The following is a 243,793-nucleotide window of genomic DNA, read 5'->3' on the forward strand; positions in this document are numbered from 1 at the left end:
TGTTTTTCGCTGAATTTGATTTTGTGATTACCTATCGACCTGGCTGCAAGAACGGCAAAGCAGACGCCTTATCCTGAATTGGAATGGGAGAATCTGATACAAACTCAGAACCAGTACCAATAATTCCCGAACAGAGAATTCTAGGCATGACTTCGTTACAGACGCTTGAAGACATTCAAGTCAGAGTGAAACAACTCCTGGGCCCTACAGCCCTACAGGATTGGATACAAAAGGGATCAGACTTTACCATAGATAATGGTTTACCTTATTACCAAGGACGCTTATTCCTGCCGCACAAGGATTTACACAAACTAGTTATTTCCGGTTATCATGATACATTAATAGAGGGACACCCCGGTATTGCCAAGACAATGGAAAAGGTGAAACGACAATTCTGGTGGCCCTCTTGGCGAAGAGATGTTAAATCTTTTGTGATGTCCTGTGGTGTTAGCGCCCAAAATAAAGGTCAAAAGAAAAGACCAGCCGGTCTCCTTCAACCTCTAGACATACCGCCAGCACCCTGGCACACCCTATCAATGGATTTTATTACGGACTTGCCTCCTTGTTCGGGATACAATACCATTCTGGTAATTGTGGATTTGTTTTCCAAAATGGCCCACTTCATTCCTTTGAAAGGTTTACCTTCAGCTTCTGTCGTAGCCAAAGAATTCCTCGAAAATATTGTTCGGCTACATGGATTCCCATCTATACTAATCTCTGACCGGGGAAGCCAATTCATTTCCCACTTCTGGCGCAAATGTTGTCAAATGGCACAAATCGACGTAAGATTATCGACCAGTCACCACCCTCAGACCGATGGTCAGACAGAGAGGACAAATCAGACCCTTGAGCAGTACTTACGGTGTATGTTACAGCAATCTGAGAGCAACTGGAAAGACATTCTTTGGATAGCCGAATACGCATATAATAATTCAGTACACTCTGGAACTGGCCATAGTCCTTTTTATACCTTGTTTGGACATCACCCTCGAACCTCAAACCTCGACTCACCTCAGAACCTCGGAGTGCCCGCAGTAGAACATCTGCATTCTACCATTACCCGAGCCTTTAAAGAGGCAACCACGCATTTACAACAAGCCAAGAGAAAATACAAGGAGAATGCTGACCTACATCGGAGTGAAGCACCTCCGTATCAGATTGGGGATCAAGTGTGGTTAGCTACCAGACATTTACCGCTCAAAGGGCCTCGAACTTTTAACCCAAAATATCTGGGACCTTATTCTATTACGGCAATAATTAACCCAGTAGCGGTTAAACTTGATTTACCAGCTAATATGCGAATTCACCCTGTTTTTCATGTGTCACTTCTGAAACCAGTGGTCCCCGGAACCCGACTACTCAAACCTCCAGAACCTATTCAAATAGATGGGGAACCCGAATTCGAAGTGAAGAACATTTTAGATTAAAAAATGTTTAGGTCAAAGCTTTTCTACCTAATTGATTGGAAGGGGTACGGACCTCAGGAGAGGTCGTGGGAACCCAGTGACCATGTGCATGCACCTCGATTAGTCAGGAAATTCCACCGACTCTTCCCAAACAAACCAAAACCCCCGGAGGGAACAACCTTGGGAGGGACCTTGGGGGGGAGTGCTGTCAAGATGCCCGCTCCCGGGGAGCCGGCTCAGGCCCTGCGTCCCCGAAAGCGGACATCTAGTCCCAGGGGAAGGTCCCAGCAACCCCTTATAGGGGCCCTTTGGACAGCGTCCGGGCGCCTATGGCGCCAGGCTCATAGAAAACGTCAGTCGGCGCCAGGCTCATTATGAAAGTGTTTGGGTGCACTTACCTGATGCAGACCATGCTGCAGAACCCCGGCCTCCTTGAGGCCTGAAAGGAACTACTTTACCTGTGGGACTCATTTACCACCCGGGCATGGTCGGGGAAGGATACATACCTGATTGGAGGAAGGACACATTCTAGGAACTTCTTCCAAGGCTATTTAAACCACACCCGATCAGCCACACGTGCTTCGCGTTGTTCTGCATCTAGCAGCTGGACGCTCACCGTGTCTGCTCCTGCATCTTGACTTCTGCCACACCTGCCAGCATCCTGAATCACCTGCAAAGGAAGGGAACAAGAGAACAGAAGAAGGAAAAGGCCTCACCTGCTAAATCTGCATCCCAGAGACATTTCGCCGACAATCCTGAAAAGGAAGACATTTATTTTTAAAAGCACATCGCATCGATCGCTGCAGCGCCGCATTCTACTCACCTTTACAGGGCGCCTCCATGTTCAGCAGCGACCATCCGGATTCGCAGTCGCGCCCCCGCGCCTAGGGAGAAAAAGACAAGAACAAAGGTGAGAGAAAGAAGGGAAAAGGGAAGCTAACCTCCATGTCAAGACTTACCTGTTGGGTCATTCCCTTTTAATTTCGGGTCCGCGCCGCATCGAGGCATTTTCGGACCACGGCCCCTAAGGGGAAAAAGACATCAGCGTTAATGAGTGAATGAAAAGACATTACCAAAACACTCATTAAAGACTTACCTGATTTCCACAAGGATTTCACCGCTCACCTCGGGTCGGTGCCTGTTCCCCGGCATTCCGTACCCCGGCCCCTATGGGGAAAAAGACACTAGCATTAGAACATTAATGCATGGACACAAGGGGAACCACTTATAGAAAAACTTACCTGGAAGCCAAGCAAGTTTGGTTCTCACCCATCCGAAAATCCAGTGACGTAACTGGATACCAACGCGCCCCTGCATCAGAAGCAGGATGGAGAGCTCGTCCTTCCAGACCCTAAGGTGAGACGCTACGGGGAAGCACAGAAGGGTTTTGAGGAGGGTGAGAGGGGTAAGTGGGAGGCCGATTGCTTTACCCCGCAGACAGTTAACCCCCTATTCTCACCTACAGAAGGATACTTCTGCGAGTCAGACAAGCCAGATCTGGGGCCCGGTCCAGTCCGTCTTCCGAACCCTGCGCATCACCTTAGACGAGGTCACAGCAGCGCGAACCAGGCCAGCGCCCCCGTGGGAGTCAGGTGAGCGTTACAATACCACAAGGCTTGAGGATTTTGACCATCCCATCCTTTGAAGAACAGGACCCGGAGATGCTCCATGAATGGAGCGAAGCGACAAACTGGTGTTCCAAAACTTTTCTTAAGATATTGGTTAAATATGCCAGTGCAGATAGGGCGAAACTGCTGGACAGAATCCAAGAAATGGAGGAAAAACTGAAACTGATACCTGAAAGTGAGGAGGCGACAAAACTAAAATGCAGCATGGTAAAAAACATGACCAAGTATGAAGAGGAAATAAAACAGAGGAAGCAAAGGAAATTTCTAAGAGATAAGGAAGACTACGAACAAGGCAGAGTATATACGTTTGCCAGAAGGTTTGAACAACTAAGACAGAGATCTATCCCAGGGGAAATGACAACATCAGCGGAAAAGAATGGAGAAAGTGGATCCATTTCATCAGCATCTGAATCAGATGCAACTGGTAGTGAAAGTGAAGAGTCGAGCATACGGCTTAATTTTTTAGACGAAATGAGACTGCTTTGCCAAGATGGCAAAAATCAAAAAAAAGCAAGAGGTGGAGCACAAGCAAACAGCAGAGGCAGAGGAGGCCGAAAAAAACGAGGAGGGGGCAGAGGGGAAACAAGTGCCCCGAGCAGCTCTCTGGGCAGATCGCTGCGCTCTGGAAAATAGAAAATACAAGTCAAAACACTGAGACAAGTTTTAAAATCATAAACCTGTCGAATCACACCTTCACTGACAATCAAACAAAACTATTAAGTATGGGCTTGAATTTCTGTCCAACATCGGGTTTTGACTATGTACAAACCCGCATAGACTTTGACCATTTCGTCAGAAAATTACGTTTGAAGAAATTTTTTTCCACCACTGACTTTAAAGCACGGAAAACCGTAGTTCCAGAAGGCAGAATGGAGATAACTATTGCAGAAATTGGGGTTCTTTCCGATCTGGTGGAGCTTCAGAAAGGTACAACAAACAATGTTGATCAAGAGATGGAATCAATTGATTTCCAAGAGTTGGAGATACGAACAGATTGGACGGTTAAAAGCAAACTTAAACAAAAATCCAAGTTCAATCCCATGATGAATACCGCTAACAACATTGAGGCGTTTCAAACACTGGTAATAGAAGATCTCAAAAAACTCAGGCGTAACAAAGGACATCAAGAAAAAAGTAATCTAACCATGAAGGATAGAGTGGCCCTCAAAGAACTATGCAACCTGACCAACTGCGTAATTAAGCCCTCTGATAAGGGACGTAACATTGTACTCATGACTCGTGATAATTACATTAAAGAGGCATACAAGCAGTTGAATGATAAGAACTGCTACGAAAGATGTGATGGAAATCCCACAAAAGAACTAGAAGAAAAAACAAAGAAGTTTGTAGCAGGTTGGGAGCAGAAAGGGATTCTTACCGAAGAGAATTGTAAATTTTTACAAACGACAAACTCTACCACACCAACTATATATTTTCTTCCGAAAATACATAAAAATTGTAAAAAACCACCAGAGAGACCGATTGGTTCCTTAGTAGGGTCAGCTCTGGAGAATATGTCTAAATTTATAGATGAAACTTTGTTTCCTTTTGTCTCTACGTTACCTTCTTATCTCAAAGACACCACCAAAGACTTTCTGTCACGCATTAATAACATTCCTTGGGAATCAAATTTCATGATGGCAACAATGGATGTCGTGTCCCTATATACATCAATTGAGCATGACTATGGTAAAAAAGCTTGTGAGAAATATCTGAACACGAGGTCTCTCAATTATCTTGAACACACGCAGATGATTTTAGAGGTGATTGACCTTTGCTTAACCCACAACATTTTCGTCTTCAATGAAGAATACTTCAGGCAAACACAGGGCACAGCAATGGGCACTACATTTGCCCTGTAGTATGCTAATCTAACGATGGGTTTCTGGGAGGCCTCTGAGGTGTGGACGGAACAAAATCAAGAATCAACTGAAAACGTGGTCATCTGGCTCAGGTACATAGATGATCTGTTCATAATCTGGAAGGGGACCGAACATGGATGGGTCGAATTTGTGAAGCAGTTGAATCAAAATGAGCACAACCTGAGGTGCACTGAAACCCACAGCTTCTCGTTTATCACCTTCTTAGATGTGAACTTACGAATAGTGGAACAATCACTTACATGTGAACTACACAGAAAACCAACAGGGTCAAACATGCCACTTCATGCCAAAAGTGGACATCCAAAGAGTTTAATTTGGAGTGTACCATACAGAGAATTCGTTAGGATAAGAAGAAACATCTCCATCTGGACACATATGATGCAGAGAGTAAAACCACAGCTGAGGATTCTTACAACAATGTTATCCGAAGAAAGTCATCGAAAAAGCGTACCTAAGAGCTAGAAGTCACGACAGACAAATTCTCCTGGCGGACAAAGAAAAGACAACCACAAAAGAGAATGAAGAGACACGTCTCTTCCTAACGTATGATAGTAGAACAACTGAAGTAAAACGAGTGTTGCAGAGACATTGGAAAGTGCTCACTATTGACAAGGACATTGGTAAGTCACTAAAAAAACATCCAGATATCAGCTTTAGAAGAAACATTTCGATTAAAGACAGTTTAGTCCACAGCTTTATGGATAAAGAAATACTCGATGATGCAAGCTCCTGGCTAAAGAATTGGAAGAAAGGTTTCTATAAATGCACAAGGTGTAATATGTGTAAGTTTGCAAAAAACTGTGCTACATTGGAGCACCCAGTAACAGGGGTAACTGTACACATCAACGAAAAAATCACGTGCGACACCGAATACGTGGTATACATTCTGTTATGTAAGTGCAACAAATGGTACGTGGGAAGCACCAAGTGCAAATTGAAAACAAGAGTGCAACAACATGTCAGGGCTATACACAACAAAGATGCGAACTATCCAATGGCCAAACACTTTACTGAATACCACGAGAACAACATGGAAAGTTTCGCATTCTTCGGAATCCATGCCATTGAGAATGGCCCTAGAGGAGGAGACCGAGAAAAAAAGCTACGACAACAAGAAACTCGTTGCATTCTAGATTTCGAAACTAAACAGCGAAGAGGCCACAACATTGACGAAGAACTTTACACCTTTTTAGGACATTGATTTGCATTACCAATGGTCCTTATGTCTGATATATAACTGATTAGAAGTGATTTCATTAACTGGGTTCCAAATAAGTGTGAATCCAGATTTGTTGCAGATTTTAACTAAATGTTTATCACATGTGTTGTTGTGGTGATGGGTATTTGTGTGCTTTTTGTGGAGAGTCACGATGGTGGATTGTTGTATATTTTTATATATTTGGACCAGTATGAACTGACACATAATGTAGGCTAGAGACATTCAGGTAACATTAATTGGGATATTTCCAAAAAATTAATCTGATCCGAGGCTGCTAAGTACTAAGCACCAAGCACTTTATGGACAATTAAGTCTTTATGCACGTAAGCACCTGGCACTTTGACAAACTGCACTAGGCACTTTATTTGACAAATGTCGAATGCACTATGCACTTTACATTAAGGCATAAGACACTTTCAATAAAGGGAACAAGGTACTAGATCAAAACCATATAGTACCACATTACTCGGATCAAGTGGAATATTATTCGAACAAATTGCAGGCACTATGCACTTTATTTGCATAAATGGCTAATGCACCACGCACTCTACATGAAGGCATAAAACATTTCATACTCAGAGAAATAGGCAGCTTATGGTAATTAGAGATTACCACACTACTTGGATCACATGTAAACCATTCAACACACCTGACAACGGCAATACTAGTACAAAGTGTGCCGTAGATGAGACCATACTATTAAGAGGTTATTAAAAGTTCACGAATGATAGTGCTGGGTATTATGAGAGTCTGCAATGATTATTCAATCACTGACTTCACATGAACCAACTCAAATGGGATAAAATACATCATAGGAACTAAGCCTATCTTAAAATGGCCGCCGACACACAATCAACTAGTTACTAACATGCAAGACCCTTGTTTGCTTCCACTAAATGTCGATCCACATGTCCTGTTTCTATGCCTACAGTCATGTCTCTTTGTATTTTAACACTATGGTGATAGGATACTGGTGTTGTGAGCAAGCGGCGAGTAACGCTGCGAAACGCATCAACTTTTTGTTGGGAAAGCCGATATGCAAGGCGTATTATATACGTGGATGCCAACTTTTAACCAATAAAGAGGTTATAAAAAATATGCTGAGAGTGATGTAAATCTCTGAAGTAACATCCGAAGGCGAGTGCTCCTCGAATGACTGATGGCAAGTCAGTTTCATGGATAACACATTTATATATATATATATATAACACAGCCACAGTAGTGGCTGTTTAATTATGGTTAAATTGCTAATCCCATAGGAAGACCACTTTTTGGGTGGCTTATAACTTCGCTCCTCCTGGACGAATCCTCACCAAACTTTGCAAAACAAGTATATGGCCCACTCTGAATTGTTTGTTTGGTATAGGGGGGGTCCCAAATTTTTTTTTACAGACATAATGGGAAAAAACTTTGCTCACGCCTACAGCCCAAATCGCTGGATGGATTGTCACCAAATTTGCAGCAGGAGCAGCGGCTTGGTCCCAAAGGTGTGCTTTTGTTAATTTGGTGTAAATCCGTCCAGTAGTTTTTTTTTTAAACAACAAAAATGTAAGTCAAAAACATTATTGATATCTATGTCCGCTCTGCGGACTCACGTTCCTGTTCGGCCCGCAGAATGGCCTCTGATTGGCTGTGCTGTCCACGGACTGTCCTATGATTGGGCAGAAAAATGTGCTGACTTTTGCGTGGTCCACAGACATCGGGGCGCGGCCACTGATTGGCTTGTGGGAAAATGTGAAATGTGTTGGTTTTCCGAAAACGCCCGCCATCCTGGGTTTGCAGACTTTTTGGGGGTCCGCAGACAGCGCGGTGAAAACATTTTTTTAAAAAGCAGCATTTCACTTGTCAAACTCAACAAACAATCTCTGGGGAGGTGGGGGGATGAGGATGGGATGGGATATGGCCTTAAGAAGCCAAGAAACTGGTTGTTTCACCCCTCGGAAGTCCGCAAACACTCCAGATGTCCTGGGGCAGTCCTGTGATGTTCGTGGACACTTCAGATGTCCTAGGACATCTGTACCTATCTCTGCATTGCAGGGTTGGGGAAAAACAGTTTTTGGATGGCTTATAACTTTTGCGCCACTCAGTGAAACTGCATGTAATTTTGCAATTTTATTCTAGGACTAATCCTGAATGGTTTTGCAAAGTTTTGTGGGATTCTGTCAAGGGGGGGCAAAATTAGAGGGGGGGTCCCAAAATATTGTAAAGGCATATAATGGTGTCATTTGACGAATCTGCACAACATTTGGCAAAACGATTTTGGATCTAGATATAAATGGTTTTCTAAAGTTTGGTGGGATTTTCTCAAGAGGGGGTGAAATTAGAGGGGGGGTCTGAACATTTTTAGATGGCTTATAACTTTGTTGCTATCTGACGAATGTGGACAAAAGTTTTGAGAAAAATTATAGACCCAACCTTCATTGTTTGTGTAAAGACTGAATGGATTTTGTCAAGTGGGGGCTAAGCTATATGACTATTGTATGTACATATATTTTGGCACTTTTTTAAAAAATAAAACATTGGCGGGTTTCGAGCAAACTCGTGAGGAGCATTGGCAAGGACATTAAAGCATGGTTTTGCAAATGTGCTGTGTTTTATTTTTTGACAAGTGTAATAATGTAGGTACAAAAAATAGTCATATACCTTTGGTGACTGAGGTATAGCCTGTGGCCGTGGGCAGTTCCCAGATTGTCTGGGTCATGGCATAAGGTCATGATGCGGACAATCTGGCTACTGGCCATGACATCTAGGGAAGAAAAATGGTGTTAAAGTGGCTATGTCTACCTGGGACTGGCTATGTGGTAAAGTTATATGAAGGTAGGATATGTTTGAAAGGGAAAATAAGTGCTTGTGGTAATATGTTCATAGGGTTTTGCAGGCTGCCGTGGCAAGGGAAGAGGGGCTGTGTACAGAGCCCCGCCTTCTCTTTCCATGTTGGCTGTCTTGGAAAAGGATTTTCCTTCCTACATCGGGACGCCACAGGCGTCCCGCTCTAGGAAGAAAAATCTCTGTTTTAGCACCCTGGGTTCCCGCTTTGGGAACCAGGGGTGCTAATGGCCTTTATCCCCCATTTCAGGGGCTGCAATGGACGATAATGGTCTGTAGCCCTCCTTATTCATTTATTTATTTATAACGCACCAATGCCCACAGACATCAGGCTGTGTGGTTACAGCATTTGTTGAAGAAGATGAGGTGGAGGAAGACAGCTTACTACTTGCTGAGAAAGGAGCCACCTTTCTGAGAGCATTGAGGTCATTGGATTTGGTGTGGCGGCGCATGGAGGTGGTCCCGTAGGAGTACTGTCCAGGTAGTCTGCGACTGAGCACTCAGTGAATTTCACTTTGGTAGCTTTAGTCTTTGGTACACTCCCAACAGTAGCAAAGAAATGGCACACCCATGATTCGATCTTGGTGCTAGAAGTAGGCACTTCCTCTACCTCATCTTCTTTGTCCTCTTCATTGTCTTTTTTTGTTGTGAAGGTCCTCCAGCTGGTGGTGGTGGTGGCTCTTGGGGAGGTGGGATGGCAATAACTGATGCCATTTTTAAGACAAATAGCAGTTTTGATAAAATTCTTCCAAGTATGTACTGTGTACTAGATTGGTAATGGATAATGAGTACGAAAATGTGTAGGAGGTGTGCAAGGGAAATTTTGAAGTTGAAAGTTCCTTGATCAGTAGAAAATGCAGTTCCAAACTGTCTGCGAAGGATGGATCTTATTGTGAAGTGCGGACGGGTTCTTGGACACGTCACCATGCCGCTCGCTAGCGTATGATCATGTGGCACTGTCTGGAAGGTCCGCAATGAAGTCAGATGTTCGTAGACATCTACGGATGCAAAACTAGTTGAAATAGTTTCAGAAAGTGTATAGAAGTGTTAAAAATGATTCTAGAAGGTGGGAAATGGCAGAGTTTTAAGGTGACACTTTGTAAATTGGGCACAAATATTGTTATATTTGGTAAGTATGATATTAGTAAGTTGTAGGAAAATAGCATGCACTGGTAAAAACCCATGAAATTCACTGAAAGAACTTTGTTAAATGGACGTTATGGTTAAGTTGCACTAATAAAAACCTATGAAATTCAATGAAAAAACTTTGTTAAAGGGACGTTATGGTTAAGTTGCACTATTAAAACCTATGAAATTCACTGAAGAAACTTTGTTAAAGGGACGTTATGTTTAAGTTGCACTAATAAAAACCTATGTAATTCCGTAAACAAATGTTGTTAAAAGGACGTTATGGTTACAAGTAAAATCGAAAACCCCCTGAAATTCGCCAGTTATGGTAAGATAAGTAACCATAACTCACGCCACCACCGTGCACTGCTAAGACTAACACCCAGGACATCAAAGATGACATCTCAAATATCATTGATGACATCACTGATAACATCACATGTCTAGCCCCTTCTTTTTTGTTCACTGCCATATCTAGGGCAGGTGGTTTTATTTACTGACAGTCAGAAACTTAACTTTCAAAAGGTATTACATTTATAGATATTGCTATACTCACATGTTCTTACACTACTTTCCTTAGAATTTAATTGCATCTAATGATGTACATATATAGGGGAAGAAGCAGGCCTGAAACACAGCAATCATTTTTGTGCGTGAATACAATCATGTAGATTATACACAGTTGCTAATGATACTGCCTCTTGTTTGCTTACTTTACTCTCCATATATAAGCCTCATAGTTGTATGCATTGTAGTCTATTTATATTATTAGGGCTTCACCGGTCGTCCAGGAGTTGCAGAAGTCCTCTTCCTTCAGCTCGTCTTCGGCTCTTTCGTTCCAGTGGTCGACTCTGCTTTCCAAGTCCCCGAGACCTGCTTTTAAACAGTTTTCCCCCATTCATTCCAGCCTGGCTGTCACTCACACAGCAGGGTGGCTGTCCTTGCCGGACAGCCAGCCGGCCAATCACACCAGAGTGCATTCAGGTCTCCTAGGAGACTAAGCAGGGAGTTTCGGGCACCTCCCTCACATCCTGTCCACCCAGACACTCAGGCACCAGAGGAGGGCTTCAGCACACCAAAGGCCAACGAACAAAAGGACCAAATCTGGTTTGGCATGCATAGACAAAGACAAGAAGGATTCTTCCTAAAAGAAATGGCGAAAAAAGATGACCGGAGTCTGTTTTTACAGACAGGTCTGGGGCGCCATTTTGAAAAACATGGCTGACCTGATTTTTAGCTACCATTGTTAGCGGTCGGGAAAAATCACAGTAGTTGATCTAAACCACTGCCACCAGCCATTTAAAGTAGGAAAAGGTAACAGTTGACTGTTACATGGGTGTTTTGACTCAGGGGAAGCTAAGCAACCCCTTCAGCACTCTATAGTAAGATAGTGTGTGCTGGGTCAGTAAATTTAAAGAGATTAGTAAACTCAATTTAACTTTACATGCTCTGGGAGACAGTAGTCAGTCCCAGAGAAGATATTTAAACCTTGGGAAGTCTGAAAGACATCCCTGTGCCACTGCACTGAAGGTGCTGTGTGACACACAGAAAAAGATGATGCCTATGGAGTTGTTTTAAAACTCCATAACCAAGGAACACAAAAGTAAAACACACATCAAAATGAAAGGTTCAAAGCCCCAAAACATAACAAAAGAGCTGGAGGGCTCTAAGGTAGTGGGAATTTAGCACTTGTGCGAGAAATCTCCCTAAACTCGTCCCCCCCAGACTAAGGGACAGGAGGATATAATCCCCACCAGGATGGATCTCCTATTGCAAGTCGGTTAAATGGACTGCTGAGTACACCAGCAACCTTTTGTAACCCTTGCTATGAAACTTTCTATCAGTGGCTTTCCTTTGTAAGCTATGGGACCTGCAAACCTGTTTTGGTACATCTCTCTTTTTTAAAGTATAGGGGATCTGATCTAACAGTCCCTCAGAAGTTGTGACAACCTCTGAACCTACAATAGGCTTTTTCAAGGGGTCCTTAGAAAGGAATACCTTAGAACTAAAGGGGACTCCATGGTTCCTCACCACTTTTATCACAAGAGCATGTTGGGTCTCAGGTATCTTGGTTGGAGGGGCTGTGGTCAAGCAAGGTACCTGCTGCCACCTCCTCTGAGATCTGACCTTACCTATTTTAGAAGTTTCCCTCCTAATAATAGGATTTACATTGGAGTCTTCAGTAGAAGTTCTAACAGTCTTAAGGTGTTTAGCCTTAGACCTATGTTTCCTGGTTTTTAACCAGCTTGGAGAATTACCAGTTCTCACAGGCCTAGAGAGGGCTCCAATTTGTCTATCCACCTCTTCCTCAGAAGCAGGGGGGCAAAGACTTTGCAATTGGATGGGCAGTGATAGAGCTTGGTTGGGGCTCCCATTTCCCTACTATACTAGCCTCAGATCTGCCTGGGGTAGAGGTCAACTTCCTAACACCAGGGCTTGCAGTGGGGTTCTCTGTAGAGGTTCCCACAGGCTCAGAGTGGTCTCTTAAGGTTGAATCTCTCGCCAACTTGGTTTGGGTTTTCTCTCACTGGGAGGCCTGGGAGTACTGGATACTACTCCTAGAGTTTTCAAATCATTCCCCAACAGAACTCTCCCAGGCACCTCATTCTGGACACTGACAGGAATCCTCACTGTCATATTAGTACACTGAATGAGAGCTGGTAAAATTGAAACCACCTGGCCCTGGCCTCCAGAGAATTTAGTGGGAACTTTGGGTGCCTTAGCAACATCCTCAGGCTTGAAAAAGCTTTTATCCACTACTGTTCTGCTGGCCCCGGTGTCTCCCCTGGCAGGAGTATCCTGGCCATTGACAAGAACCCTGTCCATATAATACCCTCTAGAGTTCTCTGGAATGGAATTGACACATCCATGTTCTGCTTCTTACCCAGACCCATGGACTCTAAGCATACCGTGGCCTGAAGACCCAAAGGTGATTCAGCAAATAGTTGAAAGTGGGTACTAGCCATTTGTACTTCTTCCTCTGGGGAGAAGGCTAAGGAGGCAGTGCTGATCCCTGCAGGTTTACCCTTGCACCTGGGATATCCTTTCACATGGTCAGTTGACCCACAGACATAGCATTTACCAAATGCTCTCTGGAATGGGGGTTTCTGCTGACCTCCCTGTGGTTGGGCACCAGAGGATTCACCAGCCCTATTTGGTTTCCCATGTGGCTTACCCTCGTTATGTTTGGGGGCCTTTTCTGGTTGGATGGATTTAGATTTATCTGTGTTCTCACCTTTGTGTTGCTTCCCCCCATCCTTTTTGGGAGTTGCCTCAGAATCCTTATGAGTGGCCCTGTTGGTGTAACGCTCACCTGGTATCCACGAGGACGTCACTCAGCCTGTTCTGACCTCTTACAACCTCGAACCCTTCCCTTGAGGCTATTCGACTGGAGACTGGGCCTGAAACACAGGATTGGTAGAGTTTAACTCCCTATTGTCTCTGTGTGCTTGAACCCCTTCTTCCCCGGGGTCCAACCCTTCCCTTTGATCCACAGCTCACCTTGTTTTCTTGGATAGTGTGCTCTCCATCCTGCTTTCAGCGCAGGGGCGCATTGATTGATACAGGCTTGTTGCTGCCTAGTTACTTCACTGGCAAGAGTCCGACAGGTTAGTATAATGAGTCTTTTGAACAGTTCACTAACTTCGTTCCTTTCCTTCCTTAGATGATGGGCGGCGTCTGGGGATGGCAGCGTGCTGCTGAGATGAGTAGCGCTGAAGGTGAGTCAGAGCGCGATGCGCGATGCACCCCTTTCGTATTTGCATTGAACTGAGTTCTTTTTCTGTTTCTTTTAGGTGCCACGACGTTTTCAGCGTGGATGCCGGTTATGAAGAACAAATGCGGTGGGTAAGTGTGGTATGCAGCGCCTCTAGATGTTTCCACGCTAACCTGGAGTGTCTTTTCCCTCTTGCAGATGGATGAGAAGTTCCAGAGACAGAGTTCCCCCAGAGCGGCTGGGATTCAAGTAGCGTTTGAAGCTCGTACAGTATTTAAAAATAAGCGAAGATTTGCAGAATGCTTACTAATGCCTTTTTTCTGTTCTTTTCCCTTTTCCTTAGGAAGCGGCGTGCCGGGATGGGAATGACACCGCCGAAGATGCCCACAGAACAGAAGGAGCGATGAATGATGGGCAAAAGCGCCGCAAGGTAAGGCTGTTCCTAACAGTGTTCTTGTTCTTGCAGGAGCTGAGCGTAGAAGAAAGATGCAGGCCTACTGGTAGCAATGGCTGAGCAGCCGGACTTATCTCAAGAGTTTAAGTGAGCAGTAGAACAAGTTACACAAAGGACCAACCAATACAGGGATTCAAATATACATTTACTCAAGGTTTCTTGGTAAAAGAATATACATTTATTTACTCAGTCAGTTAGAAAACATTACACTAGCATAAGCAGCTCAATATCATACACTAATAAACCACAAAAAGGTAAGTAAATGAACAAGTTTAGCTCCACTGAAGTGGGAGCAAAATGGCACTTCAGATACTTATTAAAGGAGCAAAAAGACAAGGTTATAAGAATCGACAGCCCAAATATATTCATAGGCAGGGCAAAGGGTTTCAGTCATCTACAACCAGCAATTCTTCTCATAGGCCTGGGCCAAAGTCAATGGCTTAGAGTCTTTGTATAGGATAGCACAGTTCTGGTAGTAACGGTTAAATCTTTGCCACAGAGTTAAGAAGAATTTGGCTAGGCGAAAAGTTTGACGAATGTTTAGGGAAGGAAAAGCCTTCGGATTTGAGGAAAGTTTCACCTACTTTCACGATGGCCGAAAAGATTTCCACGTTTGCACAGTACCTTGTTAATGAAGAAAGCTGTAGCTGAGGCAGTTGTTCCTGGCAGTTCGAGCAGATCTCGCTGTTCCTGAGCTTCAGTCGTAGGGACAAGAAGGAGGACGTCGGGAGGTTCCTGCACTGCCCAGGGAAGAGGCCAAAAGCTTTGGCAAGACGTTGCTTTAAGGTGTGAGTGCCTTAAAGTCCATGAGGTGGTTTCCTTCCCTCTGGCTATCCGGTTTTCAACAGCACTCTGATGAAAATTCGACCAGATGGGGACGATGTGCAGGTGGCTTGCGAGTTGGTTGTTCCCACCAAACTCAAGGGAAGAAGTTAACCTTGAAGGGCTTCTCTGTCGATGGAGTTTCAGTTAATTCAGACCTGCAGCAGGGCTTCACCGGTCATCCAGGAGTTGCAGCAGTCCTCTTCCTTCAGCTCATCTTCGGTTCTTTCATTTATTTTTGTCGGCAGAGATTTACAGTAAGCAGACAGGTCAGAGTATTCAGCAAAGTAAATACATCAAAGAGACATAGTACATCAGTAGATAGCATAGAATGTGTACAGTAAACAACGCAGTCAAATGCAAGACATCGTAGTATTTGAGTTCAACCTTTTAGAACTGGGGGTGAGTCACTTCCAGATATGCTCTCATCCTGATTGATAAGGTAGCTATTGAAGGCGGACCATATATTCCTGGGGCGGGAGTGAGCTGGGAGCATGCCAACATATTCTCCTTCGCAATTTCGGGCCCAAGTAAGTGCGTTGAGCCACTTTTGGAAGGTCAGGGGGGAGGGGATCGTCCAACATTGTAAGATACAATTCTTGGCTATCATGCAACCGATATTCAGAAATGTAGCCATACGTCTAGCACCCCCATCACAGCCCGAACAGCACCCCAAGCGTATCAGGATCAATCACCATGCCAGTGATGTCTGTAAGAGCCCCCAAAATCCCATTCCAGAAGTCTTCCAATATGTGGCATATCCAAGACATGTGTAGATGGTCAGCACCCTCTGACTTGCAGCGAGCGCAGGTGTGTGTGGTAGTGCGAGCAAACGTAGAGATCCTATGAGGGGTATAATACAGCCTGTTTAGTCATTTAAACTGCATGACTCGGTAATGGGAATTGAGGGATACTCAGTTAGTGTGGGAGCACATCTTTTCCCATAAGTGGCCGGTGACCTCTAGACCCAGTTTGTCAGCCCATTCGGAACGTGCTTTGGATAAACGGATTGAAGCGGCCCTTAGTAGCATTTTATACAGTGAGGAGACAATGCTACGGGTGCCGCATGAGTTGGCAATATAGGCAATTTCCGGGGTGTCAGGAGGCTCCATGCGGAAAGAGGGCCGTCGAGCACGGAAGGCGGCACAGAGCCTATAGTATTGTAACAGTTCAAGTGCGGATCCGGTGTGACCTTGCCTCCATGTTTGTGGATCAATGAATTTCCCATCAGGGAAAAGGTCAGTTAGCGCCTGGTATGCAAGCGCCCCCCACCAGAGGGCCAGTGCCATGTCGTGTTTGGGCTCCAATCCAGGGAATCTCCATATGGGGAGCCATTTATAATAGGGATAAGTTGCATCAGTTGCCGTCAATAGACGGCCCCACGCCAGCAGGGTGGTTACAACAGGATCAATGGGGGAGTCCGATACATAGCCACTGTGGAATACAAGTATCATAATATTGACTTCAGCTGCCGCCAGAGTTTCCAGATTGACATGCAGACGATTTGATCAGCCTGGATGCCAGTAAGAGGCAAATTGGGCCTGTGCAGCCGTCCAGTACCGTAGTAGGTCAGGGGCCATAAATCCCCCGTTCTCATATGAGAGCGTCATATCAGACCATTTCTTACATACCGCCTGGAATGCCATAGGAACTGGGCGCATGATTTATGTAGTTGTGTGAAGTATTGTTTCCCGGCCAGATGGGTACGTTGCTAAAGATGTAGAGCAATTTAGGAACTAGAACCATCTAAATGAGGGAGAGTTTACCAGCCAGCAATAGTGGGAGATGGCACCACCGTGTCATTTTTGATTCAGCCAATTGTGCCACAGCCAGGTAGTTGTCTGCTAGCAGGGTGGATTTAGGTAGAGAAATTCGGACACCCAAGTACTTCACACCACCGGGGGACCAGCGGAGCGGATACTCAGAATGAGGTTGCTAAGTGGAGGCGGTAAGTGGGAGGATCTCAGATTTGGAATAATTAATTGTAAAGCCCGAGTGGGTGCCCACACGTGTGATGTATAGTAGTATAGGTTCCAGGTGGGTGGAAGGATCTCTAATATATAATAATACGTCATCGGCATACAGGGATATTATCTCAGGGGAGTCTTTCAATCGTATTCCCCTGTGGGAATGGCATGCTCTGATGATGTCTGCCATAGGTTCTATCACCAGCACGAAGAGGATCGGGGAGGAGGGGCAGTCCTGTGGGGTACCCCTAAAGAGTGTGAATAGTGTAGACGTCAGAGAATTGACCCGGATTCTTGCCATCGGGTTAGTTACAGCAGTTTAATGTATCCTATCATGTTGGGGTCAATTCCCATGATCTCTAGGACCAGCCACATGTATTTCCATGAGACCATATCGAATGCCTTTTGAGCATTGAGCGTGGCCACGATGGCACTTGCGTCCTGGTCGATTCTGACCATGACATTGAAGAGACGTCGGATGTTATGTGAAGTGGACCTCCCGGGTACGAAGCTCTCTTGGTCTTCATGGACCAGGTGTGGCATGATTGGGAGAAAGCGATTTGCTATAACCTTAGCAAATATCTTGGTATCAATGTTCATGAGGGAGAGGGGCCTGTATGAACCGCACTCGTCACCGGGTTTGTCGGGTTTGAGCAATAATATTATAGCGGCTTTGCACAGGGAGGAGGGGAGAGCAGATGTCCACAGCGACTCCTCACGGATCTCAAGCAGCTTGGGAGCAAGAATAGCCACGTGCTCCTGATAAAACCCGAGAGTGAGTCCGTCAGGGCCAGGTGCCCTGCCCTTCAGGAGGTCCGAAAAGGCTTCGTCCAGCTGGATCGGGGAGTCCAGTTGAGCACAGGTATCGGGGGAAATATATGTCATAGGAATCTGTTCAAGAAGGTCTCTCATGTGTTGTTCACTATGTTCAGGGGCAAGGCATACAGATTAGTGTAGAACTCTGTGAAGATGTCCAATATCTCTGGTCCGACCACTGTGGAACCCCCTGCGCATCCTTGATGGACACTATTTGGGCTTGACCCCCTTCCCCTCTCATTAATTTCGCCAGTGTTCTGCCTGGTCTCTCACCCTCCCCACATTTACGAGCAGCCTGGGGGCGACTAAAATATCAAACCTCCCAAGAGGTGTGCGTTTCGTAGACTTGAAGCGCCATGTGCTGAAAGTAGGCGCTGGAGCACCCAGCTCTACAGACAGGGTGATCGGGGCATGGTCGGACAACATATGGGTGAGTATCTGCGCATCGTTAATCTTCCCCATCAAGATGTTGGATACCAGGAAAAGGTCAATTCTGGAGGAACTATCGTGAACGGTAGAATAGTAGGTGTATTCGCGTGATTGAGGATGGAGGGTCCTCCATACATCTCGGATGTCCAATGATGCAATGTGTATGTGTAGCCTGCGTGCGGCTTGTGATAGAGGTCTAGGAGCGGTTCCGGTCCTGTCCAAGCCGGTATCGAGAATTAGGTTCATATCACCTCCCAAGATGACTGGAATGCCCACATATCCCAGAAGTATTGAGGCGATGTAATCGACGAAATCTGGGGTGTCCACATTGGGACCATAGGTATAAACAAGAATATATTCCCTGTTTGCTATCGTGCAGTGAAAGATAATATACCTTCCCTCGGGGTCAATATATTGTTTATGAAGTGTGAACTTAATAGACTTATGAATCAGGTCAGCACTTCCCTAGCTTGTGTAGAGTAGGACGTGTGGAATCTATTAGGCCCCCAGGATGGTGCGATTTGCATTGCCAAATTGCCCGTGGCGTGTGTTTCCTGCAGCATAAGTATTTTAATGCTATGTCTCTGGGCGTAGGCCACGATTTTATGGGACCTGGTGAAGTTACTAAGTCCCCAGACATTCCAGGATATTATTTTCCTAGGCATTTCAGTGACCTAAGGTACATCCCAGCTGATGTGTCTCGGCTTGTCTCTACAAGTATGATCGTTTGTACCAGTGTTCCCCGACATGACCTGCAATACTGGTCTACCTCTGCCATTTCCAGTAAAACTCCCCTGAACAGCACCACCCCCCTCCCTCACCACCCTATCATAGCTGGCAATGAACCCGCCCACCCCCATCCCATAGTCAACAATTGTCCCTTCTAAACAGGTGATAGCGGGCCGATACCAACATGGACCGGCTGTGCTATAGGCCCAACGGGGGCCAAACCCTATCAATTCCACTACAGTGGCAGCGACCAAGGAACCCTCTAAATTAACTGTTGCAACTGCAGTGGGGTACGCGGTTGATGTGCAGTCGGCTAAGCAGAAGTAAAGAGGTATCAGAGGTGGTACGTGAGTCAGCAGTATACATCACCATCATCCAGCATCCACTCACCAATATATACAGTCAATGAGTGCAACATCAAAGTATTAGTAAACTTGGCACGCCAATGCCAATTAACACACATATCTAGAGGCATGGTCCCGCAGGAAAACATCAACATATGTTGCATAGCTCCAAATAGAACATTCTTCAGGGAGTGGCGGAGCATAGTTCCGATTGCAGGGTGTAACACACTTAACCAAAGTGAACATATACGCTGCAGAACGATAATATGACAGGACTTCCATGAACTCGATAATAAACAGATCTTAGTAATAAAACGTAGATAATGGAAAGGTAGTCAGGCCATGGCTCAGTCATTGTCCATAAGGTCCTCAGCTGGGTTGCGAAGTGGTATCTGCACCTCTATAAATTTCACTGCCTCATCAGGAACGGTGAAGAAGTATAGTTTTTCCCTGAAGGTAAACTTGAGCCATGCTGGAATCAGCATTGCATGGGAAATGTTCCGCTCCCTGAGTAGTAATTTCACCACAAGGAATTGACGCCTCTCCTGTTGCACACCTACAGAGAAGTCAGGGAAGATCCTTATTATTTGGGAGCCAAGGCAGAGCTCACCCTTTTCACGGGACAGCCGAAGGATGAGATCTCTGTCCCTGTAGTTGAGGATCCTCGCAATGACAGGCCTGGGGAAGTCTCCGGGTTTAGGTCGCGGAGATAGAGCGTGGTGGGTGCGTTCAACAGTGAAAAAAGGAGACAGGTCAGGGTTGTCCAGCAAGTCTTTAAACAGGTTTTCGACTGCAAGTTCCATGCGGCCCTTGAGAGCATTTTCCGGAACCCCTATGATCTGTATATTATTCCGGCGTGATCTGGATTCCAAATCTTCACATTTTGCTTTTACGGTCTTCATGTTGCGGGTGAGGGAGGCAACAGTGTCCTAAAGGGCATGCAGACCATCTTCTTTAGCGGCAATTCTGGACTCCGCCTCAGTGATCCTGGTCCCGTCCTGGTCAATCTGGGACTTAAGCGGTGCGACATTGGCGTTTTTGTCATCCAACTTTTTTTTTTTTAAACTTTGATTTTTATTAGCATTTTGTAAAACAGAACCAAAACCCCCATCACCTCCGTGTCCAATCCAAACATAACAGCAGAGAAGAGACCAAACATTGTACTTCTTTTCCTAGGTCTGTGAAGTGCCGCAACTTGTGACCAATTCAGTTACAGTCTTGAAGCCGACATCGCCCCGGGTCGTGGGTACCCCCCATTTGGGTGCCGTCCTTCGCAGCGGTGATCATGCCCCGACCATCCAGTGGCGCTGTCTCGGAATCAGTGAACATCCCATCCCCATGTCTGCTGGACCCCATAACATTCAGCGAGGAATGAGCCTGAGTCTCTGTTCACCAAGGCAGTCAATTTGTCCATCAAGAACATGTTCTTAAGTTTTTTTGTCCATTCCTCTTTGGAAGGTGTTTCCAGGCTCTTCCACCTCTGGGCGAGGGCCACTCTGCCTGCTCTCAACATAGTTTCCCACATCCTTGGGTACCGGTGTATTTCTGCTTCCTCCGGGGGGGAGGCCCAGCAGCATGGTCAGTGGGTTGAGGGGAAGAGGGTCCTCCGTTACCTCCGCTATCCAGTCTCTCACCGATTCCCAATAGGTTTGCACTTTCGGGCATAGGCACCACATATGGCCTCTAGTCCCTATCTGACCACAGCCCCTCGGGCATTCAGGTGATACCCCTGTAAACATTTTCGAGAGTCTTGCCGGGTCCCTGTTCCACCCCTGCAGGATTTTAAAACTGTGTTCCATATCCGAGGTGAAATGATTGCCATGAAACGATATCCTGAAAATGCGAGCCCAGGCGTCCTCTGATATCTTCTCCCCCACCAGATCATTCCGAAAACCCCCGGAAGCCTCGCCTAGCCTGGAGGTCATGGGTGTTTAGGACAGAATACATACTGGAGACCGCTCCCTTTCTAGAGGTTGCTGAATCAGGGGGTTTCTCGAAGGGAGTTTGTTGTCTCTGCAGGTTTGGGCCCCATGTCGGTTCGTTGAGAATGCCCTTGAGACGGAGGTATTCAAAAATGGAGAGAGTCCAATCACCCAGACCCTCCCGGAGATCCTCATAGCTCAAGAATTCTCCCTCCCTAAACAGCTGGCCCGCCCATTCCAGTCCCGCATCAGACCAACGCTGGGATTGTCTAAACCCTCTGCTGCCCAATTTCAGGGGGGGCCCCCACAAGGAGGTCATGGGGGACGGCCATGAAGAAAGATGCGCTGTCCGGGGGCACTCCCTCCAGATGTCCCAGAGAACACCCAGGGTGGGGTGGGACAGTATTTGTTTCGGGATAGACCTGCGAGGGGCCCACAGGAGGTCCCTAACTTTTAGGGGGTGAACATCCATGTCCTCTAGATAAGACCAATATGTCCGTAAGCCTTCCTTCATGTGTTCTAGAAGGACCCGTAGTTGTGCTGCGTGGTAATACAATTGGAAGTCTGGGAGACCAAAACCCCCCTCCTCCCTCGGGAGCGTCAGGGTGGCCCTACCAATCCGCGGGGTTTTCCCCTGCCAAATGAAATCTCAGACCCCCTTGTGTAGGTCTATGAAGGGTAGGGAGGGCTGTAAAGAGGTATAAAAGCCGAGGCAGTATGTTCATTTTGACGGCCGTCATCCGACCATACCATGAGAGGATCATTCCACCCCATCTCCGCAAGTCAGTGGCGATCTCAGTCAGCATGGGATCGTAGTTGGAAGACCCTAGTTTTGTTAAGTCCCTAGTGAGGAGAACCCCCAGGTATTTTATGGTGTTCTTGCCCACTGCTATCCCATGAAACCTAGTCAGGGGGTCTAGTACCGGGTCCACCAGGCATATCGGAAGGAGAACGGACTTGGCAGTGTTTATTTTCAGGCCTGAGAATTTCCCGAAAGAGCTGACCAGGGACAGGAGGGAAGGGACCGAAGAGCCCGGGTCCACCAGGTATGCCAGAATATCATCCGCAAACAGGGATAGCTTGAATTCCACCTCTCCCCTTGCAATACCCCTGATATCTGGGTGAGACCTGACGGCTATGCCCAAGGCCTCCATCGTGAGGACATACAGGAGGGGGGAAAGGGGGCAACCCTGCCTAGTCCCTCGGGTAAGAGGGAAGGATTCCGACAGCACTCCATTCACCTGGACCCTTGCGGTAGGGGCTCTGTAGAGGGCGGCAACCCAGTTTAGGATGTGTGTTCCAAAGCCCATTCGTTGGAGGAGGAGGGTCATATATCTCCACTCTACTCTATCAAAAGCTTTTTCGGAGTCCAGGGACAGGATGCATGCATCGAGGTTTGAGTTTTGGGCGAAATGAATCAAGTCTATCGTTTTGCGGATATTATCCGATCCCTGTCTGCCCCCAATGAAGCCCACCTGATCCCCGTGGACTAGCTTCTGCATTATCCCCTCCATCCGCCTACCCACCACCTTGGCCAAAATTTTGACATCGATGTTGAGCAATGATATGGGTCGGTAGGACGAACACTCCCTCAGGTCTTTGCCTTCCTTGGGGAGGACCGCTATAATGGCTCCCATCATGGTGTCAGGGAGAGTGCCCCCCTCCAGTACTGAATTGAAAACTTTCGCCAGGTATGGGGACAGGGTGGATCGAAATCTCTTATAAAAATACACCGAGAAGCCATCCTCCCCCGGGGAAGTCCCCACCTTCATCCTGCTGATCACTCTCTCCACCTCTTCCTCGGTCACCCGCCCCTCCAGCCCCTCTGCCTGTTCTCGTAAGAGGGACGGTATCTGTATGGAGTCGAGAAACTCCTTGATTTGGCCCTCTCCCCCATCATATTCGGAGGTGTATAGTGACTCGTAGTATTGCCGGAAGGCATTGCATATATGGGGGGTGTCATAACCTAACATTCCCCCGCTGTCCCTCACCTCCTTCACCATCCTGCATCTCTGGACCTCCCTTAATTTCCAGGCCAGGATCTTGTCAGCTCTGTCTCCCTTCTCATAGTATTTCTGTTTAACCATTTGGAGGCTCCTCTCCGTTTTGTGGAGGAGAAGGTCCTTCAATTGGAGCCTGTAGTCCTCCAGGGTGTCCATGCGGTCTCGTTCTAGGGTCTGTACCGGGGAACCCCCGGTTGGAGGCGTGCTATTTTTCCCCTCAGGATCCTCTCTTGGGTCTCCCTTTCCTTCTTCTGTTGGGAACCTATTTTTATAAGCACTCCTCTTAGTGTCGCCTTGAAGGCGTCCCAGAGAGTGTGCGTACCCACTTCCCCTTTGTCGTTTATCTCAAAGAACTCTGCAATGGCCTCCAGTACAGTCTGGGAATGAACCTCGTCTCTCAGAATGGCATTGTTACACCTCCAGCGTCCCCTCCGTTCTCTGCACCAGTCCCCCGCCAAAGTGACCCTAACCAAGTGGTGATCCGACCAGGGGACAGGGTCTATCCTGTAACCCGCTATGTGTGGTCGGAGTGCCTCATCCGCAAGGATGTAATCTATTCTGGAGAAGGCTTTATGGGCAGAGGAATAGTAGGAGAAAGAGGGAGTCCCCGTTCGGGGGGTGGGTAGCGTGTCCACCAAGTTCAAATCCTCATTCACCCTTTGGAAGCAGCGTGACGGGACTTCACCAGCGGGTTTGGGGTTTGGTACGCCCTCCCGTTGTCTGTCCCTGGATGGGTCCAGGACCATATTGAAATCGCCTCCCACCACCAATGGGCCCTGGACAAAGGTTTTCAGCCTCTCCCCCAATCCCATCCAGAATTGAGCCTGGCCTTCATTTGGGGCGTATACTACCGCCAGGGTTATGGGCGATCCCTGTAGGGAGCCTCGTATGAAGAGGTAGCGGCCTTCGGGGTCCCTTAGGATAGAGTCTTTCTCAAAACCCATCCCCCTAGCGATCAAAATTGCAACCCCTCTTTTCTTTCCTTTGTGAGATGCATAGAATATCTCCTCGATACCGCCACCCCGCAACTTGGGCTCCTTCCCCCTAGCCCAGTGTGTTTCCTGCACGAAGAGTAGATCCAGCTTAGCCCTCCTAAATTCTCTACTGATTAGGGATCTTTTCGTGGGAGTGTTCAAGCCCCGTACATTCAGGGTTCCCATCCCTAGGGCCGGTCGGTCGTCAGCCATCATTTCTGTCGCCTTTCCCCTTGGTCACCAGTGTCGCGTTGGAGCTCCCTCCCTGCGTACTGTGTTTTCTTGTTTGGATCTCTTTGAAACGGTTCCCCAACTCCCCCCCCATGCTTTCCCCACCCTAGAACCCCCAACTTGTAAACAAACCCCCACCCCCCTCCCCGGCATCCAGCCATGTAGTTCTTCCATTCCTGGATTGTTGGCTGGACTACCAGCCGGTTCCCCCCGGCCAGGCGTCAGTTCCAAAGCGCGATAATGTGAGCCCCCCCTTCCCCATCCCATCTCTCCCCCGAACCTCTCAATTTGATCACTCTCCCGGGGCCTGGTTGATGCTTCTCTCGGTTCCCACAGTTGTGTTCCCCCCTAAGCCCCCTTATACTTGCAGTTCTAGGGGGTGCAGTGAACGAAGCGTCCCCAGAGTCCTCCGATTTTCAATCTCAGTGATCTGCGCGGGGTCGCTGGTGTCACCCTTCTGAGTCGGCGCGGTCGTCCTCCACTGGTGTTGGTGGTGTGTTCAGTTTCTTGAACTTCCTCGCACCGGTTTCTCTCCTTCTGGAGTTGGGCTGCCCGGGGGTGCCCCTGCGGAGCGCCTCCGGACCCACTGGTCCACTCCGGGGAGCGGGTGCACCCACATAGTCTTGAATAGCACCCTTAATGTCTTCTTCCGTTACCAGCATAGTGCGTTGGCCTAGGTATTCAAAGGACAGAGAGAAGGGATATCCCCATCTGTAATGGACGCCTTTCTCTTTCAGTTGTTGTGTCAGGGGGCGGTACATCCTTCGTTTAGCTAGGGTGTAAGCTGAGAGGTCTTGAAAAATGGCGATTTGTGCGCCGTTATAAGTTATCGCCCCCGCCTTCCTCGCAGCCTCCTGAACTTTAGCTTTCTCCGTGTAATAATGGAAACGAGCCAGAACCGATCTGGTGCTCCCCGATCTTCCCCCGGCCCTGTGCATCCTGTCGAACGTGAGTTCCGTCCTCATTTCCTCGGCAAACAGGAGGATGATGATGTCTTTCACCACTCGGGTCAGCTCCCTCTCCGTCTCACCCTCCGTCTCTGGGATTCCAAAGAACCTTAGATTGTTATTTTCATAGTCGTCCCTAATCCTGGCTCTCTCCTCATCCCTCTTTTCCAGAGCTGCAACCTGTGTTTCGAATTGGATTTCCTGAGATGTAGAGGACGATTGATAATTCTCCACTTGTAGGACTCTGCCCTCATTTTGTCTACCCTTTGGTCTAGTTTCTCAAACTTCTGGGCAATGTCGGCTCTCATTTCTCTGATCTCCTGGAGGATGGAGGTGAAGCCCCTCTACATCGCCGTTGCGGATTGGCCTTCGAATTCAGCGTGGGCCATGGTTCCAGAGATGGTGGAGACCTCGGTGGTGTTCTCTGTTTCTTGGAACCAAAACGTTTGTAGGGCCTTCTTCCAGCTCATGGGGCTCTGTTGATCCCCTGCCGCGGGGGTCCGCTATGGTCAGAGGGGCCTTTGGGGAGAATACTGTGCTGTCCCGGGGCCAGTCCGTAGTACGTCGCACCAATGGGGTTTGCAGGCGATGGATTGTCTCCTGCGGGGTGCGGAGTAGACCTACAGGCGGGCACTCGCCCCACCAGCCAAGGACGGGGGCCTCTCACCTGGGTAGCGGGCAGCTTGCGTGTTCGGGGTGGGCCGGGGGTCCAATGATGTGAGGGACGCCAAAGGTGTGTTCCAATGCCCTTGAGCGGCGTGATCGTGGGGTCACTCTTCAGGTTTTAATTGTTCAACGCCCCCCGGCTGAGCGGAGAGCCGCGGCCCCGCAGGCCCCTAGGGTTGTGCTGCGCTGACCCGGGGCTGTGGAGTTGTGGATGTCTCTGGGGTGAGGGCTTTAGCCCTTGTAGATGATGGGGCAGCCCCCCAGGCGGGCACCGGCCCCGCTTACCAAATGCGGGGGCCTCACACCTGGACCGTCTGTTCACTGTCTTCCCCCGGGGCGGTGACCTCGGGAACCTCCGTTGTCCAGCGGGTTCTCGTTCCGGGGCGCGGCCCTGGGGGTCTGCCCCTGTTGTGCCCACGGCCGTGGGGGACTGCGCCGCCCACCCTCTGGCTGGGGGCCACTGTTGTGACCCAAAGTGCCGTGGTGGGGGGGCAGCGATGATATATTTCTACGTTTGTGGTCGAGTAGAATTCCAGGCTGGACCCCCAAGAGGTATGGGGGTGCGGGGTCCACTGCGGGCTGATCCGTCTCTGTTGGCCGTGTATTCTGCTGAATTTGCCGTGAGGCAGGCACACGCCCTGGGAAGGAGCCCAGGGGCCACCACCTGCACGAGGAGACCCTGCTCTGCAGCCCCCCCCTTAGGGGTCTTGTTGTTTGGGGGGTCTGGGGCTGTCACGCCCTACAATTGCCTCAAAAAGTCCCTCTGCAGGCCCCCGGTGTCCAGGGGGGCGTGTGGGCTCAAGCCCTGTCCCGTTCGGGCCCCCGCGAATTCTAGGTCGGGCCCGGGTCCCTCTCACCTGCCTCGCTTCCGCGAGCGTTGGCAGGCCCAGGAGCCTCGTCACGCCGTGTTCCACCCGCTGGAAGGGGCCTCGGCGCCCCCGTTGCTTGACCTGCGGCTCGAGGCTCCGCCGCCTGGGGCCTCCGCCTCCCACCGGCACCGTCCTCCTGTGCCGCGGGGCTGCGCCAGTGGAAGTCACGCCAGAACCGGCGTGTTATGCGAGACAGGGGGCAGGCGCCCCGCGGGCCTCCGTGGCCCTCCCACGCCGCGGCTCTCCACACTGCCTCGGGGCCGAACAGGGCCGCTCGCGGCTCCCCTCCTGGAACAGCAAAGTCCCGTTCCCGGGCACCCGAGGGACCCTGGACATCGCTCCTTCGCCCGGGGGGGCCCCGGGTTTCACCACACCTGTGGGCTGCAAATGTTCCGTGGGGGGGTAACGGGGGAGGCTCAGTCCCTCGATACGGCCCAGCTTCGCGGGAGCAGCGCCTTCAGGCAGCCAGCGCCTGTGCGCCCCCTGGTGGCCTCCTTGTCATCCAACTTTTCATGGAACGAGGCAAAGTTTTTTGGCCATGGATTCCATCATTGTGGCGAGGTCAGGAGTCGGCGTCCCTGGACGTGAATCAGGTTCATCCTGAGTGGAGGATGTGTGGCTCCGGTCTCACTGTTGCCTTGGTGAACTTGTCCCTGGCTCCCACTTTGTTGGCGCCACGCGATTTGTTTGGCATTATTGTGCACTTAGGGATGTGGGAATGCTAAGATAGGTGAAGACTGAATATGGCATGGAATACAGCTGTCTGGACCAAGGTGAGCTGCGTGTGGTTATTATGTCAGCGGGGCAGAGTAACACTGCTGCTGGGAAAGGCCCGCTAATACCAGGGCAGGAGCTGTGCTATAGGAGAGCGGCCAGGTCTATTATCAGTCCCTGGGTAAGTAATGCAGATATGCTGCAGGCCGTGTTATTATAGATAATGTAAATAGCAATGGCAAGTTAATATTTGCTTGCATGCGGGTCGCTGCCTCCAGCGTGTGATCCTTAGCGGCCTTAGAAGATGAATCTCAGGACAGTCTTACGTGAAGGCGCAGGGAGTAAAACGTGACAAGGACACGGAGGCCTGAGCAGACCAGCTCCAATGGTATGTTCGCAAAGTTATCTATGCAGGGTCACAGGGCTCCCAGGCTACCGGTGGAGCCCGCGCGCGGGGCAAATCCCCACAGAGGTGTCATCAATGGTGAGGGAGGCAGGAAGAAGGGCCACCCCGAGCAGGCCACCAGCCATGCAGCGGCCACCCGCAAATGACCCAGGTGCAAGGAATGGGCGCATTGACGTCCCTCAGTGCGGGAAACACCCACCGGTAGTCAGTGAGTCGCCATAGGAGCAACAGATGTCTGTGCGGGTCCGGCACCTCCAGGTGCACAGGACCCCTAGGGGCGCCCCCCAGCTCCTCACCTGCACCGGCAGGAGGCCGGTCTACTTCTGGAGCCCGAGGACGTACCCAAAGCTCTGCAGTGCAGTGGAGGAAGGACTCAGGCACAGCACCGGACTGCGATCTCGTGGCCTGCAGCTAGGTCTCCGTGGGCGAGGCAAGCACGGCGGGAATCCAGCGCAGCTCCAGGGCCAGCAGAGCGAGACGGGAGATCCCGGGTCCCAACCACTCCACCGCGCAGCTCACAGCTGCAACAATGCACCGGGCGCCACAAAATGCCGAGTTGGCAGCAACGGATGGCAGGATCAACTTGAGCTGCAATAATTGCAGGGAGCCACGCCACCATACGGCCACCCCGCGGCAGTCACGGCCACGGCAGGGCCCAGGCTCACCACGCCACGGGCCAGGAGAGACTGCCGACGCCAATCACAGTCAGGGTCACAGCAGGTGGCGAGAGGCAGAGTCGCACGCACGGCACTAGTGAGCGGCGGCACGCAGTGGGCAATGAGATCAACCCCGCGGTAGCTCCCAGACAGAGGCCCCATGCAGCACAGGGAAAGATGGCCGCTTGCAGGGTCACCCACCAGGCCAGATGGCGAGCAGTCGTATCAGGGCTCCAGAGTCCCGATTTTGCTCGGAGGTGGATGCAACACAGAGAGTCAGCAATAGACCGGGATGATTGTTATCAGAGAATAGCAGACCAAACCGCTCTTGTATTCGGATATATGCCGATGATGCATGGAGCTATGAAGCTAGGCAGCCATTTCCCAGGCTGCTCAACAGCGCTCCCCCAAGAGATCTGCTTTTAAACCGTTTTCCCCCATTCATTCCAACCTGGCTGTCACTCACACAGCAGGGTGGCTGTTCTTGCCGGACAGCCAGCTGGCCAATCATGCCAGAGTGCATTCAGGTCTCCCAGGAGACTAAGCACAGGGAGTTTCAGGCACCTACCTCACATCCTGTTCACCCCAGACACTCAGGCCCCAGAGGAGGGCTTCAGCACTGAAGCCCGCCAAAGGCCAACAAACAAAAGGACCAAACCTGGTTTGGCACGCATAGACAAACACAAGTAGGACTTTGCCTAAAAGAAATGGCAAAAAAAGATGACCAGAGTCTGTTTTTACAGACAGGTCTGGGGTGCCATAATGGAAAACATGGCTGACCCGATTTTTAGCTAGCATTGTCAGCGGTCGGGAAAAAATCATGGTAGTTGATCTAAACCACTGCCACCAGCCATTTAAAGTAGGAAAAGGTAACATTTTACTGTTACATAAGTGTTCAGACTCAGGAGAAGCTATGAAACCCCTCCAGCACTCTATTGTAAGATAGTGTTTTCCGGGTCAGTAAATTTAAAGAGACTAGTAAAGTCAATTTAACTTTACATGCACTGGGAGACAGTAGTCAGTCCCAGAGAAGGTATTTAAACCTTGGGAAGTCTGAAAGACAGCCCTGTGCCACTGCACTGAAGGTGCTTTGTGACACACAGAAAAAGATGATGCCTATGGAGTTGTTTTAAAACTCCATAACCAAAGAACACAAAAGTAAAACACACATCAAAATGAAAAGTTCAAAGCCACAAAACATAGCAAAAGAGCTGGAGGGCTCTGAGGTAGAGGGAATTTAGCACTTGTGTGAGAAATCTCCCTAACATTGTTAAATCAAAATGCTAAATTAAACTGAAAAACCCTGTCCAACCAACATATAGAATATTTCAAGTTGTAAACACATTGGGCCTCATTACGACCCAGGCGGTAAGTTACCGCCTGGGCCGTGACTTTACCACCATGGCGTAAACTATGTTTACGCCATGGTGGTTGGCGGACTTACCGCCCCATTCCGAGTTTGGCAGGGCGGTAAGTCCCCAATCCCCATTTACCCTTCCCCATTCCCATTTTTGCCCCATAGGGCATAATGGGAGTGGGGAAGGCGTTAATTACGCCACCGTAAATTACGGTGGTGTAATTAACTCCATGGTCCCTTAGCGCCATGGATTTTAACACCTGCTAAAAGCAGGTGTTAAGTCTGCCATGGCGCTAAGGGACCTCGTACTCAGGCGGTAAGGGTCGGCGCTGTTTACGCCGCCGTAAAACCCTTACCGCCTGAGTCGTAATGAGGCCCATTGTATAATGTCTGAACAAGTCCATACCATGGACTGTCAATAAATTAAGTTTCATTATGCAACAATACCATTCCTGGTCCGATGTGATCAGTGTAGCTGAACAAACAAATAAAATAAACCTAACAGCCATTAGCTGAAATATGGAGCAATTAAAACAAATCTTATCAACTATTTGCTGGAATGAAACAGAATAAACTTGTAAACAATGAAAGGAAAATAAAATTTAAAAAAAGATCAGAGAGATAGAAGAACACAATTGCAGAACATGGACTAATACATGTGAAACCTATGTAGATTCCTCAATACCCATGAACATTCAATGGCAATAGAAGACTCAGTATTCACGGCCACAGTACTCACATGCATCAAATACTGCAGACCCATCTATGTGAGAAATTTTTGGATGATATCTGAACTGTATCTGCCGGCACCAAGGTACGAGAAAGGAAAGGAAACAGATCAGGTGCTGTGATAGTCAAACAAAGTTTCAATGTGCTGTGAGAAACCTGAAGGTGTCTCCCTAACTAGTCCCTAGGGATCGGTCATCTAGGTGGCCAGGACACAGCCATCGCTATTGGATCCAGTTCCTGGGGGTGGACCGTTGAGGGAGGATCACCTGGATGGGGGGTCATCGGGGAGTGGAAGTGGGACACCAACAGGTGAGACGCGGTATCCCCCTTCTTCCAACACCTTTTCCCCATCCTATCACGTAGGACATTCAGAAACACTGCCCCCCTTTTTCCACACGAACACTTTTGCACACCATGAAAGACAACGGACGAACACCAGAGCTGTTTACCTGACATGTCCCAATACAAGGGTCAGGCAAAGTCAGGCAATTGACCAGCATCACACACACCTGATGGCCCTTTCCCTTCCCCAGAGGGATAAAAGGTGGAGCACAAGGGCACATTACGAGCGAGGCAGACCGCTCGACGAGAGAGCTATCCAAGCACGGCAGTTCAAGAGGAGGAGAAAAGCAGTGAGAACCGAAGGGGCGGCAAGGAGAGAAGCGACCTTGCCCTTTCCGAACCAGACCTGCGAAGCCTCCGCAGAAGGAAACATAAGACTGCAAACAATAGCCAGAGTGTGTTGCAGCATATGTTAATGGTACACGGACATGCCTACGCTGATAAGCAGGACAGAGGGAGATGCCTGCTACCTTGGTACAGTCCTTGACTCCAGATACAAGTAAAGCCAAGTGGTACATCACAGTCGATGAGTCGAGGGGAGAACCGATTAAAAAACTGAACTGTGTTGCATGAAAGTCGCAAACCGGCAAATTAAGAAAAGTACAGAGAACTGTGAACAATGAGGGAAAACCAGCTGCAGAGGAGTCCGGCACCTTGTGTGTGCTCACTCGAGAAACTCTGGGCTATTACCCGATTGTTCAAACTACTGTTACCTTAAGACCTTGAGAACGGGGCGAGAAAGGGGTCAAAGTGGTCATACCGGGGTCTAGCAAATTCCTCTGTACAGTCGAAAGTCTTGTGAATGTCACAGGTGAAATTGTTCTGAAAAGCCATAGTGAACCCGAGGGAGGGAAGATGAGATTTGTGAGAGGTCTGCACCTGGAAACGGGGGACCGAGGGGTGAAGTCATCACCCAACTTACATTGGAAAAGAACATCTTTTTGCTTGTTATTTTTTGGAACCCATCAGGTCCTCAGAGGCAAGAGACTTTTTTGTAGAAAAGAGACTTCACCACTGAAGGTCCTGATACATGAAGCGGCACCGTTGTCTCGTCCTGGAAAAGCTCGAGAGTGTGCTGTGCTAGCAGTCCCACCTTTCCTCGTGCTCAAAACGTGGGTAAGGGAGACCCCCAGCTACCACATCCTGACTTTATTTATGAACACTTCTTTCTTTATTATGAACTCTATCCCACACTCTTTTTGTATTTTGCGTAAGGATTGGCAATATGTTTTTCTTAGTACAGGCCCTTTTATTTGATACAAAGCCACTAGAACTGCCTTATTAATTGGTGATCGTAGCTTTCTCCCACCTTAGATTTAGGTTTAGATTAGGCGTTTTTCCAACCTACCTATACAGTTTAATAAGCACCCTGAACCGTGTCTGTCTGTTCTTGATACCATGCCTTCCCTACAGTGAACTGCAGAGTGGTAGCTCTGATGGAAGAGTATATTACTCACTGTGCAGGTTTGTAGCAGGTGGACAAAGGGCAAGTTGCAAATAGACAGTGCTTGTTCTGTCTAATCATGTGCGTATTGAGCAATGAAAACATTAGGCATCTGATGAAAATGGGGAAATAGGGAAACTCCTGTTTAGCTTGCTGTTAGAAAAAACAAGACAAAGGCCGAATTCAGTGAGTGCAAGGGGAAACAGAGATGAAAAATACTGATTAAATGTCCTAATCTAGAATAATAATCCCCACATGGCACACTTGAAACGTTCTTACTGTACTGGGAGAGTTGCCGGCATAGCAGATCAAGTCAGCGTCTGATGCAGGAGGAAAGTGAAACTAATAAAAATGTTGCCGCAGGGCTTACTGTTGGATAGAACAGAAGCCAAATTCGGCATGTGTGTGGCAAAGCAAGACATATCCTTATGTAGTATAGGGATACAATGTAATAGTCCCCAATACAAGATATTTTAAAGCTGCTTACTAGTGTGGGAGCGTTGCGAGCATAACAAATCCAACTGACACAGTAGCGTCTGAGTCAGCAGCCGGAAGCACCGGAACAGTGTTGCCAACTCCTCAGTAAGGAAAGCAGCTATTGGCTGTCCTAAAATTAGCTAGAAGTAGCTAAATGATGTAATTGCCTAATTTGCATAATTGGCCATGTGCATGATGGGTGATTACTGAGTGCACGGTTGTTAATGCTGATGTTCAACCTTGCTGGGGCAGCAAGCACCTTTGTTTGTGCAGTTGCTGAGCCCTTCTAGAGCCATTGAGCAATCATTTTCCGTGAGTACAGACTTAGCCACCATTTCACTTAGTGACCCCAGAGCCAGATACCCCACACATCAGAGCCCAGTGCCCATATCAGTGCAGGATTCAGAAAATGTGCATATATTAGTGCAACTCACCAAACGCATTGTTTGCGTGACCGTGTACCAAAAGCAATATGTGAATACGGGCAGTAGGACGAAATCAAGCAAAATTACCAAAATAGAACTGTGGTACAATTTTTATTTTTTTTATTTTTATTTTTTTTTATTGTTTTAATCAAACTTAGATTTTTACAATATTTTCCTGTTTCGTTATGTCTCTTAATTGTCTCTCGGACATCAGTTCAATTCAACTGTGGTTTGTTTGCTGTGTTGGACTCGGACTCTGTGGAGGAGTCCGTGTCTTGTAATAGAACAGTCACGATGTATTCAAGCATTTTGGCTGTTATTATTTGCCACCTGGTTTTCTCGCCCCCAATGAGTCGACACCACCATGTCGGTTCTTCCATCAATTGCTCCTTTATTACTATATGCATGAAAAACTTCTGTCTCAAAGCACGCGTCACGTGACACGTCGTTAACAAGTGCCGAATTGTTTCATGTGGCGGTGGCTGTGTGTCGTGGCAAAAACGGCAGTTTGCGGTTGGGGAAAGTCCTCTTATGTGTAGGATTACATTTGTGCGAAAAAGATTCAGACGTGCTCTTAAAATCAGGTTCCGAGCCCATTTATTTGGGAAGATCTTTATGTAGTTTTGTAGTTCGTTTAATTTTCTTGTATTGCCAGGAAGGTGTGCGCCAAGCCTTTGAGCTGAGGCTTGTTCCGTTGTCCTAGCCCAATCTGCTTCCTTAAGTTTTCGTAATATTCTACATGGATTGTGGATCAGTTCGTCTTCATCTGATGCAATAGAGTCTAGAAGACAGATGTTCTCTTTTTGCCAAGTTGATAGCATTTCGGATTTGCCTGAATCTATCTCACGCTTGATCAGGCTGTAGACCCCGTTGCCATCGTTCATTCTGCATTTTCTGTAGAGCATAAGTGTGTTGCAGGACACTGCGCATTGCATAGACTGCAGGCTCAGCTCGTGTCTTATCGCGACCCCAGAAGTCGAGGTCGGTAACTTGAGCACTGATTTACAAAATGTGGCTTCGAGCTTGAGCCAGATGTTTTGTGGAATGGTCGGCATGGCTTCTGCTCCATATGTTGTTGCAGGCACAACCTTCATTTTGTAAAAATTGATTGTAGGCTTTAATGGAAATTTCCCAAATTTGCGGTCTTTTACCTTAGCTTGAGCTGCTAGCTTTTTGATCTTGTTAAACATGACAGTTTGCATAGATATTTCCGTCTTGGTGCTGTCAAGCTGCACTCCTAGATACTTGAAGTCTTGGACAATTTCAATTTTAGTGTCTTCGAGAGACCACTTATAATTGCTGATTTTCTTCCTTGTGTTCTGTAGAATCATTGCCTTAGTTTTTCCTTTGTTAATTTCTAAAAAAAAATTCCTTGCATATTCTTGTAGGCCGTTAAGCTGGCGTTGTAGGCCTACCGGGGTCTGATCAAATAATGTGAGATCGTCTGCGTATAGGAGCCGTTCTATTGAAGAATTTCCCATTTTCGGCGGAAATGCCCGTGTGCTGCTTGTTTGGATCTGGAGATCGCCTATGTAGGCTAAGAATAATGCTGACGCTAAAGGGCAGCCTTGTTTCACTCCACGGGAAGTTGGAACTTCGTCAGATAGCTCTCCCTCGCGACTCAGACGCACTCTCAACGAGGTGTTGTGATGCAAGGCTTGTATTGGGGCCAGTATGTTGTCCGGGCATTGCCATTCTCTTAGTTTTGACCAGAGACAATGTCGTTCGATGCGATCGAACGCTTGTGTAAAGTCGATGAATACCACGAATAGTGACTGACCAGAATGTAGGGCTCTACTTTTCAGTATGCTGAAAATTAGAATGTTACCTGCTGTTCCTGCATTTATTTTGAAGCCGGATTGTAGGTGGTCATTACACTTTGCTGAGGCTGCCCAGGCTTGGATTTTTTTTAGTAATAGTGACCCGAAGACCTTACCGATGCAATCTAGTAAGGCTATCGGCCGAAAGTTTGCGGGATCCTTTATGTCTCCTTTTTTGTATATGGGAATTATTGTTGCTGAAGTCCATGATTTTGGTACCGAGCTTGATTCTGCACAGCGTCGAAAGACTTCGCTGATGAAGATGACCCATTCTTCAGCATGTGCTTTTAATTCAAAGTTGGTGATTCCATCGGGTCCAGGCGCTCGTGAATTTTTAAGTTTCCTGATGATCTCCCAAATGTCGTCTTTGTCTTCTAGGATTATCCACTGTACTTCTTGATTTTGGTGTTGCACATTGTTTTTGGATGTGACTGATTTAAACACTTCGGCAAAGTGTGTTTCCCATGTGAGTTGTGATATGTTGTTGGTTATATGGTTCTCCTCTGACTGTTCTGTTGATCTTAGTAGGGACCAAAAGTCTCTTGCGTTGTTTGTTGTTAGCGCTTTTGTTATGTCTTCGGCATCTTGCTGATACGGTTTGCCTCAATGCACTCGTATCCAGGTCTGTATTCTGATTTTAACGCTTTTTGGGCGTTCTTCACATACTCAATTGGCGTGAGTCTAATTGCATTTTTCATAGCTCTTCTATGCTCACGTCTTCTTGTCACTAAATCACTGTTGTAAGTATGTTTTTTGATACCAGCTACGATTTTTGAACTTGTTTTCTTTTGGTTGTATGCAACTAACAGCTGTTGGTAATCGACTACGTTAGGCTCGTCTGGGTGTGCTGCATCTTTATATCTTGGCGTAAGGTTTTTAATCGCGACTGAACTCAGTTTGAGTCTGGTTCCTCTTGTGTTAGTTTCGATGTCCATATTTGTGCCCTTGTTTTTTGCACTGCTTATTGTCCAACTGGTTTCCAAGAGGTTATGGTCACTGGCTGCTGTTTGATGCACATTAAAAGACTTGATAGCACTTAGCAGTGATTTGGAGACATATATGTAGTCTATTGTCTCGCTTGTTTCAGCGCGTTCCCATGTCGGTATGCGATTTTGTTGTGGAAAGGCGAGATCGAGATTATGCAGGCCTCTTGAACGAGTCAGATCAAGCCAAGTTTTGCCTCGCTGTTCTGCGGCTGTTAGATGTTTTTTTGTTCGTGAGCTCTTCTTGGTATTACATACGGCATTTAGATCACCGCATATCAGTAACGAGGACACTGGCAGCTTGGAGATAGCTTCATCTATTACTTGTTCACACATGGTGATGAAGTTTTCACCATTAATTGCTGCTGGATTCCAGTATGCATTGATGACAATTATGGTGCTTTCTGGTTCTTCTGTGTTATTTTCTTGTTTCCATGTAACACTTACTGCCAGGAGGGACAGGTTTGCGGTTACGGTTGGGCCAATAGAGAGTCCACTTCCGGTGCGACATGCGATCAAAAGCCCAGACATTGGTCTCCCTAAATGTCCCTTGTCTGCTGGGGCCCTTTTTATCTCGAACCCCTCTATGGTTGGTGCACTTGTTTGCCATGTCTCCTAGAGACATATGATGTCGTATTGCCCTAGGTTGACGTCTCCTGGGACAGTTAAGTGTGAATGCCCTCTGGTGTTCCACGAACAGAGTCTCACTTTGCGATGATGATTTTCAAGTTGAAGTGTTGCTGGTGGATTACGCTCTCTGTCGATGGATTGCTATTTATGTTGGTGCATGGTAAGCGCTTTAGGTAGCCAGGCCCAAATTCCTTGTTTGTTATCGGCCTGTGTGGGCGTGACTTGAGATGTGTCATTATTGTATGTGGTTTGTAAGAAGGTTCTTTTTGCTTTGTAGGATTTTACCTGTGCCTGGCGATCTCTATCTGAGATTTCGTCATTTGCGTGAGTTGATTTCCTTGAGGTTTCTGGATTGTCTCTTACTTGTGTGCTCTTTCTTTGATCTTCTTTGCTGCGAGGTTGATTTGAAGTATTTCGCTTACTTTGTGATAAGTAATGTCTGTTTTGACTTTGTTCACGATAGTTCTGGTTGACTCTATCGTACGTTTTTGTCTGTGCAATGTAGCTAACGTTTTTCTTGTGTTTTCCATCCACTTTGTTCCTTGGTTTTTCTTCTTCTGTGCTCGTATCTACGTAGAAGCCAAGATTGTGGATGTCAAATTTGCTTTTATGTATCTGCTTGTAAACGGTATAAGATCTTGTGTAGAAGCGAGTTGCTGCTTTACTCCTTTCATGCCATGGTTCAACTATGAGTAAATCATCTGAATTTATGTCTTTGGGATTTGGTACCTAGTGCAGTATTGCCATGACTGTTCTTCTGTTCAGCGTGAGCTCATCTTTATTACTAGATTGTTGCACCATTTGCACGGTCCATTTTGATTTGAGGTATTCTTCATGGCGACTTGTAGTGGTATCTGTTCTTGATCTGTAGCTGACTATTTTCTTGTTCAAATCAGTTTTGTCTCTCGGCATTGTTTGAACATTGTAATCGTCTTTTCGTGTGTTTTCGTGTCGCCTGTTTGTTTTCATCGGCGAACCTTCTGTTTCAGAAGCGAAACGTGTTGCTTGTGAAACTTTCGCTAGTCTTGCAGTCAAGGACTTGGTTCTTTTCTGATCAGTTGGTTTGTTTTTGTCATTCAGTGGAGATCTACGTGATACTTTCTCAACACTAGATTTATCACGGGAAGACGCTTCCACTCTCTTGGGTTTTCCACTCTCTTGGCTTTTATTTGGCCGAAGACCTGAACTAAACGGTTACGCCTTTCTTCCATAGTTTCGAAGTCTCGTTCCACGTGTGTCGTCATGTCTTTTCCTTTAGATGTTGATGGCATTTCACTGTCAGATGCTGATAAGGTCCTGTTATTCTTTATTCTCTGGTACAATTTACTTACTGTGCTAAAGTATAACAAGCTCCAAGATCAACACCGCCCAGCTCCCACTGTTATCCTCCTTCTCACTCAATTTGCATATTTACATCGTCCACACTCCACAGTCACTTTAAACCCCAGCTAACAACTTTTCTAAGAGCCTTTCATAATCACCAAAAGAAAAGAGGCCCACAGCACCACAGGCCAACGTAACATTACTTCTATTGTTTTGGAGACTTAAACTTTTTCCTATTGGTTTGGAAACTTGCGTAAATGACGCAAGTCTCCAAACCAATAGAAAAACGTGTACGTCTCCAAACCAATAGAAAAAACTAGCTAGATTTCCCGCGAGCTGTTGTTTCACCACAAAGTTGCTAGGGGGTCATGATTTCTCACTAAATATAGCGAGAAAGTCACCAAGTTGCCAACAGTGCACCCGGAGGGCAACAGGATGTATATGTAGTCTGAAAAGTGCTGAAAGGTAGCAGCCATATTGGAGTGGAACCATGTAAGTGGATGTGAGCATGGTTTATATGATGTGCAGCCTCTGCATGAAAGTGCAGGGGCAATTTTTTACCTAGATCAATGCATTTTCGCCCCAGCACTGGGTCCAGAGGCCAATGAGTACTTCAAATTTGCCAAATGTATCTGCTGGTGGTGGCCTAGCAAATAATATGATATAGCATAATGTAACACAGAGTTAACATAAGTCTTATTATAAGCAACCAATGCAGCACAGTGACAGAGACATGAATACCCAAGTAATAAAGTATACACAAAAACAAAAACAGTTGTTCAAAAACGAAATAAATACAACTTCATAAGAAAATCAGATCACTTCCGATAAGGTAAAAAAAAAAGGTTAAAAAAAAAAAAAGGTAAGAAATAAAGCTTATAACAATGCCCACTGGAAATTCTCCTTCAGTCCTGATAAATGGCTCTGGGTTCTCATGATCCATCGTTGTTCTAGTTTGATCAGCCGGTCTTATGTCCATCGGCATCTGTCATTCACTGCGCATGTTTGTAGAACCACCCATAATATATTTTGATCAGAATTACCAAGTTCCAGGAAGTGAATGACAAATGGTGCATTCGTTGTATTGGATTGGATGCAGGAGCGATGCTCCCCTATCCTTGTGGTGATTTTGCGACTTGTCATCCCAATCCAGATCTTGTGACAGGGGCACTTGATCATATAGAAGCAATTCATTGTTTGGCAGGTGGCGAAATTGTGTTTTTGTCAATTAAATTTGTCAAATTGAACTTCAGTGTGTTGTTTAGTGTATGCACACGAAGTACATGTGCCACAGGGGTATTTTCCAATAACTGGGGACATGCCCCATAATGCTATAATACTTGTGAGGGTCTCGGTTCCATACGGAGAGCGTGAACTAAGGAATCATTGATATTTGAGCAGTGTTTGAAAGCATGCAGTGGTCTTTCCCATTCAGAGAACATGGTCTGAATAATTTGCCAAAGTTTATTAATACTGGCCCGAATTCTGTTGCTGTGGCGACTGAATGTGGAAACCGCACACTATCCCTGAGTTAACGTCTTTGGTTTTATTAGAAGGTGCCAAAAGTGCAGACCTATCATAATATCTGGCTCGCTTTCTGGATCTTTTATCGATTTGGATGGATATCCCAGATTTTTGAGGCGTGTGGCAAGCTCCAGAGTCGCCTAATCATAGTAAACAATGCTCAAGCAATTCCTCTGCAGTCTCAAAAACTGCCCGAAAGGGAGATTATCCCTCAATGATCATGGATGTTGACTGTGATACATCAACAGTGTATTGCAATCGGTTGACTTGCGGTACAGAGACGTGTTTAGTATACCTGCCTCATTTAGGATGTATACATCTAAGAATGCAATCTTCTGGGCATATGTGGATGTAAAAATTAAGTTTGGATTACAATTATTGAACCACCTCACAAATTCTGCTAGCTCAATAGATGGCCCTCTCCAAATGAAAAACACATCATCTATATATCTTCGCCAATGGCGGATAGATGATGCAATATGATGGTAATTAAAGATGTGTATCGCTTCAAATTTTGACATATAAAGGTTTGCCAAATTTGGGGCAAATGGCGCCCCCATTGCTTCTCCCTTCACTTGTTGGTAGATGAGTCCTTTGAAGATGAAATAGTTCTGTGTCAGATAAATTACTAACAGTTCTGTAACAAAGTTGGTCAGGACTTCCAGGAAATAATCCTCCATTCTTAAAGCTTAATTCTCTATGAGTAATGCATCGTTCTGGGGAATGTTTTTGTAGAGTGCAATGTCCATTGTCACTAGTAGCTCAATGTCAGAGTCACATGTTGTGCCTTCTATCATACTGATCATGTCTGAAGTGTCTGCTATATAAGCAGGGGTTTTGAGTGCGAGTGATTGGAGAAACATATCAACATATTGGCCAAGTAGGGATCCATTCAATGCAACAATTGGTCTATGCGAGAGTTAACAGAATCTTTGTGAATTTTGGGTAATGCGTATTTAGCTGGAATTCGAGGACAGTTCGGGTTGAGGAATACGTGTTCATTAATGCTCAAAAACCCATTACGGAGGCTGATATCTTTCAATGATGTAGGCATTAGTTGGATGTTCTTAGTGGGATCATGGTCTAGCACTGTGTAATGTTCTATATTACATAGAAGTGCTTTGACCATGTGATCATGTTTATCAGTGCTCATGACCACGATGTTCCTTCTCCGACTTCTCGGCTGGCCCCTGCCTAAAAAAGAGGATCTATCCTCACTAGATCCTTAATCATTGACAGAACTGGAGTCTGCATAGTCTGAAAAAGCTACTCTTTTGTACTGTTTTTTGTGATAATTGTTATACGCAGTATCTCTGTATGGCCATGAACTATACCTGTATGAGCCTAAGTTGGGTCTAAATGAAGAGCTAAAATCTGCTCTTAGATATGGATATAGCTTTTCTTTAGAGAACAGATATATATCTTTCTTTAATTTGTCTGATTTATGTTTCAACAAAATGTTCTGAAAATAATCCACTTCTTTATTGATAGCAATCAATGTATCTTTAGCCTCACTGATGGCTTTGTTGGATGGAAAATCTTTTTGTGCGTTTTCTATTTCTTGTTTGATCCTGTAACTATGTTTAATAGCTGTTGTAATAATCAGTAGCATTAAATCCCTTCTGCGCTTTGTTGAAATGAAACTGAAGCTAAATTTATATTCAGGATCATCTAGAAACAAGCCTAGTTCCTTTCCGATTTGGTGCCCATCAGGAATGATTTCAGCCTTAAGCTATTCACTCAAAAAAAGACTGTGTAGCTCTGTTCTTAATTGGTTCTTTTTTAATTTTAAGAGAGAGTCTGTATTCATGAAGTTGGGCACATTTATATTATCACTATTAGCGAATTGAGTCAGTCTAGATAGTATTTCTTGGTATTGTGCATCTGTGAAAGTGAGAAGTTCAGATTCAGCCATTAATATGTGACTGAAAAAAAGAGGCAGAGACAGAACAGCGCAAATATTTTAAACAAGAACAACCTTTCGGGTAAACACCCGCTCTGAGTAGTCTAAAAAAGGAGAGTGAACCCCCCTTCAAAATAACAGACTGGTGACAGCAGTAGCTTGGTAACTTTTTACTGAGCCCTATCGCATTTACAGCGTTTGGCTCACAACTGTAGGTAGTGTCTACAATGGCTGTGCAACAAGGTCTTTTTTCTATTCCTTTAGCCATTTTGTCCCTTGGCCTTCCCTCTGCCCTTCTAGGGTAGTGGGTACCCAGGAAGTAGGCTGGGACTCTCTGGTGCCAGGGTGTTTGGTGTGTACAAGAGCATGAGAACCCCAGTGAACTCTGATTGGACCACTGCTGGTGTGCATGCATGGCGCAGATTTTGCTATTGGTGGGCTGAGTGCAAGCACTTACCTGACTGTGAAAAGAGGATGGGTCCTGCATTCATTCCAGGAGATCAGCAACACACCCAAATGGATCTGACAAAGGAACCAATCATCCTGAGGAGCTGAGCAGAAGAAAGGATAATTCTGAGAGGATAGAGAGGGTTGGGTTGGGTGGGTGGACATAAAAAGGGTGGGGGTAGTGAGAATGGGGTTTGCATGTGTCGGTGGGCAGAGAGAGTGCAGGTAGGTTGGGTGGGTTTAGAGAGGGTGGGGTAGGGTGGGTTGGGTTAGAGAGAGTAGGGGTAGGATGGGTGAGTTGGTGTATAGAGGCTGCAGACAGAGTGGGTGGGCAGTGTTAGACTGGGAGTGGGTAGGGTTGTTGGGGGTAGAGAGAGTCAGGGTAGGGTGAATGGATAGGGTAGAGAGAGTGGGAGGTAGGGTAGGTGGGTGGGGCTAGAGAGAGCGGGACAAGGATGGGTGGGTGGGGGTAGAGGGAGTGGAGGTATGGTGGGTGGGTGAGGGTAGAGTGAGTGAGGGTAGAGTGGGTGGTGATAGGGAGAATGGGGTTAGGGTGTGTCAGTGTGGGTAGAGAGAGCCAGAGTAGTGTGGGTGGGTTGGGGTTGAGAGATTGGGACAGGCATGGGTAGAGAAAGTGGGGGTAAGGCTGATGGGTAGAGATAGCGGGGATAGGGTGAGGGTATAAAGAGTGGGGGTAGGGTGTGTGAGTCGGGGTAGGGTACATTCTTGAGGCTATAGAAAGTGGGTATACGGTGGGTGGTTTTGGGGTAGAATTGGTGGTTTAGGGTAGAGAGAATGGGGGTAGGGTGTATGGTTGGGATAGAGAGAGTGGGGGTTGGGTTTGTGAGTGACGGTAGGGTACAGTGGGTAGGTAAGGGTAGAGAGAGTGAGGGTAAGTTTGGTGGGTACAGATAGTGGGGATATGCTGGGTGGGTGTAGAGAGAGTGGGTGTTTGGTGGATAGGTGGTGTTAGAGAGCATCATGGTAAGGTGGGTGGAGGTAGAGAGAGTGGGGTTAGGGTGTGTGAGTGGGGGTAGGGTACAGTGGGTGTGGTTAGTGAGAGTGGGTTCAGGGTGGGTGGTTTTGGGGAACAGTGGGTGTTTTAGGGTAGAGAGTATGGAGTTGGGTGTGTCATTGGGGTAGAGCCCTCTCCCCCTCCCAGAAGCGGCATCCATATCCACAGCCGCAGCATACAGGGGCCTGCCTGACCCTGTCTCACCACCCTGCCTGACCCTGATATGCCGGGCGCAACGCGGCATGAAAACGAGGCTCAGCCTCGATAAGCAGCATTAAGGCGAATTCTGCATCCGCCGGCAGGCGGACGCCGGCGGCCACACGAAGGCCATACTAAGGCCTGTTGGGTGCCTGTTTGGAGCCGTAGGAGCCAGGGGCCAGGACCTCTGCCCTTTCCACTCCAGGTTCTTCACAATTAGAAGGTAATGCCAATTCAAATTAGTTTTTATGGACTGCAGATATATACGAACTTTGGGATTAGATTATGAAGTTGTCCCCTGAAGCTGCCTCTTACATTGCTTGCTTACATTACACAAATAGACCACAACTGATTGTGTTCTGCCCTGATTTATGTTGCGCCTTTAGTCTCTGTGCCTTATGGTCGCAAATAGACCACAACTGATTGTGTTCTGCCCTGATTTATGTTGCGCCTTTAGTCTTTGGCCCTTGCCTCTCACTGCCAATCTGATCTTAGGTGGCCCCTGTCTATGTACATGGTTGTTGTGCCACCCAGCTCTTATCTTTCACCTTGGTAACCAGGACGTTCATCATGCACATCAGTGTACTCCTCCCATTACTGTACACACTATCCCTTCGACTTGCCCAAGCTCTCCAGCTACCTACAGTAACAACCTCCACACTCTGGATTAAAATGGACCAGCCTTCCACCAGCACGTCATCCCCACGACCTCTCGCATCACCTAGAATAAGCCCGGCAGCACCCACTGTAGGCCATACCAACCAATACCTCAACAACCCTGCTTTATGGCTGGATCACTTTGCTAGGAAACCTACACCTAACCAACCCTGCCCCCTTTCTCTTAGAAATAAGAGACTAGGCACCAGATTCCGCCTACGCCTACGCCACACCCGCCACACCACCAGGAAACAAACCCCCCTCTCTCCTGGATCTCTGTCAATTGCCTCCACATGCAAACCCACCACCACCGAGGTTAAACTGCCCATGTTCAAAGGTGCCCTCATTAATGCCAGATCCCTCACTGCACACGCACTTGACATAGCTGACCTCATCACCACGTCCGACCTTGACTTCTTAGCCATCTCCGAAACATGGCTTCATGCCGCATCTGGCCCCTTACTAGCGTTAGCCCTACCGCCAAACTACGGCATCACACGATGTGACCGCTCCACCGCCTCTTCCAAAGGTGGCGGTGTGGCCTTCATCCATAAAAATTCTCTTGACCTAAGAGTGTTACCTGATTCCAAACTCACATCAGCCGAATTGCTGTCTGTTAAACTAGCACTCACACCTAACCAAACAGCCACCATGCACCTCATCTATAGACCCCCAGGACCCGCACCAACCTTTGTCAGTGAAATCTCCACTCTCCTCCTCAACAATACAAAGATCAATTCGCAAACAATCATCCTAGGCGACCTTAACTTAGGTCTTGGTGACTCAAAAGATCCTGTGGCCTCTGACCTGGAGATCGCACTATCTGACCTCGGCCTTACCTTATACATCCAAGAGCCTACCCATATTAAAGGTAGAACACTTGACTGGGTAGCTGGCTCCAATTGCAATATCAAGGTCCTTAACAATACCCCCTGTCTATGGTCTGACCATCACATTATAACTTTCAACATTGAAGCCACACCACGAATCCCCTCACCATTAGCCCCAGCTCTCCCAACTCGAAGCAAAAAAGATATAACCAAGGAGAAACTCCTCCCATTGTTACTCCCGTCCCTTAACACAGCCACCAACTCTTACTCTGATCCAACCTCACTAGCACACACCTACAACCAAACAATGCGAACTGCCATTGACTGTATAGCACCTCTCAAACTTAGAAAGGCTAAACCTCAAGCTTATCTTAACTCATGGTTCACACCACAGTTAAGATTGCTCCGCAAAGCCAAACGCTGTGCCGAAAATCGATGGAAAAGCCACCCCTCAGACGAGCATAAAGACAGTTTCCTTCTAGCCTCACTCTCCTACAAAGATGCCATCATCACGGCTAAAAAGGAATCTTTCAACAACCGCATTATTCAAGCCGACTCGAACACCAAGGAACTCTTTAAAATCCTAAGAGAGCTTGAAACTCCAGTCGCCCCCCCTGTCACATGCGTGAAAGATAGTAAATGGTGTGCCAACATCCAAGCAGCCTTACTAAATAAAATCTCCACACTACAAGACAAAATCAAAGATAAACAGAACAGCCTGAAGCGCGACAACCACGTTCATTCCCTCACTAAGGCCCCCTTGCCAGACTCTACCAATATCACACCATTCGCATTCTCTCCACTTACCGTGGCAGAGGTAGAAAATATAATTCTTAGAATTAAGCCAACTAACTGCCAAGGTGACCCGTGCCCAGCCCCTACTATCAAGGACTCAGCGCATGAGTTGGCCCCATTCATCACGGCCTTCATCAACTCCTCCTTTCAAACAGGTATTGTCCCAGACAATCTGAAGGACGCTTGGGTTATCCCACTGCTTAAAAAACCTTCCCTAGACCCTAACATTCCCACTAACTTTCGACCTATCACCACTGTACCATTTCTGCTCAAGATCCTAGACCGTGCCGCATACTTTCAGATCCAAAATTACTTGGAAACTAATAACTTGCTAGGTCTACGACAATCTGGTTTCCGCCCCAGACACGGGACAGAGACCGCATTATTAGACCTTAAAACTCAAATCGAGGTTCTAAAGGATCAAGGCAAACTAGCATTGCTACTACTTCTCGACCTTTCAGCCGCATTCGATCTGGTCAACCATCAGATCCTGTGCGAGCACCTCCATTCAGCTGCCAACTTCTCTTCCTCAGCTGCGGCTTGGATCAAATCTTTCCTGAGCAACAGATCCATGAGAGTCTTTGCCCCATCCGCAGCCGCGGACCCTTCCCCGATTCACTGCGGCGTTCCTCAGGGATCTTGTGTGTCACCTACACTTTACAACATTTTCACGAAACCACTCTTTGATGTGCTTGACTATCTGGGTGTCTCCTATACCAACTATGCGGACGACACCCAGATACTCATCCCCATCACTGGTGATTATCTAGGTGACACCAAGGCCCTTAACGACGTCTACTTGGTCATCCAAGCCTGGATGGCCCAACATCAGTTGTGCTTGAATGATGACAAGACGGAGCTCCTGATCTTGGGCACTGCACAACGCCTGAGCAGACTAGAGCCGTCCTATCAGTCATTCAACATAGATGGTAATATCATTCGTGTCTCAAAAGATACCAAAACGCTAGGCTTCTACCTTGATGCCACACTCTCATTAACCCGACAAACTAATGCTGTCAGATCTGCGTCTGCATACACATGCAAACTTATCGCAGCTTGCAGACCATTCCTCACTACGTCTAACAGCGTTACGCTAGCGAGAACCCTCATTATGGCTAAAATTGATTATTGCAGTGCTCTTTATCTTGGCACCAGCCAGTGACACCAAGGCCCTTAACGACGTCTACTTGGTCATCCAAGCCTGGATGGCCCAACATCAGTTGTGCTTGAATGATGACAAGACGGAGCTCCTGATCTTGGGCACTGCACAACGCCTGAGCAGACTAGAGCCGTCCTATCAGTCATTCAACATAGATGGTAATATCATTCGTGTCTCAAAAGATACCAAAACGCTAGGCTTCTACCTTGATGCCACACTCTCATTAACCCGACAAACTAATGCTGTCAGATCTGCGTCTGCATACACATGCAAACTTATCGCAGCTTGCAGACCATTCCTCACTACGTCTAACAGCGTTACGCTAGCGAGAACCCTCATTATGGCTAAAATTGATTATTGCAGTGCTCTTTATCTTGGCACCAGCCAAGAGAACCTGAACAGACTTCAAACGACACAAAACAACGCCATTTGTGCTGCTTTAAACATTCCCCGACACCACCACATCACAGAAACCAGAAGTAAGTTAAATTGGCTACCTGTCAAACAGAGAATCTCACTCAAAACACTCGCCCTTACGCACAAATGCCTAGCCAATAAAGCCCCGATCTACCTTGGTAGTCGACTATCGCGCCACTCTACCTCACGACCTCTAAGAACAGCCCAATCCCACTGTCTAGCGATCCCCAGATTTAAATTGCAAAAAGCAGGGGGCTCAAGTTTCCCCGTCTTAGCTTCCAAGTTATGGAACTCCCTCCCTGTTTCAATTAGAGCGGAAGACTCTTTCAATACCTTCAAAGCCAATACTAGATCTTGGCTTTTCAACCAGCTTTAAGGCCGGCTTTGCGCCTCTTCCCGACCTACCCTGACTTGCCGACCGCTACTATCACCTATCGGCACTGAAACTACTGTACATATGTATATAATATCCTCTTGCAAATGTATATAATGATTCTTTGCTAGACTTGCATATCGGAACCCATGTGTAATGATTCTCTGTTATACCTGCATATCTGTAACCTTGTACAAATTGCGCCCTGATGCCTCCGGGCCTGTTGGTTCGCGCGTTATAAATAAATAAAATACAAATACAAATGGGGGTAGGGTGGGTGGGTGATGTAAGTTGGTTGGGGGCAAAAAACATGAAGAACAAAGCAGCCCCAGAGGACTTGTAAAAAGTAGCCCACAACAGCCCAAACAAAACCCAACCAGCACAGTAATGGTTGTAGGGTGGGGGTCGAGAGAGTGGAAGTGGGGTGGGTGAGGGTAGATGGGGTGGGGATCGGTGGGTGGGGTTAGATGGTCAGCATTAGGGTGAGAGGGTGGGGTAAGGTGGTTAGGGTGGGTGAGTGGGTAGGGTTGGAGAGGGTGGAGTGGGTGAGAGATGGTGGTTGGTTGGGGGCAAAAAACATGAAGAACAAAGCAGCCTTAGGAGGACTTGTCAATAGTAGCCCAAACAAGAGTGTGTATAGGATGGGTTGGTGTATAGCGAGTGTGAGGAGGGTGGCTCGGTATAGAGAGAGTGGGAGTTTGGGATGAAGAGAGTGGGTGCGGGGTGGGTGAGTGTAGAAAGGCAGCCTCAAGAGGACCATAAACAGGTCTGTCATCAAAAGCAGCCCATAAATAGCCCACATGTCCCCAAAAATAGCCAAACTCTCCCAATGTGATCTCACTGTGCTGCTGTGAACCTGAAAGGCCAGCACCTGACTTGCTCGTTAAAAAGCTGCTGATTGGAGCAAATATTTTTAGGGAACATCTCATTGGGTAGTATAGCAGAGGAGTTTGGAGAGATTTGCGGTATTTGGCAGTTTCATGCCATGGCATTGCCCGTTGCTATGCCAACCATATATTCTCAGTTCAGAACCTCCATTCCCTCACTCTCTCTCTCTTCTGTAACAATGGTTTCAGCTATTTGTGGTTTTCCAAAACCAAAAATCAGTTGGAGTGGTTGAGTATGAGAAAACATGACAGATTTAGCGCCTGAATCACACTTTAGTAAATACTACGCTTTTGCTCCAAATATGAGTGAAACACCTGGGTATGCTTTGGAATTTCCAAAACAGAAAATCAGAAGTGATTACATGAGGATGTCATTTACTGTTGTGCAAACTCAGGAGATAATATGTGCATTGATGAAAATGGACAGAGCGCTAAATGACTCGCCGCCTGTGTCAGACGAATCAAATGGAAAGTGCTTTGAACCCACTATTCCGAAAACATTTGCAAGCGTATGGCAATCACAAGAATTTCGTATTCCATAGTAACAGCTTGTGATGCTGTGGGAGAGGGAGCGGAGTGGGGGGCGAGCTAGACTTGATTTATCATTTGACGTGATTCTGGTATGGTATTGCGACAGTGCTGGATGGATTGTAATGTCGGCATATTATGTGTACCCCCTCCCACCCGCAGTTGCTTGTTTTATGAATTCTTTCTATTTCTTTTTTACGCTATGATTTTTGTTTACCTCTGTTTGCTGTTGCATGCATACGATGTATAAAGAGCCATATATTTATGGCTGCCCTACATTAATAACAAATAATAATACAGAACTCAATGACAGACATATCTGCATCAAAGAGCAGCTTTTTCCCCATGGATTGGGATAGGTGTCCAGTCAACTCATCGAAAAAAAACTGGTCGACTGCAATTTGGTCGACGCAATTTGGTCGAAAACCAAATGGTCGAATTTTTTTTTTTATTTATATATTTATTTTTTGGGTTTTCGTTTAGTTAAAAAAGGGGTTTTTAGAGAAAAAAAGGGGGTTGGGGGGGGGACCCCCCAAAAAAAAAAAAAAAAAATGGTTAAAATAAAAAAAAAAAAAAATTCGACCATTTGGTTTTCGATCAAATTGGTTCGACCATTTGTCTGGTCGACCAATTTTTTTCGACCAAATGAGTGGCAACCATTGGGATACTATTTCATCTCACTGTAATGCAGCATAAAGTGGAAAAATCACCTACGTATCAAGGAGCTTGGAAACAAAAGAATCTCTTAAAAGCAACGTTTTACAATTCTCTCCCCAACTTGCACAGTAACTTCTACTCGATTGGATTGAACTACAAGAGAATGCAGTGCCTTAAGTGGCACTACAAATCATCGAGGGGGCGTGGCCTAACAGCGGGGGGCCTTGGTGGCCCGTTAGGCCACGCCCCCTTGACGAGCCCCGGCTCAATGGGCTACTGGCACCCCTGCCAGGCAGCCTGTTGTAGAGATTAGCACCCTCTCCCCTATGGGGGAGAGGGTGCTGATCTCTGCATTTATATTCTATAGGCTTGCCTGGCAGGGTACAGCGCCTCCCTATTCAGCCTTAATGGTGGTGCTGCTCCTCGCCAGCTGGGGAGGGGCAGCGTCACCATCAAGGCTGAAAGGGTGAGGCCACTGGAAGCAGAGGCCTTTTTCCTAAAGACTGAAACTCCCGCGAATCCGCGGGAGCGTCAGTATTTAGAAAGCAAGGCCTCTGCTTCCAGCGGCCTCACGTTTTCTCCATAATGGTGGCGCCAGCACACGTGCATCACTTGATTAAAGGGATGCCTCGCAGGTGCGGCGCCACCATTATGGCTGAAAGGCATTTTTTTTTCTGAAGCCTGAAGCTCTCGCACATGAGCGAGAGCTTCAGGCTGTAGAAAAACATGCCTTTTCGTGTAGTGGCCGGGGCTGTTAGGGGAGATTAGTGGGCCCCGGCAGTGCCCCGCCTCAAAACGAAATTTCGGAGCCTGCCGGGGCCTAGCCCCGGCAGGCCCCGGCCCACTTAAAGCTCTGAGAGAATTATCACCATCAAGCATGCGTTTGCATCGTGGATCAGCTTTTTAAAACCAGGGCCTCTATGCTTACTGCTGCAAGAGCTCTGGCAGAGAAATGTTGCTCTCTCTAGCGAGACTTAAAAATGAAAGTCAAATGAACTGGGTCATGTAATCAGACAGCAATTGCTTGTTTTTCCACTGCTGCCAGTGAGACTCGAAACGAAAGACAATCATCTTCACCCTGGATTCTGCATGCATTGACTGAAAGAACATAACATGTAAAATATAACATAACCTGGTCCATACATTATTCCTCACTTCAATCGTTCCTAGCCACTTGTAACTGCTCTTCCTAATTATAGATAGCTAAAACAACAAGACATCAAGACATAGAGTCGCCCCAGTTGAAGGTAATCGCAGGCAAGCTGCTGCATCTATAATGCTGAAGGGTAGTGGTGCTGGAGTATGTATAGCTAGTACTGGCGGTTCCCGCTAGATTGCATTGCAGAGTATACTTTCCCTTTTAATTGGTTTTATTGAGATAACAGAAAGCAACAAATACAAGTATAAAGTAAACAGGAAAAGATAGAAAAGGGTAAATCCATCACGGTTCATATCATCAGTGGTGATTGGCACAAGTTTGACAACAGCTGGAGCCTGACAACTGCAGGACAGATCTAGCTCAGTTACTGTCTGTATCACTCCCAAATCTGCATAGGCTCTCCCAAGGCACATCAGATAAGCAGCATAGAATATTCCCAAAACACTGGAGACTGCAGGCTTGTGAATAGCTTTTGCACACAGAGTGCAGGTAGATATTCCATAAAGCGGTGCTCCTTTGGCTCTGAAGGTTTGAAGTTAGGGTAAGTCTCTTTGAGGGAAACGAGGTAGTCTTTTAAGCAGGACAGCTGCCAGGTAAGGGCGTTTTGTTGCAAGTCTATCTTGCTTGACAAAGGGTAGACTTTCTTTTCTATATTGGTACGGTTCAAGTATATTATTCCTGCTTATTGTTGCTGCAGGTTCATCAAGAAAGCCCTGCTGTATGGTCTGGGAGGATTTGGGATGTACTTTGGACTTCAAGGCTGGAAAGGATTCATGGCTAACGCTCTGGTGTTTGGGCTCAGGGGGGTAAAGGAAAATACTCTCATCCGTGGTCGTATAGGGCCCATATATTCCTTGGTGCTTGGGCGAATGGGTGAGAACTTTAATGAAAAAACCTGTTGTTCTGCCTCTGGATCTTTGGAAGGGAACACCTTGGGTCACAGGAGGGAAAGGCTGAAGTGGAGGGTTGTGCCGTGTTTTTTTAAAAGGGCTTGGTGTGTAGGATATATAATTGGTTACTTTGTTGGAGAAAGTGACCCCCGGCTGCATGAACTGTGGAGGATTTGCTATTTTAAACAAGTCTGGTGAACTGCGGTGTATGTTAGCGATTTGCTCACGGGGGTAGTTTAGAGAAATCACTTGCTCCAGAGATGGGGAAGGTGTCTCTCTGTTCAACAACCCTGTTACCCGATAAGGGGCATTCAGGGTTTGTTCCGATGTGGATTGCAGACCATTATCAAAAACCTCCAACGGTTGGGGAGTTAAAGGTTTGTTAGAAGGTTCCAAGAAATCACAGTCAGTGTAATACGTTTCTCCTTCTATGGGACCACATTTGGGGTTTTTGGGATATGGCAGGAAATCATAAGAGTTGGCGTTCATCTCCTCATTTTTGGGGTTGGTATTCACAAGATGAAGACGCCTTTGTATGGCATGGGAAGATTTTTTTTTCCTCTTAGGTTGTGTGCCATGGGGTATGTTGAAAGCTTGCTGGTCAAGGCTTCGGGCATTGTAAGGGGTCGTCCTCTGCTGAGTGTCAAGGAGAAGTGTTGGCTTTTGGGGAGGTTCTGAGAGGTCACTCATTATGTTGTTGATTTGGATGTATTTTGGCTGTGAGATTTTATGGGCATGAGTCTTATGTATCTTGCGATGAGGTAGAGGATTTATAATGGGCAGAAGAACACCATAGGTTGTAGAGAACGGGAAGGCTTGTTTATAAAGGGAATTCTGAGGAGCAACAATCTGTTGTGTGGCATAAGAAGGTGTGGGGTTTTTAAAAGGGTTCTGGAAAGCAAAGGTTGCGGAATAGGATTGCTCGGTTAGAGGCAGATGTGCTTTCGTGTTTATCTGGGGCTGCATGGACTGGGGAGCAGCGGGGTATACTGGACTGCGTATTGTCTGGTTTTGCGGTGTGCCACGGTCAGGGTCTATTGGAAAGATCTGTTGAGTAGGCTGGCCAGGATTCTGCCCTGTGGTAGTCGAGCTCCCATTGTATGGGTCGTGGTGAAAGGCTGCAGATAAAGGTTTTGCAGGCAGACCCACGATAGTGGATCCCTGGGTGTTTTTCTTAACAACTGTGTTCAGGATCCATCCAAGAAAGTACTGTGTGGCGCTGTAGACACCTGGTTTCTGTGGACGGCCACATCCATTCCCCCAGCTGGTAACGCCAACCACAAAGAAGATGTGAGATTCAGGATCTTGGCACATGAGTGGTCCACCACTGTCACCCTGCAAGGCATAAGAGAACATGCAGATACCATCATTCAGACAAAGCTAATTACTGAACCATAGATTGCAAAAGCATCTTTCAGAACGACCCATGCCCTTGTCTCCCCCCTGAGTCTACCCAGCAGAAAAGTGTCTAAAACTCAAAGATTTATTCAAACTTTCACTTTCAAAACAGGCAATAACATGGTCTCTGTGGTGCTCATATCATGACTTTAGTTACGTGAAACTCTGTCAATTGCGGTACAACTCCAGGGACAGACTGGGCAATTGGCAGACAGAGCAATTTCCCATGGGGCTAGTCCTTCTAACAGGAAGTAACTCTTTTGAAAACTACAGGTTGGTTCAAATTCACCATATATAGTACTACCCTAGCAATACTGGTCAGTCAGATGCAGCCAATATCAAGCATTCTCTCACTAACCAAGAGGCCACGGCGCCTCCTGTTAAGGTAATGAACTAGGGCCAGTAAACGGCTTCCTGGAGAATTACTAACTAGGGGCATACTAGATCATCGAGACAACTTCCTTAAAATACTGCTAAGCCAAATCTATAACTTATTCAGGTTTCAGTACATTCCATTCTCTGCATACCATAACATTTACTCTGGCAAGATGACAGCCTCCATTTCATCATATCCGTGTTTGAAATTTAATATTTACCACACTGGCATTAATGATGCCATCTCAACATAAATAATATCCATCAACTCTCTACCAAAAGAAAGTAGAACTGGCCTCACTGGCTCTCTTTCCGTCGGGCATGAAAGACTCATCTCTTCCAAATTGGATATCCTGCTGTCCCTCTTTGCTCTCCCTATGACATTGCTCTCACTTGTGTTGTTTTTCTATTTATTTATTTTTAAACTTTATTTAACTTATGACAGAGACAGGCAGCGGTTCAAAATACATTACATGGTATTGTAACAGTGCATTATTATGTTGAATCAGGTGTGTTCCTGATCATTTTTGACTTTACAGTTTGTAGTATGGGTTGCTGGGTAGCATGGTGACATGATCTTACATTCTGTTTGTCGACACTTTTTCCATGTGGGATCGGTATGGGGCCCATATGTCTTTGGGCCTAGCTGCTGCTGTGACAGTTTGTATGAAGTTTATTTCGTTGTCATTCCCCATCGCCATTGCGTGTGGTTGAGGGGAACCATCTCCAGTTCCGGAAGCACCTCAAAACCTACACCTCCTCAGAGGTATCCTTCCTTTCCTCTCCTTTCCCCAGAAGCTCACTGTCTCCAGAGCCCTGGTTCTCTCGAAGCTGGACTACTGTAACAGCCTCTATGTAAATCTTCCTGCCTCTACTCTTCGCCCTTTGCAACCCATCCAGAACAGGACTGCGAGACTTGTCCTTGGCCTCAAGCACAGGGACCGTATCTCTCCAAGACTGAAATCACTACACTGGCTCCCAGTGGCTGTGAGGATTAAGGTCAAACCCCTCTGCATTGTCCACAAGGCCTTCTGGGGCCTTGGGCCAAAATACCTTCAACTCTCTCTTTCGAAATATCTTCCTTCTCAAGCTCTTCGCTCATCCAACTACCTCAGGGTCAGCTGCTTCTCCAAGCAACGAGCAGGGGGTAGATCTCTCTTCGCAGCAGGGGCCTCCCTCTGGAACAGCCTTCCTGCCTCCCTGAAACTTGAGGAGAACCATCTCCGGTTCCGGAAGCACCTCAAAACCTTTGCCTCCGCTTTCTCTCCCTCTCTCCCCTGCTAAAATCACTGAACCTGCACTGAATCTGCTACTGGGCCACTCACCGATCTCGGTCCTTGGCCCAGCCACTCTTCCCTGCACTGCCTACCTGCACTACGGGACTGTCTCTGTATCCTACAGCCCCTTCTCCCGGCACTTACCTTGAACTTGCCAACAGCTGGCCCTATTATTTATCTTGTATTCTACTAACCATGTACTGCACTTTCCTTGCACTTGCTACCAGCTGGCCCTATTATTTATCTTGTATTCTACTAACCATGTTCAGCACCTTTCCCCCTCTCCCCGTCCCCTTGCACTTTTCCCAGTCACCCCTACCCTTGCACTTGCGCGATCTGAATGACACCTGGCCTAGTAGGATCGTTGTCTGTCTCCCCTTGTTCCCCCCCTGCCTCGTCGCGCCTTGAAACACTTGTGTATAGGCGCGTTACAAATGTCATGTCATCATCATCATCATCATACCAGTGTCTCAATGTTGGTGCTTCTGTGGCCTTCCACTTTTGCAGAATGCATTTCTTGCCTATGATGCAGGAGCAGTTCCAGAACATATGTATGGTGTCTGCGTCTATGGAATTACATTTCATGCGTGTTTGTATCTGTGTGGGGTTGAATCTGGATATGTGTTTGGGTATGTAATGCAACCGGTTAAGTAGTTTCCATTGTATGAGCCTCAGCCGGGCGTTCAGCGAAACTTCTTTGGTGAGGTTACAGATCTTTCCCCACTTGTGCTCATCTATTTATGTCCCTGTGTCTTCTTCCTATTTCTCTTTAAGGGTATAGGGCTGGGGCATTTCTTGTTGGATCATAGAGTATAGTTTCGATAGAAGGTTGCATTTATTGTTTGGTTGTACAATCAGTTGCAGGTAGTTATTGGATGTAGGTTCGGTTGGGAAAGATTGCCATTTCCTGCGTACTGCCGTTCGCATACGATAATATTGTAATATCTTGACATGGTTATTCCCCAGCTTCTTTTGGAATTCGACCAGTGTGACAAGTTTCCCTTTGGGGAAGAGGTCACCAGGTGTAATTTTGTGCTTCAGATCCCAGGAAGTTCAGATGTCGGAATCCATTGTGGGGGGAAGACCCGGGTTGCCCCAGAGTGGGATGTGTTTGGTGTAAGGGTCAGTGATGTTTAGTATGCTCTGTATGCGCCGCCATGCCTCTAGCGTAGCGCGTAGTGGATCAAAGGGGCATGTGTCTAGTTTGTGTTTGCTTATTAAGGTGGTCTTTATTTCAGTCGGTGCAGCGGACTGTTTCTATATGTTTACGTGTGAGTATGCATTGTCTGGGTCTTAACACATGCCTGCATACTGGGTTTGGGCTGCAGGGTAATGTAGTTCGTAATCGGGAGCTGCTAGCCCCCCCATATCATATGGTTTAGTGAGAGATCCCCGTTTTGCCCGTGCGTTACCGCCTCCCCATACAAACCCTGTTGAGAGCCTTTTAAGGGTATTGAAAAATTGTCTTCCTGGCCATAAAGGAATGGTAGTGAAATAGTAGAGGAGTTTAGGTGCTACTATCATCTTCAAAATGGCTATTTGCCCTATTAATGACAATGGGAACTTGCCCCACAGGTTAAGTTTATTCTCTAGTTTGCCAAGGTAATTATGATGGTCTTTATCATACAATACTCTGTGGGATCTTGCCACTACGCCACCCAAATATTTCACTGTCTCCTCGGTCCATTTCATTCCATATGTCTGGGTAGGCTTCGTGGTGTTGTTAGTCAGCGAGAACAGATACGATTCTAGAGTGTTAATCTTGTATCCAAGGTGTTAAGTAAAGGTGTCTTCTTCAGTAAGTAGGGGGCCTATGTTTCTTTCAAGGTGCTTCAAATATATGAGGGTGTCATCAGCATACAATGATATAATCTGCGGGGTCCCAAGTATCCTTATTCCCCTGTGTCCGTGATGTTCCCGTATCCTGCTGGCAAAAGGCTCTATTGTCAGGGCAAAAAGCAAGGGGGAGAATGGGAATCCCTGGCGGGTGCCTCTGGCTAATTTTATTGCAGCTGACAGGTTCCCGTTGGTCCTAACCATGGCTCTGGGGTCTTTATATAGTAATTTAACAAATTTGCAAAAGCTGTCGCCCAGTCCCATCCGCCGTAGGACCCCGAATAGGAAGTTCCAAGACACGGAGTCGAACACCTTTTCGGCATCCAGCACCATTGCTGCTGCTGAAATATCCATGTTTATCTGAGCCACTATGGTGAATAATCTCCTGAGGTTTATAGCTATGGATCTGCCCGGCATAAAACTCGACTTGTCCAGGGTTTTTCTGTTTTGTTATCTGGAAATATTTCCCCTCGCTCTGAGCTAGGACTTCTCTCGACAAAAACAATTTTTTAAGTAAATAAAATATTTAAGAAAAGATCATCAATTCTTTATCAAGTGGTTGCTAGTTGCGTGTGTCGGCCCCCGGTGACAGTGGTTGGTCTTGATTTGTGCCCCTTTATTGCCTAATTATCCAAAGTATACATTTTTCATTTTCTTTAGACGATTAAGTAGTTCTCATGTGCTTATGTCCCACTTCTGTTTCTCCTTCACAAATCTAACCTCCATACCCATGTAGAGGTTCCATGTAATAATGTTGCCACAAAAATCTCGCCATGCAAAAATGTCGCCGAAAAATGACCGTTTTTTGTGGCGACATTATTGCATGGAACATGCGGGGGACACCCCTGCAACCCCCAATTTTTTTTTTTTTGTGTTTTTTAAAACATTTTTTTTTTTTTGCCCTGTCCCCATATATATGGTCACCCAAATAATATCGCCATGACATTTTCCCAGCGATATTATTTACGGCGACCATATATATGGCGATATTATTACCTGATACCCATGTAGAGCAAGTCATTTTCAGAGATCGAAGGGAGTGGGAATAAACTGCAACTGAGTTCCACTACTTTTTTTGGTCATACTTCTCCTTTGACAATGCAGGCTTTCGTGGGCAAAAAGGAGCACAGATTATTGATGGACAAGACAAAGTGAAAGTATAACACCCCTTTCCCATAGTAATTAGGCATCACTGGTTGAGTGCAGGGGACATTTTAAACCCTTTTGCAGGTGGTATCCTGGATAGATGTTTGGCATTGCGTTGCCCCAGAACCTGAAGCCTTATGAGTGAGAACTACAGAAAAATCCTACCCAGAAAGACTTCAAGTTAATTATCCAGCATATCAGGAATAGGGTGAAGTAGCTGCAAGGAGCAAAGGCAGTGAGCAGCAAAAGTACATTTTGTTTCAGGGAGCTCATCTCTCATGGTTTCTAAGCATGGTGAGTGTTTGTAGAGTGTCTGGTGTGCTGCAAGGACTGTGCCCCTTCGGATTCTGTGCAATTGGACTATTGCTGTTGTTTCACCAAACTTGCATCTTCCATTGAAAAAACGCAGTTATTCTCATGCTGCTGACCACAGAAACTACAAATCCCATCCATGGCAACCAGGTTCACCAAGACACACCTCCAGCCACGCTCGCTCTGGCTACAAAACCTGCCTCCTGAGCGTAACGTAGCAGAAAGATTGCAGAGTGTCTGGTGTCCGGTGTGCGGTGGAAGGAACGGAGCGGAGTACACCCCCATCGATCCTACAATAAACGGTAAGCGCGTGCTTTGCTGGGGGAGGAGGGCTCCTTATTTACAGCTTGATTGTTTATGGAGGCACTGAGCCCAGAATTAGAGGGTGGGCTTGCCCTGCCCTCCCTGCCTTGCAACTTGTCTCTAAATGATGTAACCTAGTGGTGACTAAGGATGGGAGTGCCCCACCCCAGCCTAACTCAGAAATTCAGCTCGAACAACGTATCGACCACGAGGCCGCCTCGTTACCTGAATGAACACCTTGACCATTTACTATTGACGCGGAAGTAAGCGCAGCCACGAGGAGCCATTTGAACACCTTGGCACCCGTAGGTAGCGAGCAAAGTGTGGATATACCTGCCGATGATCCTACTCGTATATTGTCACCAACCGTCAAGTTGTCCAATGCAGTACAACATGATGACGCAACAAAACACCTTGATTCTGAACAAAACGGAAAAGAACATCAAGTTACACCAAACAACGATACCAGACCGACTGAGCACGAAAGGAATACTCAAGACCATAAGGGCGCACCTACAGTGAGTATTTCGCTACAAGCAACAAAGTTAAATGCACAGCCAAAAGAAAAGCACAAATGGATATTGAACTCCTCTTTAAAAATGGAGGAACGCACAAACATGGATCTTTGGGAAATTTAACAGGAGAGGACTCCACACTCCATACAGTTAATGAGAAAGGGAAGAAATCAAGGTGGGACCCCTGGGTCGTTAACCCCAATAATGAAAAAGAAACGAGGCAAAATAACTTGAAAGGAACCTCTCTGGTGCATGGCCATAATACCTTGAAACCCTTCAGCTTGACCCTAGACGATCGACCCAGAGGGCATCACTTTTCTTTCGCATTAGGGATTAACAACAGCATGGAGGGCACGGAGACACCACCGTCGGAATACGCCACCAATGATTTCGACATTCCTGATCAGGTTCTATTGGAAAAATCTTTGAATATGGAGCTGGAAAATGACAAAGCGCAAGAACCTCAAAAGGCACGGGGGCCTACTAACCACCCTAGGAATCATTTGGTTGGAGTGACTCTCTGCGATCACAGTGTGAAAACTATACTGATTGATTTGGAAATCATTAACGCAAGCAAGCTAACAAGTGACAAGATAAAAACAGCCCTTAAGTCTTCAGAAACCCAGACTGAGGCAGGAAATAAAGAGGAAACTACTGGGTAAAATAATGACTTTGTTATTGTTTCGATGCTAATGAACGTCTTAGCTCCGTTTATGAAATTACATGAATCAATGCAAGATACAATTAATGACCAGTCAACCATGCTGGCCATGGTGCACTCTAAAATGATCTTCATTGAAGGCTTTGTCACGGCGATTGAAAAAATTGTGAAGAACAGTAGTGCAGGTGTAGTTCAACTTCTTCATGATATTTTAGGATCCAATCATAAAAGAAAAAAACAGAAAGGCGCTGTCACGTCTGTCAGTGAGCACTATTAATCCATCTTTAGAGGGAGACCGAGCCGTTAATCCTTTTGACTGCCCCACTGACATGCCAGACGTGAGGGATCACTTACCCTGTGAACTGTTAGCAAACAAGTCCACTGCGAGACATACGCCAGAGAGGAGAATAGAGGTTGGGACTTCAATTGTCATTAATGAGACAAACAAAGTGTCTTCCCTAGAAGAAGACACCGAGGTTTCTTCAAGTGCCCATGAAAAGGCAATTGTTTGCTCTCTGCCAGTTGAACCTTATTTAACAGCCTCCATAGCTAAGGATCCTAAACTGTGCCAAATTTTTGTAAAAAAGTCAGGCCAAACCCAAAAGCTAGGCTGTACAGATGAACCTTCAACCAAAACTAAAAAAGGACTAGCTTTAGCTACTGGGAATAGTGATAAATGAAGACCGACAAAGAAACCTGAAAACCCAGCTAAGCCTTCTAAAACTAAATCTAATCAAAGTCGCCTATTTGTAAAAAATCTATCCATGCCCTCAGTTGAGCGGGCCACAACAGAGAAACTAAAAAATCCAGCAGTAGCTAATATCATTGACGCAATTTTTTCTTGTGATGAAAACGAAAACAGGGTTAAACAAGGCAACGAACATGAAGCTGGAGATCCTAATGAAGTAGATTTAATGAATGTGTCAATCTACAGTATATCAGATGAAGAAACCAATTTACAGGAGGATCATGAATCAGCAGACGAGTCTCCAGTGTCAGAAGAGTCGGAATCAGAATGCTCTAATTATGACGATGAGATACTAGTGGGCAAAGTAAATTTAAAGTAAGTTCCCAAATAACAAAGCAGCACAAAGAGGACGACATCCAACGGAGTCAGATCAGCTTCCAACAAAGTCATCTCAATCCCCAGCAGCAGAGGATGTAATTAACCTACAAACCCAAGAGTTTATAAAGACCTTACGAAAACAATACGCGCAACAGCCCCTTATTAAATCCCCTAGTGAAATTGGGGTGCATGAATACCAAACAAGGAAACCAGCTGGTCCAACGGGCCTGTTTGCACCTCTCCGCAAAGAAACGGCTCCCTGCACTAACAAGGCAGAGAAAACTGTAAGCTGGCAAGATGTAGGCTCCCAGTCTAAAGTAAAACTTAATCTGCCAATCAAATGTAAAACGCAACAACAAATCCCAGCCTCTGTTCGGGTGAAAGAGGATGGATTGATAACGGGAGCAGGAATGTTCGATGACAGCCTCAAGATTTCAATTGAGAGAATATGTTTTGTTGAAGATGGATTGGTACTCAACAGAGCCAACGTTGTGCGTCTCTTACGCCATGTTCCAAGTCTTGCACTTGTGACATCAAAAGATTTGTTACTAATTGCGTTTCTGGAAGAGAGATGCACTGACAAAGTGGTGGTTCATCTAACCTCAAAATCGATCAAACATCTTCTGCTTAAAGAAGCCCATCTTTTGAAACCACTTGGCATTGATATGAGGGAGTGCCAATCGACAAATTCATCAATGCCCAAATTACAGAAAGAAAGAGTGGATGAAACGGAAGCGAATAAGGGGCAGTCTTACAGCCAAAAAGAGGAACCTCAAAGCGATGGGGACGAAACCAATTGGAGATGGTTAGTCCAACTTCTGGCAGAGAAATTACCAAAACAATATTGCCATACCGTGTCTCATGAACAGGAATGGTCTATTGTAAGTTGGAACACAAGAGGCCTTTCACATCTGTTTTGTATGAACACAACACAACTTCCAAAAACTGATGTAATATGTCTCCAAGAGGTTTGGTTGGTGGATCCACCCCTGATGGAGGGATACTGGGTGCTGTTAAACCGGCCTATAAAAAGCCAACTGGCAGACCAAGTAGTGCCCTGCTGGTGGCTGTACAAATTATCTGGGCTGGACGCTAATGGATACCACTAATCCTACGCCGTTCATATAAGTGGTTGAAATACAACTCCCATCTTCTCCTACAACTGAAGCAAGAATGCTGATTCTTTTGAACTTATATTGGAACCCAGCTGATCCAAGAAACAAAACCTTTGGAGAGGTCATTGCAGACCAAATTGACAAGGTGAGATTAAAATGGAATGATCCCTTGATTTTTATAGTAGGCGATCTAAATTGCACATGTTTGGACCAGACCAACAAGCCTATACTTCTTGACCCACTCACCAGCGATAACAAAGAAAAGAGGGGATTAAGCTGGAGATGATATTGCAGTCTGAAGACTGCCTTATAGTGAATGGCATGATAAAGGGGGATTCTCGGGTCAAGCAACTTGGAGGGGAGCAGCAACTTCCAAAATATTGGATTATATATGTGTCTCCTCCGATATGAGTAGGATCCTAAAAACCCTTGAAGTTGTGGCCGCTGATAATAGTGATCACAACCAATTAAAACTGGTCTGTTACAACAATATTGCTGACCTAATACCACGGTATGATTGTAAAACAACTATAAATCCATCCCGGAATAGACTATCAATCCAAGCGAACTTGACAAGAGAGATTTTGCAAATAACCTGTGAAGGGGGTAATAAGCGTATAAACTATGGCCCCCTGTTACAACAATTTGCACAAAACCGAAGTGGGACAAAGGCAAGACCAAAAATGACCCATAGACATGCTTTTGATCATCAGATTGTCCTAAAAAAGAGAACACTCAGGAAAGCAATTACCAGATTGAAGAACCTGAAGCTTGTGGAAAGGTCTTCACAAATCCACAAGCTAAAACAGAAATATCGGAGCTGGCTGAAGCTTCATAAAAAATCGATCTTGAATCAAGACGCTCAAAGAATGTTAAATCACATCAAGACCAAGAACACTGCTGAAATATGGTCTATCATAAACGCACTAGATGCTCTGCAAGATGCTCTCTAGTCCAATTCTATCTCGGCAAAGACCTGGCAACTACACTATCAAAAAATGCAAATCGACGAAGAAGTGGAGCTAGTCCAAACCTCCAGATCTCAGAATAAACCCAGATATAATGGAAGCCCACATTGAATATTCATTGGACATAACTACCTCAACAATCGAATCCATCATTAAGAACTTAAAAAATTCAAGAGCCCCTGGCCCAGATGGACTAACAAATATTCTCATGAAACAAAATCCGGAGCTTTGGGCACATTTTTTGCATCATCTATTTAAAGGCATAATACAGGTCGCTAAAATCCCAGACTCGTGGAAATCGGCGGTAGTTGTCCCAATTTTAGAAAAAGGGCTGAGCCCGATTGTCTCCTGGATATACCGGGCAAAATCTTCTGATCTATTATTCTAAAAGAGTTAACCAGATAGAGTGGGGATCAAGAGCCATGAGATCCTTGGCAATCATGGTTTTCGTAAAGGGCATCGGAACTGGTTGCAATATCTTTATAATCAACCTATTAAACGCTAAAGCTATAATGAACAAGGGATGTAAGGTCTACTTGGCCTTTATTGACCACTCGAAAGCTTTTGATTTTATACGTAGGTAGAAACTTTGGGCTAAGCTGCCGAACTGGCGATGCCCAAGCTTTCTGCTGGACCATCTTAAAGACTTGCACCAGGGAACATCTATCCGTGTGAAATTGGATCAGGAGGGGCACCTTACAGATGCCATACCCACTAACGTGGGATTAAAGCAAGGATGCCCACTTGCTCCGGAGCTCTTCATTCTATTTCTAGCAGACATTGATGACGCATTCGAGGAGTAATGCTTTTTCCACCAAGGATAGCTAAAACTGAGGTGGGCAGACTCTTATATGCTGACGACATTGTGATCATCGACCAAACACCTATTGGATTACAATGTCAAATTTCTGCTCTGGAAAAATATCTCGAAGCAAATGCCTTAATTATAAACCCAGCAAAATCTAGGGTAATGGTATGTGGCGATAGGCAGGAGTGCCAAAAAGTTTGCATGGTTCTCTAAGGGCAAATCGATCAAAGTGGTAAAAGAGCTGATATACTTGGTAAACATCAACACCAGTCGAATTGAACTACCCTGTATAGCTGCACTGTGCAAAAAAGATACAAACCTTGCAGCGCAAGGGAAAATTCTACTAAAAATGTTCTGCAACTTCTAATTACTGCCATTAATTTCTTTCCATAGGGCCAAAGTGGTACCTATTTTGATGTACGGAGGTGAAACCTTGCTTATGTTACCTGAAGACATCTGGCCACTTCTGGAGGGCATCTTCTGGAAGACAGCATTGGGACTACCAAAAAGTATTCCAATTCAGATCGTCAGACGAGAACTGGAGTTGATTTCTTTAAAATCTATTGCTAACTGGAATTCAATCTGCTTCTACAAATAAATGCCTGGATAACAACCCTAAGGGAGGCTTTAAAATCCTAAAAAAGGCTATGATAGATCCCAAAGAAACAATCCTAAAAGAGTGGAGGTTAATCGGTCAGAAAATAATTGAAGATCTAAATGAATCAGAACAGTCATTGCTCCAAATCTCTGACAACTTTAAGAGGAAGCTTTATCGTAAAGATTGAACCGATACCATGGAGGACATACGTAGATATAAAAATCGAGATGAATTCTGGTCTACTCTGAGAAAACGTAAAGATCCACCACGATACCTCCAAATTTTTCCTAACTGGTTCCTGCATCAGCAATACTTGAGATTTCGACTAAACATATGTGGCCCAAGATATCTAAGATCTTCTATCCAGGGTGCTGAATCAAACTTTATTTGTACTCTATGCAAAGAACAATTTTCTATTACTCCAATTAAACATTTAGTTATGAATTGTTTGCTCCTGAAACAGAAAGATTTACTACTATAGGAGGCATCATTACTAAATATGGGGTAGCCTCAGAAAAGCTTTGGTGGACTATTTTGGTTGAAAGAGAGAAATCGACAATAATAATTGCCCTGATAAGATTTTTGCTATTGATCTTCATGAAATTAGAAAGTGTAGAATAGAACTGGAATTTGGAAGAGTGCTGTTGACAGGGACGATTTTGAAGGAATTTTGAAAGGAAGATACGTATTTTATTTTGTGATTTTATGTTGCCAGTATATTTTATAATTATCTATTTAAGTCTGCTTTTCTTCCTTTTTTTCCTTTTTTAATTCCTTCTAGTTTTTCTTTTCTTTTGTATATATGAGGTTTACTTAATTCTGTGGAAACAGTTGTATGGTTAGTCATATTTTGTAGGGGCTAAAGGTTTTCAAAGAGGAAATCAATTAAGCCAATAAATAATTCTTAAAAAATGAGCACGGCGATGTGTGCTGTTAAACACACCGACAAAGCAGCACAATGATAGATGTCTTTAACTTAAAATGGGTTCTGTGAGAGCACTGGCGACCCATTTAATACCCTAACTACCTATTAAACAAGGTAAACATATGTAAGGGATATCAATTCAATTTGCTAATTGATGTTGATGAAGATCATGTCAAAATACAAAAACACTTGTCTTGTATACATTCAAGAAAAATAATTACCATGCTTGCTTGGAAAACAATGACCGTGCATTGTCTCTTTTAGTGTCCATAATACTGCTTCTTGTTAAAGGCTGTCCTATCAAGATCAGACTTCTAATGGGGTACACAAAACCTTTCTCGTTTAGTGACTCTCAAACTAAATACATAAAAAAGGGCTGTATCCAGAAGGAAAAGTGATCCTATGGAATAATCATCATCAGCTAGTGGAGGAAATGCCCGCACCCAGGGTTCAAGCTCCCAACACTTTCATATATTCCCTGGTGGGTACTTTAGCTAAGGAAAACCATCCAATACAAAGGAATGTTTACATGGTTTACAGGGCACAGATTGGCCATGCATTCTCCTGAAGTTTAGGATAACCATCTGCTCAGTGCATCCCTGGCCCATCAGCCCCTGAGTCAATGTGTTCTTGGACTACATAAGATTATTGAAGGCACCTTACTTGGCAGCTATCAATTTGACCTTTTTCGTATGCGGCACACAGGTGATATCTCCCAATGGCCCCATTGTACCAGTTGAGACTGTTGCATGTTTCATAAGGGATGAGGTCTACACGGGCTTCCTGAAGGACGTCTGCTGTGTTGTACACTGAAAAAAAGATCAGCAATAAAACAAAGATTATTGTTCAGAAACTAGCAGTCCTTCTTTGCCCCCTCCCCCATCACACACTCTGCTTGTGTATTTAAGTCTGCCCCTGCCATTCTGTCATGGTTGTCTAAAACTTGATTCCTCCTTTTTGTCTTTTTCCATTTCACCTTTAGCTGCCATCATTTCCTTGCTTCCTCTTCCTATTCATTTTCCTCCCATGCGCCCTAACTCACTTTGCATTTACTCGCATTTATTCATCTCTTCTAACATCATCTTGCCATTTCTCTCCAAAACCCTCTGTTTTTTGCTGCCTTTTTCTCATTTACACACCCATGTTCTCCTCCCCACACCCTGTAACCAGTTGTCACTAATAATCCCTTTTATATGATTAAAGAACACATTTATTTGGTGAATAAATGTCTGTTCCACTTTATCACTATTGTTTCTCAATGACTAGGCTTGCTGCAGGACTAAACACAAACCCCACCCAGTGTTATGGCTATGTTATTTTCAAGAAGAAAAAACTTGCATCTAAATTTGCGCTGGTCTTGACAAAATAAAGAAATCAGATATTCTATACCGTCATTGTTTTATTTGTTTTAATGAACCTATATGTCTTATGACGTTCTAATATGCTATGCACAAAAGAGAATTTTAATCCCAAAATATGCAAGTACTTAATATCTGCCTTACGGAAATGAACAAAGGTGAATTTGCCAAGTCCCTGTACGTTTTATATACAAGGAATATATAACACTTTTAGTGCAATGTCCAAAATAGGTTCTATTTCAGACAAAGAAAAGTAAATGTTTTGCTACTGCAAGCTTTCTCAATGCTTGAATGGGTATGATGCATACTTTCTGAAGTATAGAAGCATAGTGTAGAAGCATAGAAGTACATGGAGCTGATGATTAATCACATTCAATGTATAGTAGATAAATCATGTGATTTTTATGTTGTTTCCTCAAAGTTTTTGCAAAGTAGAAAATATATCTGTTTGTGAACCATTGTCATATGGATACATATTTTTTAGTTTTGGCTATTAGGTGGCACTGAAAGCGCACTGAAAGCGCTACCTTTAAGCCAAAACTATTGTCCTTAAAATAAGAACTTTAACATAACAGCTTCAAATAGGGGCTTTGAATGCATCTGTCACACCCATTTAAAGGCCATTCATAAGTGAACTCTATAACGATTTTCTTCCCATTCCCACCCATCTCACAGCCTGGCTGTCACTCACCCAGCGGGGTGGCTGTCGTTGCCGAACAGTCAGCCAGCCAATCACACCAGAGTGCATTCAGGTCTCCTAGGAGACTAAGCACAGGGAGTTCCGGGCACCTCCCTCACATCCTGTTCACCCCAGACACTCTGGCACCAGACACCAGCACAGAAGCCCGCCAAAGGGCACGAAGAAAGGGACCAAACCTGGTCTGGCACGCAGAGAAGGACTTTTCCTAAAAGAAATGGCGAAAAAAGATGACCAGAGTCTGTTTTTACAGATAGGTCTGGGGCGCCATATTTAAAAACATGACTACCCCTGATTTTGAGCTACCGTTGTTAGCGGTCGCGAAAAATCACGGTAGTTGATCTAAACCACTGCCACCAGCCATTTAAAACAGGAAAAGGTAAAATGTTAATGTTACATGAGTGTTTTGACTCAAGGGAAGCTAACCAACCCCTCCAGCACTCTATAGTAAGATAGGGTGTGTTGGGTCAGTAAATATAAAGAGACTAGTAAAGTCAATTTAACTTTACTTGCCCTGGGAGACAGTAGTCAGTCCCAGGGAAGGTATTTAAACCTTGGGGAATCTGAAAGACACCCCTGTGTCACTGCAGTGAAGGTGCTGTGTGACACACAGAAACAGATGATGCCAATGGAGTTGTTTTAAAACTCCATAACCAAAGAACACAAAAGTAAAACACATTGAAAATGAAAAGTTCAAAGCCCATAAATATAGCAAAAGAGCTGGAGGGCTCTGAGGTAGAGGGAATTAAGCACTTGTGTGAGAAATCTCCCTAACAGGGGTGTTGGTCAAATGTTTTTGATGTAGGCAGCACCTGATTGGCTGTGCAGTTAGTGATGCCAGTATGATGTGATTGAATGTGCAGTGCGTCTTTGTTTCTACAAGTAAGCCATTTTGTTTCTAGGGTGGCCGAGCTCTGTGGCCCAGGAGATACTGTGGCACACACTGCCACTGCTGACATGCCCCACAAGCCAGGCTTAGGCAGGCTGCATATATATGCAGTTCCAATACCTGCCAATTTGTTTCCTTTAAAGGTACTCAAAATGAAGCAGGAGGTATACAGGGATCGGCGACGTTCTCAAGTTTTTTTTTCTATCTGGATACAGCTAGTGCTCACAGCTCAGGAAGCGATGAACACATGCCTCTTTCGGTCTGTTCCAATGTATAGAAAGAAACTGGTGTGGAGATGAGTGCAACAAAGGGTTCTTTTCTACCAGTCTGTTTCCGTTCTCACAGCTGCTTTTTTGTAAACTTCACACATGTTAGTGCTGTATGATTAAATAATATGTGTATTTGTCCAGGGAACTGGGTTTGGTATTCATTAAGTCTTGTCTTACCCAGGATATGGAACTGTTTATACTTTTTGGCTAGTGATACTCTTTAGCTATATTGCTGTTTGTTCTCCTACATACATACACACCTGACATTAGGGGCCGATTCATGGAACAAACGTGCGCGGAAAATCCCAGCGCAAGCAGGCGCAAGGTGGCGCAAGCGTGTGCGATTCAAGGAAGGCGCTGCGCTTGTTTCCCACTGATTGTGCACCAAATCGGTGCATGTCGCACGCGGGCACACACGTCATCAAACGGCGTGCGCTACGTGCACAGCAAAAGCACACATAGCGCAGCGCACACAACAAAAGTAGGCGGAACAGTGGGCGTAACACGCAGAATGGGGAATAACGTGTGAAAAAGAAGGCATAACTGGGGAAGTACTGCAGGGAACTACACGGAACGCCCACACGCACGCAAACAACCCGTATTCATGGATACGAATATGGGAAACCCGCACACGGCAAAAGACGCACACAGGCATGAATACGTCCCCCACACGAAGGCAGGCAGAAGCATCCCTGCGCACAGTATAAAAGTGCGCGCAAACAACAAACACGTATATACAGCTACGATGAATGCCCCATTTGTCGTAGCACTGATCGTGGGACACCGCAGGAGGAGGAGAATAGCCAGGGCACGCATTTTTTCACCACAGACAAGCCTTTTTGGGATGCCTGACGACCATGTCTACGGCAGGTATAGGTTTCCACCCCGTATCATCCTAGACCTGGTCAGGGAGTGGGAAGATGACCTTACATCCCCCACCCTTTGCTCCCAAGCATTGAGCCCCTTGGAGAAGGTGCTCAATGTCCTGCATTTTTTGGCCACAGGGTCATTTCAGCGGACTACTGCCATAGTAGGGGGTGGGAGGTCTCACAGGCCACGCAGTTACGCTGCCTACACCAGGTATTGGCAATCATGACAGCGCGCCCCTCATTCCGCAGGCACATATAAATGCCCAGAACACCCGCAGAAAGGCAGGCCGTTGTCCTGGACTTTTACAGGGTAGCACCCTTCCCTAAAGTGCTTGGTGCCATAGATTGCACCCATGTGGCCCTACGTCCACCTAGGGCCACTGAGCACATCTACCGAAACCGCAAGCACTGGCATTCCATCAATGTACAGGTGGTATGCGATGCAAAGGAAATCATCACCCCTGTCTATGCAAACTACCCTGGCTCCACCCATGACACTTTCATATACAGAATGTCTGCCCTGAGCCGGGTCCTGGAAGCTGGGCAGCATGGCGATACATGGCTCCTAGGTGAGTACAAATGCCCTTGAACATGCATGCATGTCACACACACACACAAATACACAAACCCCAATAATCACAACCATTATCACCTCTCCAGGGGACAGTGCCTACCTTCTGAGCAACCACATGATGACGCCAATCCGGAACCCCACCACACCACCCCAGGTAAGATACAACGCGGCCCATATTGCAACCAGAGCCATAGTGGAGCGCACATTCCGGAGTGCTCAAGTCACGCTTCTGCTCCCTTGACCGCTCTGGTGGGCAGCTACTCTATGCACCCCCAGTAGTGTGCAGGATCATTGTGGCAGCATGTGTTCTGCACAATGTTGCAACACGGCAGGGCATACCGGTGGACAAGGTGGTGCCCCCACATCCCCAACCACAGGCACAGGCGCTGCCCATGGGTGGGGATAGGGCACGTGGCGAGGATGCCCGGACCCAGCTTGTGGACACATTTTTCACCTAAACTCCCACTCCTGCGGAGTGCACACAGGCCTGGCACATACCAGGTGACAATCGATGATGACTAAGAGACAGTCAACTGTCACAACCTTACCACCCTGAGATTGTTGCCATGGAAGTGCCACATTGTGTGCATCCCTAGTTACTTAAACACAAGCAATCCTGTGTGACCAAAAGGCACACATGCAAGGTGTGAATCACACACACCTGCAAAACAGGCCATGACTATCACTGATATGTCACTCAAACCCTCCTAAAGCACAAAATGACATGGCAAGCAATAGCCATACACCAACACAGTACCAATAAGGTACACATTGCCATGTGAAAAATGTAAATTGGCATCAGACAATGATGCCTGACATGGAATCAGATGAAATGACTGACCAACAACCTCCCACCCAAAAGAAGTCATACCCAAATGCATTCCAAAAGTCAAAGTTGTAACATAACAATGAATGCCTGTCTACATGCACATTGTGCATTGAAAAATCAACACTGCAGCTTCTGTGTGCCGTGTCCACCTCCTGCAACACACTGCTCAGTGCACAGCACAGTTAACAGCCATTGCGTGTGATGCACACCCTGAGCATCACATCTAAGCGACAAACCACATCAAAAAGCTAATTAGGCATGTACAGGATCCCCAATTGGTCATAGTACATGTGCTGCAGGGTCACAGTGGGCACCAGAAGGAAAACAGAGTGTACACGTGGACATGTAAGGGTGGTTGTACATGTAGTGCATTATAGTGCGAGTGTGTGGGTCAGTAGGGACATGCACTCAACATATGCATGTGCAATCAAGTGACCATCAGTGTCCTCTACACATCACATGTGAACATTAACCATGTGTACACCCCAGCATGTCAAACCACAACTATCCCCTCACACCTGAAAGGTAAACACAACACATGAACAGGCATTGATCAGCAGAACACATCATGTACATAGGATACCACAATTACAATGTCAGGGTGCCCATCACACTGCAGGGCAAGGCAACTATCACCAACCAAGCACCACCCCTCCTTCACAAATCACCATGACCCACTGAACAACTGCACTGGGGTTATGGAGCCTACATCCTTGAATTTCACCTGGCCACAGGATCACCCTTCCCCTTTGTCACCATCTCCCACCTTGTGTGTAAAACGTTGCCTGCACCCTCAGAGTTCACCTTGATTTGCAAAAACACTACATCCAAGAGAACTCAAAGCAGGCCAACACAGAAGCCAAGCAAAAAGCCTGCAGGCAGAAAAACTAACCAGAACAGCCTCCAGTAGATGACTTGAAGTAGCAGTACCTCACAAAGGCCAAGTACTACCACAATGATATAACAACCAAGGTAGCACAGTAAAACAATGTCACAACAGGATGTGTACCATGTGTGGTACATAACATAGAATGAAGCACCACAAACGGATGTGTACTCCCACTGCTCCAATGTACAGGTGCGGGAGTGGCACAAACCAACCACCCCCACCGTGGTCTGGGTGGCTGCAAGGTCAAATTCACACAGGCCTCTGAGACCCTGGTGGGGAAGGAGGGTCAGGTATATGGAGTCGGGACAGGCGTTGCCATACTGGATAACCGAAATGAGGGGCAGGAGAGGGGAGTAGGATTGACACAGGAAAGTAGGGAATGGCCAAGAATGTAGTACTCACATTAACACATACACAATCATACCAAACTTGTTCATCATAAACATAGCAGCAATTCACTAAAATGGAAGTCAAAGAGAAACTTATCTCTGGGGTGAGTGCTGGCCTCCTGCCTGCGCACTCTCAGGTCCGGTAACAGGAGCACCTCAATGCTGCAAAGAGAGCCACAGTTAAAAATCTGTGCGTGCCCATAACACACAAACACACCACCAAATATGCCCCAAAGTAACAAACCACTCTACAAACAGACAATCTGGTGTGGATGCTTCGAAACCCATACTTAACATTACCCCTGTGATGGTTCATACACAGTCAATGCAGTAAGTCAGGCACCGGTGGGTGCGTGGCAAATGGAACACCAATGTGTCACGAATCACACAACATGCAATGTTCACTGGGTAAGCAGACAGACGCATATAGCAAGGTATGACTTCCAAACAAGTCGTGTTCCACCATGACCCAAATAAAGTAGGCAGTGCATGTTTCAAATTCTACATGGAAATGAAATGCACTGCACCCGAGTCTGTCCCTTGCCGTCTGTCCCTGTCAGCTGCTTCTTTACATGTCTCGGAACGCTACTTGGGTGATACAAGTGCCTCAATGGACCATGGTGGACCGGAGGAAATGTGCCACTGCCCCTGCAGGTGACCCAGACAACCTTACAATCAACTAGCTATGAGTCCACCCACCAACACATCTGAGCTGTATTGTGCTTTTCAACACCAATATTCGTCCAAGCTCACCCTCAGTGCTGCTACTAAGCATGCATGTGCAAATGGCCTGGTGGAAGGTTTGCTGTGTTGTGGCCCCCCTGTGCTGCTCACCTTGCCTGGAGTCCCTTGAAACACGTCAGCAGTTTTCGGATGTATGATTGCAATTCCTGTGCCTTTGCTTGCGCACACATGTGCATGTGGGCACCACCAAACGTGTCCAGATTCCAGACGTCCAATGGCCCATGTCTGCTGGCAAAGGTGGTCTGGAGGCTCATCCCCCTGCAGAAAGGGCATGAAACACATGATTAATGCATTAGATTGATCTGTGTGTGTCTCTTCAGGCATCACATCACTGGAGCATGTCAGAGATGTACATCAGAAATCACACCACAGTCCGTCTTTCACAGCCAAAGTGTGGAACACACTATCTACGGCATGAATTGCAACAAGCACATGTACAGTAAAGATAAGAAACATACTACACAATGCATAGCAATGAATGTACACATGAATCATGAAACACCCCATCTAGCAAAAGCAGAACAGTGGTCAATAACACCCCAATCATCCCCACTAGGAGTGTTAACACAAGTTCCACAGCAGCAGACATGCCACAGATATGACAGTCCAAAGCCCTTGTGTAATAGGTTGTTACACCGAACCATCCTTGCGAGCCCATGGATAAGGGAAGCAAGAGTGGCATATGTGAGTCAAGGACCCCAAGCAGCAAACACATACACAAGACAAGCCTGAAGGGCCCAGCTGGAACAGGCAGTGGATGCTTTCAAAAGCCACAAAGCACCACACTGTCACATGAAAGCACAATAGAAAATCAATTTAAACTATATTAACTAATTACACTAACTACGAAAAACCTATTTTACCTAATTAAACTAACTATCAAACAGAAACGTAACTAACTAAACTAAAAGAAAAATCAAAAATGGCCACATACAACCCGGGGGGGGGGGACCCAGGAGGGGGAAGGTACAGGGTGCTGCTCAACACCCACATGCAAAGATGCTGAGCCAAAAAAAAAACCTCCATGGTCTCAACGCCTGCACAGCCCGATCTATGTGGGAGATAGATGGTCGTCCGAGTCTGGCTCATCCTGGGAAGGAGGACGTGGCACAGTAGCCTGGCCACGCCTAGCCGCAGCTTGCTCCTCGTCGGCAGCAAGTCTGCCAGACGGGTGAGCCTGGTTCTGTGTGGCGATGACACGTAGGTCTGCATGCAGAACCTCTCGTGATACACGGCTTCCTCTTGCAAGGTAGCATGTGTAACACGGAGATCCTCCTGCAAGGCCTGCTTGACAACTGCTGCACCTCCCGGCAAGCCTGTAGCTCAGCCGAGATGGAACGCTCAAGCTGTGCAAACCTCTCCTCTGACCGCTCTCTCTGGGACATCAGAAGGACACCCAGAGTGGATCTGAGGGAAGCATACTCCTCCCTCAGGGCCTCCATGTGTGCCTCTGCGTGAGCAGCAATTGCTTGAACCAGAGACCACATTTCAGCCTGGCGTGCCCTGTCTGAGGCCGCCATGCCCAGCCTGAGCGAGCGGGCCATGGACCATGCCGCCTGCTGCTGGAGAAGCACCTGCCTAGCAGGGGGGAGCACGGATCGGGCCACACGCTCCATGCTCTCAGCGATGTTCTCCATTGCTGCCCCCTGCCGTTCTGAATTGGCAGTCATGTCTTGCTCCCACTCAGTATACAGCGGTTACGCGCGGCGACCGCTTTGCTGGGCTTGACCCCTGTGGGACCCAAGGACCGGTTGTCCTCGTCGTGTTGGTACCGCCCGCGGCTGCACGACTGCATGCCCCCATCGACGTGATGTCCCAGGCACATCAGTGACTGGTGTGGAAGGTTGACCCTGCATCCCGATCCACCACAGGCGGAGGATCCAAGACTGTCTGACCCCTCAGTGCAGGTGTCGCGGACAGAGGAGTGTCTACATCAGAATCACTCACCCCTGACACATGGACCTGATGCTCATCCAACTCGACATGGACGTCAGAGTCGTCATCAGGGCTGGACTCATAGGCAGCCAGAGACAAGGAGGCCTGTAGCACTTGGGGGTTTTTGTGGCCTGCCACCCCACGACCCCCACTTGTGCCGGGTTGATGTAGTGATACCAACCTTGTGCCTGGCATGACAACACCATCTTCCGGCTCCATTACGTGATCATCTGAAAAATAGAGAGAAAAAAGGTCACTACACATGTCAGAAGCACACAACACATACACACACACCGACAACATCAGGCAGACATGTGACACACAAAATAGAACCTGGCATGCATGCTGGGTCAACTTAGAATTGCTTCTGTGATCAGACCTGTTGAAAAGTGTCAGTCTGCATTGAAGTGGGTCTATGCAGTGCAGCAAATATGTATGTTCCTCACTACCTACATGTACAAGGACTCCATAGTGTGTGACATAAAATGTGAAGGCAGTGCAAGGTCAACTTCAGGCATCACGTGCAATGTGCATTCAATGGGTAGCATATCTACAAGCAAAGCTCCCCCCCACCCAAGTGCAAAAGCACGGATGCCTAGCATGGTATCAAAAAGCTGACCATAGACCTGTGTATTGACAGACAGTGTTGACTAGCATCAACAACTTCATGTGAGTCAAGTGACAACACTGCAAATGTTGTTGGGACAGTATGCAGGACACATGATGAAACGTCTGGAGGCCACACACGTGTGAAGAGGACACTACACCAGTTGGACAGAGTCATTGGCTATTAAACAGGCTGAGGCCTGTGACCCACCCAGATTGTCAGACCCTAAACATGTGTGCAACGCAGTACTGAGCCACAGTAGACATGGGAAGGCTGATGAAATGCCATGCAATGTATGTCACCCAGGACTTGTATTACAGTGATCATCCAGTCAAGGACACATAGGGGCATGCGTGCAATGCACATGGAGCATGAATGGGCACTCATGTCCCTGCGGGGCATGTGACCTCTGCACAGTACAAGTGAGATACCCTGCATCAAGAACTAAGGCTGTACCACACAGCATATGTCTGGCAGATTGGTTGCGGGAAGTTAGCATGTACACAGGACTCATTAACAGGGAAGTAACCAATTGAAGCAGACCAGTGCAAATGTTGAATTGGGGTGCAGAGCGGGGGGTGGAGGGGCAAGGGAGCATGCCTACATGGAGTACCCGCATGCAGGCAGAGGACACATGCACATCAGTTATGCTATGACATTGTGCCTGGGCTGAGAGGAAGGTCACCCCACGCTACATGCAGAAGGGCCAGTGAGCTGGGACATGGACCAGAGGGGCATCCTGGTAACCAGAATGTGAGTAGAGTGCAATAGTGTTGATGCCGACAGTCCCCGTCTGCTCCACATGTCCACCATCCAGCAGAGCAGACATGCATCACGGAAGCATTGCATTACTTGTACACCTCACATGTAGTGGCAATCATGCACAACACATCCCACAAGTAAAACACACACGTCCTCAACAAACACCCATCAACACTCACTGGACTGGGCATCAAAGTCTGGCATCTCTCCCACTCCTTCGACCGATTCAGATGGTATGAACTCTGCAACAAGTGACTCATGCGGAGTGAGGACTTCCTCCTCTGGTGCAGGCCCACCGCCAGTCACCAGAGTCAAGTTGTAATTTGAGGCACGCTTAGCCTTAGCGCTGCGTTTGATGTCATTCCAACGCTTTTTGCACTCTTGCGCCGTGCGCACCTCATGGCTGAATGCACTGACATTTTCCGCAACATGCTTCCAGTAGGTATCACATTGGGCAGCGTAGTCTGACTATTGGCACCCACTAGCATGTCACGGCTGTGGCCCCGCACGTAGCCCACGAGGAAGTCCAGTTCCTGGTTGCAGAAAGGCTTTTTCCTCGATGTGCAGGAGGTCGTGGCTGTGTGTGAGGTCCCAGCCTGTGCTGCAGGTGCAACCTTCCTCCTCTTGGAATGTGGCTCAGACCCTGGCAGGCTAATGCCGCCCTGACCAGTATAGCCAGTGGGTTCGGTGGATTGAGCCAAGGGAGTGGCAGGTGGAGGGACGACCAAAGGCCTGACTTCTGTCAGTGGCAGCTGGGTGCCCTCTAATGGACCCTGCGCAGCAACATCTGCTGTGGCAGGGTCATTGACCGCAACTGTCCTGGTTGGCAGACTCACAACCGGAGTGTTGTTGGGTGCATCTGCCCTTGCACTTGCCAACACCTGGCTGTTTGGGGCAGCAGATGACATAACTGCCCCAGGGACACGTGTCTTGGGCAGGGCAGCCCTGCGTGCCCCTACGGTTTCCCTCCTGGCCTGTTGGAAATCTTCCAAGGGCTCCTCCAGTGCCAACGCAGGCTGCGCTGGCAGACCCTGAGCCTGGGTGGCGGTGTCCACAGCTGCACCTGCAGCTACCACTACCCTTGGGCCCGTGGCAGTCGATGGAACGGACTGCCGGGTCACATGGGCGCCAGTGCCAGATGCAGAAGCTGCATCTCCCGGAACCACAAGGGGTGGTGGCATGACTGCACCGACACATGGCACAACATCGTGCTCAAGTGGCGCACCCCTGCCTCTTCCCCTCTGCGGCTGCCCTGGACACCCTGGAGTCCCCCTACTCCCTGGTCACCCCGGCCACGTCCCTGACCACGCCGGCCACGAGGAGTACGCCCAGCTGAGGCGCCCCTCACCTTTGGTGGCCTGCCAACCATGGCACAGATGTAGTAGTTCCGGCACAGATGGAGTAGTGCCAATGGGAGGTGTACACCACAACTGACCTGGGCATTTGGGGCGAAGGGGGTGGGAAGCAAGATGTTAACAGCCCCCCTGCACCTGCAAGGCTGTATGTGACCCCGGTGATGTAGTGACGGGTCACGCAACGCTCAGGCACCCCAAAACTGCTGGAAAACCGTGCACACAACCCTGCAGCCCACATACGTGGAATCAACCTCCCGCAGTACGCGGTGGCACCCAGTAACACGAAAATCGCATACGCGTAGGAAACGCAGGCTACTATGACATCAAAAATGGTGCGATACACAGGGGCACCTGCAGTGGGAAAAATAGCGTGCGTGACTCACCGTCTGACTAGTGCGATGCAGAAAATCACGCGTAGCCAATACCCCCGCCAAAAGAAGAGATACGTCATTGATAGCTGTGAAGTTGTGATGGCGCGCGAAACAACAGGAAACAGCAACACACGTCGGTCTCCACGAAAGGCACATACAGCGAACTGCTGGCCCCGCTCACCTTTAACCCATGCTGAGGGAAACGCCCGTGCGTGTCACGTCACTTATGCGCGTAGGCCCTTTCCTCGGATTACACGCATTCACACGGGGACGTGCATTTTTTTCGCGCGCGCGCTAATCCACTATGCCCACATCACGGGGGAAACGCCCGCGCACACCCCCGCGCCTCACGTCACAGAAGCACTTACACGCGAAGAGCCTTTGGTCCAGTGAAATCGCTGACGTGCTCATGCGCTAAGGGTCTTTCCTCGATTTACACGCTGACGTGCAAGATTTTCACGTGCCAAATCACTCTGTATCAAGCTGGCCACATGAAAACACACGGAAGACCACGCTCCTGCCCTGAAGGCCATTTTCCTGCCCCCCAGAGCCCTGAGCACGCTCCCACCTGCCATCTGCTGCTGCCTGCCTGCCTGCTGCCCACGTGCCCTGCTATTTGGTGCCTGCACGTCAGCCATCTGCAGGGGTCCAGTTGCTGTGTCCACCCCTGCTGGAACAGAAGACTCCCGACTGGGATTCCATCGCTCCACAGCCTAGCCCCAGGACCCAGTTGCCCACCCACTCCTGCCTCTGGGGTTGCCATGTCGGGCACATCTCCATCTGGCACCACTGGCAACCCCCAGCCAGAGAGGCACAGGGCCACCAGCTTCACTGCCACCGAAGTTGGTGTCCTGGTGGAGCATGTCCTGGGGCATTATGATGCCCTCTTCGGAACAAGACGCGCCAACAAAGAAGGACGGGAGAGGATCTGGGATGACGCAGTGGTTGCCATCAACGCGGAGGGGGTGGCAACCCGCAACTACCAACATGTCAAGAAACGCTGGGAGGACTTCAGGTCCAGGACCCTCAGCAAGGCCTGGCGCCTCGCAGAGGGGGGCCGGGTCAGCCTGAGCAACATCCAGATGAGGGTCCTGGAACACGTAGGCCCAGCGCTCCACGCCCAGATCCTTCGGAGGCAGACCCGTCTGGATTTGAGCGGTAAGTGGCCAAGCATTGCTGTGTGAGACAGGGCATGTTGCAGTGTGCAATGTTGCCTGTATGTGTGACATAGGCCATGTATGGATGTGTGTGTGCAGGGACATCATGGTCATGCATGTGGGAGCAGTTATGTGTGAACCACATGGTAGGTGCATGTGTTTTAATGCAACATGGGGACCTCTTTGCAGAATGCACACCTGAAAGCATGGCAGTCTCTGTTCCTGGACATGGAGGGGGGTGAGGAATGGGTGCTGATGTCATATACATGTATGGTGCACGTGTGTGTGTGTGTGTGCGTGTGTGTGTGTGTGTGTGTGTGTGCGCCAGAGAAGTCTGTGTTTGACTTTGAAACGCCATGGATGCATGTGACTTTGAAGGCAACATCTTGGTTTACAGGGGCCCTTGTACATGGGTGTTGATGTTGATTGCAGGCGCCGGGAGTGTTTCTGCATGTGTGTTGCATGCATTGACCCATGTGTTGTGGAAGGACAGGATGGAAGTGACATTTGACAGTGCCACACATGTGTTATTGCTTCCTGTCTAGGGTATTTTGTGATGTACCCTGATGCTTGTGTTCTATGTCTCCCTCTACGCAGCGTCAAGTGAAGAAGAGGGCGGAGACGGCGCTGTGGAGCCAAGTGGCAGGGATGCCTCCACCGGGCGGCGACGCAAGGCCCAACCACCCTCCCAGGAATTACCATCATCCGGGAGCGAGGGGGCTGGTGCCGCGTCTGCCAAAACGGCTGTGGCGGAAGGACCGGGTGAGCCCCCACAGGGGATTCCAATGGCGGAAGACGGTGTGGAGACATCCAGGTTGGTGGTCTCCACAGAGGAGGAGGAACCCACTACTGAGCCGCACATGGGGCCTGGTGGGGGTAGTACCACTGGTGCAAGTGGTGCAGTCCAGGGTCAGGAGGCAGCACAGGTCACCGCAGAGGTCTCCTCCTCTGTGGAGGCTATGCGCCGGTCGTTCTCCACATCGTCTTCCGGCCCAGATTCCACCAGGGCCCCCTGTGGACCTGGCCTGACCAACACAGCCAGCTTGGTGGAGATCCCATCCCTGCCACAGTTGGGAGTTGGCGGTCCAGCAGGGGTGGACACCACAACTGGAGACCAGGAGATGGAGGATGTGCAGGCACCATCGGACAGGGCACATGGACAGCAGCAGCAGGAGCAGGCTGTAGGTGGGAGCAATGATGGCTCGTGGCCATCAACATCGAAGGGGCAGGCATCGGCCATAGGGCAGGAGGACCCAGGAATGGGAGTGTCTTCCGTTTGGCCAGTAGATAGGTGGGGAACGGCGGCGGGTGGAAGAGGCGCGGCTCACGATGGTCAGGATGGAGAACTCCATGCGTCGGGTGTTGAGGCGAGCAGAGTGCCTCGAGGCAACTCGCAGGGAGTTGGAACAGGCCATGAGTGCCTCCCTGGGAGACCTCGGGGCCAGGACAGAGGCCCGCCTCCGGGACATCGACATGGAGTTCGATGATGCCGTGGCCCGGGACACCACAGAGTGAGTCGCTGGAAATGCCCGCAGCCATTGTATATAGTTAGATAGTGTTAGGTTTCCTTTTGTTTTTTCTTTATTTTGGTTGCGCTTGGACAAAGCACCAAGTTTCTGTATATAGTTTTTTATTAGGTAGTAAGTTTCATTTCTTCAGTTGGGCTCATGGACCCTTGATTGTTCATCTGTATATAGTTCACCATTGGATTCTTCTCTTTTATTTTTATTTCACCATGGAGCAATGGTTTTCACTTTTCTTTTTTCCCTTGGAATTGCTTTGTTGGACTGTGACTTTGGACACCATTTCCTTTGGATTTCTTTGGATTATGATTTCTTGTTTTTCAGTTTTTAAGGGACATGCAGCTTTTCTTTTTTTATTACCATCGCTGTTTGTTTGATTTTCATTACATTCATGTTGTGTTTAATACATTTTTTTCTTCATACTTCGATGTGTGGTATTATCTCATTGGTTTCATGCATGTCATGATATGGGTTTTCACATTCACTTGCAACCATTATGTGTGTGTGACGGACATGTGTTCATTTACATACTTGCCATTGGAGTTGTATCATGTAATTGGCTTTTCTTTGTGGGTGGATGCAATACTTGGTTGGGTCTTTGGGTAGGGGAGGCTGGCCATAAGGGCCATGATTGAGGATCGTCATGACCTGGGGGCAGGGGGACATGAGTGGGATATGAGTGGGGGCCTGCTGGCAGGTGCCCCGCACTGCTGGGGGGTGGGGGTGCAAGGGGACATGAGTGGTACATGAGGGGGGGCCTGCTGGCAGGTGCCCTGCACTGCTGGGGGGTGGGGGTGCAAGGGGAATATGAGTGGGGGCCTGCTGGCAGGTGCCCCGCACTGCTGGGGGGTGGGGGTGCAAGGGGACATGAGTGGGGGCCTTCTGACAGGTGCCCTGCACTGCCGGGGGGTGGGGGTGCAAGGGGACATGAGTGGGGCCTGCTGGCAGGTGCCCTGCACTGCTGGGGGGTGGGGGTGCAGGGAGACATGAGTGGAACATAAGTGGGGGCCTGCTGGCAGGTGCCCCGTACTGCTGGGGGGTGGGGGTACAGGGGGACATGAGTGGGACATGAGTGGGGGCCTGCTGGCCGGTGCCACGCACTGCTGTGGGGTGGGGGTGCAAGGGGACATGAGTGGGACATGAGTGGGGGCCTGCTGGCAGGTGCCCCACACTGCTGGGGGTGGGGGTGCAGGGGGACATGAGTGGGGGCCTGCTGGCAGGTGCCCTGCACTGCTGGGGGGTGGGGGTGCAAGGGGACATGAGTGGGGGCGTGCTGGTAGGTTCCCCGCACTGCTGGGGAGTGGGGGTGCAAAGGGACATGAGTGGGGGCCTGCTGGCAGGTGGCCCGCACTGCTGGGGGGTGGGGGTGCAAGGGGACATGAGTGGGGTCCTGCTGGCAGGTGCCCTGCACTGCTGGGGGTGCAAGGGGACATGAGTTGGTGATCAGTAGTGCAAGAAGACATGTGGCTTTGCTGGGGGGCATGCCCATGTTGGGTGGGCTGCCTGCGGGACATGACCAGGGGTGCAGGGTAGTCCCCTGTGGTGTGGGCTGCCTGCAGGGGCCGTGGAGGGTGTACAGGGAACACCTGGGAGGACTCACACTGCCAAATCACGGCACCCCCGAAATACACGTACCCTGCTGAAATCGCGTGTGAAACTTCCCGCGAACACCGTAATACACGTACCATGCTCCAATCGCATGTGAAACTTCATGCAAACCCCAGTTATACACGTACCCTGTTGAGATTGCAGGTAAAACTTCCTGCGAACCCCAGTTATACACATATCCCACTCGCACAGGGCCTATCGCGTGTGAAACTTCCTGCGCACCCCTGAAATACACGTACCCTGCTGAAATCGCGTGTAACACTTCACGCGCACCCCTGAAATACACGTACCCAGGCCAATCGCATGTAAAACTTCCCGCGCACCCCTGAAATACACGTACCCTGCTGAAATCGCATGTGAAACTTCCCACGCACCGGTGTAATACACGTACCCTGCTGAAATCGCGTGTGAAACTTCCCGCGCACCCCTGAAATGCACGTACCCTGCTCGCACAGGGCCAATTGCGTGTGAAACTTCCCGCAAACCGCAGTAATACACGTACCCCACTTGCCGTGCTGGTACAGGGTTAGCGCAGCCCTTTGCGCTGGATTGGGGATTTTGATGGCTTTCCTTGCGCGAGGGGCGTTCTTGGGGGCGTAACTGGCGCTGTTGCAGGGTCGCGGCGCCACTGTGCACCACGGCTGGTTTTGGTAGCTGAAATCCATGAATACGCTGTGCGCGGAAATGGATTTTAGCGCACGCGGCTGGCGCAGAGATTAGCACGCGCACAATGTGCGCCAGCCGCGTGCGCCACTTGTGCGCTAAATTCTATGAATTACCCCCTTAAAATTTTCAAAAAAAGGCATTCCCATATAACCTGCTCAGGAAATGTTAAGCACTCCTGGCAGGAGATGAAAGCCTTTCAGGTTATGAAATGAATAACGTATTCATGGTCCTGACATGTAGTCACAATAATAGAACATGTTAGGCTTTGTGGAAATAGGGCAGATAAAAAACGTTTGCTTTGTGCAAAGAATTTGCTCATTTGTCTAATCCCCGTGCTTGCGAAGCTTGACCTCGGTAGCTGCTTCTGATTCAAAGAAATCTGGAGGCATACAAGCAGTGACATGAGAATAATGGGCAGCAATTTAAGGGTGTTGTAAACGGTCATTTTGTTTCATTGAGACCATTTGTAGAAAACTGTGATATATCAAAGTTTTAATGTTATCAATATATGAAAAGGGGGAACGTGTTCCCATTGAAAAGCCAAAAGAGTTGGCTTTGCCCATACCTGTCAATTCTTATAGGTGAATGTAGAGTGTGCATGCATCGCACTGAACAATGTCAAGACAGTTTGACAAACGCACTGTAAAGTGATTCCATAGAATCGTATTACTGGACCAGAGTGCTGGAAAACCTACATTTCTGTGTTATCCAGCCATGTTTTTGTGAAGGTGAGCTGAGCACAGATCTACATGCACTTAACTGTACCAGAGAGGCAGGGTGTCCACAGGCCTGGTAGCCAGGTGCTTTTGTACAGCTTGCTGGATATATACAAGTTTTAGTACAGCAAGCACGGATACCAGGCAGGTCAGTGGAGTGGGCCAAGTGGCAGCAGCTCCTGGGAGGATGTCCGCTTCTGTTGGGATATGGTGCCACAATGGTTTGCAACCTTTGACTCTACGGAAGTTTTGGTCTACGATTCCAACCAAGCAATATGCTGGCTAGGGCTTATGGAAGATGTACTCCAAAACACCCAGAGAGGCAAAGGCTTAACCCTCTGTGGTACTGTTGGGACAAGCTTAATCATTTTCTAAAAGTAAGTAGTGGGTTTTTAGCATGATCAAAACAGAGATATCAAAGAACAAGCATTGACAATGTCAACAGTTTGGCCTTTTGCATAGGCATGGGGAAAGGCACTTTCCAGGCACTGCCGTAGTGGTATTCACTGGCTATTGATGGTAGCTGGTGAAAAATGGTGTGAGTACCTGGGCATCAAACAGCAGTGCATGGCAAATGACTAATACTTCTACAACAAGCAAATACTGTAGGCTTTGCCAATGCTTGTTTATTTCATGGTTACATTTTAAGTGGTCACAGCAAATCCCAATGATGCAGTTAAAAACACTAATTATTATTGATGATAAAGTTTATTTCGGAAATTACAAAGATTGTCATAAAAATATAAGCAAATACAAAGAAAACACATTTCAAAACATAAAATATCAGACAGAAACAGTAAAAAGAATACATTAAAACAGATTCACATATAAAAGGGCTATACTAAATAGTAGCAAAACAAGATTTCAGTACGAATTCCCTTTTATACAAAGCTTGCCACAAACATTATAATAATGCCCCAGCCTGTTGCGTATTACTACGCTGTTGGGCGCATGCGTGAGCCACAACGAGGCTCACGCATGCGCAGTGTTAATAAACACGGCCCGTGTGGCAGTTCGCGCCAGGGACCGCAACCATCCACACGTCTCCGGCATGGCTCCTTGAATGTATGCAGAGCGAGTGTGTGTGTGCTTGCGTGGGCCACCCATCGCCCCCACGATACATAACACTGGCGACGAGGACGGCTGGGAGCCATCCTCTGCTCCGGCAACGTTCCAGGAGCAGAACGTTGACTCGTGTTTACACGAGTCCACGCGTATGGCCGGCGGCCATCTTGGTCAACACGTGAAAGGCAGTGGTAGCGGCCCGTGAGGGTGCTCGTGCGCCACTTGCACTTTTGCTTTGCCCAGCAGAAATTTTTGGAACTCCCACAGCCCTCACTTCTACAGGAGAAGGGAGCAAGAGAAATACCACATCGAGAAGGGGACTCAGCACACCAGCCCAGCAGCCACAGAAGGTGTCCAGCAAGTACTGGTGAGTGCTAATCGCCAAAATGGGGGAAGAAGATTACCAGGATGGTGCAATTGCTTCATCCCACGCAGGATGAATAGCATGCTAAACCCCATGCCTGAATTTGACACTACTGGCCCTCCATCTAAGCTGGGTCCGAAATGGCTCCTGTGGGTGAAACGGCTAGAAATGTTTTTCACGGCCGCGGGGGTCACGGAAGATGCAGAGAAAATTGCCATCATGGTATACTCGGCAGGGGCGAAGGTACACATCTATGACTCGCTGACTATCCCCGTGGCCACCTATGTTGCGGTGAAACAAGCATTCAGAGATTATTTCGATGAATCGTTGGACAAGTTCTGTGCGCGACTCCAATACCTAGCAAGCTCCTGCAGATGGGGTAACGAAGAGGAGATGGTTCGTAACCAGTTGCTGCAAGGGTGCAGCTCCGGAAAACTGCGGTGGCAGGTTTTGAGAGAACCTGAGCTAACACTACAACAAATCCTAGACATGGAGAGAGCATATGAACTGGCTGATGCCAGGGGAGCGAAAATGGACACAGCCACCAATGCAAAAAAGCAGGAAGAAACCTTTGCAGTCGGTCGCTATAAACCTGGGAAGACAAGATGGGCGCCAAGAGGTGGTGACCCACCCACCGGTCACAGCAATGCTCCATCATTCCAATACTGCGGATATGACCTGCCACATGTAGGCGAGTGCCCCGCCAAATCTAGAACCTGCGGCAGGTGTGGCACTCCAGGACACTATGCGAGAGTGTGCAGGGCAACAACACCAGTCGCAGCGTCAAGGGGTCCGGAGAGAGTTGGCAGAGGCACCTCTAGGTGAATAAGGGGTGTGTCGTCCATTGAACAGGGCATGCAAGACTTAAACATCGCAGAAGAAGAGGAAGAAGAGGACGAAATCTTCGTCATCTCCAGTATCGCCAAAGGCCCAGGGAAGCAGCGTCAGCCCAAGTGTACAGTGCACATTGGGGGAACATCCACGCCAGTCCTGATAGACACTGTAGCATCCGTCTGCGTGCTAGCGACCGAGCACTACAATGCGTTGCCTGGCCCACCAGGGTTGGCAGAGTCCACGGCATGCATATATGCTTTTGGTGGACACACTCCGCTCCCCATTCAGGGGGTATTCGTAGCACCGGTGACTCACGGACAAACCAGAATCAAGGCAAGATTCTTCGTCACAAGTGTGAGCCCACACTCACTCCTAAGTTGCGCTGCCACGGAAGCGCTAAACCTTGTCCACTTCTCATATGCGGTGTACTGCACTGATCTGGAGAACCTACTGCAACGGTTCGAGACAATCTTCAATGGCATAGGAAATCTGAAAGCGGATCCAATACGCCTCCACATAGACGAGTCAGTGAGACCAACAGCTCTCAAACACCGTTGCATCCCGTTCCATCTGAGAGCACAGGTGGAGAAGGAGTTGCAATCCCTGGTTGACCAAGACATCATCGAAAGGGTGGAAGGCCCCACCCCGTGGGTCTCCCCTATCGTAGTAGCCCCGAAGCCTAAACAGCCCGGCGCGGTGCGCATCTGCGTGGACATGAGGCTACCCAACGTAGCCATCAAGAGGGAACGCCACATCACGCCCACCTTGGATGACATCATCGGGGAACTCCAAGGAGCAAAAATATTCTCAAAACTGGACCTACGATCTGGATATCACCAGTTAGAGTTACACCCCGAGTCCAGATACATTACGACCTTCACAACCCACGAGGGGTTATATCAGTATAAGCGGCTCAGTTTTGGAGTCTCGTCCGCAGCAGAAGCCTTCCAAAACGCCATCAGGGGGGCTCTGTCAGGACTCAAGGGAGTGATCAACATGTCGGACGACATCCTGGTCTTTGCCCGGTCGGAAGCAGAACATCTGAAGCGCCTAGAGAACACCCTGGAAAGACTGCGCACTCTAGGTCTAACTTTGCACAAAGAAAAGTGCGAGTTTCTGAAAGACAGGATGGAGTTCTTTGGCTTCGTTTTCCTTGCTGGTCGGATTTCCCCTGATCCAGAAAAAGTGAAGTACATCCGTGAAGCCGCGCCACCAACATCTCCAGCGGAGATTAGGAGCTTCCTGGGGATGGTGAACTATTGCAGTCGCTTCATCCGCGACCTAGCCTCGCTATCGGAGCCCTTGAGAGCGCTCACCAGGAATGACGTTGCATGGAACTGGAGTGGAAAAGAACAGCGGGCGTTCGATGACATTAAGAACGCCCTATCCGGGCAAGAGACCATGGCTTACTTCAACTCGGAACAAGCCAGAAATTGTGGTCGACGCCAGCCCGTGGACCTAGGAGCAGTGCTTATGCAGGCGGACAATCAAGGAACCATGAGGCCCATCGCTTATGCCAGCAAAGCCCTCACCGAGACGGAGAGGAGATACTCTCAGATCGAGCGGGAGGCCTTGGCCATACTGTGGGGGTGTAAACACTTCGGCATCTACATTTTGGGGAAGCCAGTCATCGTGGTGACGGATCACAAGCCCTTAATCCCGATTCTATCAGGGACCTCGTCCAAGCCACCACCTCGCATCGAACGATGGATGCTCTCACTAATGGAGTATGGAGTCAAATTACTGTACCGCCCAGGAACACTCAACCCGGCAGACTATCTGTCCCGCCACCCGGGCTCGGGGAGGCTCCGAGACGCCATTGAAGTGGCTGACTGCGTCGAGGCCGTACACCTGGCTGTTGAATCTGTGCTCCCCATTGCCCTGGCCTGCCAGGTGATTGCGGAGGAATCAAACAAGGACGAAACATTCACCAAAATCAGGCAGGCGATAGCGAGCGGGGAGTGGCGTGAGGTCCTGCAAGACAACTCCAGGAGGCTCATCGGGGCTCAAAAAGACCTGAAAGCCCTCTGGAATGCGCGGCACGAGCTGACGGTGGCGGATGACGGCCTCCTGCTGAGGGGTCACCAGATTGTGATCCCGAGAACATTGGTTGGCAAAGTCCTACATCTGGCCCATAATGGCCACCAGGGGATGGCCAAAATGAAAGCTCGTTTAAGACTAAAGGTCTGGTTCCCGGAGCTGGAAAGCAGAGTGGAGGAGTTCGTGAAGAACTGTATTCCCTGCCAAGCTGCGAGCCCAGTGGAAAGGGGGCCCCCGATCCAAGCCATGCCAAGGAGCGACCAACCATGGGGGACGGTACATGCTGACTTTGGGTCCACAGGCCGGGGAATGTACTTTCTGGTGGTAACCGATCAGTGGTTGCGATACCCTGAGGTTGAGCTAGTCGAGTCCACTGCCAGCGAACACACCATCATGGCGTTGGAGAAAATGTTTGCCACACATTTGTTCCCAAGGGAGCTGTGCTTGGACATCGGGGCCCTGTTCAAAGGGCAGTAGTTTGCAACCTACTGTGAAGAAAGAGGGATAAAACATCGGAAGGTCACACCCCTCTGGCCAAGAGAAAATGGGGAGGTAGAGCGGTTTATGCGAACGCTCAACAAGGTGTTCCGCATATCAATGAATGGAGGAGAAGATCTAAGACGCGACCTGTTCGAATTTCTCAGAGAGTACCACTCGACCCCGCATCAGTCCACTGGGGTCGCCCCGGCAGAGGCGCTCTTCAAACGGGTGCCAAGAGGATTGTTACCAGAAATCGGAGGTCGACATCCGGGAGAGATCAACAACGAGCAGGTGCAAGCGGAGAGAGCCACTCAGAATGAAAGAGAGACCACCAGGAGGAGCTCCCCGAGAAAGACATTGCCGTGGGTGACACTGTGCTAGTGCGAAACAGAAGGCCGGAAGGAAAGTTGTCACTAACTTATGAGACGCAGCCACTCGGGGTGACACACGTCAAGGGGTCCATGGACACCGCTGCCAATGCACGAGGGACGGTCACCAGGAACGTGTCCTTCTTCAAACGCATCGGAACTGCAAGTCCGGAGGAGACAGTCACACCCGACCCGGAGCAGAATGCCGAATCAACGTTGAGACACGATGAACCGCCCGAACCTCCAGGGACGCCCGGCGCACCTCTGGATGAAGCACGCAGGTACCCGAGCCGGGCGGGCCGCAGGCCGCCGCAGAGGTTCCAGGACTTTCTCATGGACCCTGCTCCGTAATCAGTGGTACACTGACAGTTTAAGTGGTATTTGAGCACTGTTAACTTTATGTTTGTTCATGTTCTTTGTTTTGGGGGAAAAGGAGGGATGTTGCGTATTACTACGCTGTTGGGCGCATGCGTGAGCCACAACGAGGCTCACGCATGCGCAGTGTTAATAAACACGGCCCGTGCGGCAGTTCGCGCCAGGGACCGCAACCATCCACACGTCTCCGGCGTGGCTCCTTGAATGTTTGCAGAGCGAGTGTGTGTGTGCTTCCGTGGGCCTCCCATCGCCCCCACGATACATAACACAGCCCACTCTTGGAGAATCCACCCACAAGTACAGCAACGCTGGTTTATACTGAGCGAACTGAAGTTCACGTCTTTGCACAATAAGCAAGACTGATTATTGCTATCACGTTCCCAAACCACCGCAATGGCACCAAGAGGCGGGCAACTAAGGCACGTCCTGGTAATTCGAGTTCGCTGGGAAGAATTCACTGCACGTAAGAAGTATATTTTAATAATACTTGGGGCAACTATAATCACATGCTTCCTATTAAAGGGTTTCAACATCTCCAGTGAATCCCTATTCTCGGATATATATCTGAATAGACTCTGGATTTTAGATCTCTTGCCACACTAGCAGAAATTATATCTAACGTGAGAAAATACGATGCAGCATTAAGTTCCATCATTTTGGACTTTTCAAATGGCAACCATGGAATCTGGCATTTCAAGTCCTTTAAAACTCAAAACCTAATTAAATTAGGTGTTAAATTATGTAAGGGCTGTGAAGATATCAATAATAAATGTGCAGCCCAATTCGTTTTCCATTATCTGGACTCTGTTGTTAGAGGCTGAGCGAGGAAGGCACAAAATCGTTTTCCATTATCTGGAGTGAATTTACCTTCTTATATCCCCACATCTCCACCCATAACCTTGCAACTGAGACCACCTTACCCTTACACATTTTCAGGGCCATCTCAACCGATTTATCCCTAAACATTCTCATTGATATGGCCACACCCCCCATGGCTTGCCTAAACCTTATTGTCTGTTTTTTTAAATGTGGGTCAGCAGAGAAATCTCCAGGTACTCAAATTTGGTGACCTTTGGAATTGTGATGCCTTATTGTGCATGGACATCCGGAGTAGAGTTCAACAGCTATTCATAAAGACAATGTATGTACAGGTTGAAGAGTAGGGGTGCCACGACACAACCTTGGCACACACCTAAATCCACTGGAAGAAGTCTGTAAAACGGCCATTACTCACACTTCTTGCACAGGCCTGGGTCCACTGATGGAGCCTAATTAAAAGATAAATCAGTATCTCTGGACAATACAAAGACCTGAGCACCCGCCACAGCGCGATACGATTAACCTTATAGAAGGTGGTGTCCAGGTCCATGAAAGCCAGAAATACTAGCTCTTCCTCAACAAAGAGTGAGACACTATTAGATATAAAATTAAGGATTTCTCTGATGTTCCCACACAAGATCTGAAACCTAGCTGGATGGGGGGGCACAATATTGTCCAGGACAGCCCAGGTTTCCAGCCGTGCTAAAACTGCATGCCCAATATATTTAAAAAGGGAGCCTAAAAGGGAGATTGGTCCATATTACCCAGGCTTATCCCTTTGGCCTTTCTTAAAAATAGGTTGAAAAATGGCAAGGGACCATGACCCGGGTATTCTCCCCCTGCACAAATGGCATTAACGCCTAGAGTCAGTATAGGAGCCTGCAAGCCTGCCTCAGAAAGTAAAAAGACAGCAGGCACATTTTCTGGACCGGATGCACTGTTCAAGTTTTGACTCTTCACAGCTAGAAATATCTCTTTCACCGTAAATACGAACTCAAAACCCTTATCAGCCTCTGAGACTAACAAGGGGCCCTCGCTTAAGAGAGGCTACCAGATGATCCCACAATATATAACTTAGAAAAGTGATCAACCCATGCCTGGTCTGAAACTATAGTGTCCATAACTTGGGTTTTACAGTTGTTGTCCATGATTCACAATTTCCCAGAACAACCTGGAATCATTGTTCTCAGAGGCTATTACTCAATCAGCTCAGGATGCTTTCTGTATCTCCTTTTTCCTGTTATCTTAGATTTTCTTGTAGGAATCCCTTGCACAAATGATATCTCTTTTACTACAAAGCAGGGTTTTCAACATAGATAATAATCTTTGTTTTACTTTAGTGCAGGCCAGATTAATCCACCCCTCCTCACCCATAAACATCCTTCTAGGGGCAGCAATAGTAAATGCCTTCGATACACCAGACATAAGAGCTAAGAATTTTGTCAGATTCCTACTCTGATCACTCATCCCCGCCAGGAGGGCATAAATCTCTTGTCGATTTTTAGAAACTATTGCAGGGGCGTGGCTTGAGCAGCCATGGAGTAGGATGTGCTTCCCGTGGAGCTCCGGAGGATCCGACAGATGATCCGTACAAACTACCTTTAAAAGTGTGCCACTGGTTCCAGAATCGATCACACACGCATGGGAATGGATGCCTCGCTCATTGTATAAAGATAGAGAAAAATCGTAAGCGGGAGTCTGGGGGAATTGCTCGATGAACGAAGGTGGCGGCTCGGTCCATTGTCACACAAGATGGCTGACAACAAAAGAAACAAAACCAGGGTACCTGAAGAGGACGAATAGAGGCGGCGGCCACGGGGAAAGAACGACAATGGCGAGGTGAAGGCAGAATACAAAAACCCCGGGGGCCGTAGGTCTTGAGTCGTGAAAGCTTGGGCGCTGGCCAGGACGGCAGGGGCCCAAAGGCAGCAGAGGTGTGAAAATGGAGGCCGCACCACGACCAGCATGAGAAGCGCTCGCTCGGCATTGATCTAGCAGAGGCGAGAGGAGGTGGAGGTTGCGACTGCCTGGAGACCACTGCGACAGTCGTTAAAGAGCGGAACTTGCGGCTGGGGAGACACTCGGTCGCTGAATCATGATAGGGAGACCCAACAATAACCAGAAAATGGCGGCGCGAGGGGCCGTGGGCAAGGATGAGACCAAACAACCCACAATGGACATTTTTGCGAAAGCCCAACTGTCTCCTGCGGCCACCTCAACCAAAGGCCCGATGGCACATGCTGAGGGCGCGACAGCAGCTGATAATCGTCAGATCTTGGAAGCCATTACGGAGCTGAAGGAATCTTGGGGGGTTGCGATGATGGACCTACGCACTTCCCTGGAGGCTAAAATTGAAGCAGTGGGCATCGAAGTCTCCCTGCTGAGACAGGATGTCAGGGGACTGGCGGAACGCACAAGCAGCCTGGAGGGCGCGGTGAAATCTAATACGGACACCGGCGCCAACACTACAAAAGAGATCCATGTCCTCAAGCAACAGGTGGCCAACTTGGAGTCTCGAGCAGAAGAAGCGGAAGGGAAAGCGATGAGAAACAACATTCGTGTGGTGGGTCTGCCGGAAGGCGAGGAGGGTCAGGACCCGACTGATTATATCGAGAACTTACTCCTACAAGGAATCGGGGCCGGTACACTCTCGCAAGGATTTGTGGTTGAGCGTGCAAATAGAGCCCTCATGCAGAAGCCGAGACCTGGGGCCCCTCCACGAGCGATAATCGCCAAAATATTGAACTATAAAGACCGGGAAAAAATATTGGAGTATTTTCGGAAAGGCGGAACAATCGAGAGGGCCTCGAGCACTATCACGGCATACCCGGATTACACCATTCTGGTCCAGAGGCAGCGGTACAGCTATGTAACCATCAAAAGGAGTCTGCGGGCGGCTGGGATAAAATATATGCTGCTGTACCCTGCGAAATTGAAGGTCGTGTATAAGGGCAAAATGCACTTTTTTGACACTCCGGAAGAAGTGACAACGTGGTTGGATCTGCAGGGCTGTCCGGATCAAGACTCGGAGGAGACACAAAATGGACGTGAAAAGGGACTCAGACACGGTATGCATTTTGCTATGGCGGCGAGCGAACATCCTTGGCGAAGGCTGAGAACGATGGGCCTGGCTGTAGGAGGCTGATATTCGATACGATATTGCAGATTGTGAGAGACTTGATGGACTTGAATATAGTGGCGGTTACATATATTTAAACTGGATAGCAATGTGTAGTTCTTTGATGTGCTATTGGAGAGGCAGGGCGGTAGCACCCTACCCCCCGAATTGTAGTTGTAGTTATAGTAGGTTGGCCACTAGGGCGGCCTCACCCTGCGGAGCTTCCAGTACAGGCAAAAGCCGGAAAGAGCTAGATGCGGGGGAGCCTGAGATCCAGGGATGGAGCTGGGCAACAGTTGGGGGGGAGAATGTTGGGGAAGGGTTTGGAGGCGGGGGGGAGAGGGAGTGGGAAGTTCGGTGTGTTTTTGGTTAACAGGGTTTTAGAAGGGGATGCAAGCCTATGTAGATTGGAATGGAACTCAAGGTTACAATGCACCTGGGGGGGGAGTGAATGGGATCATAGCAGGCCATGGGGGACCTTAAAATACTCACATGGAATGTGCAGGGGCTTAATAGCTATTTAAAAAGGAACAAGGTGATGCTGTATCTGCGCAGGCAGAAAATAGATATTGCATTGCTACAGGAAACCCACCTTACACGTGAGAAGATGGACACGATTGCGGGAAAGTGGAAGGGGGTGTCGGTGGGCTCTTCGTACTCGCCCTACGCAAGAGGAGTACTTATATGGGTGGCACCACATGTCCCGTTTCAGCGGTTACAAGTGGTGGCTGAGACAGACGGGAGGATGGTTATGCTGAGGGGATTGGTAGAGAATAGGGAGATAAGTATTGTTAACACATACGCCCCGAACCAGAACACGGCGGCGTACATTAGGACACTGAGTGCGAACCTGAGCGTGTGTGTGGGTAGCGCTGTGATCTGGGGAGGGGACTTCAACTGTGTATTGAACCTGAGGGTGGATAGATCGGACGGGAAATTGGATAGACCGGCCCCTACAGCCAGGGCGCTACAGACACTGCTGGATGACTTTGGGTTGGAAGAGGCATGGAGAGTATGGCACCCTGGGGAAAGGCAATATTCGCATTATTCTGCCCCACAGCAGTTACCAACAAGGCTGGACTATGTCTTCGCATCACCAGAAATGATAGCGGAGATTGCGCACATAGAGTACAGGGCCAGGGTCCTCTCGGACCACTCGCCCCTGATTCTTGTGTGGCAATATTGCCCCCCGAGGGCGAGGATACCGACATGGCACCTTCGAGCGGAAGCGTTGAGAGACCCCTTCTTTAGAGATGATTTACGGGAGGAGATAGTAAATTATTTTGAAACCAATACTGGGAGTGTGGACTCGGCGGGGACACTATGGGGGGCCTTTAAAGTTGTTATGAGGGGGGCGGCCTGGCAAAATCCAAGGGCCTACAGGGTGGGGTTTCAACAGAACTGAGGGAGACGGAAGCAAAATTGGAAGAGGCCTTAAGAGCCGGCGACGATACAGCGGAGAAACTAGATTTGATACTTAAGCTGCAGCAAAAATGTGCGGATTACTGGGAGAGGTTGTGCAACCTTAACTATAAAAGGTACATAGAGAGACAGCATGCGGGAGGTGACAAACCGGGGAGACTTTTGGCGTGGTTATATAAGAGCGAGACCCCCAGAGCCACAATCAGAACTATAGAGAGGGAAGATGGTAGCGTAGAGGACACCCAGGAGGGGGTTAATCAAGCGTTTGTGGATTATTATAAAGTGCTATACGGGGAAGACGGGGAAAGTAGCCAGGCAATGATAGAAGAAGCGCTTGAGGATATGGGGCTGCCCAAGAGAAGTGAGGAGGATAGAGAGGAATAGGACTCCCCGATTACCCTGGAAGAACTGGGGGAGATGGTGAGGCAGTTGCTTACTAGTAAGACCCCGGGGACAGACAGGCTCCCAAGCGATTTTACAAGGTATATATAGAAGAGGTCCTCCCCCCGCTGCTAGAGATGACAAATGAGGCGTTCGAGATGGGCCGCCTGCCGGAGTCACTGAGAGAGGCTGTTATAGTACCTCTCCCTAAACCAAATAAACCAGGGCGCAGCTGTGGTTCCTTCAGACCTGTGTCAATGTTGAACCAAGACGGGAAGATATTAACTGCGGTCTTGGCGAATAGACTGAAAAAGGTCATTGGTAAGTTAATACATCCGGATCAAACGGGCTATGTCCCCCATAGAAACATCACCAACAATCATAGGCGACTTCAGAGGATCATTGAGTTTGGCAGCGGAAGTGAGGAGGAAATGGCAATCGTGTCCCTGGATGCGATCAAGGCCTTCGACTCCGTCAAGTGGCCGTGGCTGCTGGCGGGCCTGAAACACTATGGGTTAGGGCCTGGCTATGTAAGGTGGGCGGAGATTTTGTATAGTGAACAGCTGGCCAGAGTAAAGACAGGATCTGTGATATCAGAGAGGTGGCAGCTTAGTAGGGGTGCTAGACAAGGATGCCCGTGGTCCCCTATGCTCTACATTTTGGCCCTGGAGCCTCTCGCGATCTATTTGAGGCAGCAATATGACACCATAGGCATCGAGGTGAACGGGGAGCGGCATTTGGTCTCCCTATATGTGGACTACATGTTGCTGTATGTGCGGTATCCGGAGGAGAACCTCCAGTACATTTTGGAAGTGCTTGGGAGATACGCTGTGCTATCAGGCATAGCGGTGAACCCCCAGAAGTCTAGTCTGTTCCCGTTGGGGGGGTATACAGGGGTTCCAGCGGAGAGGTTACCGGTTTTACAGGTACCGTGGGCGGTTAGTACTTTTCGGTACCTGGGGATAGATATATATCACACCGTGGGTGAGGAGCATATGTGTAATACAGAGGTGACAATCCAAAAAATTGAGAAATGCATGCGGTTTTGGGCAAAGCTGCCTTTGGCGATGATGGGGCGGGGAGCGATGTTAAAGATGGTGGTCCTGCCAAGGCTCCTACATTACTTCGGGAATATTCCGTATCTGATTCCGAATAGGTTTTTTGCCAAACTGAATAGCATGTGTAGGGACTTTCTGTGGCATGGCATGCGAAACAGAGTGGCGTTATGGAAGCTCCAGAACTTCCATGACAAAGGGGGTATAAAGCTGCCTAATTACGAGGCGTACTATGTGGCGAGCCAGTTGCAATATGTTGCCAAATCGCTATCTGATGAAGAGACCTCCGAATTTAGGCTGTTTGGGCGGGATTGCGCACTCTTTTATTTGAAAGAAGTTATGTGGGCACCCAGGGCGGAGATGGTGGGGCGCCCTAAAATGATGCTGCTGGGGTGGAAGGTGTGGCGCAGGGCATGCCAATTGATGGGGAACAGTCCCCATGCTCGCCGCAGATGCCATTTGTGGTATTGACAGGGGCAGACGCTCAGCTGCGACTGATACTCTGGACCCACTGGGAGCCGGCTGGGGTGGCAAAGATGGGGGATATTTGGCAGGGGGGCTCTTGTGTTACCTTTGAGGGGCTGCGGGAGGAGGCTGGGTTGCATGAAGGCCAGTACAGCATGTACCACAGAATGGTACAGAGGATTAAGAGAATGTGGCCCCAAACTGTGTTGGAGGAAGAACTGGACGCCACCATCAACGTTATATATGATATAGCTGAGGGGGGCCATGAGGTCTCCAGACTGTACGAGATGTTGATGTCTAAACTGGGGAAGGAGGTCACGCATCTGAGATTGGACTGGGAAACGGAGGTTGGGGCCCAAATGGGAGATGGGATGTGGGAACGGGTGCAAAGGTATCATAAGAAGGTGTCTAGAAACGCGAGACTGAAACAGATACAGCTTTACATAACACACAGGGCTTATATGACGCCTTGGAGGATATCGAGGTTCGAGAATGCAGCTCGGCAAGCATGCCCCAAGTGCAACGAAGAGAACGCAGGCATGGTGCATATGTTTTGGTCTTGCCCGATCATAGAGAGGTTCTGGAGGGGTGTAAAAGAGAAACTAGAAGGAAGAGGGGTCAAGATAGTAGTGGACATGGTATGGGCCTGCCTGCTGGGGGGGTTCCCCAGACCACGGAAACTCAGGCATGTAAGCAAACTAAGGGACCTGGCTTATGTGCTTGCAAAGAGAAGGATTGCCATGGGATGGAAGTCATGCCATGTGCCGAGGATAGAGGTGTGGTGGAAAGACTTGCAAAAATGGGCCAAAACCATAGCATGGCAAGAGGCGTGAAGCAACGGGGGGAGGAGGAGAATGAGTCCCTGATGGCCTGGAAATCACTGATAGCCGGATTGTTTGGGTCATTAGATGACCCGACTGAACCTGTTGAGGAGGAGACCGAACCACAGGGTGTGGAATCTGATGACTCAAGGTGACAGACACGCAAGGGGGGATGGGGTAGTGGGAGTAGTGGTTAGGGAATTTAAAAAGTGTAATGAAACTGTTGAACATGCACTGTTTGTTTGGTTTTATTGTTTGTTTGTTCAAAATGTAATAAAAACATTTAAAAAAAAACTATTCCCCTCATCATGCCCAGTTGGTCAATCAGGTGCTATTTCAACCTTCTCTTAATATTGACAGCTACAACGTCAGAAAAAAACTATTGACAAGTGGGTTTTAGTCTCCCTGCTATCTTAAACTCTAACAGGATCGGAATGTGATTACTATGCATCTCACCAGCAACCTGGAAATTCAATGCATAGTCCCAAAATGTTATGGGACACAAAAGTAAGAAATAGAAAATGTTGGGTGTATTTGTACAGAACAGTTTGTCTAAAAAATCTCCTTCCATTTTGATTATCTGCCTATATTGAAATCCCGCTAGTTCAACGATCGAAGTAATGTTAGATGAATTGGATGAATGTTTAGGGAATATAGTTAGGAATTACCAACCTGTAGAAATTATTATTGGAGGTGATTTCAATTGTGATTGTATGGAATTGAGTGAATGTGGCCTACTTAAACCGTCACATCTTTCACGAGGTAGGGGTGCGCTATTTAGAGAGTTATTAGAGAATTGGGATATGGATATGGTAACACACAAAGATCCCAAATCCCAAGTGACATGGTCCCGAGGACATAAATCATCGTAATACATTTTATTTTTGTTGCCCGATCCCTGTCTACTCTTATATCATCCTCACAATGCAGTTCCATTCTTACCAGTGACCATGCACGCATTGCTTGTAATTTGAAATGGGAATGTAGACGATTAGCTATTGCACCAGCTTTAGCCCTAGCTGAGATTGATCGTCCACAAATCTCCATTAGATGGAGTCAAGGACTATGCCATCAATTTGTCAACTATGTATCCCAGCAGATAAACACATTTCAACTCGCCAATAATGAAATCGAAACATCAAAGATAAATTACTATGGTGAGGTAATTGAAAATGCGCTCTGTACTTTTAGTAAAAGTTATACTAGGATTGCGCACCCCCACCCCTTTGACGCTACTTGCAAAACCATCAAGGGAGCGAAAAATAAGGCACTTAGACAACTTAAAACATCTGGCCTTGGTGTGGAGCATTGCCGTTTTATGCGGTTGCAAATTCTGAAAGAATTTAAGAGGAATTTAAAACACGCACATATACTTAAATATAATAGAGAAAATTGCGACCTCATTCGGGCGATAGCCCTGCATGATACAAGAACAATATGGCACATGATAAAAAAGGATGATAAGGGAACCCCTTCAACTTCTTTCCTCTGTATATCTGATAGAGTATGATGTGACTATATAACTACGAAATTTTGCATACCATTGAGATTTGAGTCTGTTCCAAACGTACAGCTGTGTTATAGCAAGATCGCCCGATTGAAATGGACACAGGATGATCTCAAATGGGGTATTTCAAAAATGTCATACTCTAAATCAGCAGGCCCGGATGGTCTTCCTCCTTGCCTTTATAAAGCTGACCCGGATTTTCGGGTAGAAATTTTAAAAACTAAATTTGACTCTATCATCAATACTGGTCAAATTCCCCCCTCTTGGACTACAGCTAACATTGTGCCAATATTCAAAAAAGGCGATCCTTCTCTGCCACAGAATTACAGACCAATATCGCTGATTGATACTGATGCAAAACTGTTTGCCATTCTTCTCTTACATGACCTCGAAAAGCTCATTGAAGAAAACAGTCTTTTCTCGAGATTCCAAAAAGGTTTCAGAAAAGGTATGAGCACCTCGCTGAACGCTGCTGTCATGTCGCACCTTATTGCAGCCACAAAGGGAAGGAACTCACAATCAATATACATGGCCATGATAGACATGACATCAGCTTTCGATAACGTGGTACGAAACCTTCTATGGAATAAACTGAGGTCGATGGGAATCCCCTTAGCACTAATTTATTAGTTTATCAAACTCCACACTAATACTTCATACAAAATAAAAATCTCTGCAGACGGTAGAACAACCGACCACATTAATACGTCTATAGGTCTCAAGCAAGGCGGCAATCTAGCGGCAACTTTTTTAAATCTGTACATCGCTGACCTGGATCAGCAATGGGACCTCAACAACTTGTTCTCTGTGAAAATTAGCTCCCTTCGGTTGAAATGGATTGCTTTTGCAGATGACATCATAGTTTTTGATCCAACGCCAGCTGGACTACAAACTAAGTTTTTGCTCTTTCAGGAATTTGCTGTCGCACATAATCTTACTCCTAATCCTGCAAAAACAGTCATTCTAAAATGTGGTGCTAAGCAAAATAGTAAAAGATATCAATGGGAGATTATGCAAACTAAAATTCACTGTTCCCTTAGTGCGATATTCCTGGGTTATAACTTAACCGCACAAAATTAAATTCAATATTGGACGGACTTAATTAAAAATAAGTCGTGCCCTTTATTATCCCAACTTAAAATGATCTACTCAAAATATTGCACATTTTCATTGATACCTATGATAGAATTTTTAACCTTGAAAATAGAAACTGTCATCCTTTACTCTATTGATATGTGCCTAAGCGACATTACCTCAATCTTGGATTCTGCACAGGGATCACTGCTAAAATCTGCCATGCACCTGCCAATGTGTATACCCAATGCAGTGTTACGTCATGAGTTGGGGTTGGTTGCATTATCCTCACGCTGGAAATGGCGTCAACTATCTGGTTACGCAAAGATCTGCTTTCCCCCTAAAAACTCTTTGTATGCTGATTTGAATGGGTTGTTAAACTCCTCCTCTTCCGTGTCTTTTAAGAAATATCATCTGAATATGCAAAGCATGTTGAATTCTTTATGCATTACGATAGACGATGTATACTAGCGTCCTGCGTTTGCTAAAAAGAAGTTGTTTGAACAGGATTGGAGATGTACAATTGAAAATATTTCAACTTATAAAATGTACAAAGAGTATGGTGCCTTTCTCAAACAACGTACTCCCAGGTTTGACCATGTAATCACTTTCCCATGCAACCATACGCGACAAGCTTACATTAGGTATAGATTGAACTTATACCATACTAGAGAAAGAACTGCTAATTGGTCTAACTATGGTGAGCCAAAGGTAACGAAATGTCGCTTTCCTCTTTGTAAAGTTCTGATTGAGTCCATGAAACATCTCATTCTTGAATGTTCACATTTCAAACTAATGAGGACCAATCGGCTCTCGAAATTTGTGAATACGGACTATGAAGATTGTATGCTATTTCTTTGGGCACGTATGATGCAAGGCACCCATAAACCTTTGATATTTGAATTGGTTAGCCTGTGCAAACATTTGAAAAAGAGTTGCTTAAATTTTAAGTATTAGAGGATATAAAGTGCTTGATAGAATTTCCACCCTGTTTCTTAAATGTGTGTAGACTACGATGAAAATGTATACGATGTATACGCAAATATTCTAATGTTTTATCGTTCTCTTTTTTTATGTTGTTTTTGTAAAGTTTCTACAAATTTCTTTTTGTAAATGAACCAAACACAAATAAAAAAAAAAAAGAAAAAAATGTTGGTTTGCCCGGTTTGTCTGTGGGGAAGCGACCAGTAACTCAGCGCAGACCCCAATCACATAGGCTCTGCAATAGTCTCAGCGCTCGAGTACAAATTCAGAAATCAGTCATAATTGGTCTGGAGATCCTTGCCAAATGATACTCTGTCTCATCAAATACCACATTCCCCAGCCCCATCTCCATCTTGAAGTTAAAATCCCCCCTAATAATAAAATCAAGTCCTGTGTTACAACCAGATTTAACATTCCCTCCACTACTGTATGACAAACATGGCCTCATTCTAAGTGTGGTGGTCCGAAAACAACGGTGCCGGTAAGCTTACCAGCACTGTTGTTTCCGGACCGGCACACTACAATTCTGCAGGCGTGTGACGTCCCGTCCCCGGCAGGTCAGACCTGCCGGGCAGGACGGTACCCGCCCACAGAGTTTTCACAGAAGCACCGGCACCGTTATTAACGGTGCTTCCGTGGTCGCCACTCCCACAGAGTCCTATGGGACTCTAGGGGAATGGGGACTTACAACTTACTGGCGCCTGACTTTCCCGGCCACCGGGGTTGTAATCCCCTAGTGACACCGGGAAGTCAGGCACCGGTAAATCATTACGACTCTGACGGCAACCCGCCGGTATCACCGGCACGGTTACCACCGGACCCGTAATAAAGCCCATAGTTCCCTAAATATTGTGAGTAAGGACTGTTGTAAAAATTAACCAACAAGATGTCATTTTTAAGAGCTATTTTTTATTTACTTTTTAATTTAAGAACTGTTTTTCAATACAAAAGTATTTTTACACTATACCTAAATACAAATACAAATACACGAAAAATAAAACAACAGATGCACAACCCATATTAAGAAAAAGAAGAGGACATTCCATATATACATATGCAGATAAACAATCCACAAACTACATGAGATCCAAACATACCCTACATACATACATAAATACATAACCCCGCATTCTAACTTGCATAACCTTCATAGTTATTTTGTAGTACACACGCTGACCACGTTAGCAGGTTTCACCCCCCCTCACACCACCCCTATCCAGAAAAGCCCACAGGGTCCAATTCTCAGCAAAATCTCATCAACTAATGCAGAATCCCTAATACCTTGGTCTGAAACCTCTGCTGATAGTGAAGAGCATTCTAACCAGAGCAATGATGAGAGAAGTCTGTGGAGTAGTCATTAATCTAGACCACAGATCCTGACGTAAGATCTGCACTGTAGAATGCACAAAACCACTAAAGCTTCTGTTTCTCAGAGGCAAAAAGAACGGGCAACACATCCCCAGATGAAAAGTGGTTTCAGCTGCCCCAGTATTACACATTCTAGAAATTCTCAAAGCCTTTGGTATTCCAAGCTTCGGGCCCAGGTACTCAAACGTTGGAAGACTTTGAAGTTGAAACCTGGGGTACCAGTACTGGAGCCTTGCAGAAGGAAATATTACCAAGTGTCTCTTAGGGGTCTTTAACGGTAGAAAAAATGACTCCTTACCACGCATAGTTTTAATCTACTAAAATCCTGGGAGTACATTATTCGATACGAGTTGATGATTTTCCTCTTCAGTAATAATTATTCAGGTTGAGACCCAGACAGATCTAGTTCCTCCCTCATCCTGTCAACTCGCCTTTTAAATTTCTCTAAATTGGGGTTGGAATCCTTTGTCTAGAGAGCCATAATGTAGTACCCAAGAGCAGAGTTGACTGCCTGTTCAAGACTACCCATTAAGGATAGAGACCGCCTGGCGCATTGAGCCCAGCAGGAGTTCAAGCCAAGTTCAAGTCGGATGGCACTGACTGGAACTGACATTGGTAGGCCCAGTGCATGTTTGAGTATTCTTTCTTCTCGAACATCAAAACATTTCCTATCCCTGATGTTTAATAGTTCACACCCATAGAGAATGATTGGTGCCACTTTCAATTTGTAGAATTCAATGAATGGAACCAGCGAAAAAGGCACATCATTTGCTTTTAATAACCAGTAAGAGCGAGATGCACAAACTGTTCTTTCCGTTTAGTCGTGTAATCAGCTGATCACGATGCTTAGGCACTGAAATTGTAAAACCCAGATAGTAGATTGAAGTTACTCTCTCGATCGGAACAGTATTCAGTGTCCACTAAAGTTCCTGATCTTCTTCTGAGTAGAGGCAACCATAACATAAAACCTGCTCGAATTTATTTGCAGGTTATTGATATTCAAATTCTATTCTACCCCATCCAGTTGTCGCTGTTATCCAGATGAGTGTAGTCCATTAGAAAAAGATCATCAGCGTACGCTAAACATCTTAATTTCAGATTTGGCAAACTGGCGACCATTCCCCCCATTCTATACTATACTCTCAGCCCATAACTTTGCCAGGTACAGGTTGAATAATATGGGTGCGAGCACACATCCTTGCCGTACCCCTTTCCTTAAAAAGATCTTCTGAGATAGGTCCCCCAACATATTCAGCCTTACCTTGCTCGAATTATCTGATTAGAGAAGCTAGATCAATATATGCGGATAGGAAGTTGCACATAAGTATTTTGCATTTTAAATAACGGAAGCAGCATTTTAAACAACTTTATTCAAATGGAATGGATATACGAACTTCCAAAGTATCTCCGGTTTAAAAACTAAGGTGATTTCTACGAATAAAATGGTAACTTTCCAAGCAATCTAATGTTCAAAATATTCTATAGTATTTTCTCAAATTTGCTACGCTCCCACCAGTAAATTGTAATGCAGCTCTCTCTCCAACTGGTTCTTATTTTCAAAGTCATTGAAGAATCAAGGATTAGGCCTCAATAGAGGAGCTCTCTCAAACAGTTCTTATCCTCTCAAGGAAATCGACAGAAGGCTGTTTAAAATGGTGACTGCTTCCAACCTGCTCTCAAAATTCTATTTTGGAACTGCTCCTATACCATTCTCCCATCTTGGTCTGGGCTAGCTCCCAATCCTCCATTTTGTGGAGCGAAGACAACAGATCTCTGCAGCAAATCAATAAGGAAATGAGGGTTTGCACCAAGAACACATTGTACTCTGCTACCTTGTCTGAAAATCCTACCACCCCACCCTGCGCCAGCCACTAGCCTTTCCTTGCCCCTCACACATGCGATTAGAGTTTGCGGGACCCTTGCCGATAGTCGCCTTACTGGCTGCCACCAAACAATGTTCGCAAGAACGTCTGCGAGCCTTTCCTGCTGTGATTTTTGATCAACCTTCATATTCTTATATTTCTTTTTCGCTAAAGAAGAGGAGTTGGCATCAATGGTTACCGGGTTTCCCTGAGACCAACTGTAACCCTTCATCCTCGTTGGTCAGATTTATTAGAAGTGGAGGTTTTAATGGATTAGTAGCCAGAGTTCTGTTAACTGCGGAAGCATTTGGCGATGTCGCAGATTCTCCTTCAGACCTTGAAGGAGTGTACACATTTCAGCTAGTGCACCAGTATTCATTCTGGCTTCAAAAGCCACAGTATTGTAAAGCCTAATGAAGGACTGGAGAACCAACTTTAGGGGTACCAGTGTGCGCTCGCCTAGATCAGGACAGAGTATCCAGGTCCAAAATATCCTGACTTGATTCGGAGGATCTCTCTTGGGTTCTGAAAGAGCCGGGGAGACACTCAGTCATTCCATGATGGCTTCAATTGCCTGGATTTTGCTCTCCAAGTTCGCACATACTAAAAAATAAAAACATGTGCCTCCTGCTCCACTCGTGTTAAAACTGAGCCAGAGAAATCGCAATGCGTATTTCTACAGTTATTTGTCATAAAGACACCTGAGCATCAATTGGGTGCAGGTTTGCTGGAAAAAACGCCAGGAATGTCACCTTCCCGGCACTCGGCAGTGTTAGCCAGGGTACTTCTAGAGGCTCAGAAGACAGACCTGCCGCCTGCACACCGCTTTCACTTCACAACAGATATCTTTTATTTTTTCCCAGCATTTTCTTTTTTTTCCAGAAGTGTTTCACCTCAACAAGATCAAAGGGCAAACCCCCACAGTCTCCCAAGAAGAGGTGTCCATCCAGATGGAAATACACACAGTTGCCACTCGTAAACTGGCAGTCTTCCTCACCTTAACCGTGTACCCGCTGTGCTCGTCAATGCTCCCTTCGTGGACCAGGCAGACTGCAACCACTGTGCAGTCGCTCTGCTCTGCGAACTTCAGGTGATTTTAAAGATAGGGACCTCCTCCAGAAAGAACAGCAAGTGAAGGCAGACCCACAGCAGCTCGACACAGCACCTCCAGCAGAAGGCAACCATTTTGCAGTCACTCCGCTCAGCTATATTAACCCTAACCACTTGAATAAATGAATTCCTCGCCTCCACGCGGATGAGTTCACTGACAAAATTGGATTTTTACCAGTGGGCCATACCACCTTGGCACCAACCCATCACATTCTTTTGTGCTGGAGTACAATGAGCGAGCAAGCCATCCACGATCACATTGTCTACCGGCCATGCTTCCTGGGGGATGATGATGTCAGCTTGCTCCAGAAAAGCAAGTACATCAGAACTAGCCAGCTTCGTTTTGGCACCCGCCACTTTCCAAGATAAAATCGTTAGTGACGGGCCATACTAGCATGATCATATAGGGCGGGCATTATACATTCACTCCCCTCTCCAGCAACAACATGTGAGACATGTGGTGCAGATGCATCATAGATATGACCATCACATAACAAGCTCTGTGATCATCAATTTATAGAATCCGACTCAACACTGATAGGCACTCCTAAACAGTTCCTAAGTGGTACCAACGATTCTGGCTGTGTACCTTCCTCTAAAAAAGGAGAATGCAAACTCTTTCCCCTTAGAAGCTGACTGCATTGCACCCGTACAAGTAAGCACCAGGTTTTCCACTGCAAACTAACAATAGTCCATGGTTTTTACACAATTTGGACCTCCAACAGGATCAAAAAAAGTTTAATGGAACGAGACACTTCATCTGTCTCGAGGAGACCCCAAGTTTTGAATTGAGAACATACCCCGTAATGATAGGTTTAGAAAAAGTCACCCAGAGGAAGTCACCCTCAATAATCTTATTAGTCAGGCCCACCCAACGCGCCCTTCTAGCCACTAAAACATATTGTGGATTGATAAGCCTCGAACTAATGTTTGAATTAATCCAATGAGCCGATTAATTAATCAACGTCTTGCAGTCGTTGGTGGCCACTGACTTTAAGGGAGGTACAGTTACATTCACAGCCACGAGGGGCAGAGCTTCAGGTGGGAGTTGCAGCATGTCTAAATTGGAAACAACATTCACCGTGGCTGGCTGGTTCTGCTCCTGAGCCTTGTCCTAAGAGGGGGCATATGTATATCCACTCTTGTGACCCTATTATCCTTAGCCGGTGCGACATCAACTGTCAGTATTTGCTCCTCGGCAGCCCCCCCGATTAGTGTCCTTCACCAGTGGGTGGGAGGGGTGCACCTCTACTTAAAACATTTTTTTTACTGTTCCTATACTTTTATGTCAAAAAGAAACAATTACAGAACGGTTTCGATTTAAAATAAAAGTGTATGAGCACCTCCATGCACTGCACTCAACATTCTCTTAAACAGAAGATGTGTTTGTTTGGGGGTTTGGATCTCACGTGGAGTGTGGCGATGGGGTTTGTGGGGTCAGGAGCAGACCAGCAGTGAACATAGTTCCACTACTTCTTTTCGTACACTTCGACCACTGTCCATCACACATAAATGATTAGGCCTTTGGATGCACTGAAGATTGGTTAAAGGGTCATTCTTAAAAGACCTCATAAAATCATCCAAGCTAGATAGGGTATTAAAAAGACTTTTGCGGTTAAGATCTTCATTCGCCCATTTAAGTCAATGCAAATCATTATTTGCTAGCACCGTGTTGCTATGTCAGCTCCAACGTTCTTCTTTCGAACCCGATCAGCAGTTGGAGGAAGTTCGGAGGGAAATGTCTGAGTTTCCTTAAGCAAAGGCGGGCCGGGACCAGAGGAGAAGGAACTAGGAGCAGAAGTACCCTGTCCCAGTTCAGCTGACTGTGATTCACTCATATGTGTAGCAGGAGCACAGGAACGGTCTCAGCTTGCACACAGAGCACTTGCTACGCTTATCACAAACTGCTTCATAACAGTCAATGTCCGGATCCCAAGGGTACAGAGTACAGAAAAATAAACAAGTGTGTCTTCTCTGTACCTTGTCTGTATCACTTCCAACCTATGACTCCCAACTCCTCCACCACTACAGACCAGCTGCACTTCAAGCACTTCAGGCAACTCCTTCAATGACACCCGGCATGCAGCTCTGTGAGACCCCCTCTGAGCTCTCTCACAGCACACTGCTGCTCCCCACTGCTCACCGGCTCAGCACAAGGAAAGAAATCAATGCTGAGTGGCAAGGGGTCCTTCCTCCACGAGACCACAAAACAGCAGAGGCAGCCAGAACAGAGAAAACAGCCGGCTGCCAGCCCCGCTCCTTTCCACTGAGGAAGGAACGGGGCCTTCTGATCAGGTAATCAGGGGACAAGCCAATTCCAAGCCCCACCTGCATCTGTGTTTGCTCTGCACACAGCGTAAACAGCCCAATTCCGTCCCCATTCTGCTAGAGTATTTATTGAGTGCAGACCCAGCTTTGGGAAGCAACAGCGCTTTACAATCATATGCAGGAGAACACAGTGAGGGAAGCAGAGAAAAAGAGAGCGAGAGCTAACAACTGGGGAGGATGAGCAATTGGCAGCAAGGGATCTACAAGTAACCTTGGGAGGAAACAGTGAGGAGCAGCTCAAAGAGCCTCAGGTAGTTGGTAAGTGGAGAGTGTGAGGACCTAGGTGTTTGAGTGTCATGCATTAGAATGATTGTTACCACTTTGTTTAATAATTGGCATTTGGTTTGGAACTGCTTTGTACCTCCCTACATTATGTCTGGACAGATGAATCGATTTTTCCAATCGTAAAATAGGAAAAAAGGAACATTTGTATGGAACTTAATAAAAATCCAATTCGTTTTAAAACAGGTACATTGATATGGCCAGTATTCTCACAATCATAGCTCTAAAGGTTATTTCTATTTGAAATTCCTAAATCATCTCTTGTGTTCACTTTTTGTAATTACTAATGGCGAAGTTGTGGTGCTTCTCATAATTGTTTGGGTAAATGTTGATTATTCTGGAAGATAAGGTCTGATCAGAAATATCCGTTACCTACTTTAGTGTAATCCCAGATGCTGCCGTAAATCAGCAAAACTTGGTTTGTATTCGCTATTAGTCACATGTTTTTAAATGTTTTAGTAATGAAAACAGAGAACAGTCAAAACTGTCCATGAGAAAACATGGGTCTCCATTTTAGGATGGTGTTGCTGTTGGCGAATCAATAGACTCTCATGTGTAATATTCTGCAGTAATGTATTTATAAAAGTTCCAGTCTGATTGTGACTCCCCAACCTTTAATATACCCAATACCAACACATAAAATGACTAGCAGCGTGATACACGTCTTTTCATAGGTGATCTATCATGCAGCTTGTACTAAATAGTTATGAGTCATAGGGTATGAAAATAAAGATAGGCTTGAGTTCCCTGTAAGTAAGCCCGACAGTCTTCCGAAAAAGCAGTGCCCATTACAAAGAACACAGGTGCAGCCTTCTTGAGAGGGTTTTACTGGTAGGAAATCAGTGCATTAATGTATATTATTCCTTCCTGACGTATTTCAAGTTCTGTTCTGGTTTTAACTTTGCAACGTTTGTATTACAAACTTGTATTGTAGAATGATGACAATCTGTCCATAAATCACCTCTCATATGCCTATACTGTACATTTATAGATGATCTGGTTTGAAAATAAAGATAGTACTAGTTTCCCCATAAGTAAGCCAAGTGTCCACTTTGCAAGGTTGTCCTTATTATAGGACAAGTCTTTGGGAGTGAAAGGAGCTAGCTGTTTTCTTCCCTACCTTTGCTGCTGAATCCAGTCTATCTACAGCCTCATTGCTTGGAGGAGGGGCTGCTGACATAAGGACCCGGCAACTTCGCAGAGCAAAGCAGAGTGAAGCCGAGTCTAAGGGAGTCTTCAGGAGCAGAGACAGGGGCTTGGAGGCTTTGCTGCTGCAATGCCCCCCTCACTTCTTATTTTTTTTTATTGGATTTTTTTGCCGCTCTGAAATAAGTGGAATCGCTATATAAATACCGGGGTACTGCACATGCCGATGCCCCTGTGATTGCGGGCACTGCGGTTTTGAGCCACGCTCGCTTCATGATCTAGTTTGGATTGGAAACTGACCTGCGAGGCAAGCTCGTTTTCTGCTCACGGGGTCATTGCGGTCGGGGAGGGAGTCGCTGACCCATTGCTCCTGGCAGTGACTGCGTGCTGCATTGTTCCGGGCCAGTCCTCCTTCCTTGTGGATCGCCAGGCTGCAGAATCGGGGCGGAGCTTCCTGTCTCTACATCTCTGCGGCGATCTGCGACGCTGTAACCCCTTTCCCTCAGTTCCACCGACCAGCACTGAGCCAGCCGTCAAGAACTCCCTTGTACCCCCCGGGTAAGCTGTCTACCCGTATCCATATTCTACTGATTGCCGAAGCCTCAACCTTGTGAGCCCCTGCCTAAAAAGGAACACTATCCTGGTGAGCTGCAGGTCAGTGTGTGGTTTGTGTGTGGCGCGAGTGTGTGGCGCGAGTGGGAGACTCTTGGGCTCTGCCCTTTGATCCCGCTTGTGTCCCCCTGCCTCCCCCCCTGCACTCCTCAATCTAAACCTTTCCAACTTGCGTTTTGACTTTTTTAAACATCAACTCCAAGTGACTGTCACTGTGACCGTGCAATGCCAGCGGGAAACTTTGATCCCACCCACGTCGCTTCTCCATTCCACACTGCCCTCCACTCAGCCCAGTAACCACCTACTGAATACATGGCATCTATCTCTGGCCCTGAGACCAGATCTAAAAATAAGACACTTGCCATTGCTCCAACAGCACAAACTATACTTGGTCTAGATCAACAACTCCTAGACGACCCTCATATGCCACATGATGATAGTATGTCAGCAACCCGAAGACTGCACCCGAATGCCCAAGAGAGTCCGGGAAAATTGCTCCGACACCAAACAAACATGAGAGGCTACTGGCCCTTGTCGGGACCGCTGAAACTCTGGAAGATACGGCTTACCTCATGCGAGGGCGACCTGCCGCTATACCATCACCGACTCCTAAACATTCCAGCACTAACAGAGAGGTGCCACATTTGAGTCCGTGGAAAAATGGGAAACCACCTTATGACCGCCAAGCCACTTTATTGTTACCTGCCACCACTGCTAGTCAGCGGACGCCTCTGAACTCGCAGTTTACCCCACTCTCACAAAAAGAAAAAGCCACTGCTGCTAAGAATGCCTGGAAACAAAAACACCTCTAGTCCATAAAAATCGAAAAAGATCAGTGTCTTGACCACAATATAACAAAGACACGCCATCCGCGACTCTCTCTGGACTCAACAGAAATAGAAAAGTTGATAAACAACCAAGAGAAAAGGAATGATGTCTTTCACCGGTCCCATAAAACCACCAGTGCTCCTGTCTGGACTGCTTCAACCTCCAGATTGCGCATTCCTGATATGAGCCTTAACACTCATCCCAACTGCTCTTCAGCACATGTCAATGAGACACCAAACATTGAACCTTCAATAGAACGACCTGCTGAGCACAAATGTCAGTGCCAACATACTATCAGTCCACGGAAATAATTTGGAACCGTCCCAACTACTATGTTGGACCTACAAAACCTCCTACTAGCGGTAACATCCCAAGCAAAGATACCATTCATGAAATTACTGGAAACAAATGGAGAAGCACAAAAGGACCAAGCCACCTTGTTGGCGATCATTCATTCAAAACAGATCTACATAGAAGCATTTATAAATTCTATACAGTATCGACTGAACCACGAAGCAGAAACAAGTGCACAGTGGCAAAGTAGACTCTTTGAGGTGGCGAGACAAGAGCGTGAGGAAAAAGCTACACTGACAGCCGGGATGTTGGAAATACTAGCAAGGCACAACACAAACTCCAAATCCAGTGTAACAAGTAGTAAAGAGGCTATAAATACTCCAATCCCTGCCACTGAGGTATTAGAAGCTCCAACGAAAAACCATAAGGTAGCCTCAATCCGACCTCTGACAACTGTTCCAAACAGCAAAGAAAAACAGAAAGAATCCCTACCAAAAGAAACAGGAAACTTTGCAATTTTTGAGAACCCTAAGATGCCTCATCCAAATCAGACCAATACCGATTAACAAGAAAACTATAACAACAAAAAAGAAAAGGAAACCAAATGGATCCAGAGCGTTCCTACGGAACTTGACCACACCGAAAGTGCCTAAATCGAATAACAGTGAAGGACATATATGCATGAATAGCAAAACTAATGCAACCATGGTGATACCACCTATCCCACTGACAAACCAACCAGAGTCCCCCAATAGAGAGAATGAGAATAATGATACCTTGGAGGAACAACAGCAGTTGGAGACACTCTTAAACCTATCAATCTATCCAACTGATGAACACGATCTGAACATCCACTGTAATCCTTCACTTAACGATCAATCCCTTATCATCCTTGACAGTTATGAAGAAGGTCAGACAGTATCGACAGAGTTCTTAGACCTCTGGTGTGAAGATATTTCAGATATAGAGATGGAAACATCGATAGATGACCACTCTACTTGATCTAACCACAATTTGACCAACAAAGGGAATCTAACCCAGCTATCAGAAGAATCTTATGCAAGTTATTCTACCAACAGGTCCTTATATACTGATATGAACGACTCACACCCTTTACGTTCCCCTATCTTTGTCAACCCAATGGACCAATTTGAGAAGAAAAAACTCAGAATTGAACAAATAGAAAGCGGAAAACATAGATTGATACTGAACCGCACCAACCTCTTGCGATTGCTACAAGCAAATCCTCTCCTAAAATGGATTAATACAGGACATATCAAATTGGTAGAGTTAGTCAATGATATGGAAATGGACAAAGTATTAGTGCTATTTGATTCTGAAGAAACTTTGCAAAGGATAGCTGAAGAATCAATACTTCTCCTAAAATTTGGCTTTAAATATACCATTGTGACTTCCAACAAAAAGGAGAAATCGTATGACTTTACCAATGAAAAACAAGCTTGTAAGACAGACAAGGAGGCAGACAATGCTCATGCATCTTCACAAATTTGCTACACTCAAGGTGCCTCCAATATCGATAGGCTACACAAACAAAAAACTAGGTACTACGCATATGCAAACATATGAAAACACCTTTCTGGCGAGACTATGAGAGAACAAGATCATCATCCAATTCGGCCAATGAGCAAGAGACATAACCACCATCGACATGCACCCACCAGACCCTCTCAATTTGCTCATGGAACATCAGAGGCTTCTCACATCTCTTCCAAACTAATCTGGACAATCTGTGGAAACATAACTTTATTTGTTTGCAAGAGACTTGGATGACTATCATGCCTGGTTGTGATGGATATCTGACTGCAATTAACCCCGCTATACATATCAAAAAAGGAAGACCATCTTCCGGACTCCTCACTTTCGTAAAAAATGAAGCAATAATGCGTATCACTAGCACAAATAACCCGAATCCTTGAATACAAGTGACGATCTGTGAATATCCACAGACTGGTTTAGAAACATCTGGCCCCCAGTCCATATCGTCTACTCAGAAATGGGCACTTTTTAGTTTATACTGGAATCCTCATGCAATACAGTCAGAAGAATTTATTGACATCGTCACCTCTGCCATTGACAAACTATCCTATGAACATGAGAGGATCGAAATGATAATATGCGTCGATCTCAATATTCACCTATATGAAAAAAATGGAGACATGCTACCAAAAACCAAGCTGTCCCAACGAGCAAGAACATGGATTAAAGAACTTGAGCTTAGAAATCTGGTCCTTATACAAACCCAGAATTCAGGTAAGATCCAACCAACGTGGACCTCGGGAACCTCAACAGCTGTCCTTGATTATATTTTCATGTCACTCTCACTCAGCTCAAAAGTTCTGATGACAGATAACAACAGCTCTAAGAATAGTGACCACCATCTTATCAGCAGCGCATGGAAAGCATCTAGACCTGCAATAGAAATTGTTTCGATGCCCCAGTTTGAAACAAACAGCTCAGTATCCAGAATACGAATACCCAGAAACCAAATCAACCGTTTAATAAAATTGTATATTGGATCACAACTTCCTGATATGAGTAAAGTCAACTATGAGTAGATGCTAAGACCCTTTCTGCAAAGTATGAATCCGCTAGATCCAGTTAAGAAAAGGCACACCCACTCCTACAATCCCATGTTGGTGGAAAGGAAAAAAGAATTCAAGAAAAAACTCAGGGAGATCAAAAAATTGAATCCGTACAATGAAAAATTATTGACTCATAAAGTCAAACAACAATACAGAAACTCGATAAAAAACATTAAAGCTCAGTTATCACAAACCGATGCAGAAACTATCTTGAAATTAATGAAGTCCCACAACACCATAGGTCTGTGGAATGTACTAAATCCTCAAGTTAAGATGCAACATAAAAAGATGCAGATAATCTCAGAAATAACTTGGACGTGCCATTATGAGACCATTTACAAATGCAACCCCATGGCACAGGCAGACACTACTATACATCTAGATGATATACCATGGCCTACTGTATGGGACTCCAAGACCATCCTGACAATCATCAAGAAATTAAATACATCAAGAGCTCCTGGGCCCGATGGCTTATGCAATGCGATTATTAAGAAAAATCAGACCGAATGGACGACTCTCTGTACACTCCCATTCAACACCATCAAGGAGTGTAAGCAAATTCCCATAACATGGAGATCAGCTATTCTGATCCCTATATTTAAGAATGGAGATCGAGATATACCAACTAACTACCGTCCAATCGCGCTGCTTGATCCCATCGGGAAAATATTTGCTACACTATTACTCAAAGATCTTACCCTTTGGATAGCAAAAACAAAGAGATTCAACATGAGACAAACTGGGTTTAACAAAAACAATGTAAACCTGATGATACTGAACCTTCTAAAACATGAAGCACGGATCCACAACATCCCAATTTATGCAGCATTCATAGACCTTCACATGGAGTTTGATTTAGTCAATTGACAGAAGTTGTGGAGCAAATTGCAAGGTTGGACCTGTCCAACAAACTTATTAGGACCCATCAAACAATTATATAGCAACACTACGCTGCGGGTCAAGCTCTCACAAGATGGAGTTTTATCAGCTCCAATAACCTCTGATAATGGCTTAAAACAAGGCTGCCCCCTCGCAGCAACTCAATTTAATCTTTATACTTCTGATATTCTGGATGCTCTTCGCCTTCAATTAGCAAATCCACCGAAATTGAATTCTACTCATGTTCATCATCTCATGTATGCAGACAACATTGTCATTCTTGACAAAACTCAGAACGGTCTACAAAGAAGCCTAAAAGACTTAGAAAAATACATGCAATCAAATGAACTAGAAATAAATACATCCAAGTCGAAGATTATGGCTCTTACATCAATTCAGAAACATAAAATCAAGAATTTCAATTTCTACATGAACGAGAAGAAACTTGAACAACAAACGGTAACAAAATACCTCGGCATTTTAGTCAATCAATCCGAAATAGAGACAAACTGGATCGTCCATTTGAAAACCAAGATGTCTTCCCTCTCTCACCAAGGCGTCTGTACACACCGAAAATTTGGAAAATACTCCATGAAATCGATAATAACTTTTTACAGACAGAAAGTAGTCGCAATTATCAGCTATGGAAGCGAAACTCTAATAAATATAGATCAAACCATATGGGTATCTATTGAAGGTCTTTTTTGGAGGAAAATCTTAAGTCTACCAAGATCATTCCCTATGACTAGAATATGCCATGAGGTCGCTATACAATCTTTGCGTTCAATAATTACATGGAAACAAATTGATCTCTTGAGGAAAATGGTCTCCGACCATGACATTCCAGCCTTTCGAATCTTCTATGAAAGAGACAATCCGGTGGCAAATACGGCACTAACAGCATGGAAAAACGCAGTATAAAATCACATGACAACAAATGACATCACCCAGGAGATGTTCATTAATCGCCCACAATGTGCTAAGAAAAGAATCCAGTGGAATGACTGGATACACACGACAGCAAAGAAAAATTCCTACCGTCTGAATATTAATTGCGAAACTGATATCCGAGCCATTAGCGAGCCTCCAGCCTATCTCATCCAATTTCCAGACCGATATATCAGAGAGCAGTTCATGAGGCTAAGACTCAATCAACTACCCACACGTGAAGTTTTAGCCAACACCAGACAGATACCGAAAACCCTATCCCACTTTTGTTTTTGTGAACAACAACAGATAACTGAGACCCTATTTCATGTCTTCATTGAATGTCCCTCATTGATGGAGAAAAGAACGCTATTTAGAGACATGATATTGTAAAAAGATCCCAACCTCTCTGCAAAAGACAGATGGAATCTAATACTCTCTGGAAAAAATAGAAGTCTGACAATCACAGTCATCCAATTTTGGAATGATATTTTCATACCGGCAGAAAAGTTATTGACTACTTAACGATCCACAGTAACCAGTGTATGAACTTAAGAGTTGTAAAGATGTGAACATAATCACCGGACATTGCAACTAGAATTCTAATGATCTTGTATATCATTTTTTTCTTCTTCTCTTTCTTTCTTTTCATCAATCAATTCATCTCCTCTTAGTTCTCTTTTGTCTATAAAAATGCAAATTTGTATAAATGAAAAGTTTTGTTTGCAAAGCTAAATCATTTTAAATAAAAAAAAATAAAAATAAAAATTATAGGACACAATCCATGTACATGTAATTCTTCTTCTACATGAAGAGCACCGTACCTTGTCTATAGTGTATAATTTTGTAGCCATGTATGATATGACATCAATCTATTTGGGTGATCTAATTCCTGCTTGAACATTTAAGGTGGGTAAAGTGTATCACTTTTTTGATATCCAGAAGAAGGTGATAAAGAGTCCCATTATGTGTTTTTCCATCGCATCTTGCCATGCTTTGCATTATTCTCTTATGATCAAATGTGTGTCTGGGGACTTCTACACTTCAGAAATTAGTAATTATCATATGGTAGCAATAATATTTTCCTTTTATAAAAATGCATAGAGCTTGTGCCCTTTTTTTAACCCCTATGTAGTTGCCAATTAAGAAAAAAACATATTTAGCTTCTTTTTGTCCAAAGTAAAGTCCTCTATCCCCACCGCCAACACATATGCTAGCCTTCTTGGTGGCAACTAATCTTACGGGGATGATAAATTATCTGTTGCAATAGAAAAATTCATTTGTATTTATTTATTTGTGTTAATGGTTAATACAAACCTTTACACAATATTAAATCACATGTTAAAAGAAATGTATGCATAATCACAGATTTCACAGGGTGACATTAAGTAAAAGACATTCCATTAATCAATAATTCACATTTAGGATGTATAAAAACAGACTGATATGTAAACTTTACATAAAATCTATCATTAAAATAATAATGATAAAATATAATGTTAATTATCATTATAGGTTAAATCCAACCATTTGTGGTATTGATATACGTAAATACAGTCTTATTTCATAGTTTAAAATCCTGTTAAAATCCTATTAAAATGGGACATATCTTTATTATTTAAAATTCTGGGAAATTATTTGGGCGAGTGCCTGATTCCATACAAAATAAGCGGCTCCAGATATTACAACAGATTCGGCTGAAAGAATTGCAACCCAGAATTGATTCCCTTCAATATATATCATAGTAGTTACAAACTTGCTATAGCCATAGCCATACTCTGTTGTTAGTTGTGAACATTGTGTTAAGATGTGTCTGGTGGTCTCTATTTTTGAGCCGAAGAGGCAGCAAAGTCTTTTCTCACTGGGGATCTTCGTCCATCATCTGGTATGCTCAAAGGTAGGAAGAATATTAAATCATAGATATGTAATAAGCCTTCGGATCTCTTTAGAGCAGATTTTACTAAGGTACGAGCAAGGGACACCCAAAGTGAAAGACTGTGTACTGTATTCCTTATACTTTGTACAGTTCGACAAATATTCAATGTTCATAATAGAGTCCCGTTCTTTGGCCTTCTTCTTAATAAGATTCCTTCGATTGGGGTTAGTTAATATTGTATCAAAATCTATGTTGAGAATTTTCAAATTTGAAGTATTTTCCTACACAGTATTTCAGATTAAACAAGAAAGGATTAGTGCAGTTTCTCTTATATTGATCTGCCAATAACCCATATATCAAATTTTCATCAGATGACGTCAAGATAATATTCAAATACAATGCACATTTTTGTATTAATCATATGGTTTTGATTAATGTGATGCCAAAGTCCATTCGCAAAGTTGTCACAGGAACTGACTTTGGAACGTTTAACATTGTATGTAAATTTGTGGCCTCTAATATGATGATACCTACTAGTTTAGTTTCAAGTATCGTAGCTAGTCCATAAGCAATGCTGGGGACGATGCTACTTGTGTAGGCATTAATGAGGGCCTCAACACTATTGCCACCTTTAGCCGTATTTTAGTACAATGAAAACTTTGCAAGGATTACTTTTAATTGGTACTCCTAAATAGGTATATCTCTAAGCCACCTCTAGTTTGACTGCATTAATATGCCAGGACATTTTTGATGGTTTTTTTCCTTGGTCCAAATATTCATATTTTTGTTTTTGGAGCCATTTATTTGGTGATTGTTACTTTGAGCGTAATCTGATAATGCATTGAGTGATCATTGTAGTCCAATAGGAGTGTGATCTATTAATATGATATCGTCAGCATAGCTAATCCAGGGTGCTGTTGAGGTTCCTATAACAGGAGGAAAGTTGGCAATTCTTCTTATGTATTGGCCCATATCTGCAAAATACAAATTATATAAAGTCAGTGCCAATACGCAACACTGTTTGATACCAATGTTTGCTGGCATTTCTGGTGTGAGTGTGCCATCATTATTTGTCTTTATCCTCACAGTTGTATCAGAGTATAATAATATAATAAAATACAGTGGATCAATACCTAGTTTCCGTAATTTTCCCCAGATACATGGCCTAGATACTGTGTCAAAGGCTTTACTAAAATCGATAAAACACACGTACAAATGATCCTGTCTCTTCACTTTAGTAGCCGTGACAAAATAATTACGCAGACTGATATTCGTCAAGGTATTCATGCCTTGGCGAAAGCCAGTTTGATATCCCGGTAAAAGATCTGCGTCCCTAATCTATTTGTTTAGCTTTCTGAGAAGCAAGGCATCGAATACCTTTTGGCTGGCCTCAACCATTGCCAGGAATCGATAATTAGTGGTCACCATCTTTAAATATATGAATCAAGATAGACTTCAGCCAACTTGCCGGAATTGTACCTTCCCGTAACATCTTTCCAAATAACTTTTCCAGTACAGGTGCCCAGAAGTCAGGATTGTCCTTTAAAATGTTATTACGGATCATATCAAGACAAGGTGCATGCGGATTATTAAAAGAAGATACAATCATCATAATATCCTCTATAGGAAAGCCTTCCAGAAAATCATTCGCTGGGCTATACATTTCAGTTTTGCTTGGTATAATACTATTAGTATAATAAAGCGCATTCACTGTGATTTTCCATCCATCCATACTAATGGAGTTAGTTTCCATTTGGGTTAAAGAGTGGCTGTTGGTTCTAATAACGGCACAAAATCTTTTTTCATCCCTTTTGGTCAGTAATTTGAAAATATATTTCCAGTTAGCATTCATAATTGATGATTTGTGCATTCTCAGATAATTTTTCTATCGGTTTAGTGCCAGTGTTTTGAGCTGGTGCCTTGCCTCTTTATCGAGCAAAACATCTCTATCAATGTTTCTACCTAGTCTACGATAGTATTGCTTAGATATCCCTTATGTAGGCGATGGGGCCTACTTGTACTGTATTTAATTTCAAATGAGCCTTTAAAGCACACCATCAGCATATCAAAGTTCCACTGGTTATTTTGGAGGTTAATCAAAAAGGGAAATCATATTATACTTGATGAATTGGTTAAGTTTATCCAGATTCTTATTGCTCCATGTTATGACGTTTCCCATGATATTTGTTTGAATAGGCTCATTATAGTGGTCAATTTCAAAAGTTTGCAGAGTCCTAAGGGACCAAGTCAGTATTGCGTGGTTACTAAGAGTAGTGAACATAATCGTCATAGACTGACAACGGTTCCATAATTCGTTATCCACATATCCAGGGCGGAGACAATGGTTCCATTCATCCAAGTGGAGCCATTACTGTTCGAATTATTTCCTTTATGATTAAGACATGAAATATCCCATATGTAAAAAAGTTGGGCCCATTTCATCCCTCAGTCTTTATTAGCCTGCAAATCCAAATATTCTATGGACTCCGGTCGTACAATATGGGATTGTGTTGTAATTCGCCAATCTAGGGGCATTTAAATCTCCAGCAATCAGAATATTATGACTAGAGAAATTCACTTTTCAAGTGTTAATGATAATATCAATTGCTGAGACAACTTCATTTATATTTTCATCATACGGAGGGAAATAAACATTAATAATCAATATGCTTTTTGCTGGTATTGGGAAGTGTAAAACAGCCGCTAGTACAAATTGGGAGCTAAAATCCATGCAATATGGACTAAGTGAAAGGAATGATTGAGCACTTATGGCCAGGCCTCCCATTGGTCTACCTCGTGGGCCTTTAATTGAAGGAAGATGGAAAATACTAAAGCCACCCGCTATAAAATCTTTGGTTGCCCATATTTCTTGTAATAAGAATACATGGCAGGATCCAATAAAAGCCTTGGCCTCAGTCTGATTGAGGAATTAATTAAAACCTCCAACATATCCAATCTAAACAAGTCAAATTCATACATGGTCAATTGGTTTCAGAAATGTTGCCATCTTGATTACCTTGATTTCTATATTGTAATTCATTCCTGCGCAGGTGGGTTGTAGTAGGAAATGTATTATTTTTAAAAATGTTTTTGTCATGCTTAATTGGATTCTCATATCTTGTCATAAGATTATATCCTGACTCAGACAATAAATCAGTACATGAATATAATACGGCAATTACTGCCTGAGAGGTTAATTCTATCAGTGCCCAGTTTGTCTGACTGCTCCATTTCGGTAATTCCAATCTCTGTATGTTCCTATTACGAATGGTAGACAAACAAGGAATGAAGCTCCAAAGGGCTAGGAGATACGTTCTATTTAGAAATGTACTATCATCTGTGGGATTGATTTCCTCCAGTTTTACAAATGGAACCAGTTTGTTCCATGCTACTTCCTCCTCTATTGTCCTCATTGATGGAGGTATAGTTGTAAGGGGCTTATTAATATTCAGAATTTCATGGATCCAAGTTGCAACTGGCCTTCCAGATGTCAGATAGTCCATGGTCCTCACTCTCAGTTCAGAAGGGGTGTCGTCCATGGATTGGAGTGGTTAGGCCGATCTACCAGAGACCAAGTAATTTTTGACCCATTTATCCAAAAGGCCATGTAAATTGACCTGCCTGAATTCCCCATCATCACTTACCCGCGAGACAATGGTATTAGACGACTTCAATAAAACAGGCTGTAGGGCCACTTTATCAGCCACTTTTGGTCCTTCATATTGTATGCAATCCTTTGAAGGGCACTTGTCGGGGAAATATGTGTATGTCGGTCTATTAAGTTCCTCTTCTGTTTATTAGTATTTATTCCATTAAGAGTATGTGTGGAGGTTTTGTCCATCATCTCCATTTCATGGCACAAGATGTCAATTGGATCTGGTTCATTTGTGGCTTAAACTACCATCTGTTGATCATTCGACCTATCTCCCCTACTAAGTGTCTCAGAGTGCCTATTTTCATTTGTGATCTTTGGCTTTTGTAGATTTGAATCATGTGCTACATATATGGATATTGGGGCTTTATTCCCTGTGTCAACCTTAGTGCCAGAATTAGTCATTACTGGAACATATACACCAATTGGGCTCCTATCTTCCATTATCCTGGTTACCAATAATTTCAGGTCATGTTGGTCTCCTGCAGTTCTGGTTACCAGTTCAAATAATGTGTCAATTTTGGCTGACATAGTGAGTAAGGTAGTATACACTTTGCCCTCCTTACCATCATCCCTCCCGGCAACTATATTTGAACATGAATTAGTGGATTCTTCATCAGTTTCATGTTCTGGATCATCAGAATCAGAAATAAGGCCAGTCAGATTATATGACATCACTGCCAAACTGGCAAGGCCCCATAGAGTTGAGGTTTAAATGATTACACAGATTGAAGAGTGACCCATAATTGTCAATGCTAAATGAGTGTAAAGTATCACTCATACTATCCTTACTGGGTGTTCTATTAGGTAAATTAATGTCTGTATGTTCTGGGGAGATATTAGTTATTGGGACTTTAGGGCTGAAAAAGCTTGCACTGTCATTCTTATTGCCCAATTTGTTGCATTTACCCTTTTTATATTCAAGTGGAGCTTTTCAAAATGTCAAGCATACGACCCGGACTCCTTATCCTTTTCCCTAGTCGCACGGTGTCACCCCTCAATCCGGTACGTTAATGCCTTTTTTGTAGAGTCATTTTATGTATCCAACTCACAGTACTTCCAGCGATATCACGTGCAAATCTAGTCAAGTTACAATCAGAAGAGCAGGATCAATTAAAACAATTATAATACTTAGTGCATAAAATCACAATCAGTTAAACTAAAAGAATGAAAACAATTACAACACTTGATTCGTGAAATCAATGATCACTGTTAGTCCTTTCAATGTCTGCAGTGGTGTCTGCGAGTATGCAAAAAATAAATACAAAACAGCACACCACGTTATCTAGTGCAGCAATAAAATGGCGATAGAGATTGGTGCATCAGAGACTCGTATCAGTTAATCATTCAAATAAAAGCGATAAACCTCTGCTATGTGCGTTTTGATAAGTGAATCCACAGATTGCAATTTTTGAAAGCGGATTAAGTAGAATTCCGTTGGATCAGATCGGCAGTTATGTTACATCCACAGGGCAGAATTCAGACTGGGTTTATAATAACAGGGTAGTGCTCCAAGGCTCTCGTTCTGCAGCCGCACTACACAAAGTATTCCAGTCAATTATTGGCCTGTTTTCGCCGATCCCTCACTTTAAGCGTGATGCCCCAAATTAAGAACATTCCAATTACTCAGTTCGATGGAAATTCTAATGGTAAAAGGAGGGACACGGTACCTGAGCAACGAATATGGAAATAGTGCTTCAAGGCTCTCTGCAGTGCAGTCACACTACACAAAGTGTTCCAGTCAAATAATGACCTGTTTTCGCCAATCCCTCACTTTAGGAGTGATGCCTCAAAATGAGAAAATTCCAATTACTCAGATTGATGAGATTGCAATGGTGGTAGGGGGGACGCAGTGCATGAGTAATGTGTGTTAGAGTAGTGCGCCAAGGCTCCAAGGCCCGCAGTTGCACTACGCTAGAAAATTAGCGCAGTCTATGATCGGGTGACTCTGAACTCCCCAAACGTCTGATTGTACGCCGTTAAGAGGAAAAGTAAATCATTCAATATGAAGTTTCTCTAAAGAGCACTGTGTTCAAAGTGATCAGTTTGGAATTCACAAGATTAAAATTATTATTATGCCATATCAAATCTTCACATGTTTCTATCTGGAGTGTGTAAAGAGGTGTTCAGTTTTTCCTCGGCAATTGCGCTTGGGAGCTCAGTCAAGTAGTCCGCTTGTTAAGTTCAAGAAGTAAAGCGGGGAACGGAAGCACAGTCGATCCCCAAGCACCAAACACAAATTACTCAGACACACTCCGCATCGCTCTGCATTGCTCTGCGTTGGTCTGCGTAGCTCCGCTCCCAGGTGAGGCTTTTAAAGGGATATCACAGCAACTGTAGAAAGACTCTGTGAAGTTGAAATTAGGAGTCACTGCAGGCGTGAATGTTTGCTGTATAATTGGAGGTTTGACTATTATGGGGACCGGTGGAGGAGGAAAGGGGGCACTTTGGGGTTTCATATGTGGGAGAAGGGGGTAAAGTGGGGAGTGGGCGAGTTGATGGCTGTGACGGATATGGATTTGGTGAGATGTCCGATGTGGATGATGGGGTCTCCTAAGGTGTGTTTGGAGTTGGCGAGTGTGGTGTCTAAGAAGCGGGGATTGCGGGGTGAGATCAAAGCTTTGGGTCAGGCGTATGTGGCAGGGAAGGAAGGATGCAGGGTGTTCACGGATGGTTCAAAGGATCCGGTGTCTGGGAGAGTGGGTATGGCGTATTATTTGGAAAGCACTGGGGAGTAAAAAGTGGGGCGCCTGACGAACGATGTGTCAATTTGTACGGCTGAGTTGGTGGCGATTGCATTGGCGATTGATAGGGTGTGCGAGTTGAGGTTTGAGAAGGTAGTGGTGTTTTCAGATTCATTGAGTGGGTTGCAGGCGATTGTGGCAGGGGATGGTGATAGGAAGGATGTGATTTTGGATATCAGGAGAAAGATTGATCGGTGTGTGCGTGGGGGGATGAATCTGGAGTTGGCATGGGTCCCCAGTCACAGGGTCATTTTGGGTAATGAGTTGGTGGATCGGGCGGCGGGTGAGGGTATGAGAAGGGAAGCGGTTGATGTGAGGTTACCTTTGATTGTGGACGAGGTGAAGGCTGTGATGGTGAGACGGGTCATGGATGAGTGGCAGGAGAGGTGGGTGAGTGGGGTGAAGGGCAGGTGGATGTTTGGTGTTCGTGGGAAAGTGTCGAAGAAGGTAGATGCGGGAAGTCTGGAATGGAGAAGGGGGAGGAGGTGATGCTGAATCGATTGAGGATAGGACATGTGGGGCTGAATGATTGTTTTTTCCGAGTGGGGAAGCGAGAGTCAGGGGACTGTGCGGTGTGTGGGGTGCCTGAGACAGTGGGACATTTTCTTCTTAGATGTGAGAGACATGTTGCAGAAAGAGAATTGATGAGAGTTCGGATGTCTGCGCTGGGTGTGGCTGAGTTGAGTGGGAAGGCTTTGTTGGGAGGTGACGGGGTGAGTGGCAGGAAGAAGAGCAGTGTGTTGTTGGATTTTGTGAGGCAGACGGGGAGGTGGGAGGAACTGTGAGTTTATGTAAGTTAAATAATGATTGGTGGGTTAGGTGCACATCATCCATTAGGATGGGGAAGCGCCTCCGTCGGTCCGCCCACGCTTTCGATAATTTAAAGAAAGAAAGAAAGAGTCACTGCAGCGTAGCAGGCAATGAATTTTAGAATCCACAAAACACTCAGACGCACTCCATATTGCTCTTCTCCCAAGTGAGGCTTCTAAAAGGATATAACAGCAACTGCAATTAGGAGTCACCGCAGCGTAGCTTTCTGCAATGAATTTTAGTTTAGAAAAATGCATTGAGCTTTTGCCCATTGGTTAACCCCTGTGTCGTTGCCAATAGAGAAAAAAAACATATTTAGCTTCTTTTTGTCCCATGTAAAGTCTAACGTCCTTTATCCCCACCTCGCACACATATGCTAGCCTTTTCGGTGCCAACAAATCTTACGAGGATGATAAATTATCTGTTGCAATAGAAAAATTAATGCTGCAAGAATGGCAAGATGTGGAGGAAATATACCCTGTAATTCATGGACTATCTGTATTATCAAAATCATAAAAATATAGCCGATATCCCCTACATGTGGATACCAAAAAACTGTACAATTAACAAACACAGTGCAAGTATCTCATATACTAATTTACAAAATAGCCCCCTGGCCAACACTTGTTTTCAAGGTTTCTTAAGGCTTCACTGAGTAAAATGCAGTCCTACAGTCGGTATTTCAAAAAATTGAACAATGTTTACACGTTACATTTATTTTTTACAAATGACTTGAGCGTCTAAGCCCTTTTCAAATACATAGAAGACACAAACAAATTTGACTTCCAAAGAGATGCATTTTTGTATTTCTTCAGTCCATACACAACATTGTTTTTCCAAACATTTGTAAATAAAATGGCAATAATAAATTGGTAAACATTCACCATGCTTGTGGTAGTTGGCAAGTCGAAAATTGAAGTGAATAATGTTGAGATAATTGTCGCAAAAGCGTTTTGGTTCTGTGGAAAAACACTTTTTAAGAAGCTTCTTTTTTGACATACGAATGTTTCTCAACTTTCACCAAATTTGACATGTGTGTCTTGATGTGGCCAAACTTCTTTTTTGCCACACTTTGGGAACTTTCATGGATAAGTTAAAAGTTTACAGAGGAACACATCGTCACATATTCCTATGTAAGGTTCTCCACAACTTTACTGTTATTGCTAGCGGCATACTGTAATCACGGTTTTATATAGTGTCAAATTTCTCATGCTTCTACATGCTGTGATAACGTTATTATTACCCAGTGTAATGGCACTCAATTTACTGACTCGGAAGGACCTAAAACAGCCCTGCTGGGATTAGAGCCTATCTCCTGGGGGCTGAAACCAGATGTCCTCTGTGCCTTTAATTTAGTAAACTATCTTGCAACCCATAAAGTAGCAATGGATTATTACATGAGAGTTATCTTGCTTTGTCTCTATTAGAAAAAAGTCAAGTAGTCTCTAATCAGTATTTTCAATTTCAAGAGAGTCTTATACAGAGGCAGTCCCAAGAATTAAAATGTCCTTTACAATAATTGTTTACATTTGTAACGCAATGACTAGGGTTATTTAATAAATGCTATACTAAGTATTCCTGTCCTATAACCGTCATCAGGGCATGTAATATTATACATGTGTTGTGCTGGGCTCTCGGAATCGGGAAACCTTTTTAAAGGTAAAATCGGGACCATCAAGGTGACAGATATAACTTGGTGAAATACACCATACACTGAAACACTTGAAATCATTATTCCTTATGTTGGCCTCATAACTGAATTGTATTTCTATTTTATCCGACTTGGTCTAACATACACAATGCTAAATAAGTACTTGGAAGTATGTCGTATGACAGAAGTATGTGGCATAACAACTATGCAGTCTGACTATTTTAACGTATTCAAACACATACTTGAAATAGATGCCCACTGTTAGGTCTGGTTAGTGAGTAGTCACTATCTCGTTAATACATCCTGCAAGTACCTCAGAAGGACGGTGCTACTTTGTAAGGCATATCAGACTTTTATTTCCATATTTCATTGTGGCTTTCATAATGGAATTACAGCATGTTTCCCCATGTGTCCATCCACCAGGTATTGCAAATGTGACTCTAGAGCTACATACAAATGATGAAAGATCGAGTTAAGCAGCCGTGTTGGGTCAGTAACAGGAACTGTAAGCAATGCTGCAGGCATTTTAGTGTTAGTCTGTGAGCCTGACCCCAACATGGTGACAAACTGAATAAAGATGGACTATCCCCAGGCTGCAGATACAGATCATGGTAGCTGTTTGATGCATATTTTACCACCCCATCAACAAACAAAATGATGCATACTTCAATCATCCATTTTGTGTCCTCGTTCATTGTATGATACAACGAGGCATGGCAAGATGGCATGATGCTGGATAGTTCATCAGTGGCACCAGCCACCAACTTATCACTTGGGTGTCTCTGTGCAAGAGTACGCATGTCTGTGAACATAAATGATTGTGAATGTGTTCGGGAATGCGGGTGCTTGTTAGCATCTGCTTGAATGTTCATATGTGGACATGTACGGGTGCATGGGGATAACTCGTGTTTGTGAGAGAGGTCATGTCTGCATGTGTTAAAGGGTGTGAGAATGCATGTCTCTGTATGGTGGGAGTACATCGGCGTATCTTGGGAATGTATGGCATATGAGGGGAGTCCCAAGCATATGAGGAGAGTATCTGGATGTATGAGGGCAATACCTACATAAAAGCTGAGTAGCAGGCTATAGGACTGAGCAAGGGGATATATTTGTAGTTTCCTTGGGCATCCGATTTTAATACCTGGTTTATGTTGGGAAAAACTAGCCATATGTTTCCAATACTTGGCAAATGGTGTGAGTACATGGGCATATTGTGTTAATAACTAACATATGACAGGAGTATCAAGGCATACAATGAGACCACCTGTGGGTGCATATGATGGCAATAGCTAGCACCTAGTGGGAGTTCCTGGCTGTATGGTGGCATTAACATGGTATTTGATTTAAGTCTCTGGAGACGGTATGGAGAGTGACCCTGCCTATGTGAGTCAGTATATAATGGAAGGGCCAAATTTGAAGAAGGTTACCCTTCGGGTGTACTCATGCGCCCAATTGTTTAATTTCTATTGAAAATAATGCTTTCACACAGTGTCGATTCTGTTAAGAATGTAATGCCCTATGGTGATGACACGTGTTTCGATGAAAAGCTTGTGAGGATATTTCAATGCTACAATAACCACCGGGTAAGGACTACATGAAGAGGAAAATGTTATTTATCATAAAATTGACTATGAGTTTTAAAGTTCCGTATCATACTTACCAATAACAATACAATTGTTTTTTCTTTTTTCTTCTTTTTCTCGTTTCTTTGACTTCCCACAAACCTCCCATCCCTCTCCCCCTCCCTAAACATGGCCATGTTGGTTCTTTTCTTTTCCATGTATGAACAAACAATTGTCAACACGTTTTTGTTTTACAAATAACATGCTTAATTGATGTTTTCATCCTTTATTCACTAATTAATGTGGCAATGATCGTGATAATTGCAACTTATTATGCTTTAATTACTTATTTAATTTGGTCAACTACAATTGTGAATGTTCATTATACATTTTCTACTTTGAAGCCCTGATTTGAGAAAGACGTTTTATACGTTGAAACACGTGTCATCACCATAGGGCATTAAATTCTTAACAGAATCGACACTGTGTGAAAGCATTATTTTCAATAGAAATTAAACAATTGGGCACATGAGTACACCCGAAGGGTAACCTTCGTCAAATTTGCCCCTTCCTAATGGAGTAGAAGAATCAAGGACTCCATTGTTACCCCGGGCAATGCAAGTTCAGAATCAAAGAGTTTGTACTAATACAGAGGGCGCAGAGTTCTAATCTGCAAGTACCTTGAACAGATTCCTCACTTTTTCACAGTATATAATGGGCCCAGGAGCAGAATGGGGAGGATCCTGGGGCATTCTCCCTCTTTCTGTGTTACTTGGCAGGGCACTCACTGCTCTGATACTAAACCTCCTCCCCAATACAGGCTATCCAACCCCAGGCATCGCCCCCAAATCAGATTCCCTGGAGACAAGGAGGGGAACCAAATTTCATTTTAGTAAAGGAACAGGAACACAGAATAGAATCAAAGGCCAAAGAGATGGAAGCTGCCAGTTAAGAGCGAGGAGCAATGGTGCCAGAAGATGCCAATAAGGGTGAAAGTGTGGGGGGGTCCTGGAAGTTATTGCAAATCTCATCTTTATTAAAAAAGAAAAGGGAAAGATCCTCACAGAGGGCAGTGGAAGGTGAACCCCATAAAGAAGCAGGAGGCTGAGAGAGTTTCTTCAGAAGCCAGAAAAATTACCTTTGGGTAACAGGTGACTTCACTGAAGAGAAATGTGTGGGTTTAGCCAGAAAACCAGCCTTTTGTAAGTGGAGAGAAGATTAAGGAAGATGGTCCTGATAGAGTGTTCATAGGCAGTTTTAAGAAGAGAAGTGAGGGGTAGAGAGAATCATTTGGCAAATGCATGCTTGGTTGAGTTGAAGGTACGTTTCAAGGGGATAGGAGTTCAAAGCGAGGAGGCAAACTGATTAAAAGCATTGAGTACTCCAATACTAGGATCACTAGTAAGAATGGGAGAAAGAAAAAAATTACTTTGAACAGTAAGAAGACAATAAGGAAGGAAGGGGAGTAGACCTTTAGCAGGCAGCAAAATCTAAAAAGGGTCCATTGAGTGATTAGACCTGCCAAAGGGGATAGGAGAACAGGTAGAAACAAGGCAGCGAGTGCTAAAGGTGAGGTCAAGAGTGCTGCCAGGTATTTCAGTGGGTTTATGCGTGTTGGCTGGGATTAAGGGAGCCTATGTTTCTGTAAAGATAAGTGTGAGAATGCCATTCAGCAAATATGTTACAATGATCTAAAACAAATGAAGGGGAGGAGATGAGAGTGAGATAAGAGATAATATCAAGAAAAGGATTCAAGCATTAGCAAAGAAGCTGTTTGCGCCAAGATGGCCGGAGAGGCACTGCAGTGCAGTATTCTTCCCAGCTCGTGATTCCACGAGACACCAGCTTGTGAAGTTTATGAGCTTGCATATGCCGTGTTGCATATGCACAACGTCACGGAATCTGAATGCGGATTTTTGAAGAGCAACATATTGTAGATGAGCTGGTGGTCGGTGGGGCTCATATGTTTCCCTGTCCTCTTATGTCCGTTATACAGAGTTATATATATAATAATAAATCTTCCCCTATCAGGATTGTCTCTCGTGGTCATTACACCTCACCCACTACAAGTGGCGATGAGGATTGACCCGAGCCCCACCGCCCTCACCAGGCCAGCTCACCTCCTAGCGTTGTAGTGGCCCCTGCAGCCCCGTGGAATCCCCTGCTGCTGCTCCGCTAACTGCTGCTGTCCAGCCCCTCCTCTGTGGCGAACAGCGACTTATTGCAGGTACCTGCGCACAAGCTTCCATTTTAATAATATTGGTATACAAGTCGGGACAATCCTACTGCATGCTTTGTTTTCCCTGATCTCGTCCTTCTGCTGTTACGTATGCGCAGTACACGCCGCAAGCCTCAGAAGATTTAAAGAGACACGCACAGCATTACAGTCACTGGGAATTAAAGGGACAGTGCTGCATACATTGACAAATAAAGAAGCATGTACAACAAAAGTTCTGTAAACAAGGTGATAAGTTTATGACACTACAGTTATTAGGAAATAAAGAGACAGTACCACGTATACCGCCGGGTGAGCCTGCACAGCAAAAAGTTTTAATGCACAGAAGCAAATCATTTTCCCTCATTCGCTATTTTTTTTTTAGAAATCTTTTGTCAACACTATTCCTTGTTGTAGAATGATACTGCAACATACCATACCATAACTATCAATAAAAGTTCCATACGCTAAACCAAACATGTCGTTCAACAGTGTGCCCCCACCCATGTTTTTCCTACCAGAAGTCAGTGAACCAGCAACACCATGGAAAAGGTGGATTAAGTCTTTTGAGCATTATGCAGGTGTTATTTGTGGCCACAATTGCAGTATAGAAAAGAGGAAATCACTATTGTTACATTGTCTTGGCCCAGCTGGTCAGGAGAAGTTTGAAGATCTACCAGAACTACCTCCCAATGAAGATGTCGACTTAAAAGACTATGAGCGCACTATAAAAAAATAAGTAAACACTATGAAAAGAAGCTAAGTACTATTTTGGAGGGTTATAATTTTGGGAAGAGAGTTAGGAAGAAGGGAAAAGTGTTGAACAATACATAACGGAATTAAGCGAGATGGCTAAAACGTGCAACTTCAATGCACAACTCGATGAAAGACTGAGGGATCAGTTCATGTTGGAGTGTAGAAGTAGTAAAGTAAGGGAAAGATTGTGGTCCAAAGATGACCCACCTTTTGAAGCTGTCCTACGTGTGGCCAAAGAAGTGTAGCACTCTGAGAAATGTGTTAAAGAACTGAAGAACAGAGTCCAGACAATTGAGATTAAACATGAAATTCCAAAAACCAACACCGCAACAACTAACGCAAATAGTAACGAGTCAATAGCCCAAGTAGCGGAAATAGCAGGTAGGCGAAGCACACCCAGAAGAATGCACAGACCATTATGGAGTGAAGACAAGAAAAATAAGATGTCGTTCAGGGAACAAAATACAAACCCAAGGAGAAGTCCATGCAGACAAAGAAACAGCCCAAGGAGAAAAAACACGGGCAGGTGTTTCAGTTGTGACGGTGTGGACGATTGGGCAGATGACCCGGATTACCCTGTTCTCAAAATAATTTGTGATAAATACAAAGGTAAGGGACATTACGCCAGATGTTGCAGAGCTCAAAACACCACAACAAACTGGATAGGAGATAGCAATTACAGTGATGAGGACGGAGAAGAATGGATATAGGTCAAAGTTTCGACTCAAAAGGTTCGAATGACAAAGTGTCGAGTCAATTCCACCAAAAAAAAGGGTCGCATTTTTTTAAATTATTATTATTTTTTAAAACACCTTTTTTTAACTATACTAAAGCAAAAAAAAAAGATACATTTAAAAAAAAAATTCAATCCTTTTCTTTTCGGTGAAATTGACTTGACCCTTTTGTCATTCGACCCTTTTGAGTCGAAACTTTGACCGGACACCGGAGAAGAATGTGTCTTTGTAATAACAGATGATGAGAATGAAGAAGAGATGGAAAGTCCTAAGGCCACAGTGTGTGTGGATGGAATTGACATGCACATGATGATAAGATTCTGGCGCTAAATACACTCTTGTACCACAAAACCTATGGAACAAGAATAAACATGAATATCTGCATGAACCTAACATAAACCCCAGAGCCTATGGTGGAGTGAAAATAGACATCATTGGGTGGTTTTGGGCACACTAAAGTTCAAGGACAGAAATGCAAACGGGAAAATATATATCACAAAGGCAGGGAGGACACCTTTATTAAGCTGGACTCATCAAAGCAAACTCAAAGTGAAGTTAGATGTTAGCGCAAATGACTCTGTACTAACAATAGTAAATACAACAACTAAATCTAAAGAGATCGCCAAGGTGATTGAAGGAGTGTTCCGAGATGAAATTGGATGCCTTTGTGGATTTGCACATGAAATTAAGATGAAACCTGGTTACATTCCTGTAGTACTCAAATTACACACCATTCCGTTATCCATGAGGGATGAAGTAAGGAAGGAAATCAAAACCTTGGAAGATCAAGGGATTATGGAGAGTATAGATGCAGGTGAGTTGGTTTCACCGTTGGTCGTCCTCAGGAAGAAATCTGGCAAGCTGAGGATATGTGTGGACATGCGTAAACTTAACAAGTGTGTTGTTCCCAACAGACACCCAATTCCGAATATTCAAGAAATTGCCTCTACAATAGGTCCATCAAAATACTTTTCCACTCATGATCTGACCTTGGCATACCATCAAGTGAAATTGCATAGGAATTCCAGGAAAATGACAGAGTTCATCACGCCTGATGGACTATATCAATACAAAAGGCTACCTTTTGGGTTAGTGTCCGCTGCATCTGTTTTTCAAAGAATTATGTATAAACCTTTTGAAGCAGACCAAGGCATCATTTTCTTTCAGGACGACATTTTAGTGCATGCCATTGACCAGGAAACGCACAACGAAAGGCTATGATATGTTTGCAAGAATCTGTAGGAAGCAAGCATGACTCTTAGTAGAGACAAATGTAACATAAACAACTCTGAAATCGAATATCTTGGGCACACAATTTTGGCTGAAGGAATACGACCAAAAAAGCAGGTAGCTGACGCTATAAAGAATATGCCTAGACCGAAGTCTAAAGAAGAGGGGCGCACTTTCATCGGGATGGCAGAGTGCTATTCAAAGTTTATACGTGACTTCGCCCTCCACCCTGTTCCACTGCGTGAACTTTTAAAAAAGAAGATATTCGAGTGGAATACGGAATGTGAAGAGGAATTTGAGTTGATCAAATTGGCATTAACAAAAGTACCAGCATTAAAGAATTTCAGAAGTGACAGAAAAACTATAATTACTACAGACGCCAGTAATTTAGGTTTGGGAGCGGTTGTCACTCAAGAGGTTGATGGAAAGGAGATTTTGATTGCTTTTGCATCAAGATTATTAAAAGGTGCTGAGAAATCGTATGCTGCCATAGAAAAAGAGACCCTGGCCGTGAAATGGGCAGCAGAGAAGTTCAGAAGCTTTATTTGGGGTGTAGAAGTAGAATTCAGCACCGACAATAAATCACTAATTCACGTTATCTGAGTAAAGGTTTGGATAAAGTTTTGAATCAGATAAGGAGATGGGTGATACTCCTACAGGAGTACAATTGTACGGTGCAATATGTACCGGGAGTAAAAAACCTTGCCACTGACTGTCGCGTCTCACCAGTGTTTCTGAGACCGATGATGGAAATGAGACTAATTCAGAAGTTGTCCTAAACATAGAAACTATGTCCATATCACAGAAGGAATGGGAAGAAGCAGATGAACAAGATATTTTGATTGTCCGGTTGAAACAATTAATCCAAATTCAGTGCTCTCTGAGGAAGACAAGGTTTGAAGAACTTGGTCTCCTAGATTATTGGAGAATTTCTAATGAACTGAATGTGGAGAATGGCAGAGTCATAAGAGGCGACAGAATCATTCTGCCTGCAGGACTGCACCAAAGACTATCGAATTGAGTCATGAAGGGCATTAAGGGATTGTGAAAACTAAACAAAGAATACATGATGACTTTTGGTGGCCAGGATGTGACCTGCAAATTAAGAGATTTGTTCAAAATTGTATCCGTTGTAATGAAAGTTATAGAGCATGCATGAGTGCGAAATATCCTATGGTAGTGAAGGAAATTCCAGGGAAAGTCTTGGATGAACTGGGCATGGATATTTTAGGACCAATTTATAGTGACTGCAAACAACAGTTTTGTTTAGTGGTTATTGATCTACTGACTAGGTGGGTGGAGGTGTTGATTAAGCCATGTATAACTGTGAAAATAGTTACTGCTTTTTATCTCAAATCTGTGGGAGAGAAGGGTTTCCGAAAAGCATTATGACTGACAATGGTGTTCAGCTCCGCTCAAGAGAAATGCAAAATTTCTGTGTGAGAAATTCTATTGAGCACAAAAGAAGTGCCATTTACCACCCTCAGACGAATGGAGTAGTTGAGCGTTTCAACAAAATACTCAAAGACGCCATTCGATGGGCCTGGTCAAATGGATTAAAATGGGAGGAAGCGGTTAGAGAAAAAATTGTTGCTCACCGTTTCACTCCGCACAGTACGACGGGGTTATCCCTGTTTGAGTTAAGTAGAGGACGAAAAGCGAACACCAAATTAACACCACCATGGATGGAAAGGGGAACCACTGTAAAGAAAGACGTTAGATCTGTGTGTTAGAGGATTAGGAACACCCAGTTTAGAAACTAGTGGGCTCATGACAGGTCGCTGCTTAATAACAAAAGAATGATATCTCCAGCGGCGGGGGGATTGTTGGTGAGGATCACACTTTCCCCCTGTTCTAAGGGATGGGCCGTGTAAGTGGTCAAAACCTGTGGGAGTGGTCGCAATTTTCAGACATGCAGTGAAGGTGGAAGACGGAAGAGTCTGGAACATGGAAAGGGTGTGTGTGGTAAAGCCACAAAGTGTAAAACCACCAAGTGCTTGCGTTCCTCAAGATTAAAGAAATACACGGGGTGGTGAGAGTACAAAAGGCAGCGAGAAGAGGAGAGTGGTGAGCGATGAAGGAGGCAGTGAGAAGAGTGTGAAGAGAGTGATGAGAGATAAAGAAATGTCAAATTTTTCCTTGCCAAAAATTTACCCAGATAATTCACACATGTCAAGATGGGGAAGAGTCAGTCGCAGACCCCACCACACGAAGGACTTTGTATAGGAGTGCAATGTGTGTGAAGAACTTCAAGGGAATATATCTGTTTGTCGGAAGGAGGCAAAGGAAGGGAGATGTGCAGTATTCTTCCCAGCTCGTGATTCCATGAGACACCAGCTCGAGAAGTTTATGAGCTCGCGTATGCCGTGTTGCATATGCACAACGACACGGAATGCGAATGCGGATTTGAAGAGCAACAGATTGTAGACGAGCTGGTGGTCGGTGGGGCTCATATGTTTCCCTGTCCTCTTATGTCCGTTATACAGAGTTATAAATATATAATAATAAATCTTCCCCTATCAGGATTGTCTCTCGCGGTCATTACACCTCACCCACTACATGCAGCAAGGAATTTAGCACATTAATTTAGCTGAAGAGAAGGAGGTGAGAGGAGAGAGAGCATTTCAAGGGGAAGCGCAAAACTATACCACCAAGAGAGGATATTCTCTCAAGATGGCGGAGGTGAAAGCTTGAAAGAATGGCGGTAGAGCTAGCTGGAGCCAAGGGATCAAACAACCATGTTTCTGTCAAGAATAGCAAGTCTAAAGTATCTTAGATGAGGAGATCCCAGATTGTGTCTGTGTGTCTGTATGTATAGGGATGTCAGCATCAAAATGAAGTGTTATAAAGTTCAGAGCTTCTTCCAGCTCTTGGCTTGTAATCAGCTTCACTTCCCCAAATTCAATTAAGTTCATAAGGCATAGGGGTTCCCTTCCCCAAGAGTTAAAATCGTCAAGCTTTTGAAAACAACACAATTCCTTGAGACACTTTTCAGGTCTTATGATATTGATATCTTTCACTAGTTTACATAAGCAGTTCTGTTTCTTGACTGCAAAACATATAAGAGCTTGCTGTATTATAAATACAAGCTTCTTTATGGGTGCCTTCAGTGACGTTTCCATACATGGGTGCACTTGGTCTAGGCGCAGTTTTCGGACCACACGGTACACCCATTACAGGTCACGCAACTGGTCCCCCTTCCTTGCTGCTGTTCCTTCAACACTAGGCCACTGTTTCAACTTGACAGTGCTACTTGCTGTATCCACCTGTTTCACACTCTCTTGACACTGTACTGTGGCTTGCTTGGTCACAATGCACTTGTTGCACTTTCTTGCATTATCCTGGTTGGCTCTTGCCAATGTGATTTCCTCATAACATACAGTTCTGTGCTTTCTCTTGGCTGTTGCCAATGCTTGCTTTCTCATATGATACAGTTCCTTTGAATTCTCTTGGCTTTTGACAAAGCTTGTTTCTTTTATAATGCAGTTCTTTGCATCTCGTAGATTCACAATCTTTCTTTCATTCTGATCAGTATTCAGAAGTGCTCAAAACTTGCTTTCACTCCGTCGGATAATCAAAAATATGTATATGGGGATTCCAAGATGGCCGCCATGACCACTCCACCGCAAGGAACGTGCTTCTCCCCGGCGACCCCAAAAAGGTGCATTAAGCAGCGAGAAAACATTCAACCCCAAGGCAGCAATTCTAAGGGGATTAACCAGGGAGTTGAGTGGTCCCCAGGACGACTCCAACCGGAGTGATTGTAAGCAAAGAGGGGCAGAGTGAGCGGATCAGTGACTAACACCAGCGGTGCCAACACGGGGGCCTGCGGCCGGCACTGAGCTCGAGGAGACAGGAAAGGAGATCCGATCCCCCACAACTCTCGCAGGAGGGCACGGGGTGCCCAGACGGCCGCTGACACCCCAACGTGTCAAGCAAAGGTGTTCGAGTTACCGCGGATACCCCCATGATCTGATCCTGGGGGAGACGGGACTGCCGGACCTGGGCGCCCATCGGGACCTCCAAGCACATACCCAACAGCGCAGCTCGCTGGCATAGCTCAAGCAGTCTTGGACACCTGGCTCTTCAAGTAAGGAGGGGGAGCGGGCAAGAAACCTCCGGCATTTGCCGCTTCAGTCCCCTGCAGCAAAGTCCCCGTCACGCGGCACAAGCTCCCATAAGTGGCAATGCACCCTATAAGGCTGAGGGCGAATCAGCATAATGAAAGTAGCCAGCCGCCTCAAAGTAGGCGCACACAAACTGCTCCCACCCTCCGGACATAGAGGTCTCTGTAAACCCTAATCCCAATGCACCAGAGCTGGCATAGAGAAGAGGACCCCCAACAGTGGGTGAGAATCGGTGTACCCGGACCCAGGCAGGGGGGCAGACCTACAGCACATAGCAGCAACAGAGGCTACAGAGGCAGCTGCATCCAATCCCTTGCAGCACCCTCCAGCATCTGCCCAGGAGGGACTCAGGAGGGGGCGGCGAGAGTTACCAAATCCCAGCATTGGACTTTCTCAGCTGAGCGCAGCTCCACGCCACTGCTCACCCCCATGAGAACTGAAACAGCCACACAAGGCAAGCAGGGAAGGAACCCCCAGGCGGGCAAAGACCTACACAGTGGCCCCGGAATGGTGAGAGCGTGGGGAGCACCCCGAGAATAATTATAAGACACTCCTAGCTAGGGGGTCATCGAGCCCCAGACCATATCAAGACCACCTTGGAGTGCACCCGGCCCACAGTCCCCCGGGGGGCAGTCAACCTAGGCGCTAAAGGGAAACCAAACTCTGCAGGGCCCAGTAGGGAGAGAGGAGTACCCCCCTTCCACGCAGTACAAGCAGCCAACACCCGGGGGTCAGGAGGAACATCAGAGGCTGGGGGAGAAGCCCTCCACATTAAGGTGCAAGCAGGCACTAACCACCACCCAGCAATGTCGCTTAATAAGCCCAATGAGCCCAACGAGGGCTCCACACGGGCCAAGTTTTCAAAAAAACAGGAAGGGGCCATCCAAAAGCTATGGAGAAAGGAGGGGGAAACCCTAGAAGAAGAGGACCCAGCAATGTCAGGGATGCAGCAGGGGGCGGAGGAACGCCCAGTGCTGCCACAGGGACAAGAGGTCACGAGCGAGGTGCTCCAACAATGTTTTAAGGCATTCAACGACCAAATGATGGCCACCCTTCAGGCGCAATTAAGCCCAATACGCACTGAGCTTCCACAATCTCTACAGGAAATCAAAGGCGACATAGTGGAATTGGGTGATAGAGGTGACACAAAGGAAAACGCCATCCAGACACTTACTGAGAACACCTGTAAGATAGATGCATTAGCGGAGCAGCCGGCGGTAGCGACACACAACCTGAAGCTCCAAGCAGAGTACTTGGAGAACCGTTTGAGAAGGTTGAACATCAGGGTTGCCCGGAAGTGTGAACGATGCCGACCTTAGAGAAACAATGCAGCACATGTTCAAAGACCTGCTGGACATAGAGTCCGGGGGAGAAATTCACATAGCTAGAATCCATCGTGTGGGCCCGCAGCGAGAAGAACCCGGGGCCAGGCCAAGGGAAGAGGTGATGGCTCTCCAGCGATATGACCAAAAAGAACTGATCCTCTAAGCGGCGAGGAAAGCAACCCCGATAAAGGTAAACAGCCCTGTCCTATAGCTCTTCCAGGGTCTGGCCAAGTCCACATTAACAAAGAGGAGGCAAATGGGCCCGGTGACCAAAGCCCTTATCAAAGCCCAGATACGATGCAGGTGGACATTCCCCTTCAGAATGGTATTTAAGTGGGAAGGACGTCAACACCACATTACCACGCTGGAGGAGGGGTTCAAGATCATGAATATCGAAGAAGAAGGGGGCGCAGGGAGAGGACAAAACAGGAGGCTAGAACACGTAGGTCCCCAAGAGAAACCATGGAAGTGGAGAAGAGTAGGGGAGTCAAAGACAAGATGTAAACATTTTCGGGTCCCAGGGGGGCAGCGACCTAAGTCTTCAGGCTAAATAGACTATGCACCCAACAGTTGCTATAGGGACCACAAGGTACTGGGACAAGACCCAGCACGGCTCCAAGGGGAATGGAAGCCGAAGGGTCTGCCTGTGGAGGCGGGGGATGGTAGCGGACCTTGAAAACGGGGCAGGGCAGAGGGTTGGCTCTCCCTGCTAAGTATTCTCTGGGAATGGAACGAGAACCAGCTTCCTAGGTCAACTGTGGGGCCACGGGAAATTGAACCGAGTCTAGCTGGAGGGGGAATAGGGGAGAGATGGGGGGGCTCGAGAGGGAGGAGGTTCACTGCAACGTGGCAACAAGCAAGGTGAATCAGAGTATGGGTAGTAAAAAAGGGATCCAAATACTCACACTGAATGTTAGAGGGCTGAACACACCTGCTAAGAGACGGAAGCTGGAGAATCTCCTCCAGGATACTAAGCCCAAAATTGTGACACTCCAGGAGACCCATATCTGCACGCAAGATAAACATAGATTGAAGCTGAGAGGGTACCCCCAGGTCCTTCAGGCCAACGACAAAAGCAAGGTCTGAGGGGTACTTAAAGCATTTAGACACCTACCTGACGTCCAAATAATAGGCACAAAAGCTGATAAAGAGGGTAGATTCCTCTTTGTCCAGCTTCAATGGGGAGAAAAACTTCTCTCACAATCGCCACGGTGTATGCCCCCAACTCAGGGCAAGATGGTTACATGCGGGGTCTATTGGAGAAACTAGATCAGTACACAACAGGCAGTTTATACTGACAGGGGATTTTAATCTGGCGTGGCACCCAACTACGGACAGAAGCGCGGACAGGGCGCCCACATCCAAAGGCCCATATAGAAACCTGCAGATTAGTATAAATAGATTGGTCTTAGTGGACACATGGCATGAATGAAAAAAGGGGATTCCAAGGGGTATACATACTACTCCCATGTGCACCAATCATTTTCAAGAATTGATTAATTATGGGTTTCGGTGACACTGCGCGGTCAAGTTCGGAACATAGAAATGGGGCCCAAAGCCTTGTCCAACCACGCTAGCCTACAGATAGAACTCCAATGTGAAAAGGGTGGGTCGGGGCTCTGGAGGCGCAATTTCCCCGCCATCTACTGAGAGACACAGTAATATGTGACGAGATACGCGAGTCCATCCGCGACTTCTTTGGGGAAAATAAGACCCCTGAGGTGCAGGAACAGGTGGTGTGGGACGCCTTTAAGGCAACCGAGCGGGGGGGCGCTCATAGAAAAGCAGGAATCATGAGCCAAACAGGAGAGAGCCCTCCAGGAGGACCTAGTACAGCGCTTAAAAGGGGTGATGGAGAGAATGGAAACCGATAAACTGATAACGATCAGAAAGGAGTATAGGCATCTCAAAGGGCAAATCAATACCGTCATAGCCAAGCAAGTAGAAACATTGCTCCTGTTCTTGAGGCAGAGCTACCTCCAGGCAAACAAGGCTGTCCAGCTTCTAGACAAGCAGGTGAAGCAAAAGGAGGCGGAAGGTACGATACGCTACATCCAGACAGCGGGGGATAGGAAGCCACACTAAGAGAGGAGATTCTGCAGGCGTTCACTGAGTTCTATATAACTCTTTACTCCCTGGAGATGCCTGACAAAGATCTCCAAAAGGCCTTTCTAAGATCTTGCCCACTAAAAAGGCTAGATCAGAGACAACGAGATGCCCTAGAGGGGGCGATCACCGAAGATGAGGTTCGGGCAGCGATCCGATCGCTACCTCCAAATAAGGCCCCAGGCCAGGACGGTTATGTTCCACAAGGCCTTCCAGACCACTTTAGTCCCGATAATGACATCCCTGTTCAACTCCTTCTCTGACATGGCGTTATCTCCCAATTCATGGAAGAAGCCAAGGTGGTCCTCTTCCCTAAACCAAATCAGAAAGAAACCCTCTGCACAAGTGCTTCAAGGCGCGACGAGGCAAATGAGGGGAACACAGGGAGGACAGACAACGATCCTACTAGGCCAGGTGTCATTAAGATCACGCAAGTGTGTGGGAAGGGGGCAGGGACAGTGCAGTACAAGATGATAACAATAAGTAACGCCAGCATGTGGCAAGTGCATGGGTAAGTGCATGGGTATCGCCCTATTGCCCTAATAAACCTTGATGCCAAATCTTTACAAAAATCTTAACATCTAGAATGGATAAAGTAATCCCAGACTTGGTCCATCCGGACCAAGTGCGCTTCGTCAAGGGGAGACAAACGTTGACAACATTAGGCGAATATCCCATCTGATAAAGAAATCAAACCAGGCAGGCCTGAGGTCGTGAGTGTTAGCTCTAGATGCTGAGAAGGCCTTCAACCAGGTTTCATGGTCATTCTAGTTCTCCACCATGGAGGCTATGGGGTTTGGCCAAGGCTTTCTCTGCCTGGTCAAAGCCAACTACAGAGCACCACTTATTAGGCTAGCCATTAAGGAGCACCTCTCCCAGGCGATAGAGGTGACCAGGGGTACTAAACAGGGCTGCCCCATGTCACCAGTTTTGTACGTGATTTCTCTCGAACCCTTCTGAGTTTGAATCAGGCAGGAGAGGGGAATAAAAGGGATCACCTCTGGAGGGGAAGAACACAAGGCAATGGCCTTTGCCGACAACCTCCTGGTCGTGCTCCCTTTGCCGACGACCTCCTGGTCGTGCTTACAGACATGAACTCTTCCCTCCCGAAGCTAATGGCCCTCCTAGGGGAATTTGGCAGAGTGGCAGGTCTGAAGACCCTCAACCAAAAATCTGAACTAATGATTTTGCAAGGAGGCACGCCCTCAGCCTCATCAGATACAACGCAGTTTGCGCGAGCGGAGGGATCTCTCTGGTACCTGAGGGGAACCATAACCAGCCCCATAGAGGATATGTACCAAGCAAACTACTCCCACCTGTTGGAAACAATCAAGACTTGGCTGGGAGAGAGGAGGTTCCTTGACATATCATGGATGGGTCGCATCAATGTCATTAAAATGATAATTCTCCACAGAGCAGTTTACTACTTCCAGGCTCTCCCCCTGGCAACCCCCCAAAAATTCTTCAAAAAACGAAATAAGATGGTACGTAACTACATCTGGCAAGGGAAAAGACTGAGGGTAGCATGGAAAGTCATGCCTACTCCCACGGGAGCGGGGGAATGGGAGTCCCGAACTTTCAAATATACTATCGAGCAGCCCAATAGAGGGTAATCCGAGAATGGTTCAATGAAAATCCTGATAGAATCTGGAAAAGGATGGACAGGGCAGTGGTGGGTAAACCCCTAGACATGGCTTTTTGGTGCCCCGGAGCTTACAGGCGCCTAACTTGTACATAAGCTGAATTACGGCCCTGGTAGGGGATACATGGGTTGCTATGGTTAATAGAGCAAAGGTCACATCCTATCCATCACCGTTCACTTATTCCGGAATCCGCAATTCACCCCGAGGTTGGAGAAGGGAGCATTTGCCAGGTGGGAAGAAGAGGGCTGCATTTGCGCAAGGGACATGATGGAGGGGCAGGAGGTTTAGTCATTCCGGCTCTGCAAACAAACTATGAGGATGGGGGAAGAAGATCGGTATTGCTATGCTCAATTGCGGCACTGGCTCTCTTCACTAGAGATGAACCAATCCACCACCAGAGAATTCACCCCGCTAGAAAAGTACATATTAACAAACTCGGCGATAGACAAATGATTAGCAACATGTACAAATTATTCACCATACCAGCGCCCCAGGCCCAGTGGCCCTACATGAAATAATGGGCGGACATACTGCCCCTGCCCATCTCTGAAGAACAGTGGTGCGAGGTGTGGCAGCGAATCCCCAAATTAATGCGAGCAATGCAAATCAGGGAGATGTGGATCAGGATATTGGTGCAGTGGCACCTAACCCTGGAGAAGCTATATACAATATATCCCTCAGCATCTCAGATGTGTTGGCGGGGATGCAAAGAGGTAGGCACATCGCTCCACATCTGGTGGTTCTGTCCTATTCTAAAACCATTCTGGGAAGTGGTTAACAAAGAAATGAAAGTCATCTTCGGCCTCCAAATATGGAGAGAATGTGGAGAGGCCATGCTGGGCCTGAGCGATGCGCTGGACACGCTCCTGACCAAACCACAGAGGAAAGCATACATGGTCCTAAGCGTGGCGGCCCTCTCCTTAATAGCACAAAAGTGGAAGAAATCCACAATCCCCAATGAACAGGAATGGTTAGCAAAAATATGGCACTACAACTCACTGGAATGGGTAACATACACTATCCAGGTGGATTATGCTAAATTCAAGAAGGAGTGGGACTTGGTCTTGGACTACCTGCACAAAGGCTAGCATGAACAATGGTGCCCTCAGAGACTAAGAATATTAGATATACTATAGACTCTGACTTGTTATACCCTGAATTTTCATCTCAGAAGATATGCAGCGCAGTGATCCATGGGTGGGGAAGGGGAGACTAGGGTAGGGTAGGGAGGGGGAGGTCTTTGGGGGAAGGGGATTGTTAATGTAATGTTTAAAACTCTAAAATGCCAATAAAAATGACTTTTTAAAAAAATATCAAAAAAGAATACGTACATTTGCTTTCACTCAAACCAGTATTCATCGAAACTCTTGTTTCGGTTTAAATCAATGTTCATTGCTTGGTTTGCAGAACCGCCAGCCAGCCCAGTGTTCCCCCTTCTTGGTACACTTACCGGTCAGAGCTTACGGCTTCTCTGCAAGGTCCTCTGCCGCCACGAGTTCTCTCCTTCCCGTGTAGTACCTCACCTGCTCTCCCAGCCCCTCTCTGTGGCTTCACTCACCCAACGATGCTCCTCCTGCAGCTCGGGACATTTGCAACCGCTTTACTCGATCACGCCGGTCTCCCTCTCGCATTCCGTCACCGGCCTCCTGCATCCCTTAGCTCTGCTTTACTCTGCATTCTTTATCGGCTTTCGAGCGCTCTGCTTGCTACACCGCTGATCCGGAGAGTTCTGGTTGCACCCACCAGTCCATAGCCCTGCTTCCACAGCTGCCTCCATTTCCATCACGATTCCAGCTTTTCCCGCCGCCATGATTGGTCCAAAAAGGACTAGACCGCTCACTGGTGAAAAGGTAGTCCTGCCTTACTCTTGCTGTCTTCCTCCTCGTCTCAGTATATTGTTGACGCCAACATGTGTTTGTGTTAATAAAATGAGGATGTGCTACTCTAGTTGGTCTCTTCCTTGTTCCAGTACTGAACCAGTGTTTCTTGGGGAATGTTTTACAGGAAGGACAGGGAAAGTGCAGACAAAAGCCTATAAATGCTTCTGGGATAGAGGGTTCATTATGAAAAGGAAATGGGGGATACCATGTCTCAACTAAGGACATCCTCTCCCACTCCCCAAGTTCCCTTTACCCATGTGAGCCTCCCTTGCATATCCGCCCCCAGGTTCAGGATCCAAGAGCGATGGCCTTTCCCTGGCCACCTGAGAGGAGGAAAAAGTGGGAAAAGAAGTGAGGACACCCTCAGGTTCCTCACATTAGACATTGATACAAGCATTGATAAGAGAATAAACCAGACGGTGAGACAGGGTGAAAGAAGGGGCAGCAGGCCCAAAGGATAGAGAAAAAGTCAGTATACCAAGCATTCAGATAAAAGGCAAGGATCGAGAAGGATAGGGAGGTATCACAGAAGGAGCAAAGGCTGGTTTCCAGAGAGCAAGACCCCTGCTATAATAGATGAGGGTGGAGGGGGACAGAAGAGCACTGTCCAGAGAAGTGTTCACGCTGTGTCGGACAAAGATCCAGGGCCCGTCCATGACCCAGGCGGGCCCAGACATATTTACTCTATGTGTGCTTCTGACTCTAGTGCTGCAACCCCACATGGTGCCTCTGCTGCCCATTCACGCAGTGGGTTGGCACATAAGGACTGACATGACAGTTGCGTTGAAAGAGTAGTCAATCAGCTGGCCATCTTAGATTGGAATCAATGAAAATAAAACAAAAGTAAAGCATATGTGTGTGTGGAGGCCAGGCAGCACCAAGGAACATAAATAAATGAAATAAGGGTAATATGTCCCAGAGGATGCACTAAACACTTTCAAAAATTAGGACCACCCAGACTCTTGGCCTAAACACTTCAAAGAAAAGGAGCTAAACTAAAACAATAAAATACAATGAAAACATGCTAAACAAGATAACAACTATAGTGAGACACTGCACAAGGAAGCTACCCAGTACTGCTGAAGAGTAATAGGCCCTGATTTAAAGGCCAAGTGTTGATGTTCATATGCAAAACTATACACTGTGAAATAATTAAACTCCATAATTGTATGTGCCTTGTGTACCCCTCCTCCTGTCACACCCCATTTGAAGGACCTTTTTAAGAAAAAAACATACAGTTACTGTGCTTTGCAACTTGTGAGCTACTTGTGAGCTACTTCACCTGCAGTATCCGCTGTACTATGCACTTTTCATGCACTGCACAGTTCCTAAAATGATCAGCCAGAAATAATTGGCAAGCTAAGCGAGATTTTTTCGCACTGGATATTCAGATGCAAGAATTCCGCAATGGCTCACCACACTCTGGATTTCCATCATGCGTTCTACAACCATACAAGAGGTAGCGCATCTACGGAAAAGGAGAATTAAATGCGAGTATGGGTAAGTGGTGTACTGTATACTGTATCTGGTGCGAGTGCTGTGAGGGTATTGTACTGTATACTTTAGGAAGGCGGAGGCTATACCAGACAACCATCACTCTTTAGGAGGTGAGTCTGCCGGATTCTTTAGACCAAAATGTTGTTAATTTTATATAGATTCTTTTTCTCTCCCTCCTTTTTTCCTCCTAAAATGTGACTTATCACAGTGAAAGTCAAAAGACATAGGGAGACTCCAGCAGTGTCTGTGTGCACTAGTAGAAGAACCTGAGAAGATACCCGTGATTGAGTGGCTGCGGCGTTCTTCTTGCCTTTCGGTTCCAATTATGTACGGAGTCCCGTAGAGTCCCAGTCTGCCCAGGATTTTCTGCTGAGAGGAGCTGCTGCTACAGTGTGCCTTGCATTTCTTCAACTTTACTGGCCCTTTAACTGGTAGACTCCACCTTTAAAAAGGTGTTGCTGGCGCGAAGCGCCACACAGAGTCCCGTAGAGTCCCAGTCTGCCCAGTCCGCCTCAGGACCGCCTCAAGACGGCGTAAGGAATGGCGAAAAAACGAAGAAAATTGTTATCAGTGGAAAAATGGCTGTGCGGGGGCCCCAAACACGGCTGAAGACGCTGTTTGAGCGCCAGCAGTCGAAACTGCCCGAGCCTTTGGACTCACGCCATCGTCTAAGACAAATGGTGAGGTAAGCGCTGAAATGTTATTAACAACTTGCACTCAGTTAGCTGTGCCCACGTTACAGTCTCTTGTCTCAGCGCATTTAAACATCATTGTGGAGGCTGCGATCACAACACAGGAACAAGAGCCACTTATGTTACATTCGTCACAATCATTACAGGTTGCTTTACCTGAAACTTTAACTTTATCTGGAGCAGAAACTGTAGCAGGAACAGTAACTGGATCTGGAGTCACTTCTCTGACTCTTTATGACAATGGCAGCGTCTTACGACGTGGGCTCTCAGACAATATAACCATTGACCCCACGCCGTTCCAATCGCCGTTTGATGTTACAGACATCGAATTAATGGAAATACAAGTTCCAACAAGCTCCCTCGAGCAAAGGGAAGTGTTGTTTGTTCCCCAGCTGAAAGACGATCAGATGAAGTGCATTATGGACTCTGAAGCACAGTGTTTGCCATCGCAGGTGAAACCAGTAGCTGGAGCTCAAGTGGCGAGCACTTCGGATACAGCTAGCTATGTTTCCGCATCACAATCAATAACCTCAGCGTTGCCCCGTACATGCGTGAGCACATATCCGCCATCTCAATCCAAGGAAACGGCGTCTGCTTTTCCAATTCGCCGTGACGAGGCATGCCTAATCGATCATGCTCCTGTCAACTCTAATGCTGACGTCGGCCCAAGCGGCGAGATAGACGATAGTCTGAAGTTTGTGAGACTTGGAGCGGTCAGCTCACATAGAGCCAGATCCTCTATACCTAATAGAGAGGAATTGTTCCGCTGCAAATCTGACTAACTGAATGCAAAATCCTTAGTTCTTGATGTCACTCAAAGAAGAACGTCAGATTCATTAAAATCGAGCTTTGACGCTGTTGAGCGGGAAGCATGTTTGTCTAAATGCCTAACTGAAGATTACTTACAAATCAAAGACAGACTGGTCCAAAGCTTTTCACACCAAGATAAAAGAAAATTTGCCTTGGCCCACGTGGACTCAAACTCACCTTTAAATAGTGTGCGTACCGCAGAGGCTCGCTGTCTCACAAATAATAGAGAAAGAACAAACACCCTGCAGCTGCACAACAAGAGATCAATTGCTTGCTCTCATGGTGCAAGAAGATCAGCAAACTTGTCGGCGAACCAATATAGCTTGGATTCAACATCTGAGAAGTCACAAACTAACGGTGACGATTCAGCAGTCTCCAATGAAGATCTATATAATCAACTACAAAAAGATCAGTCACATAAAGAGCAAGACACGGAAAGCACAATGAAGGCCAATATATCAGTGGCTGCCTCAATACAGATACACAACAATGTGTTAGCTGCTACGTCCGTGGCTCTGTTACCCTTTGTAAAACTGTATGAATCATTGAGTGAATCAATAAGAGCTCAAGGGGCTCTGATGGCCAACTTGGACAATAAATTGTCCGACCTGACACACAGCTTTGTGTTATTACAACAAAAGAGCGAAATGGAGGCAAATTTATCACTGCAATGGCAACATAGATTAAGCGACCTGGCAATGAAAGACCATACCAATTCTGCCAACTTTATGGATGCTATTTTGGAATGCATGAAATGGGTCCGCCATCTGGATTCAAATCGCTTGACGGGTCCATAGCTTTGTTCCAATCTACATGCGTGTCAGCATGCTAAGGATAGAGTAAAAGCAGCTAAAACAGCCACCGTACAAGAACAGATGAGTGCCACTGTTCCACCTTCATCTTCGTCTACTCTGGCTGCAGCTGTGAAGCCATCAGTAACAGTTGTGACAGCAGAAGTGTCAGCCAAGACGGGAGAAAAAAGCCAGGATCTGACTCCTTCCAGCGTAATAGTAGTGTCCAGTACCACTCCAGAGCCGCCAGAAGCGAATGTGCTAAAAACCACAAACGAAAACCATTGTAACACATTTGGGATCTTTATGGGATCCGCAAAGACACTAGAAATATCCATGAAAACAATTGATACAAATAAGAAGCAGAAGGCAGCTGCTAATAAACGTCGGCAAAATCAAAATCCTGCAAAAACTAAGCAGTTCATACTAAACCTATCAACACTGCAAATTAGGCCTCTTTCAGCGAGCGACCCCTGTAAAGAAACAAGTATCCAAAGGAAATAAAGTCAACCAACAGGGGAAGCCGAAGAAAGATAAACGGCCTATTGTTGGACAGGAAACAAACCCAAAAAAAGTCTAAGGTTAGATTCCGACTCAAACACAGGGGAGCCAACAAAAGAGTCAATAGATTTGTGTGAATGGTCAACGCACTCTGTTGATGCTGATGACGATTGCTCAAGAGAGGACAATGAGGGTGCCCTTGTGGCTTCCTTGCGAGAAGTGAGTCCCATGCCTGAACCATCAAATCAATCTCCTTGCGGTTGTAGAGCGAAAAAAAACAATAAATTGAAAGAAATCGCCAATTGAGGGGTGGATCAGACTTCGGTTCCGAAAACCGCTCTGAGGAATACAGATATGCAGTCAAAATGGGAAACTCAAAAAAGAAACCAGTCTAACCAAACTTTAAATCCAAGACTAACTCATGCGCAAAGGTCAAAACAAACTGCTCAAGATCCTTAAGTGCGCTTTGAAAAAAACACAGTGGAAAAAAACCCGACTGGGAAAGTACAGATTGAAAATATCTTTCCCGACGGTAATGAAGTAAATTTAACCAGAAGTAATGTGATGCGCTTACTTCATGTAATACCATCATTGCATACAATCACTTCAGAAGACACCCGAATAGTAGAATATCTTTCAGAGACCTGTTCTGATCAGGTATTACTACACATTCAATCACAAGCAGTAGCAAAAACACTACTGTCAGCGAAAGACGAACTCCTTTCCTATGGATTTGAGGTTTCATACCAGAAAGAAGACTACAACAAACAGAAGACAGAGAGCACATCCTCGGTTGAAGACCTCCGTACAACGAACGAAAAGCAGAGAGATATTCTAAAGGAGGTATTTAAAATGCAGCCTACAGTGATGGAAGATATCCCCTCAGCCAAGGTAGGAGCAAAAAAGGACACGCAACGACGGAAGTAACTAGACCCGCAGAATGGAAAAGTACTTTGTGAGCTGATCTCATGGGACACACGCGGCTTCAGCCATCTGTTGCATGACCTTCCTTTTTGCTTAGATAATAACTTTGCATTGTGCTTACAAGAAATGTGGTTGCGAGTTCCACCGGTACGAGATGGATACTCCATAGTACTAAATCCTGCAGGGAAAAATCAGCTTGGTCGACCTTTTTCTGGGCTACTAACAATGCTTAACAACTCCTTTGGATGGGTAACAAGTAAAACATACATGCCTAACTTGTTTGTCCAAGGAATTCTGATGGAATTTAAGCCTACTGTCTTCGATGATCCAAAAAATTACTCCTGATCAATACATATTGGAACCCAAAGATGATCTCAACCAGCGCCTACTTGGAAGCAATAACATCAGTCATAGATGATAGTCTGCTGATATGCCATAAATTGCAGATAATCATATGTGGCGACCTAAATTGCTCGTGGTTTGACGGCACCAAGCTGACAAAATGGGTCACAAAAGAATCATTTGACGCTAATGCGGAGAGAAGACGGAAATGGCAGGGGGTTATGGAATCCCGAGACTGCGAAATGCTAAATGGAATGACGAAAAGTGATAATCCACCCAAGTCGACCTGGCATTGTGGACTTACGCATAAAACCTTGGACTATATATGGATCTCAAACAATGTGTGGCCCGACATTGAAGATCTTCAAATTGAAAGGTGTTCTACTAGTGACCACGATCCCTTGCATTTAACTTGGAGGTGTGACAAATATACGCCTGAGGAAACGTATGAGACCGCCGTCACAATCAATCACGGTGGGAATGGATTAAGTATCAATGCAGATCAACTAACTAAGTTCTCCCGAAACTTTAGGATGGAAAACTTGTCTCCAAGAAGCAAAATAAATTTTGCACCATTGTTATCAGAATTTCACCTCAAAAATGAACCAGGAACCAAACTGACTAAAGAACGGAAACATGTCTTTAGCTGTACAGTGCACAATGAAAAAAAGATTCTACGCAAGGACATAAGACAGCTCATGAGACAACAAGGACATAACGTAGAATCAAAAATTTAAAAAAAGGAAGTTGAAATACAGAAATTGGTTGAAGTCCTTTGTCTTGTTGAGGGATCAGGAAAGAGGAGAACAAATGCTAAAGTTGATCCTGAATCATAACTCAAGAGAAACTTGGAAGATCTTAAACCAAGGTTCCCTAAATCAAGACTTGATGCAGTCAAATGGAATATCGAGGATGAAATGGGAAGAACACTTTGACAAAGTATTCGGATCCACACCATCGAGTGCATTTGTTCAGTCAGCGGAATGCAGTGAATCTTGGGATGTCATCGAGAACACTGAAGATATTGCAGCCATAATTCTCCATCTAAAAAATTCAAGAGCGGCAGGGCCTGACGGCATAACAAACATCATGCTAAAGGAAAAAAAAGATAGTTGGTCCTGCTTCATTGCGTATCTGTTTGAACTAATTGCAACAGTGAAAGAAGTTCCGGACTCATGGCGAACAGCGGTTGTAGTACCAGTGTTTAAGAAGGGCAATCCCTATTGGCAAATTCTTCGCAACTTGCTTACAGCTTAAAATAACGAGATGGGCCAATAATGTGGATCTGTTGGATTGCAGACAAACAGGTTTTACCAAAGGTGTGGGGACTGAGGTAAACCTTCTAATACTGAACCTGCTAAAACTGGAGACGATAAAGAAAAAATCAAAGCTTTTTCTGGCATTCATTGATATGCGTCAAGCTTTTGACTCAATAAACCGAGCCAAATTATGGGAAAAGCTGGTTAAGTGGAAATGTCCATCATCGTTATTCCATCCAGTGATAGCCTTGCATTCAAATACCACAATGCGCGTACGCATGAATGCCCTGGGTGAGTTATCAAACAAAATACCCACAAATAGAGGTGTGAAACAGGGCTGCATTGGCAGCCCTACTGTTTAAATTATACATCTCTGACATTTCAATTGCACTTAAAGATGTCTTATGTTTTCCGCCAAAGATGAATGGGCAACACCTGAGTTGGGCCATCTACGCTGATGACATCGTGTTAGTGGAACTCACACAAATCGGTCTACAACGGCTCCTGATTAGATTTCAAGAGTACTGTGATGACAATGAGCTAACAATAAATGAAAAAAAACTAAGATTCTGACTGTTGGCAAGTGCTAACCAAGAAAGACCGTTCATTCAAGTGGTCCATTGGTCAGGAGAACATAGGAATAGTTTCCTCGATACGATATTTAGGAATTCTCTTCTGTTGCAAGACCTTCCTTTTTGCTTAGATAATAACTTTGCATTGTGCTTACAAGAGATAAGAGAAGCTGATTGGTTGCTCAATCTAAAAAATCGCATGGACGGCTTTGGATTGCAGGGAGCCCGCATACATGCGGATTATGGTAAATTTACATCAACACCAGTGTTGATATTTTACAAACAGAAAGTCGTAGCAGCGTTTACCTTCGGGTCAGAAGCAGGTTGGAACCTGATCTCACTCTGCTGGGACACCCTTGAGGGGAAGTTTTGGAGACGTGTCTTCAAGCTCCCATCATATGTCTCAATAAAAGCTATTAGACATGAACTTGGTCTTTATTCTTTATATACTACGGTGCTATGGAGATCAATTACAACTGTTAGGAAAATACATCTAAATGAACCTGTACCTGCATATAGAATCCTGTCAGCAACTACGCAAGGACCACAAGAAGGACTGCTGAGAAGTTGGGTCAATAAAATTAAAATAATTGTTGACGCCGCTGACATTAAGTGGGAAATGGTGATGGCTACACCACAACTAGCTAAAAAAAAACTACGCCAGTGGAGTTGGATACAGCACTCAGCAAATCGGGCAGACATGAATACTTCATTGGTTTTAAGGACAGCGGCAAACAGTTTAGATAATCTACCAAAATATCTAAAGCAATTTCCGTCCAGATACCATTGTAACAAATTCTTGAGATTACGCTTAAATGTTTACCAGACAAAGGATGTGCTCTGGACCAGACATGATATGAATACGACGGACAATATCTGCATATTCTGTCTGGCCTCTGAAGAAACCTTGAAACATGTAATAACAGAATATGAGGAGCTAGTAAGTGAGCGATCCTTGCTTTTAGGCCAATATGCTCCTCTCAATGGGAATTCTGATGAATGGTGGTTCAAGATGCTATCCAGCAAAATGTCCATCTAACTTGTCCGGTGATTCATTTTCTGGATTTTTTTTTTCCGGAGGATGTAACGACGTGCGAATCCGCCGCAACATGAAGCAAAACGTAGATGGTTGGGCTTCCGTCTTGGTTTTCTGTTTTTGTGGATCTTATTGCTGTGTTCTGTTTTGTTTTGTCTTGTAATAAAAAGTTTGATTAAACAAAAAAATTACAATAAAAAAAAATAAAAGACATCCAACTCTCCCAGTTTCCTGCCCAAAATCAAAAAAATATTTGCGTTAGTCTGAAGACTACATTTTTAGTATTTGTAGGCACCTGTATGAGGTCAATAATTCCCAAATTAAGAAAGGTGATCATTGAGCTGTGAACCAGCTCAAATCTCTGCTGTTCTCTCATCAGAATATTACAGTTAGAACCATCTACCATATTCAGTGAGTGTCTAGTAGTTTGTCTTGCTTGAACCACATACCTGGAGTATCACAGGAGTCCACGTTGGTAGCCTTGTTCTCTTCTCTTTGCCATGTGTAGTATGGTGTGTGTGAGAAGCCTGAAGGTGTCTCACACACACCATGATACACATATTCACACTGGGTACCATTCAGGGACAACTATATGCAATGCAAGTCCTCAACATCGTTTACTCCACAGCCCAAACACTCACAAGTGGACCTGTGTAACAGAACAAAAGGGGATCACATCATCACTTTAAACCAGGTAACGAACAGTGACCACAACCTAAAAACTTGCAGTAGGTCTCTTGATCACCAGAAATAGGAGGCCAATGTCCCATCACACATCCAGCAGTGTAGTGAAGGGCAAGGGAGGGTTGTTCACTTCGAGATGCAGGAAAGGGATACGCCGGCACAAAAACACAGACCCAACTGGGGGACAGTCATGAGAAGATGCCCTTGGAGTAGTAGCTGTCTATTGTTCTCCACCTGTCCAAAGCAAACACAACCACCCAAGCAAAGCATGCAGTAATGATGAAGGAAATATCCACAGCACAGGAGGCCCACTCATACCGGAGCAGCCACCAAGAACAGTCATAAGGCAATCAACACACTCAACTGAAAAATCAAAAGTCCATTATGTGAACTGTTGTCACCCCTAAATCAGAGCATATTTTCGTAGCTGACTATGCAACTATCTAATTCTATAGCTAACTACCAGAATAAAATCAGTGGAATTAACTGTATACCAACTTTGCATTCGTAATTGATACCCACACCCCAAAAGAAGATGAATGCTTGAATAACTGGCTAACTAGCCTGCCACTAGCTTGTATAAATCATTGTGCCGGAGTTTGAAACAACCATATGCCCTCCACGGCTCCCTTGCCCCCCCTCTTGTCTCCTCCTTGGCTACCTTACCCTCTCCTCCTTCCTCTTTTGTCCCCCCCCCTCAGACTTCTTCTACACCTCTGCAGGGCGTACCTCTGGTTGTACCCCTCCTCTGAACTTGTTCAAGAACGGCAACCTTCTCCATATTGCCACTCTAAACTCTTGCTCAGCCGTCAAACACTCCTCTGACATCTGCCACCTCCTTGAAGAACTCTACCTCGATGTCCTCGGTCTCACCGAGACATGATTCACGGCCAACTCAGTCACAAGCTTTGACACTCTCCTCCCTGATGGCTACAAGATACTCTCCACGCCCAGGTCCAACTGTTCCGAAGGGAGTGTCGCCCTGATCTTCCCCAAGTGGATCCCTGCCCCTGCCATTCCTGTACTGGCCTACTCTTCTTTCGAATGTTTCGTCTGCAGGATCTCTCTCTCTCTCCTAGCCATTCCCTTACTGTGGCTACCATCAATCGGCCACCTGGTCAGATCTCCTCCTTCCTCTCTGAGTGTGCAGACCTCTTCTCTTCCCTCCTGGTCTTGACCACTCAGATCCTCCTTCGTGGAGACTTTAACATCCACCTGGATGCTTCCTGTCATTCCTCTGGACTCTTCTGCGACCTCTGCAACTCTCTCTCACTCTTTATTCTTCCCTCTGGCCCGTCTCACTCTGCAGGGCACACTCTTGATGTTCTGATCTCTACAGACCTTCCCCTTTCTATCCCTCTCACCACTCCTGTCTCCTGGAGTGACCACTTTTTCCTTTCCTCTCAGCTCACTCTCTCCACCCCTCAGGCCACACTAACTCCAGCACTGTCACCTACCTTCTCGGTTATCCAACCCATTAAGTGTGTGTCAGTTGAGGCTTTCGCCACCACTTTCTCGCCCCCACATCCCCCTTTGGCTGACTCACACCCTGACACAGCCCTCTCCATGCTCCACTCTGCTATATCTGATACTCTCAGTGCTCTTGGCCCTGTCATGAGGATCGGCTTGAAGCCCAAATCCAAGTGCAACTCCTGGTACGACCCAGACCTTGCCACCCTTAAACACAAGTGCAGGGTGGCTGAGAGGAAATGGCGTGCTTCCTGCTCATCCTCTGACAAACTGGCCTGCCGACCTCCTCCAAAGGCAATACCGGCTCTCTGTCCGCATCAAGAAGAGACCCCACGTACAAGTCTGCGTCTCTGCAGCATCTAACAACTCGGCCGAACTCTTTAAAATCTGCAAGGAGCTGTCCAATCCTGCTGAGGTCTCTACCTCTCCTGTGCCCTCCCAGGCCCTCTGCACGGCCCTGGCTTCTCATTTCATCTCTAAAACTCAGGACATCTAGTCCTCTCTCTCTTCCTCTCCCCCTGCCACCTCTCCTCCCTCCTTCTCTGCCTTTCCCCTGTTCTCCCCAGATGAGCTTTCTAGACAAGTCCGATCTATGAAAGTCTCGTCAAAACAGGTTCACCCCTGTTTCTCCAAAACCATCAAAGACCAAATTGACACCCTGGCACCTGCCCTGGCTGACCTCTGCAATCACTCCATCGCCACTGGAGTTTTCCCTTCCCCCCTAGAGCCCTCCCTTGTGTACCCTCTTCTTATGAAACCCTCTGCTGACCCGTCCTCCCCGGCTAACTATCGCCCAATCTCCATCACTCCTTTCCTGGGTAAACTCCTGGAAAAGCTGGCCATCGCCCACCTTAATCTTCACACTGAATCTGTTGGCTGTCTCCATGACCATCAGTCTGGCTTCAGAGCTGCCAGAAGCATGGAAACTGCTCTCCTGAACATCCGTGAAGACCTGCTCTCCAACCTCGATTTCAACAGCCCCTGTGTCCTCATCTTACTTGATTTCTCTTCTGCCTTTGACACGTTCAACCATGCCATACTGCTCAACCGCCTCTGTGATAATCTGGGTATCACCGATCAGGCCCTGACCTAGCTGACCTCTTTCCTCTCCGATTGACCCTCCCATGTCGAACTTGGGTCCTTCCTCTCCTCTCCTCTATCTCTATATCTATTTGTGGTGTTCCCCAGGGGTCTAGCCTCTCTTCCTGACTGTTCAACCAATACCTGGCACTTCTTGCTCACTGCATTGCCACTCTCTGCCCCAACTTTCAGTGCTATGCGGATGACACGTAACTCATTTTCAGGCTCCCTTGTGCCACTTCTTCTCCTTCACTCATCTCTGTCTGTCTGCTATCCAGGAGAGGTGTGCCGCCAATGATCTCTGCCTTAATGCCAGTAAGACCTAGATTCTGCTCATGGGCACACCTGCTCCCTCCTTTCCTGACACTCTCTGGCCGGCCTCTCTTGGCCCTCTTCCTGCTTCCATCTGTGAGCCTAAAAACCTTGAGGTCATCTTTGACTCCACATTCTCCTTCTCTCTTCACATCTCTGACGTCTCTAAGAAGTCAAACTACCAGCTGCACCTCCCAGAGGTATTCTTTCTTTCCTCTCCTTCCCCCAGAAGCTCACCTTCTCCAGAGCTCTGGTTCTCTCTAGGTTGGACTACTGCAACAGCCTCTTTCTAAATCTGCCTACTTCTACTCTCCGCCCTCTGATACTCATCCAGAACAGGACTGCAAGACGTGTCCTTGGCCCAAGCCCAGGGATCGTATCTCTCCAGCACTGAAATCTCTGCACTGGCTCCCAGTGGCTGTGAGGATTAAGTTCAAAACCCTCTGCATTGTCCAAAAGGCCTTCTGGGTCTGGGGCCACAATACCTTCAACTCTCTCTTCCTAAATATCTTCCTTCTCAAGCTCTTCGCTCATCCGCCTCCAACTCCCTCAGGGTCAGTCGCTTCTCCAAGCAACACGTTGGTGGTAGATCTCTTTATTCGGCTGGTGCCTCCCTTTGGAACAGCCTCTCTGCGTCCCTGAAACTTGAGGAGAACCATCTCTGGTTCCGGGAGCACCTCAAAACCTTCCTCTCTGCTTCTGCTTTCACTCCTCCTCTCCCCTGCTGAACTCCTGGTTGAAACTGTAACTGCATTGATCACCTGGCTACCCTCTGATCTCGGGGCCACATCCCCTCCCCCGGCAGTTGCACACCTGCACTGCCTCCCTGGCAACCCCTGCACTTGGAGACTGTTTTCTATATACCTCCAGTCCCTACCAGCACGTGACACCTGCTGTCTGCACTTAGCCTTGCACTTGCCACCAGCTGGCCCCACTTTCACTTTTGTTTTTATTTATTCTATTTATTTTAACGTCGATCCCATGTACTGCACTGCCCCATCCCCCTTCCCCTCTGCACTTTGCCCCATCCCCCTTCCGCTGCACTTGGGTGATCTCAATGTCACCTGGCCTAGTGAGATTGTTGTCTCTGTCTTCCCTCTGTTCCCCCTCTCTTGCCTCATCGCGCCTTGAAACACTTGTGTATAGGCACGTTATAAATGCCATATCATATCATATTAAAACACAATAGAGTAGGATGCATATTTAGAAGGGCAAAATGGTAATGGCCACAACATACATATCAGCCAGGAAACATGGACAACTGTCCTAAAAAGAAGGTTCTTAATCACACTGATTTTAAGAGAATCCCAACAAGGAGTAGCAGCATTCGCATGTGTCACACATGACCATAAACGCCCCTTCAGAACCTAAGTAGATGAATAACCTAAGCTAGCTACTAAATGTCATGCCTGCGCCATGGGCGCACACATTGGCGACCATTATGGACTAGTTGTTATTCATTTATCTACAGAAAACTCTTGGAACAACCCCTATTCACTTTTTGGACTTTATTTCCCATTTGCGAGACTTTGGTGCTTTTTAATTTTACCCAACAAACTACACTTACCACAATGAACTTTGCTATAACTATCTATCTCTGGCCATTTCAATTTGTCATCATCGGAACTACAATCCCCAGAAGCCCTAGAGATCAGCGCTGCTTCCACCAGCTCAGGAACAGAGAGGGAGGAGGCAGATTGTATTCAGGTGTGCTGATCCAGGTGCGGCCAATTAGCGTGCCTCTGTACTGGGCAGGGCGGTATAAAGGCTGCTGCCTGCAGGGGCTCAGTCTCTTGCATTAAGAGTCCTCCCAGCACCTTTTTGCTTCGAATTACGACTTTTTGTATGCTGTTCCTGCTTACTCCTGCTTTTGATCCAGTGCCATTCCGGGCTCCTGCCTTGCAGCCGATCATGGTCTGCTTCCTTCTACCTTCCGCCCTTGTCTTCCAGGCTCCTGCCTTGCAGCCGATCACGCTCCACTGCCTTCTACCTACAGCCTTCGTCCGCTGGGCTTTCAGCCTAGCCTACTTCAGTCCTCTGCAGCCTTCTACAGTCATCGGTCCTGCTCCTCTGGGCTCACTCCTTGCTGCCCGGCCCTTCTGGCTCCTTGCTGTGCAGCCTGCTTCACTCCGCTGCCAACAGCCCTTGTCCTCTGGGCTTCCTGCCTTGCAGCCGATCACGCTCCGCTGCTTTCTACCCACAGCCTTTGTCCGCTGGGCTTCCAGCCTAGCAGCCCACTACAGTCCTCTGCAGCCTTCTACAGTCAGCGGCCCTGCTCCTTTGGGCTCACTCCTTGCTGCCCGGCCCTTCTGGGCTCCTTGCCGTGCAGCCTGCTTCACTCCGCTGCCCTAAGCCCTTCCCTCTGGGCAACCCCTTCCTTACAGCCCTGCTCCTTTGGGCTTGCTCTTTGCTGTCCTGCTCCTCCGAGCTCTCTACCTTGCACCCTACAGTCCTCTGCAATCCTCAACAGTTTATCTGCATGTATTACTTTCAGTTATTGCAGCCCCCCTGTTTTCTGACAGCTGCTCCCTTGCTTTCTTCTTTGTTTTCAACCCTCTGTTCTTTATCCCTGTCCAATTCAGTTATACTGATTTCCCTTCATTTCCTTCTGCTAGTTTGCTCATCGACTTCCTTTTTCCAGGATTTGTCTGTTACTGTCTTCTCTTGTATCGTTTGTAGACCCCTTTGTACATGGCTTGTCTGTTGGTTTCCGGCAGGCAACCTCTGCCCCTTCCCTTGTCTCGTTTCTGTGTTACAGACACCCACAGCGGTTGTTCCCAGCCATGAGCAAACAGCGTGGGCCTCTGTTATAGCAATCTGTGCAGAAGGCTGGAGTTTTTCCTAAGGTCCGTGGAACACTCTTTCCCATATCTGCGTACACCCCAAGAGGGAATCCAGTCTGTTGTACCTTTATTTCCTTGCTACACTTGCCTACTCTTTGTTCTCTTTTACTTTCAGCTGTGTGTGTACTTATCTGTCCACCTTACTTCGGCACAACCACCCAAACCCTACCTGGGTGCCCTGTGCCACTCTTAACAGAGTGCCATCCTTGATGCTAAAGGCTAATGAATGTACAAGCACTTCCTCCCAATAGAGTCCTCAAGACACACAGAAATCAAAATGCCCAGACATCCAAACCAAAGTACCACAAAGGGAGACGCAGTCCGGCACACCTCTTTTTGATGTGTGAGATGACGCTATCCAAGCAATATCACAGTCCTGCTCACAGCAGCAGACAAACATTTTCGTAGTCCTTACACAGCTGCCAGGATGTAGGCCATCAGGAGGACATTGAAAATGACTCATAAATATCTGAAACAAGATTCCACACAAGAGATTTTCTAGCCCGCTGCTTCCCCTTGGAGTAGGGAACACAGTGTAAGGGAGCACCCTCAAAGAATGTCTGTTGGCAACAAGGCCCACATCGGAAGACTTGTTGTTTTAGTCCCCAGGCACTGCAGCGGAAAGTGCTGCCGCACTATACCAGACGCGTGGCTCCACACCACCACAAGGTAGAACACTGATTAAAATGCCATGGTCTCATACATACTTATCCCACATGAATCCAGAGCCTGGAAGTAATACACATCACATAAAATGTTCCTAATGTCCAGTAGGCAAATCATTAAACATCAACACAAAGCCCATTAAGTGCTAAACAGCACATTACAGGACTCGCTTGAACATGAAGCATCTTGTATTTCAAATCAGCATCACAAATAGCGAAAGGATGAAGCCAGGAAGGCTGAGGCACAAAATGCAGGATCCTCTTGCATCATCATATGCAGAGCACAGCAGCAGCTTCCATGTGGATGGACGGAGAGCTTGTGGGGGTGGTGGGTGTGCCCTTCTGGCTCTGCCTTTTTTCTGGATCTACATATCATCCATGTTGAATTCAGGATATGTCCTTAAAATTGGAATCGGGCGGGAAGCCAGCACATAGAAAAGAGGTAGGTTTATTTTACATATTTTACAGCTTTCAGTTCCATGCAAATGAAGATGAATACCAGGGAGCACAGCCACCGGTCCATCCTTAGACATACAAATGGAGATCCAAGTGACCATCTTGGAATCGCACACGCATCACACTTGCCCGGTATTACCCAAATTGACCTTTTACAATTGACCTTCTGTCCGAATTGACCTAATTATAGTGGTCCTAATTGGCCTTCTGCACAATTGACCTTTATATTATTTTAGGTATGTTATACTTGTGTTGGGTTGGTTTTTGATTATAAATAATATAAGTAGATTGGGTGGGAGGTTGCGTTTTTTTTTTGGGTTGGGTGAGGGCTTGGGGTCCCCCCCCGCATATATGTCCTAATTGACCTTTTAAATTAGGTCAATTCTCCCGAGGTCAATTGTGAAAAGATCAATTAGTATACATCCCACTTGCCCAACATTCCGTGAGCTACTGCTCACCTACAGGCACCAACGTTATGCAACCATGCACGGAAGACCAGCAGGACAAACACACCGGGCAACTCATTCATGCATATCACTCATCTCAACGCCCAACACATAACTACAGGGCTGGGTCTGACTTCAATGGTATCACCTGCCAAAGAATGTTAATTTCAGAAGGTACAAAATATCTGCCGGCCTTACATTTTCAACTGAAGAAGATTAGCAGCGGTGTCTCTTTGGGGAAATAGTAGGGCCTGGGTGCACAAAAGTGGGTGGGTCTACAATTTTTGGGGGTAAATAAGAAGCCTTACATTTTGTGCAGTGTTACTATACATTGCTTGTGTCTTGATAGTGCAGTTACGATATGCTTCTCTCATGTGCTATGCTGTCACCTATGATCTGAGGCTTGAATAAGGAGAAGCAGGTGTTGTATGCATAATACTGGCTTGAGGCAGGCGAGGCCCTGGAAAACATGCAGTTCACATGCAAGACATCCAGCACATTTGATGGAAAAGAGGGAACCTGCGTGGTAAACCACAACTGAATCACCTCTTGAAAGTCTGTCTTGGGGTAGCTCCAAGAATTCCTGTACCCTACATTAATCTTTAAAGGGATAATGGACACAGCCTTCTTCAAGACCCACATTGAATGCAGGGGGTGGAATACATTTTCAAATCTCGTCTTGCATTTGGGTTAAGCAGTGTACAGCCTAACCACTGAAAAGTGAGTTTAACTGTCTGCCATACGTCTCTGTACCTGGCCTATGTGGTGAAGCAAGTTGGGTGTTCTTAAGACTCTTCTTCGTTTGATGCTATTAGTTGAGTAAGGGAATAGAGCTAGAAGCTGGAGATGAAGCAGAAGAGTAGAGGTCCTCTGTCATCAAGATCTATGTTAACGTTTTGACATGTGGACATTGATGGAGGATCTGATGCACACTGCCAAAAGCCTTCGTAGGGTGCTGCTCTTGTGTCTTGAGGCAAAGGGAACTTTTGTCGAACCAAGAGAAAAGTCTGTTTTTTTTCCCAAGCTTTTCAAATAGTTGAGGAATCTGATTAGAAGGATTTGGGCCATCGAGAAGAGAGGGAGGAAAGGAGGTAAAAGATAGCGTGTAATTTTCATTAGAGAAAACAAAATGATTGTTAAAGTTGCAGACAGGATACCTATTTTTAATTTTGGCTCATGATTGGAGCTATTGGGTATTTGGCCACCTTTAAAAAAGAGCAGAAAGGAAACAAGTGTGTGTGTGTGTGTGTAGAATTAAAATCCTGCTGGTAACTATAGGGGCTCCTTGGGGGGTTGAGGGGGGGGGGGGGGGGGGTGGGGAGGCGGGGTGCTGACATGTATGCTTTTGGCCGGGCAGGTGGGGATTGTGGGTGGGGGTAGTGTGAATAAGGGCTCTGGGGTGAAAACCTCTGATGTGCTTAAAATGCTGCATTTTGAAGTCCACTTCAGGATGGCCAAAACGGGCAGTCTTTTGGAGCAGCAGCCTCTAGTGGGCCGGATTAAGACCTACAACCACTCCTTTGCACTTTAGCACCACCTAGTGAGGGAAACATACATGAACAGAGAGAGGAATACAATTGCGGAGGCAGATAAAGTTCGAAGATGGCCTTAGACTCCTTAGTTTTGACTCACAGGTATTGCCTTAGTGCCACCATTAAGTCTGGCTCATAGGTGGTGCTTTAACAATCCTTAGTGAAACTGCACCAGTTGTTGCAGCCTATAGATGGCACTTCAGCGCCACACACTGATGCCACGCAGTTTTGGTTCATAGGTAGCACTTTAGTTTCACGCTGAGCTTTGGCACATGGGAGATTTTTCCGTCTCCACTTAATGATGCTGCATAGTTTTTGATTATGTGTCGCTCTTTATGACCAACAGAATCAACAAGAGAATCTCAAACCGACCCACCAGAACGACGAATGCCTACACATTAGTGGTGCCCAGATATAAAAAGAGCACAGCGGGCGGCTCCAGCTTCCCGGTCATAGCTGCTCAAACCTGGAACAGACTCCCCCTTGACCTCAGAATGGACCAACCCTACACTAGCTTCAGGCGGAAAGTCCTCACCTGGATTCGCTCTTTCGACACTTAGCCTGACCACCTTACCAACACGTATTCTAGAGACTGCGGATGAGCATAACTAGATTACTGGTCGCCAGACAACCTACTCTATCTACATTTCAGTATTTTCTGTACTGCCTGTATATGCTTCCTCTCATCTGTACAACCATTTCTTTTTTTTTGTATTGTAACTAAGTTCTCAAGTATCCTTGTACTGCCTGCGCCCAGTTACCCTTGCGGGTTTGGTCTTCTGCGCTATACCAAATAAATAAACAAACAAACAAACAAACAAACGATCATTCATTTTGGCCCCTTGGTGGTGCTTTAGATCTACTCGGAGGTTTTTCAGGATATGGTTATAGATAGGTTGGCTGTGTCATGGAAACACATCAGGGAGGCGGGTAGAGTTGGGCCTGGCAGTGATGTTGCATTCCTCCTTGTGGCGGTGCTCGTTCCGCCATACAGTTTAATTCAGTGAGGAGAAGACTGTTTTTCTTTGCCATTGTTTGTTAGATATAAGGGTGGGAACTTGATTGGACACGACTTCAGAAACAAAGATACGCAAAGAACAGGAATGTAAATGTAGAGAATATCATTCAGACCCTCTGGCTTATAGCGATTCTGCAATACCGCAAAATGTCCGTGAAAAACTGCAGTTTTTGCAAAAACACCCACAAAAATGTTTTTGCAAAAAAAAATACAAAAAATAGTCAAGGGCCCAGTTTCTCAACTCTTTTTTTGGACTCAAGAAATGAAATGCGTATGCACATCTCATCACTTGAGCAAAAAAAAGAGCAGTCCGATCCACAAAGGACATCTGAATGGACGCTTCTTATATGCGCCCATTCAGATGTCTTTTTTAACCCCTTTGCGCAAATCAGTGGGAGTTTCTGCGCATTTAAAAACGCATCCCAAATTGACAAGCAAGATGAGCTTTTAAATGTGCAGAAATTGTAGGCCACCATATGCGCCCACTTTAAATACGTGCACAAGGGCTGCCACTGCTTTGCAGGGTCTTTACTGACTCCACTGACCCATGCAAAACTTTAAAAAAAAATCATTTTTAAGTGGGGCAGCTGCTGTCTCACTTGCATTTCTGTACCCCAAGTGGGATAGAAATGTGTTTTTATGGGTTGCATTTTACAGTGGCAGGACCCTTAAGGGCCAGTCACAGTGAAATGCACGGGGAGCCTGTAGACCATTGTCTGTAGACCATTGTCGGGAGAGCGCTTCCAATACAAATGTATTCAAGGCGGCTGGCCAGCGCATCACTTGCGCTACAGCTCAGCCCCATGGAAATGTGCAGATCACCGTTGAGATTAAGGTGGCCTGCTCATTTCCAAAAATGAGTTATCTAAAAACTGCTCTATTTTTAGATGCCCCATTTTTTGAGGCCAAAATGTACAGATTTCTTCAAAAATTGAAAAATGGTCACAATATGTGAAAGGAGTGAGAGGGTGAGTGATGGGTGAGCTGTGGCGTCGTAGGAAAGAAAGCAAAGGGAGAGCAGTGGGTCAGAGGGGGAAGCGGTGGGCAAGAGAGCAGAGCGTATGCAGTGGGGTGGTGGGCCAGAAATTGGAGACAGAGCGGAGGTACAGAAAGTGGAAGCAATGTGGGCTCAGGGGTAGTAGTGGGCCAAAAGCAGAGAGGGGTTGGCCGGAAAGGGGCAGTAAACTGCAGATTGGGAGAAAGGATGAGGAAAGAGTGTGACAGAATGGGAGAAAGGATGAAAGATGCAGACGTAGCATGCAGGAATGAAAGACTGTATACTGCGGGAGGAATTGGCGAGCGTACAGTGTGAGTTGGGAGTATGATTTGGCGTTTGGCAGGGACTAGAGAGCGCAAATTGTGACTTGGCAGTGCAAGTATGACTGAGCGTGAGGTTCAAAAACACAAGTTGTGATGGGGAATTGGTGAGACGTGTGAGGTGTGTTGGGTGAGAGAGGTGTGTGGGTGTTTGCAGGATTGGGGAACATAGAAGGGGAATATTGTCAGAATTGCAAATGATAAAGATTAATAACATTAATAATATTAAATAGGCGCCCTCTCCCCCCCACCGAACATTCCTTAATTGCACTGTTAAGCAAAACTATGATAATTGCTGTTGATGTACTGTGTTGTGTATCTGCCATTACTTCTTGCCAATAAAGAAAAGTTTTTTTAAAAAAATAATATTAAATAGGCATGCCCATTAAACCAAAAAACATAGCCAAAACAAGCACTGTTCTGCCAAGCCAGAGACATCTAGGACTGTTCCTATTTTGATACAAAAGATACATGTATTGACACCCTGGTTCTCTTGTAGCCTTGCACACGGCCTCTTTCCTGCAATGTACCAATCTTGCACTCTCCAGTCAATAAAAATTGTGCTGCAAAAATGCCGCCATAAATAAAGGTTTGTGCTGCAAAATTTGCCATTTCATGCCGCAAAATCCTGGAGAGTCTGATTATTGGGTGAAATAAGTAAGAACAAAAATCATCAAAGTGTGTCTTCTCACCATTTGCTTGCATGACCCCCCATCCACTAACATGGCAGCGGGTCATGGCAGTGATGTTCATGGACTCCTTTGGGATACAGGCAGGCTGGATATAACTGCTGAATTCCACAGCGGCTTTCAGCCGGACCAGTGCGATGTCGTTTGTCTCCGATTCCTTGTCATATTGCTCATGCACAATGATTTCCGCTGGCTCACGCACCTCCACCCCCGTTTCTAGTTTCGAAAGTCGATTGGCTCCAAACACAAACCTCCAATTGTACATGTTTCTGTAGGTGATAGAAGAGAGGCAAGGGTCACAGAAATGTCACTGACACTGCTTATACAGTCACAGGTAGGCAACAGTCCCTAAGTTGAGGGGCCAAAGACAGGTGAATGCTCTAGTGTGCATGGACAACATGGAAACGGGTTAAAGGACATGTCAAGAGGCGAGCATCTTATGGAAGTAAGGGCTACACGGCCATCAGTATGGGGCACAAGGTGGATTGCACCCTGTGGAGGTGGATTGCACTCTGTGGAAGCTCTATGGAAGCAAGGGACGCAAACAAACAGCATGGAGCACAGTCATAGAGTGGCGTTCCAGAGGGAGCAGGTATCCTAAATTAATTCATGTTTATTTTTTTTTTTTAACTGCGTCAATTCACCACCACAGTGGCATCTAGGCTTGGATATATGTTCTGCTTACCATTTTTCAGGTGGTAGGGGTAATTTGACAGGTCCAGGGTAGAGTAGAATAAACAGGGTATGACTAACAGAACAAATATGTGATGCCAAATAAGAGCAACCAGGCCCATTTTATCTGGATGGCATCGGAGAAGGAGTCTCTGGCAGGGCCACTTTGCCGTATGAATAGACTTTCACATTTCATAGTAGGGTTGCAGGGATAGGCGGAAATAACCAGAGACACCTACTAGGGGTGCAGAGGCCACAGAGGGCTTTGGACCACAGACTGATCAGGGTTCAAGGGAGCTTGTGCAACAGTCAGATCAGTGGTCCAAGAAGAACACGACACATATCTGTTGCTTCCCTGGGAAGAGAAGTCCAAAATGTTAGAAATGATATGGCTCATTTGCAGCAACTGCTTCCCACCAAAGAACAGGGAATTATTTTCTGGGTGATTATATGAAGCCACCTTAATAAGCATATCATGACGGTGACCAGAGTAAAAGATTGTATGTGTCGATGTTTGCATCATCCTTCAGTGTGGACGCAGCATTTCCTTAACAGGAAATCATGTGAGCCAACAGCTGCAACCAATTCCCATGAAGGGCCACAGATTACAAGTAACAGATGTCGTGACCACTTCCCACCAAGGATCAGAAGATTGGAAACTAAAAGAATACACAAAACAACTGTAATGACCACATCCCCCCAAAGGTCAGAACATACAAACGAGCTCTTCCTTACTGGGTAATAGTAGTGGAGCCGCTGTTGTCACTACATCCCACCAAAGACCAGAAACGTTAGAGGAGCTCGTCCTTACTGTTCTTCGCCTTTGAAGCAGTGGGCGGCAGTCAGGACCCAGTCTTTGTTCAGGATGGATCCCCCGCAGAGGTGATGAAACTCATCCCTCGAGGGTGCCTGGATACTCACTAACCAAGGCCAGGAGCCAGGCTGCACGTCGTTTCCCCCTACAACATGGGGACTGCGTTCTTCCACTTCCATGGGACGGTTGCCACAAGCTGTCAGAGTTAAAAAACAGAACCTGATCAGTTGCAGAAAGAGAGTAAGGAACATCAATGGGGGCTGGGACTGTGTACATTAATGAATGCCACAGTGCTATCCCTCTAACAGGAAACCTTCCTGAAGAACAGACCATGCTGGGCCTGTATCACACTTATTAATTGAGTAATACAAGAGAGATTGTATAGGCATTAAATAAAAATAGTTGCTCAACTCTTAGCTTCAAATCAAAACAATTTGACACTACTCTTTCCTTTCACATGTTTTATTTGTACTATTCCATGTGCTTGCTTCTATGGGACCTCATCTTCTATGCCACTTTCCTGTAAAAGTATTTTTCATTGACACCTCAGATTCATATGTACCATAAATGCAGTGTTTGTTAATAAAAAAAGTTTCTGCTTTCAATTAGAAAATGATCACTGTTCTATTCTCTCGCTCACCTACTAGCTCAATTTCAATGACAAAACTGATAAGACTACCACAAATTAGTATAATAAAAAATGAATTAAAACATCTATCTACATGTCAGTGTGTATTTAATAAATTGCTAACAATATCATTCCTTGTAAAATTTGAGATCTGTGTCTACTCAATAATAAGCTATTATGTATTTAGTAATCTGCTAGCAATGACATTCATTTTAAAATGTAAGCTCTCTAAAAAATAACCAATTATACATTTAGTAATTTAGTAATTTACTAATGCTAAAATCCCTTGTGAAATGTAAGATTGGTGTCTAATTAATCAATAACAGGCAATATTTGGATGACCTTCGCCTGTCTGTGGTAAAATCCTTTTCCCAGGTTTAAAAGTCAGCTTCCAAAAATGTTCAAACGAAAAGAAAAGTCTCGAACCAGTTCTTATCAGTTCCAGGTCCAAACTAAAGTTCATGAAAGAAAAATCCACTGGTAACAATTATCTGGTTTGGTTGAACAGACCCATCAAAGAAGATAGCAACAATGGTAATCCTGCTTATCTTCTCTTTAAGATGATCTGTTACAGTTCAAAAGAATGATTTCTCCTGCTACAACTGTACAACAGGTTAGGACATCTGCAGTCCATTTGGTATATTTATCAGGATGCTTCTTCTTTGGGTTTCCAAATCCTTTTAACAACCACTCTTCTATTGTTGTTATTATGAATACTGTTACTTTTGTTTCACAGTATTCCACTCCAATGTGGCATCCACTGACAACTTTGTATACCACCACTGTCCAAGTACTTCTACCACTGCTTTGTACTTCAGATGTATCAGCAGAGTCCGACAAGACATTTTGAACTCTTCAGATAGGCAAGGCACTCTTCCCTTTAATGAATTTCTAAAAGGGGGCAGCCTCTTTGTCTCCCCCATCTCTCTAACTGCCGCAAGGAGAACCTGTCTCTGCCCACAAGACTTACTTCCTTTCAAATTCAGCAGTATTTAACATTACAGGTTAACGTCTGGAAAAACTTTACAAGCACCCAGCCCCCCTTCTTCAGCTATCTCACACCTTTTCTGCCAAAGCAATTACCAAAAAGCTGTACTGACACTCATTCAGCTTCAGGTAACATTGCCACACTTATATCTGAGTCCTCTGGACAGTTGACAACTTCACAGGTTAGGTGGAGGGGTTTAAACAGGTTTTGTTTCACTATAAAAAGGGGTCACCTCTTGGCTTGGGTATTACATGTTCTCTTCTTCAGCATAGTAAATTCTTGAAATAAAGAATGTAAATTCTGTATAATGCAAGGTTGAGTCTTCAAAGGGAAAACTTAATTAGGCACATGCAACCACTCTTAAAGGTAGATTTGTAAACTTAAAGTATTGATTGGAATTGTATTCCCGTGTAGTACCAAGGAGGTAACTTCTCACTTCCATCAGGAACTATGATTGGTCTCACACTGACTTTCCTTTGATGCTGTTTCACTTGTATGTCTGGTAAAACGTTAATGTCAGGTTTTCGGAATGGAATTGGTAAGCATTCCTTCTATACAATTAAGTACACGTGACCACTCTTTTAATATGAAAGAGTCCAACAATAGATGTAATGGATTTTACTTTCATGTGAACACTGCAGCCTTCAGAATAACTGCACGAGTTACATTCCCATTGTTAATAGTCATTTTAGAGTTAATGACCAACATCTACGCGCTTTCAATTCTACACGAGTCACTTTGGAGCTGGTTACAGTTATCGGCAAGGCTTGTTGAGTGAATCTGAAAGCGGAAACATGTTTGGGAATGCTTGTGGTCTCGTGCAGAAGGGATGTGACCAAGCAGTTCAGGCTGGGCTGCCCCTTTTGGGCTGGGACCAAACCTGATTTGCATATGGTCTTTCCCATGGAATGGCTTGGCAGGTAAAAAACTATGTTCTGGAGTGTAGTCCAGAGCAATGCCAGACGTTAAGATTTTTTCTCAAACTTCTAGCCATCACCCCTTTTGTTTTGCTATAGTCACCCCGATTGGTACATGTATGCCCAGACGTTAGTCCCGTGCCTTCTGGGCCTAGAGAACCAAGCAACTCCTCACTGATGAAGCCCACCATGGCCGAAACATGTTTGGGGATGCTTGTGGTCTCGTGCAGAAGGGATGTGACCAAGCAGTTTAGGCTGGACTGCCCCTTTTGGGGTGGGACCAAACCTGATTTGCATATGGTCTTTCCCTTTTGTTATGGCTTAGCAGGTGAAAAACGATGGTCTGGATTATTGCCCAGAGCAATGCCAGAAGTTAAGATTTATTCAAAACCTCCAACCATCACCCCTTTTGTTTCGCTATACACGAACACTGCAGCCTTCAAAATAACCGTGTGTGTTACATTGGCATTGCAAATAGTCAGTTTAGAATTAACAAACAACTTCTACTCGCTTTCAGTTCCACGCAAGCCACTATGGAGCTGGTTACAATTACCGGTAAGGCTTGTTGAGTGAATCGGAAAGCTGTGCTTCACTCACCGGCTTCAGGGACACTGACGTTGTGGGTTGCTCTGCTTCCCCAAATTCTTCAATCTCTACTACTACTTTGGGCTCACTTGGGACCCACACCCTTCTCCAGCACGGTTGTCTCCGGTCCGGCCACCTTAATTGGGAGTTTCTTTCTCTCTCTAAACCCTCGGCTTGCCATCTGTCTCTGGCCTTTGATTGCTGTATGGTCACATCTCTGCAATCAAAGCAACTCGACTCACATGGGGAAAACTTTACTTCCAGCACATCTTCGTCTGCGCAGCCTCTACAATACAGGTTTTGAGAACACAGGACCCTCTCAGAAATTGCAGGTGGAATTTGCGATCTCCACGTTCTGGCATCTCTTCTGTGCTCCCACATCCTCGTGAATTATGAGCCTTGTGCTTCTCCTCTTCTACTACTGGCAGCCTTCCAGATCCTGATCCAGCTCCTTCCTTCTCTCCTTTCCTGCTGGGACTTTTATGTTCCGCAGGTTTGACAATTGGTTTCAGTTGTGAGCCATCAGTCTCAAGTGCCTGACTCCTGGAATGACTATCAGGCTTAATTGCCTGACTACTACATCTACATGCCTTTTCAGCCCCCCTACCTGTTTTAGTCCCTCTAGGATTCTGGGATATGTAGTTTGTTTCACTTATTTGGTAAAAAGCCATCAGAAATCAGAAGGGTGGGATATTGGAAAGTTAAAAAGGGGTTTATTCCAGTCTTTCCGGTCTGTCCTCTCAACCCCCCATATGATCCTCCCGCAGTCTTTCTTTCCCTGGCTACATGAGTAAGGTTCCAGGTCCCAGCCCAGGTTTCTGGGGAGAATCCTATCAGATTCTTCACAGTATGTAACACATTGTTAGCTGGCTGCTGGAGAAAGGCTGTGGACTGAAAACGAAAATCAATTGCCTACTTATGGAAGCACTCAATCCTTAAGGCACTTAATTGAGTCATGAATACACCACACACATTGCAGCGCAATAAAAGCAAGCGCACACAATAAAGGGCACAACTAGACATTCATACATCCCAAAATGGTCAGAGGGTGCCTTAAGCAGATAAAGAACATACCCCCATCCCTGTGGTTTGAAAATGAATTATTTTGCCAATTAAAACTATATGGCAAAATGTGATGAAATGAAGTAATTGACAAAGGAATGCTGTATCATTGAATACATGTGATGCTGATTTCACTTGCGATAAAACAATTGGTTGTATGTGGTAATTCTGGCATGTGAATGCCACCAGTAAACATGCTAGCAGCTACAACCCTTTTTCCCCAGGGGGTACCCTCCATGTACCCTCCTTACTCTCCTCCCCCCACCATACAAACACCTTCCCCTTGTCCACCTGTATGGGGGGTTGAACGATAATGCCAGTGGTGACATTTGCATTGATTTCATATTGATGTAACATGGAACAAGTAGGGATAGTACTTACATAACAGTGTTGGCAGAGGCCTGCTGTCTTTAAAAACGAAATTACAGTATATCCCTGTCATGTGTTACATTGCAGCAGTGTACACTCACTTTGCAATGTAGTGTTTTCATTGTAACTATATCCACAACAGAATCCAGTTCCTCTGAGGTTCAGTGCCGTAATGTTTCAGTAGTGAACAAGTAGTGAACAAGTAAAATGATTCTGCACTGCTATCACAGCAGTTTACAATCATTTTGCCCCTCCCTACTATTCTACTAGAGGGAGCCCCCACCTCCCAGGAATTTGACTGAACCAGAGGAAGCACCGTCAACTCCAATTATTCTATACATTGGCCCTCATTAGGACTCCGGCGCTAAACCATGGTGCTATTAGCACCATGGTCCATGCCGGAGTCCGCCATGGAGAAAGGGGGAATTACCACCCCATTCCAAGGTTGGCGGGGCGGTAATTCCCCCTTTCTCCATGGCCCTTCCCCATTCCCATTTTTGCCCCATAGGGCTCAATGGGAATGGGGAAGGCGGCAATTACGGTACCGCAAATTGCGGTACCGTAATTGCCATCAAGGTCCCTTTGCGGGTCCCTACTTTAACGGCTGGTCCAGACCAGCCGTTCAGGTCGGGAGCCGTAAAGGGACCTCGTAGTAAGGCGTAAAGGGGTTAACGGCACCGCAGCCTTTTGTGGCCCTGTTAACCCCTTAACGCCTGGGTCGTAAAGAGGCCCATTGCCTCTGTCTCATCATACCCAAGGGAACCAGGGCTGACGGAAAGCGCATCTCCAGATGTTCTCCTCTCTATTACCTGATTCTGTACAAATCTTCAGGAATTTGCTCAACTCAGCTTTGTTCAGAAGGAGCTGTGACTGGGCCATGTGCCAAGTATGGTACTACTCGCAGTGCTGTGATAAGCGCAGCACTAGGTTGGCCAGGGAATCCATAAGTGTCTATACATGATGCTGGGCCTGGGGGTGTCATTGGTGGATCCTTTGTCTATCGCCACCTTGCCATGTGCAGAGTGTATGGGCATGTTACAGTTTTAATATAGAGGTTCCTGCTCTTTTAAAATAATAGAGGAGGTTCATTTCAGAAGTGCCAGCAGCACCTGCTTGCTTTTCACCCCTCGACCAGGTGAAGACACCTCTCCTGGATCTACCCAGAGAATCAGAAGGCCTCCACAGGGATGAAGAAGGCAAGAGTGATAGTAAAGAACCGCTACATTTAAGGTTTCAGAAGAGGTGAAGAAGGGGCCTGAAGGGTGAAGAAGGTGGGAAGGAGTGTAGGCGGTTGCAAGATAGATACAAGTGGACAGGAAAACAACGGGAGCAAATAGAAGCAGAGTCCCAGAAAGAGGTGGGGGAGGTTGTGATTGAAAGAGGAGAAGTGGAAACGTCGGGTAAAATCAAGGAGGGGGCAGAAGAAAGTAAAGATATAAAACTGAACACGTTTATAGGGCTAGGGTAGGAGTTAGTAGAGAGAGGTTTGGAGCAGAATATTGTCTAAGTCTAAAGGAGGTGGCAGGCCCTAAAACCAACAGAGGCACACCTAGGAAGATAAACAACCAAGTGCAGAGCTTTGCGGGAGTGAGATTTAAGGCAAGATTCTGGGCTAGTGAGATAGAGACGGGCAAGGTGGCTGGTGGAGCAGAACCCTGAGGGGAAAGGGGGACGGGGCGTGGGGGAGTGGAGAGTCAGTGAGGGACATAGTGAAAATCCTATTCCATTTTTAGGGCAGCCTCCTGTCCAACTGAAGCTCACTTCTTGCTGGAAGACCCATCAGTTTTGAGTCCACTTGCAGAGTCTGTCCAACAAGGTCCAATCCAGAGCTGATCCCTGGGAGGAGACTCCACATAGTGAAGGAAGGACTAACTGTGGGAAACAGGACCTAGGAACCTTTAAAGCCCTGGATTGAGAATCATGGAGAGAAAGCCCTGTGAACTGAGGGGAAAGGGTTCTGGATATCGACACAAACTAGCAGTGAGAAGGACAAACAAAAGTCTGGGATACCCTAATTGATTTATAGGGTTAGACCCGGTTCTGGATGTGCTAAGAACTCAGAGAAGTTTTGTTTGAGCATGTTCTACCTCCCTTAGAGACACAATTCTTCTCATATGGTCCCAGCGATCTACACCACCCTGAAGAAAAAGTACATCCTGACTAATTTCAGTTACATTCCAAACATACTCATTCGTTTCTTTCGACTAATTTTACACCATTTTTAATAAAGCATGTTTTAAGTATAATCTCATATCCAGTCCCCGTGTTGATCAAGGTTCACCGCGTGGCTTGGAGACAACAAGGAGGTGTTTCCAACTGGGGATTCAGAGGGAATTCTTGGACAACTCGAGCTTTAGTAGCATTGTCTTGTGTCAATGGAAAACCTCCCAGTTGTCGATACCTACTTATCTACATATTTATAGCCGGCATTATGTAAATGGCTGTCCTCTATCACTGGGTGGTTGTCCTACCTTCTGCCATATGAAGTCACCATTAAAGAAAAGCCTGCAAGGTCTCTTGTCAGCATGTAATCCCAGTTGGAAGTATTCACCACCATTACTGCTGATAAATGACCTGTGGTTAGGGACAGGGTGCAGGTCGTATATTGACTGTCTTAAATTGGTCATTTTCTGTGGGGAGCACTGGCATGTGGAGACCTTGCCCCTGTTGTGCCCAGATCTCTAGTGACTCAAGTAAGGAAAAGGGCAGGAAGGGGCAACGTGTGCTGTCACACTCCATGTCCTCAGCCTCCCTGCTGGGCGTCAGCAGCCCTTCAGGGCATGTAGAGCTTTACAAATGTGGAAATAAATACACAAATTAATAGAACAATGGAGCAAGGTCAGGTAATGTCAGTGCCACCAATTCCTCAGTTTTTCCAATTATCCCCCAGCACCTCTACCTCTCCCAGAAGGACGGGCTAAGATTGGTTAAGATAGAGAAAACAGAGTATGGTACTGTAAGTGATCTTACATAATGCCAGTCATGTTGCCCTTGTTGTGCATGGGAAAACAAATGGAAGTGGGAGTTAGTGGGTTACAGGGAACACAGATACAGAAGCGTGTGGTGTTCATGAGTCCAGGTCAGAAGAACTCACGATCTGTGTGGTTGTATGGAACTTTGTGCTTTTGGGGAAAAGAGTATAACTGGACAGCCTTCTGGTTGCTGTATCCCAGTGTTGATCAGTGGTCATTGGTGGGGTTGTTGATAGAAGATTGATAGGGTAGGCATCAGGTCGGTATACAAGACCTTGTTGGTTGCCAGAACAAGTGAGGTTTAAGGTTGCAAGAATTTAATTCATTAATAAACTTTTGCCCCAAGCTACCCTGCCAGTCCCTAATGGTAAGGAGTTAATTGAGGGATGATAAGGAGGGAGAACTGGGTGGTGGCAGGGTTCAATTGCTTTTTGTGTCTTGCTTCAAGAGTCATTCTTGGCTTAAGGTCTGGTCAGGTGTCAAGTGTCGGGGATATCAGCAACCCGGCAGGGTCCCATGATTTGAAGTCTTGAGCGATTAAGGAGTGTGTATGTTGCTTTTAACCAGCTTGTTCCAGTGAGGTAGCTGCCTGCAGCAGTGGACATGAAATCTATGTAGCAGGGTGTCACTTGACAATGCCAGACCCGGTGCCCCTTGATAATTACCTCTAGGGTCCTCTGCCTTTAGACAAAATATGCGATCTCAAGACAACCCATCTGTTCCAAGCAAGGTTGATGACTTTCAATAGAAAGGTTGTGTTCCCTCAAGAGAGAGACTGTTTACACATTGTAATAAAAAAAAATAGTCCATAGGCGCCCCTCTGCGAGACTGAACTTGGCTAAATGACCTGTTCTTTGGGAAGGTACCCACTCGAGAGTCCACAGCCACACTTTAGCTCACTGTACCTTTCACAGAAGGGAAAATGTCCATTTGCATATCAGTCTGTGTCCTGTCATCATAGGCAGTCCAGCACCGAAATGGCAATTCTTTTCTGAACAAGAGTACCAACAGCAACCCCAGACACGTGTTTCAGCCTTGTTGGGCCTCATCAGTGAGGTGGAGCTGTGCATCTCTGAGCACAGTGAGCAAGGGGTCCACGTCTGGATGACCCTAGGAAACTTAGGGTGACTAAACCTAAGTCCCTCTAACAATCAAGAAATAGTCTGTAGGCTCCACTCTGCGAGAACGAACACGGCTAAATGACTTCAGTCCCCAGTCACACTTTAGCTCACTATACCTTTCACAGAAGGGAAATATAATATGCATATCAGTCTTTGTCCCGCCCACATAAGCATTCCAGCACCGAAATGCTATGGCAATTATCTTTTGAGAACTATGCAACATTCGTGCCCAGGTTCTCAAAGACAAATGCGCCATTGAGAGAACTACTGAAGAAGTGGGCGGAATACAATTGGGGCCTGGAACAAAAGAGAGTTTTTGAGGAAGTGAAGACAATAATAGTGGGTGCCCCTTGATTACGACCGTTCAAGCCAATGTGTATGGCGTATATCACCATAGACACCAGCGCATTTGGGCTATGGGCGACACTCACACAGAAGAGAGGGGTTGCAGAACATGTGCTGAGATTTGCATCTAAGATCCTGTCAGAGGCAGAAAATGACTACTCCACAGTGGAGAAAGAAATGTTGGCATGTGCCTGGTTAGTGGAGTATTTCAGGACATACGTGTGGGCCACAGAGTTTCACCTAGTCACTGACCATAAACCACTGGTGCATTTGTTGAGCCCGGGTGGCATGAGGACGTCAACAGCCCTGTTGGCGCGCATACCAGAAAAACGACAGCAACACACCTATGAGTTGGTACATATTCCAGGATTGAGGAATGTGCAAATGGACTGTATGTCATGCCTGCTGGAACAAGGTATCAGCGTGTAGTATCTGGCTTGTGTCTTGTGCACGGATGAAGGCAGTAGAATGTTGTGAGGTAGCCTGGAACCATATGGGTCATCAGGGTTCCAGGACTGTCAGTTGGGACTTCAGGATGGGAGATCTGACTTGAGAGAATCCTTACCATATAGCTCCTGCCTCCCATCACCCAACTAGCCCTGTAACATAAATAAAGTAACTTTCCTTTTATAACTACATGCCTCCTGCGTCATCTCTGCGTCATCTCAGGCTACCTCACAACATTCTACTGCCGGCATAAGTGCATTAAGAGTAAGGAGCTCCTAGAAATGAGTGACAGACACTGGCGAGAAGAATCAGCCAATGATGACACAGTGGCAAAAGTGACAACATGTGTCAGGAATGGATGGCAGGATGAAAGGGCCATTCCTGAAAGGCTGAGGCTGGACTGGAAGGTGGCCGATGAAATCTATGAAGTAGCAGGTGTTTTACTCAGGAGCAGTCAGGTGACACCCCCCACGAGCATAAGTAAGGTCATAATGTGAAGAGCTCACTATGGACACTTAGGGAGCAACATGACCAGGCACATAGGGAGAGAATCATACTGGTGGCCAGGTGTGGACCAAGAAATACGAGCAATGGAGCAATGATGGAGAGATGCCACGAGTGTATCAACAGCGATAAGAGATTGAAAGTTAGGCAAAGTTAGGCAAGTACCACTCATTCCCACGGAAATCCCAAAAGGGGTGTGGCACAAGATAGGAGTGGATTTCATTGGACCGTTAGGGGTCATGCTGCCTGAACACAGGTATGGGGTGCTAATGGTCGATTACCGCTCGAAGTGAGTGAAGGTGTAATTTGTGCCTGATATGACCACGGTGACAGTTATCAATGTGCTGACGCCAATCTTTTCAGAGAGAAGGGCTGCCACAGGAAATACTCACAGACAACGGCATCCATTTAGTATCTGGAGAACTGGAGAGATTCACGAGGGATAACAACATCAAACACATTAAGGCGTCCCTGTACCATCCCCAACCCAAGGGGCTTTCTGAAAGGGCAAATCAGTTCATCAAGGGAGCTTTGAAACTGCCCACAGCTTCAGGCATGGACCCCCACAAGATGGTAAAAGAAGCAGTAGCTGCCAAAAGATTGATGCTATTTGGTATCACCAATATCTCACCATTTCACATCCTGGGAGGGAGAAGGGCGGCACTTATACTTGTACCACAATGATTATCGAACGTGATAGAAGATGACTCCATAAACATGGAAGATGTGGTGTGGAAAATTAAGAAGAGCAAATAACACATGAAGAAGTGGAGTGATCACGGCAGGGCAGGGCAAAGGGCTGAAGTGCAGGAAGGAGACTGGTAAAGATTTGTCAGCCTCACAAAGACCAGGTGACAGGGTCCAAGTACAGTCCGCCCATTACAGTGGTGCAAAGAGGCACCAATCATGTATGCACGCAAGATGGGAAGCGATGGAACTTGGAGAGCGTGGCGTTGTTTGGAAAGATGATGCACAATGAAAATAAAGCGTCCACTGCATTGGCCGCACCACTGCTGGAAGGGGAAAGTAAGGAGAAGAACATCATTGGAAAGCAAGGTGGTATAGAAGCATACAAGCAGGCGTAAGAAGTGAAAGAAGATGTCAATGGAGATCAGGATCTACAGTGGGAGCAAAGAAGGCCGACGAGGTATGAAGATTTTGTGCTGCTCCAGTAAAGGATGTATGCAGGGACGTAGTCTCGCGAGAGCGGCGCCGCCCATCATCACGCAGGGCTTTGCAGCAGCACGTGTGACAAAGGAGCCGCACCCCCGGCGCTCCTCCTGATTAGAGAACCTGCAGTCCCAGCCTCTCATGCACTGTGAGAACAGTAAAGCTACTGTCCATTGTAAATAGTTTATGCCTGTTAAAGACAGTGAAGCAACTGCCCATTGTAAATAGTATATGCCTGTTAAGGACAGTAAAGCAACTGTACATTGTAAATATGTGTGAAGTAAAGCACGTTTACAATAACTTCATGTGTGCAGTCTTAAGTTGGGTCACAATAGCCTCCCAAAGGTGAGAGATCCTATAAGATCCTTAAAAGCTACATATTACCAGCTCCTGCACAAAGGATTTTGTTCTAAAAAAATGAAAGGGCGTGGTATACACAGCGCTTGTACTCTAAACTGCTCTATTTCCGACCTTTCAAAGTAGGGCTGGTAGCAGAACTCAAACGTGTACACATGTAATCGCATATGCTCTCTAAAAGTGGTGTAGTTGTGCTGATGCTCAAAATGAGCAGTTACTATGTGCGATATGTTATTCCTGAGAGTCAGGCAATGCTTCAAAAGCACCGTAATCTGCCCATGTTCTCTTGCTGCACACAATCTTTCCTTAAGCCAGATTCATCCATCACTGATTGTTAGACCCGCCCTTGATGTGGCGCTGCCCCTTGAAGGGACGCGCAAGATGGTGTTCCCGGCCGCAGCAGTGCGACCGGGAAGCCCGAGCAGTACAGACGTGTGTTGTGTGAGTCTGTGCTCGCTGGGGGGCTTACGGGCATCGCGAGGGGGTTTAGGACCAACCCCCAACAGTGGCGACGAAGTGGGGATGATGCCTGGGCCAGGCGTGATTGAAGGATCAATTTTTTTCCCTGAAGCGGAATCTTGATTACATTTCGTTTCATGCCGTAGGCCGTGCATCGACCACGCGGCTGGCGGCCATTTTGGATTTCAGCTGTGGAACTTCTCCGCACTCCGGTTTGGGCGGTGAGTGGCATACAGGCCAAATTTTTGGGCACACCGTTAGCAGGCAGTTATACCTGCATGCCCATGCCCGATTTATGAGTTTTCCTTGATTTTTGGGCCTCCTACATCGAGTGCAAGCGAGGAGGAGGGTTATAGTGGCTGGGCCTGCTTAGCCCAAATTCTCCTTGACTAAATTTTTGGAACTCCTGTGCCTACAAGGTGCTACTGCAGCTGAGGATTGGGTTCTTCATCATCCTCTTCATCATCAGGCTAGAGATCTTATTCTTCTTCATCCTCTTCGTCATCAGTGAGGACTGCTGCAGCTGTGGATCTTTCACTCTCTTCATCCTGTTCATCATCATATCTAGCTGCTGTGGCTGTGTATGAGGCTGTCTGGAAAAGGGGATACTCTGCCATCATCACCTTCGCTCCCAGGTTGGACATTTCATTTGCCTGGGTGTGTGTCTGGACTGTGTTGTGGTGGTGGGAATTGAGTTGCGGCCCCCAAATTCCACATTGGGGGTGCATGTGCGCTCAAGCCTATGAGCGGGGCTGGTGATCATGTCGGTGGAGCCTCCGCCTCAGGATGGTGGCCAAGCAGCGGCCCAGCAGCAGCCTCCCTAGGACGGCGGACAACCAACAGCTCTACAACAGCCTCCTCAGGCTCAAGCAGGAGGTCAGGCTCCAGTGCCTCAGGCGCTGCCAGTGGTGCAACCGGTTGCTCAGCCAGTACATCCCGTCATGGCCCAGGCACGAGCCCATGCGGCCCTGCAGCCCATCCCCGAAGTTGACGTCTCGGGCCCGCCGTCCAGCCTAGGGCCCAGATGGAAGAGGTGGGTTGACCGCCTCGACATGTACTTTAGGGCCGCACAGGTGACAGATGACAGCATGCTGGCAACCATGTTATACTCAGCGGGACCCCCGGTCCAGGAGATATTTGAGTCGCTTCCACCAGGGGATGGATCCTACGCGGCGGTGAAGGCAGCACTACATGCTCATTTTCTGCCCCATGCCAAGTTGGACTACGATCGATTCGTGATGCTATCCACAAGGAAAACGAAGGATGAAACTGTGGACACCTTCTATGGGCGCCTAAGGCGCCTGTCACTGGCTTGTGCATGGGGCGATGCAGAGGACATGATAAGAACAATGCTCATCCAGGCGTGCTCCTCGGGCAAGCTCAGAAGACAGGTCCTAAGAGAGCCGGGCACCACGTTGCCCCGCATCCTTGAGCTGGGGCGGTGATTGTGGTGGTGAGGAAACCCAAACAACCAGACTCCGTCCGAATCTGTGTCGATATGAGGCTGCCGGATAAAGCCATCAAAAGGGAGAGGCACCTTACCCCAACGATTGATGACATCATCACAGAGGTGCAGGGTGCTCGCTTCTTTTCCAAGCTGGACCTCTGAGCGGGCTACCATCAGGTGGTCCCACACCCACAATCAAGGTACATCACCACGTTCACCACCCACCGGGGACTATACTGCTATAAAAGACTTAGCTTTGGCGTGTCTTTGGCAGCGGAGGTCTTTCAGAATATCATCCGGGGTGCCCTCGCAGACCTAGAGGGCCTTTGAACATTAGTGATGATATCCTGGTGTTTGCCAGGACGGAGGTGGACCACCTACGGAGGCTGGCAAAGACTTTTGAGAGGCTGCAATCGTTGGGCTTCACCCTTCACAGGGAAAAATGTGAGTTCCTGCGCCCGTCCATTGAGTTCTTTGGCTTTGTTTTCAAAGAGGGGGGTGTGTCGCGGATCCCAAGAAAGTCCAGGACATCAAAAAGACACAGTCACCCTAGTCGGTGTCCGATGTGAGGAGTTTCCTCGGCATGGTCATGTACTGTGGACAGTTTATTCAAAATCTTTCCTCGAGATCGGAACCCCTCAGGGCTCTAACGAAGAAGGACTCCACCTGGCACTGGGGCCCGCTTGAGCAGGCGGCGTTCAAGGACATCAAGGGTGCGCTGGCGGCTGAAGACACTATGGCATTCTTTGACCCTGCTTTACCATCGAAAGTCATTGTGGACGCCAGCCCGTTTGGCCTGGGCGCCGTGCTAACTCAGATGGATCGTGATAGGGATGTCCGCCCGGTGGCCTACGCCAGCAAGGCGCTGTCTGAGACGGAGCAGAGGTATTTGCAGATTGAGCGCGAGGTGCTAGTGGTGCTCTGGGGCTGCAGGAATTTCCAGCTATATGTCCTGGGTCGCCCGGTGATGGTCGTGACGGACCACAAGCCGTTGCTTTCCATTCTGACAGGGTCGTCGTCCAAGCCGCCGGCGAGGATCGAGCGGTGGATGCTCGCTCTCCTGGAGTACGGGGTCACCTTGGTGTATCGGCCGGGGGCGAACAATGCAGCAGACTATCTATCTCGACACCCGGGTGCACATGGAGGAGAAGAGTATGACACATGTGCTGAGGAAGCAGATGATCATGTCCGCATGGTGGTGTAGGCGTCCACGCCTAATGGGATGCCCCTGGGGGAGCTAGAGGCAGCAGCAGGAGACAAGTGTTTCCAAATTCTGAGACACTCCATGCAGCAAGGATCCTGGAAGTCAGTGCTGGAGTCCCTGGCGGGGCACACTCAAGAGGCCTAAAAGGGACTGGAGCAGCTGTGCAAGGTCAGGGAAGAACTATCATACTCGGCGTCCGGTCTGCTGCTCGGGGTGATCGCATCATCGTTCCTCAGTCCAAGGTGAAGGACGTCATCACTCTTGCTCACCATGGACACCAGGGTGCTGCAAAGACCAAGGTCAGGCTACGACTAAAAGTATGGTTCCCTGAACTTGAGCGGAAGGTGGATGACTTTGTGGCTTCCTATGTCTGGTGTCAGGCGGCGTCTCCTCTGCAGCGAGAGCCGACCCTGGGAGGTGGTCCATGCAGACTTCGGATCTATGACGATGGGCACCCACTTCCTAGTGATCGTCGATGAATACTCCAGGTACCCTGAGGTGGAATTCGTGGAGTCGTTGGCCTTCGAGCACGTGCTGGTGGCAGTGGAGAAGGTGTTTGCGGCCCATGGGTTCCCCCACACGTTGTGCTCTGACAACGGGGCGTCGTTCCAGAGTGAGCGGTTCTCTGAACCGATGGAGAGCTGCAGGGTACAACATCGAAAGATCACGCCCCTATGGCCGAGGGCGAAAGGAGAAGCTGAACGGCTAATGAGGACTCTGAACAAGACCTTCAGAATTGCCCAAGGCCAGGGACAGTCCCTCCAGAGAGCTCTCTATCAGTTTCTGCGGGTGTACCGCACCACCCCGCATGCCTCCAAAGGGGTGGCCCCGGCCGAGGCTCTAATGAAGCGTTGCCCTCGGGGTTTGCTGCCCGAGGTGGGGGAGAAGGAACCGGGGGTGATTGATAACCAACAGGTAGAGGTGGACCGGCAATTGAGGATTCAGCAGGAAAATGTAAGGAGGGGGCTCCACCTGCAGCAGCTGGAGCCAGGCGACGAAGTCATCATCCGAAACAGACACCCCCATGGAAAGCTCTCCCTTCCTTACGAGCCGGAGCCATTGGACGTAGTGGCGGTCAAGGGGTCCATGTTGACCGCCTTGGACGGAAGGTCAGCCGTCACCCGCAACATGAGCTTCTTCAAGAAGCTAGGAGACCCGAGAACTGACCCTCCCCCTGATCCGGACTTAATGGAGGTACCTGACGACAGAGGAGACCAATCCGGTACACCGGAGTCCCCCGCCCGGGGAATGCCTGTGGACAGACTACCCGTGCCGCAGGTAAGCGGGAGGTACCCCCAGAGGGCTGGGTGAGGGAAACCCGCTTACCCCAGTGACTATGTGTTGGGACATTTATCTGATTGGCCTGAGTCCTTGGACTGTTAAGTAAGGGGACCCGGGTGGATGCTAATAAAGGGGCGTGTGGGGAAGCTGTTTTCAAGTGTTGTATTAGTACAGTTATTTAGTATGTGGTGTGTGTTATTAAAGCATTTGTTGTTGTCCTCCCGAAAAAGGAGGAGTGTGGCGCTGCCCCTTGAAGGGACGCGCATGCGGCGGCATGATGTTGCACGCCGCCGCGTGCAGTATAAATAAAAGGGGTGTTCCCAGCCACGGCAGTGCGACCGGGAAGCCCGAGCAGTACAGACGTGTGTTGTGTGAGTCTGTGCTCGCTGGGGGGCTTACAGGCATCGCAAGGGGGTTTAGGACCAACCCCCAACACTTGGAAGCCTACTTTCTCCATCCGTACAAAGTGTATATGCCTCTCACACTGTGTGGAAAAAGGTTTAAAAGCACAGCATGAAATTAATGTGTTTTTGTAAACAATGCACATGTGCACAGGATTTCGCAAAGATTATTATCAAGTAATAGGGGGGTTAGGCCTGTGTGCGGTACCTAAATCTGCCCGCCTCTTCTCTCCGCCCTTTGCAACTCATCCAGAACAGGTCTGAAAGACTTGTCCTTGGCCTCAAACCCAGGGATCGTATCTCTCCAGGACTGAAATCACTACACTGGCTCCCAGTGACTGCGAGGATCAAGTTCAAAACCCTTTGCATTGTCCACAAGGCCGTCTGGGGCCTTGGGCCAAAATACCTTCAACTCTCTCTTCCTGAATATCTTCCTTCTCATGCTCTTCGCTCATCCGCCTCCAACTCCCTCAGGGTCAGCCGCTTCTCCAAACAACGAGTTGGGGGCAGATCTCTCTCCGCTGCAGGGGCCTCCCTCTGGAACAGCCTTCCTGCCTCCCTGAAACTTGAGGAGAACCATCTCCCCTTCCAGAAGCACCTCAAAACCTTCCTCTTTGCCTCCGCCTTCTCTCCCCCTGTCCCCTGCTAAAATTACTGAAACTGCACTGAATCTGCAACTGGGCCACTCACCATTCTCGGTCCTTGGCCCAGCCACTCTCCCCTGCACTGCCTCCCTGGCAACCCCTGCACTGCGGGACTGTGTCTTATCCCTACAGCCCCCCTTCCCAGCACTTGTCTGCACTTACCTCGCACTTGCCACCAGCTGGCCCTTGTAATTTATCCTGTATGCTATAACCCTGTACTGCACTTTTCCCTCTAGCTTTCCCCCCCTGCACTTTTCCCTTCCCCTCTACCCTTGCACATGCGTGATCTGAATGACACCTGGCCTAGTAGGATCGTTGTCTGTCTCCCCTTGTCCCCCCCCCACCCCCTCGCCTCGTCGCACCTTGAAACACTTGTGTATAGGTGCGTTACAAATGCCAAATCATATAATTATCATATCATTATCAATTGACCTTTGCCAGCCTCAAACTCCTAATGGAGGGTTATGAAGCACTTCAAGCACGAAGCCAATAGGAAAATGAACATGCGCACATGAAATGGCGACAATGAAGATAAAAGGTTCACGCACCAGAAACTAAGCAACAACCATAATCCAGTGAAAATCACTAACGGACAGGAATAGACACGCTTGAATTACACATCTGCAGAACAGCACGCTATGTCATTCTGACATAACGCGCACGCACGCGAGATGTCAGATGCTCAGATACATATAAAAAAAGAAGTGAAATGGCGCTGGCGTGCTTCCACACGCGCAGAGGTTCGGAACTGACCCAATGGATGGCCATGGCCTTTATAGAGTTAAGCAAGACGGGAGAGGGGTTACACCTCAGAGTACACGTCAAACAAGAAAGGATGTTTTCAAAGTATTCAGTAATTGTGCAAACCGGCACATCTTAATTATATATAAAAATGTTAACACTAGGCGCTGGAGCTGATAGAATGGACAATAAAGGCAGCGACCACATATTGAATGATGCTATTATAGACATTTATCTAAATGTCAACCGCCTTACTTTTCTTATAGGATAATATATCCATGGCAAATACTAATAAGAAGGACTTTTTCGAAAAAGACCAGACAAGAAGAATTTTAGCGTTAATTGGACATATATGAATTAGCAACGCAAATGCAAGGGTAAGTGACCCTAATTTTGGTTGATACCTAGGACATGAGCTAATTTGAGAACAAATCAAATATAATCAGTTACTTGTAACCATGATAATGTATCCTATTGATAGGACCCGCAAACAAGACCAATTGGTAAGACCACTCATGATATTATTATGTGGTTTAAGCACTATGTGACTAGCGGATGGGTGTTATATTAATAATGCATGCAAGAGCTGCGGGGTACACCATTGAAAGATCACGCCCCTATGGCCGAGGGCGAACAGAGAAGCCGAACGGCTAATGAGGACTCTGAACAAGACCTTCAGAATTACCCAAGGCCAGGGACTGTCCCTCCAGAGAGCCCTCTATCAGTTTCTGCGGGTGTACCGCCCCACCCCGCATGCCTCCACAGGGGTGGCCCCGGCCGAGGCTCTATTCAAGCGTTACCCTCAGGGTTTGCTGCCCGAGGTGGGGGAAAAGGAACCGGGGGTGATTGATAACCAACAGGTAGAGGTGGACCGGCGATTGAGGATTGAGCAGGAAAATGTAAATATAATCAGTTACTTGTAACCATGATAATGTATCCTATTGATAGGACCCGCAAACAAGACCAATTGGTAAGACCACTCATAATATTATTATGTGGTTTAAGCACTATGTGACTAGCGGATGGGTGTTACATTAATTATGCATGCAACACGGATGCGGCTAAACACCAAACCTAATAAATGGCGGGGAACTCCTGTATTCACTTATCTGGCACGGGTTATAGTGTGCCGCATACAACCCAGCCACGTCAATAAAATCAAAGAATATCAATCATAAGAACAATGATGCAGAAATAGCAAGCATTGAGAATTGATAATGCAAGCTACTGTCTAAAACAGAATGAACAACAGTATCTACTGTGTGTTAATGATGCGATATCTGTGCTATATCTGTGTCTGTGTATTTTCTCGTATGTCCCTACCATCTGCCCACATTGTTATGTTATATTTTCTCTATCATTTTGACTTGATGAACATTGTTCTGTTATTTATTACATTTTTGTAAACTAGATGTTTTTAATCTTATGATATACCGACATAAATGTACAGCCTTGAGAACGCCCCAAGTGTCAAAACCCTAGAACACTATATTTTAAAATGTCCTGAACTAATGAATATGAGAATTAAGTACTTGATAAAAATAATGAATTATAGGAAAGAATTTGAGAAGGAAATTATATACCAGTCAATTTAGTAATTATCATTATTATTCTTAGGGTATTTATTGTGCGCCTACCTAGCTTTGGGAAGCAACAGAGCACTTAACAATCATAGGGTGAAGAACAAGGTGAGGGAGCAGAGAAACAAGGGAGGATTGTTTGTATGGACAATTTGTATGTATGTTATATTTATATGCAACTGTAACTATTTATTTATACCGTTCCGGAAACCCACAGGCATCAGGGCGCCAATACAAACACAATGAAGACATGTGAGAAGACGGGACATGCATGAAAGTTTTAGACCCTTCAACTGCTTCCTTCATGGTTGAAACCTACGAAATCATTTGAAGAGCAGGGGTTTCAAATGGGTACGAAAGATGTTAACATTTTTTCCCAGACGTAGCGAGCTTGGAAGCGAGTTCCACACTTGCGCTACCCTCTTGGGGAAGGCTCTACCAAGTGCACCGGCCTTTTTAAACCTGCGAGACCTAATCATTCCCATATTGACCGACCCGAGAGTCAGTTAGGGCTGTAGAGAAAGGTGCAGAACTTCAGGTACACCGTGGCCTTTCCATATAAGCATGTATGCACCAAAGAAGCTGTTTTAAAGTGAATGCAGGCAAATATGGGCAGCCAGTGTAGGCACTCTCTCCCAGAGAAAATGTTTTCTTGTCTAGGGATGCCCTTGATTATCCGAACTGCATCATTTTGGAGCATCTACAGGTGATGTATGCATTTCTTCCCGGCCCCAATAAATAGGGAGTTACAGTAGTTGAGTCATGAAAGTATAATGGCTCGGCCAATAGAGGCATAATACACCTCTGAGATGAAAGCTTTGATGTTCCTAAGAAGTTTCAAGTAGTAGTTGCAGTTTTCTGAAATGTAACTTGTCTGTGTGTCGGTACTGGGGGAGGCGTTAAAGAACACTGTCTTAACTTTGTCAGCTACTGCTATGGGACAGTCTTTACTGCGGGAGTGCCAGTATTCATTCACCAACTTTGCTCTTGCCCGTGGTCTACCGAACAATAACTGTTTGTTTTTTTGCTCCATTGAGGCGGAACACATAGAAGACACACAGTTCTTTGTGCATTGTATGTGGTCTTTGAAATACAAGAACCGTGAACGATGACTATGGAAAGTACCTAGAGGTACATATTTATTCTGTTATTTTCTTTCACAGATTAGACATGTTTGGGAAACGTTTTAGTCACTAAACCCCTTTCTTGTTTCCCCCTTTCCTTCCCTCATCCCCCTCCCATTTCCCTATCCGCCTCCCCTGCATGGGCATTTTTCAAATTATTAGGTATTGTTTATAAATGCAATAAAATAAGGTGATGAAAGACTGATGTCACATGGGTCAAAATGATGCCCTTTTTGAGCTTGTCTATACATAAATAAGATCGCTGATGCATATAAATATTCGATTTTTTGGCTGTTTAGAATTTAGACTGTCACCCTTGTATGATATGGCGAAAATTATCATCTCTGTAATTTGGTCGGTAAAAATCTTTTTTATGGTTTTTTGTAGAAATGCTGGTTGTAAATGCTAAAAGACCATCAAAGCAACATCCCAAAAACTTCTGACTTTGGATTGCAAGTGTCCTGATGAAAGCCCTAATAGGAAAAATATACAACTGCTATTGACCCCGAGAATTTGTTGACTAGGGGCAACTCTATTGAGGCTGGAAACAGACTTGTTACTGTCGACACATCTTTAATGGGGACTTTTGTTGTGTAAAAAGAAATGTCTACCAAGTCACTCATTAATTACTAACACCACTTTGTGGGTCTAGGACAAGCATTTTGTGTGGTAAAAAATACCAGATCCTATGTTTTTCCGTTGTGATTTTCATGTTATTTGTTGTCAAGTTTTTTATTGAATGGGCATTATTTTCTTTGTCCAGTTTTATCATGTTTTAATAAATAAAATTTGATATATATTATTGTAAAACCCGATCCTATCCTCTTTATATTTGCTTTGAAAGACGATAGTTGGCCTCGCCCGCCTTTGGTGCTATGTAATCTTCAGCCAAATACGACATTAGTAGGTAGCTTGTTGTGGACCTTGGTTGTTTTGACATGTTATTGAGTCCTCTCCCAACAAGCCCCTAATAAAAAAGAGGACACCCCATTGCTCGTTTAACGAGTGCACTCCATTGAGGCAGAGACAGTTTTCTGTCATTCATTGTTCTATCACCCCGTAGATTGTAGTCAGGTTCCTGGTGTTCGTCTCATAATCCCCACTGATTTCCAAAATCAGCTGGGTGTCGTTTTCATAATTGGTAAATGTGAACCTGTAAGAGTCTAACAGACTGCAAAGAGGTCTAATATAGACTGCAAAGAGGTCTACTATACAGATCAAAATGTGTTGGTGAAATGCAGGCTCCCTGTGGGACTCCTCAAAAGATCGGTGTCGAATGGGAGGAGGCACTTTCCCAAGAGAACGAAGATTGTCTGCCAGACAGGAAAGATTTGATCCAACTCATGGCTTGTGGGGCACAGTTCCCTGTGCCTGATAGTGTATCAATTAAGCGGTTGTGATTCAGCAGATCAAAAGCTGCAGACAAGTCAAGAAGGACCAGAAGCCCATTGTTACCTTGGTCCAGCAGTTCCATTTTATTGGTCTGTAAATCAAGGAGGGTCGTTTCCATACTATTGTCTGTTCTAAATCCAGATTATTTATTATGGAATATAGATGCTGACTCAAGGTAGGCTTGGAGTTGTTTAGTAGCCACCTTATCTAGAATCTTCAGCAAAAAATGTGTATTGGTGATGGGCCTTACATTTTTTGCATCTTTGGGGTTCAGACCTGCTTTCTTCACCAAAGGGGTGATGGTAACAATCTTTATTTTATCCGGGATTAAGGTGTGATCGAAAGAGGAGTTAACCAGTCTGGATAAAAAACGGACAAACTGCTTACCATTCTCCAGAATAAGTGTAACTGGAATGATGTTCTCCAAGCACGAGGTAGGCTGCATTGAGGCCATTATGGACTCCATCTCAAGGTTAGTTACATGTGTGAAGACAAAGTTTGGTTGTTCGATCTGATGTTTACAGACATCGGCTGACCGGGCCTGCTTATTTAGGCCATTGCCTAAATCTTTTTCAATTTCCTTCCTGAGCTTTTTTGATTTTATCCGCAAAGACCAATTGGAGATCATCACAGTCTTTAACTGTAGGGTGGATAGGTTGTATTAATGCCTTAGGCTTCACTAAGAATTTGTTGTGTACTTTCAACTTTTCTGAAAAGTACATATTGTGCCAAACACATAAATAAACTAGGGCACCAGGGCTTGTGTTTGCTTTGGAGAGCAGGGACAATACACTAGATAAGTCAATGTTGAAACAGAAGCCCGCCAAGGATGTGTTCTGACGCTGGTTTTATTCACCCTATGCATGAATGGCCTTTATAAGGCCCTTGTTGATTCCCATGCAGATTTCCCCCGGGTTGGCAATAAATTACTGTTATTGCACAGACACCCAATGCTTTGCAGAAATGTATTCATATCTATACTGATTTTATGACAAATCTAGACCTGAAAATAAATACAGCAAAGTCAGCAGTTATGGCATGTACTGCTGGGAGACTGAAGAAGATCGCAATGCATGAAATATTCAGCAATGGTTCCACGGGTGAAAGCATTGGACTATCTGGGCACCTGTTTTGATGAGCATTGGAAGGGGGTGGCGCATATACATAATCAAAGAATTAAACTCAGTGAGGCATTGGGGGGTGCTCCGCTTTATGGAGTCGTGCCAGGGGAACCACTTCAAATGATAATTAAGGTGTATAATGCACATACAAAGGCAGCAACCAATTACAAAGCGTCATTGTGGGTTTTTGAAAATGTGTCCACACTTGGGATAATTGAAAACACATTCTTTAAGAAATTGCTGAGTCTACTATGCTTGGCAGTGAACTTTGCACTGCATGCTGAGTTGGGAGCTAAACACATGGGGGATGACGGCGTTTGTCCCCTTTTATGCACTGCCTAAGCATTTGGTTAAACCCCAGAGCATTGATAACCCAAGAAATGGTTAGAGGCATGGTGCACAGTGATGCCTGGCGCAAGATACCGTGGCTGAAATTAATCCATGATTGCATAAATCAGTTAAATGTTCCTAGTCTTCTCTGTCCGGTGAACCTGATGACAGTAGGGGGGCGACATGTCTATAAAAGGAACTTTTGAAAACTAAGCAAAGTAAGACGAGAATCAATAGGGTTGCTATTGGAATCTAACAGACAACATGCCATTGTCATGAAAATGGATTCCCTGCAACCTTATAAAACATAGAGTAACAACCCTGTGGACTGCTGGATTTTGACTAGAGCATGCTTTGATCTTTTGTGGTTGCGAGCAAACACAGTGAACTGGCAGGGTTATGTTCAGGACTCAGCTTGCACCTACTGTAGAGCAGCATTGGAAAATCTTTTGCACTTTGTTTTACTGTGCCCTTATTATATGGAAATCGGAAAGCAAACCATCATTCTGTTATTGCAACAAGCAACATTTACTCAGTGTCACCCAGCCCTAATTTTCTTATTACAAGCTGAACCCTGTGTTGTTGCCTGGGGTTTACTTGCATTTTTGAGGGGGGCTTGTAATGCAAGGAACACCTTTTGTATGCTCTGATTTGAATGCACAGTATGAGGGGATATTTTAATGAGCAACTGTTTTTGTATACTTTTTATGTTTTTAAATGCTGTTTGTTTATGATATTGTCTGTATGAATTGCTTTTTAATGCTGACTTGTTCCTGTGCATTTTGTTGTGCATAAGGTTTAATGGGTTTTATCCGAGTAAACTTAACATTGATGGCCACCAGCCATGCAACCCAAGGAAACAATGCAACAGCCAGCCCACTACAGTGAAAACCACGCTACTTCGGGTGGGAGCCCTGTGCTCCGAAACACCCAGAGTCGGTATTACTCCACCAGGGCAACCCATCTGCATCAGAAGCCTGTTATCCAAGATTATACTCCAGTTTCTAAATGGTTGACTGGTATAGAGAGTCGACAGGGTAACAACAGGCGTCCCATTCTTGGCCTAACTTTGTAGGTAACATCAAGTCTGTTTGGCCTTAAATGTCCAATCCTGCAGAAATTTGACTGATTCACCTCCATCCAACGTGACCTACATCGGCTTCCTTTGCAGGCCAGGATACTGTTCAGGACTACATTAATTATCTACAAAGCAGTCATGAGTAGCACACAAGTGCACCTGGAAACTAAGCTCCACATATCTGTTGGCACAAGCTCCTTGTGCTGCAGATTGACAAACCGGCCCACAGAGAGAGTACCTGCAAACAATCCTTCTCTTGTCACACACTCACCCTCTGGCACTCGATCCCTGTATCAGCTCAGAATGCCCCCACAAATATCTAATTCTCAAAAGCTCTCAGAACGTGGATTTTTCAACAATACGTGACTAAGGACTAATCCCATTGGACACACAGACTGAAGGACAGACTGCAACTCCCCAGTACTACGCTACTGTTGAAAGATGCCAGCCCAAATGCTGGCTACTCTCACCCTGAAGATCACTCTGCTGCTCTCGAGCTAAGTCTGCATTTTAAATAAGAATAAGAATAATTGAACGAAACGCGGGATAGCAACCAGGAGCAGTGATGGCTCCTGATGATGGTATGCAGAGCTGAGAGGGTGGTGTGCTTTGTATATCCCATTTCTGGATATCCCTGGGTGCCTGAGTGATAGACTGCAAGCTGTCATTGCACAACAAATTGCACAAGTTCCTGATCCACAAAGATGAGCTTGAATCACTCTCAGACAGCCAGATCATGTGCAATATCCTTCATATTCGTACCACTGGAAAGATAGAAAGTAGCATTTATAAGCATGAAGTTGAATGCATGAATCAGACCGGCCATACTCAGTATTTTAGCAAATCAGGAGCCCCAAAACCCAAGGAAAGACTGAACCAGCCAGACCACTACAGTGGGAACAGCTTTACTTAGAGTGGGAGCCCTGCGACCCAAAACACCCAGGACTGTATTACTGCATCAGGGAAAGCCATTTGCATCAGAGCCCTATTATCCTCCTGTGCCTGATCTATCAGATGGGTTGGCGAGTCGACAGGAGAACATCAAGTATTTTTTTATTTTTTTTATTGAAATTTAGCAGAAATCAATCTACCTTTTTCAATTTGTAAAAAAAGAAACATTTCATATATTCATACTAAGTTACAGAAGAAAAACATTCTAAATTGTTTATACACATAAACCTTGGCTATTTACATTTATATAAGTTACAGAAAGGAAAATATTCCAGATTATTTACAGATATAAACCTTGGTTATTTACATATCTATTACATAAAGTAAAAACATGAATAACATAAAATCTATCAATGGATTTCACCATTCGTACAATGTCCAATTCCATCGTCATGGAGAAGCATATTAAGAAAATTCACCAAGGCTATGTTTAAACTTATACTGGCAGAATTAAGAAGGAAAGCCCATCTAAATTCAGGCTGCACATTTGCAACTGTGGCCATATGTTTCTCAAACAATTTGTTTCTCAAGGAAATCAGAGCTGTATATTCTACAATTAAGTGCTCTAAGGTTTCTTTTTGCGCTAAATCATTGCAGAATCTACAGAAATTCTCTGACACATCAATTTGCTTTCATTGGGCCAAGACATCTCGGGTGAGCCATAAGTTAAATCGCATTCTCACAATTGCCATGCGTATTTGTGGTGAGGGGGCTCTAGCCAAATATGGTTCAACAACTCCCATTCTCTTCTCGACATAGCTTTTGTTATTAAAGTGTTTATACTGCAAGCATAATGAACGTGTTAGAATCCAATCTTGGAGGAAGATTTTCTTTTTGGCTCTCACTGGGTTCATTATGAGTGTTTCCAAGTTAACATCTGCCATTGCTAGGACTTGATAAACATATCTAATCCATTTCTGGATGAAAACATGGTCTGAAGTAAACAGGTAGGACGCCAGTACTGCAAGAATTGATAGTTCATTGGTATTTACAAGACATTTACGCAGAAGGGCACATAGTTGCCAATGATATTTTACACTTAAGGATATGAGACCCAACTCATATCTCAAACATGACCCAGGAGTGGATTGTGGTACATTGAGCATCTGTCTCCAGAACTTGGCTTCTAATTTATTCAAAAAATGGGTAGAAGTTATAGCTCTTGATTCTAATCCATACAACAAAACAGGATAAACTTTATGTTGCCAAAAGGAGAGCGCTGGATTAATGGTGAATTTGCCATATTTATAAAGTATTATTTTAGTTTGGGAAATGGCTGATGTTAACTTATCTTGTAACATATGTATGTGTACTGAGGCAGGGTTATTGACTTCAAATGGTAAGCCCAGGTATCCACAGTGAGATACAACATCCAAAACGATGTCTTTAACCCTCCATACAAATTTATTTCTGCATGTAGGTTTAGGGATATATGCTACAATTTGTGACTTTTTTACATTCATTGACAGTTCGTTTTCATCAAAGTAAGCAGTAAGAACAGATAGTAGCTTCTGCAGTCCTGTAGGGGTCTTAGAGATAAAAACAAAATCATCAGCATACCATAATGCTTGTATTGCAATCGTGTTGATCTTTGGCGAGTCTGATGCAATATGGATGAAAATATCTCTAACATCGTGGATGAAAAAATTAAACAGGGCTGAAGCCAGAATGCAACCCTGCATCAGTCCTCTTGAAGTTCCTATTACAGCAGACAGCAATCCCATAAAGGTCAGACGAACCTGGATGGAGGTTGAGGAGTGCAACATGAAGATGATGTCAATCAGATCCTGAGGACATTGGGCTTTGACCAATTTCTCAATTAGTTTCACTCTTGAGACAGAGTCAAATGCTGCGTTCAAATCAATAAACGCAAAGAACAATGATGTATTTGTATTTTTTGCTTGTTCTTTTAAAGCATTAAGTATCATTAGGTTAACTGAGGTCCCAAGACCTAGAAAAAAGCCTGTTTTAATTTCGATCACGAGAATTGGATGACTGTGACCATTTATTGAAATCTCTTAGGACTAGCCGATTAAAGATTTTGCTCAGGGAATCCAAAAGAGCTATCGGTCGAGAGTTTGACTGTGTTCACCGGTCACCCTTTTTAAAGATTGGTACTATGAGTGAAGTACGCCATGTGTCTGGGATTTTCTTTGTAAAATAATTTGTTGAAAAATATTGTTAGGTATGGTTGCCCAATGTTTAGAATGCTGTTTTAGCATTTGGTTGGTGATTCCATTCAGTCCAGCAGCTCGTGAAGAAGATGATTTCGATATGAGTTCTTCTATAATGGTCTCCGAGCATTCCAAGTTCCACGATGATGTAGGTTGGATTTCGTAATGGAATGAATCAAGGATTTGTCCGCATAGAGAGCTGTAAAGTGTGCAATCCACTGGGTTTCAGAGACTCTGTTTACTTGTGAATGAAATTGATTAAGAGTTGTATTTACATTTAACAATTGCCAAATTTGAGCCGAATTTTTATTTGATGTAGCCACTATTGAAGCAATCAAGATCGCCGAAAAAGTAGCCACTAGGAAAGCTTCACCATCATGTTGGAACAATTTACCTTTATAAGATCTGGCCCAAGTTCTGAAGCGAGATTTGATAACTTTGCAAGCTTTGATCCTCTCAATCATAGGTAGACTACTAGTAGCTCACAGTTCTCTATGGTATACCTTTTTTGCCTGTTGCATATGTTGGTTAAATGCATGGTTATGTTTATTCTTAGTAGGAAAATAAAGATTTTTATACATTGACAAAGCATCTACATAAGATTGGGTTTGGCATGATCTTAGTTGTTCGCACAGGGTTTTATTGAATGCAAGCAGAGACTTTGGAGTCCACTTAAAACATGTTTTAGTGTTGTTTATACACAGATTTTGGGACATCCAAGAGCGCTTTTTGATTATCAGGGCCAATTCTAGGCCAAGTTAGCATTAACATATGGTGATCACTTGCAGATTGCATTTTTATTTTGAAACTTGTTGACTGCATGAATTGCGCATTTGATAAATAAATGTAGTCGATCGTACTGGTTGATGCATCTCTCTGCCAGGTAAAATGAGTTGGAATATCACCAGGCATTTAGCCATTGGCCATTTGCATGCCAAGATGGTTCATGTAGTTGTTCCATTTAATTATTTCTTTGGTTTTCTTCCCACTAGATGTTTTAATGCAATCGAGATTGAGATCTCCAGCTAGAATGGTAGATGTAATTCCATTCGTTTTTTCAATCAGTTCGAATAACATGGACAAGTCTCTATAGAAAAGGCCATCGGATATTGCTGCAGGGTTTCTATATAGATTAATTACAGCTAGAACGTGATCGTCAAGTACAATTTTAACAAGTTGCAAATAGCTGTTCAGACTAGCCCATCGGAGTAATTTGATGGCTGAGCTAGATTTTACAGCTACTAAGATACCCGCCATAGGTCAACCCTTCTGCGCTAGTATTGCTGGAGTAAAGGCTATGTCATGATTGTCCCATATAGGAAGAGTGGTCATCCAAGTTTCCTGAAGGATTACTATATCTGCCTCAGAGAGATTGCTGTTTTGTTCCCATTGCAATCGGCTATGACCCCTCGTATTACAACTTATGAGGGTTAGGAAACTTGATTGCTTTTTGGAAGGTCCTTGCTGCAATGATGGGTATGCTTGGACATTAATAAGCTGTTTGTTAATCATTTTTTGGTCCAAAGTGCAGTAGGTGCACTGACATTCAGTTAGGCAGCCGTTTCTGGGCTTCTGTGTCTCACACAATGCTTCTTAGTTCTTCCTTTCAGGATCTTGGGCCAGAAGGAAGCCCATTTTGAATAATACCATCTTTGCTCGCCATACCGTGTACAGCACTAGGCCAGATTTCATCCATAATCGGACTATGGATAAATTCACATCACAAATGAATTCCACTTAGTCAATGTCTGCTGATGTCAGATCTTCTAGTTCAGGGATGTCATTGAAGATGTTGAGAACACTTGCTCTTGAAAGATCATACTGTTGGTGAGGTGCTGCTCGGCATTTCAATATTAGCGTATGGTATTTGGAAAAGCCATTTTCTATTTTGGAATCTGGCTTCTGCTGCTTAATATTGGAGTCCTCTGTCATGTGTTGGTTTTTATGCGGAGGGTTTTTTACAGAAATGGGAGTCCTTTGTCTTGGTGCGAACTCATTGGTCAAAGCGTTGCAGTTTTTATATGAAACTCTTGATTCTGTATTTCTCAACTGAGTGCTATGATTTGGCGCCAGGTTATGTTGCGCAAAGTACGTTTCAATTGCTTTCTTTATGATCTCATTTTGTTCATTCGTCATGTGAGATTGCTTTCCTTCCTTAGGTATTACTTGCGGAGTGTTCATTAAGGTTGCTTGTCTCGATTGTTCCAAGTTCACCTGTTGGTTCAGTTTAGGCTGGATTTCACTTGCTTTAGGAACTTGAGCGATTGCAATTGGTGCTTTTGGACCAGACTCATTTACAGGAACCACCACATTTGTTTTGATGGCATGTTGTGAAAGATATGCATCAACCGCTGCTTTAATGGCATCATTCTGAATAAAGATTTCTTTTGAGTTAGATTCTTGTGGTGCAATGACCGGTTGAGGCACGAGGTCCACTGCGTTTTTGAGCTTCGCGCCGGGACCTTGTGTAGTTGCTTGATGGTAAGAATAAAGTACATCGTCATCCAGAGCAATTACAAGTTGATTCCGTGGTGAGTGGTTCATAGGAGGACAGGATGAGGTTTCAATTTGTATTGTGGGGAGTTGATTTTCAAGCAATTGTCCAACCACCTTAGTTTGTTTACAAAGAGATTTCGTGGATTTGGTAAAAAACAATTGAAAGAGGGCGAGCTGAAAGGTTGTTGACTTTTGCTGTTTTATTGCTTGATTGATAAGGTTTGGTCATAAGGTGCCTTGCCTTACCTTTAGCACGAGGGTGTTTATTAAAAACGTCATAGGCTACCTTATTTACTTGTTGCTTTACAACTGTAGAACTATTGTCCACACGTACCCACGAAGACTTGTGGTCCACTGTTGTTGGAATATCAGATTCAATTGGGCGGATAATGTGCTCAAAAGAGGGTAGAATTTGAATTGGATTTCTTGAGAGTGCTGATGATATTGCCACATTTGAAGTTGCCCTAGTGATTTCATTTTCTACTGGAACATGTTGTAAGGGCAGCAAACTCTGATGAGGATGTGTTTTAATCCATGTTGCAATTTGATCAATCTTTTCGGATTGAATATTCATTTTTAATTCGAGCGACTCAAAGAGTTTGAGTAAGCTTTGAATTGTTGAATTTACCACCATCAATGTAATTTCAAGTAAGCCAGAGTTTAAAGAAGTTGTCACTTTTTCTCTAGAGGAAGCTCGATGTCTAGGAGTAGGTAGAGTATATGAAACTGCTAGAGAGATGGAGGAATCCATTGAACATCGTTGGTGGTAATCCGGTGATGCAGAGTGTGGAGATGAATTTTTTCCTCGGGTACTTGCGTGAATTGAAACTTCCGGGAAAACTTCTTGATTGTCCTCAGTATCCGAGATTTCCTCAATTTGATCCAACTGTGGTCGTGATAGTTTATCTTTTTCGGCGATCTTGATTGCTTGCAACATTGTGTTATCAGAAACTGGGAGCTCCTCGTGATTTTGAGTATCTTCGTGGTTTGTGGGCACACTCTGAGAGGCGCTAGGTTGCGCTAAAGACGTGTCAACTGACCCATGAGTTGTACTTTTTATTGGCTTTTCTAATTCTTCTTGGTTTATTGAGGCTGCTTTGGGCGAACCAGCCAGAAATGCAGCTGGAGTGTCGGCTTGGGTCGCATAGTTTGGAGAGTCTTGACATTCTTCCTGATTCGTTGTTGTAACAGGAAGAGAACCAATCTGTAAAACAGGAAGAGTGGGATCCTGAGCCATGATTTTCAACGGAGGGCAAAACTGCCTGATATCCTTGCTCGAGGTTGGGGTTTTCACTCGGGTTTTGACTCGTGGCGTGAGTGTAATAGCTGTACAAGAGTACAAGAGTTTTGTCTTTTACTTTGCTCGAGACAGAATGCAACGGGGTGCCTATTTGAGGGACTGTATTAGGAATGTTTGATTTAAGGGTATATGGTTGCATAAGCAAAGTTCTTTCAAACAATTTTGCTAAACAATTGCCTTAACTATAAAATAAGGCAACCACAGAACGACAGTGTAGAAAATTAGAAAATTGGAAATGACTTACAAATACAAGTGCAAATATATTCAGACACACTGAAAGATATCAAGTGGTACAATTGTATATCTATTAGCAAGATTTCCCCGCCTCAGCGCCATAGCTCCGTGGCTAAGCGGCAAAGCGGGACTTGAGGGGACTTGCTTGGGTGCGCGCGCGTCCCAGGTTAAATAGGTGCCACCTCCAAATGGTGAACAAGCCTAAACAATGAAAAGGTAACAATAAGCAACGTTTAGTAAATCGTAAAAAAGGATAGTATAACTATCACAAAGTCAATGCAATAAGTTTTCCTTGTGGGAACTGAAGTTCGTTTTTCAAATTGGAGTCCAAAGCACGATCCGTGCAAACGAAGTAAGGCATTCCTGGAGCAGCAGCAGAGTCTCGCGGCAAAACAGGACTTGAGGGGACTTGCTTGGGTGCGCGCGCGTGGTGCGCGCGCATCCCACGTTAATTAGGTACTGCCTCCAAATGGTGAACAAGCCTTGTGGGAACTGAAGTTCGTTTTTCAAATTGGCATCCAAAGCACGATCCGTGCAAACGAAGTAAAGCGTTCCTGGAGCAGCAGGTATCCCACTACAGGCCTAACATTTTAGCTGCCACCAAGAGCATAGTCTTCAATGTCCAATCCTGGTGAATTAAGACCAGCTAGTGACAGCGACCAGAGCAGTAAGCGTGCCTGATGAGGGTATGCAGAGTTGAGAGAGTGGTCCACCAGTGATTATGCAAAACAAAGAGGCAATGGCTGGAAGGTTTAGAATTAATCTTAAACCTCTGGCAATTGCTCTGGTGGGCAACACTCCAGACCATCGTGCTTCGCCTGCCAAGACATTACAGAACGGGGAAGACCATATGCAAATCAGGCTTGGCCCTACCCTCAAAGGGGCAGTCCAGCCTGAACTAATAGGTCACATTGCTTCTGCACAAGACCACAAGCATCCCCAGACAGGTTTTGGCCTCATTGGGCGCATCAGTGAGGAGTAGTTTGGGTCTCTAGGCCCAGAAGGCACGGGACCCAGGCACAGGACTCACATCTGGGCATACCCGTCCCACTCAGTGTGACAGAGCAAAGCAAAGAGGTGATTGTTGGAAGGTTTTGAATTAATCTTAAACCTCTGGCAATTGCTCTGAGAAACCCTCCAGACCATTGTGCTTCACCTGCCAAGCCATTACAGAAAGGTGTAAGGAAGGCATGGTATCAACAGTAAGACAGACACAAGTGACCACAGTTCAAGGGTGTTTATTAAACTTTAACAAGGGTGTGATAAACACCTATTTAAACCTAAATTTACACATGGTAGCAAGCTACTACTATCAAATAATAATAATGCAGTCCTAGTGGAGCCACGTCAAAATAAAAGGGCCTTTACTAAAAAAAAATGATTGCCAATCCTTACATTTAATTACAAATAGTGTGGGGTAGTGTTCATGAAAAAGAAAAAAGTGTTCACAAAATGATATGTTAGGATGTTCAGGGCGTTGGACTCCCTTTGCCCCGTTTTCAGCACGGGACAAGGCGGTTCACTTGAGCAAAGCACACACTCTGGCTTCTATGGCACAAGGATACAGTTCCATTAACAACATCAGGGCCTTCTGTGCCCAAATCTCTTTACTTCAAAGTTTCTTCATTCAGAGGGCCTGATGTACCAAAACAAAACACAACGTTCCTTTCCTTTTACAAGTACTCAATTCAGGTGATTCACCCTGGATCCCCCTCAGCCGGGCTCAGATCCTTTTTGTATCACAATCGTCACTGTGGATCCCACTCTTCCAAGCTCAGATCCCCCTTTTACAATGTTCAGAGAATATTCTTTCTCAGGTTACTCAGGGTTCACTCCGGATCCTCCTCAGCTGGGCTCAGATCCCTCCTCTTACACAATTAGTCTCCCTCAGCCGGGCTCAGACCAATTTCAGTTTGCATTAAACTAAGACTTTCGAATGCGTAGAGGGTTTAGCTTGACCCGTTGCAGGACCACTTAGATTTCACAATTACCTTTTCACAGTTGCCAACCAGTTGGACACCTAACAGAGACTTTCGAAGGAGCACCCACGTGGCGCCAGACCCTTCTGTCTACCATATCTTTCTTGGCCTCCAAAGTTCAGTCACTCCTCGGGTTTTCAATTATATTTGCGTCACTCGACACATACATTTTCACACACTGCTCTCTTTAGATTTCCTCATACTTTGTTGCTGATTGCAACCTTGCTCTTAATACAGGCTGGTCTGGTATCAGTCTCTCGGCTCACCGGCTGTGCTGTCTTTACTGGTGCTGCTTTGTTGTAGGAGCCAAGGACAGTACCATGGTGGCAAATGCTCCTCCCCGCCTTGGTTATCGACGCAGGAGAGCCCCGGGTACCTCCAACACACAATACAGGTTTCTTCAGCTTTAGTCCCTGGCTTTAGGTTGCTTACTTTCCAAGGTTCGCGAAAGTAACTGTCTGAAAAGGTCAAAGGCACCCTTTCTGGTCTCGCCGTCTTTCTCCCTGTATTAAACTGCCATCTTGGAACCGCTGCTTCCATGTGTGCTTTGGCTTGCTCAGAGTGTGCTTTCATGTTCCGCCTTTTTTTTCTGTGTGGGGAAGTGAGATGGAAATCAGGTGTGTGTAATGATTAGTGATGGCCTGACCTTGCCTGATCATGGTATTGGGACATGTCAGGTATATGGCTCTAGTGTAAGTCCGTATTTGCTCACGGTGAGCGTCAGGACTGGCTGGGTTAGGAACAGGAAGAGTAACAAGATTAACATTGTGCCTTCAGAGCTGGTTGGGTTAGTTATGCTTTTAGAACTGGCTGGGTTAGTAACAGGAAGAGTTTGTTCATAGGATTAACATTGTGCTTGCCCAAGTCAAGATGGAGCGAAAGAAACTCAATCTGATTGGTTAAAGGAACAATGATATGTTTGGTTTGCCTAATTGGTGGAGAGAACAATGGGTTTGATTCTTGGGAGGTGAGCAAGATTCTAAACTGCCTTTCATCCAGAGAAATTCAGTGGCAGGTTGTGTTTTAGTTAAGCTCCTTAAGTAAGGCCTTTTCAGAGCTCAGAAGATCAACTAAAGAAGTAAGAATTTCGTTTACTGATCCATTTGAAACAAGAAGTCATCAGGTGGGATCGTTTCTTTAAAGATTTAAAATTGTCACAGTGAACTTTCATTTTTTTTAAGAACATTTAAAAAGTTAACCAGATTTCAAAGTCATTTTGAGAAAAGAGACATTTACAGTTGAAGTTATTATTAAGGAAGACAAGTTTGAAGATATGCGTAGGAGTTTAAATGAAATTAATTGCGTGTAATGCTCTTAAAGACTGTTAAATGTGTGCGCGAGCTCGCAAGTTGTTGTTTACGTGTTTTTTGAAGACGCGCGGGTATTCGGAGCGATAGAGCGCGTGTCCAAAAGATTGCGCGAGTGAATTTTAGCGCGTGTCCATTTTAACGTAAATGACGTCTCATGGAAAAGCGCGTGTGGGTTTGCGATAGAGCGCGAGTCCATTTTGGTGAAGCGCGAGTGGTTTTAAGCGCGTGAACTGTTTTACGTGAAATCCATTTCGTCTCTCCGCGTGAGTTCGGTAGCGATAGAGCGCGAGTCCATTTTTAACCAGCGCGTGTGATTTATCGCGTGTACGTATTTTTTCATGCGCGTGTGTTTGTTAAGAATCGCGTGTGGATTTTAAAAGTGTGCGCGTGTGTTTGCTAAAAATCGCGTGTGGATTTTTAAACGCGAGCGCGTGTGTTGCTAGGTATCGCGTGTGTATTTTTAACGCAAGGACAATTCTTCACGTCTTCTGATTTTTACGTGTTTATCGCACACGCTATTTAATGAAGAAACTATACGTTGTTATGTAAATAAAGAAAACTATTCACACGCATAAGGAAGCAATATTCCAGGAAGTTGAAGAATGCTTATTTTCTTAATGTAATTTATGCAAATGGAATTCAATATTTCAGAGAAAGACTGCCACTATGAAAGCATTGAAAATTAAATAAGGTTAAAGAAAACTCTGAAGCAAGAGGAAAGTTTAATCCAGAAATGGTGTTTGCAAAAAACCATCACTTAAGAATTCTAGAGAGACTAAGTGGTTTGAACTCTATGCACAACACAAGAGACATTTACAAGATATCACACACAGATTAATAGCCTCTAAGTCGTTTACTGAGGTTAAGAGGTAATGAGTTTAGAGTTTATTTAGAATACTTTTAGAAAACAGAATTTTCTTATTACATAAATAACCAGGTGTATTTGTTTACCACAGATACCAGAGCCTACCAGACGGTTGCAGGGCTGCAGTGTCTCCGTTGTTATTATATCCAAATTCCCCTTTCCCTTTCTTGGGGTTTTCAGCTCAGCTTATAATTAAGGGTTGAGAGGTGAACTCCTAGTGAGGGTCTGTGGGGCCAGCATCAGCTCCTGTGGAATTCAGTCAAGCCGGACCCTGACAGGATGAAAGGCCCACGATAATATTTTCCACCTGAGCTGATATGGATCCCACAGAGGCACTAGCAAGTTCCATAAGGGACATGTTTTCAGAGTTAAGGGAGGAAATGAGGGCTGTGCGAAAAGAAAACCAGGAATTACAAGTTAAGTTTGAAGAGTTAAACTCCAAGGTTACCCGTAAGGGTGAAGAAATTTCTTTGGAGTCAAGAGATTCAGAAAATACTAGTAGGGAATTACCAGTGTTAATCAGAGAGGATTTGGGTGAAGGAACGAGTTCTCAGGGAAGAAGTAGGGGAAGTTTGAATGTACCTATAGGTCCAGTCCCCTTAGCACCTCCAGAGCGTTTTGGGGGAGATGTCAAGAAATGCCAGATTTTCCTTACCCAGTGTGAGTGAACTTCATTTCCTTTGTAGACCTGAAGATTTTAATACAGACACTTCTAAAATAGCTTTTATACTGTCTTACCTTACTGGTGAGGTGGCAACTTGGTCAGTATTATTAGTTGGTCAAGAGAATCCTATACTAAAGAACTTGTTAGCCTTCAAGTTAGAATTTAAAAAGATGTTTGATAGACGCCAATTATCTCAAGAAGTAGATGGAGAATTATTAGAGTTAAAACAGGGAACCAAAGATTTGGTGTCTTACATTACACAGTTCAGATCTTTAGTATTAGAGAGCAATTGGCCAGAAGAGAAGCGATCTTCTTTATTCTATAGAGGCTTGAAGGAGGAATTGAAAGATGCATTATCTACAATTGTTAATAGACCTACTTCATGTGAGGATTTAATTAATCTTGTCATACAAATTGACTATGGATTAGGGGAACGTAAGGCTGAGCTACTTCATGTGAGGATTTAATTAATCTTGTCATACAAATTGACTATGGATTAGGGGAACGTAAGGCTGAGCGTAGAAGAGGAGGAGTTGAGCAACCCAGAGTTTTCCCTAGAATTGATAAAGGAAGATTAGAATTTGTAAATAAAGAATTGAGAACTGGGAATGTAGAGAGAGTAAATAAGGTGAGAGGTCCTTTAACTAAGGAGGAGAAGGATAGACGAAGACAGAATAATTTATGTTTATATTGTGGGAAATCAGGACACTTTGTTGGAAATTGCCCTTGGTGTCCAAAGACTTCCGCTTCTCCTAACAGTTCCAGAAATCAACAAGTGGCAAATACTATTCAGGCAGCGGTACCACATATTACTTTGAATGTATCCTTATATATTAAAGAGGAATTAAAGGGAAGTGGTCCAGTAGTAATAGATTCAGGAGCCACTGGTAACTTCATGGATTGGAATGTGGTTAAAGATATGAATGTGCCTTATGTGGTAAAAAGTATACCAGAGTATGTGAGAGCGGTGGATGGGTCTCAACTGACATCAGGTTTAATTACACACGAAACAATCCCATTGGAAATGGAAATTGGAGGACACTGGGAGGAAATTGTGTTTGAATTGATTGACACTCCACAGTTGAAAATCATTTTGGGAATGCCTTGGTTGACGTATCATAACCCTCAGATTGATTGGGGAAAAATAGTGGTGAAATTGGATTCTACTTTTTGTGTTACAAATTGTTGTAGAGAAATAATTCAGGAAAATGTTTCTAGTGGTAATTGTTCAGAAGTAGTGGAAGGTTTGGTGAATTTGGGAACTATAGTACATTCTATAGGGGCTATAATGGGAGAATTACCAAAATGTTACCATGATTTCAATGATGTATTTAGTGAAAAGGAAGCTAATGAATTACCTCCTCATAGAGAGTATGATTGTAAAATTGACTTAGAACCAGGGGCCCACATTCCTTGCAGTCGCATCTATGCCTTAACAGAAAAAGAAAATCAACATTTGAAAGATTACATCCAAGAAAATTTGAATAAGGGGTTCATCAGGCACTCTCAGTCGCCAGCAGCTTCTCCATTATTTTTTGTTCCTAAAAAAGAAGGCACCTTACGAACATGCATAGATTATAGGGCATTAAACAAGATAACAATTAAAAACAGATATCCGCTACCTTTAATCTCAGTAATGTTAGACCAAATTCAAGGAGCCTCAGTATTTACCAAACTAGATCTTCGTGGAGCATATCATTTGGTGCGAGTACGTCAAGGTGATGAATGGAAAACAGCATTTAGAACAAAATTTGGTCTTTTTGAATATCAAGTAATGCCATTCGGATTGTGTAACGCTCCTGCGGCTTTTCAATTTTTTATAAATGAGGTATTAAGAGACTTTATTGACATCTTTGTAGTAGTGTACATAGATGACATTCTCATTTATTCTAAGGATATAATGCAACATGAAGAACATGTAAAGAAAGTGTTACAACGACTAAGGGAGAATAAACTATTTGCTAAGTTAGAAAAGAGCCAATTTCACACCAAGGAAGTGGAATTTTTAGGTTTTATGATTTCTCCCAAAGGTTTGGAAATGGATATGAAGAAAATTAAGGCAGTTGAACAGTGGCCAACTCCAACTTGTGTTAAAGATATCCAAAGCTTCCTGGGCTTTGCAAATTTTTACAGGAGATTCATTAAAAATTTCTCTCAAACTGTTGCTCCTATCACCAAATTATTGAAGAAAGGAATGAAATTTGAGTGGAAAGATGAGGCGGATCAAGCTTTCAAAACATTGAATAACTGTTTTACATCTGGACCGATCTTATTACACCCAGATCCTTCACAACCATTTTTTGTGGAGGCAGATGCTTCTAATGTTGCAATTGGAGCAGTGCTTTCTCAAAGGCACCCTGAAACTGGACAGTTGCATCCTGTGGCCTATCTATCTAAGAAATTGCTTCCAGCAGAAGTGAACTACACAATTACAGACAGAGAACTCTTGGCAATCAAGAAGGCATTTCAGGAATGGAGACATTATCTGTTGGGAGCAAGATTCACAGTAACCGTTTTAACCGATCATAGAAATCTTCTGTTTTTGAAATCTGCTCGAACACTATCACCTCGACAACTTAGGTGGTCACTTTTCTTTTCAGAATACGATTTTGTGATAACATTCAAGCCTGGGCGGTTAAACGGTAAAGCGGATGCTTTATCACGACAAGGATCTTCCGGAGAAGTTGAAAATCAATTATTACCAGAACCAGTGATTGCAGAAGAAAAATTTATCCTAAGTACTACAAAGGAAGAGAATCAGCTTCTTAAAAAGATTCTAAAGGAATTACCAGAAGATGAAATTCAATCTTGGTTAGCGGAGGATTCTGGAAGACATTTAATTGAAGGATTTCCATGTGTCCATTCTAAAATTTACCTTCCAAGCAAGGAACTGCAAAAGGAAATTATACAAGAATGTCATGAATCCAAGTTGGTAGGTCATCCTGGAATTCGTAAGACTATTGAACTGGTTGAGAGAAAATTTTGGTGGAAAGAAATGAAAAAGATATTGAAGACTATGTGAAAACATGTGAAGTCTGTGCTCGAGTAAAGTCAGGAGGAGGAAAACCATCTGGGTTATTAAATCCATTACCAGTACCCCCTAGTCCTTGGTTTACAATCTCTATGGATTATATTGTAGATCTTCCCAAAGATCAAGGTTACACTACAGTATTAGTAGTTGTGGATTTACTCACTAAAGCTGGGCATTTCATTCCCATGAAAGGAGAGGCTCCTGCAAGGAATCTGGCAAAAAGTTTTTTGCAAGAAGTGGTACGATTACATGGTCTACCAACACAAATTGTATCAGATCGAGGGTCTCAGTTCATTTCTAAGTTTTGGCGAGCTTTCTGTACAGAGTTGGGAATTGAGGTAAAACTATCTTCAGGTTATCACCCACAGACCAACGGCCAAACAGAGCAAGTAAATCAGGAATTGGAAAAATATATTAGAGCTTTTTGGCAAGAAAGAGGAAGTTGGGTAGATCTTCTTTGGCTAGCAGAGTTTAGTTATAATAATTCTGTCAAGGATTCTACTAAGTATTCTCCATTTTTTTAGCAATTATGGTTTTCACCCACGATTTTTGAAAGAAGTGTTGCCATCTGAGTATTCTAATCCAGAGGTTGAGCAGCGATTGACTTGTATTAGAGATGGTTTAGTAAAAGCTAAAGAAACTTTAGAAAAAAGCAAGTTAAGATTCAAGACATTTGCTGATAAGAAACGTCGTAAAGCACCACATTATCAGGTGGGTCAAAAAGTTTGGCTGCCCACAAAAAACCTACGTTTAAAGGGAAGAACTAAATTTAGTCCGAGATTTATTGGTCCATTTGAAATAGAAAGAATAATAAATCCCGTAGCAATCAAATTAAAATTACCCGCAAGTATCAAAAGTCATCCTACATTTCATGTCAGCTTAGTGAAACCTTGTGTGTCAGGAACTAGATTGGGGAAACCACCACCAACAGTATACACAGAAGAAAATGAAGAAGAGTTTGAAGTTAAGAAAATCTTAGATTCCAGGATTGTTAGAGGTACCTTGCAGTATCTTATTGACTGGAAGGGATACGGTCCGGAGGAAAGATCTTGGGAGGATCAAGTAGATGTACATGCCCCTCAATTGATATAAAAGTTTCACAGGAGGTTCCCTACTAAGCCAGGCCCTGGGACAGGGCTTTGAAGAGGGGGGTACTGTCAGGACTGGCTGGGTTAGGAACAGGAAGAGTAACAAGATTAACATTGTGCCTTCAGAGCTGGCTGGGTTAGTTATGCTTTTAGAACTGGCTGGGTTAGTAACAGGAAGAGTTTGTTCATAGGATTAACATTGTGCTTGCCCAAGTCAAGATGGAGCGAAAGAAACTCAATCTGATTGGTTAAAGGAACAATGATATGTTTGGTTTGCCTAATTGGTGGAGAGAACAATGGGTTTGATTCTTGGGAGGTGAGCAAGATTCTAAACTGCCTTTCATCCAGAGAAATTCAGTGGCAGGTTGTGTTTTAGTTAAGCTCCTTAAGTAAGGCCTTTTCAGAGCTCAGAAGATCAACTAAAGAAGTAAGAATTTCGTTTGCTGATCCATTTGAAACAAGAAGTCATCAGGTGGGATCGTTTCTTTAAAGATTTAAAACTGTCACAGTGAACTTTCATTTTTTTTAAGAACATTTAAAAAGTTAACCAGATTTCAAAGTCATTTTGAGAAAAGAGACATTTACAGTTGAAGTTATTATTAAGGAAGACAAGTTTGAAGATATGCGTAGGAGTTTAAATGAAATTAATTGCGTGTAATGCTCTTAAAGACTGTTAAATGTGTGCGCGAGCTTGCAAGTTGTTGTTTACGTGTTTTTTGAAGACGCGCGGGTATTCGGAGCGATAGAGCGCGTGTCCAAAAGATTGCGCGAGTGAATTTTAGCGCGTGTCCATTTTAACGTAAATGACGTCTCATGGAAAAGCGCGTGTGGGTTTGCGATAGAGCGCGAGTCCATTTTGGTGAAGCGCGAGTGGTTTTAAGCGCGTGAACTGTTTTACGTGAAATCCATTTCGTCTCTCCGCGTGAGTTCGGTAGCGATAGAGCGCGAGTCCATTTTTAACCAGCGCGTGTGATTTTTATCGCGTGTACGTATTTTTTCATGCGCGTGTGTTTGTTAAGAATCGCGTGTGGATTTTAAAAGCGTGCGCGTGTGTTTGCTAAAAATCGCGTGTGGATTTTTAAACGCGAGCGCGTGTGTTGCTAGGTATCGCGTGTGTATTTTTAACGCGAGGACAATTCTTCACGTCTTCTGATTTTTACGTGTTTATCGCACACGCTATTTAATGAAGAAACTATACGTTCTTATGTAAATAAAGAAAACTATTCACACGCATAAGGAAGCAATATTCCAGGAAGTTGAAGAATGCTTATTTTCTTAATGTAATTTATGCAAATGGAATTCAATATTTCAGAGAAAGACTGCCACTATGAAAGCATTGAAAATTACATAAGGTTAATGAAAACTCTGAAGCAAGAGGAAAGTTTAATCCAGAAATGGTGTTTGCAAAAAACCATCACTTAAGAATTCTAGAGAGACTAAGTGGTTTGAACTGCTGAAGGCAAGCGTCCCCAAACAGCACGATCCTCCCCGCAATGAGAGACAATGAAGGACTCTCCCAAAATGGGAATAAGGCCAAGACAGAGTGCGGGTGAGCGTAAATGGGAGTTTATCAATCAGAATAGGGCATGCAAAGAACTCTGCAAAACTCCGAGAGCGCTCTGTCCGACAATAGCAAAGACAGGCGTATATATTTACAAAAAACGTCATAAGAACCTACACACTATAGGGGGCACAAGTTTAATGGGATTGGGTGGCGACAACTAACTATAGGTGCTGCTGCGATGTGGTTGGCTTTGGCTGGACAACGTCACTGGTCAGGCTCGTGGGTTGGGCTGGGCCTGGCAGGTCGGCTGAGTTCATCCGGACGGTGTTGTTGTGCCATTGTGGCCAGTGTCAGAGATGAATGTCTTTTCCTGACTTGGTTGCCCTATGCCATGCACACCGCAGTCATTCAGTCATTTCAATATTATTCTCTTTAGTAAATCTTCCAATAGGTTATACTACAGGTTAATGCAACACAGGAGGAATGTACCTTGTGAGGGGTCTGGAGGTAATACGTCAGGACATGGTTACCAGTGTCCTGTTGACCGGGGCCATAGGTCGAGGGGCTAAGCTTCAGGGCTTGGGACGGGCGGTACAGGTCTTTCTGCCTTGTTAGAAGTTGTTATGGATGTTCCTCTGTGTGTTGTCAAAGTGTTGGGTGTCCTGATTGCACAGGGCCATAAGTATGAGATGGTCCGGTGGGTTGTGGGGTTTACGAGGGGGCGCGTGTGTTCAGGCAGAGGTTTACTGCTGAGCTGTAAATAATGCAGGTGGCGGGCCGCGGCCTTGGGTGCTACAGAGGGGATTACAAATCTTTGAAGCGGCTCCAGTCTGGTTGGGGGAGGTAAAGCAGTGCGGCGCGGCCTCTGTTCTCATGCCTTGGCAGTCTTCGCAGGGTGGAAGGGGGAATGGCCTTGCACGTATTTCACAAAGGTATCTCCCTCGTGTGTTGCCGATTTTAGGTAAAGACATCACAAACATTTGAACACTCTATGATACTTATTCAAATCAATACAAAACATGCATTTAAACTTTGCTGGATGCGTCTCGATTATACCCAGTCTGAGCACCTTATTCATACATTATGTTTTAACAACTACAGTATTTAGTTATATGCATATATATTTGCAGTAAGTGAGGTAGAATTAGGATTGGTGGAGTACACAGAAAATAACCCGCCACTGTTCGTGACGGTGGTGGCACATGTGGGGCCTAGACATGCACACATGACAAGCGCCTTCTCGTGCATCCTTCACATAAGCCCTCTGTATGGTTACATTCATCTTCTCGTGTCCTCTAGCAGCATTAGTTCAGTTATGGCGCAAGCCCATAGAGTGTAAGTTTCCCAGTGATACACGTAACAAATAGATCCCTGGTGCGTTCCTTTACTATTAGCACCCAACTGCAATGGTGTGGGCTCGCAATCGCTTATATCATGGAAGCATGCTTTCTTATGTTTATACATTTTACAGGCTTTTGTAATATAAGGGGTTTTGTGGAAGAAAGCATACTTTGCGAGCGGTCTTGACATTAGTATATAAAGACTGTCTGCCATCTGATGACCATTTTACTGTTCTTTTCATTTCCTAGGCCTGCTGGCCGGGTCATGCTGGGAGCGATGATACACTGCGGGAGGTGAACTGATACAGTGTTAGTGTATTACGCTAGCTCATGTCCGTCTTGTTCGTGGGAACGTGCTCGCAGCGGATCTGCCAGGGTGCTGCGGCGACAGGGATGACTGAGACTCTCCAAGGGTGGGGGCCGCGCTACAGTGCACTGAGCTCACACCATCTTTACCAGATAAAATGGTTTCTGGGCCTAGCTAAATTTTAATACATGTGGGCAGTCAATACGTGTGGGCAATCAATACGTGTGGGCAATGCCTCCAGCGGGTGAGCCCTCCACCACCTGGGCCCGGGTGGCATGAGGGGACGCCCAATGAGCCATAGCCCTCACCTGGGGAGAAAACGCAGGCGAGGGGGGTCTCCTGGACCAGTCCTCCCCTACACTGTATGCACAACACAAGAGACATTTACAAGATATCACACACAGATTATTAGCCTCTAAGTCTTTTACTGAGGTTAAGAGGTAATGAGTTTAGAGTTTATTTAGAATACTTTTAGAAAACAGAATTTTCTTATTACATAAATAACCAGGTGTATTTGTTTACCACAGATACCAGAGCCTACCAGACGGTTGCAGGGCTGCAGTCTCTCCGTTGTTATTTTATCCAAATTCCCCTTTCCCTTTCTTGGGGTTTTCAGCTCAGCTTATAATTAAGGGTTGAGAGGTGAACTCCTAGTGAGGGTCTGTGGGGCCAGCATCAGCTCCTGTGGAATTCAGTCAAGCCAGACCCTGACAGTGAGCTATCCGGGAGAAAGTGTTTGTGTCGGGAAAGGGGGTGGGGTTGAGTTCCTAAGTATCCTTTAGGTTTCTCACAAAGGGCAAAGACCATATGCAAATCCAGCTCTGGAGATTTTGATATCTCTGGGTGCCTGAGTGGGCCATTACATGATACAAAACGACTGTAAGCTGTTGGTGAAACACAAAGTAAACCAGGTTCTCCTGTGCACACATCAACACAAATTTTTCACAGACAGCAAGCTCCACATTTTAGCAAACTGGAAGAGAGAACCCATAATTTATTAGGATGCAGTTGCATGTGTGACCCGGACCGACGATGCAGAGCACTTAAACTGGTATGTCTGCATCAGGGGAAATGGCGTGGGAACCTCTCCCCTCACAGTAAAAGCTTGAAAAGTGCTCTGTTGCCTCCCAAAGCAAGGATCACGCTCAATAAATGCCCTAATAAAATATTAATAGTAATAGGAACTCATGCTGTTATACATTAGAAGGTGGAGTTCTGAACCAGTACCAGCGATGACCATATTATTTTGGTTCTCAGGGCACAGCAAGGGAGGACATGGGACTATCAACACATGTCTTGTCTTCGTCTGCATCTTCACGTTATGAAGGTGGCAATGTATGTAGTTGAGGTTGGCTAAAGGTTAGGGTTGGGTCAAGGCGTGATAAGAGGTAGAATATGGGGTAAAAAAGAAGGGGGGGTCTGGGTCTCCCCCTGTAATGAAGAAGTGAACGCTAAGGGAAGTGATAGACAGGAGGGGTAAAGGTATGGAGAGGTAAATGTGACTACATGAATGCATGGCGAAGTGAATGCAGAAGTAGTAAAGACATACATCTGTAAATGCTCAGGGCATCACACGTTTATTTTTCAATATGTATATGTATCACCCAGTGCTTGCTGTGGCCCATTCAGCCAAAATCAAACTGGAGATCCACCCCAACTGGTGTTTCTAATATTGTAACTTTATCTGGCACTGTGGCTATGCTCCTACAAAAGAGACTATCAGGTCAGGTCAATCACACTTTGATTTTACTTTCACATTCACAAAGTCACACCAGCACAGCAGAAGGTGCTGGTTGCTTAGTTGTCGAGCTGAGCTCCATAAACAGCTATCCAGTGTTAAGAGGACCATGTCTGCCTCGGTGGTCTGACAACTGGACTCATTTTTGTCAAATAGTATTACATTTTTAACTTTCCTTTAGTCCCACTTCGGGATTGCTTGTAGCTCATTATGTGAACATATTACGTGCGGCAGTTTTTTTTTTTATGACTAAACGTTGCTTTCCTAAAATGTGGTGTGCAGCACTGCTAGAATTGTTGGTCCTTTTCAGTGTATACCATCCCTTGTAGACAGATCAATGCCTCTGTCCCAGGACTGAATTCTCTGGCTACACCCAGCAAAGCGTCAAGTGAAAAGTCTTCTTTTTCGCCCTCAGAAAGAATTGTCTAGTGTTTTTTGTTATGCTCCTGCCACCTGCAAAAGCTATGGACTGTACTGTGTCAGTAGGCCCCTGTTGCAGTGATACAGGACCCATCAGTAAGTAAAGCATTCATTCTGCCAGCTCTTAGCTGGTATTTTTCAGCGAACATTTTCAGCAATATGTCCCTTTCCAGTTTAAAAAATAAACCCTTTTTCTTTACAGTAATGTAGATTTGTCTGTGTTTTCGAACTACATTTCCCGCTAAATAATGTCATTTTGAAGCCCATTTCATTTCTTTATAATTTACTTTTTACAGATATCTGGCTCCCTCCACCCTGCTCTAAGTGGTGGAGACAGTTAGTTAGTCTCATTTGTTTCATTTTAATGAGTTCTCTTTGCCGATTTGCTTAACCCTAATTTATGGAGCAGGATTCTTTGGATTGTCACTGTAAGCAAGTGTTAAAACCATTTACTCTGAACATTTTAAATGTGTGTGTTTTTTTTTTTACTATGTCCTGTAGTGGAACACATGATTAATGTGTCGCAAAATAACCTATTTGCAATTATTGTCAAGTAATGTTTGCATTTTTATATGTTACTGCAGATTACGTGAGAAGGACCCAGGCTCTCGCCATTTGAAATGCTGTTTTCGTTCACAATACTGGGCTGCTGTGACATGACAGGGCTGACTCGTGATTGCTTGAGCAGGAACAAGCAGATGCTATTTGCTCAGGTGTCGGGAATGCATGATGAATGGTATGTCCGGTGGCATAACTCCCTCCTTTCTCCAGGTGTCTGGCGCACATTTTAAAGGAACAGTTGATGCGCTTGGAGGTGGTGGGGAATTCTGGTTGGAACTGGTGGGATGCTTGGACCGGGTCCAGGCCAACCTCGTTGCGCCCCTGACCCCCTTTTACAGACAGTCAGAGCTAGTTTCGTACGAAATGTTTGCTGATAATGTGTATTACGTTATTCAGAGGATGCCTGTTGGTGCCCAAAACTACAGATATTCGTTTTGAATCTATGAGAACATTATGGTCATCATTACCTCGTAGAGTAGGAACACAAAGTACCAGTAAGAATGAAAAAGGAACAATAAGAACGAAGAGAATCATTTGCAACAACCCCTCTAGACTATATGACACTGGCCTCTACCAGGTATTCATTCTTTGCCTTGAATGCTGAGTTCCCATCCATTACAAAAAAGATATATTTCAGGCCTGAGAATGTAAGACATTGGGGCCTGGTGCTACAGTCAGCCTTCATGTTTCCCCAATGAGTGCTTAAGGAATGTGGATAGTATGGGTGCGGATCGGAAAATGTGTTAGTACTGAGAGAGTGATCACTCAGTAGCAAAGATGATGTACACAACCCCAATAGAAAAATGAAGTAAAAACAAATATGTTCTGTCAAACACCAAGGAATCACAAGGGATGGGAGACTCATAAAGGTGTACAAAATGATTTAATTTCGCCTGAACCACTGCTGGAGGAATTGGAGTAAGTAAAACTCAATGGGGACAATTCTCCTTAAAAGTGATCAACAAGTGAGAGCAATAGTCACAAAGTCCAAAGACAGGTCTCTAACCAAACCGTAGTCCTAAGTGCCAAAGTTATTTCATGCAACAATGTCTGGTAAGGGTAAACTCTCCTCACTGATCTACCAAAGTTATCATGGTTACTTGGCTTCCAAGACCCTTTCTCACTGCTCCCAGCACGTGGTGACCCTCCTCGCGGGTGATCACTGAGATTGCTGATGGGAATCTATTTCTTCCTTTTCTATCCAGGGATGATCGTCAGGCTGTCATCATTATAGCCCCCTGACAAGAGTGACATTGTGAGATGAGACACATGCCACTGACTCAAGTTCCTCTAGAGTCAGAGCCTGACCTGATTGTCCACAGGCTCCGTGTACAACACAAGATGTGTTCATCCTTTGGGCTCTGCTCCTAATTGAGCCTGTTCAGCCTTTGCCATTGTCCCTCTCTCTGCTCTCGGTTTCTCAATGCCTGTTACAATGAGAATCCCTTGTATAAGTATTTTCTCCTCCTGGATCTTGTTAACAGGATCACTCCTTGGTTTCTCTGTAGCATCGTGGTATATTTATCCACCAGCAACCAGATCATGGCTTCCCTTGAGCTTGGCAAAGTTTTCTTTGGCTGCTTTGTTTTGGCCTTTCTTACCTTCTTTTCAATTACATTCTGTGGAATTTCCTTTGAAAGTTTATTGATCCCACCAATAGCCAGAGTTTGGCTCCCAGAAAAGCAGTGGCTACTATTTACTTCTGTCTATCTTCTTTTCTTTCTTTAGGCAGTGGCCCTACCAATCGCTGGACAGGGTCAGCAAGGCTCTCCGGCCCCTCGCTGGACTCTAGCACTAGTCCTACTAATTCCACCACCTTCCTTTCATCACCCCAGGTCCATGTCAGTGTCTTTGTTCCCCTCTGTGCTTCTTTCAGAGCACACAGTAGTGGCCTCATGTATGTGCTGTAGTCAAAGACCCATTATTGCACAACCCCACGAACTGTTGCATCTCCCTCACTGTTGTGGGCTGCGGTGTTTTGCATATTGTGTCCGTTCTTCGTTGGGCAATCTGTCTGACATCCTTGGATATCATCTGACCAATGTATAGCACCTCTTTCTAACAGTACTCTAACTTGGCATTGTCCACCTTGTACCCTTTGTCAGCTAACACTGTCAAAATGTGCACCGAGTCCCGCCTGCACTGATCTTCTTTCTCACTGGAAATCATAATGTTGTCTACATACAGTAAAACTGCATTTTCCGTCTGTATGTTACTTAGATCCATCTGTATCACTCTTTTAAAGATAGATGTTGACTCGCAGTACCCCTGTGGCAAACAAGTATGTTTCCACTTCTGGTTTCTGTAAAAAAAAGCTGGTAAAGTCTTTAAAGCCCGAGAAAGTTACCACAATCTCATTAAGATATGCTGGGAGACAAAACAACTTGAAAAGGCCAAAAAGTGGACTCCCGGAATAGAAATAACTCCGGGACAAAACAGAGCAAGATTGAATAACAAAGACATTAAAGACTTCACTAATTTAATGAAACAACAAGATCAAAATCAAGAATATCTGGAATATGAGATGCTTTTCCAGAAGTACTCAAAAACATGTAAAACCGGTGGGAAGAACTGTTCCAAACTGCATGTTTTTGATCCAGAGATAGTAAAGAAAAAGAGAGAAATGAGGCAAAAAATAAGAGCTCTTGGGAGGATGTCCTCAGAAGAAGTAAGGGAAAAGAAGAAAAAATTAAAATTACAATATAAGAACTGGATCAGAAGCCACAGATCCATAATGTAACCACATGATGCAGAAAAAATAATGGCAACACTGGCCAATAAAAATTTGCGAGATTTTTGGACCCTAATTAACAATGTAGGTGCTCCACAAGGGGGGGCTAATAACAAACATGGTCCCAGAACAACAATGGGTTCTTAACTATTCAAAACTCTTTAAAGGACAAACAAACCAGAAAAAGGAGGTCTTGCCTTCCCCCCCCCCCGTAAGATGGGACTTTGAAATATCTAAAGAGGAGATTCTGGCAATAATAAAAAACATCAGCTCCTCGCAAGCCCCAGGGTCCGACGGGATAACAAACAAAATGCTGAAAGAACATCCAGAAGAATGGGCAGAATTTTGCGAAACTCTCTTCCAAAAAGTAACGACAGAAGGGCAAATTCCGAAGACCTGGAAGTCCGCCATTTAAGTCACCATCTATAAAAAAGGGGAAAGATCGGACACCAACAACTACAGGCCAATAGCCCTGCTTGATGTGATAGGGAAAATATTCGCCACATATTTATTACATCAATTAACCTCATGGATCAATCAAGCAGGGGTCTTTGACCGGAGACAAACTGGCTTTGTAAGGGGGGTGGGTTGTGGACTGAACCTCCTAATATTACATTTGTTAAAGATGTAATCTATAAGGACCGGAAAAAAATCTATACAGCCTTTGTGGATTTAGCCCAAGCATTTTGATGGGGTTGATCGTGAATTGCTATGGGAAAAGATGGAGAAGATAAAATGTCCCTCGAGCCTCCTATTAGCAATTAAAGATCTTCACGCAAACACAAACATCAGAATCCGACTTGACAGAAGTGGAACCTTAACTAAACAGATCGACACATCAAGAGGTGTAAAACAAGGTTGCCCACTAGGATCCACCTTATTTAAACTACTAATTGCAGACGTGGGGGAAACATTTCCGCCGAAAATAAATGGAAACCATATAAGCTGGCTAATATATGCTGACAATATTGTCTTATTAGACTTAACCCCAATAGGACTCCAACGGAAGCTAACAGCACTTGTGAAATACATAAAGTTGAATGGGCTGGAAATTAATGCTAAAAAAAACTGAAATTGTACAGCCCTCCGACTTAAAATGGCAGAGACAATTAAAGAAAGGTCGACCAAGATGGACCCTGGAAAATGAGATCATACAGAGTGCAACCCAGCTCACATATTTAGGAGTTCAAATAAGTGCCACCATAACGGACAAACCGATGGTGAAGAAAATCAAAATAAAATGTAAGGCGCTATCGGTGCAAGGGGCAATGCTTCATAAAAATATGGCAAATTCTCTTATCAGCCAATAATAAACTTTTATAAAGCAAAAGTAATCCCTGCTCTAATTCACAGAGCTGAGGCAATGTTTGGATGTCCCTACATTCTATGGTCCCAGTGCGAAAAAATGTTTTGGAGGAGAATCCTGCAAGTTCCACAAGGTACAAAGAATGCTTGTATTAAATACGAGCTGGGCTTAATATCAATTAATGCGAGAGTGCAATGGAATACCCTATCGATCTATAGGAAGATCATGGAAAAGGAATGTGTACGCAATTTGATATACTAAGCCCAAACACAAGGAAAAACCCAAAAGATGTGTTCGAGATATGGAAAAAGAATTGTGAAAATATTCTAGCTCAACTGAATTTGACAAAGGAGATGCTTGAACAAAATCCCAATGCAGTAAAAAAAAACTATGGGAGATCGATTGGATTAAAACGGTCAATCAGTGGGCAACCCATGGGTGTATGAAAGACTATGCTTGGGAAAGTAAGGCATTAAACGTGATACCCAAGTATCTGAAAAAGTTCCCCTGTCCGAGGAGAAGAAAACGTTTTTTAAAATTAAGTTTGAACTTATTCCATACGTACGAGATCAAAAATATGATCTCCACGTACAGCGACGAAGAGTGGTGGAAAAAAATCCACGATGGAGGGACTGAAATCTCTGCACTGTCTCCCAGTGGCTGCAAGGATTAAGTTCAAAACCCTCTGCATTGTCCACAAGGCCTTCTGGGGCCTGGGGCCTCAATACCTTCAACTGTCTCTTCCTAAATATCTTGCTCCTCAAGCTCTTCGCTCATCTACCTCCAACTCCCTCGGGGTCAACCGCTTCTCCAAGCAACGAGTTGGTGGTAGATCTCTCTCTTCGGCAGGGGCCTCCCTCTGGAACAGCCTTCCTGCCTCCCTGAAACTTGAGGAGAATAATCTCCGGTACCGGCAGCTTTTAAAACCTTCCTCTTTGCTTCTGCTTTCTCTCACCCTCTCCCCTGCTGAATTCCTGGTTGAAACTGAGATTGCACTGGTTACCTGGCCACCCTTCTGATCTTGGGCCCAGGCCCGCCAGTTTCACACCTGCACTGCCTCCCTGGCAACCACTGCACTAGGTGACTGTTTCTGTATCCCTACAGTCCCCCTACCAGCACTTATGACTGCACTTCCCTTGCCCCAGTTGGCCGTATTTGTATTTCTCTATTTATTCTTTTATCGCATGTACTGCACTGTCCCCTCCCTCTTCCCCCTCGCTCTTTTCCCCTTACCCCTTCTTATGCACTTGCGTGATCTCAATGACACTGGGTCTAGTAAGATCGTTGTCTGTCTTCCCTCTGTTCCCCCTCCCTTGCCCCGTCGTGCCTTGAAACACTTGTGTATAGGCGCGTTATAAATGCCATATCATAAGTCAAATTGCTTAGATGTTGGGCTGTTGTCACGTGTGTGGTCTTAAGTGTTGTGGCCCCCTATGACCTAACATATTGCGTCATCGTTAACCTAGTACCACATTGTTTTGATGGTGCTTGGTCTACTCACCATGGAGGATCACAGTGACGATATACTTTCTAGACTAAATGGGTCTAGTAGTGGGTATACATGAGGTGCTATGGTAGTGCTTCCATACTGTGAAGTATTACATCCTGATCTCAGGTCAAAGTTTAGCTGACTGGGGGTTGTGCATTCATTCAGCAGTATAAAATGAAAAAGAGGAAAACAGGTAAAAGTAAAATATGTCCATAGAGATAGAAAGTGAAAGGTTGTGATAGTGCATTCAGCAGGGAAAAGAAGTATAGAAAATTGCGCATTGAGTATTGTAAAAAATGTTGGCCAAATTTTCCCCAAATGTTTCTCATTTGTTTATTAATGTTTAAATTATAGTTGGTTCTTGATGCTGCCAGGAGCCCTCATCTGTGTAATTTGGTATATGTTGTGTGATGATGAGTGTGTTTAAATGTATATGTTTGTGATTTTGTTTTTACATGCGCGTGAGTGGGATTATACTGGTTATATGTGGCATGGATGAGTGCGGATGATGAACATGGTAGAGATCTACATGGTTTGCTTCTCAGTTGTCATATTGGACGTGACATGACACCACCTGTTATGAGAGGTTTGCTTGCACGTGTTGCTTTGCTGCCTCATTACACTGATTCTGCTTTGGTATGTTGTAGTATATGTATAGTTAGTGATGTGTCAGTGGTTGGCATCTGGTGATGTTTGGTGATGGTTGATTACACAGGTGTTTGAAGTTATGAATGAGCGTTTTGATTAGTATATTGGTGGTTGATATTCCTGTGGGACTTTTTTAATTGGGTGATAAGTGGGAGCTGATTGCAATTGTTTGTGTCTGGAATGTGAGGGTGGAAGTTGGTGGATAACGTACCCCTTCTGTGTTTGTTGTTCCTGTTATGAACAACAGCACCTTCCCAGTGTGTTAGCTTGTGGATTTCTATCGCAATATTTTTCTTTAGTTCTGCATCGATATATCTGGGTACGGTGTCTGGCTATCCATGGGCCCTCCCCCCTTTTGTTTCCCAACCTCTACATAGCTGGTTTCTTGTGGTTACCTTTTGGTGTTTGTCCCAGAGTGTGGCACACTCTATATTCTGGGAGTGGCAGATCTGGATGGAAGGTTGCTGGTTGTTGGGAAGGAATGCGGTTTTATCTGTATGGAAGGGAGATGTGGTGTGTGACTGTTACTGTGAAGGGAGATGCTGTAATGTGAGTCAGTCTTGTTATGTATCACTGGCAAGTAGTGCATGCTGATGAAATGTTGAGGTATGCATGATATGCACAAACAAGGGGGGCTCTGAGAGTTTCACTACTACCAGCCTATATCCCAGATTAGGATCTCAACCAGAGTCTTTAGCTCACTATCCTTTCACAAAAGAGACATTTCCATTACATATCAATCTTTGTCCTGCCCAAGGGCAGTCCAGTACCGAAATGCCTGGCAATTCCTTTCTGAACAAGAATACCAACAGCAACCCCAGACATGTGTTTCGGCCTGGTTGGGCCTCGTCAGTGAGGTGGAGCTGTGCCTCTCTAAGAACAGTGAGCAAGGGTTCCACGTCTGGATTATCCTCGTAATTTAGGGTGAAAACCCAAAGCTACTTAATATGCACAAACAAGGGGGTTTCTGGGAGTTTCTCTACTACCGGCCTATATCCCAGGCTAGAGTCTCAACCAGAGTCTTTAGCTCACCATCCTTTCACAGAAGAGACATTTCCATTACATATCAGTCTTTGTCCTGCCCAAGGGCTGTCCAGTACCGAAATACCTGGCAATTCTCTTCTGGGCAGGCCAAAGACTGATATGTTTGGGATATTTCTCCTCTGTGAAAGATAGTGAGCTAAAGAATCTGGGTAAGGTTCTCGCAACCAGGACTAATGTCTGGCAGAGAGACTCCCAGGACCCCCCCCCCCCTTGTTTTTTGAGGTATGCATGATAGACAGCTCAGGAGAATGTTGACTGAGTGTTGTGTGTGAATGTTCTATGAATGTCAGTTGGGGCCTGAGCTGGGAGTGAGAGGATAGCCGGTGGGTCTGTCCCTATAATGTCTACCTGTGTCTACCTGATCCTGTGATGTATAAACTGCAAATAACTGGAGTTCGTACAAATGTACCTATGTATAATAAAGCCTTCCTGGACTTACCTTTGAGGCTCCACAGCTGATAGGCGTACTAAAGTTAGAGCCTACCTCACATGTTAACACTCTCTTCTTTACACTCTACACCTCTGCTCTTGGGGCACTAATCTCCTCTTTTGTATTCTCGTACCAACTCTTCGCAGACGCCACCCAACCAAAATGTTCTTCTCTTTTCCTGAACTCTCCTCTGATCTCTCTATCAAAATTTCCAACTGTCACTTTGCCATTAAAAATTGGATGGCTTTACACTCTCTGATGTTAAACTCTACCAAAACAGAGGTGCTCTTCTACCCTTCTACCCCGCCAAAAACTCTGTCTCATCTTTTCCCCTGCATATCAAGTTCCCACCTGACAATCTCCCCTACTCTTCTTCAGCTAGAAACCTTGGTGTCATCTCACACCTTCTCTACTTTCCTCTCCAAAACTGCAATGGCGGCTCGCTTTAACCTCCTAAATATTGTGAAAATCAGGTACCTCCTTCATTTCAACACCACCAAGCATCTCTTAACCACTTTTGTATTCTCTAAACTAGACTACTGTGCCAACATCCTCTTTGGTCTCCCTAACTATGCCTTCTTATTTCTCGACAAGATCATTAGTTTTGCTACCAGGACTCTCTTTGTACTCCCTCATTTAACACCTACTTCCTCGTACCAGCACCAGGCTGGATGGCTGGCAATGCAAAACAGGGCCAGATTTAAATTTCTGCTCCTGGTTCTGGTTCACAAATCCTTCCACGGAAATGCACCACCATATCTATCCTTATCTGTCCAATTCTACAAGCCTTCTTCTAACCTCGGCTCTGCCTCCTCGACTACCCATGTGGCACCTCACCCTCCCTCGGCTTCCTTTCTCTTCTACTCTTTCTCTCTTCTTGCTCCACTTGCATGGAATTCTCTTCCCCATGACATCTGAAAATCATTCCACAATGATTTGTTCAAAACCAAACTTAAAGGCTACCTCCTGGCCCCCAAGTTACCCTCTTAACCTACCTTGCATCTGCCGCCTAGCTAACATTTTCCCCTCATTTCTACCCTGCTCATTAAAATGAGAGAGTATGCTCCCACAATATAAGCTATGGCGAGCTCGCACCATTGCAGGTGGATGCCAATGATAAAGGAACGCTCCAGGGATCTGTTTGTTGCGTGTATCACTGGGCAGCCTACCTCACGTGGTTTCGCGCCATAACTAAAGCTAATGCTGCTAGAGTACACGAGAAAGCGGATGCAACTATACTATGAACCCATGTAAAGAATGCGCGAGAGTGCACGTATCATGTGTGAATGTCCGAGCCCCTCATATGCCACCACCGTCACGTACAGTGGCGGGTTGTTTTCTATGTACTCCACTTATCTAACCACTACCTCATTTACTACGAATGTATATGAATGTAACTGAAACACTGTAGCTGCTAGAGTCTAATGTACAAATATGATGCTCGAACTGGGTATAATCGAAACGCACCCAGCAAAGGTTAAATGCATGTTTCGAAGTGATTTCAAATAAGTATTATAGAAAGTATTCAAATGTTTGCGATGTCTTTACTTATATTCAGCAATGCACGAGGGAGATACCTTTGTGAAAGCGTACAAGGTCTCGATGTATCCCCGTCCCTCCCTCAGAAGGCTGCCAAAGACATGAGAACAGAGCCCTGCTCTGCGTTATCACGCCTCCCCCGACCCGACTGGAGCCGCTTCAAAGACTTGTGGCCCCACTGCAGCACCCAAGGCCGCGGCCAGCCACCTGCATTATTTACAGCACAGTAGTAAACCTTAGTTTAAACTCAAGCACCCCCTCGTAAACCCCACAACCCACCATACTGTCTCAGACTTATGGCCCTGTGCAATCAGGACACCCAACACTTTGACAACACACAGCGAAACATCCATCACCACTTCTAACAAGACAGAAAGACCTGTACCACCAGCCCCAGTCCCTGAAGCTTAGCCCCTCGACCTACGGTCCCGGTCAACAGATCACAAGTAACCAGGCCACGATATATTATCTCCAGATCCCTCACAAGGTGCATTCCTCCTGTGTTGCATTTAACCTATTGAAAGATTTACTAAAGAGAATAAAACTGTAAATGACTGAATGATTGCAGTGTGCATGGCAGAGGGCAAGTAAGTCAGAAAAGGCATTCATCTCTGCCACAGGCCGCCTCGGCACACCAACACCGCCCGGATGAACTCGAGCCGACCTGCCAGGCCCAGCCCAACCCACGAGGGTGACCAGTGACGTCCTCCAGCCAAGACCAACCACACCGCAGCAGCACCTATAGTTAGTCGTTGCCACCCAATCCCAAAGAACTTGTGCCCCCTATAGTATGTAGGTTTTGATGACGTTTTTTGTAAATATATACGCCTGTCTTTGCTATTGTCAGACAGAGCGCTCTCGGAGTTTGCAGAGTTCTTTGCATGCCCAATTCTGATTGATAAACTCCCACTTACGCTCACCCGCACTCTGTCTTGGCCTTATTCCCATCTTGGGAGAGTCCTTCATTGTCTCTCATTGCGGGGAGGATCGTGCTGTTTGGGGACGCTTGCTTTCAGTGGTGACCCCGATAGCGTGATTTTTATTTCTTCCTAAACTCCTTATAACCGTCCCCGTTTGGCACGAGAATCTCCGGTCGAAAAGGGATACGCACGGTGAGCCGGCTCCAGGAGGCTGCCCGCCAACGGCGACCGGTACACTAAGAAGTGCGCACTCAATAGAGAGGGGGTACGGGATCCCGGTTGAAAAATCCCCTTTGAGTACCGCTCGCCGGAGCCGGGGCTGACTGTTGAGCTGACGGCGACACTGCCTGGACGGACCCAGTTTCGGAGAGTGTCGGTTCAAGACGGGCACGTGAGTACTGAGTGCGAGCGATCTTAAGGGGAGCGGGGAGTGAAGTGTAGGACAGGAAACGAAGAGGGGGTACGCAGATCTACTAAAGATCGTCTTAAAATTTCCTTGCTTTTTCTTTGCATATGGCCATTAGGATTAAGAGGTGAATAAGAGATAAAAGTGACGGGAACCTAGCTCCGAAAGGGGGTGGAAGGCGGCGCCGCATAGTGCTATATTGACTAGTACTGGGAATATATGAAGACGTGGAGTATAAAATAAAAGTGTTCAGCAAAAGGGGACACAGAGTACATTAGTGACCGCTATTACTTTCTTCCTTTTTCTTAAGGGTACGGGGGGAGAATAAAAGAACTGTGATTAGCACAGACTTGGGGAGACAGTAAGAGAAACAAAGTCTTAATAGAAGGAGGGGAAAACAGGTTAATACCTATATATATATATGCGCATCTAGATATTCAAATAAGGCGATTAGGGACAGCCGGCTAGGGAGGAAAGGGAGGGCAGCTTGAATGGTGAATGGTGCCAAGAGGTGTGTGCACCTCGTATGTGCTAGAAGAGATTTTGACGTTGTGAATGTGTGAACGATTATAAGTGCATAATAATTAAATGGTCATGATAAGTGTGGTCGGATAAAAGTTTTTTCTCTCTTCAGACAACGCCAATATAGTGGAGTGAGTGGGTACCTTTTTGATTTCCAGTCTGACGTTGTCAAACCAAAGGATGGGTTGCTCTTGTATGTGCCCCTCAAAAGAAACATAATAGACATTGCGTACGGCCAGTTTTGTATTGTGCAGATAGGGAGGGGGACAGCCCAAAGGGACTCAACATTGAACGTGAAGTAAAATATAAAGAATAATATTGATACGACATTTACATTGTAGTTGCAAACACACTAGGCACATCAGCACTAGGAGGGCATAAAGATGGGGGCTGAAACACCCTTATCACATATTTGTAAGAATCTCCCGGGGTACGTGGAGCGGATTAAAAAATATCACGACCAATGGGTGACCGAGCTAAAGGGGGAGGGGTTACCTCAGATTTGGCCCGAGGGAGGGTCGTTTGATAAACGTGTCCTGGATACAGTGGCCACATGCATTTATCTAAAATACAAAGGAAAGCAGCTGCAAAATAGGAGGGAAGTATTAGATCTTTGGAGGTTATTTGAAGAGATACCACCGCCTAAGACACCAGCACTAAATTCTGATCTCCCGTCCACCACAGACAATCCACTGCTAATACAGAGAGATGTCAAAGAAGGCTCAAGTGTAGCGCCACCAGTAGAGGTAATAAGTTTGTACCCGATAATAAAGAAGCCTGTGCCCGCAGAGGGGTACAGTGATCCCACTTACATACCTCCCCCGAGAGATACTACACCTCTCCGGCCCACGGCACCTCCGCCATACGAAAGCACGAGGGAGCGAGCCCAGGCAGGCGCACAAAGGGTGGATATAGAGAAGCTCACAGCTGATTTAGAATCAAGACTGACGATAGCAAAGGATGAGCTCTCGAGGATAAAAGACATATGCGAACGAACAGCACTAGATGCAACTAGATCAGGGCGTACGTCTAGAGCGCTAGGTGAAAATAGAAAGCCCGAAGAGGGGTGGAAAAAGGGCGAGATTTTGTTCAGAATTGAGGAAGACCCAACGCGAATAATAGAAATAGGGCCCGGAGAGGGAGATGTTGCAAGTGAAGAAAGGAGGGGGGGAATTAGAGAGGAGTTGCTGTGTGACATAAGGGACGAGGTAGAAGAAAGCGACAGGTTGAGTATGGCGATAGGAGGGGGAAGCGAAGGGGGGGAAGGTACGTGTTCACTGAGAACCCTGGACGATGAGTGGACGGGGCGACTAAGGAACAGAGTGGGAAAAATGGCATCACTAGGGACATCAACAGATCAAACGGGTCCGGACGGAACGACAAAAGGAAGGCTACAGCTCCCATTGATACACAGGGGAGGAGGGAGGCCTAACTATATTCCATGGGCACAGATGGATAAGGCCAATTTATTAAAGCTATTGCCCCCGTTGTCAGGAGGGGCAAGTAAGTGGATATATGCCTTTGAGAAACATACTGCCGGAGTACCCCTAGCCATAGGAGATGTAAAAAGTCTACTCGTATCAGCAGTAGGTGACCAGGCTGACAGGGTATGGGTTAAGGCCGGTTTCCCGGGAGTAACGTTAGACTGTGACCGCCATGATGGGGCCTCCTTTAACACGGTGCGTGCCAGGGTGTGGGATGCCTTACGCGAAACATTCCCAGACACACCGGACTTGCAGTCAGTGATGCAGTGTACAATGAATGACGGGGAAGAGGCTATGGATTACATTTTTCGGGTCCAAGAGATGTGGAGAGCAGAAACGGGCACGCCCTGGCATCAATCGACATCTTTATTTTATTTTATTATAAAGAGAGGGCTCCCAAAGGAAGTGCAGAAGGCGCTTGACAAGATAGCAGGTATTGAAGCAAAGGGATGGCCTGAAATTCAAAGCATAATAGTACACCATTGTAAAAGAATCAAGGAGAGGGAGAAGGAGGTGGCGCAGAAAAGATTGGCAGACGAGGCGAAGTTAGTGCAGTCAAAGTTAGTGAAGGTTGCAGCAGCAGTAGCCGCGCTCCCACACAGTAGGGAGGGAGATGAGGAGGAGGATGGGCTGATAGCACTCCAAGGAAGGGTGGCAACTAATTGGGCAGGACCAGCACAGCGGCAGTGGACTGAGCAAGAGCAAGGTGGAAGCCCGCAGTGGCAAGAGTGGACCCCTCGAGGGGGACGAGGTGGGTACAGGGGCCGGAGAGGAGGCGGACAGGGGTATGGAGGAATGGGGGGAAATGGATGGCAGGGTCCCAGGGGCCCCCAAGGGAGTTGCTGGAACTGTGGAAGATGGGGACATTACTCCAGAGAGTGCAGAAGTAGACAAAACAATGGGTTCCAGGAGGGGGAGAGTTATGGTCATCCTCACCCGGGAAGCCCATACGGTCTCCCAATGGGACAGCAGCAACTAAGAAACCCCGGCCAGGGTACCACGGGCCAGCAACAAGGACACCAGTATAGGACACAGAACCACCCCCAAAACAATGACAGCATGCAATACACGCCAGGTAACCCTTTCGCGACAACAGCAAACGGGGCCCCCGCGTCAGCGCCTTACAGCGGCACGTCGGTAGTTTCCGGAAATGTCTTTAATGAGGGAGGGGCGACGAGATACCCCGCATAGGACAGCCCACAGAGAACACTTGCGTGTCCAGTTCTATCCACCACCTACAATGCAGCAGAGGAACCATTGGTAGGGGCGCAGATAGGAGACAAGCAGTTTATATTCATGGTTGATTCGGGAGCGGAGAAATCATGTATCAGAGAGGGCCGATTCCCGTTATCTAACAGGAAGTTAGAGACGCAGGGGTTCTCTGGGGCTGTATTTGAAGTTCCTTACACAGAAGCTTTGGATGTGACAGTGGGAGGTAAGACTGTGAAGGCACCCTTATTATATTACGAACATTCCCCAATTAACTTGCTAGGGAGGGATCTCCTGAGTAAACTCAACATGACCATATCATTTACCGAGAGAGGGATAGTGTGTTCCACACCCGGGATATGCCCCTTGCGTGCAATGTTGGTAGTGCAAGCCTACACAACCACGCAGGAAATACGAGGACTGCCACAAAATGAGGAAATGTTTATCAAAGGGCTGAAGAGTCTGGCCCTCATAATTCCCGAGCTGAGAAGCATGGACTGGAGGATCCCGGCGGAGTTCCTCTTCCGCCCCCTAGTATGCCCCAACGCAGCACCAGGATCAGTGGTATCGTTAGATTTGCACGCTGTGCAAGTGTCAGCAAAAAGAATAGCTGTGATCGGAGTGGACGAGGAAGGGTGTGAGTGGCGCACAGTGCTATGCACAAACGCCAACATCGCCCTGCGAGAGGTAACAGATGAGGATCTCTTCTCAGACTCAGAAGGGGATGGTGAAATAGTGATGGAAATAGCGATGCCCTGTGATATTTTAATACAAGCAAGGGAGACTCCCGTCCAATTGATGACAGTGGTAGGAGCACCACCGTCGTTTTTTGATGACGACATGAGGCTCGTACCAAACAACTTATGGACAACAGGCCCCCATGATGTGGGACTGTTGCATGGAGTACAGCCTGTGGTAATAAAGCTGAAACAAGGAGCAATTTTACCACGAGTTAAACAATATCCCCTGTCTCGTGAAGCTGAAGAGGGGATAAAAGAGACAATAAACGCCCTACTAGCACAAGGGATAATAGTGCCTTCAAGCTCCCCATGTAACACTTGTATTTATCCGATCAAATAAGCAAAAGGGGGGTCTTGGAGGATGATACAGGACTTACGCCCCCTCAACGATGTAATTCAGAAGGAGTTCCCTCTAGTCCCGAACCCCGCATCAATACTGTGCAGCATCCCGAAAGAGGCATCACATTTCACAGTAGTGGATTTGAAAAACGCATTTTTCTCTATTCCCCTGGCTGAAGAGAGTAGATACCTTACCGCCTTCACACTGGGGGGTAAAAGGTACGAGCATTGCAGATTACCACAGGGTTACTGCGAGAGCCCGAGTATCTTCAATCGCGTATTACATGAAGACCTAGGAAACCTATCAGTTGAGAGCACTATTATTCAGTACGTAGACGATTTACTAGTCTGCGCACGAAACGAAGAGACATGCAGAACAGATTCCATAACTCTATTGACTTTGCTGGCCAACAAGGGGTACAAAGTGGACAAGGGAAAGCTACAATACTGTCTGACAGAGGTCCTGTACCTAGGACAGCTGATTTCGAGAGATGGAAAAAGAATAATACCAGACAGGGTGGCAGCCATAAGATCAGTACAAGAACCCACAACAGTAAAAGACATGCAGAAATTTTTGGGAATGTGCAATTACTGCCGAGCATGGATATTAGATTATGCGGCATACACTAGGCCCTTATTGCAAGCATTAAAGGTGGCTCAACAGGAGAGCAGGAAGGTGGAATGGACGGAAGAGATGAGTTCCTCCTTCCAAACACTAAAAGAGTTGATTTCAAGCGCCCCAGTACTCGCAAACCCTGATTATGGACGCGAGTTTTACCTATTCTCCCACTGCAAGGAAACACTGATGACAGCAGTCCTGACACAAAAAACATCCTTAGGGCACAAGCCATTGGCTTACTATAGTGGCACTTTAGATGCCGTGATGCAGGGCCATTTCGCGTGCGAACAATCACTCGCTGCAGCCGCATTCGCGATTGAGAAAAGTGCCACAATAGTAATGGGCTGCCCTGTAACATTGTTTGTGGAACATTCATTATTTGCCATACTCGAGAGATCAAAAAGCACACTGACCACACAGCGGGCAACTGCCTACGAGATTATACTGTCCAGTGCCAACATCCATATAGTGAGATGCAAGACAGTGAACCCCGCCACATTCATTACAGAAGCGTGCACGCTCGAAGACATGCAGAACCACGATTGCGCAACCTACACAGGAGGAAGTGGGGAGGAGACAGTGGTGTGTGAGAACGCTCTAAGCGAAGGGGAAGTGTACTTTGTCGATGGGTCCGCATCTATTGACACGGACACGGGAGAAAAACACGTTGGCATGGCAGTGGTGAGGTTAGAAGACGGTGAGTATGAAACACTGGTACAATATCGTCTCCCATCACATTACTCCGCGCAGGCAGCAGAACTGATTGCACTCATAGAAGCACTACATGCAGCAAAGGGTTGTGCAGTGACGATATACACAGACTCAGCTTACATGACAACAACGGTACATGGAGGCCTAGCAAGATGGGGGCGGAGGGGCTTTAGGAGGGCAGATGGAACACCTGTACAGCATGCAGAATTGTTAAAAGAATTAATTGAGGCCCTGCAACACCCCACTGCAGTAGCAATAGTAAAATGCCAAGCACATACGTCCAACACAGATGTTGTGTCTTTAGGGAACGCGGCAGCGGACGCTGCCGCCAAAGAGGCTTCCTATTTTCAGAAAAATGACGCAGGTGAATACATGCTTAAGGACAAAACAAACGAAGAGCCCCCAGAGGGATATAATATCCTGCCCATACCACAAATAATAGAATTGCAGGAAGGAGCCAGTGCAGAGGAAAAACTATTGTGGACAAAGCGAGGGTGCAGCAAGTCAGGAACAGACCTGCTGTGGAGGCAAAATAACTCGGGGAAGGTGGTAATGCCAATTCAGCTACTAGAGATTGCATTTCAACAGCTACACTTCCCTGCACATAACACCAAACAACACATCGCAGCAGAAATACAGGAAGAATGGTTCGTGCCCTGTCTCCAGGAGCACGTGTCTCGTTTGGCAATGGAATGTACAACATGCCAAATATACAATTCAGGGATGACATTACGTACTCTCCGGGGAACAATCCCTAAGCCCATTGGCCCATTCAAGGAACTACACATAGATTATGCAGATATGGGGGAAAGGTGTAATGGTGCACGGTACATGATTGTGGTCGTGTGCCCATTTTCAAGGTGGGTGGAAGCAGGACCCTGCGCGCGACCTGATGCCAAGAGCGCCGCCAAGTTCCTAGTAAGGGAGGTATTCCCGCGCTGGGGAATTTGTGACGTCATCCGCTCAGACAATGGCACTCATTTTGTGAATGAGCTTTTTAAGGAAGTGACTGCATTGTTGGGAATAAAACATAAATTATGTTCAATTTATCATCCTCAAAGTAATGGCATAGTGGAAAAAATGAACGGATTGTTGAAGGGCAGGTTATCAAAATTATGCTTCTCATTGAAAAAGAATTGGATTTACTGCCTACCGCTTGCGCTATTTGAGTTACGAAACCAGCCAAGCAAAGACCACCATTTGTCCCCGCACGAGATCGTGACTGGGAGACGGATGAACACTGCACACTCACCGCTGCGCGAACACTCAGACGCTCACAGAAGCGCCGCGATATTGGGAGATGAGTTCACAGACTATTTAAAGAAACTGACAAGGGCAGCGCGCGTGATAGCAAAGCAATTGTCCCCACCCTTCACTAGAGAAGAGGGAAATGTAACAGGCGCTGTCACGGAGCCGGAGCAACAACTACAGCTAATGCCAGGCGACTGGATATATGTCAGAAGTTTTGTGCGTCGGTGGAATGCACCACGATTCCATGGCCCATATGAAGTAATATTTTGCACACCTACGGCGGTAAAAGTCAAAGGGTTGAGGTACTGGGTGCACTTGACCGATGTACGGAAGGCATATAGCAACGTACAAGAGGAGGTAGATGGGGAGGCACAGACAACAGCAAACGCTGCAGCTGAGTAGAATGACTGAATATGAACTTGCGTGTATGTGCTGGTACTGAATTTGAAGAAATGCACAACTGATAAAGAAAAAAAAAAAAAAAAGAGAGGAAAAATTTTGTTTTAACATTTATCTTGTTGAGTGTAAATATATATATACACATATATAAAATGGAATGCTGAACTATGAACCTGTATACAACCTTGTCTGTGAATACCCCTCCCCGTATCCCCACCCGCTTCCATTCCCCGTCACATGTATATTGGCACTGTTGGTGCCAACAAAAATGTTTACATGTATGCACTCAATGCACTTTTATATCTTAAACAGGAGCTTCCATGGCATCTAACGGGCGGCCTGCAACGGACAGATGTTCTAGAATTAGAGAATGGTTAACTGCGAAATGTATATATTCGTATGAATGTGGACTATCTGCGTGCATTATATTGTTCTTTACACTATTATTCGGTCTGGTTACATACTGGTTCATAGCGTTCATCTCTATCGAGATGAACGAGGGGGGAGGGAGTAACACAACTACTGGGACCAATACAACTGCAAGTGTCAATGAAACTACAAGGGAAGGTGATTTTTTGAGATGGGATGGAACTAAACTTGTGTGGGGCTACTATACTACGTCATCCAATGTTGGCATTTCACACGATGGAGGGCCAAAGGGTGAAAGACAAAACAACACTCTGTCCCCACCTGAGATGTCCAATTACAATGCTCACAGCTTAAACGACCAAAATCCCTCTGCCATATCCTGGTTGTATAATACCCCCACCAGCCAACCTGCCCCCACGGCCATAGAGAATCAAAGAATGAGAGAAACACATGAAATATTATATGATGACTGGGTGAAGGGGGGCGGGAATGAGAAAGGGGGGTCTAGTTTGTTTCTTGCCCAGGGAATCGGGAAGAATATGAGGAATAAGAACAATAGACGGAAGAGGGAAGCAGGAAGGAGGAAGTATGATGAGTACTATGGGCTAGGTCTAGATAAGATGGAAGACCCACGACACCCCCACCAGACAAATAAGTGGTATGCAGACATGAGTGTCACAGCTAGACAAACAACAAACGAGAGCTGTTATGTTTGCTCCCTCATCCCTCACGCCTCAGGTACACCCAAAGTACTGTTACCCAAAGAGTTGCCGATTATAGATGCCCAGTGTCTCCTTCATCTCACGTTATGCAGAATTAAGAACACCTTCCAGGCACATGAAGTGACTTTTCAAATGCTGCAGAATGAGAAAACGTGCTACCCAAAACCGTCAGGGGTTGTATGTCTGAGAGAACCATTTTTTGCAATCGAAGGGACACTTTTTTCTGATAACAAGTGGAAGAATGAAGAAGTAATGTGTAAAGCTGAAGCACTGAGGGGTGTGGCACCGGAGAAATTGCAATGGATAGAAGAAACATGCACACCCGTATGGAAAGAACACATTTCAAAACTAACCTGGGTTACGCCCATCAAAAAGCCTTTCAAGTTGCAGAATGAAATAGACTATGAACTATGTTTCAAAGGAGAGGGGAGAACGTCCATGGGGACAAACAAGAAGTGCAACAAAACCCTCACTATCCCAGACCTAAGAAAAGGGACTGCGGCCCTTATGGACACGTATTGGGTATGTGGAAAACAGGCATACCTACACCTCCCCCCGTCGTGGAGTGGCAGCTGCCCAATGGCCACTCTGCACTCAGCTCTAATGGTGATACCAGAAAGCCACATCGATGGATACAAAAGGACACAGGAACGCACACCACAGAGTGTGGCCCAACCGACTGCAGAACCACAAATGTATGTTCTGTCTTCTGGAAGCAAGGAAGAGGTGCTGACCCGCAACAGACGAGCATCAAACTATATATCAAAGGCATCATCAGAACTATTGGCCCAGATCCCAGACAAATATCGATTATTCAGCTCAGCAGAAACATTTTTTGCCTCGCTCGTATCAAGTGTCCAAGCAAGGGCTAACGCAAAATGGCTCCAGATAACCCGCTGGGAATTAATTCAGCTGGCAAACGACACCGAAGAAGGTTTTAACATAATAAAGGTCGAACTAAGAGCCTTGCGACTGATGACCATGCAGAACAGGTATGTCCTGGACCTGTTGACGGCGATGGACGGCGGTGTTTGCCGAAAAATAGGAAGTGCCTGCTGCACTTTCGTACCTTCTGAAGACGCAGAGAACGGCTCCCTGTCCCATGTGATCGAAGCAGTCCATAACCTAGAAGAAAAAATGAAGATGGAAGGCGGAGCAGAAGATAGTACATGGTTCGATAACCTCTTCTCCTGGGTCCCCTCATGGCTTGGAACAACGATGAAATTTCTGTTGCCAGCTGTGGTGTTCCTGCTTTTGATTTTCTGCCTGTGCCAGGTGGGTCTTCGAGTCTGTGCTAGCGCAGTACCAAATGGTGCAATGATGATGGTGACAATGGGCAACTCACACGGTACAATAAAAACGGTGCAAGAAGCACAAGTACAAACAGGGGTAGACAACACACCAAGGTACCAACTGGTGCCCATGTACCATGACAAGGATATTGTAGATAAGCTTTGGCACACCACCATCAAAGAACCCCGCATACTAGAATGGTACGAGGAGGTGTGGGTAGATTTGGAAGGAGATGGTGGGTGTATATATCTTACGTGTACTCCAGATGAATACGCCAGGAGAGGTGAGAGTTTAAGGGGGGGTGTGCAGAGCATGGATGCCTATCAAAGGAACTCCTGCATGGGATGAGGCGGTGATGGACGAAGCAGAATGTAGGAGGATAGAGGAGTTAAAGAATTCGTTACTTAAGTAACGAAAGGGGGGAAATGTAGGGGAGGACTGGTCCAGGAGACCCCTCTCGCCTGCGTTTCTTCCCCAGGTGAGGTCTATGGCCCATTGGGCGTTCCCTCATGCCACCCGGGCCCAGGTGGTGGAGGGCTCACCCACTGGAGACATTGCCCACACGTATCGAATGCCCACATGTATTGATTACAACACAAATTTAGCTAGGCCCAAAAACCATTCTTTGCCCGGTAAAGCTGGTGTGAGCTCAGCGCACTGTAGCGCGGCCCCCACCCTTGGAGAACATCCCTGTTGCCGCAGCACCCTGGCAGATCCGCTGCGAGCACGTTCCCACGAACAAGACGGACATGAGCTAGCGCAATACGCTAACATTGTAACAGTTCACCTCCCGCAGTGTACCATCACGATCAGCATGACCCGGCCAGCAGGCCTGAACAATGAGAAGAACAGTAAAATGGTCCTCTGATGGCAGGCAGTCTTTATATATATGTATATATTGATGTCAAGACCTCTTGCATTATTTCTTTCCTCCACAAAATACAAATGCCTGTAGAATGTATTAAAATGAGAGAGTATGCTCCCATGATATAAGCTATGGCGAGCTCGCACCATTGCAGGTGGATGCCAATGATAAAGGAACGCTCCAGGGATCTGTTCGTTGCGTGTATCACTGGGCAGCCTACCTCATGTGGTTTCGCGCCATAACTAAAGCTAATGCTGCTAGAGTACACGAGAAAGCGGATGCAACTATACTATGAACCCATGTAAAGAATGCCCGAGAGTGCACGTATCATGTGTGAATGTCTGAGCCCCTCATATGCCACCACCGTCACGTACAGTGGCGGGTTGTTTTCTATGTACTCCACTTATCTAACCACTACCTCATTTACTACGAATGTATATGAATGTAACTGAAACACTGTAGCTGCTAGAGTCTAATGTACAAATATGATGCTCGAACTGGGTATAATCGAAACGCACCCAGCAAAGGTTAAATGCATGTTTCGAAGTGATTTCAAATAAGTATTATAGAAAGTATTCAAATGTTTGCGATGTCTTTACTTATATTCAGCAATGCACGAGGGAGATACCTTTGTGAAAGCGTCCAAGGTCTCGATGTATCCGCCTCCCTCCCTCAGAAGGCTGCCAAAGACATGAGAACAGAGCCCTGCTCTGCGTTATCACGCCTCCCCCGACCCGACTGGAGCCGCTTCAAAGACTTGTGGCCCCACTGCAGCACCCAAGGCCGCGGCCAGCCACCTGCATTATTCACAGCACAGTAGTAAACCTTAGTTTAAACTCAAGCACCCCCTCGTAAACCCCACAACCCACCATACTGTCTCAGACTTATGGCCCTGTGCAATCAGGACACCCAACACTTTGACAACACACAGCGAAACATCCATCACCACTTCTAACAAGACAGAAAGACCTGTACCACCAGCCCCAGTCCCTGAAGCTTAGCCCCTCGACCTACGGTCCCGGTCAACAGATCACAAGTAACCAGGCCACGATATATTATCTCCAGATCCCTCACAAGGTGCATTCCTCCTGTGTTGCATTTAACCTATTGAAAGATTTACTAAAGAGAATAAAACTGTAAATGACTGAATGATTGCAGTGTGCATGGCAGAGGGCAAGTAAGTCAGAAAAGGCATTCATCTCTGCCACAGGCCGCCTCGGCACACCAACACCGCCCGGATGAACTCGAGCCGACCTGCCAGGCCCAGCCCAACCCACGAGGGTGACCAGTGACGTCCTCCAGCCAAGACCAACCACACTGCAGCAGCACCTATAGTTAGTCGTTGCCACCCAATCCCAAAGAACTTGTGCCCCCTATAGTATGTAGGTTTTGATGACGTTTTTTGTAAATATATACGCCTGTCTTTGCTATTGTCAGACAGAGCGCTCTCGGAGTTTGCAGAGTTCTTTGCATGCCCAATTCTGATTGATAAACTCCCACTTACGCTCACCCGCACTCTGTCTTGGCCTTATTCCCATCTTGGGAGAGTCCTTCATTGTCTCTCATTGCGGGGAGGATCGTGCTGTTTGGGGACGCTTGCTTTCAGGCTTTACAACTGACCCACTCTCACACGGCCAGCTAATGTGATCACTGACATCGACTCACAAGAGAGGGAAAAACTCCACAGGGATTTACCCTTTCGCTGCCGTTCTCTGTCAGAGGTGACACGCCCTCAGAAGTCTTTTACCATTCCATGCCTAAGTGGTGCAAGCAATCCATTTAGGTAGACAACCTTGTTGCAGTGATGGTATTTTGCTGTCCGTTTGTTCTTTCGCTTCAGCCCAACAAGTGTGAATTAAATGTATGCTATCTGGTTAGGTCAACATGTCTTGTTACCCTCTTTCCAAGCAAGCAATTGATCTAGATGGCCCTTTGAACGAGTGGGATGAGCAATGGTGCTCCAACACATGATCTTCTTTTACAAACTTTCTCTTTGCCAAGATGAGCCATTTGTACCAGAGAGCCCCTGTGATGTGTGAACCTTGGGTTATTTTTATCTCAACAGACCATTTAACTGTATAGTCTACACATTTAGAAAGACTATTTATCAGTCTTTTCATCTCTTGCTTGTTCACAGGTGTGAATTGTCTACCTCCCGCTGGATTAAAGGCCAAGCGGATTGCCATCGCAGGAAAGAGCTGCTTGTAATCATCCAGTATTCAACCCCCACTCGACAATAATAACGTTTGGTTGGGTTGTGTATTGTTTGGATTGAAATAACTCTCCAATAAGAAAACGGGTTTTGCTGTTTTTATAGCCCTTCAAATTGTAAAAAACATTTGTGTAAATTGTTTTTAGGTAAAAGTGTATGGCCTTGATGAATTTCCCTTTACTCTGTGTGTTTTGAATGAGTGAGGAATGAAACATGTTGGGTTGAATGGCAATGAAGTAGTGTGGGATTTATTGGCTAATTGAGTATGTTTTGTTCCGAAACTGGTTAACTTTATAATTTTTAATTTGATCTTAGATAGTGATTCATCATTTGTCTTTGTTTATAAACCTTTTTGCTTTGGTTTATTTACACTTTCTTTTCCTTGTATGCTCCCCCCCCTTTTTCTCGTAACTTTCATTGTAATTTTCCGATGAATTGTAATAATATTTGAAGGTGCTCCGTCTTTTTAACTATTTATTATTAATTATTGTGCATTGTTAGAATAAAAATGTATTTGTTAATATTTTCTTTATTGTGAAGGATTTCGTGGTGAGTTTAAGCAGCCTAACCCACCAATATGCCTAGCAAGCAGCACAGAGGGCTCTTCTAACCCTCTATCTTGGCCCATTGCAGTGAGAGATAGAATTCCCACCTGTGACAACACACTGTTCACCAAATCTGATGTATGTTGCTTTTAGGTTTGCCTATGTCAGGGGGCCAGTTTGGTTGAGCAGTATAAATATTTCCCCCCCACCTCCCTTTTTGTTAGAATGTGCTAGTTCCAAAACAACAGCCCATTAACAAGTAAATAGTCTGAATACATTAGTAAACATCTGCTTTCGATTTAAAAGCATTCATGCACAGGCTATAGTGTATACTCACTTTGTTGACCGTATCCTTCCATAAACCAAAGAGTTGATGTTAGTACATTCAGAAGGAGATGCCAGCTCATATCCTTCTAAGCCATGGAGATTCAGCTCTTCTCTCTCCTACTCATGGTTTAATTGTCCAGCTTCAGTAGTACATCCTCAAACCTCTGTGACCTCATTGCTGCTGGTTCTGAAGTTCTTTGGCAGGACTGCATTCTGTAACCCAGCAACAAGTGATCCTGACATCACCTAGGACCATTCTAGTAAAGTAGATGGGCTTCTGTCTAAAGGAGCACACGTTGCCAAGGGGCTGGGTCACTCACAGAAGGCATCATCAATCCAAGTGCTTTAGGAGGGGGCTTAATGTTGTCCTTGCCTTGGCTAATCTGAATTGAGTCTTCTTTGGGAACCCATCATGTTGAGAGAAGGTAGATGCGTTTATTTTGAGTCAAACTGTTCTAAAGATCTGAAAATCGAGGTTTACAAAAGCAGTCAAAGAATGTCCTGTGTGTTCATTTGTGGTTTAACCGCCAGTCCAAGAAGGCCATGCAGGCCCATGCTTCGGGTCACCTAGGGAAGCCTGAATGAGTTCCCACTATGGTTGAGTCCAATAGATCTTAGGCTCTAGGAGTATAATACTGGAGCCTATATGCTGGCATCCCACTGCAACTTTGAACCCATTTGGTTGTTGAGTGTTCTCATTCATAAATTGCCTACTAAGTAAAAATCTGATTGGATGTACAGAATGGTTCATCAATATTGCTTGATCACTTAAATGAGAAACCAGTAACCTGGTAACATATCCCTGGAGAAATGTTTCTCTGAACTGTGAGTCTCTGCAGATCTGTTGCCCGGCCTGGGATAAAAGAGGCAGCCACACAGTACCAAGAGGAAGTTAAAGACTGAGTCGGCTGTGGGTGCTTTACAAAGAGCCGTACTCAACCACCTGTTACATTGCTTTCAATTCAGGGATTTGAAAATGCATTGTCCCTGTAACCTTTGCTATCCTAGACCAAACGTACACACATGTTGTATGAAAATGTTGGTCACATCTGGATAAGGTTGAGAAGGTTTCGTGAACATCTTTACAGGATTGATTCATACTTTAACATAGGATAGGTTGCTGATAACTTTATTTTTCACATCGAAATTCAGATTGGACCCCTGTTGAGACAAATGTGGCGACATTGTCCGTATACATTTTGACCATTTTACTTTACATACTTACACACATTAACACACTGCAAAGGCTCTTTGTTTGATTTGTTTTTATTTAATACTAGTCACCATGGACTCAACAGAATGTACATCTTTTATACACTTTCTGAAAAATAAATATCTGTACCTACACACACACACACGTCTCGGGAGGATAGCTCAGGGGCAACACGCTCGCCTTGGAAACAAGACGACGTGGAGAAACACAGGTTCGATCCATCTAGGTATTAAGTGCATTATAAATGACCAACTACAATTACACACACACACACACACACACACACACACACACACACACACACACACTACACCTTTCGGTCTATGGCCCTCATTATAAATGTGGCTGTATTAGTTAATGTAATACCTGAAAATTAAATTATAGTTACCACATGCAGTAAGATTGTGGATTCAGAGTCAAGTGGACTCTTCGGTTTTTCCTCATTTTGAAGTCCAACAGAACTCCATTGGAATTGGTAATTACCACATGTGGTAATATCACATGTGGCAAAGGGTTTTCCTAAACTAGGCAGCATATACCAGGTTTCAATTTTGAAACTGTAAATTTGCAGGTGCAGTAAAAGTGGTAGGTTCCATGTGATAAAATCGCGGCAAAAAATGCAGTGGTTACAAAATATTGCGGCAAAAAAATGCTGTGTTTTTTGCACCACAATGCCTGTAAAGGATGCGGGGGACACCCCTGCAACCCCCGGACCCATTATACCTTTAAGGGAAGCGGGGACACCCCCGCGACTCCTGCTCCCCTTAAATGGTATAATGGGGCACACCTTTACCGGGTCAAACCACGGCATTTTTACCGCAATTTTTTTTGCCGCGATTTTATTACCTGATACCAAGTGGTAGTAATGCCATTCATGCCACTTTTCTACTGCACTGCCAAAGTCTTCTTAAGGCCTTGTGACGCTTCTTACATACAACAGAAAGCAATGGCACATTTGTCATAACCCTACACCCTCCCAACACAGGAGTGGGTAAGAGCGTAGGTCACACAGGCGCTGTATTAGTAAAGAAGTTACCTGGGTATTGTGATCCGTTTTTTGGGAAGAAAATTCAGAGGAGTCTTGTATCTTAGTATTGTGGTGAATTTATTACACAGTTAAAACGACACGTGTTTCGTCCCACCTGGGTCTTTTTCAAGGCTGTAGGGCCTGGATGGCCTCTGCATAAAGATGAGCGGGCTCTGCGATCTTTCGTCTGTGTGACCCAGGTTCTTACCCACTCCTGTCCAAACCACGTCTGAGACGGAAAGGCACCATCGCCCAAGTGCCTATCCGCTGGCAGCAGGATCCTCTCAACTCACCCTTGATCAGTGCAGGGATCTACTCATTCTAGTGCTCTACTTTACTACTACCTTTTACCTCCCCATACACACACACAGAAAATAAACATTTTGGACACTTTGAGACTTCTCGTTTGAATAACATACATAAAAATACTTGTCAAATATAGTTGAATTCTGTGCACAGACATACACACACAGAATTATACTCGTCCTACAAACAAACAGAACCTTAAAGCCATTTTAAGCACCAACATCCACTTCAAATAACCCAATTCGGTCCACATTGCTTTATTGCACTAATTTCTCTTTGTTTCATACATTTCATCTGCTCTGACATTTCATCACTTCAGAGACTTTCCCAAGCCATGACGACACATATTCAAACATTTATACTAATATACGAAAAATAAGGCATGTGTCATAATCCATGTATTTGTTCATTTTCTTATCGCACTGCACCCGTAGTCATGTGAGCTGTTCTGGTCCCTGCCTGGCCTCCCTGAGGGACTAATTCTAGAATTCCTTTTCCTTGCAGTGTTAGCTGGAGAAGGGACGTCTAATATTCTCTGGTTCAACAAACCTAGCTCTTCAACAAGTTCCCAGCATTCCTCTATTCTATAATCTTCAGAACAATATTTGCCATATTAAGAGTATTGTGTAACTACCACTGGTAATACCATATTCAGTTACCCTTAGCGCCACTCATATTATAATCTTCAGAACAATATTTGCCATATTAAGAGTATTGTGTAACTACCACTGGTAATACCATATTCAGTTACCCTTAGCGCCACTCATATTCACAGTTAACTCACCAAATTACAGGCAGTAGTAAGGCAATATTAGTCCCCATTAAAGTAGTCCTATATGATTCCAACTGTGTTTTAGGGGAATTATTGCTGGTGGCTTATCCACCAGCATTAATTCCTCGATTCTTTTGAAGAAAAGTAGTTTTTCTCCACTTCGCCACTGAACTAAAAAAATGGTGGTGCTGTAAATGTGGCAGAAATTCCATGACCGCCACTTTTTTCCTCCTCACCATACTCTGACACACTTATTATGAGTTGGCTGGTGCAGAATTAACGTGCCGGTATTACCGTATACTGGCCAAATACAGGTCTGCAGGTGAGGTGCCTGTATTACCTCCAGATTTTAGCTGGAGGTAATACAGGCACCTTCCCGTCAATAAATAGCCAGTATTATTATCGGCACCAGTAATACCGGTAAATCCCCCCTGGAGTCCAATGGGATTCCATGGAATGGGGATTTACCACAAGCAACCATAATCCAGTGGTTATACCGCTGGGAGGACTACCAGTAACAGTATTACCATTTGCCGGTATTCTGGCAGATCTACCACCAGGATCCCAGCAAACTCATGATGAGGGAGATGGCCTCATTACAAGTTTGGCGGTAACTGAAAAAACTGTCAGTAACTGATTTATTTACAGTTTTTTCTAGACCACCAAATTATAACATTTGAATACTTTAGGAGGAAATACCTTCTGCACATACAGAGGTGTATTTCCTCTGATAAATGGAAGCATTAGCACTGGCAGAATTCCCTCTGCCAGTAGTTCCTCCAATCCCCAGTGGAGTCCAATTGAACTCAATGGGGAATAACCAGAAGTTGGCGGTAATGGTATTCAAGCATGGATTAAATCTAGCAACAACATACTCTGTTACATGTCAGAAAGCGGCACAGAGGAACAACCTTCAACACCATCTCATCCAAACTAGGAAACACTCTTCCAAAGGCAATTTGCACAATCCAGCATCACCCTAATACATACAGGAACATGCTAAATACCGGTCTTTTCAACACACCGTAACTAATCAAGACCCCCTATCAGTTGCCAGCTGGACTGCAGTCCAAATCGCTCCACTTTGCTTTTCTACTAGGTGCCCAATCTTATTACTTCCCATTCTGTTTTGCTCCCTGCCTGGTACACAATATAATGTGCTACTGTGAGATTGCCTTCAGTTACCCTATGTAACGTGATTTGTTGCAATTTCCCCCTGGTGCCCAATACAGTTAGTGCCCTACTGTTACTTGCTTGCAGTACCCAATGTAAATTTGTAGTAACGGCTCCTAGAGGTTTCACCTTGACCTCATAGAATTATTCCAAAGACACACAGGCTCTGCCCTTCAACTACTTTCTCCTTGATACCCGCTGATGCTGCCCCCTGTCTTCCCTTCCTCCTGTTGTGTCCCCACTCTCATCTACAACCAGTCATTGTGGACTGCCCACAAAAAACGATAACAGGTGTCAAGTGTCCCTAGACTGCGATGCTAAGCCCACAAAGACGTCTCCTTCCTGAGGCCTGATGACCCACCACGAGGCGTTAAGGTGTGGGGTAAAGCGGAAGATATGACTCGCTGACTCCACTGCTGCAAGGAAAATTAGATGTTTCTCACTCTCTGCCTCTGACTGTGTCCTCTGGGGTGAATATCAAGTGGCGTATCTTTCCAGGGATTCCCAGTGGATTCATCGGGTATGATCTGATATGTAATGTATAACGCGCCTGCACACAAGTGTTTCTAGACGCAACAAGACAAGGGAGGGAAGTCAAGAAACACGATTAACTAGGCCTTGTGTCATTCAGTGCAAGTGCGACGACGTAATGTGCAGAGGGAAGGAAGGAGGTGCAAGTACCAGGGAGCGGGAATGTGGGGAAGTGCAATCACAGCAGCATTGCCCTGAGTAAGTGCAGCCAGGGCAGCGCGGCTCTGAGTAAGTGCAAGAAGGAAAGGGACCGTGGGTAACAGTAACAACCCCTAAGTGCGCAGTAGGCCCGGAGGCAGTGCAGGGGAGACTGATCATGGAGGAACCTGATACCCAGTGAGACTCTGAGGGTAGCCAAGCAACCAGTCAGCACAGGAGACAGGTAGGTGAGCAGGAGAGAGAGCCAGAGAGAGCGAAAGCAGATGAGAAAAGGAAGGTCTGGAGCTGCTTCTGGAACTCCAGGTGGTCCGGCTCATGTGTGAGAGGGGTGGGAGGCCATTCCAGAGGGAGACACCTGCAGAGGAGAGAGATCTACCCCCCACTTTCTGCCTGTAGAAGCGTCTGACCGTCAGAGAGTTCGGAGTGGCACCGACCGTCACCGCTCCAAGAGTTTTATGACTGCATACATTGTACATGGTGATCATCAACCTTCTACTCGGGCAGATTCCTTCTCTGGTCTTCTAGCATATTTTCTCCCTTGCACTAAGCCGCAGATCTGCTCCAGTGGCTGAACATAGGTGACAGACTATTTCTGCTTTTGTCATGACAGAGAAACTTCACTACAGTATTTAGTACTGTAATGTTTCAGATCTATTGAATGCTTGTTTTCTTTTATTGTAGCAGCCTCATGTAATAACAGGCATTGGTAAAGCCAATAGTTTGGGCCTTTGAATAAACACTTTATTAGCACGTGTCAGGTATTACCATCATATAATCAGTGCGTGTGTGTCAGTGGGGGGCAGTGTGTCTAGGCAGTGGGTATGTATATGTGGGCAGTGTTGGTGTGTATGGGAGAGTTTTCATGCGCGTGTGTTGTGTTAGGGCGTTGTGAGTGTGTGTCAGGGGTATGTTTGGAAACAGCGGTGTGGGTGACAGTGTGGGTGGGAGCTGTGTGGGTGGGGGCAGTGTTTGCATGTGGGGATGAAAATTGGGTGATTCTGGAGGGGCAGTGTCTTTGCAGGGTGATGTGGCTGTGGGGCATGGGGCTTGGTGTATGGGCAGTGTGCATGTGAGAGGGAGGAATGTGTGTGTGGGGGCAGTGCGTGTGGGGCTGAGTAGAATGAGAGTGAGGGAGCAGTGTGTGTGCTTTGTAGCAGTGTGTATGGGGGTGTAGTGGCAGTGTTAACACATATGGGCATTCCGTTTGAGTGGGGCAGTGTGTGTAATGTGTGTGTAGGGGTGCTTGGGGTGAATAGGTGTGAGAGTCAGTGCGAGTGGTAATAGGAGGACAGTGTTTATTTATTTGTAATGCGCGCCAAACCCACGGGTATCAGGGCGCAGAAGATACATGAATGCTTTCAGCTGGAAGTTACAAGTCTCAAGGCATTATTCTGTAGAATTTGGATCTTGTTAACAATATACTTGCTAGCGCCCAGGTATAGGGAGTTGTGATGGTCCAGTTTGGACAGAATTAAAGCTCAGGCTGGAATGGTGCAGCTAATCTTGGATAGGAACGGTTTACCTGCTCTGATCAACTTACATGTTTATGCAGAAGCTGATGCCATAGCATTGACCTGTTTAGCAAGAGTGAGGGTGGAGTCGAGGTAAACGCCAAGACTTTTTACCTCTTTAGCCACTTTAATGATGTTCCATCAATATTAAAAGAAGTGTATGTATTGCCAAGTTTATTGAGGTTGAAAGCAGTCCCCAGAATAATGAGCTCGGTTCTGTCATGAGAGGAGAGAGAGAGAGAGAGAGAGAGAGAGAGAGAGAGAGAGAGAGAGAGAGAGAGAGAGAGAGAGAGAGAGAGAGAGAGAGAGAGAGAGAGAGAGAGAGAGAGAGAGAGAGAGAGAGAGAGAGAGAGAGAGAGAGAGAGAGAGAGAGAGAGAGAGAGAGAGAGAGAGAGAGAGAGAGAGAGAGAGAGAGAGAGAGAGAGAGAGAGAGAGAGAGAGAGAGAGAGAGAGAGAGAGAGAGAGAGAGAGAGAGAGAGAGAGAGAGAGAGAGAGAGAGAGAGAGAGAGAGAGAGAGAGAGAGAATGTGTGGGGGCTGTGTGAGTGTGTGCGTATCAGAGACAGTGTGCATATGGGGTGCAGTGTGCGTGGATTCATAGAAGTGTGTGACGGGGTAGTGTTAAATTGTAAGGGCAGTCTTGTGGGAGGAGGGGTGTTAGCATATGTGTGTGTGTGAAAAAATAAACAAACAGGATTTGTCCTATCAGTGCGGCTTCCATGTATGGGTGGTGATGTGCAGGGGCCTCACAGGGTGGAATCAATGATTGACTAATGTGGAGGTCATATGTCAGTTACCTATTTCCCTCTTCTGATCAGTCTGTGATACATGCAGCTGATTGACATATAGTAAAACCGAGCTGCCAAGTTTTCAGTTTGTGTATGTGTGACATTGTTCATGTTTACTGTTTGCTTTTGTAGGACACTGCCATGTCATATGTGTGACTCTTTCATTGACAGTTTTTAGAACTTAACTCAGCGCATACATCAATGAAATAATGTCTATTAGATGTCACAGCCCTTTTGTCAATAGAAAGACATATAGACATCCTTAAAATCAGCTTAACACTCCGATAAGGAGCAGCCCGAGCCAGGCTGCAAGGGGTTCTTATCCTGTGTGCTTACAAATGGCCTTCTCAATGATGGAGCAAAAGAAGCTGTCTTACAATAATTACAATATGGTCCTGGTAAGCATTCATGCATAAAACAGTTGATAAAGCTGTTAATTCAATTACACTTTTTATTGCTGCAACTTTTACGGGCTCGTAATCAATAACTTTGGTTTCATCCTATAGTTGCTATCGGTTGCCAGACATTTCGTCGAAAAAAATTGGTCGACCAGACAAAATGGTCGAACCAATTTGGTCGAAAACCA

At 45.6% G+C, this 243,793-nt stretch overlaps 1 protein-coding gene across 2 annotated transcripts; it reads right to left on the bottom strand.

Annotated features, from left to right (window-relative positions):
• Positions 1–51,029: 51,029 nt before the first annotated feature.
• On the bottom strand, positions 51,030–235,897 carry LOC138514168 (uncharacterized). Of its 2 annotated transcripts, none has more exons than XM_069629475.1 (5): positions 235,740–235,897; positions 165,302–165,576; positions 163,898–164,163; positions 65,690–65,835; positions 51,030–53,058 (listed from the first exon to the last, which is right to left on the bottom strand). In XM_069629475.1, the coding sequence occupies exons 3-5, from the start codon at positions 164,157–164,159 to the stop codon at positions 51,370–51,372; spliced, it is 2,097 nt and encodes a 698-aa protein (XP_069485576.1). In that variant the 5' UTR covers positions 164,160–164,163; positions 165,302–165,576; positions 235,740–235,897; the 3' UTR covers positions 51,030–51,369. The 2 variants fall into 2 exon arrangements, with proteins under 2 accessions (XP_069485576.1, XP_069485575.1); XM_069629474.1 differs by having other exon boundaries at positions 51,281–53,058; positions 165,378–165,576; positions 235,740–235,835.
• Positions 235,898–243,793: the final 7,896 nt, after the last annotated feature.

This window comes from Ambystoma mexicanum, chromosome 12 (assembly GCF_040938575.1).
Source record: "Ambystoma mexicanum isolate Mex_15411 chromosome 12, UKY_AmexF1_1, whole genome shotgun sequence".
In the NCBI taxonomy this organism is placed as follows: Eukaryota; Metazoa; Chordata; class Amphibia; order Caudata; family Ambystomatidae; genus Ambystoma; species Ambystoma mexicanum.

Coding starts and splice junctions, on each gene's coding strand:
- LOC138514168 (XM_069629474.1), bottom strand. CDS start 235,809: ATGAGCTGGCATCTCCTTCTGAATGTACTAACATCAACTCTTTGGTTT. Junction 164,164..165,377: donor TGCTTCAAAGGCGAAGAACA/GTAAGGACGAGC, acceptor TATCACCTACAG/AAACATGTACAATTGGAGGT. Junction 65,836..163,897: donor GGGGGTCATGCAAGCAAATG/GTGAGAAGACAC, acceptor TCTTTTTTTCAG/TGTACAACACAGCAGACGTC.